At 40.7% G+C, this 235015-nt stretch overlaps 4 protein-coding genes and 1 long non-coding RNA gene across 13 annotated transcripts; 3 read left to right on the top strand and 2 right to left on the bottom strand.

The window, feature by feature from the left end:
- Positions 1-22889: 22889 nt before the first annotated feature.
- UBE2E1 (ubiquitin conjugating enzyme E2 E1) lies at positions 22890-158336 on the top strand. 2 transcript variants are annotated; one of them, XM_089532940.1, is made up of 6 exons: positions 22890-22993; positions 88843-89021; positions 90383-90433; positions 142190-142322; positions 154737-154884; positions 157461-158336. In XM_089532940.1, the coding sequence occupies exons 2-6, from the start codon at positions 88870-88872 to the stop codon at positions 157556-157558; spliced, it is 582 nt and encodes a 193-aa protein (XP_089389066.1). In that variant the 5' UTR covers positions 22890-22993; positions 88843-88869; the 3' UTR covers positions 157559-158336. The 2 variants fall into 2 exon arrangements, with proteins under 2 accessions (XP_089389066.1, XP_089389065.1); XM_089532939.1 differs by lacking the exon at positions 22890-22993 and adding an exon at positions 86908-87105.
- A 6908-nt stretch (positions 158337-165244) lies between these two features.
- On the bottom strand, positions 165245-179486 carry NKIRAS1 (NFKB inhibitor interacting Ras like 1). 6 transcript variants are annotated; one of them, XM_089531329.1, is made up of 4 exons: positions 179465-179486; positions 176672-176800; positions 174459-174700; positions 165245-165498 (listed from the first exon to the last, which is right to left on the bottom strand). In XM_089531329.1, exons 2-4 carry the CDS (start codon positions 176763-176765, stop codon positions 165259-165261), a joined length of 576 nt encoding a protein of 191 aa, XP_089387455.1. In that variant the 5' UTR covers positions 176766-176800; positions 179465-179486; the 3' UTR covers positions 165245-165258. The 6 variants fall into 6 exon arrangements, with proteins under 6 accessions (XP_089387455.1, XP_089387454.1, XP_089387457.1 ...); XM_089531328.1 differs by lacking the exon at positions 179465-179486 and adding an exon at positions 179348-179425; XM_089531331.1 differs by lacking the exon at positions 179465-179486 and adding an exon at positions 178293-178343.
- A 23-nt stretch (positions 179487-179509) lies between these two features.
- On the top strand, positions 179510-183643 carry RPL15 (ribosomal protein L15). Its single transcript, XM_089532938.1, has 4 exons — positions 179510-179592; positions 180788-180969; positions 181238-181374; positions 183286-183643. The coding sequence occupies exons 2-4, from the start codon at positions 180798-180800 to the stop codon at positions 183589-183591; spliced, it is 615 nt and encodes a 204-aa protein (XP_089389064.1). The 5' UTR covers positions 179510-179592; positions 180788-180797; the 3' UTR covers positions 183592-183643.
- A 3380-nt stretch (positions 183644-187023) lies between these two features.
- LOC149309731 (uncharacterized) lies at positions 187024-202936 on the bottom strand. Its single transcript, XR_016281930.1, has 3 exons — positions 202691-202936; positions 188500-188585; positions 187024-187071 (listed from the first exon to the last, which is right to left on the bottom strand). It is a non-coding gene; the product is annotated as an uncharacterized LOC149309731 (long non-coding RNA).
- NR1D2 (nuclear receptor subfamily 1 group D member 2) lies at positions 199953-234768 on the top strand. Of its 3 annotated transcripts, XM_089532935.1 has the most exons (9): positions 199953-200024; positions 200245-200420; positions 208485-208745; positions 213458-213546; positions 215385-215529; positions 217584-218227; positions 219968-220153; positions 229740-229950; positions 231164-234766. In XM_089532935.1, exons 2-9 carry the CDS (start codon positions 200405-200407, stop codon positions 231358-231360), a joined length of 1749 nt encoding a protein of 582 aa, XP_089389061.1. In that variant the 5' UTR covers positions 199953-200024; positions 200245-200404; the 3' UTR covers positions 231361-234766. The 3 variants fall into 3 exon arrangements, with proteins under 3 accessions (XP_089389061.1, XP_089389062.1, XP_089389063.1); XM_089532936.1 differs by lacking the exons at positions 199953-200024; positions 200245-200420 and adding an exon at positions 209259-209356 and having other exon boundaries at positions 208660-208745; positions 231164-234768; XM_089532937.1 differs by lacking the exons at positions 199953-200024; positions 200245-200420 and adding an exon at positions 209263-209356 and having other exon boundaries at positions 208671-208745; positions 231164-234768.
- The last annotated feature ends 247 nt before the right edge of the window (positions 234769-235015 follow it).

Below are 235015 nucleotides of genomic sequence, written 5' to 3'. Positions count from 1 at the left end.
CCTGGCACCCATGGGAAAGAAGGGCGGGTGTCCGGCTCCTCCACCCGCTATTTTCCTATGGTTTTCCGGTATGCGCAGGACAGAAGGGAGGGGGTCTGGATACTCCTCGTGCTATTTTCCCATGGTCCCCTGACACCCGTGGGAAAGAAGAGAGGGGGTCCGGCTCCTCCTCCCGCTATTTTCCCAAGGTCTCCCAGCACTCACAGGAAAGAAGGGAGGGGGTCCACTCCTCCTCCTGTTATTTTCCCATGGTTCCCCAGCACCCGCGGGAAAAAAGGGACGGGGTCCAGCTCCTCCTCCCCCTATTTTCCGAAAATCTCCTGGCACCCGTGAGAAAGAAGGGAGGGGGTATGGCTCCTCCTCCCCCTATTTTCCCTCAATCCCCCGACACCCGCGAGAAAGAAGGGGGTCTGGCCCCTCCCGCTATATTCCCCCGGTCCCCCAGCAACCGCGGAAAAGAAGGGAAGGGGTCCGGCCCCTCCTCCCGCTTTTTTCCCACGGTCCCCCGGCACCTACGGGAATGAAGGGAGGGGGTCCAGCTACTCTTCCCCCTATTTTCCCATGGTCCTCAGGCAATCGTGGGAAAGAAGGGAGGGGGTCCGGCTCCTACTTCCGTTATTTTACCACGGTCTCCCGTCACCCGTGGGAAAGAAGCGAGGGGGTCCAGCTCCTCCACCTGTTAGTTTGTTATGGTCCTCCAGCACCCGCAGGACAGAAGGGAGGGGGTCCGATTCCTCCTCATACTATTTTCCCACGGTCCCCGGGCACCCACAGGAAAGAAGGGAGGGGGTCCAGTTCCTTCTCCCACTATTTTCCCACAATCTCCCGGCACACGTGAGAAAGAAGGGAGGGGGTATGGCTCTTCCTCCCCCTATTTTCCCATGGTCCCTCGGTACCCACACAAAAGAAGAGAGCGGGTCACGCTCCCCCTCCCTCTATTTTACCACGGTCCCCCGGCACTCGTGGGAAAGAAGGGAGGGGTTCCCCCTCCTCCTCCCCCTATTTTCTCACAATCCCTTGGCACCCACGGAAAATAACGGAGAGCGTCCGGCTCCTCCTCCCGCTATTTTCCCATGGGCCCCCGGCACCAGCGGGAAAGAAGGGAATTGTTCCTGCTTCTGCTCCTGCTATTTTCCCACGGTCCTCTGGCACTTGCTGGAAAGAAGGGTGGGGGTCCGGCTTCTCCTCCCGCTATTTTCCCATGGTCCCTCGGTACCCGTGGGAAAGAAGGGAGGGGGTCCTGCTCCTCCGCCCACTATTTTCCCACGGTCCCCCGGCAGTCGGGGGAAAGAAGGGAGGGGGTCCGGCTTTTCTTCATGCTATTTTCCCACAGTTACTTGGCACCCGCAGGAAGTAAAGGAGGGCGACCAGCTCCTTCTCCCCCTATTTTCCCATGGTCCCCCAGCACCTGCGGAAAAGAGGGAGTGGGTCCCGCTTCTTCTCCTGCTATTTTCCCACGGTCCCCCGGCACCTACGGGAAAGAAGGGAGGGGGTCCGGCTCCTCCTCCCGCTATTTTCCCACGGTCCCCCGTCAGCCGCGGGAAAGAAGGGAGGGGATCCGGCTTCTCCTCCCGCTATTTTCCCACAGTCCCCAGGCACCCGCGGGAAAGAAGGGAGGGGGTCCGGCTCCCCCTCCTGCTATTTTCCCACGGTCCCCCGGCACCCGCAGGAAAGAAGGGAGGGGATCTGGCTCCTCCTTCCACTATTTTCCCACGGTCCCCCGGCACCCTCGGCAAAGAAGGGAGGGGGTCCAGCTCCCCCTCCTGCTATTTTCACATGATCCTTCGTTACCCGCGGGAAAGAAGGGAGGGGGTCCCTCTCCTTTTCCCCCTATTTTCGCACCGTCCCCGGCACTTGCAAGAAAGAAGGGAGGGGGCCCTGCTCCTCCTCCCACTATTTTCCCACAGTCCCCCGGCACCTGCGGGAAAGAAGGGAGGTGGTCCGGCTTCTCTTCCCGCTATTTTCCCACGGTCCCTTGGCACTCGCGGGAAATAAGGGAGGGTGACCGGCTCCTCCTCCCTCTATTTTCCCACAGTCCCCTGGCACCTGTGGGAAAGGGGTAGGGGGTCTCACTCCGCCTCCTGCTATTTTCCCATGGTCTCCCTCCATCCACGGTAAAGAAGGGAGGGGGTCTGGCTCATCCTCCCTCTATTTTCCCACAGTCCCCTGGAACCTGTGGGAAAGAAGTTAGGGGGTCCGGCTTCTCCTCCCCCTATTTTCCCATGGTCCTCTGGCACCTGCGAGAAAGAAGGGAATTGGTCCGGCTCCTCCTCCCGTTATTTTCCCACAGTCCCTTGGCACCTGCGGGAAAGAAGGGAGGGGGTATGGCTCCTCCTGCTATATTCCCACAGTCCCCTGGCACCCACGAGAAAGATGGGAGGGGATCCAGCTTCTCCTCCCGCTATTTTCCCACGGTCTCCCGGCACCCGTGGGAAAGAAGGGAGGGGGTCCGGCTCCTCCTCCCGCTATTTTCCCACCGTCCCCCGGAACCTGTGGGAAAGAAGTTAGGGGGTCCGGCTCCTCCTCCCCCTATTTTCCCACGGTCCTCCGGCACCCACGAGAAAGAAGGGAATTGGTCTGGCTCCTTCTTCCGTTATTTTCCCACAGTCCCTTGGCACCTGTGGGAAAGAAGGGAGGGGATATGGCTCCGCTTCCCGCTATATTACCACGGTCACCCGGCACCCGCGGGAAAGATGGGAGGGGGTCCGGCTTCTCCTCCCACTATTTTCCCACGGCCCCCGGCACCCGCGGGAAAGAAGCGAGGGGGTCCTGCTCGTCCTCCCGCTATTTTCCCCTGGTCCCCCGGCACCTGCGGGAAAGAAGGGAAGGGGTCAGGCTCCTCCTCCCTCTATTTTCCCACGGTCCTCCGGCCTCATGAGAAAGAAGGGAATTGGTCCAGCTCCTCCTCCCGCTATTTTTGCACGGTGCCCTGGCACCTGTGAGAAAGAAGGGAGGTGGTCCGTCTCCTCCTCCCGCTATTTTCCCATGGTCCCTTGGCACCTGCGGGAAAGAAGGGAGGGGGTATGGCTCCTCCTCCTGCTATATTCCCACGGTCCCCCTGCACCCACGAGAAAGATGGGAGGGGATCCGGCTGCTCCTCCCGCTATTTTCCCACGGTCCCCCGGCACCCGTGCGAAAGAAGGGAGGGGGTCCGGCTCCCCCTCCCGCTATTTTCCCACGGTCCCTCATTACCCATGGGAACGATGGGAGGGGTCCCGCTCCCACTCCCCATATTTTCCCATGGTCCCCTGGCACTCGCAGGAAAGAAGGGAGGGGGTCCTGCTCCTCCTCCTGCTATTTTCCCATGGTCCCCTGGCACCCCCGGGAAAGAGGGAGGGGGTCTGGCTCCTCCTCCCGCTATTTTTGCACGTTTCCCCGGCACCCACCATAAAGAAGGGAGGTGTTCTGGCTCCTCTTCTCCCTATTTTCCCACGATCCCCCGGCACCCGCAAGAAAGAAGGGAGGGGGTCCGGCTCCTGGTCCCGCTATTTTCCCATGGTTCCCCGGCACCGGTGGGAAAGAAGGGAGGGGGTCCAGCTCCCCCTCTCGCTATTTTCCCATGGTCCCCCGGCACCCGCGGGAAAGAAGGGAGGGGGTCCGGTTCCCCTCCCTCTCTTTTCCCACGGTCCCTTGTTAGCCGAGGGAAAAAAGGGAGGGGGTCGCGCTCCCCCTCCGCCTATTTTCCCACAGTACCTCGGCACTCGCAGGAAAGAAGGGAGGGGGTCCTGCTCCTCCTCACACTATTTTCCCACGGTCCCCTGGCAGTCGTGGGAAAGGAGGGGGTCCGGTTTCTCTTCCTGCTATTTTCCCACAATTACTTGGCACCCGCGGGATGTAAAGGAGGGTGACCGGCTCCTTCTCCCCCTATTTTCCCACGGTCCCCCTGCACCTGCAGGAAAGAAGGGAGGGGATCTAGGTCCTCCTCCCCCTATTTTCCTACGGTCCCCTGGCATCCACGGGAACGAACTGAGGGGGTCTGGCTCCTCCTCCCCTTATTTTTTACGTTCCCCTGGCACCCGCGATAAATAAGGGAGGCATTCCGGCTCCTCCTCTCCCTATTTTCCCACGATCCCCCAGCACCCGCAGGAAAGAAGGGAGGGGGTCCCGCTCCTCCTCCCACTATTTTCCCACGGTCCTCCAGCACCCACGGAAAAGAAGGGAGGGGGTCTGGCATCTCCTCCCACTATTTTCCCACGGTCCCTTGGCACCTGCGGGAAATAAGGGAGGGGGTCCGGCTCCTCCTCCCGCTATTTTCCCACGGTCCTCCGGCATCCGCAGGAAATATGGGAGGGCGTCTGGCTTCTCGTCCCCCTATTTTCCCACGGTCCCCCGGCACCAGTGATAAAGAATGGAGTCGTAAATAATTTCATTCTTATTACACAATTAGGAACCACAAATCCTTCCTTGTCTTCTCCAGATACCCCAAAGACCTTCCTCTAGATTTCATGCTACATTCTGTTGAAGTCATCATAGGGGTAATCCTTGGAAACCTAGGAAGCAATAGCAGTAGCAAGTACATTTCTATACCGCTTATCAGTGCACATAAGCATTTTCTAAGTCAGACCTGCACAACTTGGCAGTAGGTAGGGGCCAAAATTAAAATAGGCTACATTTCGTCAGACTGAAAATGTTTTAATTAAATATTTCTTCATTAATATTAATTAATGTTCATTAGAACTAATTAATATTAATTCAGTCCATCTCTTCCTCTGCCTGGCTCTCTCCTCAGGAGAAAGCAAAGTGGCAGAGGAGCCTTGCCTGTCCTCCTCCTCCACCCAGACTTCTCCTTGGGAGAAGGCTGCGTGATGGAGGTGCCTCAAGGGGTAAGCTTTGGCCCCTCTTCCTCCTCCTCCTTCACCCATCTTTCTTCTTGGAAGAAAGCCAAGCAGTGGAGGAACCTTGCAGGGCGAGTGTTTGCCTGTCCTCCTCCACCTCTGCATGGCCATCTCTTCAAAAGGAGCAGCAGAGGAGCCTTGCACGGCAAGCATTTGCCCTTTCTTCTCCTCCTCCTCATGGCCCTCTCTCCAAGGAGTGGAGGAGCATTGCCATTCCACATCCTTGTGGGCTGCTCAAAATCCTTTGGTGGGGTGCATGCGGACCCTGAGCTACGCCTGGCCTAAGCAGTTTACAATGTGTAAGCTAATTGCCCCCAACAAACTCGGTACTCATTTTAGCAATCTATGGAAGGATGCATGGCTGCATGGACCCTGAGCCCCTGGCTGGTATTGAACTCACAACCTTGCGAGTGAGTGGCTGCATTACAGGCATTTAACCACTGCCCCATTAGGGCACCTGGTTGCCATTCTTAAAATTCTCTTGATCTGAATGCATGAAAATTTGTTCTCTTCAATACATCCTGCTGCAAAAAATTTTTGTGAGGATAGGAATACTTTGAATCAAACTTTACAGCTTTAACCAGCAGGATGAATAATGTTATAAAAAGCAATAGCCAAAAAGAAGAAGAAGAAGAAGAAGAAGAAGAAGAAGTCTGAAGAACCTTATATAAATAGATGGATCACAAATATACAAAACATTGGAAGGAGGGGAATGGGTACCTGCCTTTTATAGGAACCCAATGATGATAATGCAGCGTTTCTGTGGAAAACAGATGCAGTTCTAGTGGCAACACAATAGAAAGAACAAGGAACAAGGTGGTATAATCAATACAGACCAATTCCATGCCAAATAAAAGCAAAGTAATTCCTAATACAGTGACAATCCAAATATCTTTTAAATCTTTGCCTTGCATATTTAGCAACATATGTGTTCAACATACAAAAAGCCAAGGAAAAGAAGCCACGTGCATTTGACCCAGTCCATCCTTCAGCACAGTGCAGAGGACTTTGGTGCTGTGCAACACTGTCCCACAAGCTACACCTATTCTGAATGTACAGTGTCTCTAAAATGATAGGCTTCAATCAAATACATGTTGGCTTTGCTAGATGTTTGAGACTTTGCAGACCATCCCTCGTATACTCTTCCAGTGTTAACCCACAGTGTCCAAGACTAGTTGCTGATGGAAGCTTGCTACCGTCCACCAACCCCTGACCCTTGTAACAGTATACTCACTAGTCTTCATGTGGAAGACTGGAATGCGTTTTTTGCACGTTTAGATTTGCCTACATCTATAATTGTGTACTGAAAGTGAAGTGTATATTTATGCTTTCCCTATATCATGTTTAATTTTTGAAAGCAAATCCAGGTTGTATGTAATCTGCAAAAAGAAAGAAAGAAAGAAAGAAAGAAAGCTTGCTGCACCCAATATTCCCAGCATGTATTGTGGCAAGGGTATTTCTGCTCAGGGTATTGACCTTCACTTCAGGCTAATTTTAGACATGTCGATGGGGAAGCAAAACTTTTGCTCAGCTAAGGAAGTGTGCGGGTGTTGTAAATTGGAAAGAATATGCTCCAGTGCTGATATTTAAATCATCTTTGTTTTCCAAATGCAGCTTTGCAGATTACTGCACCTTTTAATTAAACAATGGAAATGCTGCTAAAAGTGCTGCAATCCTATATGCACTTTATCTGAGAGTAACAGTTACTGAATTCAGCTAGCGCTTGAACCCCACTCTTGCAAATAGATCTAAATTACTTCCACGTAGATACCAAGGAATCTGTTGGTAGTGTGATGTTATAGCATAATTGCAAGAATATGGCTACAATTCTGTGTTTATTTACCAAGAAATAAATAAAAAGGAGCTCAGTGGGTTTTACTTCTTAGTAAAATCATACATAGTAAATGCACTGCAAGACAAGCATATCTCAAAATCTTGTATCATACTGAAATGAGAATCTTGTCTCAAGTATTGTTAGCAAATAAGATTACTTCAAGAACTGTTATCAAATATGTGTGTAGTTGTTACTTCCTTAAAATGTAAGAGCATGTTTTAATCTTGTTCTAATACTTATTTTATGCTTATATCTCTTTTGTAAACATAATTTCAAAGTGGGGGGAGTCTTAAATCTATTTGCAGTTTTTAATCCGATATGATTGCTCTGAAAAGCTTAAGGAAGATATACTACCCGAGGCCACAAAAAGGAGTATAGATGTATGATAATTTGAAATGTTTAAGGACTAATGTCAGTCTATTTTACTTTCTAATTTATATCAGAGACCTTGAAGCATTATCATTTCACTGTCATTTGGCTTAAAATAAATATGTGTACTTTGTATAACATCAGCGATGATGGTTCTAATTTTAAACAATTTGGATGGATTAGTTCTCATTGTTTATACTAGCTTTGCCAAAATCTATTCTTTTACCTCTGCCTCTTTTCAGAGTTATAGTGAACACAGGCAACACGTTTTCAAACCAGAATCTTACATTAGCCCTACCTTGCCCTTTCATATTTCTGGCAAAACTAATCAATAAGGATTGCATCACCATATAAAATGGTGTCAAGGCAATATGTTCAGGACATAGTGTGCCAAGGGAAACAATTATGGAAACAATATCTTGCACTATAGTTGCCTATGTTGCCTTTGCAATACATCCGTTCACATGTCCTGCAGCCTCATTATTAGGCTTTGCAAAACATAACCAAGATAGTGCTCACAGTAAAAAGTTTGCCTATATGTTTTGTGAAGCCAACTGATTATTTCATTTAAACTCTCCAATAAACCACTTACATCCCACTCCTCTTCATAGTGTACTGAGAATTAAACCTTGTTTGTTAATCTAAGCCTTTTCAAATTATTTTGTCATCATGCCATGTTGTCTTGAAAGAACTTAAGCAGTGCTTTAAGATGATACTCCCCAGCTAAAGGTTAAGCTTCATTTCATATTTCTCATTAAATGTGTGGGAATGCTTTTGCCCACCAGCAGCCAGCTCTTGCAACTAGGACACAGTAGAAGTAGCCATCTGAAGAGGTGAACTTTGAGCACTATGCTGCTCCTTGCAGATAACTTCTAGAAGTATTTGTGCCCCGTCTTCTGGGTTTATAACCTAACCAAGGAGGCAGTTGTATGGAGGCAATGTTTTTTTATGAAATGTGCCTCAGTGCAGCCAGTGTTCAAGTGTCTGTCTTGATTCACATAATAGTCATGGTTAGAAGAAGTGTACTATTCATCTAGTGGGACTGGGGTCATGCAAAGCATATCACCCAATCATAACAGGAGCTTCCTTTGATCCTAAGGCAACTTTTTAAAAATAACTTATAAGTCACCTTAAGTGGAAAAGATAGGATACAAATGAATATCATCATTACCAGCGCCACCATATGGGATCAGATCCCCCATAGATGAACTGACTCTAAAGCTTTGAGTTCATCCAATATAACAATTATTAAATGTTCATGTTAGTTCCATTTCATCTAGCAACCCTTCTCTATGCTGTAGAATACAGTAAAAAGTAATGGAAAGGCTGAGTGAGACTCTCTCAGGTATTAATGACTGCTTTTAAAAACAAGTTGTAACTTACTTCCAATCAGCTGTACAGAGCCAAATATTTATTTATATATTACCCATATATAATTTTGGAGCCTTATATTCCCAATCAGAATAATTGGATTATCAATGTTGAGTAAGGAAAAAAAGAACCATTTAAAGATAATTTGTAAAACATTTATTACACTACACATTAAACTCTCCTGAACAGGACTAGTAATCTTAGTTAAAAGACAACTAAAGGACATCCTGTTCTCAACACCTCATGCCAAATTCCTATTCTTTGATGTTGCTGCCAACCACTTGAAATTTCTTTGAAGTGACAGGGAGGAAAGCTAGACTGTAAACATGTGTGCCTCTTCTGTGGTTTCTTTCGTTGCTTCCAAATTACCTCTGTGGCTAAAGAAGAGATCTGCATCATCAGAGAACATTAAGTCTGTGGTTTTTAGTTTGTCACCTATTTAATGAACTAACCCACTACCACCATCCTGCCTCCACATTGAGCTTTGGTGAAAAATCCTGAATTAAGGATGAGGGATGGTGAACAAATTGAACTGAACTTCATAGCATAAAAGAACTATAGAGGAATTTGTTCTTCCAAATTAATTAGGAGGATCTTTTACATGTGGTGTAGATGGCATGGTGCACCGTGGTAAAATTTAATGAAGATTGAGATTTAAGGCTAAGAGTGCCCTGCTTTTTCAGTCTGACAGGTTCAATGGCCTTTTTGCACCTGAGACTAAAAGGACCTTTGAGCCTCTTTTGCATTATTGGTGTTCATATGTGAATATTGTTCATATAGAATAGAAAAGAGTGCTGTTTTAAAGAGATTTGTACATTGTAGTTAAAATAGATGTTGTACAGTATCTGAATTTAAGATGCAGGATATGTGAAAAGGCCTTCAAGCAGCATGGTGAAGGTGGCTTCATAAGTTAGAAATAAAGCTTCTAGAACACCAGCAACTTTGGTAAACAGGTGAGACTTAAGTGCGCAATCATGTGAGAGATTAGTGACTAAGGTACAACTCATACTTAGGGGCATTGATGCAGAAGGCCAAACTATATGGTACATTGTTCTACTTTAATTTTCATACATGCAGACAGTCATGTTTTATTGCATGTTCCCAGAATCATGTTGCATGTCTCCAGAGTCAAAACTGGTCATAAAAAATAGGCATTTCATGTATCATTATCTTAGAGTTGTAAACATTGTCCCCACGTTGGAGATGATATTTTCTTTAAAAAAATAGTGTTCATGTTGGATATATATTTTTTGCAAATGAAGGCTGACTACTACTCAGAATAAATGTTCCCTGCACAGCTTGGGTCCAGAGAATCTGAAGGACCATTTCTGCCCACAGGAGACTGCCTGAGCTTTAAGATCATCACAGGAGGCCATTTTCTAAGTCACGGTTCCTTCACAGGCATGTCTAAAGGAAACACAGGAGAAGACGTTCTTAGTGAGTATTCCCAGGATCTGGAATACCTTTCCTAAGAAGCTTCAGATGGCTCCTTCATTGTCCTACTGTTGAACAGGTTGAAGGCTTTTCTACTCCAAGAGCATTTTGGGAACCGACTGTTAAAATAAGGGGCTTTGGATATTGTGTTGGACTATTTGTCTTTTTTATTGCTGACATTTTTAATATGTTTTAAATTGTTTTAATTTTATATCTCATTTTCTTATATTTTAACAACATTTTGCATGTGTTTACAGATAGATGTTTTTATCTGTGTTTGCTTGCAATTTTGTCAACTACCTTGCTTTGTCAGTTCCATGCAAAAGGGAGATAGACATAAATAAAATAAATGATAATATTAATTGCAGGAAGATCAATTATGGACAATATATGGCCAAGGTTATATAAGACACTGAGGGGAAAACAATGTGTTTCAAGGTTGTAGCTACAGGGGGTGTGTGCAAAATGAGGACATTGCCTCCCATAAGAGTTCGGGGGGGCATTCTTTTCCCAAATTTCTAGTATTTCAGTAATTTAAAATGTCAGTTGGACATTTAAAAACACATATCTAGAGGTAGCTGTGTTGGCCCTATACACTATCATCCAGAATCCACAGAACAGTGATACCTTTATTGGGCCAACCAAAATGCACATTTTACAGAGTTTAGAATCCAAAGAAAAGGGTTAAGAAATGTTACATAAGAATCTTCAATGCCTCTTTGCAATCCTAGAAATTTGGGGACTTTGCCTGCCAGAGAAAAGAGAGCAAAGGGTTATTCTAGTGATTCTTAATGATCTCTGAAAATATTGTAGGCCCATTTGTTAGATTTCACAGTGACAATAACAGTGTATCTTATTGGCATACCAGACTTCCAGAAGAGTTAGTTGTAAAATTGATCTCCGGTTTCAAAAATGTATCTTAATGTCTGGCAATTTATGTAGAACATTTTCAATTACTTTTCAGCCTCTTCCTAATGACCTATGAAAACCTTTGGCTTTGACAGTAGTAACTAGACTTATATCAGTTGTTTGGCCTTCTTATATGATTGATGCTACTCCATCTATCACCTATGTACAGATTGGACTGCAAAGCCAATGCTTTTATTTTTCATTCACGCCATTATTTTCCATTTTTTTAAAATTAGCAATTACTGGGGGGGGGGGGGTTTAACTTGCATTTTTCATGGGGGGGGGCTACAGGTTTGCCCCCAGAAAAGTGTTGGCATACGATGACCATAATTTTCAAATCAGGTTGAATACAGTGCACTCTAGAGTCTGTATAACAAATGGAACAAGACAAAGATTGCAGTTAAGACAAAAATACAAATAATAATAATAATAATAATAAATGAAAAATTTAATTTGTTACTCTCATCTTAAAATGGGTTGTCATTAAGTTTTAATAGGAACTTGTTCAAATGAATGATTGTAGATTATTTTTATAAAGAATCCACAAGATTTTTTGGTTCTGTGAGTATAAAATAATTTCAGTTTGTATAAGTACTGTGCCAGTATCACGACTAAGCATTCAACAGGTTTGTTGTTGTTGTGTGCCGTCAAGTCTATTCTTGGCAAGATTTGTTCAGAGGAGATTTGCCATTGCCTTCTCCTGAAGCTGAGAGCATGTGACTTGTCCAAAGTCATTCAGGGGGTTTCATGACCGAGCCAGGAATCGAATCCTGGTCTCCAGAGTCATAGTCCAACACCCAAACCTCTATGCTACGCTGATACAAAACACTATTTAAGAATCTTTAATTGCTCAGTAGCTAAGGTTTTTTTTCTGACTGGAGCTTTTCCATAACTGAAATTGATTAATTATGGGGACTGGCAGCAGAAAAAAGAAAAACAATTTCATTTTGCTTTGTCAGTTTTTAAATATACATGACTACTTTGCAAGATCTTTCCCTCTCTTGCTAGCAATGTACTTCCATAGTATGTATATGAACTGAGTGTGGTGATCGCTGTTCTTTGACAAAATATATTCTTGGGTTTTGGATAAGCAAGATTCTGGCAAACTCTAAGATATCAGAAGCCACAAGAAAACATCTCCATTAGCCCCCCAGCATCAATTGGCTTCCGATCTGGGCCTGAATTCGTGAGCCAAAGAGAAGAATTGGCTAATTCCAGTGGGGTTGTTAATGAGAGGCCATTAAAGCAAGGATGCAAAGCCATAAAACTCTTCAGCCTGCAAACGAAAGACAGAAATGGAGCAATGTTTAACTCCATGTTTTCTTTTTGTGTGGTGATTGAAATTTTGAAATTTACTTTCAAAAAATCTTTATTTTTAACCAGATTGTATATATGATTATTTTTGGTGTTGTTGTTTTTAGCTGTCACTAAAGACGGTCTTCTGAAGAGCAAGGTACACTGATAGCATTACCTAAGTATCAGTTATTAATCATTGTAAGATACAGAGATGTTACAGACATGGTGAAATTCACAGCTATGGTTAAACTTGTGTATGGTGTATAGTCCAGTTTATACATCCAGTATAATTATGCAGTTTGAAACTGAATTTTGAATTATTTTAATATCAGAATGGAATTATTCTCTAAAATACAATACTTACTGGAAAATATCTTTTCTGATGTAGCATGCTAGAAACCAAGTTAAATTTATGCTTATAAATGTTAGCAAATGTATTTTAAAGCAATTCCACAATCTTATGCATACTGTGAATTTCATTTATTTCACTGTTTTTTGCTTTAAGCATGTTATGTCATAGAGAGCTATGTTGATAAAAAATGTAGTTTAGATCTTTATTATATCCCAAAGGAGGGCACCTACCTTAATGCATATGTCTTAATGTATATGTGTATGAGAGCTATACATAGGTTTGGACATTTTCAGCCGGATCTGCACAGATCGTATTGCATTACAATGTACATTTTGTCCTAATCATCATCTTTGCATTATGGTAATTTTATCTCATTTGTTGTCTGAAATGTCTGTCTGCTGCAGACAAACCCTTTCTGCATGAATAATTTTAAATCCTGAGGCCTGAACCGAGACATGTTATTATATAGTGGTTCTCTTGGATTATTGTAAGTCACACTGCCTTTATAAATTGTTTCAAAACCTCCATGGGTCCAGAATGGTGTGGCCAGACTGTTAACTGGAGTTGTTTATGGGAAACATATAACTCCCTTCTTGAAACAGCTTCACTGACTACTGGTTCATTTAGAACAGGCCTGCATAACATATGGCCTGTAGCCCACCAAAGGGTCACTGGCCCGCGAGGATGTGGAACGACTTCTGGTGGTAGCTGGTTGCTAACGGCCAACAACCTCTCCAGTAGGGCTCCTTAAGTAGGGCTGCTCAACAGACCAGCTTTCTCCCATGGAGAGGGCTGGACACAGGAGGACAATCAAACGCTCACCCTGCAAGGCGTCGCTTGGCCTTCACCTGAGGAGAGGGCCAGGCAGAGGAGAAGGGCAAATGCTCACCTCCACAGCCCAGCTTTCTCCCAAGGAGAGGGTCAGACAGAGGAGGAGGAAGAAGGTGGATGCTCAGCCCTCAAGCCGCCTCCACCGCTCGGAGAGGGCAAACGCTCACCTCCACAGCCCAGGCAGAAGAGGAGGAGGGCAGGATTAATAATAATAAAACCCAAGATACCTAACATTGCAAAACTATAAACAGAGCTTGGTAATTTATTTTTAAAAATATTTAGTGATCATCCCATGACTTCAAAAAGTAATTACCTTTCTAATTGCTCAACATATGCTTTTACTATCCCATTCTTTAAAAATTAAAAAGAAAATCTTTCTGGTGACTTATTTTAAAATAACAGGAAAAAACACACAGCTAGGGAGGTTGCACATACCCTGTAACTAACAGCAGTGAAAATATTTACAGTTACACTACAAAAAGAGTAAAGTCATTCCTTGTTATATTACATTCATAATGTGACTTAGTCATTGGCTTCATTATCCAACCATGCCGTTCCTATATTTCACCTCGCTGCTGTTGTTGTTGCAATTTTATTAATAGGATAATGCCAGCTTTCTGTTGCCCTGCCCCTAAAATCTTACCTCATCGCCTGGCTGTTATGTTGGTATTTTCCTGGCATCAAGGAGATTTACATTTGGCTCCAGTGGTATAAACTTCCTAATAGCATTTCAACCATTTCATTGCTTTGAAACACACACATGCACAAAGACCCAAGCAAAACTAGAAATGAGAAACATTCGCTAAAGTGTAACAAACACTGTGTATGTAAATTCAGCTTGACTCTCTGTATTGCTGTGCATTTAACAGCAGGCTGGAAAGCAAAAGAGGACAGCATTATTTATGCATCTGTCACAAGCAATTTGCCAATATAGTAATGATGAGGCCCTTTGGACAGCTCATGTTAACTTCCATTTCCAGTCACATCTTCTTGTTGCGTGAACAGAAAGAAGACAAATGCTATGGAACTTTTGAGCATTCGATTTTGCAGCAACTTTCGCTGCAGAAGACAAAAGCTATAGCCAGGAAGCCATAACAGCATGTGGCACCAATGAGGTTTTCAAACTCTGTATTAGATTTGTAACCAACCAGCAGGGTCAAGAGAGTATTATCAGTAGGTCATGGGAAGCTCCTTGCTATTGAGTCTTCCTATCAGAAGGGATTTGGTCTTGTTACTGAAGTTCTGACAGTTCAGCAGTGTTCACCCTCATATTGTGCCCACTGTGAAAGGTCAGTCACAGTCATCCCTGGCTTCAGACAAAATATTTCCAGCAGGAGATCTCCTGACAATAAACTACAGCATTATTTTATTTTACTTTATTTTTTTGTCTCGCCAGAGGTGGAGCATGGTTTGGTAAAGCATGTTCTTCAATTGGAAATCTTTAATCCTCCAGTCTAAGAAAGCAGGGCCTCTCCTTTTCCATTTAATCTTTAGACTGCCTAAAACATGGGAGTTGATCATTTCCTCCATGGCCGCACCTCTGCTCTGAAAGGAAAGGAGAGAGAAAAGGTTATTACTAAACGCAGAGAATGTTTCTTATCCACTCCTTGGGTATTAAAATCTGATTATCCAAATTAACAACTGTAGCAATTCCACACACTGTGTTTAAAATGCCATTGTCTTTAATGGGATTTAGGCAGTCAAACAGCATTCTGAATTGCAGGCCAGATTTCCTCTACGTGGCCTTGGGTAACCCTAGATAAATGTCATTTATATTTTCTGAACTTCTGTCAGAATATTTTAGCTCTTCCCCAGAGCATTTGTGTAATGAGGCAGTACTGTAATTTAAACTTAACACTATGGGACTAGTGTAATAGAATGATATTAATTGTGTTTGTGTCTTTTGTGTATGTGCATGAGGTTTGTTTGTTTTTACACTCTCTAGGCCCTAGCCAGTAACTTTCTTTTGATATGTACAATTTATTTCACAGCAATACCAGTTATTTGCCGTTTATAAAGAAACTGCCAGTTTTAATCTACCCTGTTTGGGTAAAGAAATACAATTCTTAATCTTCCCTGTTGGGTAAAAGTTATGTGAGGGCTTGGAAAATTTACTTTTTTGGACTTCCAACATCATGCAAGTTGGAGGATTCTGAGTCCTGCCATCCAAAAAAGTACCTTCTCCAGGCCTTGATGTATGTTAATGACATTTGGTCATCAGGACATTAAGGTCACTTAGAGAAAGGTTTGTTATAATTCTATTGGGTTTAGCAACCTCCCTTTAGAGTTTCCAGTTCAACCCTGAACTGTAGTGTTAGAGCGCCTTCTAAAAAAGAATTCTGAGTGTCTGATACACCAGCTGCGTCCCTACCTGGACCAGAGGGACCTTGAAATGGTAGTACACGCTCTGATAACCTCTCGCTTGGATTTCTGCAACGCGCTCTACATGGGGCGACCCTTGTACCATACCCGGAAGCTACAATTAGTGCAGAATATGGCAGCCCGACTGGTTACTGGCATACCCAGAACCAGTCATATAACACCAGTGCTTAAAGATCTGCACTGGCTGCCTATTCGCTTCCGGGCGCAATACAAGGTGTTGGTTATTACCTATAAAGCTCTAAATGGCTTGGGCCCAGGTTACCTCGAGGACCGCCTCTCCCCATACAATCCGCCCCGCACTCTCAGAACATCTGGGCAGCAGTTGTTGAGGGTTCCAGGGGCTAGATTAGCCTCTATGTCTAAGAGGACTTTTACCATCTCGGCCCCTACCCTCTGGAACTCCCTGCCCATTGTGCTCCGCTCGGCCACCTCCCTGGCCCAGTTCAAAAAGGGGCTGAAGACCTTTTTATTCAAACAAGCATTCCCTGATGTAAGCCCCAACTAAATTCTCCCTCTTCTCCACGCCAGCAGTGGTTAGCTGGCTGGAGTGTTTTTATTGTTTTTGTTCGCTTTGTATTGTATTTTATTGAACTGTATTGTATTTTATGATTGTTGTACACCGCCCTGATTTTATAGAAGGGCGGTATATAAATAAAATTTTTATTATTTATTATTATTATTACCAAACTACAAATCCTAGGATTCCATCGGCTGGAGCCATGGCAATTAAAACGGAATCAAAGTGCTATAACTGCGCAATGGAGATACACTCCACATTTCTCAAGCAGAAGATGATACTCTGCACTCTTGGAAATCTCAGTACCAAGGAGGTGGAATATGTAGCCTGCAGAATGTATGTGCTCTCCAAGTCTGTTTTTGAGGACTCCAGGGCCTTCCAATACTACTACTACAAAAATAGATTGGGGTGTGTGTGGCCAAAATGGCCTTACACTCACAAAAAAAGGGATAGCAACCACTTTTTGCCCTCATGGCACAAACCCCAACCACACCTTCCCAACCTAGCTCCTCTCCCCGTATACTGTGATTCATGTCACTCTGTCCACCAATTCCTCCCTTAATTTTAACACTATTGTATTTTCTTGTTTTTAAATGCTGATTATTTAATTGTAATTTTAGCATTGGGATGGGGGGTTGGGAAGGGATTAATTTTTAACTTTATTGTATTTTCTATCTATTTTTATTATTGTAACCTGCCTGGATTCCTTGTGATTGGGCGGGCTATAAATAAATGTATTATTATTATCATGTTCAGATGCATCATATAACTCCTGGACACTATTTTGCACTATTTTTGGCCTCCTCCTTTAGGACTTTTTAAAAGCTTCCAGGGATTTGTGGGTCAATGACTCAAACTGCCATGTTTCTGAGTAGTGTGGAGCCATGTCGGCTGCACTTCAGGTGGAAATTTGCCTGAAAATCATTATTTACTTCTTCTTCTTCTTCTTCAAATTTCTTTAAAAGAAATTTGGAGGATGGAGGATAACTAGAGTAGCTTTGGGGGCCAAAGAATTGGAGGTCGGCTGCATGCGGCCTGCGGACCGTACTTTCCCCAATGTTTCCCAAAGGGATGGGAATGCAGTTTGCCTCCCAGGCAGACATAGTGAATCATGCAGTTAGAGATCCAATCTAAACTGCTTCAAAAGCCTATTATTTTCCCAGAAGGACCACACTTGTTTCTGAAAGTCAAAATGCACCTGTCACGCCAGTTGAAAGTAAGTGGGAGATATCCCAAAACACCTGTTGCTTCTGAAAATCTAGTCAGTTGAATGTACCCATTGGCAGCTGGCAGTTTCCATGGTACTTCTGCTTTGGGATTTGGTCCAGACTTCAAATGAGCCAATTCCAGTGCTGAACCATTACCAACATAGATTCAGCACCGTGAATAGTTCCTTTAAAGTTCAGACATAACCTGAGATTCACTGCCACTGCATGTATTCCTCATGTTCAGCTGCCATTGAATGTGTATCTGAATGATGGATAGTAGATAAAAAAAACCAGTGCTGTAGATCCAATTGTAATCATACCCAGAGTAAACCTATTGAAGCCAAGGCCTCAGAAGGGTCCTAAATCAGTCACTGCCACAGTAAATAGCAGAGCATGTCTCATGCCTTTCTGTTGGCATCTTTTTACAATTATAATCCTCTTGGTTGCTTGCTAAGGCTACTAAGCACAAATTAAATCATTAACAATAAACTCAGAGGAAGGAGGGGTCAAAGGAAGGACAATTGGAGAAAAGGTGATTAACAATTTAAGATATGCAGATTACACTATACTACTAGCAGAAAATAGTAAAGTGGAACGATAACTGAAGAAAGTCAAGGGAGAAAATGCAAGGGCAGGTTTACAGTTGAACATCAAGAAAACAAAAATAATGACCACTGGTGATTTATATAATTTTACAGTAGACAATGAAGACATTGAAACTGAAGATTTTCTAAACCTTTGCTCAGCTTGTTTTCTGCTGCTCCAGAGACTATGGCACAGAAGAATGGAATCAAACTATAGGAAAGGAGATTCCACATTAACATTAGGAGGAACATCCTGACAGTAAGAGCCATTCGACAGTGGAAAACACTCCAGGTTTCTTTAGACCATCCATTAAGGCTGGCCTGGGGGTGGAGTTGTGGTGTCACATCCACATGATGCACACCCCAACTCCACCCTCCAGGATGCCATGATGCCGCAGACTGTTCCACATGACACGCGGCATCACAGTGTTCCTCTGATGCTGTGTCCACATGATGCAGCGCCAAAGGAGCGCCATATAGCCACAGGTCCACAGCTATCACACCCTTTCCAGGGCACAAAAAGGAGCCACTTTCTGCGTCCTGGAAAGGGAGGGTTGAGGCTGCAGTGTGCGGTTACTGTAGTCCCGATCTGACTGAAGAAGGGCCAGCTGGAGGCTGCCTCTTCAGGGCTGTTTGTACAGCCCTTCCCTTGGAGTGTGATGGAGTAACCTTCTTTGGAGGTCTTTAAACAGAAGCTGGATAGCCATCTCTCAGGGATGCTATGATTGTGATTTCCTGCATGGCACAAGGTTGGACTGGATGGCACTTGTGGTCTCTTCCAACTCTATGTTTCTCTTCTATGCTAAGATAGAAGGCAGAAGGAAAAGAGGAAAAACACATTAGTTGGTTAGATTCAATCAAGGAAGCCACGGCCCTGAGTCTCTAAGAATTGAGCAGCATGGCTGATGACAGGGTGACTTGGAGGTCTTTCATTCATAAAGTTGCCATAAGTCCAAGTCGACTTGACAGCAGTTAACAACAAATCTACATGTTATTGTTTTAATTTAATATAAGTCAGAAAGTTCAACATCACTTCCCTCATTTCTATGGTTCAAATGTAAATGATTCCCCCTTTCAAAAAAAAAAGTCATACCTATTTTTATTTTTCAAAACCATAATTGATCCTAATCACAGATTTCCTGTGTTCCATCTGCATGTGTCATGCGTTTCATGTTCCCCTGTGCAAAGTGCATGCAATATTTTAAACCTTATTACGAAATAATCTTTTTACCTGTATATCCAGTTTGTGGTCTCGCTGAGTGATTTGTTTTCACTTGCACAGTTTTCCTTCATGCAGTTGTCCCACAAGTGCTTGTGTAAGGAAGATAATAGCTCCATGCAGCAAATTGCACTCAGTGACCTTCCACATTTAAGCCAGGATCAGCTTTGTAAATCATTGTGTTGATTTGGTGAACAATTTAAGCCTCCTTCTTTCTCCCTCCCTCCCACATTCTTTCTTTAATAAAAAGCAAACCATAAGCCACCACAAGGGTAACAGATCTATATGTAATATATGCTGCCCAAATCTTATAAAACAGTTCACAGAACTTTCTCCTATAAAATCTTCCTCTTTCAAAAAAAATTAAATAAATAGTTTTTGATAGAAATGGATAGGCAGAAAGATGATACAGCTCCCTTTTTACATGCTACACCATCTTATTTGCCTCGTCTAAAGAGGAGAATTTAGTTGCATGCTATAAGAAAGTTACTTTCTTAGACTACAGCTCCTAGAGGACACAAGTTGATTTGCTAGTTACGGCTATGTTTTTTCTAAGTTACAAATGAAAGATGGCACTGTTTTGTTTTTGTTTTTCCAGTTCCCCAGTGTCCAGGTTTTCAATGATATTTCCATTTTCTCTAGCTACTGGTGATGAAAACTGACCAATACAATGTATGGGAAATGAATCAGAGATTCATAAAACACATAGTTCAACCTACCTAGCCATTAGGGTTGCCAGGCCTTAGGGCATTGGGCTAAAGTCTTAAGGCACTGCTGGGGCTTTGGATCTCTGGGCATGAAGACAAATCCCTGGGTGAGTGGCATGTGGGGTAGGGAATGTTTGTTATTTGTATATGACATGGCTTTAAAGCCATGCTGAGTTGTCTGGCCCAGTTCAAAGGAGCCTGAATGTGTACTGCATCTGTGCAACATCAGTGCACCAGGTAACCAGGAGTGAGGGGAGAGGGATGGGGTGAGAGATGATGGATGTCTGCACTTGGGCCTGTTCTGGCAACTGAACCAAGGCAGAGAATAGTGTACTAGGGTTGTGATGCATAAGCCTTCTCATTCTTCAAATGTGGCAGCAACAGCATATGGCCTGAGTGAAAAGCTTCTTGAGGAACAAGTGATGAGTCTTCAACAAGTGCCAGAAGAAGTTTAGGGCCAGGAAAAATACTCCATGTGTCATGTGGGCTCTGGCAGCAAAAACATATGGTATAAAAGCCCTACTGGGAAAGGCATCAAGTGCTGCAGTTACTGCGTGCCCTTTTCCAGCCTGAAAAAATGCTGCCCTATCTTCCCTGGGTCTGGGCTGGCATATTACCTAGTTAGCAACCTTTTACCCAAATTCTGGGCGTCATTCCTGTTTCCACATTTCACCTAGTAGAAAACTCAGCACCACAGAGACTCAGTTACTATGACTAAAGTGGGGAAAAGCCAAAAGGGAGAACAAAACACACTGAGAGGCCTCATGGGGGCATCTCAGGGGTGCCCTTTACCTTTGCACAGTGCCCCGCCACTGCCCTATGGCATCACAAGGGCTAACCCCTTTGACCTCACATTCTTCCATTCCCGGGTTTCAGGCCCTGAAACTTCAGGCAATAGAATAGTGCTGATCTAACAATCTGAATACTTATCTTATTATTATTATTGTTAACCTTTATTTATAAAGCGCTGTAAATTTACACAGCGCTGTACATACAATCTTTTTAATTGGACGGTTCCCTGCCCTCAGGCTTACAATCTTGCTTCTCGTTGTTGTTGTTGTTGTTGTTTTGTTGTGTGCCGTCAAGCCATTTCCAACTTATGGCAATCCTAAAATGAATCTATCATGGGGTTTTCTTGGCAAGATTTGCTCAGAAATTGTTTTATCTTTGCCTTTCTCTAAGGTTGAGAGAGTGCAACTTGCCCAAGGTCACCCAGTGGGTTTCCGTGGCCAGCAGGAATTTGAACCCTGATCTCCAGAGTCGTAGTCCAATGCTCAAACCAGTGCATGATACTGGCTCTGTATTTATTTTGCTAGCTGCTCAGTAACTGAACATGAAACTGAACATTTCCAATACCAGAACCTAGATCTTGGGTAACACTCAGGGCATCCTTACTAGATTGCATTCTCCCTTCTTTTCCTGTTGTTTAATGAACCTTAATAATCCTTCTTCTTTTCCTCCACAGGAGAGAGGGAAACTACCGGCATATCTTTGGGTCAATACTCTAAATTCTGCCTCTCTCTCTTTAAAAAAAACAGAGGAAGAAGCTGTAATCTACCTTAAATTGATCAGGATAGCTGCAGGCACAGCTGACTCCTACAATTCAGCTTTATCCATGTCACCTGCAACTGCTAAGATACGCTTCACTTGTTAGGCATCCTGGGCTGAATTTGGCTCTCAGTCATGCTGTTTTAAATCAGGAATTATTCCATCGGTTGCAGCCACATTACTCTGGATTTGCACTGGAGAAACGGCAAGAAGAATCCAGCTCTTTCATTCTCTTTTTTCTATCCAATTGCTCCAGCAGCTGAAGGCTGCATACTGTATAACATTTGCACAGTATAGGTAGTGTGGAAATACCCATGGGGATTTCTAAGTCACAGAAACCTAATGTTATTTGTATTTACATTGAACTCTCCAAGAATACCAGATATTTCTGCTGCAAGATTTAATTTTTGCTCACATTAGGAAAGGAATTTTTAAATTTTATTTTCAAGAAGATTTAAAATTACAAACAGTACAGTTAAACAGAAAAAAGGAAAGGAAATAGAAAAAAAAAAGGGGGGGGATAAATATATACAGTGGACCCTTGTTATATTCTGGGATTTGGTTCCAAGATCCCCCATGGATAACAAAATCTGTGGATGCTCAAATCCCATTAAATATAATGGCATAGCAAAATGGTATCCCTTATGAAAAATGGAAAATCAAGGTTTGATATTTGAAATTTATACCTTTTTTTTAACATTTTCAAATTGTGGATGCTTGAATCCATGTTTAAGAAATCTGGGTATAAGAAGGGCCAACTGTATAGAGAGAAAAAGAAGGAAAAGATTGAGAAAGGGGAGAAAAGGGAAAGGGGGGAGGGAAAGAGAAAAGGGGGGAAAGGAAGACGAAGAAAAGAATATATATATATATATATATATATATATGATATAAAAATATTTTTAAAATTTGGAAAGGATGTCAAAAGATTACAGTTACAGTAGCTAAGTCCCCCAACTGCAACCACTGACCCCTGACCTTTGATAAGAAAACATGATAGGATCATGGTTGTATGTATTTAAATAGGAATCAACAGCTGCCAGCTAAGAATTAAGATCTTGAATGGAATAATGTATTAATTTGTGGGGTTTAAAAAAAAAGAATTTGCTGCACATTTTTCTGTCATGGACTGCCCTGGGCCTGACTTAGAGGCAGAGGACTCAGACTCTGAAGACATGGAGGAGGCTGAGACAGGGGCAGATCTGGGGCTGTATGGATCAGCAGTCCTAGAGCAGGCTCAGGAAGCTGCTGAGGGAGAAACAGACTCTATGGACTCTAGGCTGCAGGTGCTAGGACCTGTGGAGAGAAGGCAGGTCAAGGAGTCCTTGAGGAGGTCTTCCAGGCTAGAAGCCAAGAGGAGAGCTAATAGGTTTCAGCTGAGGCCTTTTAAAAGACCTCCAGCTGTAGCAGTGAATAACCAGTCTTGTTGTTCCTGTGTTTCTTGCTCTTTGATTCAAGACTCTGGTTATCTGAGTTCTGGACTTGCCTTGTTGACTACACTCTTGCCTCTGCCCTTTTCTGTGGCTGACTGGTATAACCTTTGGACTGAACTCTGGACTATTCCTTTGTATAGTCCCCTGCTGTGCTGCCCTCAGTAGAGGTAAGCAGGATATTTTCTCATATTGAAACAGAGAATATTAGGACTAATAAAAGGAACTATAATACTCAGTGATAGTTCTGTTGCTGTCTAATGCACTCCCCTGCTGCACCCCAAATTCACTTATGGGTATCTCTCTTTGAAAGGTGGTGTTTGTAAAGATTTGCAAAGATGTCTTAGTAGGGCAGGGCTCCTACTAAGAGTTAATGTGTTTTGTTAATCATCAGTGATCTAAAATGCCTACTTGAATTGCATTTACATTCCCATTTAAATTTCAGCTAAAATTCTGTACTGAAACAGTTGCCAGAATGAAGCTGACAAATGTCATCAGTTACTTTATTCAAACCCACCCCATCCCTGTCTTGAATTTAAGAGAAAAGGAAATGGCTACATGGATTTTTGACAACCCCTTTTCTCATCCACCCCACTCTTCTTTTGCTTTGCTGTTCTCACCACCACTACCACTCTTATAAATTCATCTCCTTTCTTTGTTTTGCTGATTTGCACATGGATCCCAGCAAAAGCCCTAGCGAGAAGAGCTTCAGAATTTAGTTTCCTAGGACAGATAAAGCATCTCTGTGCAGTGTCTATTATTCAACACATGGAAACAAAGACAGACAGCCACCTTCCAAGCTGCTCTTGGTACATGTTGTTTAAACATCTTTTAACCCTGGAATTAAGCAAACTTTTGTAGTCTAACCACGAACAAAAATAGGCAAAGATACTTATAAATGCTTGTATGTATTAAAGAAACAGCTGAGAAGAGTAAAATCTAATAGCTGTTTTAACATAGCCTTCCATTTAATTACTTAATAGCTGTACTAATAACTTAATTTTGGAATTAAAATTAATTAAACCAATTAGAAGTTAGAATTCAGTTAATGCTGAAAGTCCAATGAAGCAAAATTAAATTAAATCAAGTTACCCCTTTGTACTAAAAAAAAAAGGTATATTGCATTGAAAATTGATTTTATTTAGTCAGTTTGTATAACTATTCACTAGTGGCCTAGGCAGCTCACTAGACTTATTATAAACTTGTCCATATGAATGTAGTGGGCTGCCTTCTACACAGTTGGCCTATTGGCCTATTTTCTCTTGATAAGGAACATCTATGTATTCCTTGCCTAAGAAATAATTTTTTAAAATATTTTTTAAATCTTTATTCTTCAAATGAAATTATATTGTAAATATGTTCAATTGTGTTTAACCATATTTTTTAATAATAGTGTTATTTAATTCACTTTTAACTTTTGTAATTCGTTGTTTTAGCTATTACTGGGTGGTGTTTTGTTTTTTTAACTATTGTAAGCAGTCTTAGATCCCTGGTCTTAGAAATCGCCCCAATTGTGTTGCACCGAGAGGCGGGAAATAAATGTTGTTATTATTATTATCCCACTTTGGGAGAAAGGTGGGGTATAAGTGCAATAAATAAATAAGAAAACCCTATGAAATTCATGGGGTCACCATGAGCCAATAGGTGACTTGAAGGCACATACACGCGTACACAAGGAACATCTGAAGAAGGCTTCTGTCTGTTTGATTGACTATAGAGAGAAGACCTCTTGTAACTGATAAAGCAGGGTCCTCAAATAGACACTCCTGTTCAAGTGAATATGAATAACGCCCCTGTTCAGACTTCCAAGCTCAACACAGAAAATTCACAGATGGAGAGGCTGACTTCTTCAGCAGGCACCCTTTTAACCCTGAGGTTAGGAGGTGGCCACCATAAGAGTGTTAAGTTCTCATGACTATTCAAGAACTGAGTAAAGTCCATTTCCTTTGTTATGATCCAAAGAACCAACAAAAAGTACATAAAGGCACAAAAATAAAACATGCGACACAAAAAATGAAGCACAAAAAATACATAAAAGCCTAAAACGAGTATGCACAGAATGTTTAAAAAGATCGAAACAGCAAAACAATTACAGCCAGCTTTTTTATATCTAATACAACAGAGCTCTGATCCTGGCCACCTCTGAAGGAAATTTAGGAATAGCCAGGGACACTTTAGAGCACTTCTCTTCCAATAAGAACCTAACATAAATATGATCTAAATTTCCTGGGTGTTTGCTCAATAATGGGTGCATTATATAGCAACGGACTTGGTTATAAAGACAGCAAGAGAAAAGGATATGCTTCATCGACTCAGCTTCCGTAATACTGCAAGGGTACCAGCTTTCCAAAAAAGGAACTCCAGCAAATCTGCCTCAGAGTAATTCAATAGGATAAAGTCACATCTGGCCTTAAAAATATCTGCGGTAGTTAGCAACCATCAGGTTCTTTAAATAATCAGCAATTTGAAAAGGCCCACCGTAATAGACATTCATTGCACTAGGGGATCAGGATACATATATAAGAGACCATAGATCACAAAATGCTATGTCCCACAATCTTTGCTGAACAGATTTAATGGCAGTGCTATTCAAGAACCAAAGAGGGGTTTGCTGCCAGCTAGACAATGCAGAGTTTGGTAATATTACTTTTCTGGACTTCATTGCCCAAAATCCCCCAGGCAGCATGGTCACTGCTCCATTAAACTCCGGGGCTTGATGCATTTTAATATACTGCTCTCTAACAGACACTCCTGTATGCTGCAGTTTTTCAAATAACAAGTTTGTCACATTGTCACTTTTCATCTTTAAGATGATCGTCGAGTGAAGTAACCCTGACTTCACTGCTTGAAGTCCTCAGCCCACCTATATGTCCTTGTGGCAGATCAAGAAAAAAACTACCTCTTTTTAATTTTTATTTGTTTATTTATATGTCACCTGTCTCCTAAATTGGACCCAAGACAACTCACAAAGATAATACCCAAGCTCTGCTAGCCATCCTTGTTATATTTGCCAAACACATTGATGCTAACTCTTGGGCCTTGGTGGCAATTATTGGCCAGAAAAAAGACAGGCAAGGAGAGATGAAATCTAAGCATCTGTGTTTGTATTGCTTGTTTGTAGACATACGTAGGCAGTCCTGTGGGAACTGGGTCTTCTCTCTGGATGAACAGGGAAAGGCAAAAGTCTTTGAATAAAATGAAGTCAAAGGCTTTCATGGCTGGCATCCATGTGGGTTTTTCAGACTATATGGCCATGTTCTAGAAGAGTTTGTTCCTGACGTTTTGCCAGCATCTGTGCTTGGCATCTTAGAATCATAGAGTTGGAAGAGACTACAAGGGCCATCCAGTCCAACCCCATTGTGCCATGCAGGAACTCTTAATCAAAGCATCCCTGACAGATGGCCATCCAGCCTCTCTTTAAAGACCTCCAAGGAAGGAGACTCCACTGCACTCTGAGGGAGTTTGTTCCACTGTTGGACAGCCCTTACTGTCAGGAAGTTCCTCCTAATGTTGAGGTGGACTCTCTTTTCCTGTAATTTGCATCCCTTGCTCTGGGTCCTATTCTCTGGAGCAGCAGAAAACAAGCTTGCTTCCTCCTCAATATGACATCCCTTCAAATATTTAAACAAAGCTATCATATCACCTCTTAACCATCTCTTCTCAAGGCTAAACATACCCAGTTCCCTAAGTCTCTTCTCATAAGACATGGTTTCTAGACCCTTCACCATTTTAATCACCCTCCTTTGGACACACTCCAATTTCTCCACATACTTTTTGAATTGTGGTGCCCAAAACTGGACACAGTATTCCAGGTGGGGCCTGACCAGAGCAGAATAGAGTGGCACTATTACTTCCCTTGATCTAGACACTATATTGATGCAGCCTAAAATCGCATTGGTCTTGTTAGCTGCCGCATTACACTGTTGACTCATGCTCAACTTGTGGTCTACTTGGACTCCTAGATCCCTTTCACACGTAGTTTCATCCAGCCAGGTGTCCCCCCATCCCTTATTTGTGCGTTTCATTTTTCCACCCTAAGTGCAGTACCTTACATTTCTCCATGTTGAAATTCATTTTTTTAGCTTTGGCCCAGCTTTCTAATCTACTAAAGTCTTTTTGAATCTTGATCCTGTCCTCTGGAGTTTTAGCTGTTCCTCCTAATTTGGTGTCATCTGCAAATTTGATAAGTATGCCCCCAATTCTGTCATCCAAGTAATTGATAAAGATGTTGAATAGCACTGGGCCCAGGACAGAACCTTGTAGAACCCCACTGATCACTTGTCTAAGGCAGTCTCTGAAAATGCCAGCCACAGATGCTGGTGACACATCAGGAACAAACTCTTCTAGAACATGGCCATATAGCCTGAAAAACTCATCCCCCAAAAAACACAAAAAACTATCTTCAAACAAATTCAGCAACTGCAGTTCAAAGGAAAAAAGTTACTTTTGGGCTACAACTTCCATAAATCCTTAGCCAGCATGAACAAGCTTTGCAAAAGAAAGAGCATGACAGAAACATATTTCACCAACACTGCGGTCATATACGTCATTTATATGAAAGATGATGACCTGACATTAAATATTTAAAGGCAACAAGATAACATCTTAAGTACAAAGTGATTATGGGAAATTTAGCATCAAATATTTATATAATTTTCTCCTTTGATATCTTCACAACATCCTTGTGAGGTAGACTGAATTCAAGATCACCAACTGAGTTTCATAGCTGAATAGAGATTTGAACTTAGCTCTTTTCAGTCCTGGTCTGATATTACATTGGATCTGTTCTCAGGAAATGGGGAAGTGTCTGAAAAGATAAATAGACTGGAAGCCTCTTTATGTAATAATAGACATGGACTATTAATATGTCTAGTCCATAACATTTTTTCTGCATTGATCTCTCCTCTTTTTCAGCTACAGAACCACATTGTTTTATAGCCTTCTGGCAAACAGCTGTGCTATTTTTATTTGGGGGATATTTTTTTTCTAATTCAGCAACAACTTCAGCAGGAAGCCGATACACTTGACAACACAATTTTTCAAGCAAAACTCACTTCTCACGAATACTTCTCTGCAAGCAATTTAATGAGAAAAGGAACACTACCTCTTTTGCCAGTCACAGTGTTTTCATATTACATTAGTTGAGACAATTCCAGGTCATGTAGCCACCATTGTGACCTCTTGTGGCCATTTTATTTATGAACTAAGCAGAACATTGTTTCTTCGGATCGGATCCCATTCACCTGCATTAGATCTTGCTGATAATTTTGAGGTCAAAATCAGTATCGTTATTAATAAAGTTGACTTATAAGGGATTGCCTGTTTGAAACTGTAGCATATCATGGACAAAGTACAAAAACATCCACACTATAACTGGAATAGAATACAGTCGGCCCTTCTTATACACGGATTTTTTATACACGGATTCAAGCATACACGGTTTGAAAATGTTCCAAAAAAGTATAAATTTACCTTGATGTTCCATTTTTTATTAGGGATACTATTTTGCTATGTCATTTTATTTAATGGGACTTGAGCATACATGGATTTTGTTATACACGGGGGATCTTGGAACCAAACCCCAGCGTATAACAAGGGTCCACTGTATTATTTTATAAATAATTGCTTTTTTCTCCTAAAGTCCTCTTAGAATTTGATTTTAACCTTTTAAAACACTTGAATGTTAGAAAGGAAAAATCAGCCATGTGGACTAGTAATACAAAATATGTTTTAGTTTTGGCTGCCGGTTTTATCTTGGCTTTATATTTTGCTGTCTTTAGTCATTGTTTTATGTTACCATCATTGGATTTTGGACTGTGAACAGACTTTATACTGTCCAGAGAATTCTGGTTAGCGGGTGGTTTAAAAATCAAATGAATAAATAGCCTTTATAAACAAGACTGATCTTACTATTTGGCTGTTAGGTTCATGCATACAAGGAGGAATTTAAATTCATTGCCACCATCTGCATATGAGAGTCACAAGACTCTTGCAAAGTGGTTAACTGCTAGTTGCCAGAAGTGTGATTAGGCCACTTGTAACCCATACATGCAATTCTTGATTAGCACAAAGGCTATCCATTTTGTAATTTTGAAGTGTAACCACTTGTAATGTTAGTTCCTAAAGGACAGCTGTATCACCAAAGAAGAATTTTTAAAAAGCAGGTGGTTCTGTTGATCCATATCAACAAACTTAGCATTTTTCATCTCCACAAGGATCAGGTTTTTCCTAAAACTCATGGGTCTTAACTGCACTTCCAAATAATTTGCTTTACAAGAAAGAGTAGGGCTGCCATAATTTTCTACCACCAAACTGGAACAAAATGTAGGACAAAATTTAGTCCAAAATGTAGGAAAAAATTACCCCCCCCCCAATGTAGGACATTCAAGAAAAATGGAGGGCACAACCAACTAAAGGCCAAAAACATGAATAAGTTCTTTTAAAAAATTAATATAAATCTTTATATTATAGAGATCTTGTTGTACCTCTGAGACTGTCGGGTTGTTCCCACTTAAGATTTGAAACGATTTAAAATACAACGTTTTTAATAAAATCGATTCAAAATAACACTGTTCTTATCCCGCTATCCAAATCGCTTTGTTCATCGTTCCCATCTGGTAGTTTAAATCGAAGTTTTTACCTGCAAGCGTTCCTACTTGGCATGAAATCGGTGTTTAAATAAAGCGATTCTTCTCCTCCATACCTTATTTGGAGCTGTCAATCAATAGTACGTCAGAATGATGTAACGTTAATCCGGAATATTTGGAAGCGATTTATCTTTTGGCATCGTTTCCATTTCATTGACTGTTTGTGAATTTAGCTTTCCAGAGGAACTATGGGATAGGTTTTGCATGACAGCATCCCCTCTTCATGTCTCCCAAAAGACAGCCAGGGAGAATCCCTTCAGAGAGCACAGAGATCAATGGGGGAGGCTTCTGGCAAAGCGAAGCTCTTTCCAGAGGAACTATGGGATAGGTTTTGGAGGGCAGCATCCTGTCTCCCAAGACAGCCAGGGAGAATCCCTTCAGAGAGCACAGAGATCAATGGGAGAGGCTTCTGGCAAAAAGCGAAGCTCTTTCCAGAGGAACTATGGGATAGGTTTTGGAGGGCAGCATCCTGTCTCCCAAGACAGCCAGGGAGAATCCCTTCAGAGAGCCCAGAGATCAATGAAGGAGGCTGCTGGAAAAGCAGGGAGGGAGCACTCTTCCCAAAGATTCTCTTTCCAGGGTTGGAGGAGAAGGCAGATTCCATTTGAGAAATGGAGGGAGAAAGGCTCTATCCCCCCCCCCCCCCCATTGATCAGAGCCCTTCCTTGCCTGGGCGAGATCAGATGCCTCCTCGCAAGGAGCCTTCCCTTCCCTGCCTGGGCGAGATCAGATGCCTCCTCGCGAGGAGCCTTCCCTTCCCTGCCTGGGCGAGATCAGATGCCTCCTCGCGAGGAGCCTTCCCTTCCCTGCCTGGGCGAGATCAGTGCCCAAGCGGGCAGGGAATGCCTCTTTGAGAGGAGCCTTCCCTTCCTGCCTCTCCTCCGTTAGAAATGAGCTCTCCCCACACAGAGGGGAGGTTGCAATCCACCGGGGGAAGCCTTGTACTCCTTTGGCAGATGCAGGCGCTTGAGCAGCCGGGACTTCAGGCGCTTAAAGCGCTGAAGAGATTAAGCGCCTGTAAACCATTAAAATAAAAAATAAAAATAATCCTTATCTCTTATTGAAAGACCACAGCGGACAAAGGGGTGAGGGAAGCAAAAATGGCGACAGCCAGACAGATGGGGACAGAAAGGGCAACTCCCCCAAGGACAGCCCCATCGCACTCCGCTCCTCCCAGTCATCTAACGCAATTTCAAAGGCTGTCGTTCCTATTTAAATGCTCCGGTTCCTAAATCGAATCAATGGAAAAACGTAGGTCAGACCCTAGTGTTTTTTTAACACGCGTTAAATGAGGAAAACTCGAATCAAAATTTTATTCCGCTCTACAATTCGATTTGTAGTGGAGACGATTGCGGGTTGCTCTAGAACCGTTCTAGGTTTAAATCGGATCCTAATAGGAACGCCACTCCTTCGATTCAATTCAGAACGCGGGGTTTCACCTAGTGAGAACAACCCCTAAATGCATCAGAGAAAGCAGACTTTAGGAAAGCACATGCTGCCAACGTCTTTCTTTCAGTTAATAATAATAATAATAATAATAATAATAATAATAATAGAATACAAGGACATAGAGATTTTGGAAAACCTCTGAGACTAAACACATCTGAGGAAGTGCAGCAGGAGGCAACAGTAGAGGAGAACTAGGGTTCAATCCCTTCTTTGGGCATTAAAAAAACCCACTGGGCAAGTCACACTCTCTCAGCCTCAGAGGAAGGTGAAGGCAAACCCTCTCTGAATATACCTTCCAAGAAATTCCCTGGCAGTATGAAGGGGGAGAAATCTTAATTTAAAAGTTTTTATGCACAGATGGTAGTCGTTTGATAGGTAAAATGTACAAATTGCTACTTATATTTGACAACAAAAAAGAGCAGGTTAAAGAATATATCATTAATTGGACAAAATAAATTGGAACATAATATTTGAATGGACTGACGGGTAAAAGGTACAAGGAAGACCCATACAAAACTATGTATAAATGCATATTACCCCAGATAAATTGGCTAAAATGTATAAAGGATATATATGGCATGAATGCCCCAACATGGGCTTGCCATCCACCAATTTAAGCACACGCAGATGGCAAACCCCATTAGTTTCTATGGCTGCCTTTCTGCATGCCCCTATTTAATACCAGAGAACTTGAGGTCCTGCGGTTTTTGCCATCTACCTGAATCAAGAGAGTCGGCAGCTTAAATCAAGATAGTAACTTCTTCAAGATCAAGGGAAGTAATAGTGCCACTCTATTCTGCTTTGGTCAGGCCTCACGTAGAATACTGTGTCCAGTTCTGGGCACCACAATTCAAGAAGGATGTGGAGAAGCTGGAGTGTGTCCAAAGGAGGGCAACTAAAATGGTGAAGAATCTGGAAACCATGTCCTAAGAGGAATGACTTAGGGATCTGGGGATGTTTAGCCTGGAGAAGAGAAGGTTAAGGGGTGATATGATAGCCCTGTTTAAAAACTTGAAGAGATGTCATATTGAGGAGGGAGCAAGTTTGTTTTCTGCTGCTCCGGAGATTAGGACCTGGAGCAATGGATGCAAGCTGCAGGAAAAGAGATTCCACCTCAACATTAGGAGAAACTTACTGACAGTAAGGGCTGTCCAACAGTGGAACAAACTCCCTCAGAGTGCAGTGGAGTCTCCTTCCTTGGAGGTCTTTAAAGAGAGGCTGGATGGCCATTTGTTGGGGATGCTTTGATTTAGATTTCCTTCATGGCAAGGGGTTGGACTGGATGGCCCTTGTAGTCTCTTCCAACTCTATGATTCTTGGGCAAGTCACACCTAGGCTGGCCACCGCCATGCCAGAAGTGCAGCAAGTGGCAGCAGTGGCGGCCCCATCTTTCCCCCAGCCCCCCCCCCCACAAGCAGCAGAGAGAGGCCTAGGCTGCCCACTGCCATGCTGAAAGCGCAGCAAGCAGCAGCCCCATTCTTCCCTCCAACTGAGGCCTACATGGCCTTCCTTAAGAGCTCCTCTTCCTCTGGGCCACTGCTCCTTGTATGGGAGAGGCTGTAGGCGGTGGGCTTTCAGCTCCTCCATTGGCCAAGCCCAGAGGAGGAGCAGCTTTTCAATTCCACAGCCAAGAGAGAACAGTTGCAGTTAGTTTTAAAGTTGCTACAAGGTTCCTTTATGTCTTTTTATGCTGATGCGGACTAACATGGCTATGCTTTTCTACTCAAGTATGTGGCGTAGTGGCTCAGTGGTTAAGACACTGACTCTGACAATTGCAAGACTGGCAGGTCAACAGTTCAAGGCCCAAGCACCTCGTGATAGAGTGAGCTCCCTCCATTAGTCCCAGCTTCTGCCAACCCAGCAGTTCGAAAGCATGTAAAAGTGCAAGTAGATAAATAGGTACCACATCGGTGGGAAGGTAACAGCAATCCATGCAGCCATGCTGGCCACATGGTCACAGTTGTCTTTCACAATGTTGGCTCTTCAGCTTAGTAACGGAGATGAGCACCACCCCCTACAGTTGGACACAACTTGGCAACCTTGTTGAAGGAGAAACCTTTACCTTTTATGTGGCGTAGTGGTTTGAGTGTTGGACTACAACTCTGGAGACAAGGATTTGATTCCCAGCTCAGCCATGAACCCCACTGGATGAGCTGTGAGAAGTCACACACTCTCAGTTTCAGGGAAAGGCAATGGCAAACCTCCTCTGAACAAATCTTGCCAAGAAACCCCAGTGATAGGTTCAATTTAGAATTGCCATAAGTTGCAAATTACTAGAAGGCACACAGCAACAACAAACTGCACTACAACAGGATAGTTCTGAATATATTATTGCTGGGAACATCCACTCCATTCACTCCACCTTATTCCCATCTACTGTAAGAATTGCAGCTATGGCATATAGATGACTTGGAGGACTTGGGGGAATACTTATCAAATTTGCAGATGACACCAAATTAGGAGGAGTAGCTAATACTCCAGAGGACAGGATCACGATTCAAAATGACCTGAACTGACTAGAAAACTGGGCCAAAGCTAACAAAATGAAATTCAACACGGAGAAATGTAAGGTACTGCACTTAGGGCAGAAAAATGAAAAGCACAGATATAGGATGGAGGACACCTGGCTGAATGAAACTATGTGTGAAAGGGATCTAGGAGTCCAAGTAGACCACAAGTTGAACATGAGTCAACAGTGTGATGCGGCAGCTAACAAGGCCAATGCGATTTTACGCTGCATCAATAGAAGTATAGTGTCTAGATCCAGGGAAGTAATAGTGCCACTCTCTTCTGCTTTGGTCAGGCCCCACCTGGAATACTGTGTCCAGTTCTGGGCACTACAATTAAAAAAGGACATTGAGAAACTGGAGCGTGTCCAAAGGAGAGCGACTAAAATGGTGAAAGGTCTGGAAACCATGCCTTATGAGGAACGACTTAGAGAGTTGGGGATGTTTAGCCTGGAGAGGTGATATGATAGCCCTGTTTAAATATTTGAAGGGATGTCATATTGAGGAGGGAGCAAGCTTGTTTTCTGCTGCTCCAGAGACTAGGACCCGGAGCAATGGATGCAAGCTGCAGGAAAAGAGATTCCACCTCAACATTAGGAGGAACTTCCTGACAGTAAGGGCTGTTTGACAGTGGAACAAACTCCCTCGAAGTGTAGTGGAGTCTCCTTCCTTAGAGGTCTTCAAATGGAGGCTGGATGGCCATCTGTCAGGGATGCTTTGATTGTGATTTCCTGCATGGCAGGGGGTTGGATTGGATGGCCCTTGTGGTCTCTTCCAACTCTATGATTCTAAGTTACAGTGTATTAACCATGCAAGGCCTAGCTTCATTACCATTATCTTCCAGATACAGGATTGATGCTCATTCTCTTATTCAATATTCAAGGTGAGACTGAAACCTAGATGTGCCTTTATGTTATATGGACAAGATCCTTGGCAACCAATCAATCCATGTATTCCATATATAAACAACCAAGCATTAGCATACGAATTACCACTACTCATAAAATCCATCATCATTAAAATTAAGATTAAAAATGAGAATTAAAATTAAGTATCTTCTTGTATTAATCTAACTCAATTAATGATATGTTTATAAAAACACACACACATATAAGCTGTTTCTGAGCCATGCAGGTGATATGGGACTGATTATCAATTAAAAGTCTGGCCACAGGAGACTAGATTGATGGCAGTCCTTTAGACAAGCTTCCTATTCATAGATGTTCCAAAGCATTAAATGTGTAGGTTGCACTCTGAAGCATCATTAGCAGGTATTACCATCAACTGGAAAGAGAATGTGCCATACATACTTTTGTGTGTCCTTTAATGGCAAGTCAGCTTTCTATTGGCTCAGAACCATGGCATATATAAGAGGAGAATGAAAAGCTTTAAATGACAGCTTTTTAATCTCCCCAGTTTCCACTCCTCACTCAGAAGCTGTCACCTTGATAAACATCCCCACTGGATCCCTGACAAAGCCGACCAGTTAAGTATGTCTAATCTCCTGCTTCATTTGATTGAGGACGGGCATCTTCCCATGCTGTTCACACGGCATGACAGGCAAATGATGACATCACTCTTCCAAATGATTTCTTATGTATGGTCTATGTATGGCCCTTAGACAGATATTCTAGTGGCCCATGGCTGATAGGGCTCCCAGGCTGCAAATGTATGATTCAGCCTCTTCCTTGCCCAACCAGGATACTGCTTGTTGAGGAAGCTCAAAGAACATCCCAGCACTGCTTTAGCTTTCTGCCACTTATGACTCTGAGGGTTTATAAAAGCTCACTGGGGTAATTGGAGCAGATTAATAAAATCAGTGGTATTTGTACAAACGGTGACACCACTCAACAGTTTGCAAAGAAGTAGCTGTGTTGGTCTCTTGCAACATAAAGAGGAGGAGGAAAGAGGGGAAAGAAATGAGGTGTTTTTTTGTGGGGTTTTCGGGCTATGTACCATGTTCTGGAAGAGTTTTTTCCTGATGTTTCACCAGCATCTGTAGCTGGTGAAATGTCAGGAAAAACTCTTCCAGAACATGACTACATAGCCCGAAAAACCCACAAAAATCTATGGATGCCGGCCATGAAAGCCTTCGACTTCACAATGAGGTATTGCTACATTCCTTTTTTCCACTTCTTCCTCTTCCCTTCCTCCTTTTTTATACCACTCAATAATTGTTTCAGTGGGTCTGTTGTTGTTAGCTGACCTCAAGTCAACTTTGACTCATGGCCACCCTGAAGATGAGATGTCTCCAAGAACCCTTGCCTCCCACTGGGTCTACTCTATTCTAATGTACAATTAGGACAGCAACCACAATAACAGAATCCTTGGACAGTGGGGGAAATGTCACAGGAGATTATCATACAGTGACAGGACGGGGTCAGGAGTGAAGTAGATTGCTTTCCTGTCCTTATCCCAATTGCATGAAAGCATTTCAGAGACATTGTGCTTTGTCCCATCATTTAAATGGAGTCGTAATACTACAAACTCTCATTAATACAAAATGACAGGACAATTCCACTTCAGTGATGGAACAATGACAGTATAAGCGCAACATAATCTGAAAATCTTTTGGTGATCACACAATAAGAATGGGAAAAGGATGGGACAAGGATGTCTTTTTCCCAGTGTGATAATCTCTGCAGAGAGCAAATACATCTGTTTCAGGGATGGGCAACTTGGCTTCCTCCAGATGCTTTGGATTCTAATTCCCGTAAGCCCCAGGCAACATTGCCAATGGCCAGGAACTGTGGGTGCTGTGTAAAAAAAATCTAGAGCAAGAGGGAACCAGGCTGCTTACCAAAATATTACTAAGGGTCTGCATAGTGTAGTATGGAGGAGGTCAATATGGGGGGGGGGGGGGGGGGTGATGCCATAAGTTACTGCACTGGGTGACACCAACCCTACTGACGCCACTGAAGAGAAAGGCTTTCTCTCAGTCCTAGCACCATCGTAGACATGCTTGGTGAGGACGCGAGAGAGGGCCTTCTCGGTGGCTGCTGCCACCCTCTGGAACTCCCTTCCATGAGAGGCTAGGCTGGTGCCTTCCTGCTCTCCTTTCACTGGCAGACAAAAACACTTATTTTCAAGCATGCTTTTAATATGTGATTTTATCCAGGGAGGCTTCTTAGTGTGGTGTTGGCTTTTGTGTGTGTTTTAATGATTTTCTACTTTTAGCTTAGCATGTTTTAAATAATTTTGTATTTTTAATTTGTTTTATTGATGTGATGTTTTCAATTCTGTTTTTAAAGCTGTACTGTTTTTCAAGTGTCTTTTATGAGCTGACTTAGGTCCAGTTTGAGAGAAAGGAGGCATATTAAATAAATAAGCCAGCACTAACCCCCCCCCCCCCCCCCAGTGTGCCAGGGATCAGGGGCATATTTGTGCCCACTCGCTTTTATTCTTTCTTTCCTAGATGTTCGGCAGGGGCTAGCAGCTAATGGCGCAAGGATCAGCACTGATCCAGGAACCACCATTCTGAATAGCACTTCTCTAGTGTACTTGGGCCATCTTAGTTCCCACAGGGATATATCAGCTGCATATCATAGCTATCAACTTAGTTTGGTCAGCTCTGAAGAACTTAGCATTTCAAGGCAGTTCACTGATGGGCCTGTTAACAGAAACCTGTAGTGGTTTGAGGGCTCAACTGTGACTCTGGAGATGAAGGTCCGACTCCCCAATGAAGCATAAAAACCCACAGAGTGACCTTGAACAAGTTACACTCTCTCAGCCTCAGAGGATGGCATTGGCAAACCCCTTCTGAAGAAACTTTGCCTATGATAGCATCGCTCAGGGTTTCCATAAATCAAAAATGTCTTGGAGGCCCACAGCAAGAACAACAGCAATCTAATAATACCATGTTACTTTTTCCAAAATATTTTCTACTGGACTGAATTATCCACCCAGACTCCATGAAGAAAACAATTGTTTGCACATTTGAATAGCATCCTAACATGATCAGCAAATGGGGGTGAGGTGGGGATAAACATGACATGTGGAGTGATCCTGAAATAAGAGAGGGACAGAAGGAAAGTTTTTCTCATCAGTCTTGTTATCAAATTATACACATATGCTTCCTTCTATTGTTAATCTCTTTTGCTGGGATGATGCTGAGGGGATTTTGTACAGTGGTGTAAAATGTAATCCCCTGCTGGAGAGAGAAGTGCCATAATCCCAGAGGGATTCTAATGTTCAAAACAAAACATAACAATGGAGTTAATTAGCACCGCACAATTCACAAAATCCCCTAGAGGGGATCCTTCAGAGCTCTAAATCATCACTTCTGAGAGACATGGAAATGATCCTACAGCGCAGACCCCTTTTACAGACTTCTGATATTAAACATTTTTCATCCTCTTCCCTCAGCTTTCAGAAAGGCACCAGTAGGGATCTGAAGTGCCACCTACATGTCATGACTTTTAAAATTCTTTCTAGGTCCGCATCAGGATTAATTAACTTTTGGGTTGATTTGTCATCTCTACAGCTGCTGACACACTGCAGAATTAATGCAGTGTGTCACTGCTTTAACTGTCATAGCTCTATCCTATGGAATCCTGGGATTTAAATATGCTAGTAGTTTTGGTTGTACAGTACCCCTTTGCCTTATGTTCTGCCCACTCCTAAATGTAGCCCTAGAGAAGGTGGGGCTGGAAAAGATTCCACATCTTTGACATTCACAATAATCCTTGATGGTATTTGATTATAGTTTCTTAAAGAGAGGCACACTAGAGCTAGGAAATGTAACTTTATGGACTACAGCTCCAAAAAGCTGGCTGGGAGGTTCTGAGAGATGTTGCCCCTGAAGTAACTTTTTCCAACTCTGAGGACACACAACCTGTGGCCTACAAACAACATGCAGTCTGTGGCTACACCTCTTTTGTTTTCTTTTTTCTTTACTTTAATAATAATAATACTTTGTTTTATTTATATACCGCTATTCCAAAGATCATAGCGGTGAACAGCAAGTAAGCTAATTAACAAGTAAGCTAATTTACTTTTGTTTTGTTTCCTTTTTCGTAGACCTAAAGTATTGCAGTGCAAAAATGTAATTTCACTGATGCACTATAAATCCAAGAAAGAAAGTTAGTTTGAAAAGGAAATTGTTTTCTTCCAGTATGTATCAGAATTAATTCCCAAGGGTGAGAATAAGCACCCAGGCTGGCGCTTCAAATTGACAGAAAAATAACCAAGGAGAACAGAAATGTGTTTGGATATTTTAAAAGAAAATCTAAAAACTATAGACCCAAATACTGCTATCTCCTGACACATTTGGCCCATCAGGAGGATCCCTTATCTGCTCTAGTGAAAACAAGAGAGGCTTCTGTCAACTTAAAAGAGTGGTATCATAGGCCAGAGTATATGAATCTAATGAGTTTCATCATGTCCACACTATCCAATGAACTAAATGGAAGTTGTGTAGAAGGAAGCTTTTATCTCTGGGCCAAACTGAACATGACCATGAAATGTGTGAAACTGTTTCATGAGTGAAATTTAAATAACGCATATGGCCTCCATTGAGGGCAACTAATGATGACTGAAAGGGGCCTAAAAACGTAAAGGTAGCAGATCCTGTCTGAAACTGAAACTGGAAGCTATGTAGGATCAGCCCTGGTTAACACTTGGATGGGAGACTGCCAATAAATGCCAGGTGCTGTAGGTTATGTATCTTAGGAAGAAACTGCCATTATCACCTCTGAATATTCCTTGTCTAAGAAAACCTTGAGAAATTAATGGGGTCCCACATACTTGTACCACTCCTCTCTGTCTAGAATGGTCATCCATAGAAAGATCCCTTGTTGGTACCAAAGCAGGATTTCTCAGCAATGCAAACAAAAGGTTTCTTATGCAAAGGGATGTAGCATAGGTGCTATAAGATCTCTTTGCAAACTGATTTTCCAGACTAACACCTCTATGTCTTTGAATTCTATCAAAAGGTTTGGTATGAGAACCCACAGCAGGGAAGGAAAGTGTTAAATTTCCCTATCAATGCCTGCTCTAATCCTGATGGTGATAAATACTTTTCCCCAGCTAATGCTATTTGCATTTTAACCCCCCAAGGTGAAATGCAAAGAAAAATACATTTAACATCAGGCCTAGTTTTTCTCTCAACAACAAAAAAAGTGAGAGAGCAGAGGTAAGGGGAAGAATCAGTTGTGGAAATTTGCAAGATTTAACAGCTAATGTTTCTCAGCCATTTCTGCTTACAACATTCTTATTTGAAGTGGTTCAAAAACAAAAAGATTTCATACACTTTTAACAAATCCTTTTGTAGAAAAACCAGTATATTAAGTGGTTCTTTTTTCCTTTTTTATATCTTTTTAAGCAGTTCTTAGTTACAATCTACATACTATAAAGGCACCAGATCCCATCTGATCTTGGCAGCTAAGTAGGGTCTGCTCTGGTTAGTACTTGCATAGGAGACTGCTGTCTAATACCAGCTGCTGTGTGCAATATTTCAGAGGAAAGAACTGGCAAAATCACCTTTCAGTATTCCTTGCCTAAGAAAAACCTATAAAATTTATGCATTTGCCATATACCATTTTATATAAAGAGCACCATTTTATTATCCCATTATATTTAATGGGACTTGAGCATCCATGGATTTTGCTATCCACAAAATTTGGTCCTGGAACCAAATTTTAGTGGATACCAAGGGCCAGGGTTCTGAAAGAAGCATTTTATCTATTTGTTAGCATGTGCCTTCAAGTCATTTCTGTCTTATGGTTACCCTAAGCTTAAGGTGAACAAGGCTTTACTTGGCAGAATTTGTTCAGAAGTGGGTTTGTAGGGTGTCTCTGAGACAGAGGCCTGAAGCAGATGGGCAGCAAGGAGTGGCCTCTGGCCCCTCTGACTGTGATTGATCTGTGGTGAATTCATAGGCAGCTCTCAAAGTGGCCACCGACAGGAGTGGATTAAATCCATTTCCAGTGGCTTTGGGCCACCTTTGGCAGCCTCAGTGGCTTCCAGCCACTTTGGGGACATGTGTCATCTGAACACCACGGCCCCAAAGAAACCAGAAGCCACTTCTTTTGACCCATCTGTTTTGGGCCTGAGAGAGTATGACTTGGCCAAAGTCACTTGTTGGTTTTCCAAGGCTGAATGGGAATCCAAACCGTGGTCTGCCACTGTCTTAATCGAGCACTCAAACCACCACACCACGCTAGCTCTCTATTTTATATGTTTTATATATGCTGTATATTATTATGCTAATTTTATACACACACAAATGACATTAATTTGAAAGAAGCAAAATGTAGGTATTACAGTATAATAATAATAATAATAATAAGAAGAAGAAGAAGAAGAAGAAGAAGAAGACATTACAAACAATTACAAGGTATCGTCAATATTATATTTTTATATTATTATATTGCATCACATTATTTTATATTCTACGATGGCTGAGATCCTCCATCAAAGCATGTAGAGCATAACACACTGCATATGCAGCTCTATACTTCTGCCAATTCTCACTCCAGATCAAGGAGAGCAACTTCATTTCTCTTCCCCAGGCTGAAGAAGTCTGGTTGTCTCCACTTTTCCTCTGTCCATTAAACAGGTGTAAGAGAGCACCAGCACATGACAGCTGCTTTGTGTGTTTCTGTGTTTGCAGATGTTGCACAAGGAGCTAATGAGCAGCTCCTTATGCAATGGTGAAAAAAATCCAGACATATGTGCATGCAAACCCAAGTTATATGTATATGTGTCAGTAATAGGATTCTAGCCATTATATTATACTATATTGTAAATATTTTATTTTCAAAATTATTGAATTATATTGAATAATATAATTAACAATAATATATTAATAATAGCAATAGCAGTACTGTGTTATATGGTCATCATTTATTTAGTTAGTATTATCAGTGTACATGGTGCTTTAATAATAATAATAATAATAATAATAATAATAATAATAGTATTTATTTGTATCCCGCCTCTCCCTGTATTGGATCGAGGCAGGTAACAACAAACAAGTAAAGCAGCCAAAAGCATACAATCTAGTATGTCTGTATGTACAGTCAGCCCTCCACATTTGCGGATTTGATTATTCACAGATTTGATTAATATGTTCTCTCTAGGAATTCTAGGTCTTCCAGCATTGACTCTATGGCCAACATCTGCCAGAAGACAGAGAATCATAGAATCATATGCTGTAGGACCTAGAGATTCCTTGAGAGAACATTTCTCTAGCCATTTTTACCTGCTCCTTTGCAATTCTATAATCAATGTATAGTCAATTAATAAAGATATAAAAGATAGCTTATTTTATAGGTTTTGGATACTAAACAATATTTGTTATAACCATTGTTGGGATGAAGGAGAGGTGCTGAAATAGTTGTGGTATGAAAATTGAAATATTTATGGTATTGATATGGGCATGGTATTAATGAACATAAAATCAATAAATAAAGGGGGGGAAATAAAATTATAAAACCTTACAGTACAATTGTAGAACAAATTAACCAGCTAAAATACCAAAAAATGCAATATAAAACAATCTGACAAATACACATATCCAAATACGCAGGATTATAAAAACAATGTTAAATTAAAATTTCAAAAACTTCAGAAAACTTTTAATACAGATTTTAAAATAATGAGGGAAGGAGCAATCCACAAATGTTGAGGGTGGCAATTGGGAGTATGGAGCAGCATATAACATTACAGTATTAGATCACTGTACAATAATACATGACGATATGCTATATATGCTGTTGCTGTATTATATATTATAATATTACTAATAGAAATATTTTATACACACACACATATATATATACATGTGGGATGTGGGTGCATGCAACTTTTCTTTTAGTACTATGACTAGTTGTTGTGGTTGCTGGACCCTTACTTTTATTACTGTTTATGAACAATATTCAGTTTGTACATATTGAAATGAATTAACCCAAGCAAGGGAGCTTGCTCTTTCCCTACCCTCCAAAGGAAAGAAGCCGTATAACCCCCATGTCCATCCAAATAAAGCCTCATGCTGTCAGTTGCCAATTTCTGCTCTTTCGGTTAGCTCCCGACCAGGCAACATATTTTTCCCTCTTTGCTTTCCAGTAACCTTTGGCTTGCATTATCATCTGCCTTAATATACTGTCAGGCACAGTTAACCTTGGACTGCTGCAGCTCTGGGGCATTTGTAATCTAGGAATTTCACAGCTAAATCACTGGGAATCCTGGCACAGCCCCAAGGCCTACTGTTCAGAGCTGCATTTGTTTCAGTGGCAACTGGAGACGGATGCTGAGGGATTCTGTTGATGGAGAAAAGACTTTCTAGAATGGGGCAGGGGCAGGGAGAGGGGAAATAAGCAGGTCGCAAGGTAGGATTTTCATCTCTTTGGCAGGTCAGTAATTTACTGTTCTTGCAGCTGCTGCTGATACACAGCTGGCTGGTTTCCAGCTGACTGTGTGCGCTCATTGTTCAGCATGTGTTTGTCTTAGCAGCCGGCTCAACCAGCCCCACCTTGCAATTAATAAATATGTGTCAACACTCTCTGTGCAAGCCTAATCATTATCATTACCCCCAAATTAGAGGGTTGGTCCACGCACAGCCACAGAGCTGGCAAAGGGCCTGATCCAGCTCAGGGAAAGGGGGAAAGCCCTCACTGTCTTGTGCAACTGAACCACTCAGAAGTCTTGCGTTGTGAAGGAATTAAGGGAGAAAACCAGGACTGGGGTAGGTGGCTGAGAATAAAAACCTGCAGTGCCTGGATGAACTCCAGGTTGGATTCCACAAAGCTGTAAGTGGGTTGACTGGAGGATAAGCTGTGGGCATTAGCCCTTGCCTGAACAAAACAAAACAAAATCCATGCAAATCCAGCTTGGAGAAGGATAGTCTAAAGTTGTTATCCTGAATGTGAGGAGGATCTATAGTTTCAGACGTTGCTAGAGTGGCTGAAGTGGCCGAAGGGAGATCATTAATAAGCTTTTCAGGACTGATGAAATCTCCAGTCCTCTCTTTTCTTGATTGAATACCTGCACTCCATGTACTAAATTTATTTTATTTTTTATTTATTAGAGTACTTGTTGCTCTCGCTTCAAATATTATTGAGGAAGATGAGCTAAAGTTTGCAGGTGTCAGAACCATGATGTGCATGGTTCTGTCATGATGATATGATGATATATGATGGCATGCTGATACAACAATATAACACTGTGATAACCTGATGAATTATTGGGAGCATGGATATGGGGAATATTGAAAGGTATTTATATTAATCAAGTGGACGCTCTAGGCACAGGAATAAACAGAGGGGGGAAATGGGCACAGGGTGAAGATTTATAATTTTATGACCCTACCTTTCTTGCAAAAGAATTTGGTTCGAAAAGGAGAGGTACTTCCTTTCCTCTTTTAAGGGTGACTGAGTGATAAACACGGGAAAGAGAAAAGGGGACATGAAAGGTTGCTTTGATCAGGATCAAAGGTTGGGCGCCAGCAGCCAGAAGGTAGGGGCTGGATAGCCTGAATTCTAATATTATGATAGAGGGAAGAGACCCTCAGTTTTGGCAAAGACTCTACTAGAAACTTCTGTTCTAACATCTGAAATAAACGTCTTTTGTTTTCTATCACAATAAGATGCCTTTCTGTCCATTGGAAACTGAGTTTGCTAGTTCTGACAGCAGGATCCTAAAAGCAGATCCTTTGCTGGAACGTTTGTCCCCAAATCAGTAGTTTTGATGCATAAGTCTGGGCAGAAGAATAAAGCTTGTAAGACTAGCTCCAGTACTTTTATTCTTACATGCCTTGTCTTCTTCTTCGGCAGCTGTGTAGTATTCTGAAAGGCAGATGAGTTGTGGCTTTGCACATCCTTATCCACAACTCAGGGAGACTGTTTGCCTAAGAGTCAAAAGAACATATCCCAATTAGTTTCAATCTCTCTGGAATTCTCCTTTTTTACAGCATTTATTGTTCATATCCATTATCCATCCTAACAGCTTATTGTTAATTGCTGTCAAGTTGACTTCAACCTATGGTGACCCTCCCTGTTATTAACAGCCCTGCTCAGGCCTTGCATACTTAGGGCTGTGGCTTTCTTTACTGACTGTATCCTTCTGAAATGTAGTCTTCTTCTTTTTCTACTCCCTCTCATTTCACCAAGCATTATAGTGTTTTCTAGTGTGTCATGTCTTGTGATATGTCCAAAATACAACAGTCTCACTTCAGTCATCATGGCTTCGAGGAAGAATTCAGGCTTGATTTGTTCTAAGACCTATTTATTATTATTATTATTATTATTATTATTATTATTATTAAGCTTTATTTATATAGCGCTATACATTTACACAGCACTGTGCTTACAATCTTTTTAATAAGATGGTTCCCTGCCCTCAAGCTTACAATCTAAAAAGAAACGACACAAAAAGGGAAGGGAATGGTGGTGAGTAAGGGGATCGGGTCCAGCAGTTCTTTTTATAGTCTATGGTAACTGTAGAACTCTTCTCCAGCACCACATTTCAAATGAGTTGATTTTCTTCCTATCAGATTTCTTCACTGTCCAGTTTTCACAACCATACATAGTAATTGGAAATAACATGGACGATCCTGACTTCAGTATTCAGTGGATTTTGTCACAAACCTTTGGCCTACAGCAGAAGTGGGGCATATGTGGCCTTATGAATATTGTGGGACTGCAATTTGCATCAACCCTCACCAATATACATGGATGACAAGTTGTGGCCCAATGACTTCTGGGTCATTGGACCATTGTCCTACTTTACACATTACCCATTCCTAATTGAGAAAGTATTGCCTTTACCAAAGTAGGAAAATCTTGTTGCTCTCTTCTGCTCCATCAATAGTCTCTTTAACACTATACAATCAGAACACTTTGATACCACCTTAACTGTCATGGCTACCTCCTACAGAATCCTATAATTTCTAGTTTGGTGAGACACCAGAGCTCTTTGACTGAAAATTCTAAACACTCTTCCCTAAACTCCAAATTTTATGATTTCATACAATGGAGCCCAGATAGTTAAAGTGGTATCAAAATCCTATAATTTTGTAGCATGAAAGAGACCCAAACCAAATCAAAACAAGCAAACCACTTCCTGTCATCCTCAGTTCTGTTTAACCACTTGTGATGTTTTATTGTCCAGGTGACTCCATTTTGTTCAACTAATCAAAACCATTGAACACTGGTTGCGTATCATGTTCCGCACTGATCTGTACAATCGAACAAGGCCAGCAATTTTGGCATCATACAGTGGCAGCTGTTTGCTCCCATGTTATAGTACCAGTGGTGGTGGATGGCTCCGCTATCAATGTGATGATAAATCTGTTCCAAATGTTAATCCAAACTTTAAAATATCTTCCCCACACCCACGTTTCAGCATTTTGGATAGCTCATTTAAAGTTGCAACGTAACTCCAGAGTGAATAATTGCCCATTGACATCCAAGCCACCACTGGTACCATACGAAGATAGACTTCCAAGTTTCTTGCAGCTTGAAATTTTAGGAACTAGCTTCATCAAATGAACAAAGTAATCAGAGAATGGGGTAAACATATGAAGCATTGAGAGTTAATTCACCAGACAGAGGAATGTGTCAGAAGGGCCAGTGCTAAAACTTAAGGGCATGAACTATCACAAGTCACTCCAGGGAGGAACTGTTTTCAGTTCCTGATGATTTCCTGGCAGTATGAGAGTCTCTCCTAAGCAATTGGTAACCTTAGGCACAATGCCAATAAATATAAATAGGCTGCTTAGATACCACACGAAAAAAACAACACTCTGGCTCAGCTGAGGCTATCAGTGGAGATGCAGGGAGACACCTGTTGTCATGATCACACAGTGCTATTTGGAGCTGCGGCTATTCTACGAAGTAATGGCAACTAGAACTTCTGCATCCACCACATCCATTCCATTTGTTCTAAACTGAGCAAATCTCCTGCTACTGCTTCTATTACCTTCCAACTATAATTCTTTTATTGTTTCAAGGCCTGTTTACTCTACTATCCCCCTGCGTCTTATGTGTCCCAATCTATAGGTAATCACTGAAGAATGTCTACATTAAGTAAACAATACAGTTTTGATGCATCTGTGAACTGGATGCATGAATCTGTTACAAATCTAATAACAGAATGCATTTTAGAATCGCTCCTGTGCACCTTGTTACTGCCACCTTTGTAGTATGCCCTTGAAATGTAAATCTGTTGTCTTGTATCTTTGTAAAAGCTATTTCAGGGATCTCTAAGCTGTAATTGCTAACACATCTGCATCCCTGATGCTAAGGACTGAATTGCATTGAGTGACAAGACTAGGCATTTTATAGTTAATATGTGTTGAGGGATCAAGGGAGGGAAAGCCCCTCTAATCTCATATAATCTTACATTCCAGAGAAACTGTGTTTGATATCTGATTGTCTCCCTTCAGACTTCTCGGGAAGAGAATGGAAATGTATTAAGGAAAAAGGAAGATCTTGTTTAGACTTCAGAGCCAAGAAGAGCTATTTCATTGCATGGTCCAGTAGTCCATGTAAGAGTTGCCATGTGTGCAATTCTCTTGAGGGCCACTTGGCCACTGTAAGGAAGAAGGCAGGCATCACTTTTTCACATGGAAACCTGATTCCTGTGATTGTGGAACAAACTAACATAAAATATGTGTCCACATTTCTTGTACTGTTTCGGCAGCTAGATAATAATTTAAAATACGTGCACATTTAAGTAGTCTGCACACTGTGAACTAATGAAATATTTCAGGCATTTTTCCTTTTAAAAAAAACAATATTTCTCTATTTAATACTACACTTGTTTGCTTTGATATCCAACAAAAGGCTAGTCTACACATAAGTGTATTATGCAAATTGCTGTGGATTTTTGCACATTCATATTGGCACTTAATTATCTTCACTTTTCTGTGAAGATTCACATCTATTTACCTGCCCTCTGCCGAAAATGCACATCCATACAAATCCATGAGAAGTGGCTGGAAAGCAACACATTCAAAAATGTGCATTCTTGTAGATACTATGGTAAAAACCATGAATCCTTTTCCAGCAGAGTTTATGGGTATTTTCACCCTCCTCTCCTCACAAAAAACCGAAGTTGCATGTGGCCCGATCACAGTCTGTTTGATTCAAATGAGGAGTATTTTAATTATTTAGACAAGCCCAAAGTAAATTACCTCTGGATCTGAGTCTCACATTACTGTTTGGAGAAGAAAAAACAACAATTGGGTGTTAAAAATGAGAGTTCAAATTTCAGTCTCTGAGGCCAACAAACAGGGAGCTAATATGTTACTTTAAGACGTGATTTTCAGGCCTTAAAATAGCATAATTTTGGCAATTTGTGCTCTAAAACACAGAAGGTCTCCAAACACATGAAAACACCCCCATCTAAAAGCCCTCAAGTACCCCAGGACTCCATATTACTCTGCAAAACTTGCAGATCTAGCAAAGCTGTTAAGAGTGTGGACTGTGTTAGGGTGTGTATACCAATTTTGCCAATTTGAAGACCGCTAAACTGGTCTCCTCTAGTTCACAGTACAGAAATCCCAAAGTGAGCATGGATTTATAGCAAACATGCTGTCCCTTCAAGCATCACTTACTTGAGTACTGCTTAAGGGTAGTAAAACAAAAAAACAGTCTATGGTTCCTGAAGACTCCTATGATTTATATTCAGGATTATCAGTGGTTTTTAAAAACTGGTCTTGTCTTTATTTAGCTTCCTTTTCCCTTCCAAATCATAAATAAGCCAAGTCTCAGCCAGTAGTGACAATCTGTTGAGAAATCACTGATGACTCACAACAGATTTGGTAGTAAATTTGTGTGAATAGCGAGAAGAGGCCAAGTGTTTGGATGTATTAGTTCAGCCTTCAACAGCACAACCCCCTCGAGATGGATTGGCTTCCCCTGTAAGTTGGTGGGAGGTGTAGTCCAAAACATCTGGCTGGTAACAAGTTGGCTGTGGTTTCTTTCACTGCCTCACAGTTGCCATATGGAGATCCTCAGGGAGTTCAGCAATACAGAGCAGGGGTGAGATGCATGTGGCCTTCCAGATACTGGACTGAAAATCCCAGCAGCCCTATCCCATACAGCCGATGTTGAGGAATGCTAGGATCTGCTGCCTAAAACATCTGGAAGGATTCAAGATCAGGGGTAGGCAACTTTTTTGAGCCGGGGGCCGAGTTGCTGTGCCTCAGACAACTGGGGGGCCGAAGCCAAAAAATTAAAAATTAAAAAATTAAAAAAAAATTAAATATATAAATAAACCAGGACAAATGTAGGACAAAATTTTCAAATGGAAGACACTTTTTTTTAAAAAAATGGAGGACACACGAAAAAAATTGGTGATTTTTAAAAAAATGTTAATATAAATGCATGTTTCTGAGGCTTCTATAGACAATTGCCCCCCAAAGGCCCCGGCGGCAATCGGCGGCAGGACTGGGCTGGGGCCGGTCCCAAGTCCTTGCCGGGCCGCATCTGGCCCGCGGGCCGCAGGTTGCCTACCCCTGTTCAAGATTATCATTCCTGATACATATTTTCTGTTCTTAAGATTAGAATTGATTGAACTGTTCTGAACAGTTCTTGAAAATCACCTCCTCTGGGATGGATGGGGAACAGAATGGAACAGAACTGGGACCTCTGGCAGCATCGGCGGCGTTCCGGCGTGCGGTAAAATGCATCATTTCCACATTCCGTTCCCTTCCTGCCCCCTTTCATTCCATGCTAGCTGTGTTCCTAGAGCCCCGTGCGATAAGCTTCCAAGTAAATGGCTTGAGAGCTTATCGCACTGGGCATTGCAGAAACCTGGGCACCCAGTTTCAGTCCAGGAACCAGAGATTTCAAGAGGAGTGTAACCCTATTCAGCACAGGCTGAATCCCTGTTCCCTGATCTGCCTTCCTACTGACCAGGAGTATCTCTGTCTTGTTGTCTGGATTAAGTTTCAGTTTGTTCACCCTCATCCAGTCCAAAGGTATTTTCCACTTTAGCTTTCAGAAGGGAGGGAGACACTCTGTCCCTCCAGTTCCAGTTTCTATGACACCTTTTTATGGACGATACTGTGACACTATACCACCACAGTGTACCCACTGTTGCTGCCACATTTCAACTGTTGTTGCCTCCACATTACAGCCAAGTAGCTGCCAATTATTCAGTAGAGTGTAATGCTGGCCTCTTTGGACTGGAGGGTTCATTGCAGCCCCCTAGACCATTAAATGTCCTCTTGCTGCTTAGCAAATAGTCTATTCCCCAAAGATCCAGACATTCAGCCAATACTGGGATCTTTCTGCTGACAGTAATTGCTTATAACTCACTCACTGTGAATTTAAACACATTCCAGCTGTCTTCTGCTGCACTGAGTGGTACAAGTTTCCTTAGTGTAATCTCGTTGCTGTTTCATCTGCACATCAACTATGCTGACATAGTGATACAAATACTTTATAAATGGAACAGGATTCACTGATGTGCCATTTAACATTCCATTGTTACAGAATCCATGACAGCAAAAGATTATGGTTTTTAAACAAACAATCCATTTTCTAAATCAACACCTCTTCAGTCTGAGTTTAGCTGGAGATGGAGTGTAGTGGTAGTGATATGTTTGCTTATATGATCAGTATGTGATTTTCTTTTCATCACCTTTACGATTAGTTTCCTTGCTTTTTTAGCATCTGAGCTTTGTAAATGAGGCAATCTATATTATGTAAGACACTCAGGACTCACCTTTTCACTGGCTGACTGGCTGATCAATTGGGTCAGTCATCGAGCCTGTTGACATTGCAGAGCTTGGCAGTAACTTGTAATTAGTTCTTTCCCCCAATAACTAAGTTTCATAGTTAGCTCGTTTCCCTAATAATTAAGGCACAGTGATATTATATTACAGTTGTAATTTAATGAGTGCTAATGTTGCTTCTTTTGCAGTATAATTGTAACTTTTATAGTTTCTGATTGTGACTTCACTAAATGGTGGAGGAGGAATATTACATGGTCCAAGTGCTGGCTTGTACAACCTCTCATGGTCACCTCTGAGTGTTGAGGTCACAGCCAGGTAGAAAGAATATCTTGTAGCAGCCAGATTTTAAAGTAGCTAACAAGCAGTTGACATCCAAATTTAATTTTCTTAGCTATACCTTGCAAGAGATTTAGTTGGAAATTCTGGAAGTTCTTCTCAAAAAACTTTCCTCCAAACTCTGATATTTTTTGGATCTCACTCCCATATCACCTGGACAACAGACAGAACTGGGAGGGGGGGGAGGGCGTTATGATGGATTATAACCCCCAGAATCCCCTATTAGCAAAGTGGACTAGAGGATTCTTAGAAGTGTTGTCCAAACCATGAAGCATAAAAATGTGAATCCATCAACTGTTTCCATTATGGTAGGTGCTCCTTGAAGTGTGCCACCCAAGGCAATTGTTTGGTCTGTATCTGTGGTAGAGATGAGGGGGTTAGCAATCAGAAGGCATGGTGCAGCAATTCCATCGCTATTTTCCTTAGTAGATTTTCCATGATAACAAAAAGGTAGAAAAGCAAAGAACATCCACTGGTGGAGAACAACGTCAACCAAAATCCCAAGTGAATGAGGGAAGTTGATGACATGATAAAAAGTCTTGTTTGGAAGCACTCTAGGGCTATGCTGTGACACTGGATAAAACAGGTGTTGGGTCTATGGCCAGTTCAGATTTAATTTGGTATTATTATTATTTATTGTGGTGGTGGTGTCAGTGCTGCTGCTCCTACCAATGCTGCAGCAGTAACATTTGAAGTATAGGCAGTGCGTCATTAGGGGATCTGGGGGGTTCGGACCACAGTAGATGACACCCCAAAAGAGGGGTAACACCTGGCCAGGTGTACCTGTGGTGTGTGCTGTTCTACTCACAAATAGAGCAGCATGCAACAGTGAGGAAGAGTGCTCACACACTCCCTCCCTGCCACATACATTTCTACTCACAGGTAGAGCTACGTGTTGCAGCGAAGTGAGGGGGTGTGCACTTTTGGCCCCACCCCCCCAGAAGCCTCACCCTCCACACTGGATGATACCCCAGCCAGGTACTCTACTGAGTATAGGCCTCCAACTGATCTATAGTGACCCCTCATGGAGAGTCAGACCTCACCTGGGCACCACAATTGAAAAAGGATCTTGAGAAGCTGGAGTATGTCCAGAAGAGGGCAAGCAAAATATGAAGGGTTTGGAAATTATGCCTTATGAGGAGAAACTTAGGAAACTGGGTATGTTTAGCCTGGAGAAGAGACAGTTAAGATATGATATATGATATGATATGCTATGATAAGATAGCCCTGTTTAAATATTTGAAGGGGTGTCATATTGAGGATGGAGCAAGCTTGTTTTCTGCTGCTCCAGAAAATAAGACACAGATCAATGGATGCAAGCTGCAGGAAAAGAGATTCCACCTCAACATTAGGAGGAACTTCCTGACAGTAAGGGCTGTTTGACAGTGGAACACATTCCCTCGCGAGTGGTGGTCTCCTTCTTTGGAGATCTCTAATCAGAGGCTGGATGGCCATCTGTCTGGGGTGCTTGGAGTTCCTGCCTGTCAGGGAGTTGAACTTGATGGCCCTTGAGGTCTCTTCCAACTCTATGATTCTATGTGTTGATCTAAAACAATTCTTAAAAGGTAAAGGTAGACCCTTGACATGAATATCTAGTTTCAACAACTGTAGGGGAGGGTGCTCAACTCCATTTCTAAGCCAAAGAGCCAGTGTTGTCCAAGGACTGCTCTGGTGCTCATGTGGCCAACATGACTGCATCGAACGATGTTACCTTCCCACCAGTGTGGTACCTACTTATCTATTTGCCTTTTGCATGCTTTCAAAATGCTAGTTTGGCAGAAGCTGGGGCTAGTGACAGGAGCTCACCCCATCAAGCAGCACTCAGGCCTTGAACTGCCAACCTTCCGGTCTTCCAATCATCAGAATTGGTATCTTAACCACTAATTCTTAGTTATTTTATCTCTATAGGAACAAGTAGTTAGTATAGCCATCCAAAGCATTTTAATGAAATTGTTATTGGGTGACCTTTTTTTCAGTCAGATGGTTACTGAGTGGAAGCTTCTCTGTTACATAAAGTACAATCCTGACATGTTGATTGAGGCAAAAGGGTTTTTTTAATACAGGGATTAAATACAAATTTACACATACATTTGCACACTTTTTAAAATTATTTTAAATATTTTCTCCTATATCATAACATCTCTGGGAAGCTCACAACAAGATCAGTTTAAATTATTTAAATATAGTACCATAGCAATGTAAAATGATAAAAATATTTAAAACATTCTAAAAAGAAGTTAAAGAACTGAATAATTTCAGAAATATAAGGTTAAAAGAGCTTGGAACCATGTACAATTATGTGTACAGAACTGGATGACATCATGAGGACCTAGAGGCCTTTATAAAAAGTTATGACTACCCTAGCATTACATAGTATAGCTTCCAATTTGAATCTGCGTTTTTTGTTCATTGACAAAATTATATATGTCCCTTTGTCTCTGCTGGATGACTAAAAATTAGAATTGGGTGACCATTTGGACACACAACAGATACTTCTAAAAAGTCTCATTGAATCTCATTTTAGGAGAAAGGCAGGGATGTCAGTCAATCAATCCATCCATCCATCCACCCACCCATGCATAACATGCCTTGAAATGACCTCTAAATAATTTGGATTACAACAAGAAGCCAGTGTGGCTTATAGTTTGAGCTTTGGACTGTGTCTCTGGAGACCAGGGTTTGAATCCCAGCTCGCCATGTAAACTGGGTTAACTTGGCAACTCAGCCTCAGAAGATGTCAATGGCAAACCTCCTTTGCCAAGAAAACCCCGTGATAGACTCACCTTAAGGTTATTACAAATCAGAAACAATTTGAAGGTACACAACAACAGCTCAGAACAATACACTGTTGTTGAGAAATCCATTTCCCCTCCAGTTATTATGAAGATGGCAGAGAGAACAGGGAAACTCAAGCAGGTGGCAGATGCTTTTGTAGACTATGCTACAGAAAAGGTTCCAGGGCTTCAGCCTAGTGAACCCTGGAACTACTGACTGTGGCTTTGGCAATTTAGGTGTGTCAGTATTCTGTATCCTACAGGTTATTTGCAGTAAACTCACTGAATCAGCTGTTGGCTGGTGAGTTGACACATTTATTTATTTATACTTCATTCAATCAATGGATCTGCTTAAGTCAGAACCAAGAATTCGGTTGAGGCCAGTGAGTCAAACATAGCGGTCTGTGGAAATATAATGTCATGACCCACACCGCTGTTCTCCCTCTTTACTTTTCACAGTGTTTAGAAACAGCACTACATGCGGTCCTCTGTACCAGCAGCAAATTGCCTTCCTTTTATTAGATGGCATTGGCCAAACCACTCCTTGCCCTCACTCTTTTCTGCTAAAATATTTGCACAGCTATCCTGTGGGAGACTGCTGAAGCCCCCCCCCCCCCCCACACACACACACTCCCATAAGAAAATGAGCCCTGGCTAATCGGTTCATTGGCCTTTCAGCATTAGACTGTCAAGCACTTTAGATCCTGTTGACATGAAGCCCCAGGCATTCCTGACATCTTCCCCCCTGCCTCTTCCTCTGCACTGTCACATTGGCAGCATTCAGAAGGAGAGCCTAGAAAAGCATGTGGAGTTGGGCACTGCTGGTGGGTTTCTTTACCACCAACTTCAACCACCTCTGGTCAATATCTTAATAGGTACAATCCTTTCTGACCACAAGGTTGTAGCTAAAAGTGGGGTAAAATGAAGCCATTGCCCCTTCCAATAAGAACTCTGCCCCCCCTCCCTATGAGATTTTCTTTCAGTTCCCAAATTACTAACATTTAACATCATTTGAACATTTAGAAATAAAGTTTAACCATTTTTTAAAAAGTGGGCAGGCAAAGCTAAAAAGGGAATGACAACACAGCAATTATAAGAGTTTCTGATCTGAACAATTTTCAGAAATTTGAGGTCTCAAGAAAAATTTCAGAGGGAAGCAGAATTCTTATTTGGAGGGACAATACCCTCATTTTGACCCCCTCCCTGCACACCCCTGGTGCTGACATTTTGCACTTGTCATTTTCCCTATCTTGCAGACAATGTGCTTTGCCACAGCTCAGTTTCAAGGAGGAGAAATGACAGTAAAGAGCATTTTTAATCATCGAGTGCACAAAAACACACAGATACTGAGATCTTGCATGCCACAGGATAGTATTCACAAGCGGAACTTCACTACAGCTGTCCATTCAACACACCCCAGATTTAGGAGACTATCACATGGAGGGAAGTCAGGGGATTAAAAAGGCATTTTCCCAGGAAAGTGGTGCAATCGTAGCAAAGATTTTCACACACATCACGATCTAAGAGAATTTATCCCAGGAAGAACCAGAAATGCTCCCATTCTCTCAGTCCTCTTAGATCACAATGTCGTCTGAAAATCTTTGCCATGATTGTGCGACTTTCCTGGGAAAATGCCCTTTTAATACCATGATTTTCCCCTTGTGATAGTCTCCTTACTGTTGAGCTACTACAATCCTCTCCATGGATCTTTCATCGCTGTTGGAGAGGGAGAGGGATCAGAGAAGCATCTGGCTATGTCCATGTAGCCAAATGTAGAATGATTAGAGTGGTCCAAAACACACTGCACAAATAATCCAGTTTGAGACCCCTTTAACTGCCTTGTCTCAAAGCTTGGGAATTCATGGACCTGTAGTTTTGTGAGACATTTAGCCTTCTCTGTCAGAGAGCTCAGGTGCCAAAACATACTACAATCCCCAGGTTTCCCTAGCACTGAGACAGGGCAGTTCAAGTGTTCTCAAACTGGATTATTTCTGCAGTGCCTTTTGGACCCCATTCACTCAGATCCACCAGGGCCCTCCATAGGTCTCAGCAGATGAGGTAATCATTTTTCAACAGGCTTTTAGCTAGATGCTTCTTCAATTCCTCCCCAATAACACTCTCCAGAAACCATGGAATAGTGGGAGGGGGAGCTGCAGTTGCTCAACAGTAAATTTGCAGGTGAAGTTGGCTTGCTACAGAGAGAGAAAGGGAATGCCAATGTCTGCAATGACAAAAAAAGATATATGCCTATATATACCATTAATATGGTGCCAGCCACAAAGTGCAATTAGTTTTCCCACTTGGGAAACCCACTTGCTTTGAAAGGTTTGTTTGTGTTTTCTTTAAATGCAAAGGAGAGCAATAGAATATGGGGAGCAACTGCAAAGCACTTAATTCTGGCATTACTTCTCCCTGGTGCTGCAACATCAGAGTAGTCTTTTGATAAGATGAAAGCTGGCTTGGAACATGGGCTCACGTATACATAGTCCCTCCTCCAAGTTTGTTTATTGGTTATTCAAGTAGGCATGGTCCTTATGCAGCTACTGTGGCACTGTGGCTGAACTAGGACTGGAGAGTATGTAGATTATGGCACGAAGCTTCCCTCTCAATGCTGCTGTGGCTTTTTAAACACCTGTCACAGCAACAATTGTTTTCACATTACAATGCAATTGTGAAATGATAAAAGGTTGGCTATTATGTGTGTGTATTTATGTGTACCTTCAAGTTGCATGACAATTTATGGAGGCTTATGAATTTCATAGGTTTTTCTAAGAGAAGGAATAGTCAGAGGTGATTTTGCCAGTTGCTTCCTCTGAAATATAGAGTACAGCAGCTGGTATTTATTGGCAATCTCCCATCCAAGCATTGACCAGGGTTGACCCTGCTTAGCTTGCAAGATCATACAGGATCTGTGCCTCTAGGACCAGGAAAGGCAGATCACAGATGCTTTGTGGGCCCTATGATGCATCTCCATGAGTACTGAGTTGGGGAATGTTGATCAAGAAAAGGGGTGGGCAACATGCAGCCCTGGGGGCACGCACAAATACCTATTTTTACAGCCATCAAACCCTCCAGATTCCCCAGACCACCCATTCTTGTTGCTGCTGCTGTTGTTGTTGCATGCCTTCAAGTCATTTTTACTTATGGCAACCTAAGGTGAACTTATCATGGTGTTTTCTTGGCAAGATTTGTTCAGAGGAGGTTTGCCATTGCCTTCCCCTGAGGCTGAGACAGTGTAACTTGCTCAAGGTCACCCAGTGGGGATCATGGCCAAGTGGGGAATTGAACCCTGGTCTCCAGAGTCATAGTCCAATGCTCAATTCACTACACCATGCTGACTCCTCTGGTCAAAATAAGAGGATAATAAATTGCCACCCAGGAGATGCAATTTACATTTTAAAGAAGTTGCATGATTCCCCATCATCATCAATCTTTAACATTAAAAAATGCCTGTTTTCCACATTAAGAAGGGAGCATCTGGCTACTTCCCAAGTGTGGTGTTCTGGTAGTTGTTACATCTTTGCAAATCCATGTAGTCCCTGAAAAATCCTGAGTCAGAAAATCTACAATTAAGGGTTGAGATCAGTAATGCCTTTGTGGCCAAGGCTAAATTTGCTCTGTGTCTGCATGAGTTTGTGTAGCTATGGAAAAGCACCCCTCTCCCTCTCTTTCTGCCTCTTATTCACACACCCCTAACACTCCACCTTGTGTTTTGAGAGATTTGGCAGCAGTTGTTCCTATATTAATGAAGAAGCATTGATTTGTGTTTCCTTTCAAACAACAGCTGTAGAAGGAGAGGTAGTTCATCTCTCTCCTCCTCTAACACTTTCATGCTGGGAAACAGAATGATGACTCTACAGGCCAGATAATTTGCAGAGGTTAAAACTCAATTGAAGAGGCAACCTCTAAACCCTAGGCATTTTCTCTGAATTCTCCCTGTTCAAGATTTGGAGTTCCAAACGTCCTGACCTGATTCACTATAAATTTAGTATCTCTGCAACTGCCGCCTCTCTTATGGGAATGCCTTTCATATTGAAATTTATGTATGTGTTTCATTTATTTATTTAGCATAATTTCTAGACTGCTTATCATAAAGCAATGTTTATCATGTTTATTGCAGAAGAGCAATAGACCCAAAATGATAAAACAGAATACAACATCTAAAAAGTATAAAATCTAAAAATGAGACCAAGTGAAAAGCTTCCACAAGCAAATAGATGTTCAGCAGGTGTCTAAAACCCATAACAGATTCTGCCTCTTATGCAAAAATGAGGCAAGAGGAGTGTTGTTAAGTACGCAGATGTTATCATAGGCAAACCTCAGTTCTGAAACAATGCTAGATGATGATCAACCAACTATGATCCCTAAAAAATAAAGATCTCCCAACATGACACCAGTGCCCTTTGTGTGTCTGCAAAAGGGGCAGGTTATAGTTAGGTAGCAGAGGCAGCAAGGTGTAGTGGATTGATCACTGGATTATGACCCTGGGAGACTAGGATTCAAATCCTCCCTCAATAATGAAAACCCATTGGGTGGTCTTGGGCAAGTAACTCTTTCTCAGACTCATGATATGAAGGCAATATGCCAAACCTCTTTGAATGTATTTTGCCAGGAAAACCCTGTGTTAACTATTATCACAGTATATGATGTGTGTGTGTGTGTTTATATATAAATAATCTTATAATCTTGTGCATGTTGATTATATGTATTTGTCATTTTGATTTATATTGCATTGTATTTTCAGTCTTTTCTCTGGATAATTTTGTTTTACAATTGTATTGTATAGTTTTATATTTTTATAATTTCTTCCTTCATTCTATGTATACAGACATGCACACAAGCACATATAATTTAGATTGTATGCTTTTGGCAGGACCCACTGTTCAGCTGTTTTACTTTATGATATAATAATAATAATAATAATAATAATAATAATAATAATAATAATATCAGAAGCATCACCGTAGGCTCACCATAGGCTCACCTCCACCACCCTAGCATTAGATATATGGTCCACATTTGTTCAGGGATTTATATGTGGACAATAAGCGTATGGAGTTTATCACACGTGAGGAATTTCTCTTAATTTCGAATGAAAAGAAAGTGGGGCCAGAACGCATTCACATGAATTCACTAGTTCAGTGAATTTACATGAATTTGAATTGCGTTCAAACTGACTTCCCATTGCCCGAAATTGTGTGTGGTAGTCTATCACGCAATAACGTTAAACCCCATGATTGCATTTGGATTGCCATTGGATTATACTTCCAATTTTCCTTGTCTGATATCGTCCTATGTTGAGAATGATCCAGGAGCTAACAGGTAGCCAGCAGAGTTTGTGCATGATACACACCCAATGTGACATCACACTGGACCACCTTTGTTTGAGCAAAAAGTCATGACGAAACTAAACCACACTGCAGAGCTCCAGGGGACTCCGCCTGCAAACTGCTTTGGTGAATTTGGTGTAAACTAATTCTCTCTTTTATTTCATTTTAAAAGTGCAAGAGTATTTTAGATTTTATTTATTTATTTATTTATTTATTTATTTGGAGTAAATATATCCAGATGGGAATGAGGTGATCTTGGGTTTTTTTGGGCCATTCTGAAAGTGGGTCTCACTCAGACACTGGCCTGTTTAACAAACGCAGTCAACTGCATCTAAGGCCAGGCAGGGACGTAGCTAGGATTTTAGGAAAGGGGGGGGGGGGGTCCAGACTAAGTGCCACCATTATAATGGGGCTTGAGTGTGGCGGTGCAGCAGCACACACCATTCATTTTTCTAATGGAAGGGGGGGTCCGGACCCCAAGAACCCCCCCCCCCTTGGCTACGTCCCTGGGCCTCCATGTATTTCTGAACTACAGATATGTATTTCTGAAATACACCTCCCAGCTGCCTTAGTCAGCATAGCCATTAGTGAGAAATTCTGAGAGTTTTAGTTCAACCAATCTGGAGGACTCGAATACCTACCCACCCACAGTGTCTAAGGAGTTTAAAGGAAATTCTGGAAAAGGATTCTATCTTTTTCCATCTTTATAAAAATACTTAGTATTCTTGTGTGTCAAGGATAAGAGTAATTCTTAATCACATGAGTGTCTCTGAAAGACTGGATTACAGGTTCTTGTAGTTCTTGAAATTCATTAATAAAAATAATTTTTAAAAAAATAAAAAGTAACTGAGATATAGATTTTGTTCAAACTATCAGACTATTAAACTTTCACCAGCAGTAACTTGAAGTAGTTCCAATATCTCCATGTGGTTCATACCTCAGGAGTATAAATTCAGTGGTCTTTTGTTAACCACTGGTATTGGGTTCCAGGACCCCCATGAATACCAACATCTGTGGATGCTCAAGTCCCATAATGTACAGTGGGGTAGTAAAACGATGTTCCTTATATAAATGGCAAAATCAAGGTTTGGTTTCTGAAACTGATATATTTTTAAAATATTTCCAAGCTGTGGATGGTGGAATCTGTGGATAAAGAATCTGGATACAGAGGGCCGACTGGATGTAGAGTGGCAGAGAGCTGTGAGATGGAGGTGTTGGATTTAAACCTTGCCCCATCCTGTAATAAGGAGAGACTGTTGCTCTTGTGTGCCTTCAAGTCATTTATAGTTTATGGTGACCCTAAGGCAAACTTATCATGGGGTTTTATTGGCAGGTTTCTTCAGAGGGGGTTTGCCATTGCCATCCTTTGAGGCTGAGAGAGTGTCACTTGCCCAAAGGTTTCCACCCAGTGGGTTCCCATGGCAGAGCCAGGATTCAAACCCTGGTCTCCAGAAACAAAGTTCAATGCTCAAACCACTACACCATGCTAGAAGCTAAAACTGACAGAGGAGTCATGAATTCCAAGGTTGTCGCTACGGAAAGGGGGCAAAATGAGAGGATAAGAATTCTGCCCCCTAACATTAAATTTCCCTTCAGTCCCAAAATTTGTAACATTGCAGAAACCAAGACATTGAAAACCGTTCACACCCAGAGCTTTTGTATTTGCATTCCCTTTGCAAGTTTGCCTGCCCCTTCTCTTTGGATGCCTGAACTGTATTTCTATGTTCTCAACTGAAGTTTTAAGTTGGAACAATATTAGAAATTTGAAGAATGAAGGAAAATTTCATCGGTGGGGCTGAATCTTCATTTGGGAAGGACAATACTCTCATCTCTCACCCCTGGATGGATTCCTATACTTCCTTTCTGAGAGGTGACTTCTCTGTAGTGAGAATGTGATTAGCAGTTAGTATGAGGAATAGGGCTTCAATGTTTCTCCTGTTTTCTTTTGCCATGAGACAGGGATCCTCTCTGTTCATTCTAATTACACAAGGGCTAATATGTTTTTGTGGGCAAACATTCATTACTCACTGAGTAATGTGAACACATTACATTTTGGAAATTTTAATGTGGCTTAATGGTAGAATGAATTAGACACAAAAGACTTGGCTTTCATAACCATGACTAGGCTAATCATACTTAGTGCTTTCTTCTGAGAGTTCAGAATGTTCCCCATTATCCTGACATTTCTGATGGGAGCTGACTGAGAGATAGAAGCATGCCTAAGGCAACCAATGTATTCCCAACTGAGTGCATGTTGGCCATTAGTATAACAGGGCCACACAAAAGTTAATCATCTTTATTACTAGGCCATAGTACCCTGCTGTTTAAAGAACTGTCCTGTTGCTTAAAAATTAGGGATAGTTTTCCTTAATAGGTTGGCTTTTGAACAGGCTGCTAATTAATAATGTTGCCCTGACAAACACACAGAGAGCCCAATGTTTCTGCTAAATCCTCAGGGAAAGCAGACATCTAAAGCCAGGTTGAGCAACTTTAGTTGGTTTCAGTCCATTTCATGCCATTGGGCTGTACCTTGCTCAATGTTGCTGCTGCATTATTGCCAGATTTCAACAGCAACCTAGTGGTCATTGAGACATAATTTTTTTAGTGCCACGATGTGAATCATCTCGCCCATGCATTCTGAGTTTGTTATTCACACTGTGGAACGCATCGGTGGACATCTCTGAGAGTTCGATTGCTCACACATACATGCACCCAAATAAAGATGGAATCAATGATGTGAATGCATTTGGAACACATTCAAGGCATGCAGAATCTTATCCCAGGTCTATTTGCATCGGTTATTCACACTGCCAATTATGCTAATCTTAAAAAAAAAACCTTGGGGGAAAACTATATCGATTATCCCAGATCAAGGGGGGGTTGGCAGCCCCCCCCCAACTTAATCAGGTGCATTTGGGATGTGTGTGAACAACAAAGATTCAACTTAGATTCATCCTGGATTATTTTCATCATTTGAATAGCCCCCTAGACATGGCCATGAAAACAAGGAGGAAATCCTTGTTTTGATGGGGTTCTCACAGTTTGCCTCCAAATTTCGTGACCAACCACAAAGCCTCTATTCAAGCAAATCTGCCCTCCTCCTCTTTCTTTGGCTTCCTTTAATAGTTTTTTGAGGCTTGTCTGTGGAAAATTCAGCAGTGCAATCCATTGCTGAACTTTGGCAGCACAGTTTGGGGGGGGGGGGTAGCCTTTGTGGTCACATGAACCGTTAGTTCAAGTAGTTCCAGTATTTCCATGTGGTCTGTACCTTAGGAAAATAAATATATGGAGTAGCAGAGAGGTGTGCTATCTGTGATAAGGGGAGATGTCCTAGGAACTGTAGCTTCCAAAGGAAGCCTGGATTTGCAAAGATGCCTTGCTGTAAGAAAGTTATCATATGCTAAGTAGGGACGGGATCTCCAAAATCCCAGTCCAGTACTCCAATTGCTACACAATTGCTACACAAGTAGCTGTCACAGTATTACTAGTTAGTTAGTGCAATGAGTTGGGTGCTAGTATTTTGACTGGCCATTCTGGTTAGGGGAGTCTAAGAGTTATAGTCAAGAAGAATAGTTTTCCCCCAAGCACTGCCTAATACTGAGCCAGAATGCCAGATCTTGGCTGAGCTCAATGCTGCTATGACATCTCAAGGGACTTGGGCTAGATTTTCTTTCTCTCCCTCTCCCTCTCCGTCTCCCTCCCCCCCCCCTCTCTCTCTCTGCCTTACTATATGATTCAAGAATCTGGACCCAGGCCTTCTCATACCTGCAAAATACACACTCTGCTGAGTTACAGCCTCTTCATTTAGAGGCGAGACAGCAGGAAATCATGGACAGATGCAAAAACAAAGCTGACAAATTGCCGACAAAACAGTTTCCAGTGCCAATTCTTGGCACTCCTTGGGCTCTGTTAAACTGTAACTGCTGCTTTTATTTCCCTACTATCTTGCTGCCGTCCTGGCAGTCCATACTAAAGCCCTGGCTGGCTCAGGCAGCCACGGATATGATTCACTTTATTGGAGGCACAGAGCAACCCTTGGTGATAGGTTTTCTTGTGCCTAAGCAATATTCAAGCTGTCACAAATTGCTATTTTGGAACCATACCTGTGATATTACAAGAGCTAACATCAGCGTGGCGTGGTTAAGGATACAGGACTTAGTAGGGACAATGGCTGAAATCCAGATGGTCAGTTTTTTGACCAAGGAGTAACAGCAGCCAGGGATAGAAGAGAAAAAATGTATGTTGCCAGCTTTCTCCATTTCTGGAAAACACAGTCCTGCTGACTGAACACCTTGGGAGCCAGCTGAGCAGTTTTGGCTCCTGATGGATTATTATTTGGTGATTAGTAATAGCATCACTATGATGACCATGATTTTTTGCAAAAGAGGAGGAGGAAGGATCTCACAAAGTGACTATGAAAAAAAAAAGGCCAGTGAGGTTAATGGGAGCAATCCATTAAAAGCAGATTTTGATTAATTTTCTCACTGCTTGGGATAGTTTCTTTGGCTAAATTTGTGCCCATTGCACAATCCCATCTTTTAAAAGTAGTACTTAGAAAGGTGTTTATGAGAGCTAGGGAAAGTTTGGTGGTTTCCTTTTCAAGAAGCGACATCTGCCTTGTAATGCAAAGCATTGAGGAATGGTTTGGTCCTCTTGGACGTGCAGTTATGACCCATTTGCTTTACAAAAGACCTGTTTGTGGTAAAAAAAAGACAATTTGTAGAATTGGTTGTTGGTATGGATCAACACAACTGCCTGCATTTTTTTGCTGTCCTTGATGTTTGGCTTTGGGGCTGCCATGATGAGGATTTCCGCTGCAAAATATACCACTACACCACTGAGGAGTAGGCAGGCTATAAATAAAAGTTGTCATCGTCATCGTTGTCGTCGTCATCATCATCATCATCACAGAAGAGCTTACTATGACAACATAGCCACCAAGGCTAATCAAATGTACAAGCAGGGATTCCAGAAGTTGCTGTTCTACAAGGCAATATTGCAGGTATAACATTCCTGCTGAATGTCTCCATGCCACAGAAAGTACCACTAATTTCCTGACTTTTGCATCCTATTTTGTGAAGACATGTTTGTTAATCGGATATTGAGAATGCCATGCCATAGGAAAGCAAAGCAGCTTTAGATAGTCCACTCAAGCTTTCATGGTTTGAGATGATAAAGCTGACTGGCACCACTGTACAAGTGAGTTTGCCAAGCCATAGCTGACTTCGGAAGAGCTGAGCTTCGGAGAAGGAACCAGTGCCAAAGTTGTAACATTGAGCAAAATGCTTTCATACTTAAGCATTTTCCTTTCTAGCTGTTCCATTCTCCATCTCTTGTAATGGCAATATGTTTACTCAGGCATAAATCCCACTTCTTGGTAAGCCTGAAAGCCAAAACTCACTTCCTAGGGCAACTTTCCACAGCCCACTAGCCTCCAGGTCTACAGTCCCATCGCCTCAAAACAAAACACTGTCTGGGGATGATCAGTGTTGTAATCCAATAGATATGGAGGACGACAAGTTGTGGGACTGTACTAGAGACTGACTGTCCATGGCCCAAGCAGATTCTCCCTGTATTTCTCTTCTTTCTTTAAAATAATTGAAAAATTGTCACAGTTGAGAAAGTGAAATCTATGCAAAATTTACCATTCAGGAAATTAGTTAATAGCCATCCTTCAAGACTTTTGAGTAGAAATCCCTTTTAAGAAGCAGTGTCTAACTGCAATCCTTCATATATTAAAATACCACTTAGAAAATGAGGGAAATTGAGACTTTTGCCAGTTAGCTTCTATGCATAGTATTCTGTATTTCATATGGCAGAAAGCAAATGAACCAATGAAACAGATGCCAAGTTGGGAAACATCTTCAATAGATGTGTCCTCAACTCATATGGGTAAAACCCAGCTTTTTACCAAAACATACAGATTTTTTTTCTTTTCTTTTTTTTCTAAGGAAAATATTATTTCAGCAATAATGGGAAATTTTAAGCTAAAAACTATTTTACTTCATCTCTTAGGACAACTGTAGTTGGCACAGTGATACTTTCTAGTTATATCTAATTGAGGCTGCATGCAGACTGATTGAAAAATCCCAGATTTTGTTGCTATCCTTACTGATTTTGTACTGGCTTAAAATAAACCAACATGGAGAGATAGTTTTAAAAGTCTCTGATTATACCAGGAACTGACAGAAAATATTCTGGGATAAACAAAATGTGTCTGGATCTCCAAAATAAAATGGGAAAGAACAAGAAAAAAAAATCTGGGGCTTCTTGATATTTTTAATCAGTCTGAATGTGCCTTGTGTCAATTTCTCCCCCTGAACAGCCCAATGTTTTATTTTCTTGGAGATGATGGGAATGCAGGCCACAAATATATGTGTAAGAAAGGAGTGAATAATGTGTGGCGTTGTTGTTGGACTATCAGCCTTAATCATCATAGCCAACAGTTAGTAAGTGCTACTCAAAATGGTGGTCTCTGGACTGGTGCCAGTTCCCAAACCATTGGCTGGTGGTCCCTGGTGAGTTTCTAGGAAAGAAAAAAAGCAATGGGCACAAATTTAGTGCTGGTCCTTGACCTCTATAGTCAATGGGGGGAAAAAATATGGTGCCAGTCCCTGGCATACTGGAAGAAAAACAACCAAATCAGATTGCTTGTGAAGCAGTGCTGTAAGAGATGGTGCAGTTTAGTAACTCCCAGTGGATTTCAAGTTCTTCACCATGATGTAGAGTTCCCCTCTCTTACCAGTCACAAGAAAGGGAGAGAATGAGTGACACATCGACAAGCATTTGTTATGACTGGTTTGGGGGCATATTTTCCACACAGAGCAGTTTGAACCTACTCACCACCAGTGGCATCACTAGGGTTGGCATCACCCAATGCAATAACTCATGGTATCGCCTCACCTCATTGATCTCCTGCCATACCACACCATACAGAATTCTTAGTAATGTTTTTTCTACTAAAGTTACTCATAAATCGTAATTCCCATATATCACTGAATGTAATGGTACTAATCGTGACATAAACAACTAGCAAAATTAATTTGATTAAGAAGCTGAGCCCTCCCTCCAGTCCATCTGCCTTGGTCCAGGCCTCAGGGGGAGTGAAGAACTGCTGCACCTGATCCCCTTCACCACCACATTCCCTTCTCCTTTTGTGTCGTGTCTTTTAGATTGTAAGCTTGAGGGCAGGGAACCATCTTATTAAAAATAATAATTGTAAGCCACTCTGAGAGCCTTTAGGGCTGAAGGGCGGGGTATAAATACTGTAAATAAATTAAATAAATAATGAAATTATACCTTTAAATTACAGTAGCATACACACAGACTAAACATATTTACATGTATTTAGTTTCATGCTATTAAAGTGACAATTTGGTAAAATGTGATGTTTTTAAAGAAATTTTTAAAGGATTTATTTTTTAAAAAAATTAAATAAAATGAAATTTTAAATTTTAAATATATTTTAAAAACCTGGGGTCTCTCCTTTCTCCTCCCAGTGAGCCTCAGCCCACTCATACCATCTTTTCAGCATTTTAAAGGAATGCAGGTGAACACTGCAGCTCATTTCTGCCAAAAGGCATGTTTACGGTACAGTGGTGCCACTTGCCTTTGGAACATTAGCAAGTAGTTGCTACACCAATCTATCGATTCATCGGTTAATTTTTTTTTTTAAAGCACCCGTCACACCAACAAATAAAAAGGCAGCACTGTCTGTCTGTGTGTGTGAAATCTCCCCAAAACTGGGGAGAGATGGTAAACACCCCTCTGCCATTTGTTCCTTCTCTCCAGAATGATGTGATCTGTTGTTCCCATTTGTTAAACAATCTTCAGAATCGATTCTTTTCCAAAGAACCTCTTTGAAACTACTTTCTGAAAAATTGGGGTTTTTGCCTTTGCCTCACTTTATCACGACAGGAATCGATCACATTGCGACAGGAACCGGTTTCAAATGAGAACAAGGGTCACTTACACTGATCAGCAATTCGATTTTTCAAAGTGGGAACTCAGCCTTTGTCTGGCAAGACTTTTGCGTATATGTGCTTAATTAATTGGTTTGATTTTATATCAAGAGATTGCATGTCAATGGGATTTTTAATGATTGTGGCAGCTTTGGCAGGGAAGAGAAAAGGAGGCCAATGGGTTAGTCTGGAAAGATCAGGAAAGTTTGCCAAGCTCTCTTCTTCTAACTAGGAAGCAATTATGTGCTGTTTACATGTCTCTACCATTTCTTTTCATGCCTTTATATAGTGTTCTAATGATAGATATATGACAAACATATGGAAGAGAAGGATAAAGTTACTTACTAATGTAATCCATTTTAATGTATTGCAATTAGTTCACCATTGACTAAGAATATATTGCCTTCATTTTTCAATTTTGTTAGGAAGTAAGAAAACAATATCGCCCTCTTTTTTTCAAATAAAAGAATAGCAAAGCAATTAGTTTTTAAAAAAACAACAACTTTCATGTCATTCCAAAAAGGACTTGGTTGCATGAAGTTTTCCTTCACGTCTCTTATTTATGTGTTAATTATTTATTGTCTCAATTATTTTATTGTTTTAATTATATTTGTACATGGCCCTGACATCAAGAATGGTTTATTAGTGTTATAATAAAATAAATAAAATTAATTAGGGTCACCGTAGTTTATAATAAAATTTTAATATAAATAACCTATGTATAAATTAGGATTGCCATAAAGTGCACTGGACACAGTCTTGACAAAGTCAGGCACTTTAAAGTTACATTGATTGGAAATGGGGAAACTCTCCTACATAAATCAACTGGGCTTTATTGTACATCTTAACTTTAAATCTTAATTGAAGCTGTTCTATCCCATTGTTAGTAGGCTTAAACTATGAAATTCTGTTGTGGATTTCAGGTCTTTCATAAGTGTAATGTCTACTTGACAATGTCTTATCAAAGCCATGTGCCTTATTATTTTTATAATAATGAAAATGAAATAGAAAAAAATGAAGTAGTAAGTAGTTGGGCTTAGAGTCTGAAGAAATATGGGAAAGTGGACTAAAGTCTTTCTGCTGGAAAAACCCTTAAATCTGCATCATATCATGTGCTCCCAAGTGTTTTGGCAATATGCAATCTAGGTATACATCAGCAGGTGGCGGTGTCTCAAGGCTTTTCTGAATTTTGGGGGAAAGGCCCCTACAGTTCAGTCCAACTCATCTGATGTGTCACATGAACCTCACCTCTGTGCTAAGAGATCCAGGAGAAGTAGCAGGGCTGTGCTATCTCTCTCCCAGTGCAGATCATTCATCTGGACAGTGGTGGAATTATAAGTTTTGAAGTACAGTTGCTCAGCATGATAGTTCCCAGAGCAACATCCCTAAAGAGAAATTTTTAGAAAGGTAATAATAAAAGCTTTCTCTCTGGGGAAGATGTTACTTTCTCGGATAAAATGACAATCCAGGGCCTATTTGTGTTTTTAAAAATTAGATGTTACTTTGTTCTCCCGAGCTTTTGTTCACAGTGCTGTTTTCCATATCCATACCCTCCAACTGTCCTGGTTTGGCAGGGACAAGTTGTTAAATATCAATAAGTTAGCTTCAACTGATGATGCCCCCATGAATGAGAGACCTCCAAGTTGCCTATCCTCAACAGCCCTGCTCAGGTCCCACAAGCCCAGGGCTGTGTCCTCCGTGATTGAGTCTATCTATCTGCGGTGCGGTCTTCCTCTTTTCATACTACTTGCCATCTTACCATGCACTATCACCTTTTCTAGTGAGTTCTGTCTTATATGGCCAAGGTATGACAGCCTCAGTTTAATCATCCTAGCTTCTAGGTAGAGTTCCAGCCTGGTTTGGAGTAGAACCACACTAGATATTTTGCTTTAGAACCACACTAGAATTATTGGCCTGTTACAGACTGCCAAAATAAAGCTGCTTCGGGTCTCTTTGGAGGTATGCTATTTAAATGATGCATGGGTCCTAAGAGTCCGGAGGTTGTGCCAAAGCCACACTCCATTCCTAAGCACTGGAGTGTAGCTTTGGTGCAGCTTCCGGATTCTTAGGATGCGTGCATCATTTAAACAGCATACCTCCAAAGAGACCCGAAGCAGCTTTATTTTGGCAGTCTGTAACAGGCCATTCTTTAGCACCACCACATCTCAAATTAGTTGATTTTCTTCTTATTAACTTTCTTCATTGTCCAGCTTTCCGTACATACAGATGGAATATGATGGCTTGAACTATCCTAATGTTTGTATTCAGCAATATATATTTACATTTCAGAATCTTATCTAGCTCCTTCATAGATACCCTTCCAAGTCCTAATCTTCTTCTGACTGCATCTACTTTGAGTAATGACTAAGCCAAGGTATGGAAAATTTTGAACTATTTTGATCATTTCCTTTAAAGTTAGCTAACTCCTCTGTGATCATTACCTTTGTATGTGTGTTTTTAAATTCAACTGGAAACCTGCCTTTGCACTTTCTGCCCTGATTTTTTCCCAATAAGCATTCCAAGTCTTTTGATGGTAGTGTGGTGTCATCTGAATGTCTTAGAATGCTGATAGTTCTTCCTCCAGTTTTCCCGCCTCCTCCCTCTGCACTTTTGTGAAGTTGAAGGCAGGACAAAAAAAGAAGCACAATAAAAACACTGGTAGACTGGGCAAAAAGGATCTCCAGTTCAGACATCAGAAGGGCTGCCAGACCTAGAGAAAAACCCAAAGGAGTGAAGACAAACAACCACCCAAAAGTATTTTTACCATACATCAAAGGAGTCACAGACAGAATAGGGAAACTGATGAGGAAACACAACCTCCAGATGATCTACAAATGGATCAAGAAAATCCAGCAAATGCTGCACTCAGTGAAGGACAGAACAGACCCTCTTATGACTGCAGGAGTTTACCGTATACCATCCAGCTGCGGCCAAATCTACATAAGGACCACCAAACACAAAGAAACATCAGGAATAAACTCTTCTAGAACACAGCCTCATAGCCCAAAAATCCACAAAAAAACTATAGTCACTAGTAATCTTTTGTCCTCCAGATTTTTAGCTGGTTTTGAAATAGCCCAGTTCCTCTCTCATCCTCCTTTGCCCTCAGCTTACTTCAGTTGCTACTAGCTGGGTTTAAAGTGCAAAGGTAATTTGCACTCAGATAACTCAGAAAGAGGGAGAGGAGAGGATGAATTCTTATCCTTCCCAGGAGGCTCAGGCAAAAGTAAATTACTCCTCATTAATAGCTTCTGTTATCTTGACCATGCTCTGATGTTGCTTGGCCACAGGTATCCCAGGTTTCATTTGTGAAATGTTGGAGGGTATGGTTTTCAAAATCAGGCATGGGCCTAGCAGTGACCGGACATCATATGGGCTCAGCTTTAGTTAGCATATGGTCTTGAGTTGGCTGTACTCACAGTTCGCACTCATCATCACTCTGTCAGTCTGTAGTAATAGATCCCTCCCCACTTTACACACTGAAGGAACCAGCCCATCCTCAGTGTGGTTCACCACTTCCTGGAAAACATATCTAGCTTATGCCAGGAGATCTGGGGAGTGAATAAATGACGTCATTGAGTATTAAAATGAAAAGTGACGGAGATATAGATCAGTATTCCCCATCTCACAGCCTCTAGATGTTTTCTACTTTGGACTAGAACTACTATCATCCCCAACCATTAGGAGTCTGGGAGTAATGGGAGTTGTGGTTCAGCACATCTGGAAGGAGCCAGGTGAGGAAAGGTGATCTTTGTTGTGCCCTCACTGATTCATGGTGAGACTTCTTGACTTAAATTAGATGTATTTTCCAGGAAGTGGTGAACCACATTGCCATTCATTGGGGATGTGAAAGTTCATTCAGCATGCAAAGTGGAGAGAAGATCACACATATTGATAAACCCTTTTACCTACCACCTTATGGTTTCTCTGGTTGTGTTGAGTGAATTTTGACAAATTTACCATACCCTCTAACTGTCCTGATTTGGAAGGGAACATCCTTATTAATCTTATGTCATTCCACTTTTCCAGCTACTTTTAAAATATCCAAGGCTTCTGCCAAACAGTACAATTAGATGCAATGTAGATGCAGCTTGAGTTTCTCTATAGGGTCCAAATATCCTAAAGGCACTAAATCCCATCTGGTGGCTAGCTGGGGGATTCTGGAAATTGTAGTCTTAAAAAGTAATGTTTTCAAACTGCTCACTTAAGTATGCATCTAATTAGGTGTGGAGTATTAGGGGCTTTTAAAAACCGACTGCCACAGTTTGTCCACTTAGTATTGCTTAGTCGGACTAGAAGCAGCTCTGCAGAATCAGAGTGCCAGCCAGCTCTTTCAGCTGGAGATATTGGAGCTTGAACGAGAAGCCTTCCACATGTACAACATATGTGGTGCCACTGAGTTATGTTCTCCCCCTCCCCCCCATATACACCCAGTTACTGCACTCTGCTTCCCAGACACAGTAGGCGGTCCACATTTTTAAATGTTGTAAATATTATACTAGTTGTAGGGCCAAGTACCCTAACAGCACCAGATCCCATCTGATCTTGGAACCTAAGCAGAGATAACACTGGTTAGTCTTGGATGGGAGACCCGCCAATGAATACCAGAGGCTATATAGGTTATATTTCAGAAGAAGAAACTGGCAAAATCTCCTCTGAGTATTCCTTGCCTGAGAAAACTCTATGAAATTAATGGTGTCGCCATAAGTCGACAAGTGAGTTAAAGGCGTGAGCACGCGTGCGCACACACAGTTTCTCTGTCCTCCTCCCACTTTCCTCTTTGCCTTCAGCTTACTTCAACTGCAACAAGCCAAGTTAGAAAGTAATTTGCATTCAGTTAACTCAGCAAGGGGAAGAGGAGGTAGAATCTTGCCCATCCTTTTAGGCTCAGGCAAAAGCAAACTGCTGCAGCATTTCCTAATTTTTATCATCTTCCTCATTAATAACTTTTGGGGGCTTGAGCACACTCTGATATTGCTTGGCCACATGTACCCTTATTTTAATCTGTGAAACACTGAAGGCTATGTGCAACTAGATTCACTCCAACAATACGTCAGCCCTTTTTATAAAGTACACTAAATGGATCTGGCAACTGATTTTAAAGGATGTATGTGTGTGGGGGTTGCCACATGAAATAGTCACCTATTGCAATGCACTCTTATCAAACGTACAAGAGCATTGCCTTTTGTTGAATCTGCTCACACTGTCTCTTGGTTCTTTGATGCAAATATACAGCCTTCGTGGTTAAGTGTCACAACAGATTACCTACAGTCTAAGGACTAGTGAACACATTTCATTCTGAAATCATTGTTTGAATTTGATATGTAAAGCATTGTTTTCCAAAATAATGGGGGGGGGGGAAACACACAACTACACTAGACATTCCTTAGAGCCAGTAAAGGGCAACCTGCAACAGATTTGGGATAATCAGGTCAAACGTAGGGTAACTTGGCAGAGAAATGTCTTCATGTAAGATTTCCTTGGTTTTGTGATCGTCTTCTTCTGGAATTATGCATCTTGTGGGTTTTCATGCTCAGCTTAGTTACAGAAGTAATGCTTCTGAACTGTAAAACAAAGTATTTCATGGGAATATAGCTGTGGGGAAAATAAAAGATTCTCTTAGTAATCTTGCTTTGTAAACTGACCCGTTGGCCCCAACAATGTCCTCCTACTTATTAGATAAAACAAATAAAGCATGCAATGCTTGAATTCCGCAGACTGTTTTCTACCTCTCTTATGTTGGACAAATAAAAAATTATAAGGCAGATGAAGGGGAAAGTTGTTCTAACAATCCTATTTTTCCTTATACTGTTAAAAGACATTCTTAACCCAAGGTCATCCAAAAATACTTTGCTACCACAGGCAGAACAGGAAATGGCCTTCACCACCAAGTCAGAGTGAGTAGCACCCAAAGCCAGACAAGTTATTTTGGCAGAAAATCCCCTCTTCATCCCAGGGAGTAAAAATACAACCACTCTAAATTAAAAAACCAAACATTTGCTGATCCTTTTTGACAGCACCAATCTGCTACTTCATGGTAGAACTGGCCTGTCCAAATCCTATTTATATTTTAAATCTGTTCTTCTTTTTTACATCTCCATTTGCCATTTCTTTCTTTATTTGTCACAAGTACATCTCTTTCTTTCTCTTTGCTTTCCTGAAAAACAGGGGGAACTGTAGTTCCAGTAACATGCAAATTAAGAGCAAGGGAAACGAGCAATATAATGTAACCTCATTTGAACATCAAAGTAGTAAAATTAAAAGGTGTTTACAATATGCATCTACAAGGTCTGCAAATAATGTGGATGCAACATTTGAGCTATGAAAGCGAGAGCAAGAACAATAAAATACCTGATAGGCAGTGATAACTCTAGAACAGCTGGAAGTGATATAATAGATACAATGTTGATTACTGTTTTGTGCCTACATTTCTTTCCTGCATGAGGAGGATTGGTATTCAATGTGCACTAAGTGCTATTTATTTATGTATTTGATTTATATCCCACCTTATTCTCAATACTACATGGGACCCACTATCTATGTCCCCCCCACTTCCCATCCCCTGGTATCTGTGCATAGAGTACAGATACCAGGGATCATGTTTTTGGGCACAATGCTGGGCATAGTGCCACAGAAGAAATAGGGAAGATAGTTCTCTACCATCAGCACTATTCCACATACAAACTGAGCTGGGCTGGTTCAGTGTCAACATTGGTGCTGGGATATTTTCCTCCACACAGCTCCTCCAGCAGAACATATTGGTTACTAAATTTGGGAGAAGCATTCAAGGAGATGCCATTGCTGCCCCCACAGTGTCTGCCACCTGGGCTAGGAGTCACATTCTGCCAAATGGTAAGAGTTGGCCCTGACACCGAAAAGCTTGCATGTCCATCTCTCCCCTGCACTGTCACCTCCCTGCCCTCTCAATGCTCCATGTATTTGCAGGAGGAGGGGCTGCTCAGAGCACACAAGGTCATTACATCCCCAGGCATATACAGCTGTAAAGCGTGGTTGTTTATTTTAACTAATGCTTGAGTATCCTAAAAAAAAATTGGAATTTATAAATTGGTGAAATACTTAGAGTTCTCTGTTAGGGAATTATAGTCTCTTCTCTGAAGCACAGCACTAACAAAGAATTCAAAGAGTTTCACCAAGCTGCATATCCCAGAATTCCATAGGCTGAAGCTATGGTGGTTAAAGTAGTATCAACTGTGTAGTGTAGCTTCTCTAGGACTAAAAGAGAATTTGGGGGCTTTTATATGTCTCAGTGAATGACAAATTAAACCCTTCAAACAGTCAAGGACAGAAGAGAAGCAAAAGTGAATGGTGGCAGAAACAGAAACATGAATGGAACTGTTCAGTGTGTGCACAAGGGTAAGAAGAAGTATTATAAAAGAGATGGCAGAACTACATAAAAGAGATGAAAGAATAACGGACTTTGAACAATGATTGAAGAAAGTCAAGAAAGAAAGTGCAAAGGCAAATGGAACATTAAGAAAACAAAAATAATGAACACAGGTGATTTACATAACTTTACAGCAGACAATGAAGATACTGAAATATTTCAAAATTTTTCATACCTTGGCTCAGGCCTTAATCTGAAAGGAGACTGTAGTCAAGAAATCAGAAGAAGACTACGGAGTGGCCTGCAGCAGGGACGTAGCCAGGATTTTAGGAAGGGGGGGTCCAGACTAAGTGCTACCATTATAATGGGGCTTGGGTGCGGCGGCGCAGCAGCACACACCATTCATTTTTCTAACGGAAGGGGGGGATCCGGATCCCAAGAACCCCCCCCCCTTGGCTACGTCCCTGCCTGCAGCCACCTTCAGGTGCGCTGGAACAGAGCCGTGGCAACCACATGCCGCGGCTCCGATCTGGCCTTTCCAGGCACAATAACTGCAGTGCCATGGCTTGACAGCGCTCTTTTGGCGCTGTGTTGTGGACGCAGCTCCAGAGGAGTGCCATGAAGAGGTCTGAGGATACCCTGGACTGCTAAAAAGACAGATAAATGGGTCCGAGATCCACCCTAGAAGACAAGATGGCTAAACTGAGACTGTTGTACTTAGATCATATCATGAGAAGACATGGTATGAGAAGATAAGACATATCATGGGAAGATATGAAGACACCGCTGGCTGCAGAGGACCTTTTCTTCTGCCACTCCCAAATTATGGAATGGCCTGTCGGAAGAGATCCGACATATCATCATTCTTGATGGTTTTAAAAAGGCCATGAAGACAGATCTCTTCCGACAGGCCTTTCCAGAAAAATTCACTCAGACACCCACTGATACGGACCGCCTACTGACCACCCCAAGATGACCGTCTTCCTCTCTGTGATTGTTTTAATGATTTAAATTGTATTTTATTATTGTTATGTGGGAATTATTATGTTATTTTGTTTAATGGAGGGAGGAGGTAGTGGGATTCATTTTTATATTGTATGAATTTTGTTATTGTTGTAAGCTGCTTCAATTGTATAGGAGAGGCAGGATAGAAATAATTTATTATTATTATTATTATGACTAATTAGAAAAGATGATTATACTTGGTAGTGTGAAGGGCACTGAGAAAAGAGGAAGACCACATTCCAGATGGATAGACTCAGTCAATGAAAACACAGCTCTGAGTCTGCAAGTCTTGAGCAGGGCTGTTGAGGAGAGAGTAATTTGGAGGTCTCTCATTTCTGAAGTCGCCATAAGCTGAAGTCAACTTGAAACCAGCTAACAAAAAATATGTCCCCTGGCCCCTGACCTTTAATACTAGCTTATTTGTGGGCTAATTGCGCTTATTTAATTATGCAGGACAGTCATTCTCCATGTGCTTATAACAGGGACGTAGCCAGCGGGGGAGGGTTCTTGGGGTCCAGACCCCCCCTTCCATTAGAAAAATGAATGGTGGGTGCTGCTGCGCCATCATGCCCAGGCCCCATTATAATGGTGGCACTTAGTCTGGACCCCCCTTCCTAAAATCCTGGCTACGACCCTGCTTAGAAACACCCCTTTCATTCTTATTCATATACTTCAGTATTTCTGAAAGCAGAAGCACATTCCTTGACTGAGTTGTGATGAAGCCTTTCTGTAAACTAAACTTCAGCAGTATGATCAATTGGCTGAATAAAACCATATGATGGAGCAGGGGACTTGATAGGAGTTTTCAGATTCATAGAGTGAGTCAAAGTTCTGAGTAAATCATGGCTGGAATTTATGATTATAGTCATGAATGTGTATCCTAGAATGATTCATTCATTACTAGTTTGTATTCGTGAGCCCTACATAGTCAACAGAGTAGAGAATACATAGGGATCATGAAAGCTCTCCTAGTCTGGCTTTATTAGGCAGCATATTCTGCAAGTAACTGGGGTCTGTCCTCTTGTTGTGGCTGATGTTTCCACTCCTCTTTCAGCACCTTCCTCCTATGCAAGGAGGAATTATGGCAGGGATCCGTCTTCTGACTATTACATTAGAGATCATTTGTGGGAGGGAGGTAGAAATGTCAGCCTGCTGCATCTCAATCAACGGGAGAATAAACCCCTACTGTTTGCAATGGCTGCTGCCTCATATAACAGGACTAGGAGGGTCAGGCCAAGACTTAGCTGTGTAACTAAGGCCCCATACAGACAGGCCAAAATAAAGCTGCTTCGGGTCACTTTGGAGGTATGCTGTTTCAATGATGGATGCCTCCTAAGAGTCCGGAAGCTGCGCCAAAGCTGCACTCTAGTCCTTAGGACTGGATCGTGGCTTTGGCATGGCTTCCGGACTCTTAGTAAGCATGCATCATTCAAACAGCATATCTCCAAAGTGACCTAAAGCAGCTTTATTTTGGCCTGTCTGTATGGGGCCTAAGGTAGTTAAGTAGCTGATCTAGAATTGTTACCCTTATTTTTTAGTTCTGAGATGTAAGATATAACAGTGGCCATACCCTAGCACTCTATGGCAAAGATCAGATTTTAATTAAATAAAAATATGGTTGTTGTTTGTTGTTGTGAGCCTTCAAGTTGTTTCCAACTTATGGCAACCCTAAGACATCATGGGATTTTCTTGGCAGTTTTTTTTTCCCCAGAGTGGGTTTGCAATTGCCATCCTCTGAAGCTGAGGCTGAAAGAGTGTGACTTTTTCAGGGACACCCAATGGGTTTTCATGGCCAAGCTGGGATTTGAACCCTGGCATCCAGAGCCATAGTTCAGTACTCAATCCACTACACAACACTTGCTCTCACAGATATCATAGTTCTGTCCGATATGGAATTTGAGTGGTCAAGTACCTGTTAGTTTAGAAAGGAAACACTGCCACAGAAAGGTAAGGGAGTGCTTGCTTCATGCTTGAAAGATTCCCTAGGTACCCAGAGAGAAGTACACCAGTTTGTATAGCCTCTCAGTATGAGGAAACATTACCTTCTCAGCCCCTCAATTTGCTATGATAAGTATCCTAGGATGTAGCTTTACAGTTTCATCCCCCTCCCCAAATTTTAAAGTTGAAAACTGGGGCATATGTGGCCTAGGAACATCAGAGTGTAGTTAAAATGGCAAAAATTAATAATGAGGAAAAGCACACAAGCTAGGAGAGGCTGCAGCAGTTTGCATTTGCTGGAGCCTCCAGAAGGGCAAGATTTTGCAACTGCCTTTCCACTACTTCCTGCAAGGTTAATGAAGTGTGAACCACTTTTGCACTTTGGTCTCAGTTTGCAGCAATTGGAATAAGATGACGATAAAATCAGAAAATGGGAAGAGAACAAAGTGGAGACATTTTAATTCAATTGGAAAAGTGGGATGAGAGAAGATTAATTGGGACTGTCCCTTCCAAATCAGGACAGTTAGAGGATACAGTGTTGGTGTTAGTGGTGTTGATAAGAATGAAATATCTCTCACACACTAGTTAATCTTGTTCCTATCCTGAAAATCTGTGTCACTCCCACATCCTGTCTGCAGCCTGCTATATGTGTATCTATAAAATACTGTACTCAGGTTCCAGGCTGGAATTATTGTAATGCAATATCGTATAACAGAAATTCAAGGGGAACAAGACAGAAAAATGGCCTGGGTTTCCTTTTGCTTTTCTTGAAATTACTATCTCCCCAACAAGACCTGAACAAGGCTGCAAGGCTCTTGATCTAGACTGGCTGGAATCCTAAACAGGAATTCTCCTTTGGGGATTGGGATAAAAATACAACACTTTGTTGTAGCTCTCCTGTGCATCTCATAGAACTTTGACTTACTGCTGCCAGATTTTCAAAACAGCAATAAGAGACAGTTGAAATTCATGATGTGAAGCCTTAAAGGGTTAACAGTCAGGAAGCAGCTATTAACAAGCTACCTAAACACCAAAGTATTGATTTCAGTTAGCCTCTGTAAAAGTAATATAGTGTCCACATTCACAAATTACATGATGCAGACATTTCTGTCCTTATGTAGGACCTACAACCAAAATATGAGATTTTTTAGGACATATTTTTAATCTATATAAAAAGAAAATATTTCTGACCCTCTAATATGGCACAACCTTTATAATATAGGACATCCATCAGTCTTACAAGGGACAGGCTTGCCGGCCTGCAAATGAAGGGCATCTGTTATGATTAGGGACACCTGGCAACCTTATTTTGACTTTCTTGCAACATTGTGCATTATTTAAAAAATGTAACAGATATGTGTATGTGGTTGTGTGTGTGTAGGTTAGTGTAGGTTTCTCAACATAATATCTCAAATAAATGCTTCTCAGGCCAATTTGCTCTCTGAAAGATTATATGTTAAAAGCCAGGCCTCCTGGAAAGGAATACATTCTTCCATCTATTCAGAAACTCAAACCTTTGCTTATAAAATGCTGTACAATGCCACATGGACAATTAAATTAACAAAAATGTGGTTAATGGCAAGTTTAAAATAAGCTAATTATGTGTACTTGGAAATATCCTTGACAGGATAGAAATAATTAACTACATTTTGCAAAAGAAAACGGCAATAACTCTTCCAGAATATGCATCATTGTTACCTAGAGCTGTAAGGGCAACCTAGTTTTCTTGCTATCCGAGGCACAAGTTAAGGCTAACCTCAACCCCTTTCCAGACTTTTGCATTGCAGAGAGTTAGTGGAAACAAGGGCAAGAAATACACGGGAAGGTTAAATTAGGATTTGGAAGATCAGTGAAGCAAACAAGCATTCATCCTTGCCTTAGGACTCTGTACAACCACTGCACAATCCTGCCTATTGATTCTTCTAGACAGACCTTCTCATTTGGCCTGCCTATTTCTTCTTCATTGCTGTTTTTCCTAAAAGGGCTTCCATGACATTCCTAACTCCGCTAAAGGGCAGGAATTTATTAGTGGTAAGTCGTGCTGGATTTCATTTGTAAATATCTCTTAGGTAGGTACAGAAGCCCTACCTGACCAAAGGTTGGAAACCAGAGTTTCCCAATTGGTCTTGGCACCCCACAAGGCAGATAAAATTTGGACAGGTTGTCTCTTTATTCCCAGATAGTTTTAACAACGACACATACAAATCTCAACCTGTTATGTACAGCAAAACTGGTCCTTAGTATGGTTGGCTGCTCAACTCAGTGGAGATACCTCATGTAATAGACAGACTTTTCCATCTCAAACATTAGAGTTCTCTTAATTCATTTACCCATGATTTTAGAAATTATTAAAAATAATTTGAATCTTGAAATAAATATATTCTCTTCAACCTGTATTGCATGTTTAGGGAACTGGGATAACAAGAAGGTATTATTACTTCATTTCTGTGGAGTCTACAGTTCAGTGTATCACATATTCCACCAATATCTCTAATTAGTTCCTTTACTTAATATTATATTTTTTATTATTATAGTGTACTCAGCTGATGTTCACCAAAAATTACTCTAGGAATCTGGTAGAAAGAACTGATTTGGAACCCAGGGCTTTCTATGGTAGTAAAATTGCACATTTATTGACAAGTAGATTGTTGTATTCAATAATAGTTCTAAAACAAAATAACCACACTAGAGATTGCTGAATTCATCTTATTGAACTGGGATAACTGTAAATTAGTGATATCTTAACAGATATTACACAATCCATTCCCCGATGTAGTTGCCATGGTCCTGATCATTTGGGAAAATCCATTGCTTTGCTGCAGGAGAGGAGAGTTTGTGACCTTTCAAATGGTACTAGACTGCAACACCCATGATCCTCCAGATTAAAAAAAATGTTGTAGGCCTGTACCTCCCTTGACTGGCAATTTTAAAAATAATTTCATTCATTTCTTACTTTATTAAGAAGTGCTATATAATACCTCCAATTTTCCTAAATTGGCAGGGAGAGTCCCGATTAATCCTCTGTCATCCTACTTTTTCAGCGACTTTTAAAATGTCCCACTTTCTCTCTCCATCTCCCATTTCCTTCTTTGTCTTCAGCTTCAGTTGCTGCAAACTGAGCTCAAAATGCAAATTAAGTTTATAATCAATTAACTCAGCAGAGGAAAGAGGAACGGAGGGGACAAGATCTTATCCTTCCCCATAGGCTCAGGCAAAAGCAAACTGCTACAACTCCTTTTAGCTTATGTATTCTTCATCATTTATAACATTTGCCATCTTGACCCCACTCTGATGTTGCTTTACCATGTGTGTCCTAGGCTGCTGCCGCACTACAGAAATAAAACAGTTTGACACCACTTCAGTTGCCACGACTCAGTGCTATGGGCTGCTGGGATTTGTAGTTTGGGGATATGTTTAGCCTTCCTTGTCAGGGTTATGGTGCGCCCACCAAACTACAAATCCCAGAATTCTGTAGCATTGAGCTGTGGAAGTTAATGTAGTGTCAAACTGCTTTATTTCTGCAGAGAGGCAACATCCCCAGTTTTCATCTTTGAATTTTTTTTTTAATTTTTATTTGTATACCGCTATTCCTGGGTAGATCATAGCGGTTCACAACATACAAAAATAATACAGTGAAATAACAACATATATCCCCAGTAACATCCAACAATCTTCCAACACCAATTAAAACTTTAGAATACAAACTAAAACATTACATCATAAAACCATTTAAAAAAACCCAATACAAACAATAGCTGGATCAAACAAATGTGCAACAAGGGGAGGAAGGATGGTATAATTAAGGAACATGGGGGAAAGCTTGTCAGAAAAGATAGGTCTTCAACTTTTTCCTAAACAAGTCTATAGAGGTGACCGAGTGGAGCTCGTCAGGCAGAGAGTTCCAAATCTGTGGGGCTGAGATGGAAAATGCCCTTTGAGAAGATGAAGTGTATCTCGACTTAGGAACTCTTAACAGATTCTTCCCACCCGACCTGAGAGTGCGGGGCGGACTGTATGGGGAGAGGCGGTCCTCCAAGTACCCTGGGCCCAAGCCATTTAGGGCTTTATAGGTGATAACCAACACCTTGTATTGCACTCGGAAACGAATGGGCAGCCAATGTAGATCTTGTAAAATAGGTGTTATATGACTGGTCCTGGAGGATCCAGTGACCAATCTTGCTGCCACGTTCTGAACCAATTGTAGCTTCTGAGTTTGGTACAAGGGTTGCCCCATGTAGAGCGCATTACAGAAATCTAACCGAGAGGTTACCAGAGCATGTACCACCTTTTCAAGGTCCCTCCGGCCCAGGTAGGGTTGCAGCTGGCGTATCAGTCGAAGCTGGTAACAGGTGCTCCTGACCGTCGCATCCACCTGAGACGTCAGGTGGAGCGACGAATCCAGAAGCACCCCCAAGCTGCGAACTGAGTCCTTCAAGGGGAGCGTGACCCCGTTCAGGACAGGTGGACAAACCTCCTTCCCTGGGCCTGGGGAACCTATCACAAGTACTTCCGTTTTCTCTGGATTCAAGCTGAGTCTGTTTTCCCTCATCCAGCCCATTACTGACTCCAAGCAGGCATTCAGAGGAGAGATGCCATCCCTAGTCACTGAATCAGTCGGAGACACAGAGAAACATATTTGGGTGTCATCAGCGTACTGATAACACTGCGCCCCATGTCTCCAGATGATCTCTCCCAGCGGGTTCATGTAAATGTTAAATAGCATAGGGGACAAAATCGCTCCTTGAGGGACACCTGATGTTAGTTCCCTCTTATCGGAGCGACAGTCCTCCAGCTGCACCATCTGGAATCTGCCCAAGAGGTAGGAACGGAACCACTGGAGTGCAGTGCCCCCGATACCTAACTCCCTCAAGCGTTCCAGAAGGATACCATGGTCAATGGTATCGAAAGCCGCTGAGATGTCCAAGAGCACTAACAGGGACGCGCTACCCCTGTCCATGCCCAGGCAGAGATCATCGACTAAGGCGACCATGGCAGTCTCAACTCCATAGCCCACCCGGAAGCCAGTTTGAAATGGATCTAGAAAATCAGTTTCATCCAAGATCCCTTGGACCTGGAAGGCAACCGCTCTCTCGATCACTTTCCCTAGAAAAGGCAGCAGCGAAACAGGCCGATAGTTAATCCGATTCAGGGGGTCTAGGGAGGGCTTTTTAAGCAGAGGTTTAACAACTGCAGTTTTTAAATTAGATGGAAACCGCCCTTCCATAAAAGATGAATTAATAGTACGGTGCAACATGATGGTTACAGCCGTTCCCCCCTGAGCTGCCAGCCATGAAGGACAGGGATCGAGCGAGCATGTCGTCTTCCTAACACTGCAAAGAATCTTGTCTACATCCTCAGTACTAACAGACTCAAAATGATCCAGTTTAACAAAGTCCATGGAAGCTCTGGATACCTCTACTCTAGATTCTGAACAAATACTGGCGTCGAGATCAGCCCTAATCCGAGAGATTTTATCCGCGAAGAAGTTATTAAACTTGTCACAGCAGGCCTTAGATGGTTCCAAAATGGGATTCGGTGAGGGAGACAGCTGAGTCAGCTCCCTCACAACCCTGAATAGCTCTGCCAGACACGACTCCGCGGACGCAATACGTGCAGCATAGAACGAGTGCTTTCCTGCACTTGTTGCCACTCTGTAGACTCTCAAAAGGGAGTCCAGTAGTGCCTTGTTGGCTAAGTGCTGGTGTCTTCGCCAGTTGCGTTCTAGTCGTTGCACAGCCCGCTTCCTCACCCTGAGATCTTCAGTATACCAGGGCTTTTTATTGGAAGCAGGCCAGAAAGGACACTTGGGAGCGATGCTGTGTATAGCCCTGGAGAGATCTATATCCCAGGTGTTAGTCAGGGCATCAACAGAATCGCCGTCAGTTCCAACCATATATCCCTCTAGGGCTTCTTGGAACCTTTTGGGTTCCATCAGCCTTCGAGGGTGGACCATCCTAATAGGTCCACCAACCCCGGAAGGGATTTGGGTAGAAGCCTTGATTCTAGCCTCGACCAGAAAATGGTCCGTCCATGGTAGGGGAGAGACATTGGTTATCTCTGCCCACGGAATCATATCCATGTCCGTGCAGAAGACGACATCAAGCGTATTACCAGCAGAATGCATGGGCCCTGAGACCAATTGGGACAGGCCCATGGCAGTCATGGTAGCCATGAACTCCCAAGCCGCACCAGATGGACATTGACTGGCCTCGAAAGGGATGTTGAGGTCCCCCAGGACCAGAAGCCTAGGGGACTCCAACACCAGTTCCGAGACCAGCTGTGCCAGCTCGGTCAGGGAGTCTGTTAGCGTACGGGGTGGTCAGTAGACCAACAGAATCCCCAGACTGTCCCTGGAGGACAGTCTGTTGGAGGGGGATGCTACATTAGGGTGTTGGGAGTAGTATTCAAATAGTTATTTATATAGAATACTAATTTTTTTTAATACCATTTGTGGACCTCCTTAAGAGTAGTCCCACTGAAGGGTTGGGTGTACATTTCTAAATAATAAAATATTGTCAGAATGCCAAATAGCTGCCTCAAATGGAAGCAAGCCAAGGACATCTCTTCTCCGTGATTAAATTCATTTGGGCTTCTATCTCTTTTTTATCAAGTTTGTTGGACCAGAGGAAGGAGAGTGCCTTCTTGGCTCTTTCTTGCAGCCTTCTTGTTTCCTTCACAGAAATGTTGGGGTCTGGAAATGATGGGCTTTTGACTGGTTATGCTAGAAGCCCTCTGTTTGTCAGGAGTGAAGCTCCACAGAGTTCAATGGGCCTTACTTCAAGGAAATAAAGTGCTTCTTTCCTCACTCCATCATAAAACCAGATCCTTGGCTTTCCTCCAACAAAGACAAACTTTTCATGTATGGGGATTTCCATTTTGGTTTTCTGGTTCAGGTTGAGGTTTGCATTTGGGGATTTATGTCGTTTCCCTTAAGAGGAATGGGATGGTATCTCTTGCTACTTGTATTGAAATGTCCCTTGGTTTTTTCTGCTATATACAGTGGCAGGTTGGTTTACAGGAGAGAAGAAAGCCTGTGGGGGAAAAAATAAGTCTGACTCATTAATTGGCTCCTGAATATGCTAATAGACTTGGAAACAAAACCAAATTTTCCTTCTATCTGCTGCCAGGTTTAGGAATCTTCATGCTAGATCCCAGAATGGGATCTATGGATTGTAACATGCCACTGATGCCAAGATACTCTCTCTATTTTTCTGTCTTGCTTCTGCCCTCATCATCATCACCATTATCATCATCATCATCATGCTGCTTTCCCTTCAAAATTAATGTACAAAGGGGCTTACAAATAAAAATACGAATACAGTTGAAAACCTACAAAAGTGGGCAATTCTCTTCTACTCTTATTTTGTTCATAGATTCTGGGCTGTGCAATCCCATCCTGCAGAATTCTTTTATTCCATTTATTCAATTTATTCCATCACAGACGCCCTCATTGTAAGTTAGTGATGTCACCCGTATGGAAGAAAATGGTTACAGGTTGCTCCAGGTAAGGAGCAACTCAGGCAGCAAGGTCCAAGTCACACTGCAGAAATAATCTAGTTTAAGACCACTTTACCTGTCCTGGCTTCATGCTAGGGAATCCTGGGTGGCACCAGAGCTCTCTGACAGAGAAGGCTAAGTGTCTCACAAAACTATGGTTCGCAGGATCCCTAGCATTGATCCAGGTCTCAAACTGGATTATTTCTGTGATGTGTTTTGGACCCAAGTTAAGAACACATGAGGCAGTGAATCCCAAGCCTTGGTGGGTGTTTTGGAGTACAACTCCCAGAAGCTTGGTCAGCAGTCAGGAATCTGGGAGCTTAAGTCCAAAACATCTGGACCACCAAAGTCTGGGACCGACTTTGGAAACACCATAAGAGGAGTCCATGCTTTTAGGCGTACAAAACAGACGCTGTTTCTGCACATGCTGAACCAGCCAAATGCTTTTGCCCCAAGAAAAGAGAAAACAGGCCCTCCTAACAAGTCAAGAGGCCTGTTGTTTTGGGAGTGGGATCCAGCCTCCAGAGCTGGGGCAGGCAGGGCTTTATTCTTTGCTAGGGACAGTGAGTTAAAAGGGGGACACTTGATTTCTGTGGGACCAGGTTCGAATCCTGGCTCATCCATGGAAACCCACTGGGTGACCTAGGGCAAGTCACACACTCTCAGCCTCAAAGGATGGCAATGGCAAACACCCTCTGAACAAATCTTGCTAAGAAAAGTCTATGACCACCATAAGATAGAAACGACTTGAAAGGCACACAACTACAAAGGAGAGGAGAAGCGGACCCTGACAAGGTCTTATGTAACAGGTGGACTGAGGAAAAAGCAAATGGATAGACAGTGCCCCCCCCCCCCCCGACATCTCCTGTCATCCCCTCTCCATCATCCTCATAACTGGAAAAGTTATACTTCCTCACAAAGGGGCTTGTCGCCTCACAAACTGAAGACAAACTGGATCTCTAAGGCAGTAGTTTTTGTCTTGCTAATGGAAGGAAAAGTTGGTTTCCTGGACTGAATCTCCTAGCATCCACATTGCCAGAAGGAGAAGGGGGCCACCTGCATGGAAAATACACAGCAACCACAACCTCTTGACCAAATGCAGGGCTATGGCTAACATTGTCATTTCGCACCCTTTTCTTTTTCCTGCATGATTTTTAACACCTTGGTCTAAGGAAGGAGCCAGTGGTGCTTTGAAAGCTTGTAATTGGATAATGTGCATCTGGGCTGACCATTTTGGTTGGCCAGGAGCATCGAAAGCTTGCAACATGGATAATGTGTATTTTCGTTGATCTAGAGCTTAGAAAGCTTGGAACGTGGATGATGTGCATTTTTTGTTGGACAGTGTGGTGTTGTAGTTTGCCACTAGACTACCACTCTGGTGGCCAGGTTTCTAATCCCGGCTAAGTCATGGAAATTCACCTGGAGCAAGTCACACTCTCTCAGCCTCATAGGATGTCAAATGCCCCTCTAGGGAAAAAACCCTGTTGAGAAAGCCTCATGATAGGGTGGCCATCAGTCGGAAACAACTGGGAGGCACCCAACAACAAAAAAAGTATGAGTGTTTTGTGGATTTTGGAAAAGTTTGTGTGATATTTTCAAAGACTCCCTTGAACAGGGCAAGGGATGGCATAGTCACATAGCTTCCTCTAGCCACCATCCCCCATATATATATATATTCCCCCAAAACTCTCCATCCTGAGGGAGTTTGCCCCCTTATAAGCACCCTCAGGATTTTATTTAGGTGAGGAGTTGAAAGGGTCTCTGTGTGTGTGTGTGTACACACACACACACACACACACACAACATATATATATATATATCCCTCCCTTTCAACTCCCCACCTAAATAGTTTATTTTAGTTGAAAGGAGGGAGAGACAGATAGACAAAATTGAAAGGGAGGGGGAAATAGATAGTATACATAGCCATCTAAATAGTTTATTTAGGTGGGGAGTTGAAAAGGAGGAGATATATATCTGTACACACACACACACACACACACATATATACACCCAGCTAAATAGTTTATTTAGGTGGGGAGTTCAAAAGGGGGGAATAGATAGATAGATGTCCACCTAATTAGTTTATTTAGGTGTGGAGTTGAAAGGGGAGAAATATATATACACACACACATTCCACCTAGTTTATTTAGGTGGGGAGTTGAAAGGTTATATATATATATATATATATATGTATATGTATATGTATGTGTGTGTGTGTGTATGTATGTATGTATATATATATATATATATATATACCCACCTAGTTTATTTAGCTTGCATATACATATCTATATATTCCCCACTTTCAACTATTTAGGTGGATTATATACATATACATACACACACACACACATATATAATATCTCTCCCCCCTTCAAATAAAATCCTGAGGGGGCTTATGTGTAGGGGAAACAAATCCCCTTCCCTGGAGGGGGATCAAACTCCCTCAGGATGGGGTGCCATAGATGGGTGCCCTCTGAGAGAGGGGCCATCTTCTCCCCCTTCCTTCAACAGGGGAGGACCCACACATATACGTCTAGGGGTGTGTGTGTGTGTGTGTGTGTGTGTGTGCATTGTACCCATAGCCTTGTGTGTTTGTGTTTGTGTGACACTGCCTGCCTGGCTCGACGACCAGGAGGAGGAGGGGGGGGGGAGAAGAAGCCATTGCCTGTTTAATAGTTGCTGTTGCAGCACTTCCGCTTCTCCTCTCCCAGCGAGAGAGAGAGAGAGAGGGAGAGACACGAGTGGCCAGGCCCAGCCGCACCGAGGAGGAGCAGCAGCAGCCAGACACAAAGGGAGAGAGAGCGAGGTATATGGGGAGAAGGGGGCACCCAGAAGACCCACACACCCCCAGACCCTCCTTGGATTGAGGGCCCTGGAGGGGAGAGGGGGAGAAGCAGGGGAGATTTGGGGCAGCAAAAGGGGGGCAGGAAGGGAACCAGGGAGGTTTGCAAGACCTTTCTCCCCACATATTTCCCCCCCAAATGTCTCTCAGTCAGCTCCCCCCCAGCCCTGACTGAGAGACATTTGGGGGGGAAATATGTGGGGAGAAAGGTCTTGCAACCCCCCCCCCAACATAGACACAGATCCCCACCTCCTTCCCCTCTCTCCTCCTCCTTGCCCCCCCCATCTTCCCCGTTCTTCTCCCCCTAAGGATTATTACCCCCAATAGGGTTATTCTTGGGGCAACCTTGCCCTCTCTTCCCTCTACCCCCCCCCCCCCAAATTAGGGATGGCCCTTGATGCTGAAAAGTATTAATCCCCCCACTCTTCTTCCCCCCCCACCCCACACTTTCTGTTGTCTTTGAATTTCTTGAGTTCTCTCTAAATGTCTAAATCAGCCCCCCTTCCAGCCTCCACACATTTTACTGCCTGCCCCCCTTTCCTCTTCTGTTGCCCCTCTGCATTTCTTTACTCTCCCCCCTCCTCTAAGTCATGCCCATCTAGCTTCCATACACACTGCTATGCATTCATTCCCCCTTTCCTCCTCAGTTTCTCCTCTCAATTTCTTTAGTTTCCCTTTTAAATCATGCCCCCATCTATCCTCCATATATGCACTAAATACCCCCTTTTCTCTTTCGTTTCTTCTCTCAATTTCTGGAGTTTCCTCTCTAAATCTTGACCCCATCTATCCTCCATATATACACTAACTACCTCCCTTTTCTCTTTAGTATCCCCTCTCAATTTCTGTAGTTTCCCCTTAAATCTTAATCATTTTCCCCATCCAGCCTTCACACATTCTATCTACCCCCTTTCTTCTTTAGTTTCCCCTCTCAATTTATTTAGTTTCTTCTCTAAGTCACCCCCTTCCAGCTCCACACACTATTATCTGCCTCCCTTTTCTCTTTAGTTTCCCCTACAGATTTCCTTAGTTTCCTTTCTAAATCTCTAATTCATCTCCCCATCCAGCCTCCAGACACACTGCTATCCACCCCCTTTTCTCTTCAGTTCCCCCTCTAACTCATTCCTGCATCCAGCTTCCCCATATGCTGCTAAACACCCTTTTTTGCTTAGCCCCTTCCTAGTATATCTCCTCCCCCCACATTGTATTGGATCTCTTCTTTCTCCATAACCTTGCAGGCCAGTGATTCTTCCCCCTGCCCCTTAATATTCCCAAGCCCCTGGTCTTCCCTTCTTATCCCTGACCCCCTTTCCCCTCTGTGTCTCTTGTGACTAAATATTTGGGAGCCAAGCTTGCCTAGTTTTTTGCAGAAAAAGATGGGAGGAGATGTTTTAAGGAAATTACTTGGTCTCCTTAATCCCTCTTCTCCTTTATTAATTCTTCTTGTCTGTTTGTACCCTCCTCCCATTTCCAGAGATGGAGCTGGCACTACATGTTACTGAAAGGAGGGGGGGGTTTGCCTCTTTCTCTGCTTTGAATCTGCCCTCTTATTTGTCACTGCAGAGCACTTGGCTGGAGAAGAAATAGTTTTTCTAAAGATCAGAACCCCACTCCCCCCACACACACCCCCATGGCAGTTAGCTTCCTTGTTGGAGTGTTAATTCTCCTTTCCCTTCCATCTTCCTTGTGGTGTTTCTTCTCCAGGTTTGGGGTACGTAGTGGGGGGTAGCTATGTCGGATGACGATTCGAGGGCTAGCACCAGCTCTTCCTCATCTTCATCCTCCAACCAACAGACCGAGAAAGAGACGAGCACACCTAAGAAGAAAGAAAGTAAAGTCAGCATGAGTAAAAACTCCAAGCTCCTTTCCACCAGTGCAAAGAGGTAAGATCTAAGCACAAATGCACTCTCTGTCTAAAAATTGTCATGGCTTTTTTCTTCCCATATCCTTGTGCTTTTGCTCATACTGGAGAAATTTGAGCTTTTTTCACACCAACATTGTCACTTACTACTCAGATGCACTATTTCCCTTTTCATGCATCTTTTTTTAATCCTAACTCACTAGCATTGTCACCCACTACCCAGATGTGTTATTTTTCTTTTCCATAATCTCTCTTCTTCTTGACTATACCTGTAGTCTTCCTCTTGGAACTTGTCTGTATCACTTGGATTCACAGCCAGAAAAGTTCAGAGGTGTGACTTGGAATCAAAATATCTCTACATAATTCATCCCTTGCTACTGACTTACTGCACAGCCTTGAGCAAAGCACTTAATTTCTTCACATACCAATAGATGCGAATGATGACAATATGTGCAGAAGTGCTATGAAGATTAATTAAGATTTGAGGTCAACTGATTACATGCAAAATGCTAGTCTTCCCTGGGAGCAAAATGTTGCTTTCTTTTGTTGTTTAGGTTTGGAAGCGTCTCAAATTCGGCAGAATTTAGAACTTTGCCTTTAGATTTTCATGCAAAAGAGCTTCATTGCTTCAGATAAGAATAATCCGTTTTAATGAATACTGAAAATTTGTCTGTGGTACTAACCTCAGGTTCGTGATCCTTTTTGTGTGCCTGAATTTTGAACCAGCATTTTCAGCAAGTTGTCGGATGGGTCTGTTGCTCTCCACCTGGTTCTTATTGATGTTACTGTGACCCAGAAGTAGTGAAAAGAGGAGGAGCATCTCATTAGGAGCTTATAGGAAGGAGGGGAGATCCTGGTATTGGTTGTTAATAACTGTTTGAGAGGGAGATGCAAAGAGAACAGATATTCTGAACACTGCCTTCCATTTACCCTCTTAAGTGATAAAAATCAATGGGAATTCTGTTACTGATTTAATTGATTCCTTTCTTTCATTTTACTTGGTGTGGCGAGATCTCCCCTTCCTATCTTGCTTTCATTCTTGTAGTGGTATTCAGATGATCAGTTAGAATGTCTCTTGGTTTCAAACCTTTGGAGAAGCCAGTATGATCCATTGGATGATATACTGGATATGACTGAGGTATGGTCTATTTGATTTTTGAGCCAAACTGTGTCTCAGTTTGTATGTTCTAACCATAAAGTGGACATAAGGACAGTCTTCAATGCAGATTTATTAGGAAGAACACTGATGTTAAGGAATATTGACTTGGCTCTTAGTAGATCTATGCCACTTGTCTTCTGTCAATCCCAAAAGTTTTTTTGTGGCTTTTGCCTTAAAAACAACTACTGCTTTCTTATACCCTCTTTCTTCATTTCTTATCACAGGATTCAAAAGGAGTTGGCTGACATCACCTTAGATCCCCCTCCAAATTGCAGGTTGGTGTGATGCTTCTACTTTAAATATTAAATTACGTATTTTAATAAAAGTATGGGCACATAACACATTCCATGTCCTGCTGGTAATATGTTAGATATCAGGTTGTCATTCTATGTTTTCTTTCTGTGTGCCATTGGGTTCTTCCTGCAGGAGGGCAGGGGAGAGGCAAAGTACATTAACATGACATCATGCATCTTCTTTAATTAAATAGTGATATATAGCAGAAGATGTGAGGTGGCACTAGCCACTCGTATACTAGTATGTATGATTCAGTTTTAAAGAAGATTGGAGAGTGCCTGGTTGTGTTTAATTATAATGTTTGCTTGTGAATGATGATGCAAAATGTCTTGTGTGAATAGCTGGAATGGTATAGAATAATTCCTCATGGGTTTTAAACCTCTGAAGACATATCTTAGATTTAAACTTTGTTTTGTATTTTTTGTAGTACTTCAAAAATAATTATAGTTTGAATAGCAGTAAAATTATCATTCTGGCTGTGTTTCTTTCTGTCACTGGTTAGTTATAAAGGGGCATGAAAATACATCTCCGTGTCACCCTTAGATTTCATCTTGCTTTTATCATTCCTGTTCTTGATCACATCATCCTTACTATTATCCAAATTCAGGAGAAGAAGGGAGAAGACCTGTTGGTGCTTTACCAATTAAAGTCTTTGTACAGGGCAGTAACGTATGTTGTAGGAGTGGGATTTGAGCTCATAGCTCAGTGTATGCACCTTAAGAGCATGCATGTAATCTGGTGAAAGCACACCCCAGGGGATGTCATTGCCTTTTATAAAATGAGTGTTTGAGCCTTGAGTTAAAAGATTTAAACACTTTCTGAAAGTACCTGCTGAGCTACTTCTTAGGTTATCACTTAGCTTTTGCAGTCCCTTTGCATTTAGATATGGGATAGTAAAGCACCTTTGATTCTTTGTTGCCCCTGTTAATTAAACAGGAAGGGAAATTTCAGCATCATCTCTCTCTCTCTTTCTCTCGCTCTCTCTCTCTCTCTTTAGGCTGCTGTTTCTAGAGAACACCTTATCTGTGAACAGATATCGGTGAACAGAGATTTAGATGCTTTCTTTATCTAGCTCTTCTCCTAATACCAGTTTTGGAAATAGTTGCTCTTGATAGTACCATTGAAAATATTCATCTTTAAATATATTTAGGGTGCAATGTGTCTCACCCACCCCATGTTTTGTTTTGTTTTTCTTTTTTAATTTATATGGAAAACAATTGGTGCCATTATTAAAGTTTCATTTTCAAAACTACTTTTTATGTGGAGAAGCTTGGTGGAAAATATATGCGGTCTATGCTTAATGAAGGGCCGCCCTTTTTATTTAATAGGATCAGCTAAAGACCTTTTTCCTTCTATTGGCTAAAGTCTTCATTGCAAAGGATCAGAAACATTACTAGTGACTGATGCTTGGATATTAACAGGGAAGAGAATGACATGGCTGTATTAAGGTTTTAAAGGGTTTTTAAAAAGATGATAGTGGTTTGATAAGTGAGACTTAAAAATTGCAAGACAAATGATTATGTTGTGTTCCTGAAGCCTCATACTATTTTAATGCTTAGCTGCTGTAAATTACTATATAGGTTGTGTATCCAGTGTTGCACTGTTCTTAATTGCATTTTCCCTTCTGGATCGAAGTCTGTGTCCAAATCATCCCAGTAATCTCTCAACAGTTCTTTCTCTCTAGCGGCTGGTATATGAACTTGGTGTCTTTCAAGGCTGTGCTAGCAAATTACCTTGTCAGAATATAATGACTAGAAATGTGGTTTCTTATTTCACCAGTGCTGTCCATTGGGAATCATAAACTTGAAGACAGATACAAGGATGTTTGCTTTGCTTAATGCTTTTGAGGAGGTAAAATTCACTTTATGTTGTAAGCACTTTAAAATATCCTGTGATCAGAGGAATCTTGCACTTTAGATCATATAAGTGAACAGAGGATTAGATGTTTTCAGATTCTTCTATGATTACTGTTCAACTACAGAGAAGTATGCTAGCCATGATTTGTGCTCATAATCGGGCTGGGGCAGAGAGAAAAGGGGAATAAATCCACAAGTTGTATTGTTTGTGATGCAAATAGTTTTGTTGTTGTTGTGTGCCTTCTAGTTGTTCCTCACTTCTGGCGATTCTATCATTGGGTTTTCTTGGCAAGATTTGTTCAGAGCAGGTTTGCCATTGTTTTCTCCTGGGGCTGTGAGCATGTGATTTGCCCAAGGTCAGAGTAACTATTGCAGAACTTTTATGTTGATGAGTACTAGAATATATAAGCACACAAAATACTCATATCTTTACTTAATGTATTAATGGTGTCATGTTGGAGCAAAGTTGCGGGGTGTTTTGGAGTATATTGGGACACATTTCAGAGCTTTTTTGATTGCAATCTTGTATAGAACAGAGCCAGTTTTCAATGAAACATACATTCTGGCCAGCATATGTGTTGTTATTGATACAAGCATCAGTTGTGAAAATCTCCTAGTTATCAGTAGAGATCAAATTGTACAACACTGGTGGATGTCACAGCCTGTATTTGACAGAAACATTATGTATTGTATGTGTATGTGCCTTCAAGTCGCCTGTTGAAGCAATCATGACAAGTCCATGAAGAATATCATAGGATTTTCTTAGGCAAGGAATACTATATTCTGCCCTAAAACCTGTACATGTTGCATTCTTTCACAGCTGGAAAAATCTTCAGTGACAGATAGAGGCAATATGGTATATACTTTCATTGGGTTTTGTAAAACCTGGTCTTGAGTATAGCGGGTGGCAAAGATTCCAGTGCCCTGTGATTTCCAGAACATGGTGCCAGCATTTCTAAGGATGAATCCTGAACTGCCAATGTTTTAGAGTGGATGTTAAAAAGCTAAATGTAGTGTAATTTCACCGTTCCGGACACACACACACACCCCCCACGTAAAACAAAAAGCGCATAAGCTCGAGCCCCATTACAAGTAATGGGGCTCGTGCTCACAGTGGTGTGCGGCAGTGGCAGCGCGTGCGTGCCATGGGAACACACATACCATACTGTTAAAATTCCTTAATATTATATACATCTGTCAGCAACATATGCAGCCACAGGAAAATATCTAGACTTTCCCCCCATCCCTCCCCCAAGTCTCTGACAACACAGAAATGGCATTCTGGGGAGGTGCTTGCATGGTGATTCTGGGGGGAGAGGTAGTGTCAGGAGACATAGCTATGGAAATGTACCTACATGCTTAGATGCACATCTCTGATTGCAGCCATAGTCTTAAAAATGCCCCTCTTCAGTTGCTTGCTATCAGTGAAAAAGGATGTAAGTACAGAGAGTGAAGATGGTAACAGGTAATATCTGCATATAGATGATGCGTTGACATAAGTATTGAGACATGATGACTGTTATATTGTGACAGTGAAAGTGAATATTGGCTCTAATCTGTTTAGGGCAGGAGCTCAACCATTCTTTGATATGAGTTTATAGATACAGTATATTTTATATTGTAGTTGATGACTACTGTTAAAATTCCTTAATATTATAAGATAGCTGCTGCTGGCAGTTTACCGTACCAGGTTGCTCTTATATCTCTTCCTTTCTAACATGTGATAAGTCTTTCTTGATCCCAAGACCTTCCCCTTTGCTCCATACCTGATAACAATCTTGGTAGTTGTTGGAGCTTTCCCCCTGGATTCACATGGCAGTACTTTTCAGTGGATCAGGTTTCGCTTCTCTTATTTTATGGCCTTGACTTGAATCTTGGCTTGAAATGCTCCAGATGTTGACAGAAAGTGCTTTTCTTTGTTGACCTGGTGCACTTTGGGAATGTGCACTGAAGACTTGAAATTGCCCTGACTCCACTGACTTGTGTACACAATGATTATAGTGCAGCAGACTGAAGAGCAACAATAAATGTGTATGAAAAAGGGAAGTAGACTTCTGAGCAGCAAGCCTGTCAAAGGGGTTATGGACCAAACATTCATGAAACCCCAGAAAGGGAAGGGAAAGAGAAAATTCTTTCCCAGAAAGAGGCTTTGTATAAAAAGCATAGTCTGCCAGTGCTGGCAGAAACATGGCCTTTTTTTTTATTTGAGATATTTGTGTTCTCTTAACTGTCATCTTTTTAGTTAATATTAAGGAATTTGTTTGTTTTTTGCATTTTGATTTGGTAACTCAACACTTGTGAATGAGTCCCCATGGAAGGGTGAGCAGCCTCCATTTCCCTTGTGCATTTATGAAATTGCTTTGGTTCTTACAGTTATAATGAGAGAGTTGAATGCACATTTTAACTTTGGTTTAAACAGAAGATAAGGATTTAATATTCAGAGCATCACATTGGCTATGAAGAAATAGTACTGCATAGTACAATTCCAATAAAGCTCTCTCTCTCTCTCTCTGAAATATTCAGTAGCAACACAAAATTTACTTGGGAGTTTTGTGATCACATTCTACTAAGTGTATAGAAAAACAAACGAGGTTAAATTGTTTTTTTTTAAATGCCAATTAGTAAGTGTGCGCAAAATCCTGAATTTCGTAGGTTTAAGTAGAAATAGTTCAAATGATTATTACATAGTCTGAGAAAAGCTGGCATTTTTGAACTTCTCTAATATTTGGCCTAATTCAAAATGTTTTAAGGCAATAATCAGGTTCTGATTTACAGCCCTTCAGAGGGGAAAACTAATAGTAGTGTTAAGGCTGCAATACTCATCTAAGAGTGAGCCCAGTTGAACCTACGTACTTCTGAGTAGAACTGCAGTATGCTTGAACTTTAATGGTTTCAGTCTGTCCCTTCAGACACCATTTCCTGTACCTTTAGTCCCAAAAAATACCTATGAGCCTTTTAACAAAAAATGAGAACTTAAGGAAAGCTTAGTGTCATGTTAGGAAGCAATAAATAATATGACATTGGAAGTGAATGGCAAGTTAGGAAGTGTAAATTGCAGAGGAAAATGAATAACGTGATGCAGCTTTAAAAGCTGTGCGTGCAAAAAATTCTGGGTATATTTCTTCCTTGCACTCCTACTCCCCTCCCCCCCAAGAAGATCTGACAATAACATTGAACTCTGCTTTTACATTTTAATTAATCCATGCCCTCAGGCTTTACTTCTTTAAACACTTATCCTCATATAGTTCATCAGTGGAACTGTGTTCAAATGCATGTTTTAAGAGCTGATGTTTAAAAATATAGTAATGGTTTTTATTTTGCTGGAAATCTTATAAGAGTGATCTTTAAGTAACTATTGCTTGAGTAAAGCTTGTAAAGGCTTTCTAATTCCACATAATGCAGAAATACTCTGCAGCTGTTAAACCAAGAAGAGAGTTTTGCTTTTTCTTCCCTTTGTTTGATGGCTTGAAAGAAACATTTGTGAATGGCAAGTTTATTTTGCATATGTATGCTTTTGTGATTTTAGGGTTTTTTTGGGGGGGAGGGGAGGGCACTGGTGACCTGATATCAGCAGCATTTAATAAATGTGAATTAACTAAAAACTCTTATGTAACTGGAAGAAATAGTCTTCATAGCAATAAAATATAATGGGGTATATGTGGCAATATTGTTAAACAGATTGAAAGATGTAACAAGCTTATTTTTTTATCAATTAAAAATCAATATCAGTAATGAATAGAGCCTGGTTAGAGCATGTTTCTCTCAAGCAGATTCGTCATGTTTTAAGGAACATTATCCAGATATATTTCTGGAATTAAGAGCAGTACATAAAATTATTTTTCATATTCTGTTGCCAGCAGTGCTGAGCATCCTTTGATGGGACAGCTCTGATTAAAATCCTGTCTTTTAATCTGCTGATAATATACTAATGCTGTGCTTTCAGGTTTAATTATAGTATCAATATGTGCACAAAAGTGTTTGATCATTTGAGTTCTTAAAAGTTGGATATTGTTCCTTATGTCGCCACATGCAAAGCTGGGGGAAATTTCCCTGAACTTGGTGGTCTGTGTCTCGTTGTGTTACAGTATATATCTCTGGCAGTTTTTCTTATTCTGCCTGACCTGTGTCCAGAGGAGGTGGGGTATCTCATCTCCTTAAAGAAGGAGTTATTCTGCAAACCTCAGTTTTTTGAATTCACTCTCTGTCAGACTGTGTTATTACAGCACAGTGATTCTGTTTTAAGTGCTATGGCTGCATCTTGTGGAATCCTGAGGTTTGTGGTTTGCTGAAGTACTAGAGATCTCTGGCTTAGGATTCTAAATGTGTGTGCGCGCGCCTTCAAGTCACCTGTTCATTTATGGTGACCTCATGAATTTCGTAGGGTTTTATTAGACTCACAGATGGTTTTGCCATTTTCTTCCTCTGAAATATAGCCTACAGCACCTGGTATTCACCCGGTGGTCTTTTATCCAGGTACTAACCAAGACTGACCAGAATTTTAAATACTCCTCTCTAAACTGCAAATGCAGGGCTCCGGAGGATGTTGCCCTGGCAACTGAAGTGGAATCACAGTGCTATAATTGTGTAGTGTGAAGTGGTAGTATGTGTAGTATGACCATTTGCTAATTTTCAAGTGTACGTAGGAGTAAGACAGAAGTAGGCAACATTTTCAGTGCTGATTGTTCTTGAAAAGAGAATAGTAATTGACATGTTTATGTGAAAGTGCTGAACAGGATCATGAACTCAAATGGTTAGCTTTGTTCTACTTGTTCTACAATAGTTTAATTCCAGAATTAAAACAAATGCAGGGTAGACAACATGGACTGTATCTGATCAACTTATTCCCCCCCGCTCTAGTTTTCCAATTGTTCTTGAGCCTGAAATTTATACAGAAAAATGGTTGATGTTGCTGCCTAGTGCTTGCAAGGATGAGAAGAGATTAACTGTTGCATACTAAGTGCAGTAAGGTACATGCAGTCTGCACCATCTCTGTTTGAATGGCTCAAATTACATGTTTTGAAAAATGAGAATTTAGCTTGTCTTTTAAAAAAAAATTACAGTACTTCTTTATTTTTATGACCTTTAGTGCTGTTGCCAAGACTTCAGTTTGTCTCTGCAGCCATGAGAGCTAAAAATTGAGATTCTGTCAAGTACAGCAGACTTCTGTGTTATGTACCTTAATAATAATAATACTGATAACACCGTGCCCCGTGTCTCCGGATGATCTCTCCCAGCGGTTTCATGTAAATGTTAAACAAGGTGGGGGGCAAAATAGCTCCCTGAGGGACACCAGATGTGAGTTCCCTTTTAGAGGAGCAAGTGTCCCCCAACTGCACCATCTGGAATCTGCCCAAGAGGTAGGAATGGAACCACTGGAGCACAGTGCCCCTCATACCCAACTCCCTCAGGCGTTCCAGAAAGATACCATGGTCGATGGTATCGAAAGCCACTGAGATGTCCAAGAGCACCAACAAGGTCACACTTCCCCTGTTGATGCCCAGGAGGCTGCATTTTCCTTTTGAGGACATGGTTTATTGAAAGAGTAGAGTATGTAGTCTGAGTGCAGAAGACCTGGTGACATCTCTGGTGTTTTATTATTATTGTTATTATTTTATGGTACTAGCAGGGCTAGAAAATACTCGTTTCAACATATCCTGGAGATGCCTTTGCCAAATTGGTGTGGTCCCCATATGTATTTAACTACAGTTCCCATCAACCCCAGACAGCATGAACATATGATGAGAATTGCAGTTCAAAACATCTGAAGGATGTCATTTTGGGGAAGGTTGCTGACAGAGTAGATAGCATTGAGCTAGAAGGAACAATGGTCTGACTTCATATAAGCCCGCTTTGTGTGTCCATAAAATGGAAAGTTGCCTAGCTGTATTATAGGCTATTATTTCCAGGAGTCAACAGTTTATAGCAGGAAACTGTTACCATAATTTTTTACTAAAAATCAGGGTTTTTAAAGAGGCAATAGCTAGCTTTATTGTATAGTGATTTTTCTGTTTCGTGTACTCTAGGTTGGTTATTCCCTAATGAACTGAGAGCTGTGCTTTTTTACCTGCTAAATATGAAAGTTATATTTTGGGAGCTGTTTTGGCAAGGAGCTGAGGTGTGAAATTTCCACATACCTCTTAATTTCATTATTGACTTATCTTTATGACTCACTAACAACAGGTTTTACTAATAATTAATAGCGCTGCATATGTGTCTGCCTGATATTATGCATGCAGATTATGGAATACAGTAGAGAGATTTATCTTGCCTTATGTCAGTGTAATCGTAAGTAAATAGAGCTTTTGTTTACCTAGCTTGGCTCATCTAAAAGTTTGAGATATTTACCAACCTGTTTGGATAAACAGAATTGCATCGCAATAGAACGTGTCTAAAGAGTGTGTAGAAGTAGCTGAAACTGTGAAAATGAGGCAAAAAGAAAAATCTATATTGCGAGTGGAAACTGTGTTTAGTGTAGCATGACTTTTATTTGTGCCAGGTGACTTGTAAAACAGCAAATAGAAGACTGTATAGACATTTATGTCAGATCAAAAACAGATTGTGCACAAGTCCTGGTCACTAGCATTTCATCATCACTGTTGCTTTTAAAAATTCACGATTTTTTGCATAGAAGAGCAGCTAGCCAGAAAGCTCTTTGGGGGGGGGGGTCATTCTAAAAGTGAAATAAATAAAGAGCAGACAATTCTTACAGCTATTATATAAAAGGAACACTGTATTGTCTAGGATTGCAACCTTTCCTAAGAGGGCCAAACTATACCTTGCACAGGCTATCTGTGATTGATCTTCCAGCTCTCATTCTCTAAAGTGAAATTATAGTTGTAGGGCACTGTTGGTTTGTGCTAAGCAGCAATGGGAGAGGGTGCTCAATTCTTCCCCCTGCTGTTTTTTGAAACAAAATCCCACTCATCCTCCTGAAAGCTGCTGCCTATCCTTTGAAAAAGAAAAAAAGCATGTTTAAACCTTTGAAAGAGTCGGGTGTATCAATTTGAGCAAATGCAGTAGTTTGAATGAAAGCTATATAGTTACATCATTTAACCTGTGCACAAGTGTGGACATTACAGGGAATTAATTGCCTTTTCTTCCTGTTGGTGTGTGTGTATGTGCCTTCAAGTTGCCTGTCAACTTATGTCAACCCCATTAATTTCATTGGGTTTTCTTAGGCAAGGAATATTTAGGTGGTTTTGCCCATTCCTTCTTCTGAAATATAGCCTAAAGCACCTGGTGTTCATTAGTAGTCTCCCATCCAAGCACTAACCAGGGCGACCCTGCTCAGTTTCCAAGATTCCCTGTGCTTTTAGGGTCTTTAGGCAAGCTCCCTTCCTTTTATCATTTTCTTTAATCAGTGCTCTCAATTTGTTCTATAAGCTGTTGCCACTTCCACAACCTTTCCCCCCTGCTGAAAAAGGCAGTACTAGTTTGTTTAACTCCCTTTCCTAAAATAGAAAAGGTAACGCAGATACCCTTTGTAAAAGGGTAAAAAGGTGCCGCTGCTCTTCTCTAGATTACAAATATCATAGTGTGCACTCACAGTTTTTCCCCAAAGCTGGGAAAGAAATTCATGGTACTTCCCATATTGCTGTTTGCCTAAGCTGCAAAGAGGCACTGCAGAAGAGGAGCTTAAAGGCTAGAGATGTAGCGTTTCATAAACATGCATGATTCTTTCTGACTTACCTAAAAGAGCATGATAGTGATGAAGCGAAGTTTGTGTACTTGTACTGCTTATCATAATTGCTGGACTCTTAGTGAGCAGGTAGGTGGCAAATTGTACCTCTTTTTAATTCATTTCTCAGCAAAGTATTAATAGAGTGGTGGCACTGTAGAATCACAACTAAATAATAATAATAACTACATGCAGATTTGGATGGATGATGCATGGATGGTAGGTTATTCAAGTTCCAGTTCCCACTGTAAAAGGTATGGAAGTTTTTAGCAGTGAGAAGCTTGTGAAGACTCCTGAAAAGATGCTTTGGACAGTTCCACATGGGCCTGAAATCTCCTTGAACACCATCAGGAGTAGGCCCTTTAATGTGTCACCTTCCATTGAGATTAGGCACATGCTATTTTGTTTCCAGTCTTTGTCGAAGAATTTTCTTTTGAGACAGACTTCTGACAGATAAATTTCAGCCACAGCTTTATTAATACATTAGTTATTAATTTGATGATGATGATTGGTGTTCAGTTATCCCACTAGATGGTGCAGTACTCCAAAATCTCCAATGTGGAATAATTTACAAATTTTTTGAAATAAAAGTTATAAAAAGCAAAATTTTTGGCTCTGAGTATTGTAAACATACCAGTTATTGCCTGGTATTTCAGGACTTGTTTGGTTTTGGTACTTTCATTAGACCCACTTGTAAGTGCTTTGCAATTTGTGTCATTGCTATCAGACTGCAGCATTTTGCAAATATGATTTCCCTTACTTTTAAAAATAGGCATGAAATGTTAACAGGGAAAAATAATTCTGTTTATGATTACTTGGAAAACTATACCAAATCTTGATATGAATAAAATGGAAATCTTGATTCTGGAGCCAAAAATTGCCTCCAATGGCATTTTTCTTAATATCAAAATTTGTTCCCTAGCAGGAGATTCTGATTATTGCTAGAATTGAAGGAGGTGTATTTGAGGTTCATAAAAATAAGTGTGCATACAAACGTATTTGACATATTGGTATATTATAAAATCTGGCTGTTCTGAGGGCAAGTGTGCAAATGACCTTAGATTGTTGCATGCCAAAATCTCATGTCTTTTTTTCCTGTAGTGTGGTATATTATTTGTTTCCTAAATGGACAGCTAGTGTAAGGAAAAAACCACCATACCTGGAGTAGCCTGGAGATGTGCTTTATAATAGGTGGTAGCCGGGGATGGTATCAGTATATGTTAATTATAATATTGCTTAACTAGAAGATCATTTTCAAAGAATGCTGAAAATGTACAAGCAATTCTATAAATGTCTGTACAAGCAATTCTATAAATATAGATCACTACAAGAGGTCATTTAAACAGAATTCTGATCAGTCTAATGATTTATATGTTTCTGTGCATGCTTGTACATCAATTATTTTCTCCATAACCTGGGTATAATTCAGCTATTAAATTTATTTCAACTGTGTATTCACATTTTGGGCATTCTTTCTTATCTGTAGGTTCTATTCTTGCCATAACTTTGGTTCATGTCACACAGCTCAGTCAAATAACACGAATAAAAGAATACATGACTTTACAAAGTGGTTCTTTTCTCGTAGAATAACTTGTTTGCTTCGTCAATGAAATTGGGATGTTTTGAACTTGGTTAATATTTCCATTTTTAAAAAAAATTCCTGCACTTTGTGGATCTGACCCAAGCTAGCTGAGTGTTTAGTTAAATAATCTGTGGAGTGAATTGTTTTTGTATGACACTTTTTGCTGGCAGGCATGGCATGGAATAGCTGTTAAAAACTGCTTTGAAACTGGCTTTCTTAGGGGCCCCTCTCTTCATCTTACTTTATTCAGATGGAAGGATCCCTTTGCAACTGTATTTCTGGGTTTAGATGCCTTGGTTATTCCTTTTATATATATTTTTTCAGTTTGGTTGAAGAGACCCTAAGCATCCTTTGATATACATAGGCCTAGTTCTTTTGTTTCAGACACAAGACCCTTCCCTGTGAAACAGTATGTGTGTGCTTGCTTCTGTTTAGCACAGTGATTTTCAGACTGTGGGGTGGGACCCCCAGGGAGGTTGTGAGAACAGCTCAAGGGGGATGCAATACTTGGAGGTCCTGCCCTTCCTACTTCTTCCCAAAACCTTTCTGTCCTGGAGGGGAAGGGAAAAGGAAAGGAGGGCACTTGGAGCCTCTGCCTGAGCAGGAGGAGAGGAGTTATAAGATGTTAAAATATAAATATAGATGAATGTGTGAATGAAAATATGCACACTAAACAAAATATTTTTGTTTACGTCAAGTGGGTGGGGGCGTCACACCTGGATGTTGAGCTAAAGGGTCACAAGGATAAAACATTTGAGAACCACTGCATTAGCCATTTGTGACTCTCTTTTTTCACTTTCAATTTGTGGTTACTAGCTGTACATATGAGAAGATTTCTTATTTTCTGTTTTACTAATCTTAGTCTCCCAGTTAAATGTCTTTTGTTCATAGTTATACTAATACTCATCCTTAATCACTTCATTTTAGCTTCTTGAGTATTTCCTATTTTGTTTGCTTTGCATTATTTGTCTATGTTTTTTAAAAAGTTGTTAATGCGGTTAAAGCTTGGTGCAGCTGACCTGAAAGCAAGAAAACTGATTAGATTCAGGATACATTGAAGGCAGAGTGACCAGATGTCATAACTGCAAAAGAGGACAAGGCACCACAAAATGTAGGACATTCACAAAATTAAAAAAATAAAACAAAACAAAATAAAAGCTAGAAACGCTAATATAAAAATAAATTCATGCTTCTTTGTCATGCTCAAAATGGAGGGTGTTTTAAAATTGCTCCTGGAGGACATGTTCTGGAAAATGAGGACATCTGGTCACCTTGATTGAAGGAGGCACTTGTGAACACAATTAATCCCTGGTGGCGCAGTGGTTAAATGCCTGTACTGCAGCCATTCACTCAAAACCACAAGGTTGCGAGTTCAAGAGCAGCAAAAGGGCCCAAGCTCGACTCAGGCTTGCATCCTTCCGAGATCGCTAAAATTAGTACCCAGACTGTTGGGGGCAAATTAGCTTACTTGCTAATTAGCTTACTTGCTGTTCACCGCTATGATCCTTGGAATAGCGGTATATAAATAAAACAAATTAATTAATTATTAAGATTCTAATGCAGTGGTTCCCAACCTTTCTAATGCCGCGACCCTTTAATACAATTCCTCATGTTGTGGTGACCCAAACCCATGAAATTATTTTCGTTGCTACTTCATAACTGTAATTAAATAGGTGTTTTCCAAAGGTCTTAGGCGACCCCCATGAAAGGGTCATTCAACCCCCAAAGGGGTCCCGACCCACAGGTTGGGAGCCACTGGTCTAATGGCTGGAACGAACAGAGTTTTGGGACACTGGCTGCTGCAAAGGTTTGAATTCAAACTTGAAACTGAAAAAAGTATTTGCAGCCTCCATTGTCCCACTTCTTTCTAAACCGATAGGCAAGCCTCACTGGTGAAGCAAAGCAGTTGCTAGAAAAGGCATGTTCTCCTTCCTGACAATCTGGCGTTCCATCATATGTGATAAATGATGTTCGATCCAACCCAGCATGAGCTGCTTTGTGAGCTGCTTTGGATGGCTCAATCCCTGTACCTGTTTCTAAGCCAGAGGTTTAGCAGAAGGAGAAGAAGGGGTTTTTTTGCAGCTTGTTTCACCAGATTGAAAGCTGATGTTGGTGAGGATTGCTGTTTCCCAAGGCTCCTTTTTCTCTTTATTCTGCCCACACAATTTAGGAAGGTGCATGATAAAAAGTTTTAGAATTTTTACCATTGCACTATGATTAAAGACAGCAGCATAAACAATGCTATTGGGAAATTACAAGTGCTGCAGAGTAAGCTCCCACAGAGTTTAATTGAAGGGATGCCTACCCTGAGCACATTCATGCAAGGCTGGATTCAGGGCATGTGCCTGCTTAGATGCAGTGTGTGCTCCCATTTCACAGATATGACAGGATCCAACTGACCTGAACAATCAGGGGATTGAAGAGGGCTTGGCAGCCTGCATTTGTGATTTCTGCACTTAGTGCAAGGTGTCCTATGAGCAACTGCCTTCTTCTTCCAATGGCATACCCCACTTTTCCAGTCTGTAATATGTACAAAACTGGAGCTGAGTGGCTGATCTGAGACTATATTTATACTTAAATATTCTTATGATGTCTCATGTTAGGCTTTTAAGACACAAAGACTTTTGTCCTTGATGTTGGGATATCTGTAGCATTTCGAGAGAAAACCTTCCTCACAGTTGTGTTATAATAATTGGGCAGGCCCAGTCATTGGACTTGTAGGCACTTTCCTTCTATATAGAACATGTGTGGGACTTCTACAGCCTGAGAGATGTTGTTAGATTGCAACTCCCAGCATTCCTTACCATGGACTATGTTGCCTAGAACTGCTGGGTTTTATAGTTGAACAGGTGCACAGTTTCTACCCTGATTCAGAGCCTTGCTTACTCTTGTAACTCCTGTCATCTGTCTCATAAAAACAAATAATTGTGTGACTTCTTCAGGTGTTGTAACATTTTTTAGTATTTAATGAAGTTATTTTTCCAGCAGGATTATTTGATCATACTATTGTAAGAGGGTAATGTAGTTTGACATTTATTTTAGATTGTTCCTAGTGTAATGAAATACCTCCTTCGTTTGATTTTTACTCCTTCAGGTTTCTATCCTTGATTTAACTTTCGCTGATTAAACTAGGTCTGCCAGTTAAAAAGTACAACTGTTGTGCCACTCATGCTGCGTAGTTTTTGAGAGCATTGAATTGGATATAGATTCCATATGCACAATTTCGAGCGATTGGTTGAAATGGCTTGCATATGAAGCATGCTCAGTTTTAGATTAGTAGCTCTTAGCAGGTATATTTACTCATCATTGCGATTTGGAGAGCAAGGATACAGAACCTTAAGCTCTTCAACTATTTCCATCTGGTCCCAGCCCCTTTGAATTCCTGTGGGAGAGAGACTTATCTCCTGTTCAGTGTCCTTTCATTAGCACCCTTGGACACTTATGGAAGATGGGTATTAAATCCTTCATTACCTTTTCTCTGGAGAGGTCTGAAGATTGGTGTGTGTGTGTGAGAGAGAGAGAGAGAGAGAGAGAAAGGAAGGAAAGAAAGAAAGAAAGAAAAAGAGAAAGAGAGAAAGAGAGAGAGAAGGAAGGAAGGAAGGAAAGAAAGAAAATGGTTCTTAATTCATTTTGTTTTGCTAGTTTGGAACTGGTATATGTCAGTTAAATGCACTCCATTGTCATTTTATACAAATCTGCATTTGGACCTGCAGTTCTAATGAGTGTGAGTGGCAAAGGCCCATTTGCCTTTTTCCTTCCTCCTGGTTCAAGACCTCCCCCTCCTTGCCACATTGTCCCCACTTGCACTGCTGAAGGCATTTTCTCCTCTCTTTTTTTCTGGCACACAGCCACCATTTTCCTGTCACAGGGCTGAAGTCAAAAATGGGAGCAAGCAAAGCTTCTGGCTGCAAGCTTTGGGCTGTTTGCTTGTGCCTGTGAGCTGATAAAGTGTTGTTTTGCAGATTGTACTTTCTCATAGAGTTGTGCCATTTATCTCCTGAGGAACATTGCGGCTTCTATGTTTAATCTCTGAATGAATATGTTGTACATATGCTTAAATAAGTCCTATCAAATATATGCTATAAATATTACACTGTGCTTTTCAATACACATGTGTGCTCTGAACATTTATGGGTTAATAACATTTTTACCTAATTAGACTTGCACTTAGTAGTACCAGTTGCACCATCTCACCTCCCCCCCTTTTTTTTTTTGGTTTGGAGGCATAAATATGTCATTAAATACAAACAATAAGGGAATTCCTGAAGTAGAAATGGTATCTTGGCTGAAAGAGTTAGAATCCTTGTGAAAAAAAACCTGATAAACCTCACCCTATAATTATCTACATTTTAACATATCAGTGTGGAACATAAGCTCTGTGTTCATCCTTGAAAGCTTCCTAGTTTAGCATATCTAAGTGAGTTTAAAGGATACTTCTTTTTGAAGTTGTCGAAGTTTGTTCTTTCTACCCCCTCCTCTTCATTCATTTAATGAGCTGAACACTGGCACACTTGTTATAACCTAAAGATATTTGTCTTTATTAATTTATGGACAATAACAAAATCCTTTGAATTTCTAGTTGTGATTTAAATAACCCTCATTTAGTTGTGGCAGGTCTGTAATGGGTGAATGACAGAAAGGGTTGTCCTTGTCAGGTACAACAATTGGTTGGGACAATCTGTGGGTGTCTAAATACTGTACAAGCCCCAAAATGTTATAAGTGTCGTTGTTTTGTGGGGAAATTAGACATTTTCTTATTCGTCTTCAGCATTTTTTTTCCAGAAAGCCTGGGTGGCATATATTGGTGTGTGGGTGTGTGCATGCATAGGCTCCTTCATGTCGCCTGTCAACTTGTGAAATTCATGGGGCTGTCTTAGGGAAATACTCAGAAGTGATATGACATTGCCATCCTCTGAATATAGCATACAACATCTGGCATTCCTTGGTGGTTTCCCATCCACGTACTAACCAGTGCTGACACTGCATAGCTTTCAAGATCAGACAGGATCTGGTGCCTTCAGGGTATTTAGGCCATACATTCTCTTACTCTCAATTTGCCTAATACCACCCTGGTAGTTTTCTATCTGAGCCTGTATATGAATTCCAGTCTTCCCAAACCCAAATACAGTTTGTTAGTTGCTAAATTTTCTCATGGCAAATTATCTTGTGGATTTTTAGCCCTTACTTCAAGGTTTCACATTTGCTAGAAATCAAAGCCATATGGTCTGTACATTGATCAGACACACAGAGGACACTTAGAAACATATTTCTCCTGGTGATTGCTTCACCCACTAAGCATAATATAACATCCCTTGCACAGTATTGAGCTGCTTCAATCTTGCTTTGTTTTACTGGTGCATCATGTAGACCAGCTCTGCCCTGTCAGAGAGTTGGTGTTTTTGGCACTTAAAGCTGGAATGTACTGTAAAAGAGTTTTGAACTCTGATGCATGAAACATTTTGCTTGCCCATTGTTCCATGGCTATAGAAGATGCTACCTCATACTGAGGCAGACCAATGACCCATCTAGCCCACCACTATTTACGATTGCCTACTTATTTATTTAGCTTTAATGGTCCCTCAGGCAGAAGTCTTTTCCCAATCCTGTGAATTGAAGAACTTGAACTGGAAGTTAGGGACAGAACTTTATACATTACATATCTTGAGTGTACGCTCTAAAAATAAGCTTTTGTCTCCCCATATTATCCTCTGGTCTTTTCCTGCTGCAGGAGCTTGTGGTTGTTGTTGTTTCTGCTGCTGCTGCTGTCTGCCTTACAGTAATTTCTGATTTATGGCAACACTATGGCAAACCTCTCACAGGGTTGTTATTTTTTGGCAAGATTTGTTCAGAGTAGGTTTGCCTTTTTGCCTTCCTCTGAGGTTCACCCAAGGTCAACCAATGGATTTCCATGACAGAGTAGGATTCAAATCCTGGTCTCCAGAACGATATATAGTGGTTTAAGCATTGAAACTGTAACTCGGGAGACCAGTCTCTCTCTCTCTCTCTCTCAAATTGTTGTTTCTTATTAAGTTCTTTGTTTTTATCTTTAGATGTGGGTCTCTCCCCCCCCCCCCCACCATAAAAGGGATCTAGTCTTTCAGGGATATTTGTGTTTTTAAGCTGTTAACCTATATTTTGAGTGGGGCCACTGAACCTTCATGATATTTATCTATTTGCTTATTCAGTTTATGTCCTGTGTTTTTCCTCGCACAGCAGCTTACAACAAAAGAAGACAAAAGTTTTTTTATTTTATTTCATTTTATTTATATCCTGCCTTTCACCCATCATAGGATTCAAAGAACAGCTTTAAAAAAGCTATTAGTACAAAAGTTAAAAAACAATTAAATAAACAGTTCCATTAAAAATGTAGTTTGAAGCACATTTTAAAACATAATGAAAAAGATAAAGGTATAGCACATCCCATTAAAAAACCTTTCTGCCCCATGAATTAAGAGCCAAAGGCCAGTGTAAATAAAAATGTCTTTGCCTGCTAGCAGACAGAGAAAGGGCCTGCAGGAGGATACTGTATATCAGTTCCAGGTTTATTAGGTACTCTTTAAGTCTTTCACCACCATAAATAACTTAGGTTGAACACCTGTTTTACTCCTCCCCTGCTTCTGCATAGAGATGCCACCATGATATCACTCTTCTTATTCTAACCTCCTAGGGTTGTTATGCTGATAAAATGGTGAAGAGGAAGGCCATGAGCTCATTGAAGTCAAGGCAGGATATGCATGAAGCAATTAAATTCAGATTGGTGGAAGACATTAACCCATGTCTCTTACATTCTATTCTACATGCTTGTGCCACATCTTACTACCCATGGTTACAAGCAAAACCTGATGTGACTTCACCCTGTGTGCTGTTTTTTTTTTAATTTTAAGTAATTTTATTATGTAAGATCAATCAAGACAATATACATGAATTACATAAGAACAAACTTAGCAGTTCCACCAGCAAACAACAGTACAACAAAACAAACTGTAGAAGCTGTGTTTCAAAGGCCAACATAAAAGTTGGAAGGAGAAATTAAAAGTCTTCTATTACTGTCCCAAGAGTATGATTCCTTTATGAAACCTCTTGTATAATGTCCTTCCAGAAACCCAAGTGATGAGCTGGTGGGTTCGGACATTTGATATTATTGTTAACATAGTCCAGGAAAGGGAACCCTGTGTGCTGTTTTATGTTGTATTGTCTTTATAGCTTTATGTTTTCTCTTATTAGCAATGTTACATAATCTTGAGGAGATGAGATACATATTTCAATAATAAAAAAAGAATGTCTGTGGATCTATGGCAACTGTAACTCAACAGAATGACATGCTGTCTGCCTCAAAATTTGACAGAGTACTTTCGTTGGCCATCCGAGCTGCAATAACCAGTGTCAAGTCAAAACTCTAAAATGGGGGCTTCTTATATTGAAAAGGGGCACTTGCCATAACTAAGTAGGTAATGTTTTTTTTAAAGGGCTAGAAATCCATAGACGCCTCTTTTTGAGGTACTGCTGCTAAACAGTGAGTTGGAGTGTGGGAAGCAGAAAAAACAAAACATGGTAAAGCACTGCTGCTTAAATTCCTGGCCCTCTTTCATCTCTCTTTTCACCAGCAACACTGTTTACTATGATATGCTTTCAACTTTTATTTGGCTGTTCAAAAGTAATTTTAACAGGATCTGCTAGACTTTGAACTGTATGTTTTAAACATGTTTTTAAATTGTTTTAAATTAATTTTTCAATTCATTTTAACAGTCCTGTATTTAAACTGTATTAAAAGTGTACATAATTATGGATAATTGTATAATTATACAGGTTGAGTCTTCCTTATCCAGGTTTCCAAAATCTGAAATATTCCAGAATTGTCCACATGGGTGCCTGAGACAGTGACACCTTTGCTGATGGTTCAGTGGACACAAACTTAGTTTCATGCACAAAATTATTCAAAATATTATCAATAAAGTTACCTTCAGGCTATGTGTATAAGGTGTGTATGAAACATAAGTGAATTTCATGTTTCGACGTGGGTCTCATCTCCAAGATATCTCATTATGTATATGTAAACATTCCAAGATCTGAAAAAAAATCTGGCCTAAAACATTTCATATAAGGGAGGGTCAACCTGTACTATAGTATACTTTAAGCTGCATTGAGTTGCATACTGTGGAAATGGCAGGATATTAAATAATCAAATAAGTCTACTTCAGCAGCACTCCTGAATCTTGATTGATTAATCTAATAAATTACTTAAAAGTGACATACTTGGGTGCTTCTCTCTTCTTTATTATCATAACAACACTGCAGTTAGGTCAGGATGAGAAAGAGTGATTGACCCAAGGTCAGCCAGTAGGTTTCATGGCTCAGTGGGGACTAGAGCCAAGGTCTCCCAAGCATCATAACCACTACCTCCAACTGGCTCTTTGTAGCATGTCAACAAGCATATTACCAATAACATAGCAATCTGTTAGCTCTCCTGTTCTCCCAGTTTCTGTAATCAGAAGGTGAAAGATTCTGTGGTAAAGCAATCGTTAGTGTTAAGGTGACAAATATGCAAATATTTTGAAATCTAAATTGGCTTTTCTCATCTATAACTCTTTCTGGAGGTACAGTGAATAGGGGATTCTAGTGGGAATGCAATATGCGAATTTGTAGTGCTCTGCTTTGATGCTCTTTTTTGCATGAATTGAAAATGATGGCTCAGTCTGCTAAAAAGGCAAGGTAAACTAATTTTGATGGCTTTGGGACAATGGTAATCATGTCAAGGAGTTTAAAATCTTTGGTCATGGCTGTTGTTAAAGCTCCTTTTATGGGCACTAGGATTTTTATTACTCTTGCCTTCACAGGAGCTTAATGAAACTCAGTCCCATTGACTCTGTGTGGTAAATGGCGATATGGTCAGATTCACTTCATTTCCTTACTGATGAGATTTATTCTCCTTATTTCAAATTGCCAGAAATAGTGAGCATGCTGTGCTGGCTCATGGTTTTTTTGTGGTTTTTTCTTATTATTATTTTGTAATCATATTAGTCATGTCAGTAGAAAAGCTGTTTGGCTTTTGTGGTTTTTGAAGTTATCTCTAGCCTTTAAGATGAACCAACAAAAATTCTACTTGCTCTCAGAAATCTTGGAGTGCAGCAGAGATCTCAGAGGGTGAAATGTGCCTTCACTATGCTAAATCACTTCTTTTTAGCCTTGTCCAATCTAGTCCCGTTGGGTTCATGACAGATCTAGAAGAGAACTCACCTGATGTTAAGAGCTGTTCACAGTGGAATAGACTGCCTCAGAGTCTCCTCCTTTGGAGTTTTTTAATCAGAGGCTGGATAGTCATCTGTTAGAAATACTTTGATTATCTGTTCCTGCATAGCAGGAGATTAGACTGGATGGTCCTTGTGGTCTCTTTCAACTCTCTGATTTTGGATCTGCCTTCTGTTAGCTTGTGTATCCAGTTGGATCCTAAACTGAGCACTGTCACTAGCTCTGGTTGATAACTTGGGCCAAGACGTTAGAAAGCAGAAGAGGGGTACAGAGCTGACATGGGGCAGTAGTCCCCCACTCTTCAAGCTCCCTTGGGCAGGATCCTATCTGGGGAAGTGGCCTTTGATTGTGCCTTGGAAGATGTGGAGTTTGCAGTGTCCTCCTCTGTGCTAAAGGCTGCCACAGATTTTTGCCTTTCCCTCTGTTTTGAGAGAATGCTCATTGGGTATGAAACCAAGTACTTGTGGCTTCTGCTACTGACTGCAGTGTATTTTCTTTAGATGCATTCCTTCTCTGTTTCCTTAGCTTTACTTCTTTATGGATGTGCTCCTAGGGTTTTTCTGTGCATACCAGACTTTCTCCTTGCTTCAGTGTCTGGGGCCATTTGTGCCTGCACAGAGCTTCCTGCATCACTGGAATCAATTGCAAGGGAGCCTGCTTGTGTGGCAGCTCTCTGCATGCAACAGAACTGTGGATATTTGTCTTATGGTGTGTCAAGGAGTCAGTTTTTGTTTTCTACTGCACATTATCTCTCTCTCTCTCTCTCTCCTGATCATCTTGTCTTTATGCTTTGGATAAAAGTAAGTGCTGCTGGCTGAGTCATTTCATAACTGTTTGGAAAGTTTTTAAAAAAACTTTATTTGATGGGGGGCTCATTTGTCAGACGTTAATGTTTTGTTTCTGCCATTCTTGTTCGGATGTTTTTGTTTTTGCAGAACACAGATAGGGGTTTACAATTGTCCCGACTGGCTATCTTTGGGGAATCCTGGACATTTGCCAAAATCAGTCTGAACAGACTTTCTCTTTTTCTTCCTTTTCCTTCTCCCCTTCCCTTTTTGTCTATTTTCCCTTCCCCTATATAAAAAATTATTGTGAAAAAAATCTGTATAACTAAGTAGGGGAATGGAGGCTGACAGTTGTGTAGGTGCAAGTGCTGTTGGAAATTCCCCTTGGGCCACTCTTTCCTTGATTAGTTCCTGCTGCTTCCAAGCTGTCATTCCCTGGCCCAGCTGTTCGGCCCACAATTTGACTATTGTGGAAGCTTGCCACTTACATTTCTTTCCAGCTTGATATGGTTCAGTTATCCTGCTTTTGATCAGAGCACTGCCATCAACAGGAAATTTACACTGGTGGTGGCAGCAGTAGATAAAAGAAAACCAACCCTGCAACTGTAACTGGTTGGTTTTCCCACCCTGTGCACTATGATGATGCGGCAGAGGTGATCATGAACCTAGCCATGTCAAGAGCATACAGCAGGTATGGACAGTGCTCAGATCCCATCCAACAGTGATCTGTTCCTTCCATCTATAAAAGTATGTGTCTCTGTTTTGTGACTGAAGAGGATTTTGATCTCTGTGTTCGCTTCAGCCATTTGTGCCTGCATGTCCCCCCCCCCCCCTTCTATTGCTGGAGTCTTGTGGCTTTTGTTTCTTTGTCCTAGTTTGTTTTCTGCTTGGTTACCTGGTGTGCTCACCAAAATATGTTGTCTCATCTGTGTACACTTTTAGTTGTTACAGTATTTTATGCATGTAATAGCCATTCTGTCTCTGGTTTGCATACAGCCTACATTTGTATGCAGGACAAGGATATGTATTTAGACTTTTGAAGTAGTCAATGCCTCTTTGAGGGATGCCTTGAGGTAAGCAGTGGTGAGGTTTCTATTGAAGAAACTAAGGCGGGTTACACACCGCCATTTAGTACGTAATGAATACGTACTAGGGTTAGGAAGGGGCAGTGCTTCCGCACCCCCCTAACCCTAGTACGTATTCTGTACATACAATATGGCGGTGGCTGTCCCACACGGCCGCCGCCATATTTACGTATCAGATGCTGTGCGTCCGCACGTGTCGCGGCGTCTATGATGTAGCGAGTGCGCCCCTGGCGCCTCGCGACGTCATAGAGGCGCCGCTTAAAGAAGCTCCATTTTGGAGCTTCTTTTTCGGTCCGTGTGGCTGCTGCGGCTCCCTCATGGAGCAAGCGACGGCAGCGGCGGTCTGTAACCTGCCAAAGTTGAAGAGACCTATGATTTCTGATAGCTACTTGCCCTATGGTATCTGAGGAATCCAACACAGATGTATCAGAGTAGGAAGGGTTTACAGGCTGAATGAGACAGCCCCTTCTCTGATGCCTGAACAATTAAGAGCAGATACGGACAATGAAGACTCTTTGGACAAGCCCTTGCTCCAGCCACATCAGGTGGATACTGAGGAGAGACCTCTTTTCTTCATACAATAAGAATAAGTCAAACATAAATGGAAGAGGAGTCAACTCCTCAGGTACCAGCTTAAATACCAGATGACAATTAATTAGCCACATGGTTGTTAAGGTCAGGCAGGTACAAATCTGGCTGCAGCAGAGGAGTATCTTCATTGCAGACAACTGATCATCAACCTTACATGGCTTTCTTCAATTCCTAACCCTTGGGTTTGCTATAAGGTATATAACTTGTCTTTCTACTTCCTTGGCTTTCTTCTTCTTGACTGCTTGTTTCTTGTGAGTGTCTCTGGAAGATTTGAAATCTAGTAACTACATCTCTTCTCATTTTGACTGTCCTGTGACTGCTTCACACTTTGAAAGCCAGACTTCCCTGGCATATGGCACTTCTAAGCACAGGGCAACCACATATTGTCCAAAACTGGAGTGTGGGTTGGTTTCTCAGTATCACTTTATTAAAAAAAATGAGTATGACCTCCATTCTATACCAGCTTCAGATTGACTTGGAAAGTTCCTTGGTGGCCCTGATGAATGATTTATGTTGGGAAATGAAAGGAGGAGCCTCCCTGATGGTTCTCCTGGATTTCTAAGAGGCTTTCATTGCTATCAGTTTTGGTATTCTTCATGATTGTTCATTTCTTTTGACAATTACAGTTTATTTGAACCTGTTTTCTGAAAAAGCTCAATATTTGCTAAAGGTGAGTGTACCGAACTGTTTCAGGAAATAACACATTTATTTAGAAGGCTTATTGGCCCTAAAAATAACAGGGATCTTTAGAGCACCATTTTAGATTCTAATGATAAGCATACAATTAATGATAATCCTCCAAACTATTTTACTGCAAAAGTTTAAATATTATTTAAAATAGAGGAAATTGCCTTGATTTATTAAAAAGAAAAAGATTAAATGGAAAGAACTTTCCAAAACTCATATTTCATTACTTAAGCATTTCTCTGACTTAACACATGTATAGTGCAATATCATTCACATTTACTTAGAAGGAACCTAACTGTATTCAGTAAACTGTATTCAACTGAGTGAGTCCCTAAATATACTAACTGGGGGCTGAGCATCAGACTCATTAAACCTGCATCGGAATAATGTTTTCCTTCACACTGTCTGTGAATTTGTATAGAGCAATGTCTTTTTGTATTTTCAAAGATCAGAATGATATTTTCAAAGATATGAAAAATGGTCTCTGGCTGTGTTTAGATGCCAGGAACAAGGGAATGTGCTACTCAGTTGCTCCAGTTACAAATGGGAAAGGCAAAGGAGAACATGGAGCTGGTATCTGTGGCTTGTTTATTGTGATTTCCAAAGCTAGCACTCTGGCTTGTCTGAGGAAAAGTATTCCAGGGTGCCAGGTTGAGGTGGAGGGCCTGTGATTTGTGTTGATGTTAAGTGGGGCTGATTAGCTGGTGCATACCAACACAGTGCTTTATTCCCAAGAAGCCAAAATCCTAAAGCTTTTAGCTCAGTGGTTCTCAAATGGTGGAGTGGGACCCCCAGGCGAGGTGTGAGATTTGCTCAAGGGGGGCATGAGACTTGTATGCACCTCTTCCCAAACCTTTTCTGTCTTGGAGGGGAAGAGAAAGGTGAGGAGGATGTTTGGAGTAGCCATTTCTGCCTGAGGCCGGAGTAGGAGAGTAGGGAAGCTCACTGGATTGTGGCTTTTGCAGGGGGGGGGGGGGGGATGTCGTGTCATTACACCAGTTCTTGGGATGAGATGTTGCTGCAGTCTCAGCACCTTCTCTCAGACACTCTTTGTCAGAGTGTAACACATTCAGTAATGCCCATTTTCTGACCTTCTCTCACATATGTTTATTCACACGGGGTCATTCACACATCATTTTTTTGTAGTGGAATGATGTGAATAACCTCACTCATACATTCCGGATTTGTTATTCACACCATGGAATGGCATGAATCCACATCTCTTTGCATTTGGAACAGGAGTCGGCAGCTGAGGCAAAGCGGGTTGGTCCCCCATTGCCAAATCTGTGCTTGGCCTCCATGGTCTCGGGGGGGGGGGGGGATACACTGCTTTCCTCCTGGGAAGCCCCTGGAAGCCAGCCCATAGCAATGGGTGTGCAGAGAAAGAGGAAAATGAGGAGCATCTCCTTGTACAGCTGGCCAGGAGGAGCCTTGTTTCCCCCAAAGAGTCAATAATGCAGATGTATTCGAAACGCATTCAAGTTATGGGGAGTTTCATCCAGGTATGTTCTCATTGTTATCCGCAATGCCAACGGTGCAAATCTTTTAAAAAGAAAATTTGTCAGAAGACCCAGATAAAATATCCTGTGTTAAGTGGGTTTTTTGATAGCTCCCCCCCCCCCAAAAAAAAAACCCTGAATCGGATGCATTTGGGGTGCGTGTGAACAACAGGGATTCAACCCGAATTCATCCTTGATTATTTTCACTGTGTGGATAGGACTGCGGTCATCTACACTAATTCTGTATGTCTGTCTCCCCCACACACACACACTCAGTCACGCTCTTCATCTCTTTTTTATATTACTCACATCTGCACTTGTGTGTACTCGCATATATGCAAGACAGTGAATATTTCTGTGTGACTGTGTGTGTGACAGGGTACTTGAGTATGTATGTGAGTGAAAGAAAGAATGAAAGTGCATCACTGAGTCTGTACCTATCTGTGAACATTGGCTTATATTACGTGGCTGTATGTGAGACATGTGTAAAATTTACACATGTTAAGTATTTAATTTATTTAAATAAAGTTGTAATGATTTGGGCAATGTTATTTCCTTATAAAATGTTAAAATGTGAATATACAAATGAAAATATGCATACTATAAACAAACAAAATGTTTTTTATTTATATGCTATGTTGAGTAGGAAAGCGGGCGTGCAACATCAGCATGTAGATTTAAAGGGGGTTACAAGAGTAAAAAGTTTGAGAACCACTGTTCCAGCTAATCTGCATCTGAACTCCTCTGTGCCAAAATGTTAAAGGGGCTTCTGTTATATGTTTACAGCTTTGGACAAAGTGATGATGATGACCAAGTGGACTAATATCTTCCCTAGTCTTTTCCCCACTGAAATGTACACCTGCTCACCAACTCATCTTTCATTCTTGTTGCAGAATTTGTTGTATCATTGTTCTGGGCAGCTTGGTATTGGGATGATTTTTATGACGCTGTGATATAGAAACTATTACTTGCTTTTTCTTAAGCAAAATATATGCTCAAGAGGATGATTACCTAAAGTATAACAATTTCTTCTGTTAGTTCTCATGACAAAATGTCTATGGCCTGTTACAGACTGCCAAAATAAAGCTGCTTTGGGTCTCTTTGGAGGTATGCTATTTAAATGATGCATGGGTCCTAAGAATCCGGAGGTCGCACCAAAGCCACACTCCATTCCTAATCACCAGAGTGCAGCTTTGGTGCAGCTTCCGGATTCTTAAGATGCATGCATCATTTAAATAGCATACCTCCAAAGAGACCCGAAGCAGCTTTATTTTGGCAGTCTGTAACAGGCCTATGAATCTCAGAGGGCAGCACAGTTAGAAAGGAATGAAAGAATGATTAACCTTTTTGCATATGGGTTTATTTCACTTTTCGGCTCCTTGCCTTGCAAATTTAATATTGGAAAGTGTTTTAGTTGACTTCAGATGACTCCACATAGCTCTTAGCAGACTTTTTTGGTGCATAGTTTTGTAATATTAATAACAATTTTCTCTCAGTATTATCAGGATATTCTTGTTCAGTTCTAGGAATAAATCTTATTTATCTGCTTACTGTATATACTCATCATATATATGTCTAGAAATTTTGGTTGAAAACTGATCTAACAAACCTGAGTCGACTTATCCACAGGTCAGTCAATATAAGTACTGTACTTCAACTCTTACTTTAAGAAGGGAACCATCCCCTTGTGAAAGGCAAAAGTGTAATCTATCATAGAAGCACTGATCCTCCTCCATTCTCTCATCCATCCAGTTAGTATGAGCACAGTTATGCCTGTTAGAATTTTCTAAGTTCTTTGGCATTGTTTTCCTTTGCTTCATCCTTTACATCCTTTTTTACATGCCCCTAACTTTTACCCTCAACTTATCCATGGGTCAGATCAAAATCCATAGTTTTGTCCCCAAAACCTGCCCTCGACTTATGCATAAGATCAACTTATAGATGAGTATATACAGGTATCTTGTGGTACATGAGATCTGCAGTATGTGGTCATCCAGTCAGAAAAGGTGGTCCATATTAAGAGCAGAGGTTGCTTCTTTCATCAGCAGACAGCTATTGAAGATATTGTCTACACAGGCTACTTGAGTGTTCATATACATTTATCTTCAGAAGTATTCAGTAGAAATAATTTTGTCTGCTTTCTCTAGCAGTAAATTTAACAGATTTTCCATTCTAGCAAGGAAGAAAAATTTGTGAAGTTCCCCAACTTGCTGACACTTCAAAAGATAGCAGTTAGTATTCCACCTTTCTGGATACTGTGTAATATGAAATTGTTATGCTGAGGCAGATGCTAAATTATTACTTACTTTCACTTGGTATTTTTAAGAGTATTGTTACATGAAGTGAAGGGAAAGGTCATTTGTAGAAACATTTGAATGTGCAACTACGGGGTTGTCTTTCCCATTTGCGCTTGAGGACTGTATCCTAATCACTTCTTTGCTTTAATGTTTGCTTTGCCAATAGCTAGAGGCAATTGTGTGTGCACAGAATTTCTCCATGCTCATGTTGGCATTACTCAACTTTGAAATGCTATGGATATGATAGTTCTCAGTATTTGGGGCAAGTCAACAGCAGTTGTCCCATGGTAGTTTTGTCCATTTGTTCTGTTCTACTAGCTAGACATCCAATATACCAAAGCATAAATACACATAGGGAGGAATAGTAATTTGATTTCTAACTGCTTCAATCTATGGAGCTGCTTGTGCAAGTGGAAACAATTCAGTTTCTTTCTTACCAACTCATGCTACTCTTGAAAGTTAAAAACATTGGCCTAAAACCAGGACCACACTAACTACCAGCTGTCATCTTGAGAAAATTCTTCTCCCATTACATCCTTACTGAAGTCCTATGCATTTCCCTAATACTGACTCTTGAAGGAAAGTTTCTGTGAGGGAAGCACAGGTTTCTATAGTTGCAAGAGGAAGAATCCCTACTCTGATGCTGATGCTGGTGACAGTACAATCAGAGAAACCACCTGTTGGATTTTTCTTGGCTTTCCCCCTGTGCATTACACTTACTGTATATATTCATATACAAGTCTAGAAGTTTTAATTTAAAAAATGACCCCAAAAATGAATTGATTTATCCATGGGTCAATGTAAGTACTGTACTTTAACTCTTGTATATAAAAAGGAATCATCCCCTGGTGAAAGGCAAGGGTGTAATCTGACCTGGAAGCACTGACCCTCCTCTACTCTCTCATCCATCCACCCTTTAGTGTGAGGACAGTTATACAGTGCGCCCGCGTCATATGCAGGTGTGCCTTACACGGCTTCCAGCATACACTGCATACGCTGGAAGCCGCACCAGAAGAAGTGGCACCATGCACTGGAAAAAGAAATGAATAGAGATATATGTATAGATATGTGTGGTTGTGTATGTAAGTACGTATGTATGCATGTATATGTTGTGCAAGTATTTGTATTTATGTTTTTATGTTCAATACAAATTTTGCAATTTAAAAAAAATACAGAGGAGGGAAAACCTCCTGAGCCAGTTATGGAGGGATGCAGGGAAGGGAAGGGAAGAAAGTTCTGAAAGTTTCACTAGTGAAATGCTGGATTTAGCCCTTAGAGTTCCTTTTAGAATAGAAATGTTCTGTGCAAGCTGCTTATAAAATGCCCCTGGAGGTGGCTTGTAAAGTGGCAAACAGAATCTTAAAGCCTGTTAAGAATTACTAGGAAGAGAGGGAAAGAAGCAGGGGGCATGACAGTTAAACTTAAGTACATTCTATTGGGAGAAATGGCTGCTCCTCTGAAAGAAAGTGATGAGGAAAGCGGGTACTTTATGGTGTGGGTAACGGCTGCATCTTGCCATTTTATTATATGGCACTTAAAATTATGAAATTAATTGCCCAAGAGCAAGAAAAATATAAGGGTTGAAGCAGTAAATGTGTTTTAAAAGGTTTGACTATTGCAGTTGACATTTATGTCAAAGTATCTCAAAGGAACATTAAAATGTACAAATCCTGCTCCTAGAGAAGGATGTCTTGGGTATCTGTTTCATTTTTGGAAAGTTTTAAGAGTAGCTGAAATAAATGTAATTTGAGCAGTGATTAGCTATCTTGAGGCTTAGACAAGATACCCATTGTGTAAATGTTCTCTTATTGTGAATTTATGAAAACTACTCTGAATATATCATGTACGTTGAAAGGAAGGACTAGGCAGCCTGCATGTTGCCTTTTTAGTTCTTTATAGCACAGGGTCACACTTCTGTCATGTTAACTCCAGATATAAATGTAGAAGTGTTAAACAGAGAATGAAGACAAAATCATCTTTTTTGTTAAGAGGATAACAGTTGGCAATAGTCTCATAGTAAACCATAATGTGAACAAAACCTACATGGTGAGGGATGTTGAGAGGAAAAAGCATACAAGTGTTGCATTTGTGTGAAAATAACTTCATAATTAGCAATAAGCTTGAGTAAGACTTGGAAATGAGGGAGAAAGAGTTTGTTGGTAATTAGCTCTAGAATGATGCATTGATTCAATGGCATGTTAAAAATGGATAAACCAATTCATAGTATAAGTTGAGTCTCCCTTATCCAGAATTCCGAAATCTGAAATACTCCAAAATTTTCACATGGGTGGCTGAGATAGTGACACCTTTGCTTTCTGATGGTTCAGTGTACACAAACTTTGTTTCATGCACAAAATTATTAAAACTATTTTTTATAAAATTATTTCAGGCTAAAGTGCATATGAAACTTAAATGAAAGTACAGTAATGTTTAGACTTGGGTCCATCTCCAAAATATCTCACCATGTATATGCAAATATTCCAAAATATGAAAACTCCAAAATCCAAAACACTTCTGGTCTCAAGCATTTCAGATAAGGGAGACTCAACCTGTACCAGTTGAGCATTCTTAGGGTCTTCCATTCGTAGGGACAGGACTAGGTAGGATTGCTTCATTATACAGTTGGCCCTCCGTTCTGAACCCATCTGCAAAAATGGAGACTCGCCAATATTCACACCTCATAGGCTTGAATGGGGCACGTGCCCGCGAGCACCTGCGGGGTGGGGGCCCACCCCATTGGGAATAACAGAGGTCGGTCCTCCATGAGTATTCAAGATGGAGGACCTCAAGTCCATGAGAAAGGAGGGGTAACTGTACATGGTTTATCTTTTGGCCCCTGAAGTCAAAATATTTTTCTTCAGTTATGTGGTGGTTCCTTGCCTTTCTTCCCTCCTTTCGATCTTCTACATAGGAGTTTCTGCATTGTTCAGTCCAGTTCTGTGTGCATTTACTTCTCAATGAATTCAGTGGGATGTTGTCTGTCATGACAGCCACTATGTTGGTCCATTAGAACTCAAAAATGGGATCCAGAATAATGAATGCCAAATAAGCAAAGCTATGTTAAATGAGCAGGGATGTCTGAATTCTACTGATATGTATAATTTCATACTAGTTCATAATATAGCTTATTGTGGCAGTAACTCTGAAACTACTGTGAAATGTTCTTACTTTTTTTTCCAGGTTATTGATAATCTTCCATTCTGTTCATCTAGCAGTAAAATAACTTTCTTACAAAATATTTCAACAATATTTACTGCTGGCATGTTCAGATGCATGCATTTGTCATATTTTAAGTTTTTTAAAAGATGGATTGGGTCCAGAGCTACCTAAAGTAGATCTTTGAAATGGATTTAAGTTTGCCATGCCTAAATTTAAGTGTAACTGAATTCATTGGCAGCTAACTACAACTAGAGATGCCAAGGCCTGGAAGGAAGGGGGATGGAAATTCCCCCCCCCCCCCGCCTTTTTTTTAAACCCTGTTTCTTAGAAATCGTTGAAAACTGGATTGTGAGATTGTCATAGATTGAAAATGACATGAAGGTACCCAGAAATGTACAGTATCACACATCATTACAATTCTTGGTCATGAATAATTTTTCTCAGGTTTGGTTTTTTAAAAAACTGGGAATGAGTATTTTATGTTCACTTGGCAGTATGGAAGACTAAAATAAGCGCTGCTGCTGCTGCTTTATTAGTATTGATGGTTCTTCTGTTTTTATTAGTGTTAAGGTTTTCTGCCTGCTCTGAGAACAATCAAAGAGGTTCCTTGTAGTTCTGGTCTTCTTTACAGTTGAATACATAGTAGCTCCATTTTAATGCAAAAAAAAGTTTTAAAAAAGTAAATTCCGTTAGCAATTATTTTCTTAATAAACTGTACTTTTAATATATTGAACGTGATAAATTTATGCCAAACCAAATTATATATGAAATATATTACATTCCTGTTGTAACAAAGTGACTTTAAATCTCTCTTGTTGATGATGATGATGATGTTGTTGTGGGCATGCAAGTCATTTTTTACCTAAGGCACACCTATCATGGAGTTTCCTTGGTAAGTTTCTTTGGTTTGCCATGGCCATCATCTGAGGCTGAGAGAATGTGACTGGCCTAAGGTCTCTCAGTGGGTTTTTATGTTTAAATGGAGATTTGAACCCTGGTCTCTAGAGTCCAACAGAGTCCACTTTTAAGTGCTGTAGCTCCCTCTTATGGAATCCTGGGATTTATAGTTGAACAAGATGTCTTTTGATATGTGGTGACCTAAGATGCATCAACACTTAAGATGGTCTGTTCTGTAGCTCCATGCTATGGGTTTCTAGGATTTTTCGTTTTATAAGATCTTTAGCCTTCTCTGCTGGTACCTTGCAAAACTACAAATACCAGGATCCTGTAGGAGGGAGCCATGACAGTTAAAGTAGTGTCAGATTGCATTATTTCTACAGTGTGGCCTAGATCCAGCCCAAGGACAAACATTCTGTCACAGCCTCACATTTGAATTGCAGTAACCATCATTCAAATAAAATCTCCTAATTTTAGCTCAAACTCACTTAATTTAACATCACCTAGCTTAACTTTTATGTATTGTTCGTCCAGCCCTCCGTTGGAAATCTTCCTGTGCAGACATCTCAAGTGATTGTGCTGTGTGCTTTCAAGTCATTTCTGACATATGATGACCCTAAGGTGAAACTATCATGGGTTTTTCGGGGACTAAGAGCATGTTACTCACCCAAGGTCACCCAGTGGGTTTCCATGGCTGAGGGGGATCAAAACCTTGTTCCAGTGTTGTAGTCAAATCCTCAAGCTACAACACAGTGGATGACTCAAGTTATTACCGTGTCTAAATCCTGTGGCAGATTCCAAAATTGTGATTTTGGTGGAGTTTATGAAAATATGTAAATTATACTTTCTATGCAGTAGAAAAGGCGATGACTAGACTGGTTTTATTTGGTGCAAATATAATCTTTATTGATGTCAACACTTGGCTGATTAACATGCAGTTACACAACTTACTAGGCAAGTTTGCCACAGCACTTCCCATCCTCATGACTAAGAGAATCTTGGCAACACAGCAGGATTTTTTGAAAGACATTGGGCTGGCATTAGAAACTTAAGTGGCTCTAATACACTTTTAGGATAGTGAAAAGAGTGCAATTTTTTAAAAGGCTAACTAGAGAGAGTATTGAAGGCTGTGTAGATGAGCTCTGCAATTTGTAAAGCTTAGAAAAGTTACTTTTGGACCACAGCTTCCAGAATTGGTCAGTCTGCATCACTACTGACCATTTGTTTCTTGGTCTTGTGGACATTATTGAGAGTTCTTCTTACTTTGTTGAATTCTACATCAACATACCTTGCAACATTGCACAGGTGACACATGTGGCCAAGCAACGTCAGGATGATGTCAGGATGGCAAAAGTTATTAATGGTCCAAAACACACTGCAGAAAGAATCCAAGTTGAGACCACTTTAACTGCCCTGGCTCAATGTTAAGGAATCCTGGGAATTATAGTTTTTTGTGGCACCAGAGCTCTCTGACAAAGAAGAGTAAATATCTTACAAAACTACAGTTCCCAGAGTTGCCTATTATTGAGCCAGTGCAGTTAAAGTGGTCTCAAACTGGATTATTTCTGCAGTGTGTTTTGGACCAATGAGCGAGATCACACAGGCTAGAAGAAGTTGAAGCAGTTTGCATTTGCCTGAGCCTATGGGAAAGGGCAAGATTGAATCCACTCCTCTCCCTCTACTGAATTGAGTGCTAACTACTTTTTCCCCTTCAAATTAAGTTTGCAGCAACTGAAGGTAAAGTGGTAAAGTGGGATGAGGAGAAAGAAACTGGGACATTTTAAAGGCAGCCAGTTGGGACAGTTGGAGGGTATGCACCAATCTTCTGTAAGTTTACCCCTTCCCAGTCTTGTAGCCTTTTCTGTCAGTAGGAATTGCATGTGTGAATATGATCAGGGATTCTGATTCAGTTGCTGCAAACTGCTAATTCCAAACCTTTTGCTCTTGGTCCAGAACATATTTATTGAATTCAGACTTGATAAAATCAGATTAGTTGCATTCTGATCAGGGTAGTGATTTTAAGCCTAAATTGCTAGCCTTAAATATCACCCCTCACTTTTTGGTTCTGAATTTCCTTCTTAATTGCTTTGTTAATTTGCCACTTTCATACAGAAGAAAAGATAATGGTTTGCTGAATGATATTGGATGGCATTCTAAATACAGTACTTTGGTGCAAAATACACTACAGAAATAATCCAATTTGAGACCACTTTAACTGTCCTGGCTCAGTGCTAGGGAGTTCTGAGGACTATAGTTTTGTGAGATATTTAGCCTTCTCTGTCAGAGAGGTCTGGTGCCACAACAAACTACCATTCCCAGGATTCCCTAGCACTGAGCCAGGGCAGTTAAAGCAGTCTCAGATTGTTTCTGCAGTGCGGATGCAGCACCACCTAGACTGCTAAAACCTTTCTATTTCAGCTGGCTTTAGTTAAAGCTAGTGGCTTTGGTTAGATCTTCACAAGAAAGTACTTTAGAGGGAGAAAAAATACAGATGCCAAAAACATACCTGCCTTCTTTACCTTCGCAGAAGATATATTAGGAAGAGGGATTTTGACAAAGAGAAATAGCACAGGAAGAATGGACATTTAAAACCATCATCTACTCTCTTGATCAAACCATATTTTTCCTCAACCTGAGTGCATCTAACTAAATAAAAAGGTACTGGGAGAATTAGTCCTAGGTATCTGGGCTTATTTTGAGTTGGGCTCTTAGTTCAGATGGAGATTCAGTTTTAGTACACATACATACTAAAGTATTTTTTTTAAAAAAATATTCTCCTTTCTTAACCTGTGGACTGGGGTGGGGGAGTAAAGAAACTTTAAGCAGAAAAGACTCTTCATTTAAAACTTGTGTTGGTTTTCTCATATTACAGGAGGATTATTTTTTTCAGGCTGTTTACATGGTGGCAACCTATGTCTCCTTATTTTTTTTTAAATGAGTCAAATAACCAGGAGTTTATTTTCAGTAGGAGGAAAAGGCCAAGGGTAAAGTCTTACCCCCCTTTTCCCATGCCACTGTCCTCTTCAGAATCCATACACCTTCTTGCAATATAAAACAGATTATTTATTTATTTATTTATTTATACCTCGCTCTTCAGCCAAGGCTATCAGAGTGGCTTACAATTTGTGATAAAGATCTATGCGCACATCTGTGTAACATCCACTTTTCCCTGCAGGATATCTGAAGTGCTATGCATCTTTCCTTCTATTTGGAGCAATTCTATAGTTAAACGAGAAATATTTCTAAACTGTGGAACAATTCTGCACATCTTTAAACACTGTAGTCTTAACCCCACAGACGGTACCATAAAAGACAACCGGATGCTTTTACTTTCTGCCACTGAGAAGAAGAAGGCAATTTCTATAATTACTTCGTTTCAAGAGTGCATAACTGCAGTATTGTTCCTAGCCTAGGTAGGTTGGATAATGTAATAAGTTAAAATACAGCATTGTGGATCACTATTAAGAGGTCACAGTAAGGGTGTGGTATTCCTAGGTTGTGCAATTATAGCAAAAGGAGTTCCTCTTATATCTTTGTTCCTTGATATTTTTACCCTCATGATGTAAACATGACGAAACATGTTCAGCAATAGCTCTCTTAGCTATATAGCAAAGTACAATATCATCCAAAATCCACACAACTGTGATACAGTGATTCACTAGCTTCTTCATCAGGCAAAGGTGTAGTTTTGAAAGCTTGCATCATGTATCATGGCAGACCCAGCTCCACCAGGGCTAGCCTGGAAGAAGAGACTCCTCCCTCTGTAACTGCCATCCTCCAGCCTGCGAGGGAGTTGACCAGGCAGGCCCAGCTCCACCAGGGCTAGCCTGAAGAAGAAGAGCCCTCCCTCCAGTCCATCTGCCTTGATCCAGGCCTCAGAGGGAGAGAAGAATGTTGGACCTGATCCCTCCCCCCACCATTCCCTTCTCCTTTTGTGTTGTGTCTTTTTAGATTATAAGCCTGAGGGCAGGGAACCGTCTGTTATCCCCTCTGTTGTAAGCCGCCCGGATCCCCAGTGATTGGGCGGCATATAAATAAATCATATTATTGTTATTGTTATTATTATTATTATTATTATTATTATTATGTGCATTTTGATTTGGTTTCACAAAGGTATCACTGTGTTGTGGATGTTGGATGTTACTGTACATCTTAACACAGTTAAGTTCAGGAAAGACGTGCTTGTGCTTGAGTGGGGCAAGGTTTGGAGAAGGACTTCCTCCCAGTATACTTTCTTGATTGTTCACTATCTGTTTGGATTATTTGCCCCCCATGTTAATGGAAAATTAAGGAGCACTGACTTTTACTCAGAAATGTATGTTGTTGGTATCCAGAAATTTAAAGTATCACAGGTATGAATCTGAATTAAAACCTTGCCTGCCAGCATGGTTTGGGCATTGGACTATAATCTGGGTTCGAATCCTAGCTCAGCCATGGAAACCTACTTAGTAACCTTGAACAAGTCACACTGTCTCAGCCACAGTGTAGGGCAAGCCCCCTTCTGCCAAGAAAACCTTGAGATAGATTCATTTAGGGTCTTTGTAGGTCAAAAATGACTTGAAGACATACGGCAGCAACTACTACTACTTCTACTACATGAACTGAGCTCTTCCCATGGCTTCTGAAAAATGTTAAATCCACACAATTCAAAGTTGCCACAGCAGGCATATTATCTTGATTTTGCCAGGTGTCAGGTGGTTCATTGTTAGCCAATAGCCTTTTATACCGGGGGGGAGCGTAAAGCCCAAATCCATGTGTTATACAATGCACAGGTGAAGATACTTTATTGGCACATTTTATTACCACACTTACTCTGTGCTAGAGAATGCATAGGGGTTAAATACAATGATTGAAAAATAAGTTCATTTCCTAAGCAGGATAGGCTGTGCTCTGTGTGTAACTTCTTGCATTGCTGCGCTTTATATAAATTGCCAGTTAAGGACAACATTTCATGCATCTTGCAAAGTGGCCTTTGCCTCACAAAAGCTTATGCCACAATACGTGTGTTCAACATTTAAGATGATACAGGGCTTTTTGTTGCTGTTGCTGTAGTGAGAATAGAAATTTGACTATTTGACACACACAGTTCTCAATACTACCTGCACCTCATCCCCTTTGAAACTCTGGTGCATGTTTGCTTTTGACTTTCCATAGCAGTAATGTAAATTGTACGTTCATCTTTTTCTGGAGGAGAGGTGAAATGAAAATGTTCTTAAGAAAACTGGAGAGGAAACGACTGTGCAAGTGGAATGGATATTGTTAGAATGAAAGCTAAGTCAAGCTGAGACTTAAAAACTGTGTACATAATGAATAGAAGCAGCACTGTTAGATTTTGCCACTCTTGGAGGCATTTTGGAAATGTATTATGCTATAGTCTTAATGCACAAACTAGAAATAAGCTCTTAGATATAAATGCTTCCAAATATGTATCATTAACATTGTGATGATAATTCTCTTCCTGCTTTCTGATTAGTGGCTGAGAAAGTGAAAATAACAAGTTTTGAAATAGGTTAAATTAATGAGTGGAGTTGGTTACTAAATCATAGAAGGGCTTGTTCAAAATATATTGTATGCATTTTACCCATAGTTCAAAATACATTTAGATGTGTGAGCAAAGTACAGTACATGATAAAGGGCAATGGAGACCTATGAGATTTATGAAGATTTTCCCCTGAAAAAGATGCTCTAAAACAAAGCATCATAGAGCCACAGTCCTTACCTTTATTGAAGTTGATCAGCATAAAGTACAGTGTACGCAGGGCCCAAGCATAATTTTGTGGGTCTGACACAAATTTATGAGTTGTTTCCTACATATTTTACCATCACCATTTATATGTTTATATACAGACAGCAACATTGTATTTTAGTTGCATTTATTTAAGCGCTTTACGTTGTGGTTCTCTGAGACATGGCACTGTAATTAGAGCATGTGTATTTAAATTAGGCATCAGATTTGTATATTTTACTGATGCTATTAAATCTTACTTTGAGATCCATATCCCTGATTATAATGATGCTTTGTCCACCCACTAACCACCTCCATTTATACATAAAGACCTTTGGGATTGATTGGTAGTTCCTTTTTGTCTATCAGCACACAAATATAGTGCGCCTGTGCCATATGGGGCGCACTATGCGTGGCTTCGAGCTTATGCTGAAGCCATGAGACAAAGAAATTGCATGCATGGCTGTGGTGCACACACTGGCCCACACTGTGAGCACGCACCCCATTGTTTGCAATGGGCACAAGCATATGCAGATTTCCCCTTATGCGGAAGAATCCGGAACAGATCCCCGCATAAGGGAAGGGCCTGCTGTAACATAATTTCACAAGCTTACTGTATAGACTCATCTATAAGTCTAGAATTTTTAGTTAAAAATTTGACCTAAAAACCCAAGTCAGCTTATCTATGGGTCGATGTAAATACTATATTTTTACTCTTATTTAAAAAGAGTTATCCCCTGGTGAAAGGCAAGAGTGTAATCTGTCCTATTCCAAGACACACCACCATCCCAAGGTTACCAAAATCCTTGGGTGCTCAAGTCCCATTAAATACAAAGGCATAGTAAATTTTGCCTCTTGTATAAAATGGCAAAATCACGGTTTGCTTTTTTAGAATTCACATCTTTTTGGAATATCTGTAGATCAGGGGTAGGCAACCTGTGGCCCACGGGCCGGATGCGGCCCGGCGAGGCCTTGGGACTGGCCCCAGCCCGGTCCTGCCGCCGATTGCCGCCGGGGCCTTTGGCGTCTCGCGTGAGGGGCATGGTGGGGCAATTGTCTATAGAAGCCTCAGAAACATGCATTTATCTTAACATTTTTTTAAAAATCAGCAATTTTTTTCGCGTGTCCTCCATTTTTTATTTAAAAAGTGCCCTCCATTTGAAAATTTTGTCCTACATTTGTCCCGGTTTATTTATTTATTTAATTTTTTAAAATTATTTAATAATTTATTTTTTGGCTTCGGCCCCCCCAGTTGTCTGAGGGACAGCAACCCGGCCCCCAGCTCAAAAGGGTTGCCTACCCCTGCTGTAGATACTTGAATCCGTAGATGAAGAATCCATGGAAATGGAGGCCCGACTTTAGTTAAAGGGAGTTCTCGTACCTTGTATCAAACATTGATCAGAATGGATACTGCAAGCAAGAAATCAGAATAAGACTAGAAACGGGAAGGGCAACTATGAAAGAACTAGACAAGATTCTAAAGTGTGTGTGTGTGTGTGTGTGTAATTGAGTACAGTGCACCCACATCATACGCAAATGCACTATACATGGCTTTTAGCATATGCTGAAAGCTGCGCAGGAGCACACACAAGGGGCAGCGTGTCCCATTGAAAGTAATGGGTGCGCACGCGTGCCACCGTGCCATGCACGAGCCCCATTACTTTCAATCCAGCTCGAATATAAATTTTTTTAACGCATGGAACGGTTCCCCCTCTTTAAAAAAGTGTGCACTGTACTAAAGTTTGAATCATCCAAGCCATTGTATTCCCTATTACCATGTACAGACATGAGAGCTAAACAGTGAAAAAAGTAGGTAAGAAGAAAATAAATTGATGCAAAATGTGGTACTGGTGAAGAGTGCTGAGATACTGTGCACAGCGAAAAAGACAAACAAATGGATCCTTGAACAGATCAAGCCTGAAATCTCACTGGAAGCTAAGATGATCAAACTGAAGCTGTTGTACTTTGGCCACATTATGAGAAGGCATGATTCATTAGAAAAGACAATAATCCTGTGAAAGGGAGGAAGACCAAACGCCAGGTGGTTGGACTCCATCAGGGAGGTTGTGAGCCTGAGTTTGCAGGATCTAAACAGAACAGTGCATCACAGGAGGTCTTGGAGATGTCTCATCCACAGTCGCCAAGAGTTGGGGTCGACTCTAGGGCAGTTAGCAACAACAAAGTGAATCCCCTTGTTTTGTTTCTGGATTGGAAACAGAGCATTCCAACTCATCTTCTCCACTGCAGACACACTGCAAATTACATGCTGTCAGAACTAATACTAGTTCTTGTTGTATCTATGGCACACAGTTTTATTAGTTTTATTTGACATGACTCACAACAGCACAGTTACCTTTTCCAAAAAAGAACTCTAGTATATGCACTAGGTAGTGTCTGAGCCATCTTCAGGAGATTTTGTTTTATATTCCTTTTTCCCTTACCTTTGCATATCATTACTGTGTTTCCATTAGAAGTACAAACTCTAGGTGCCCAAGTGCCATTGGCACTTAAAATGGGCCTGGTAGCACATGCCAGCTTTGCTGTAGGTATCAACTTCCAGGAGATTTTTTTTTTACTCCAGTGCCTGGTTAAGTGCTACAGGAAAAGACAGCTGTGGGGACAGAGAGATTGAGAGGAGAGGAAGAAAGCAACAGAAAGAATTATCTCTGTTCTGTTTCACTTGTTTTCCTCTTACTTGGTTTGCAGAGAAAACTGCAGTTTTGCAGAATACACTTCACCTTTAGTAGCTTCCTGGCATACATCCAGATCTGTGCATGTTAACTCAGACGTACATTTCACTGGTTCTAAAGAGGACCATCCCCAAATACGTCTGTGTAGATTTGCACTTGTGTTTACTCTCAATCTGCAGTCAAATGTACATTTTGAAATAAAGTAATTTGAACTGAGTTGTGTTATTACCGGTACTTCTGAATAAATCTGCATGGGAATAGTCTCACGTGCAGAAATAAAATGTAAACCTTATGCATGACATGTCTCTGCAATCCAAAGAAGTTCTGCACCTTTTTAAAAATAGTGGTTTATCTGATATGGTTCATATAGATATTAATGTACCCTTGACAACACTTTTCATACTGTTGTTATATCGCCTTCTAGAACAAAAATTTGCTTGAGTTTTTTTGCTCACTTTTGTCCAGTAGTTCCACAGTTTTATTTCAACACAAATTAAGTATCTAAAGTATAGGCCTATTGTCGCATAAATTAGCAATTGTTAAAGCATGTAGGGTCAAATGTAGAATAATTTACAGGGAGCGTAAAACTGCTTTGAATTGTGGGAAATCGTTCCATTGATGTTTCAAAGGCAGACTTTGTATATTTATGTAAACTTGTTAGATTGGGGTGAGGGTTGTAACTAGCTTTTTAAAATAAAAATTAAATAAAACTATTTTGTAATGCAAATGGATGTGAAGCAGTGTTGCTATATATGAAAAGACAAACTTCTTGGGATTGAATACGATGAGCTATCGCTGGGGAATTAGGAGCCCCATGGGGAACAGAACTGTTTGATTTTATTTTCTGTTTCAAAGCCAATACTAAATGGATTAATTTCTCCTGAAGCATTTTATTCAGGACTTGCTTCTAAATTGAAGTGATTATTACTGGACTAAGTAGAGCTTCAGTATACTCTTGAGAACAACTTAGCCAACCCTCTGACCTCCCTCCCATTTAAAAAAAGGGTTTGTATTTTATAAGCCTTTAAGTGTGATTTAGAAATGGAACTTTTGTATCAAAAGTTCTGTTGAATTGGCCCTTTCACAAAAGTCTTTGAAGTTAATCTGTCTGAACCTAAAAATCATGTTGTTTATAACTAAAGCAAAAGGATTTAGGATTATTATTAATTCAGGGGGTGGGTGCTGTGGTATATAATATTGTAATACTACTGTAGCACTTGAACTGCATTCCCATAGTGTTTTATATAGATGAGGTCAGTAGTAATTACCAAAGGTCAGTATCAGTGTTGAAATATTACCACATTTAAACCATAGTTCAAATGCAAGATTAAGGAATCATCCTGGTTTGTGTTAACTGATATTATTTTAATATCTAAGGCTAAATACAGTTGTTTGACATACTCAATGAATGGGACTTGTTAACTGAGGTAAGTCCCATTGTTTCTGTGGGATTGCTCTATGGATGAACAATTGGATTTAGACCCTAATCATGATTGATTGAGGTAGGATGTCTAGTTTATATGTGTCGAAGAAAAGGGGTAAAGGAAATATAATCCCAAAACTTTCTTTTCTTTTCCTTATCTTTAGTCCAGAACAGACGGCACAAAACAGCAGCACAAGTCCACTCTGGCCAAAAGTGGATAGGAACCCCAGTGTCCGCACAGCCTGCTCCCAAGGTGGGCCAGGGATGCAGGGGCTGACCAGCACTGCCAGGAGTTGGATTATCCTGGCTCCTTTTTGCTCCAGTCTTAAGGACTGGAGCGCGGCTTTGGTGTGGTTTCTGGCTGCTTTGGGGGCATGCATCGTTTAAACGGCACACCTCTAAAAGCAGCTGGAAGCCGCTTCATTTGGCACGTCTGTTTCACCCCTTTATCTCTACTCTGGCTCATAGTAGCTTACCTAATGCTATTTATTAAGTTCATTGCTGAGATAATTTTTGAATTGCCTTCTGTGGCTTCTAGTTCAGGTTCTAACAGCCAAATTAATTTTCCCTTTAATATTCTTTTGTTGCTATGTGATTATCAATCTGCTCTGAAGTAACTATTCCACGATTTTTTAAAAAAAAACCACATGATTTAAAACAGGGGTAGGCAACCTTTTTGAGCCGGGGGCCAGGTTGCTGTCCCTCAGACAACTGGGGGGGCCGAACTCAAAATGGCACCTGGAGCGGTGCGGAAGCTGCGGCGGGGGCGGCAATCGGCGGCAGGATCAGGCTGGGGCCAGTCCCAAGGCCTTGCTGGGCTGGATCTGGTCCGCGGGCCGTACGTTGCCAACCCCTGATTTAAAATATATGCCAAGATTCTATGGGTCAGAGTGCTTGTGGAACATACAATTTTTGCATATGGTTTGTCATTCTCAAAAGGAACCTCCTTGCCAAAGCAGAAAAGAAAAAGAAATGGCAATGGGCAACCTCAGCCCACCTCCTTAACCTATATGCTACTCACAGAGGAGGCAACCACTGAAAGCACACCTCTCAACACAGGTTAGATTGTTCCTCGGTGGCTGCTTTTCCATGGCTTCCTTTTTCCTCATTGTCTAACCCTTCCAGGTCTTTGGAGACCAGCAGTATGGAGGCAATGGATTGGAAAGTTGCCTGTCGAAAACACATAGGCAATTTTCCAAGGCATATCTCCCATATTACCTTGGTTCCAGTGATCCTGCAGAGCCAGACACAGAGGAAAGAAGCAACTGTAGGTACAACCAGCCTATGTCAGAAGGTGGGTACCAGGCAATTTGGCATGTTAATGCCAGTGGAATATTTTGCTCTGACAAAACTAGATAGGACCTTGGCCATCCAGAGCTTAGAAAGCTATTTTCTAAATGTCACTTGTGTTACTTGTATAGCCTTTTAAAAGTAATTTGTAATTGTTGTTGCTTGCTCTAGTGTTTTGTTTTGGCTGAAAATTTGGTTGTTCCTTATCAGTTACTTGTTGTTTCTTGATATATTTTTTAAAAAATTAGGATTTATAAGGGAAGGGCATAAAACTAGAAAATATAATTAGAAAATGTTATTTATGTTACGTATTACACCAATAAGGTAATTTTCTTCACATTTCATTATACTGTTTTGGACACCTTGATGACAGATGAACTTATTAAAGGTGACTGTGCAACCTATAACATATTACCTCCAAGTTCTAATAACATATTTGTATCTTGTCATATAAGGAGGGTCCCTTCAGAGCAGTAACAGCTCATTAAAATGTAAAACACAGGCTCATAGCAGACTTGCATGTGATCTGCTTCTCAGTGGTTTTTCTGTTGAGGGGAAACCAGCAAATATTAGAACAAATAATTCCTCATTAGCCTGCGTACGGTTGAGTTGCATCCCCTTTACTTGTAGTTTGTGCTGAATTCATAGATGCTGTGCAGAGAAATAACAGGTCTTTTGTGGTTACAGCAGTAATTCTTTTGATGTGGAGAAGGAAATTGAACACTCTAATAATAGCACACAGGAGGGCTTGCTGTTTAGATCTTAAATGATATAACTATTTGGCATAGCAGGCCAAATGTGTAGTAATATACAGATGTGAGATGAGTAATTCAGTGGGAATGGTAGCCAATAGTATCTTCAGTCCCTATTTGTTTAGGAGCTAACTCAAGCCCACACATTCTATTGATGTTTAATTTACTTTTATTGTCTCTTTTATATTTACTGGCCATTTAATGAGATTTCTCTAAATGGTAACACAGAATCTCCCCCCCCCCCATGTATTGACAGCAAAGATAAATTTGTAAATATTTACTCTTTATTGTGAATTTCATTTATCAAGGTTGGAGTTTCTGGAAAGCAACTGTAGTCTAAATAGTGCTTCAAAAATGTGTGTATGTGTGCACACACTCATGCGCCTTAAAGTCGCCGGTCGACTGAGGGCAACTCCATGAATTTCATAGGGTTTTCTTAGGCAATGAATACTCATAGGTGGTTTTGCCAGTTCTTTCCTCTGAAATATAGCCTACAGCACCTGGTATTTGTTGGCGTCAAAAAGAATGTATGAAGTGCCTAATCGTATTTTACAGATGGAATAATTGCCATAGTAGATTCAGAGACATAGCTGTGTTTGTCTGGATCAGTATGCAAAGAGATTTTGTAATACCTTTGAGATTAAATAGTAGATTTGAATAATGGATTAAGTTCCTCTTGCATTTGCAACAAGAGTGATACGTGGCCCATGTGGCTTACTTGCTGCTCTGCCGTGACTTTAAAATTACCTAGCTGGCTATTTGTCTATTCTGTTTCCCGTTCAAGGACTTTTAGATGCCATCACGTAAGTGAGCCACTGTTTTACATTAGAAATGTACCACACTCTATGCTGTTTCTCCCTTGTGGAGAAGGTGTATGTCAGGGTTAGGTTTCTGTCTTCATCAACACAGAGGTACCACTTCATTTGGTGTTGAGCAGGATAAAATCAGGAGTAGTTACTCAGTATACATCAGGGTGTAATTTCTTTCCAATGTCATAAAATCAGTTTCAAGTAATTCCATGGGTGGATGACTATCTCAGATTGATTTTTATGGTAAGTTCTACCTCTGCTCGGTTTTATAGCCTAAGAACAATCTTTTTTCTCAATATTTGTCCCCCTCCCTCAGGCAGCTTCAAAGCATTGTATACCTTGCCATTTAATCTCAGTTTAGTTTAATCATGACTCTGAAGAACAATGTGGAGCCATAAGTAACCAAAGTGGGCAAAATATTGTTTTGCTCCATGTTCTACTTCTCACTTGATTGATTGGTAAGTTTCTTTTAGGCCGACAGAGCAAAAGATCCCTTATAGATGTGTGGTGTTGGCAGAATTTCCTTGGCTTTGAGTGCAAGGGGGAGATGAGAGGGCATGCTGCTTTGATTTTCATTGCTTAGCCTGAAAATAAGACTGAAGAAAAAGAACAAAATCCTCTTGGTGTGTAATTACTGTTTTGAAGCCACATGTTTTAAAGTTAATAACCTCAAGATACCATGTTGACCAGACTTTGCTGGCCACATTTCCTACTCCTAATGCCATGAGGGTTGGGCTGTTGTCACATTGTTGTTTTTTAAAACCCATCTATAGAATTAAAATATACATAAACCATGTAACAGTAAGCTTTTTTTAAGGTAATAATGGTGTATAGCTTGCCAACATGAAATCTGCTGTGCAGACACTTTGGTTTCTCTTCAGATTGTATAAATCTTTCACCTTTTACTAAACCTGCTGTTGAGGAAGACTTAGAAAAATATGCAAAAGATACTACTTCTGGTTTTTTTTTGTTTTGTTTTTTACTTTATTGGATTTATAGGTAGCTTTTCTCCCCAAAATGAGATTCAATGTAGCTCATGATCATATTAGATAAAAGAGGAATACAGTTAAAAGACATAACAGAATCCTCTATTAAAGCAAACTTTTAAAATGTTATAATTAAAAATACTATTTAAATGCACATCTTTAAGACTACTGCATCAAGCTTTATGAAGCCTCTCCTGATAGGGAATATCAAAAATCCCATACAAAGTCCAATTATGGCTGAAATTGCTTGAATTAGCCTATTGTGACATGGAAGGGGGAACAAGAATGGTGTAAATTCACCTCACCATTGTAGCTACCTCCCCCCCCCCATTTCCGTTTGTGAGATTTTCAGAGGGAGAAAAGTGAGCATGCAGGTAGCCCTCCATCTCACTCAGACGTAAGCTTTCTGAGAATCTCTGGGTAGCATATTGTTTTTCTTTTTACAGTCCTCCCTCCATATTCACAGGGGTTAGGGGAATGAGACCTCTGTAAATATGGAAAAATCGTGAATAACACCCCACACTCAGAAGCCAGTTAAAGAGAGGGGTGGGTCAGGGAAGAGGAGCAGGAGTCTGCACTTTTTTCCCCCACCCTCTCGTCCCTTTAACTGGCTCCCTGCCCCTTTCCCAGCCCAATTGCATCTTTCCTCGGGGCAATCGGGCAGGGAAAGGGAAGAGGAGTCTCCATCCCCTCAAGTGTTTTTTCCACCTGGAAAAACACCTGCTGGGGGAGGTGGAGGATCCTCCTCCCTTTGCCTGCCCCATCACCCCTGGACAGCCCAGGGAGGAATGTCCCTGGGAGGGATGGAGAGTCCCCCTCCCTTTGCAGCCCAGGGAACGATGGGGCAAGCAAAGGGTTCTGGGGGAATGAGGATACTCCTCCCTTTGAATCCCGTTTACCCCCTGGACAACCCAGGGAGTGATGGTGCAGGCAAAAGTGCTTGGTGTGGATGGGGCATCCTCCTGTTTTCCTGGAAAATAGGGCTAAAAATACAAAGAGGAACATACTAATACATGTTTGCAGTTAGAGCCAAAGCATCTGTCAGCGTATCTACCAGTGGTGGTCCTATTTCACTGATAAAGAAAAATGTAGTGGACCATTGGTTTGTTTGTTTTTAACACAAGGGGTAAGGGAAATAATTGGGTTCCTAATAGTTGGATGATTACTGTGTGCTCAAAAATCTAGTAATGAGTGCTGCTTGGTCAAAAATAATAATGTAAAAAATACAATCAGAAGATAGCCATTTTCCCTTCTAAGTCTTCCTTCTGTGCAGAATAATTGATGCTAAAGAAAGCCGTCAACATAATTAATAACATGCGCATTCCTACACTGACTGACTGAGTTACATACTACAAAACACAGGGTTACACCCCCGTAATAATGTTGTGATATATGTATATGTATAGTGCCTTGAGTACAGTTTGTCTGAAATAAGACATTAAATGAATTGGAAATATTCATCCAGAAATCTACTAACTGTACCAAGATCATTTGACAACTTCCATAAAGTCAAATCAATCTTAATTTTTTTCAATATTTTTTTTCTCCTTTAATATTTTTACAGGTTTCTTTTTAAGTTGGCCACATGTTTAATAGAGAGGTTAAAGTATGGTCCTTTCATTGTAACTTGAGAGTAATGATTGAAATTCCTAAAGGTATAATTTTCTTTTCTTTTTGATGTAGCACATTATCTCATATGAAATGGAAGATTGCAAAGAAATTTAATCAGAGTATCTAAAATACCTCACCTATGATATCCGTTCTAATGTTTACCCCAAAGAATGCATTGCAAGAACACTTTTGCTTTTTTCATTAAGAATTAGGTATTTAACTCCTTGATAGCTTTAAATTAAATTATAATAGTGTTACATATATATAGTTACACTTTCTCTTCCATTATTTCCCTTTTGGAGAAATCTGTTGTTTTTTAGCAGCAGATTTCAAGCGTACAGGATACTTTTTAAGAATAATCAAGAAGACAGATCATGATGTTTTGCTTTCTGATAAAATATTGCAAAAATAGATTTTTCTCAGTACGTTAAACATTAGAGTGCTTTTAAATTCCCTTTGAATAGAGGAACTCTACTGCCATTTACAGACAAGGAACTGAAGCGTAACCAAATACCACAACTATACCTACATTGCCCACTTAGAGCAGTTTAAGGAGCCCTGGTGGCGCAGTGGGTAAATGCCTGTATTGCAGCCATTCACTCAAAACCACAAGGTTGCGAGTTCAAGACCAGCAAAAGGGCCCAAGCTCAACTCAGGCTTGCATCCTTCCGAGGTCGCTAAAATGAGTACCCAGACTGTTGGGGGCAAATTAGCTTACTTGCTAATTAGCTTACTTGCTGTTCACCGCTATGATCCTTGGAATAGCGGTATACAAATAAAACAAATTATTATTAATAATAATATCATTGTAACTGTCATGGCTCCATCTTACAGAATCCTGGGATTTGTTGTTGCTTAAATCCTTAAAATTTTGTGCTTAAAATTCTGTGCTAGCCTCGAGGGCACTATTTTTAGGTACCTCACCAGACTGTAAATCCCAGGATTCAGTAGGAAGTAGCCATAATAGTTAAAGCAGGACCAAACAGCTCAACTGGGCAGTGTTGCTATGCTTTATCAACTAATTTTTTTGCCATGTGGGTATTTCAACCTAGGTTTCCAGATCTCTTTGTTGTCTGTATCTTATTTAAAGTGTTGTAGAGGTAGTAATTAGTTTTCTTAGCTTCACTGGTTTTGTAAATGTAGCATGCACACATTGACCACACTGATTTGGACAGTAAATATTATTTCTTATTTCTTTCAATAAAAACATTCTGTTTGCAGGATGGGTAAAAATTACCATATCACTAAAACTGGCTAAAAAAATTATTTGTATCTGTAGACTTTCAAGTTACTTTTATGTATGTCTGCTGTCCCGGTTGATGAGTGTAGCTTGCATGATGCAGCAATAAATAGGCATTAACAAATTGCAGGTACTTGTTCCACATGATAGTTTCATCCAACAAGATTTACCTAATACAACTTGAGATAATGATAGTACTTTAGCAGCCTGGTAATCCCATTTAGACAGTTCCTTGGATTGGTAGCTAAGGGTACTCAAGAGAGCTCTCTCTATAAGTTTGCACAGTTAACCTGATGTTTCTGTCAGGGCAGATCAGGCAAATAAAATAATATTCCAGCTCGTTACATCTCCAGTAACTTCAGAGAGCTGGGCACTCAGATATACAGATCTGAGATGGGAAGCAATGAAAGAAGTAATTAGTAGAGAATATCATGAGTCTTTGGAGTACATAGGAAAGGATGCTCCTTTGAGTTTTGATGTTTTAAGATTACTTTCACTGTGTGAAGTGTTGAACTAGGGAGGATTTTCACTAAATTACTTTAACTATTGTAGTAGTTTGCAAAAAAAAGTGTTCATAAAGATTGTAACTATCCTATATCCAGCTCTCTTGACTATTCATCTATCAAGTAATCTTGGTCCACGACACAGTCATGGACAGTCACAGGTGGCTGGAGGCTGTAGTTCAAATAAAATAAAATAACCCTCCCTCCTCCCCCAAACTCTTATATGATTCTGCAACCTCACTGGGCAGGGCTGCATCTGGTCCATGCTGCCTTGAGTTCCATCATGGTGGAAGGATGAAATGGAAGTGCAATTTTAGGCTGCATCAATAGAAGTATAATGTCTAGATCAAGGGAAGTAATAGTGCCATTCTATTCTGCTTTGGTCAGGCCCCACCTGGAATATTGTGTCCAGTTCTGGGCACCACAATTTAAAAAGGATGTTGAGAAACTGAAGTGTGTCCAAAGGAGGGTGACTAAAATGGTGAAGGGTCTGGAAACCATGCCCTATGAGGACAGAATCAGGGAGCTGGGGATGTTCAGCCTGAAGAAAAGAAGGTTTAGAGGTGATATGATAGCCCTGTTTAAATATTTGAAAGGATGTCATATTGAGGAGGGAACAAGCTTGTTTTCCGCTGCTCCAGAAAACAGGACCCAAAACAATGGATGCAAGCTGCAGAAAAAGAGATTCCACCTCAACATTAGGAGGATCTTCCTGACAGTAAGGGCTGTTCGACAGTGGAACAAACTCCCTCGGAGAGTGGTAGAGTCTCCCTCCTTGGAAATCCTTAAACAGAGGCTGGATGGCCATCTGTCGGGTATGCTTTGATTGTGAGTTCCTGCCTGGCAGGGGGTTGGACTGGATGGCCCTTGTGGACTCTATGATTCTAAGTGTAATCTATAAATAACTTGCTCCTGTGAGTAGTCTTCTGATATTCAGGGACTGTTCCAGGGACGGCACAGGATCTGTACTTTTAATAGTACAGGTTGAATCTCCCTTATCCAAAATGCTTGGGATTTATAGAACACTTGCAGATGTGCTTTGGATTTTGAATTTTTAAAGATTTTTGAATACCTGTATTTGCTTTTACGGAAATAATGAAATATCTTGAAGATGGTGCCTAAATCTAAACACAACATTAGTTTATATTTCACGTTTACCTTCCACACATAGATCGAAGGTAATTGTACCAGCATTTTAATATTTTTGTGCATGCATGAAACAAAGTTTTGTGCAAACTTTCAATTTTTGAGTCATCAGAAAGTTGCCACTCATTAAAAACGTTCAGTTTTTGGACTATTTCAGATTTCAGAGTTCAGAATAAGAGAGTCTCAACCTGTAATATGATTGAAGCAATATAGCATCTCCCCTCATTGATAAAGTGGGGAAGTGTTCATCTGATTTTTTACTTGAATATTAAACAATTTAGCAAGCAAGGACTTTGTTTCTAGTATAATGTGTACACAGTTCAAAGGAAACTGCATGCCAAGTTGAAATAAAGGGCCTCTTTGGGAATGTGGGAATGTTGCTTTTTGTAGAAATATAAGATAGGGCTGTTAATACTTTGGCTTTTTCCTTCCCTTCAATTGATATTTCTTATATGAAATACATTTCTCTTCTTTAGATCAAAAATAAAGTGTTCTCATAATTTTGCCAAATCATACATAGATCTAATAGCTCTCTCTCTCTCACACACACACACACATCCTATACCGTGTTTCACATTTCATGCTGAACTATATGAACTGCTGGTGATGAACTGATAAAATTTAAAATGAAATTATAAACATTTTGGTATCCATCTTTTCTGGAACTAAATGATCAAAAACAAGAGAACTTGGTGCTGAACACTGTGCAGAGAATCTGCTTGTTGCTTCTCCCCAATTAGGTTTGTCAAATGTGCCTTATTATAACCAACATCCATACTTGAAGTCCAGAAAATATGTCCCTTATGAGGCTGGCAGGGTTGGAAAGCTTTTCCTTTTACCACAAACTCAGTGAGATGCCAAAAAAAAATCTGTATTTATAAAGACAGAAATGTATCATCATGTACTTTATGAATGTAGACAATGTGTTAATTTTACAGAGAAATGCATGGCTAAGTTAACTGCAGTCAATACTTATATTGGCATTTAAATAGAACACAAACTTGTTAATAGCTGATTAGTGTTAACCCCTGCATGTCATAAATTTCAGCTGTCCCTTACTGCTATTTTGAAAACCTTGCATCAGTATCCTCACCTCACAGTTGTTTTTGTTCTTTCCTCCTGTGGATTTATAAGCACCAAGCAGATTTTTATACGTAGTGTGTTTGGGGAACAGGGCAGGCTATGGCAATGTTCCCAGCTACCAGTCACCTAAGCTAAGGGTGGGAATTATGTACCCCCATGGTGTTTTGTTTTGTTTGAACCATCTTCCCCAGCCACAAAAATGATAAAGAAGTGAATTTTGTGGCCATTATTTTTTAACAGGAGATATATACTTTTAAAGGGGTGACATCCTCTTCTGGAAAAAAAGGCGTGCTGTCTCACACATCTAGTTTTAGTAGAAAACCTATACCCCCCCTCTCCGCCCCCCCCCCCCGGGGTGAAAACACCTTGCAGTGTTTAGAAAATGGAAGTGACTGTCATTCATTTCCTGTTTCATGGGGGAAGGATTAGTGTGGCCTTCAGGGAAGCTTTGGGGAGAAAAATGGCTCTGAGACCCCCCAGAACATGTTTGCCCATTGCCTCAGCACTGTATCAGATACGCTCAATATAGGCCTTCTGATGAAGGTCAACATGTACTTCCAGATTTAGTCCTTTACAAACCCAGGGTCTAGGTTGCTGAGGGGTGTATAGATCAAAAGTAGCACTTTGAATTGTGCCTGGAAACAAAACAAGGAGTCAGTATAACCGGACAGGGAAATGCAGGAACCACATGCCTGTGGTATTGACAATTGCGCGAACGTCTTTCTTTGTGCGTATTTATGTAGAATAAACAGGGGATAGATATAGGATTTTCCATCAGCCTATATATATATATATATATATATATGGTCCTTCCCTCTGCCTTTCTACTATTTCAGAGCCAAAAGCAGGAATGCAGGTGAAAACTGAAGCAGTTGTCACTATACCTTACTTTAAAGTGGCATGGGAATATTCCCTCTAGCCTCAGCATCAACCCCAGGTGGCAGGCAGCCTTCTGAGAGCTACATTCTATTGTGGGCTGCTAACCTTTAGTCCCTCCTTTACGGTCTTAGTTTATATGCTGAGTATACTTTGCACGAATGTCAGTGCTTTTCCAAATTATTGGAATCTTACTGAGGCGAATCACTGTAAATATCTTCCTTCTCTTTTTTATCCACAGTGCTGGCCCCAAAGGTGATAATATCTATGAATGGAGATCAACTATTTTAGGACCTCCTGGTTCAGTATATGAGGGTGGAGTTTTCTTTCTTGACATTACATTTACACCAGAATATCCCTTCAAGCCTCCAAAGGTAAGAAATACACTACACATTTGCTGCTAGCATGTGACTGTACATAATTAGGTAACATTTTAAAAACCTGTCAATACAAATGCATTTCTCCAGTGTCTAACGACTTTCCTTTGTCTTCATGTTACCCAACAAGCAATGGACAAATACTAGAGAAAGTAGACTAGAGCATTCCAACTTTTGACTGTGGAACATCTTGTGACTGGCCTTGCACAGTCAACAATTTTATTTATTTATTACAATATTTACATCAAGGATCTAGATACTTTTGCATCTTTTTAAATGAGCACAGTTGAGATGATGGACATTGGTTGTTCCATAGGAAAAATAATGGGGAACATTAGTTTTAATGCAGATGAAAGCAGCTAGTGCATGCAATGGGATGTGGAAGTAAGTATTTATTTGGATGCCAGTATTTGCATTTGTGATAACTGTGAGCATTGTTGTGGTTTAGATGGTTGGTTTATAAAACAGTTCAGCAAGGGTAACTTTATTTCCCTACCATAAAGCTTACTTTTGTCTTTTTCACTTCAACAGAAAGCATTACATTTACTGAGAAAAATAATGTTTTTCTGATTACTTCTCTGATACACAATCTAGAGAACATCCAGTAGTAGCTATGTTGGCCATTTAGCAAATCCAGTCAAAAATCCACCAAAGAGTGGTACCTTTATTTGGTGGAATTTTGATTGGACAATCTAGAGAAGCCAGTCTTTCACTTTCATTCCATAATTGTTACCACTGTCTTGTATGCTTAACATAGATATCAGATCAACATATGTTAAAAATGTATATTGATGATGATCTTTACCAAGCTGATGCATATAACATCCATCCATTATATCAGACCAAGGAAATTTTCATTTAGGTGTCTTACTGAAAACAGCATTAAGGGACTTGATGCACCTAATAATTGTACAAAACAATTACATCCCTTACATTCTATTTTTATATAAAGATTTGTTGTTGTTATTGTTGCCCACTGTGATCTAATTTTTTTTGTCCTGTGTAACCCAGGATTAACCCAGGATTAGAGCATTGCTTTGGTACAATTCTAGTAATTTCACCAGGGAAAGGTCTAGTTTCATAGTTTGAGTCAAACAAGAGCCGTTTGACGCATTACATTTAGCGGCAATTACTTGTTGCTGTTGAATACTTTTTTAATACTTAATATGCCTTTTACATATGCACACTGATATCTGACAAAATTAGTTTTGCAATGTTTTAAAATCCTTTTCATTTAAATGTTTGATTTTTATTTTCTTTTAATCTGCTGTGTACAATAATCTTATAAAGAGCATTTAAATAATTGCCGTATGTTTATTAGAATATGCGTGGACTTGCAAGCTGCTTTACAAACTGTGAAATACCTTCCTTGAAAACTATGTATCTTGTTAATTGCCATTGAAAACGCATTTACCTGATCAGTGAAACATGGCAGTTGACAAAGAGTTTATTCATTTGAGAAAAATCTTAAAACTTATCTGAATTTGGGAATGTTTGGCTTTGTCATAACAAGAGGGTGTTTGATTATCACCTTTTCTGCATAGCTTGAATCTTTTCTCTAGGTTGGTTATGAATTTGCTCCTCCATGAATGGAATTGTTTTGCCCTCTGTAGAGAGAATCAGAATTCATTACAAGTGTCTCATTGGAGGAAGGGTGTGCGGTGGCAGTTTCCTATGATTTCTCTCTTCAGTTCTCCCTAGCATCACCTCCTAAGCTGTTCCAGAGAACAGGGCTTCCAGCTCACCCCTTTTCAGCAGAGCCAGTGCAACTCTGCCAAATTCAAGTCTCGATTCAGTTCATTGTGTTGTAAGCAGAAATTCTGTAATGGTTTTTGCTGCAACCAATCTGATGTATGTTTGTTTGGATTTTAATTTAGCTGTCTGCAACATTTCAGAGAGGTAACATTGCTCTAAAAAAGCTGAGACATGTGTTCTAAAAGATTGATTTGTCCACTATCCTAAATCAAAGTGTGTTTAAAATTTACTAAGGTGTACCTGAGTTAAGAAATTTTGCATGTGCACTTACTCAGAGCTACATAATCTAGGCTAGCCAGGTGGGAGAAAGAACAGGGCTCCTATGTCTTTTAACAGTTCTTTGTTGTGATGGTATACCTTCACGTTATATTTTACTTAACAAGATTTGTTCAGAGGGGGTTTGACTTTGCCTTCCTCAGAGGCTGAGAGAGTGAGGCTTGCCCAGAGTCACCCAATGCGTTTCCAGGCCAAGCAGGGATTCGAACCTGATCTCCAGAGTTGTAGCCCAGTGTTCACATGACTACACCATGTTGGCACAAACGATTTGACATGAATACAAAACTCCTGAAACAGAGGACAGTGTGTGTGTGTGTGTGTGTGTGTGTGTGTGTGTGTGTGTGTGTGTGTATCTTCCGAACTGGGTTGCCCTAGCATGGTAAAGGTATTAGCAATTTACTAATTGTGAGGCAAGCTTGAAAATGCAGAGAAGTCATACACAAAAAACATTCCAGTCACATAGGAACAGGCACCACACCCCTGTCCTGAACTTGGAAAAGAATGACAGATTGGTGCTAACAGAATGGCTAAAGGGAAAGATGGGCAGGTCTAAGGAGTTTGGCTGATAACCCACATATGTACATTCAGACAGTGAAATACTGAGAAAATTCTTGCATCATGCCCTGCTTAATGTAGATCCCAGATGCTTCCTACTTAGCAGTAATCACAGCTAAAAATCCAGACAGTCTGTGATTCTGAGAAAGAGATAAGTGTTCATTTACAACATTTTAAGCATCCCTCTTTCTCTCTCCCTCCTTCATGGAATCATAGAGTTGGAAGAGACCCCAAGAGCTATTGAGTCCATCCCCTGCCATGCAGGAATACACAATCAAAGCAGATGGCCACCCAGCCTCTGTTTAAAAACCTCCAAAGAAAGAGACTCTACCACACTCCGAGGGAATGTGTTCCACTGTCAAACAGCTCTGACCATCAAGAAGTTCCTCCTGAGGTTTAGGTGGAATCTCTTTTCCTGTAGTTTGAATCCATTGTTCCTTGTCCTAATGTCTGGAGCCATGGAAAACAAGCCTGTTCCCTCTTCAATACGACATCCCTTCAAATCTTTAAACATGACTCTCATGTCCCCTCTTAACCTTCTTTTCATCAAGCTAAACATTCCAAACAACCTACACGGCTCCTCACAGGGCATGGCTTCCAGATCTTTCACCATTTTGCTTGCCCTCCTGTGGACACGTTCCAGCTTGTCAACATTATTCTTGAATGGAGGTGCCCAAAAACCTTTGTTTTCCTTTAAAGCCCTTCTTGGCTCATCCTTGGACATGCCTGCTCTGTGTTTGTTAGCATTCCAAGTCTGTGTGTTGACTTGGGAATCATTTGTTGTAGGACAACTGATACAAGGTGGGTGGCTGGATGAAAGGATGAAATAAAAATTGCCCCTTAATTTCCACTCAATCAAACCCTGTCCTTCAACCATCCTTGTTTTTGCCTGTATTTCTTGTAGAGACTTCTTGGCAATACCACCATGGCCCTGGGTTTCCTCTAATTCTTAGCCATACCAGTGGGCTGTGTACTTGGTTTTCAAGATAAAGTGTAGCCTAAGTTTCCACCACACAGCCTGGAGCAATTGTAGTGTGCATCTTCATAGTATGGGTAGTGTTTGATGGCAGGTCACTTCAACTTGTTGCTTCTAGTGCAGATTTTGGCTGAACAGACCATCCAAATACTTGAAACATGTTTACACAACCAAGATCAAAGCAGACATTACTTTAAAGCAGAGGTGGAGATTATCAGATGGGGAAAAATATGACCTTGGCCCGTCCTTATCGCATGATCGCAATAAGACTTTCAGACATGTTTATCCTGTCAGTGTCCCATCAGTGAAGTGCTGTTGTCTGCGATTGCACAAAAGACTTTCAGATGAAGTTGTGCTTATCCTGTAATTGTCCCATCAGTAAAGTGGAATTCTCCTATCATTTTGTATTAACGGGAGTTTCCATTAATACAAAATGACAAGACAAATAAGTAGAATTGTCTTGTCATTTTGTATTAATTGAGAGGACACTGATAGGATAAACCCGACGTGTGACTGTCTTTTGCACAGTCACGATAAGGATGGGAGAGCGATCCACTTCACTCCCATCTCCGTCCTGTCTCCGTCTGATAATCTCCTATATAACTCTTCACATGCCTGGACTACAAACCAATATACCCAGAGATGAGGAAGTCCTAGGCATTGCAATCCAGCAGAATCTAGAGGGCTGCATAATCCCCACACCTTCATTAAGAATATAACTAGCAGGTATACCGTTTGTTGTTTTTACTCTAGTGTAAGTGAATAGGGCATGACCTGGGTTGGACGTGGTAGGGAAGTTCCAACTTGTCTTCCTGCTACTTTCCCTATTTGCTTTCTACTCCACAGAAATTTATATTGTGATAAAAGCCCTTTCTAGATGTTTATGATCTTGTTTTAGGGTTTCCAACCATATGGAGGGCCTCCTTGCATAAGGAAAGCTTTCCTGTCCAAACTCATCTCTTTCCGCTGTGAGGAATTTAACTGAGCTGGAGATACAGAGGGTGGAAGGAACACACTCCTTTTTGCATCTTGTCAACACATTTTCTAAATGACTGGACAGGGCTATGGTGATTCATTAAAGCAAATGGATCACTGTTTATTTAGTACCGATTGCTAGTCCTGAATTGGGACTGCAGCAGTGAAAAAATGGCTTGGATCGGGGAGGTAGAGACATACCTGCTAGTTACGGTGTGTCTTTAAAGTAATGTCTATTTCATCCATGAGACTACTGTACAGACTGAAGCATTGGTGGAACATCCTGGTCTAAATTATTTCTGAGTCATCTGCAGATCACGAATGCCAGTTTATGTATTTTGACCCAGGATAGCTGCAGTTGGCTTGCAGAAGATACTTGTGATAACACAATGCATTTTCTGTAGAAACACTTCTCTTTCTACTAGAAAAAAAGTCACAAAAGATAATAGCTGTTAACAATTTTTCTTTGGAAAACTGACTTTAAAAAGGTTTTTGAACAAATCTGAGTAAATAAACTGAGCCAGTTAGAAATAAACAGTGAAGCAGCTGAAACAGCCTTGAAAGATATGCTGTGCACAGAGAATTCTGAGATTTTTTCCCCCTGGCAACTGGGAAAGAAGGGAATGCTATAATATAACTAAACAAATACAAAAATAGCCACTGGCATTCCTATTAAAATTATACTGAATAATACTTCCTGCTTGAGTATAGTATAGACAAGGAGTTGGATCCAAACAAAGAATTGCCTGAATTCATTGGGGCTTACTTCTGTATAGACATGCATAGATTTCTACATTACTATAAGTTAATTTAGGCTGAAATGAAATTAAGAGGGAAAGTTAGTTCTAATTAATGTAGTCTGGATCCAGTGTATTGTAGTTAATAGATTCCTTCCATATCAGAACTTTAAAACTTCATCTTCCCTATTCTCTCTTCATAACAGATTTTTTTGGTCTGACCCCTGTAGGTATCTTCTTGAGAGAGAAAGGAGAACCTTAAAGGCAGGGCTAGAAATTACTAGCAAGTTACACTTTTGTTTCCCTTGATATGTCCAAGATCAATGTTAGCCTGGAGACTGGACAAGATAGAAACTTCCTGGACATCTGCTAATCCTGTTACAGATTATAAAAATTAGTTTGTGCAGTCAGTGTTCAGATCCAGCCATGTTTGGTAGATATTTTCCAGACAAAATAATGTAAGTAATAGATACACATCCAATACTGTATATTATATTACATGTAATATAAATGATTAATGCAATGCAATTATTAATTGTTAATGGCAGGTTTCAGAGAAAATAAATGTTAAGATGACTTCATTTATATTAGAAGTCTTATGAGTTTCCTTTTCCTTAAAAGTAATGCAATGATGTGTTTATATTTTGTCCTAAATGTAGGAAATGTCTATGTCGTAGTCTTATTTAGATGTTGCTTTTTTAGGTATAGGAGTGCTTCCGGGTCCTTTGTAAGCAACTACAAGCTATACCTCAGTTAACAAAGTTGATGTGTTCCTGGGGATTATTTCTTTAACAGCAAATTTGGTACCAGAGGCAGATACAACATGGAAAGAATGGTTCCTACACTGCAAAAAAAGAACAGTTCCACACATTTCAGCAAACTTCTTACTCAAAGCTAATCCTGTGCATGTGTGAAATGAAACAAACAGGTCAAGTAAGCCTTGTAGAAGTAAACTTAAAACATTTTGAACCTACACAAGCCACTTGGAAGCTTCCTCCAAAATGCAACCAGGGACACTTTTTACTTTTACTAACCTCCGTTTTTTAATGGTTTCCATTTTGGTAGCCAGACTTACCAACCTGTGCTTCTTTAATATGTGTGAGGTAGGCTCATATACTGTTCTCCCTGTTTTTCTTTGATTTGCAGTTCATGTTATCTCAGTAAAGGATTCTGGAAGCAGCTGCTTATTTGCCTTACATTTTGTAGGCAGGTACACACAGCTACAGTAAGCTCAACTAGAGTAGAATCCTATTCATTCCTAGTTCAAGCTTTATTGCATTGTTTACTGCATAGTCAACAACAAAATTACCTTCTCCAGCCTTCCTTCATCATCTTTCTAATGTTGATACTGTTAAAAAAAACCAGCTTCATTTATATAATGCTTCATACTGAACTAACAGTTTCTAAGCAGTTTACAACTGTTAAACTAATTGTCCCCAATAAGCTGGGTACTCATTTTAGCAACCTCCTTGGAAGGATGCAAGCCTGAGTCAAGCTTGAGCCCTTTTGCTGGTACTGAACTCTCAACCTAATGGTTTTGAGTAAGTGGCTGCAGTACAGGCATTTAATCACTGCACCACCAAGGCATCTAAAGAAAACCCTTCAGAACAGAAAGAGGACAAGAAAGGAGATGGGTTCTGGGTGGGCACAAAAATACTTTGCAAAAATGAGCTTCTTTGTCAGAGGCAAAGGGTGCATCTAAACTGTAGAAATAATGTGGTTTGACACCTCTTAAAATGTTGTAACAATACTATATGGAATCCTGGGATTTATAGTTTTATCAAGTATTTAACCTTCTCTGCCAGAGAGTGCTGGTGCCTCACAAAACTACAAATCCCAGGATCCCATAGACAGACCATATCAGTTACAGTGTTTTCAAACTGTACTATTTCTACATTGTAGATGCACTCTTAGTTAACTAAGGTTGCATGTAGTTAAGGATTTCTGGGCAGGTAGAATGATTCTCTCCCAGTTCTTTCTTTATTGGAAAAGTCTATTGAAAATGTTGGGGTAGAGAGTGTGTTTTAATTGCACAGCACCCACATTGCAAAGTTCCAGATCTGTATCTGGATGCATGAAGTGCTTGCAAAATCCCATTATTCCAGTTCCACTCACTGGAGACAGACTCATATGTAGAGGTGGTGGGAGACGAAAAGCTTTCCTCCAAATCTCTCCTTTACATGTGCTGCTCTCACAGCTGGTGTGAATGACATAAATCCCAGTTTGAACCAAGTAGCCAAATGGTCACTTCAAAGCAGGGATCATCCAAATACATCAAGGTGATGCCTATACAACATTAGTCGACTGGAGGAAAACCAGTTTGTACATAGTTTCTGCAAGGGAAGCAGGTCTCCATCTGGTTAGAGATCTTTTTGCTTTCACATATAGCCTAACTGGTACAGAAATAGAACATAAATTAACTCCATATCTTATGCTGGGTCTCTTGGGGAACAAATGGGATAAAAAGTGGCAGATATAATGGAATGTATACCTGAAACATAATGGGAAGTGTGCTTTTAGTCATTGACATTTGCGGCAAAAGGTTACGAATTTCTGTTCCTTAATAAGGCAGCTGCCTTTAGAAAGCATGTGCGGTATAAGTGTATAATTATACAGTTCTTTTGTGGCCTTAAAGACTCAGGAAGAAATAGTAGATAACTGCTATAGTAATTCCCCTGCACTTTTTAAACCAGATGTAATTCTGATGTAATATAGACAGTTAGCACAAGAGGGCAGCAGTTCACCATAAATGTAAGAAGGTTAGTCTTATTGTTTTTAACTATTCTAATTAATTTTAAAGGAAGAATAATAGTTCTGACATGGGTAGTGAAAGTATTAGAATAGTAATAGCTCCTGAAATTATAGTAACTATGAAATTAAAAGATGACATTTAATTTCAATATTCAGTGTAGAGTTCAGTAATTATTTTAGCAGAGATCCACATGGACAGGAGGCATGTTTCAATAAAACCAGGGGACAAAATTCAGTTGGAGGAAAATAAAACCTGATCCATGTTTTAATGTGCTAAAGATTAAATTGTGAAAGTTTAGATTCCGAAGCTGTGGGTTTTAGGAGCTCTAGGACTATTTTCTACTTGTCTTGCAGAAAGCAAAGGCAATGTTAACACAAAGGAGTCAGTACTATTTTTTTCTCTCCAGGATTTGAGAATTAGTGTATACCCACTTAGTACATGGACCTATTTTTAAAATACTGATAATAGTAGCACCCTAGCAGCTCTGTTTGTAGAACTAATACATTTACCAGAGTTGTAGCTATATCTAGGCAGGGCTTGGAAAAGTTTCTTTTGAGAGCAGGCCACGAGGTTTTGTTTTTTTCTAAATTATGTCCTTATGTGCTAGTTTTTGATAATCTAGTTTTTTGTTTTCCGTTAACTAGGAGTTTAGGGGGCGGAATAGATAAAAGGAAAATTTGGAAGTGGAGAGGGAAGAGGACATGCAGGAGAGGGGAGTATTGTTAATGGCCATGGAATCAAGTCCAAGTCGAATCTGTTGCTTCGTTGTAGAAATATATATTTCTCCAAAGAGAGGCAAAATCCTCTTTGCCGGCATAAAGTTTGCATTGCTAGCTCTTGTACTGCAAATTGTAAGAATGCATATGCTCAGTTCTCAAGATGAGGTGGAGAATAGAATTGCCAAGCCCATAACACAATTCAGTTAAAAAACACTACCGCATCAAATCCAAGCCATTTTATTTTATTTAAGTCCCATTGATGAACATAACAAAGCTACAGGTGGATTAAAGAGAGTTCATAGGCTGCCCCTGGCCTCAGATCTATATACATCTCTGCATGTGGAATTGTATTCAATGACAGTACCAGGTGCACAAATGTACTTCTTCATGGCATCAACACCAAATGCACAACTCTGTTTCTGTGACTTTGAACTGAATGCAGATGTTGTTTGTTGGACAGAAATGTCCAGCTGCATTCTAAAAGGGGGATTTTTGGCCTGTGCGTTCTTTCAGGAACTCACAAAGCACCTTCTAGGGCCCAATACATGTATTTAAACATCAAGCATCCTATACTTTCCAGAAAACAGAGCTATGAGAATAGTTTGGTTTGGCCACTGCAGAAGAACACGAATAGACTTGCTTGAAAACATTTTGTTGAGGTTAAGGCCACAGTTGCATGACGTGGTAAGCCAGGGATTTGCAGAAACCCATGCTTAATATGAATGAGCAGCATACTTGTGCACATCGCCTGATCACTCATGCTTGCTTTGGGTGCAGTTAAGCCCCAGATCACAGAGCTTTACTTTGTGGTTTCTTTATTGTGTCTCATGAAGCAAGACACAGCTGTTGCTCTCTTTTGTTCCTCTACTAACAAACCAGAAATTGAATTCAGAGTGTAACTGAAGTTTCCTTGCAGAATCTGTCTCTGGCATTTTGGGAGGTCAACAGAATTGAGTAGCAGCTGTGCCCAAGTTTGCATGATGAATGGTGTAAAACTTTGATTTGCTTAGCTGCTTCCTTGGCAAGTGAAATCAAACAGCATTACTAGAATGATCTAGTTTACTGTGCTGTGTAAGCTGGGCCCATGTCTACAACCCAAGAATGGAAGGGACTTCTAAGCTTGAGTAGTCACTTCATTGCAGTGGAATTTGAGTGTCTCCTGATTGTGCAGCCAATTGACTGGTTTGTGCCCTGACAGTTGCCCTCTGGGGTCCCCTAGAGTTCTATCTTGTCCCCATATTATTGAACATGTAAGTCAGAAGTGAGAATCATATGGCCCACCAGATGTTGGGTGGCAACTTCCAACATTCTTCACTATTGTCTGCTGGCTAAGACTTGCAATCAAATAGTATTTGGAGAACAACGTGATTCTCCCCCCTGCTGGCAGACGTCATCTGAAGTTTTGGATGTTAAGGAAAAAGCAACATGGGACATACAGTGATTGAAATAAAACTTGTATGTGAGAGTCAGGGTGACTCAGCAGAAGCAATTAAGAGCCACACAGGTGTATAAGATAATACAATTAACAAGTCCTAAATGCCAAGGACAGAAATGCAAAGTGAATAATTGAACACACCTGAAAATTGTTAAGTGGTCAAGGATGAGATGATGAAATCATTAATTCTGGGTAGAAACAAGAGAACCAATGAGAGTGGATGTACACGCCCACTGGGTGGAAACTGACAAGAGTGGGTGGTATGATCCAATGACTATAATAATGACTATGAATCCTAATGTATTTTGTGGGTAGTAGCAGTGGGTAGTAGTGAGGAGTTGCGTTGGATAGTTTTGGAGCTGTATATAGTAGAATAAAGTAGATCTTTTATATAAGACTACTGAGTTGTCTGGTGTCTTGGGTGAAGATACAAGAGCCAGCTGGATCCTGAAGAAGTGTGAAGACTTCTGTGGAAGCAAGAGTGAGAAGGCTTGGAGAGTTTGTCAGGGTCTTCAGCCTATTCTCTGTAACTCTGCAGCTTTAGAGCAAAGCTTTAACCACTGACCAAAACTGGTCAGCGCCGGTGCGTAACAAGGTGGTGAGTTCGAGCCAGAGGTGAAGAGCTACAACTCCCATCATCCCTGACATTGGAAACTGGTGTCTGCCAGGATGGCATAGTGGATTGATTCTGGAGAACCAAGTTCAAATCCTCCCACACCCATGGAAGCCCACTGAGTGACCTTGGGCAAGTCTGTCAGCCTCAGAGGAAGGCAAGGGCATCCCCTTCCTGAACAAATCTTGCCAAGAAAACCCTGTGATAGGGCCACCATAATTTGGAAATGTGTTGAATGCACCCAGCAACAGCTGCTGTCACAAAAATGCTGATGACCCCCTCCTCTAATAAAATGATATATTGGAGCTATTTTTAAATTACCAAGTCCTAGTAAGTCCTTTGAATGTAATATCTGTAAAAGAATGAAAATAGCTGTCCATCTGTTCTTGAAAATGACCTTCAATTTTTATTAATGAGTAAAACCTGGGGTAGTGATTTATATTGTAGACAAGGGTCAGATTTTAGTTGATTGGGCAATGTTCTTTATTTAACCCTTCCTACTAGAGTGCCCCTGACCTCTTAGAAGTTAAATAGTTTCACCTATACATTGGTGCTTGTGACAGAGCTCAAGGGACATTCCTCTTGCCTGAAGCTCTTCATGTTGTCCCTCTCTAAGTGCCTGGATGATTAGAAAGGCAGGATGATTGGTAGCTGGGAAATGAGATCCACTCAGTTGCATGGGCAGCCAGAGCACAAAAAGGATCATAGCACTGAATTAACCTGGCAGAAACGATTAGTTGAGAGGGCAAGTGATAGTACCTGTAAAATTTAAATTATGTGTAAAAAAAAGCATTTATTTGAACTATATTCCCCTGTCCACATAAAATAGTACTGATTGGGCTCCAACTATGTTTGGATTTTAGTGCAGATAAAGTCTTAACATTTAGTTAAGTTGAAATCAGTATTGTTTCTAACCCACACCAGATACTTAATTTTACCCTTATCTCACACGCACACACACACAATTACTGTAATTACCTTCTTAAACATTTTGTATGAAGATCTAATAATTGTTAAGATTTCCTATTCTCGGGTATATTCAGTAGGGCCGCCAAAGCCTATAACAGACCAGAAGAGGTAAAGTGGCGTGGTTTTTTTCCACACAAGTAAGAAATCATCTGCCATGTAGCAATACCTATTTGATTTATTTTGATTTTGGATTGGGATTTAATTACCATACACATCCCAAGGCTCAATTGCCAGAACAAATAAGAAATCTTCTAAGAACAATAAAGGTAGTAAGATGGGGCTCTTGTTGCTCACAGAACATGGATTTGTTTTTAGTTTTTTTGAGGCTCTTGGTGGATTTTTTGCAATTTTTGTTAAACCGCTGACAGGAGAAAAAAGAGCCCTTTTATAGCCAAAGGCTATATAGCAAAACAAGGGAAAATGCATGCTGTCCCTCAAATGACAACAGCTTATCAGAACTGGAAGGCAGTATGATAGAAATGATTTGTGGGCAGGCTTGAACAACTTCAGTGCTTAATGTCTGATGTGGGAAATGCTGCAGGGGCTGTCTGGAAAATCTCAGACAGAAGCTACTTATGATGACTGGGTCAGTTTTTTGAGTTGAAGAGGCTATAATAATTTCCTTATGTGTTTTTCTTTTCTTATGTAGGTTACGTTTCGAACAAGAATCTATCACTGTAACATTAACAGCCAAGGAGTGATCTGCCTGGACATCTTAAAAGACAACTGGAGTCCAGCATTAACCATTTCTAAAGTTCTCCTCTCCATTTGCTCACTTCTTACAGATTGCAACCCTGGTAAGACTACTGAAATGGAGGGCAGGGGGAACAGTAGCTGCCACAGAGCTGGTTAGTTTCAGAGCTTCCATTTGGACAAGTTCCTTGCTAATTCACGTGGCTTGAAAGATTAATTGCATAAAACTACTGTGTACCTCTCACATAGGTGTTACGCAGCATGGTGGCTAACACAGGAGTGTCCCATGGAGGAAAACTAGCTGTTTCCTCCCAGTATAAATTCAGGAACTTATTTGCTCCATGGATGGGTCCTTAAATTATGATCACTTCCCACTCACTACTTTAAGAAGGATGTGAATCTTTCAGCTTGGCCTTTTAAATTCTTGCTCTTGTTTTAACAGTCCTGCAGGTATCTTATAAACCCCTAGCTTTTGTTGCTTCTTGCCAAGGGCATATTTCCAAAAACTGCACAGGAAAAACATAGAAAATGTTGTTGTTTTTTTAAAAAAAAGTCAGCAAAGTCAAAGAGAAAAGTGAAATTTTAATAAGGCAAAGTGCCTACTTCATTCCACATAAGCAAATCAGTTGTAAAAATAAAGGACAGGTAAAGTTTCAGGTTTATTTTCTAATTGTTTCCCAAAATAATTATGAGAGACCTTGAACCTAGATCATGAGAAACTACCCATTAATGGCTTTTGAGTCTGCAGGGCAGCACAGTAAAGAGGTTTTCATTGCAACATTTGGCTTTAGTGGTAGTCCTTTTTGATACTTCCTGTACACTATATGGAAGAGTTTGAATAGCTTGTGCGTGTATAATTTTTTTCAAGCAAGATCAACAAGATGCCCACCTTCAAAACAAAAGGTTTATTTACATTATGTTAATGCCAAATAACATCCACAAAAGTTCCCGTGGACCTCTCCACTGATCCTCCATTTTATTTATAGCATTTTTTCTTTTTCATAATCTTTTATAGTTACTCCTGTGTGAATAGAAATCTGGACTGTACAGTCTAAATAATATACAAATTTAGAATAGTCCAGCACAGTTCCAAGAGTTGTGCATGTCTGATAAGATACATAGTGTACAGCATAAGCTGCAAAAGAGGGGGATCCAAGTGAAAGCCACTCATAAGACATGAAACTCACTGTGAGTGACTTTGGACCAGTCTCTCTCAGCCTGACCTACTGTATATACTTGACTATAAGTTGCCTTTAAGTCAAGGGCAAGTTTTGGGGGGTCAAAACTATGGATTTTGATATGGCCTGTGGATAAGCTGGAGATAAAAGTTAGGGGCCTGTAACAAAGGATGCTAAGGAGGAAGCAAAGGAGATGGATGGCAAAAATAAAAACCCTTACAAAATTCTGGCAGGCATAATTGTCTGTATTCATGCTAAAGACTGGATGGATGAGGAAGGAACTACGATAAATTGCGGCTGTGTGATGTGGGGGCAGATTCAGGCACAGGTGGAGTTAAGAAAATATACACATGTCAAAAAAGAGGCAATGAAAGGAGTTAAGGTACAGCATTAACTCTTATTAAAAAAAAAAGTAACCATGCTTTTCTCTGAATAGAGTGACAAAATACGAGAAAGTGGTCCATCCCGGGAGAAATTAAAAGAAGCTCTGAATACCCCCCTCTCTTGGTGCACCTTGTAGGGGAAGTGCCAAAGAGCTGCTGCCATTTTCCCTCCCTGGCATTCAAATAGGCCCAAAACAGCACTGCAGCAGACAGAGTAGAGATGGTCAGTGCTTCTTTTAGATTCCCTTAGAACAGGCTAGGCTCTTGCCTTTCACCACTCTACTCAGATAAAGGAATGGGTCCTTTTTTAAAAATAAGAATTAAGGTACAGTACTTATATTGACCCTGTGGATAAGTTGGCACAGGATTTTTGAGGCCAGTTTTTTGACTAAAATTTCTGGACTTATACATGAGTACATACAGTATCTCATTAGGGGTGCATCCACACTGGAGAAATAATGCAATTTGACACCACTTTAAGTTCTGTAGCTCCATCCCAGGAGATGCTACTTAAAATCCAAACACTCTGCAGAAATAATCCAGTTTAAGATCGCTTTAACTGCCTTGGCTCAGTGCTAAGGAATTCTGAGAACTGCAGTTTATTGTGGCACCAGAGTTTTCTGGCAGAGAAGGCTAAATGTCTCACAACACTACAGTTCCCAGAATTCCCTAGCATTGAGCCAGGTAGTTAAAGCAGTCTCGAACTGGATTATTTTTGCAGTGTGTTTTGGACCCTAGTTAAGTATACTTAAATATACTTAACTAAGTAGCTGAAGTATACTTAAGTGTATCTAGAATCTTGGCCAGAACAAATAAAAAGTAAACAAATATGTAACCAGTAGAGTATTGCCCTCTTTTGAGGGCACGCATCCTTCATTTAATGATAATTCAAGAATGCTATATCCATAGAAACACAAGTTGTCCACACTTATACAGTCACTTGGAAGGATGTTTCACATTACAGTGTAAAATTGAGACAAACAGATCTGTCCGTTTATTTTCAGAATTTATATTTTAAATGTTCCTAACAATTTGGGCTCCTCTTTTCAATGCTTCCCTTTTTCTGCCCTAAAGATTTATGATTAACTGGGACTTACTATATTTTTATTTTATTTTCAGCTGACCCCCTGGTTGGAAGTATTGCTACTCAATATATGACTAACAGAGCAGAGCATGACAGAATGGCCAGACAGTGGACCAAGAGATACGCTACATAAACTGGATTTTTGTCAAACCCTTGCATTAAATCATCTGTGATGGAAAGAGCTGCTTAGGGGTGGGTCAGGGAAGGGGAGAAACTGATAAAGAGTAGGGTATTTCTATAACAGATTTTATTCAGTCTTTTATTTCCTAAGATTTTGTTGTTGTAACTTAAGGTATCTTGCTACAGTAGACAGCTAGAATGGGGAATAGCATATTTTAAGACTGTCATTAGTTCAGCAATAGTAGCTCTGATATAGCACCAAGAAGAATGTAACCTACTTTGACAATTGGAGGGGGTGGGAGGGAAAGGGGTGTTTGGTTACTTGTGATAGGTAAAAGATTAAAACAGCTTAATTTTGTACAGGTACATATATTTGGCATTTATGTAAAAGTTCTTTCAAGAAGACTTGCTATGTGCTTTTCTTTTCTTTTTTTAGTTTTGTTTTATTTTGTAAAAAGATGTTGGGAATATTTCCCCTCCAGGGAGGTGGGAGAGTTTGGTATTTAACAAATCCTTTTAAAAGACTGCCATCTGATTGATATAAAATATGGGGGTGTGGCTATATATTGCCTCACCTAGAATAGGGGAAGTAGTTAATGTATTCCTTTTTCTATGCCAAGTTACTTTGGTGAAAATAAAGGTTTTAATTGGGACTTAGGGCAACCTGTAGTGAAATACCTTAAGCTGTTTAACTGTAAGGCGTGGAATAGGAGTCACTCAGTGGATTGGTTGTATGTTGTGGGCTACCTAAGTCTGCATTTGTTACTGTGCTAATAAAATATGTACAAAAAGCCCATAGCTTTTCTTCTGTCATGTTGAGATAGCTTTATATAGCCTGATGAAAGAACAATATACAGTGAGATCTGTACAGGTTTGTGAAAGGCACACCATTCAAAACTCAACATTTCTCTACATCAACAGTGAAACTTCTCGACTGTAAAAGCTGTTTGAGAATGGAATAGGGTGAAATGGAGGAGAGCCACCACTCTCTGCACAAAATTCACACATGGCTATTTTGCGCAGAAAACAGCATTTTCTGTGCAGAATAAGTCCTGAATTAGCCCAGAATTCTTCTCACCAGGTTTTCTTAACACTCAAAAACATTATTTTCAACCATTCCTGTATAGCAGGGGTTGGATTAGATAGACCCTTCCAAATTTTTGTTTAGTTTGTGAAGTTCTCTCTATTGTCTCTGGCTCTGTTTTAGGATCCAGCTTATAGTGCAGGGGTGGAGAAGATGTGACCTTCCTCAGTCAAAAAACAGTGGTAAGGAGGGTTATACCACCCATTTCTGGTGAGCAGAAGTGGCATCACATCATTCACTGTTGCTTCTAGGGTTTCTTCCAGCTTTTTTATTAGCTGTTTATGAGTGAGGCCATAGCCTTTGAAATACATTTTGAAATTGGATAGAGTGGTCTTCCATGAGAATTTTTTTTCTGATGGAGATTCTGGGGCTTTGTGGGGGTAACTGAGGGTGTCAAGGACTGCATGGGCCACATGATTCTCATGTCTGATCACGATGTTGCACATTTCCAATCCCTATATAAAACAATAGGCTGAGAACCTGCATTGTCAGATGTAGGCATGTCTGACAGTGTCACACACTCATCCCAAAAAAACCCTACATTTTCAGTTAGACAGTGCCCCAGCCAAAGGGCTTCCAGGGCCCTTCTGGGAAATGACTACTGCAGAGCTTGCCTAGTCACGGAGCATGCTGAGAACAGGCAGGTGGAGAAACCACTTGGTGTCCTGCTGCAACTTATCTCAGTGTGCCCCAATCTACAGAACCATCAGTTGGGATGTTCTCTGGCTGAAAAGTTGGGTTTTGTGGTTATGTTTGGTTGGTCACAACTGTAAACATGAATCAGAAAATATATGGGGTAGCAAGTCCAACTTACGATGTCCTAACTACTGAACAGGATGCCAACCAACGGTATCTGGAGTCAGGAGGGGCATGATCCCCACCCTTGCTTCAGGTGAAGGAAGTTGCTGTTACTCCTAGAGTGGAGAAAAGGAATTGTACAGGAGTGACAGAGCTACAAATTTGTCTTAGTTCTGAGAGAGTGAAGAGGTGAGAAATAACAAAATCTCACAGAACAAAGTCAAGAACTTAAACAGCATAAGGAAATGCTTACATGTATCCCTATTGTTAAATGGTACAACTACATTTAGTCAATAAATTAGAAATTTCATCTGTCTTCCTTACTGGGGAAATTTTGTACAAGAAAAAAAGGGAACCCTCTTCTCCTAGTAGAGCCCTAGACTAGCAGCAACCAGAGGCTGATAGGAGTTATCATCTAGTATCTGGAGAACCATGTTGACACCCTGTTCTGGGTATGAGTACTGGCCAAATGAAAAAGAATTGCTTACATCTCCCATGCCACCTGTACAATTTCTTCCAGCCTTATATATGCACTTTTAGCAAAGATAGATGGAAAGTAGAACATAGCAGAACCCAACGCCTGCCTGAAAGCCATTCACAGTTCAAATAATTGTGAGGATTTCAACAGCATACACTGCTAAATCTTTTCTTCTTTCCTATTATTATTATTATTATTATTTGAAATCATTTTCAATGCTTGTTACCAAATCAATATGTTATAAATTGTTGTTCTTGTTGTGTGCCTTCAAGTTGTTTCTGACATATGGCCACTCAAAGGTGAACCTATCATGAGATTTTCTTGGCAAGGTTTGTTCAGAGGAGATTGCTTTTGCCTTCTTCTGAGGTTTAGACAGTAGCATCATGGGGGGGGGGGGGTGCAAGGGTGCGGCCCGCACCGAGTGAGACCCCAGAAGGGGAGTGACACCCAGTTGGCCCCTGCAGCACCACTTTGGCCAGTGCAGGCACTCCTTGGGCTCATGTGAGCGCTCTAGCGACTGCACAGGTGCTCCTCCGACCCACATGGGTGCTCTAGAGGCTGCATGGGTGCTTCTTGGGCCCATGTAGGTGGCCCTAGGCCCCTAGGGGGCTATGCAGGTACCTTTTTGGCCCGCACGGTGCTCCTCCAGCCCCTGCAACAGGAAGTCCAGACCCAGAAGTCCCGCCCCCTGCACGGGTTGTCACCCAGTGCGGACCTGCCACTGGGTTTAGTATGTGACATGCCCAAGGACACCCAGTGAGTTTCCATGGCCAAGCAGGAATTCAAACCTTGTTGTCCAGAGCCCTAGTCCAACTCTTTACTGCACCCAAATAAAGATTATTACAAATATTAAAAATTGATACAAACCTTTCCTAGTCCACCTTACATATGACATTTTTTTTCTTTAAAAATTTATTACTATTTCTTTTTAGACAAAATGGCTTCAGATACAGAATCTATATGACCACTAAAATAAAAACTCTTATTATTCTTTGCCATGGTTCACAAAACTGGATGTATTTACTGTTTTTCTTTCTTTTTTCAATCTCTTCTTTTAATATGCAATGTGGGGACTGGAAGACCTTACCATATGAAAAATCGTGTGATTCACACTTTAGATGTTCTCAGCTCCAAATGAATAGCTGTGGCTCAAAGTCAGTCACCATAATAGCCTCGAGGTCGGAAAAGTTCTATTTTTTTATCAATGGCTCCCAGAATCTCCATCCAACGTGACTAGTCTTGGACATATATGTTGACTTTACAGCAAAACTGTCCTGGTTGACTTCAGAGCTATGCATTTTGTATCCCACTTTCAAGAGGAATAAAACAACTGTGAAAAAGGAGATGTCCCATTGAGTGAGGGAAGAAATGGTGGGTGGGTTAAGCAAGCTCAACATGCACAAAAATCTGGAATATCAGAGCAATGAACTGGAACTTGCCATTTCCTGCTAACACCTTACATTTCAGGCATTGAGAATCCCTCAACATTGAAGTGCACATGATTTAACTTGAAGCTATCTTTTATTTATGGTATGGGATCATGGCAACAGTGGAGAGCAATGTTGCTATAAATATGTGAACTCTCATCCCTGTTTTCAAATTGTCAGGTGTATACCTGTTCGAATAAGACCTTGATCTAGAGAAGGGGAAAGAATGAATTGGGTGCCAACCTATAAATGAAAGCAAGGGCTAACTAATATGCAAATAAATCATGTCCACACGTTAATAGGGGGCATTAACTAAAACTTTAACTGAAGAAAATGAAAAAGAGTCGCTGGGCCTGAACAGACAGGCCAAAATAAAGCTGCTTCAGGTCACTTTGGAGGTATGCTGTTTAAATGCTGCATGTGTCCTAAGAGGCCGGAAGCTATGGCAAAGCCACGCTCCAGTCCTAAGGACTGGAATGCACCTTTGGCACAGTTTCTGGCCTCTTAAGAGGTGTGTGTCATTTCAACAGCATACCTCCAAAGTGACCCTGAAGCAGCTTTATTTTGGCCTGTCTGTTCGGGGCCACAGTTATGTTAATGTCACAGTTACAAGCTAGATCATTGGAACGAGCATGCTCTCAGATTTCATAGCCTCTGAAAGAATGACAACACAAGGAGATAGTTAAAATCTCTAGACTGCTACAATCTGTTGAATCTGAGTGTACAGTGCCTAAAAACTTCAATGATTATTGTTGATCAAAAGTTGAACATGAGCCGGCAGTGTGACAAATGCTGTCTTAGCCTGCATTAATAGAACCATAGTTTCCCAGTCAAGAAAGTAATAGTCCCACTATATTCTGCACTGCTTAGCCTCATCTGGAGTACTGTGTTCAGTTGTGGGCACCTCATTTTAAGGATATAGACCAGTGATGGCGAACCTATGACACACGTACCAGAAGTGGCACTCAGAGCCCTCTCTGGGCACATGTGCCATCGTCCCAACACAGAGTTTGCCAGGCTTTGTTACTAGAAAGCCAGAGGGACATGGCGCTTTGCAATAAAAAAGTGGGTTTTGGGTTGCAGTTTGGGCACTCGGCCTCGAAAAGGTTCACCATCACTGATATAGACAAACTGGAGCAGGTTCAGAGAAGGACAACAAGGATGATAATAAGTGTGGAGAACAAAGCATATGAGGAGGTTGAAGGAGCTGGGCATGTTCAGCTTGGTGAAGCGAAGAACAGATTTGCTCATCAAGGTCCACCCTGTCACAAGGTCCTATTAGTGGCCCTAACAGGGTGGAATATTCTGACCATAAATGGGTATGGGAACTTTATCACCGTTCCGGAAGGGACCCTGGATTGGGATAATTTTGACAGTTTCCGAATTTACTAGGGCTGGGGTTTACTTTCCTGGGTCCCAAACTTTTCCTGTGAGTAAATGATTTTCACCTTTCCCGAAGGTCCCCCAGGTATGAGAATTTTTTCGCCATTCCGGAAGGGACCCTGGATTTAGATATTTTTGACAGTTTCTGAATGTACTAGGAGGTCTGGGGATTACTTTCCGGGGTTCCAAAGGTACCCTGGTGACGAAATTATTTTCACCTTTCCAGAAGGTCCTCAGGTAAGGATGTTTTTTCGCGGTTCCAAAAGGGACCCTGGATTTGGAATTTTTTGACACTTTCCAAATGGACTAGGGCTGGGGATTACTGTCCCAGATCCCCAAGGTACCCTGGTGAGTAAATTATTTTCATCTTTCCTGAAGGGTATGGGAATTCTTTCAAATTTCCCAAAGGTCCCCGGGTATGGGAGTTTCGGACTCTGGGTTGGTATATTTTTGACAGTTTCCAAATGTACTAGGGCTAGGAATTACTTTCCTGGGTCCCAAGGGTACCCCTGTGAGGAAATTATTTTCACCTTTCTCGAAGGTCCCCAAGTATGGGAATTTTTTCAATTTTCCCCAAAGTCCTTGGGTGTGGGGATTTCTTCTCTGTTCCAGAAGGGACCCTGGACTGGGATATTTTTGACAATTTCTGAATGGACTAGGGCTTAGGATTACTTTCCTGGGTTGCAAAGGTACCCTGGTGAGTAAATTATTTTCACCTTTCCTGAAGGTCCCCGGGTATGTGAATTTTCTCAATTTTCCCAAAGGGCCCCAGGTATGGGAGTTTTTTCACCATTCCGGAAGGTACCTTGGATTTGGGATTTTTTTACAGTTTCTGAATGTACTAGCGCTGAGGATTACTCTCCCGGGTGCCAAAGGTACCCTGGTGAATAAATTATTTCCACCTTTCCCAAAGGTCCCTGGATAAGTTTTTTTTTCCAATTTTCTCAAAAGTGACATGATTGAACTCTATTTCAAGGGCTGCCATGAAGAGGATGTTGGAGGCATGGCTTCTGCTGCATCAGGGAGTAGAACTTGGTATTGGTTTTAAGTTACAGGAGGGTAAATTTTGGTTGAACATTAGAAGGAACATCTCAACAGTGAGAGCAGTTTGGCAGTGGAATCGATTGCCTAGAGACATGGTGAGGTCTCCTTCTCTGGACATCTTCAAAAAGTAGCTTGATGGCTACCTGCTGGGGATGCTCTAGCTGAAGGTCCTGCATTGAACAGGGGGTTGTAATTAATAGCCTATAGGAACCCATGGCCTATTCTATGATCCTATAAAATCAAAACAGAATGGCTAAGTATTTAATGGGGCATAACAGGGAAAACATGTATTTCAGCCTAGCTGCACTGCTGGTTGATCTATGTCCAGGTAAAATTCACAGTATTGAGGGTTACCTGTAAAGCCCTAAAGGTCTTGAGATCTGACTACTTCCATCCATATGAATCTGTATAAAGCTTTCCTTGTCTGACAGAGGTACCATCTGAAGTGAAGCAGGAGTTTATTGGGAGACAAACTTCCTTGATTGCAATAGTTAATGTGTAAGACATTCTTCCCAGCTTGCAGCTCTTTTCTTTTCAGTGCCAGGAGATGACTTTATTTGCCCAGGTGTTCTAACCAACATTTTATAACTGGCTTCAGCTTTCTTTTTATGGAGAATTTTTTGGCTGATGCATTTGAGCTTTTAACACTTTTTAAAACAGAGAATTAAATATTTAGCTTGTTAAGAAACTAAATTGCAAGCAATCCTACTGATTTTAAATTGTAGGCAATCCTACAGTATGTTGGCTTACAAAGGAACAATTCACAGATAAGTTCTTTTTTAAAAAGAAGTAGAAGAAGCTTGCTTTGACATACTCCCCATAAGGAGAGCATGTGGTAAAGTATTTAATGCAAATCCCAGTGAAAAGGGATCACGTAGCGCCTTTGAGACTTAAGATGTTTATATGCATCTGAGGAAGTAGATTCAAGTCTACAAAAGCTCATGCTACCAGATTCTCTCTTTCGGTTAGTCTCAAAGGTGCTACGAGATCCTTTTGCATCCAGATTTTCCCAGTGGTGTTAGATTTTATCTGCCTCTGCGCCACCCCTTGTGAAAAACTTGTTTCCTCTCTTCTAGTATGTGCCTTTTCAAACAAATGAGAGGGTTAAGCAACAAAATCTTACCACATGGAACGTCCTGCTCAGAATTCTAGCCAGCCATATCCAATTTCAGGATACTCCATTCTATTCCTGCTCCGCCTGTTTTCCTTTTCCCTGTTAGCACCTGCCATTTTATGCTTATTGAATCAACAGAACACTACAGACAACTATGATCCATGCAGTGCTTTTATACAGAAGCTTTCAAAACCATTCTCACCCATGAGAATAATCTCCCAGATTATTCAACTGCTTTAGAAACTGAAAGGGATTCAACAGCAGCTTGAAACATGGTTAACACTTCACAAAGTGCCAAAGGAACAGCAAAATGGAATGCTTGGCTCAGCAGGAGGAAGAATCGGCAACTCAAGGCACTGCTCCCCCCCTCCCCCCCACATCAGTTTTAGTTGTCGTCATTATTGCCTTTGGCCTTCCGTCCGGGCAAAGGAAATGCTGATTTGTTCTGAGACTGAGAGAGTTTGCTTGCTAACACCATGAAAGGCTCCATCAGTGTCTTCCGGTCTGTTGCTGTCACTTCCCACAGCTTCACCTTCTCCAGTCGAGCCCACTGCTGTGCTACTTCAGTTTCTACTTGTCTCTCCTCCACAAGATCCATCTTACTGCCTAAAACAATAACTGACCCCTGAAAGGAAGGAAACGATAAATCAGAATCATGGAAGGCAAGGCTCAGTGGTAAAGTACACATTTTGTACCAATATCCAATCCAGCAATTAATTTTATGGAGAAAGGAGTTAAAGGTCCCAATGCCTGCAACCTGAACAGCTGCTTTCATTCCAAGGAGGCAGTTCAGTGGGCCAATGGATTGAAGGAATCCCTCTGGAAATACCTTATTAGCTCAGGCATTGCCTGTGTTCAGTGTTGCATCTTGTTCAATTTCATATTACAGGATTGGACCAGGACTTAGTCATATTCAGAGTAGGCCCATGGGGCTTAATTTAGCCATTTCTAAAGTCCCATTGATTATGACTAAGGCTGCACCTGCAGTGCAGAAATAACACATTTGATACCACTTTGCCATGGCTTGATGCTATGGAATTCTGGGAACTATAGTTTTGTGAGGCATTTAGCCTTCTCTGTCAGAGAGCTCTGGTGCCACAACAAACTACAATTCCCAGAATGCTTTGAGGTTCTCTTGAACATTTATTTCTGACCTTTTGATACCAATTAAGCTGCTGCAGTGCTGAAATACAATATAGTTTATATATAACCATCAAAAAACAATTGTAGATATTCCAAGCCATGGCATTCCTCATCACTATACACAGATATGAGAGCTGGACAGTGAAGAAACCCAATAGAAAGAAAATAAAGTCATTTGAGATGTGGTAGTGGAGAAGAGTACTGAGGAAACTGTGGACAGCCAAAAAGACAAACATGGGTTCTAGAACAGAGCAAGTCCGAACTCCCCCTAGAAGCCAGGATCATTAAATTGAGGTTGTTGTACTTTGGCCACATCATGAGAATGCATGAATCATTAGAAAAGGCAACAATGCTAGGAAAGATAGAGGACAGTAGAAAGAGACAATGACTACCTGCCAGATGATTGGACTCAGAGGCCAAAGTCTGAACCTGCAGGACCTGCAAGAGGACAGGGCATCCTACATTTCAACCTTTTGTCCAGAGGAATTTCAAAATAACCTATTTTGAGCATGACTGAAAAGCCCACTGAGTTTCTGTTCCTCTTCAACAAATGTATCTACATGGCAGACTGTCCTCACTGTAAATAAGGGGAGAGGATGGATCCTTTCTGCTTGGGGAGGTCTCATACATTGGGTCACCACAAGTCGAGGTCAACTCCAGGGCAGTTAACAACAGCAACAACAATGTAAGCAATAGTCACCAACCTTTTGCAAAAGTACTTTAAATGATTTTAAAATGCTAATCTTTCTCTTCCATATTCAGATAGATAGCCCCAAATCTAGGCTAGTATAAAGCATGTCAAAGGCCTTGTTTCTATTTAACTCCACAGTGAGCTATGACTCTGAAGTTCTGGTTTTGAAACAATTTGCTATTCAGCTTATTTTAAACCTACAACTTTCTTTTTGTCTCCCTTTATATTGAAGAGATTGTTCTCTTTTACTTTCTCAGCTTGATTGCTGCTATTCTCTTCTCTCTTCTTTGCTTCTAAGCTTCATCTTCTGTTCTGATCTTAATTTTGGTACCTGTGGCTCTCTTTGATCCTTTCTTACTTGTTTCCCCCTTCTCTATCTGCCTGATTCTTTCCACTGTGTAGAAACTCCTCTTTTGTCTAAAAATTGTAAGGGTTCCCCCCTCCTCTTTTTAACTCAAACATCTCATCTTAAAGCATCAAGTACCTACAGTGCTTTACAGCATATCAACCTTCCAATCTTTTGAGGAATAAGATATCAGAAATTTTAAACAGCCAAGACAGAAAATGCCCCAGATATATTGCTGCCTGAGACAAAGATGTGCCCCTGTTGCATTCTGCATGCAGAAATCAATTTAATTGTTAGTTAACCATGATAATACTATTAGCAGATCAGTATCCTGCTAAATTAACAGTGGGCTAATTTGGGGGGCACAGAGCAGGCCATAGGGCACCATAGCCCTGACCCACAACATCTGTTTTATAACCTCCAATCTCACTCTACCTATTGACAGAGCCGACCCTGGCTAGTAGCAGAAATCACAAAGGAGAATTTAATATGTGAAATGGGATAACTCCCTAGCAATCATAACAAACAGAGAAGCAAAAGGGGCCTGCGTGTGTGTACATACACCTACAAATACATAAAGCCTCAATACAGTAGTGCTGTTTAAGAGGACAGTTTGCACTAGTTCATATTTTACATCTGAATAGATTTTCTAAAGCTCAAGACAAGACTGGTCCATGGCAGGAGTATCAGTTCACACTTACTGATCCATCTGATTGACATTCTTGTGTGGTTTCTCTCTCACAGTTTCCCACCCATGAGTGAGCCCTGCTTGGAATTATATCAATCCTTTCTGGTAATGGCTTTTTTTCTATAAAAGGGTCTCTAGAAACATTTAGATTAAGAGACATTTCTCAGAAAGGCCTTCTGAAAGTTCATATCTCTCCTTAGTTCTCTGACTGAAAAACCAGGCTCATTTGGGACACCTCCCAAGACTGAAAAGCAAAGGTTTTTAAGAGATGCTGTAGTATAGTGTTTTACTGTAACCCACCTTGATCCATAGGGAGAGGCGGGATATAAATAAAATATATTATTATTATTTTCTGATGCTGCTCCAATTACCATCATTTAATCAAGATCATGCCAAAATGAAGTTCCCTAGTGCTAGTTCAGTTGATGGGCCCTAGAACCTTGGCCATGTCCATATACTGTCAGCTCCTGGTTCAGAGCAGAATTTGATGACAATCTCCCCTTACCTATCCCTTCTCTCACACACATAGGGAAGCCCAGCTGCTTAGCAAATATGCACCTTTCCTGCTGGGTACCATTGGCTGCTAATGGCTTCCAACGCAGTTGGACAATACATCCACTTCATGTTTTAATAAGGACTTCAAAGGAATATCCCCAAAGTAGGATCAGCACGTTGGGTTAGCTCCATTAAAATCTATATTAAAATCTGGCATGGATTCGCTGCTCCACTGACATGGGAGTGAGCAGTTGCCACTACTGGTTGCTAAAGCTCAATGGTTGAAATTTCATGGCAGATTCCATGAAGAACATGGAAGGGTATTTAAACACCACGTGGCCCAGATAACATGCAAGGACTCAAGAGAACTACAGAGACAGGACATTATCAACAATCACTAATATTTTCCTAGTCTTAAAAGTGGGGAGGACCACTTGTTAGATGGCAAACATTCCACTGTGATGAGAACACGCAGCTTGAGACAGGTCACCACTACATCCCTTCAGATGGATTAAAACTTAGTCATATTTTAAACTGATCCACTGAAATCAGTCATGACTTAGATTAATCATGAGTCACTCAGCTCCTGCTGATTTCACTGAGTCTACTCTAAGTATAACTAAGCCTGGATCCAACTCTTTGTCTTGCACATCTCATTCTCTGCAATGACACTGGAAGTATATGACTACACAATGAGTGCTGCTGCCTGTAACCCCAATAGTTTGTGGATGAAATTTAATTTTTAATTGTTTGCAACTGCTGCAATCAAAAGATATGGAGATAAAGATGTAAACATCTGTCTGCTCATGGCTGTGATCATGCTGTAAAACAGGGATAGGGAACAAGTAGCCCTCCTGACATTTTAATCATCAGTCCCATTATCCTTCACCATTGGCTATACTGCCTGGAGCCAATGGGAGTTGCAACTCAACAACATCTGGAGGGCTATACAGTCCCCACTTGTGGTGCAAATTGTACAATTAATCCGTCTAATGCCAGCAAGAAAAAAACTGACTGTAAAAAGGAATGTGTTCCTAGCTCTGAGTGTTTAAAATGGTTATGCTCTCAAAAGCAAAGGCGGGGAATTTGTGGCACTCCAGATGGTGCCCTAGCATAGCCAGTGATGAAGAATGATGGAAGTTGAGCAACATCTGGAGGGTTGCACACTCTTCATACATCCTCTAAAAGGTGTGAAACTATATAGAATTTGCTAAAGGTTTCAAAACAATCAGGTTAAAAGAGCTGTCCACTTCTCACAATTCTTGGCTCTCCCTGTGCACTTGCACACATCCGCATGTGCACTACTTCACTTCACTGGGACAGGGCATCAGAGCAAAGGTGTGCCCATAAAGATGCCAGCAAGGTACAATCATGCCCCCCCTTCACCCCATGTCCCCTCTTTGACTGTCTGTTTTGTGTATGTTGTATTCATCTCCATGAGAGATGTCATACTTTCTCTTTTGGGCATTGCCAACCTCACTGCTTGAGTATGGAAGTTCCGTCTCTTTTAAATGCACTTCTGTGTCGGGGCATTTATACGCACAATTAGGGTTAGGTTTTGGAAGGGGCACCCCTTCAGAGTCGCCCTGGCACCAATGCATTTATATGTACATGTGAAGCTGTACACTTTCTGGGAAGAAGCGGAAGAATCCAGTTCCTTTTTAGTCTGACTTTTTTCCCTGTAGCATAGGCGCGTTACAGACCACCCCTTTGGGGTGGCCTGTAACCGGCCCTTTCCCCGCTGGATCGGGGCCTCAGCTGCCAGAACGGCAGCCTCCGAGGCCCCAATCCACCGTTTTCCAGGCCGCAGGGAAGCGGCAAAAGGCCACTTCCCTGTGGCCTGGAAATGGGTGTCCTTGGGGCTTCATGCCCCAAGGACACCCGATGGCGGTGGGGAGGAGGAGAAAGGGGCCACTTGGCCCCTTTCTCCCTTGCGTTGCTGGCGCAGCCGTCTAAAGTCTGTACCAGCGACGCAAACCACAGAAGGAGCTCCATTTCGGAGCTCCTTCTTGCACAGCGGAAAGGGCGCTCTAGATGCCCTCGCGCGGCACGACTCACAACCGCGCTGCCTCGTTTGGAGGCAGTGCAGTGGTGACATAGTCATGGCGGCCCCCATGTGGAACGGGCGCCACTATTTTGTACTGACTCGATCCGTACTAGGGTTAGGGGTGTCCGGAAGGGATGCCCCTTTCTAACCCTAGTACGGACCCAGTCCGTACTATTACGCCCGTGCGGAACGGCCTTAGTTATCCTAGAATTTCATGGGTTTTATCTAAATACAATTATATCTAGTGATAAGATGTAGCATTTAGGACATGTGGCAATATTTCTAATAAATTTCTCTTCTATGAATGTGCAGTTGGGATTGTGCCTAACATCAGAGTACAAAAGATGTAAATGTATTTGTATAGTTCTGAAAGTGAATTCACTTTGAGGTATGGTATTCCAAATTTGAACTGCAGTAAACTTGAGGTCACCCTTTGAAGAGTATTTCTGATTACTATTGTCCATTATTGTGCTGTCTTGAAAGCCTGACCTGAATTCAGATACTTTCATACTATCATTAAAAAGAGAAGAACGAAGAATATTATTCTCATTCAACTTCACCTTAAATTGGACAATAATCATAAGGTACTTTTCTGGACAACAGTCTCTGTTTCAACACGGAAGCAATCAAATGCATAGGACTACAACTACCATCAGCCACAGCCAATGTGCAAATGGCCCAGAGTGATGGAAGTTTTTATCAACACACCTAGAGGATGCCACCTTGGGGCTGATTGCCCTGAGCATAGGTGTTGTAAGGTTCAGGTACCTCCACGAAGTGTACCTTGGTAAATTAGGGAGCTGACTCATAAGCAGTCCAGTCAGCATTGCTACAGCAACTGATTATATAATCAAGAAAGGAAACAAATTTATAAGTAAACAAAGCAGTCGTCATGATATAACAACCCGTTGCCCTAGTCTATTATAGTTGTAATAGACCCTGGATGATCCTGGAACACATCTGGGCACTAGCCAAAGCTATCCAGTCTATAATCAGCAATACAGAAATACCTCAGTTAACAAAGCCCCTTAGACACTCCTTTTTACATAGCCATTTAATGCTTGCCCAGCCCTCCCTTATCCTCTTCATTCTCTGTCCAGCAGGAGAAACACAGGTTTTCAATCTTGAGGTGCAGCAGTGGGCCTCGCATAAATAATGCAGTAGAGCTTAAGCTGGGAAAGATCAGAATCCTACTCTAATTGACCCCACAGTAGCTGTAGGTGCTTACTTAGAACAGGGTCGTGTAAATTGGAGCTGTCTCCAGAAACCATTACTAAGCATGCATGAACAGCTACAGGGAAAAAGCCTCCAGAAGTACCAGTTCTCCTCTACAGCAAGGCAAAGAGTTTTGCTTAAACGTAGAAGTGACTTTCCTGCCCCCCCCCAACTGGAAACACATGATTTCTGGTTTGGTAATGAAAGCTGGAAAATATGTTTTAGGAATGGGTGTGAGCGTGACCCATGGTGGGTCCTTGTGGCCTTCCTAATGTTTTCAGATTAGTCCATCATCAGCATAACCAATGGTCTAGAGATGGTGGAGCAGTCTGGAGGGCTGCAAGTTTAACGGCTGTATTTTTTTTTCTTTTTAAAAAGAACCCTGCCAGTCAACATAGCGTTCTGTGTCCATGCTCTTTGCTATTATTTACTTATTCAGTATGTTTGTGTTGTGCATTTCCACCAAATGGTGCTGAAGGCAGCCTAGAACAGTCACACTGTTGAGGTGGTTCTACACACTCAAGAGCACATAGCAGAAATGAAGGAGTACAATGCCAAAGTGTTAGAAAGGATGGTACTACTTCAGATTACAGGTAGGGATTCTCATTCTGCATAGATGGAAGAATTTTAATAATATAAGAGAGCACTTTTGCACCCTGTCCCATGTGTTTTAAAACCTTATCTGAAAATAAAAACCAGCACATAGTGATATGGGTTTTCCAGAAAAAATAACTGATTTTTTTCTGGAATTTTTTCCAATATTCTAAATACAGTAATGTTACCTGATTTAGCACATATGGCCCAAGTGTCATATTCAAACAGATTCCAAGATTCATGTAATCTGTTGGAATGTTTTTAATAATGGAAAGACAGTACTGTATTTCCCTTATACTTAACCAAAAAAAATGACTGTACCTGAAAGAACACTGTCTTTGTAAGGACACACAGCTAAAGAAAGCTTTACTTAGTATACCTTATATTGACAGGTTATTTTTCTTTTGCTGTGGTATAACTGTATTACCGCAAGCTTCACTCAGGGCCGAAAGAGACAATCATAAAGGGGCAGCTCTTCACCAACATTTTTCTGGCACTAAAAAAACCCAGCAAAATGCAGCTCCTTTTTGGAGTGGAAAAAAGGTGCCTTTTCCACCATGGCAGCAGCTTTTTGGTGTTTCTGTGGTGTGGTGCATGTAAACGCAGCACCACAGAAATGCCATGACACTGTGGTCAGCAGGGCAACATGATGTGTGTACGCCATGCCCCCATGCCACTCCAAAGCTGGCGTTTTTTGCTGGTCTGTTTTGGCCCTCACTCACTCTCTGCAGTACTTATCAGTTATATTTCAAGCTGAGAAAAATCTGATTCAGCGCAATCAATGAACACTCTGTTTCACTAAGGACTGATTGGAGTACAACAGCCCAGACAAACACAGGGCATGGAAAATTTTCCATTGAAAAATATTCTACCCCACATTTCTGACAGCACATTAGATAGAAATGTTCTTATCCCATTCTTCACCTAAGAGTACATTCAAATATGATATTTACCCCGTCACTGTCACCATCACCAAAACACTAACACCCACGCTATAGTCAGTTCTACCATCCCATTCTACAGGGTCAGAACTGCACAGTTCAAATCAGGATCATCTAGATCAGTGGCTCCCAAACTTTTGTCTTCCAGGTGTTTTGGACTTATACCCCCAGAAGACCCAGCCAGATTGGCCAACTGTCAGGAATTCTGGGAGCTGAAGTCCAAAACTTCTAGAGGACCAAGCACCCAGAGGGTCACAGCTGCCTGTCACTGTGCTAGAATGCAGCAATCTGTTTCCTCATTAGTACCAGCTCATGAGACACAAGGAAATCCCAGCATCAGTGGTGGTTTACATAATAAGGTATGACTGCTACACGAGACAGTGAGAGAGAGGTAAGGCCTTCTTCCACTGCCTTAATCAATGCAACCAGGAAACCCTGAGTATTATGTAAGAAGATGCTCTGACAACAGCCAGCATTACATAACTGTATCCATACGCACACTTACTTTAAATGGCCCTAGAAGAGTGCTTTCTTCTTTGTTCGAGGCACTTAGTTAAGAGGTCCAATAAGGACACACATTCTCCTTCCCTTTCTTTTTCTCTGTGTATATCATTTATAGCAAGAAAATACAGAGTGCTGTGTGTAGGTGATATATAATTCAGCTTGCCATGCTACAGGAATTCTATTAAGCAACCACTGAAACACTTTCCTATGTGAAGGGTTTGATTTAGTAGCCACAACAAAACAGACATTATGTTCCCTGATTTCCCTGCAAATCCATTGCTTTGCCAGTGCACATAGTATTGCTATTATTATAATTTCTCAACCACCACCACATTTGAAATAAGACTCAAGGAAGGATAATAAAATGCATAAAATAATAACCAGACAAGTGAGTGTGAATGTAAGTAGAAGATATACTACCATCCATTTAATGGATTTTAAGAATATTTTACATTAACTTTTTTAAAATGGTATAATCCCCACTGGGACTATTAGCATGAGACTTAGCTATCATTCTGCACTTACTCTTTGGAAAGGGGAGACATCTTCAGGCGCCTTGCTTGAAAAGAAAGAGATACACTAAAAGATTTAAAAAATGTACCAGGACGGAGAGAGAGAATATTACCCTACTGTGTTTCACCAGAAGAATAGCTTCCTCCCCCTACTCTTACCCCACAAATCTGTTCAGAGGGAATGCAATGGGGAGGAGTCTCACCTACACAACACTAAATGCCACCAAGAGAACAGTACCTCTTACAAGTGGAGGTTTCCCCTTTTTCTGGCACATACAAAACTGCCTGACCCGCAGGTTAATGAGAAACCTGGTTTAGGTAATGAGCTCGTCCTCAATACATTGTGCTATCATATATTAGCCAAGACAACTGAGGGATTGAAGCGATCAAGGGATTATCTTTTTCTTACCTCTTTTTTGTCTCTCAGTTTGTCAATCTCCTTTTTGAGCCAGTCCACAGTCTCAAAGGATTCCATGCTATTCACAGCATATACCAGAACAAAACCATCTGCAATAGAGAAGTAGTGCTTGGGGAATTCCTCGCCCTCTCGCACCCCACAGGTGTCGTACAGTCGTAACTGTTCCTTGACTCCTCGATCTGTTTCAGCCAAAGCCACATAAACATCTTCTATTGTCGAAATACATTCTGCACCTATTATTTTCAAAAGGAGAAAACGCCTGTAAAATCAGAAATATTTGAAAAAGTATACTGTTTTCCCCTCCATGTGATGGATTGTTTTAATTATCAATAACGGTAATGATCCAGAAAACATATTCATGAGTAGCTGTCTTGCCCATGTAGCAAAGTGCAATAACATCCCAAATCCACAAAACAGTGATACCATTATCGGACAAACCAAAATGTATAAAACACATGTTGCAAGGTTTTGAAGCTCTACTGGCTTCTTCATCAGGCAAAGGTATTAAAATTGCAGGAGAAAACAAATTATGATGAGGCCTGATGAAGGTGCCAATCGAGCTTTGAAAGCTTGCAAAATATATTTTGTGCATTTTTATTGGCCTCATAAAGGTATCACTTTTTGTGGCTTTTGGATGTAATGATCCTGATACCCTGTTTTCACTTGCCAGATCATGTTTTTTCCATGACAGAACATGTCAACAAATGATTTGTTTTTGTATTTTTTTCATATTGCTATTGTAATATTGTTACAATTTGAACAATGAGCCATTATAAATTGTCTAAATGTATAGGGCATCCTTCTCCAAGTGGAATACAATTTACACTGAGTTCTTGCTTTTGCAGATGCATCCCTCAATACACAAAATCTGATCTTCATGTTCAGTAGTAAGAGTACTATTTATTTGGGGGCAAATACAATTATTGCACTAAGATGGCGTGACTGGTGAGTAACCCATAGTCCTATAGACATCAATGAACTACTACTCACAGGATCCCTCACACTCACCAGTCCAGAACAAGGAATGTTAATTATTTCTCCCTTTCAAAGAAGAAGAAGAAGAAAAAGAAACACAGTACTGTATACTAATTTTTAAAAAGTTATTCGTTGCTCAATACTGAAAAAGTTTCTTGTTTCATTATTTATGGCTAATAATCAAATTATTATTTGATTTAAAAAACACTTAGATATATAAATTGCAAAAATTCATGTATAGGAGAACATTTTAAGAGTTATAAGGAAACTCCAAATAAATGACTGCAGCAGGGGAGCAATTTTAACCTGTATTGTGAGTCATATACCACATGATTTAGGGCCCTAGACCAGCCAGAAAGCACAACTGCAAATGGCCTTTGGGTTCTCCTGGTTTAATGAGAGCCTTTTAGAGAGTTAAGCTCTGGGACAGGCTGCCTGAAACTGATGAAAGCTGGACTCCCAATATGTGGAGGGCCACAAGTTCCTCAGTCTGTGGCCACTGTTCGGGACCATCCTGCCCCAAACATCCTCAGAGTTTATGCAAGTTCAAGCATGCATTTACAGAAAATAAGGAGAAAGTTTGCCAAGAGCATAGCAGAGGCAGAATGCTCCATTCATGTTTGCCACAAGCTGACTTGCCCCCAAAGGCAGGAAACTGAAATGCCCAGAGACACATTGGTAAGGCTTTGCCTTTGCTCTGCTCCATTTATTCTAAAGAGACATCATGACAGGTGCTATATCCCAAAGCCAAGTACAGTCGGCCTTTCTTATACACGGATTTTTTATGCACGGATTCAAGCATCCACGGTTTGAAAATGTTCCAAAAAGTATAAATTTCAAATATCAAACCTTGATTTTCCATTGTTATAAGGGACACCATTTTGCTATGTCATTATATTTAATGGTACTTGAGCATCCACGGATTTTGTTATCCACAGGGATCTTGGAACCAAACCCCAGCGTATAACAAGGGTCCACTGTATGGAATCACCATTTTGTTTATGTTTGTTTAATGCCTGGCGAAACCGAAATCTCTTCCATGACTCAAATTTCCAAACAAATTCAGTTGGGTTCATTAGTCCACAAGATGAACAATGCAAAAACTATATCATAGGTGCGACCGCTACCATGTTAAATGTATTGCTCATTTATTAAATTATTAACTAGGCCAGATAATTGTCTTATGACTTTATGGAAAACAAAATAACTAGAACATACATCTCTCTTACCAACTCTGTGATTACCATACAGAACTTGTTCCAAAATGGCTGTCTTCCCCACTGAAGCCATTCCACAAACCACCACTTTGTAGCCCTTTCCCATTTTCCTTTAGGCTGTTTGACTTGGTTGAATAAATCCTGTCGAAGAATCACAAATGTTGATCGTATCTGCAACTACCATTAGTCAGACAACAAAACAGAAAATATTTATTTAATATATATTGTGCCTTTCATCCAACAGAGAAACAACAGCACATTAACGCAATTACATCGCAGTTATTTCTTTCTGTTTATACTTGCCAAAACTATAAACTCAGGGACCAGCACCAGTCCAAGAAGCACCACTTTGAAAATATATATATATATATACACACACACACACACACAGTGCTTGCAAGATAATTTGGAAGAAAACGTCTGGAAGCCAACAGAGGACAATAACAAGTAAAAACATGCAATATCAAAGTAAACACTAAAATATTCGGGATATGCATTAAATACATTGTGAAGCTTCAGCTGCAAAAGTGTTATTAAAATGTCATAGGTTGCAGGTGACAAATACAGACAGACATCTAATGAAGGAAATGTTATGATTATCTAAATGTGTGAGATACATGAACTTTATATTTCACCTTATGTTGGAAAAATATATAGTCAGTGTGTGTGTGTGTGAAAGTATTATAATAAATATAATAAATAATAAGTGTTTGTCACAAAGGATATAACATTTTGAAAAAGCAGGACTGAGTTACAGCCCTTTGACTATTCATTCATAAGGCCTAGAAACCCTGCAGTGACAATATTCCTTGGACCTTTAAAAGCATACAGTATTTTATTTTAATATTTTAGAAACTTCTCAGGAGTATCCTACCTACAAAGTATTGTATTAGTATTCCTCATGAAACAAATGAAATTGAAATGACAAACTTGCCTGACACACACATCAAAGCTAATTGGAATCCCCTCATCGCCCATAAACTACAGCTATAAAAGCTGGAGAAATTCAGCCATTTATTTATCTGCTTTGTAGTGCATAGAGATATGGTGTATGTATGTATGTCTTTCTTTGGATTTGAATCTGGGTCTTTAGGCCCACTCACCATAAAACCCATTAAGGACCATGGCCTAACCTACCTCATGGGTGGGTTAATAAAGAGAGGTGTGGCATAGTGATTTAAAGCTAGATTCTGGCGACTTGAGTTCAAATCCTGGCTCATCCAACTAAACCCACTGAGTGACCCTGGGCTAGTCACACTCTCTCAGCCTCAGAGGAGGGCAATGACAAACCCCCTTTCCAAGAAAACGCCATGATAGCATCACCTTTGGTTTGCCATAAGTCAGAAACAACTTGTAGGCACACAGCAGCAACAACAATAGTGAAATTGTATTTAATATACAAAATATTGTGGAGTTGTTATTGCGTTTGATCAGTGGTTAAAGAAGGTTCCCTACTACTTTAAGAACTTTAACTACTTTAAAAAGATGTTACTGACTGCAAGACCAACGTTCCCATTATTATTATTATGATTGTACATTTAAAAGGGGAAGCTGCTACTTATGGTTTGTTACTTTTCTCCTAAAACACACACAAGAAACAAATATCCTACTTGGATATTTCATTTTGAGGCACCTTGTCAGCATTCACTAAGTCAATGAATACTGAATGCCAGCTCCAAACCTGGAGGGCGGCCCCTGAGCATGTCCAGAGCGCCTCATAGGCTAAGGCTGCATCCACACTGGAGAAATAACCCGGTCTGGCACGCTTTAACTCTTTTGTGGCTCAAGGCTATGGAATTGTGGGAGTTGGAGTTTGTAGTGGGGTCCAGATGGGCCCAACAACAAACTCCAACTCCCAGAATTCCATAGCCTTGAGCCACAAAAGAGTTAAAGCGGTGCCAAACCAGGTTATTTCTCCAGTGTGGATGCAGCCTCGGTGTCACCCAAAACCAAACCAAACCAACCTTGACAAACCAGTTTGCTGTAACCACACACTGCAGCAATAATCGAATTTGAGCCCTGCTTTAATTGCCTTGGCTCTATGCTATGGAATTCTGGGAATTGTAGTTTGTCATTATTTTTAGTTTCAGGGTGGGGGGGATATGAGGATTATGTGATTTTTTTTTAGTTATGTATGTATTATGTATTTTAATTATATATCCTTATTGTAACCAACCTAGATCCTTCCAGAAAGGCGGGGATATAAATAAAATGTATTATTATTATTATTATTATTATTATTATTATTATATTGTATAATAATAATTGTAAGCCGCTCCGAGAGCCTTTAGGGCTGAAGGGCGGGGTATAAATACCATAATAATAATAATAAATATTATAATATATATACACTATATATATATATATATATATATATGTATAATAATAATAATAATAATAAGCTAAATGTGTAAGATATGAGCTTTATATTTCACCACATGTTGGGAATATATATATATACATAGTCAGGGCTTTATTAAGGCCCAGGCCCAGGACAAAGTTAAATTCCCAGAATTCCACAGCATGGAGCCAAGGCAGCTACAGGGGTTTCAAACTGGATTATTGCTGCAGTGTGGAAAATATATGTATATAAAGTCATGGAATGTATAACTAGCATGGCTTTGAGGGCAAACACAGCTCTCCATTTCCAAAAGACATGTTCATAATGGACACTAGTTCCCCACAGACCCAATCCTCTCTCTTTACAAAATGAGACAGAGATAGAGGGGGGGTGACGTGTCTCGTGACTTTCCCCCCAGCGTTCTCTCTCCCTCCCAGTTCATTAGAGGGAGGAGCCTACTGAACTACATTTCCCGGCAGCCTCTTGGGCAGAACGTCTTCCTCGAGCAGCCCCCCCGCGCGCGTGGTGCGCTCTCCGCCGCAAAGCATTGTGGGACGCGTGTCTCTTCCTTTCCGGCTCTGGGCGCCGTCGGGTAAGGATCGGAGACAGTAGTTGTCGCGGGTTGAATCCGCTGCCATCCTAAAACTGTGGGGCTCTCCGGGGTCCGTTTGGGGTCGAGGGGGACGGAGGGGAGGCAGGCAGAGGAGGCGGACGGGTTTTCGTTGGCGGGGAAGGCGAGGAGGGCGGGTTTAGGGGCCTTTGGGCCTAAGGCTCCCGAGCGAGGCGGGTTGGAAGGTTAGGAGGAGGCCAAGGAGGGCCAGGCAAGACTCCTCTTCCATAGCTGCTCCCAAAGACACTGCAGAAATAGCCCTGTATCGAGACCCTGGCTGAGTGCTGTTAGGGAGCCCTGGGGAACTGGAGTTCATTGGGGCACCAGAGCGCTCTCTCTCTCTCTCTCTTGACAGAGAAGGCTCCATGTCTCACAGAACTACAGTCCCTAGAATTGCCTAGCATTGAGCCAGGGCAGTCAAAGCGGTCTCGAACTGGGTTATTTCTGCAGTGTCTTTGGGACCCCTGGGTGACCAGATGTGGGGTCCTCACAGCGAAGGGAGTGCTGCAGCCGTTGTTGCAAGGTCTCCACCGTCTTGGAAAATAGGTCCTGTCTACAGTCATCCCTCCATATCCACGGGGTTTTTTATCCACACATTAAAGTATCCACAGCTTGAAAATACTCAAACTGTAACATTGGTTTTGCCGTTTTATATAAGGGACACCATTTCGTTACTCCGTTGTGTTTAATGGGACTTGAGCATCCATGGATTTTGGTATCCATCATGGCAAGTCCTCGAACTGAGCCCCAGCGCAGCGGTCCCCAAACTCTGCTCTTTAAGGGCTTTTGGACTTCATCTCCCAGAATCCCAGGCAACGTGGCTGAGGCTTCTGGGAACTGAAGTCCAAACTCTCTTATTAAAGGGCACAGTTTGAGGACCACTGCCCCAGCGGATACTAAGGGCTCCCTGTGGTACAGTCAAAAAGAGCACAGCAGCATGTTCTTCCCAGTAGTGTCTTATTAAATGATGTGATCATGTGGAAAAGATCACAGAGGTGACCCAGTCCAACCCCCTGCCATAAAGGAAGATGCGGTCAAAGCACCTGCGACAGATGGCCATCCAGCTTCTGCTTAAAAACCTTTAAAAAGCTTCCCTTTTCTTGAAGGAGGGAAATACAGGTATGTGTTTATCTAAGGGGGGAATCAATGTGACGCAGACATGTCTCTCTCTTTGCAGGTAAGTCAGAATGGGTGCCTACAAGTATATCCAAGAACTATGGCGGAAGAAGCAGTCCGATGTGATGCGTTTCCTTTTGCGTGTCCGCTGTTGGCAGTATCGCCAGCTGTCTGCTCTTCATCGAGCTCCTCGTCCCACCAGACCAGACAAAGCTCGGAGATTGGGATATAAAGCTAAGCAAGGTAACAATGATTTTAGGGATGACATGAAACTGAACTTGGGTTGTATGTTTAGCCCAGCTGGATGTATGACCATCCTTACAACTAGATGTACAGCAGGCTTATTTCTATACATCATTCAGCTAAGAGCACTGCTGAAGTGACAAGGTGTTGAAACATATTCTTCATTAGAAAGTTAGAAGTAATATAAAATGGAGATGAATGTCTGCAGGAATGTAAATACTTTGGCTGTTAAATTCTGTTGTTTCCCACCTATTTGCTTTTGCCTTAGGCTACGTCATCTACCGTATCCGTGTTCGTCGTGGTGGCCGTAAGCGTCCAGTTCCTAAGGGTGCTACTTATGGTAAACCCGTGCATCATGGTGTTAACCAGCTGAAATTTGCCCGGAGCCTGCAATCTGTAGCAGAGGTGAGGTATTTTTTTTATTGTCAGACTTTCTTATAGTGTTTTCTGCTTCCAAATGAGTTTGAAATTGTTGCTTAAGCGGTAAATTTTTCCAGCACAACATACCATAAATCAGTTCTGTTTTCTTGGTTTATGATATGGCTTTATCTCCTTTAATTCATACATCCATAAGTGATCTTAATACAATGCATCCACGTCATACGCGGCACCAAGTGACAACCAGAAAATGTGCATGCACCACACCACATGCACAAGCCCCATTATTTTTTATGGGGCTCGAGCATACATGGAACTTGCCTTACACGGGGGTCTGCAATGGATGCCCCGCTTAAGGCAAGGGCACACTGTATTACTGAGTTGGAAAACAATGGCAGAGTAACAATTTTATTAGCTTACATTGAGAAAATAATGTGATGTGGCTAATGAACAACAGTGGCACCCTTGATATAATGCATTTTTGGTATTCTAATTTTGAGGTAAAACATGGGATTATATAGTTTAAAGATGGGGTAATATGCAATGTATAGAATGTATAGGGAACTTTTCCTAGAAAAGCAAGGTCCAATCTGATAAAGGTGGGCATATGGTGTAGTGGTTTGAGTTGGACTATGACTCTGGAGACCACGGTTCAATTCCAAGCTCTGCCATGAAACCGCTGGGTGACCTTGGGCAAGTTACATGCTCTCAGCCTCTGGAAGACAATGACAAACCTCCTCTGACCAAATCTTGCCAAGAATCCCCCATGATAGATTTGCCTTAGGGCTGCAAAGTCAGAAATGACTTGAAGGCGCACACTACCAACAACAACCAGGGCCTATCTCATAAACCTGGGCATCTATAGAAAGACAATTAGAAATTCAGGAACTCTTTTGTTGGCAGGCAGCATGCATTTTGTTATTTTTAATTAGATTTGTATGCTACTTGCATTTCTTGTTCTTCTAGTATTTCTTTTTCATACACTACTCTATATGGCATATAGTGTATACAGTATTTAGGAAACCCAGTGCAGACAAGTATTATTTCAGGAATTAAGATACTGTGAGGCATTGTAATCTAATGACAAAGTTAATCATACTGTGCTCTTTGTTTTGCCTTACCACCCCCCTTTTTGCCTTCTGTCAGAAATGGGGAATGTGTAGTTACTGATGTTATTGAATGGCAGCTTTCATCAATCCTAGATAGCAAGTGGTGAACAGCCATAGCAGTTGCAATCAGACATCATCTGGGGGGTGGGCTTACACTGTTCCCTTCTGCATTACATCTAAACTTTGGTATTTGGTTGATGTCTGTTCTACCATGATAGTCCCTGATCATGTTTCACTGGAAGGTTAAAGGCTGGAAGGATTTTAGGGGCAGCATGCACGCTGCAGAAATAATCCAGTTTGACACTGCTTTGACTGCCATGACTCAGTGCTGTGGAATTCTGGGATTTGAAGCTTTGAGAGACATTTTGCCTTCATTATTAGAGAGCTCTGATGCCACAACAAACTACAGTTCCCAGAATTCCATAGCATAGAGCCATGGTTTTTAAAGTAGTGTCAAATTGGATTATTTCTGCAGTGTGAACACAGCCTCTTTCCCATTGCTTTATAAAGAGTTCTCTATTTTTAATAAAGCTTTTGACCAGGCAAAGCATTCTCTGAAGATGCCAACCACAGATGCTGGCAAAACGTCAGAAAGAAACTGCTAGAACATGGCCACATAGCCCGAAAAACCCACAAAAAACTATGGATGCCGGCCATGAAAGCCTTCGACTTTACATTGCTTTTAACAACCTTTGTTGTAGCTGCCAAATGCCATGACAAATCCTCTTTCTCTTTTTTGTATGAAGCTTTTCAGGTGGTTTTTTTTAATAACCAGCCATCCTTCTAACCTCCAGTTCTTCGCTAACCTGAACTCTGCTTTTACATCTAGGAACGTGCTGGCCGCCACTGTGGAGCCCTGAGAGTACTCAATTCTTACTGGGTGGGAGAAGATTCCACATACAAGTTCTTTGAAGTCATCCTGGTCGACCCTTTCCACAAGGCTATCAGACGCAATCCAGACACCCAATGGATCACCATGCCAGTCCACAAACACAGAGAGATGCGTGGCTTGACCTCTGCTGGCAGGAAGAGCCGCGGCCTTGGCAAGGGTCACAAGTTCCATCACACAATTGGTGGCTCACGCCGTGCTGCTTGGAGACGGCGCAACACCTTGCAGCTTCACCGTTACCGCTGATTTTTTTGCTTATAAATTTCTCATTATAATAAAGTCAGCTAGAGGCTTTGGATTTCCACTGTCTTGTGTTTTCATTACAGTAAGATTAGCAACCTCAGACTGAAAGGCTCAGCTTGCGAACTGCAGGTCACTGGTTCTTTTTTTTTTTTTTTTTTTTTTTATGGATTAATGAACTAGTCTTGACTGTAGGTGTTTCAAAAATAAAAGCTTGTTTTAGAAAATAGTACTGCCAGGCACGAACCAAATTAATTCCAAAAATAATTAGGTGGCAACTAATTTATACATTGATTGAAGAGTTGTTGGAAAATGTGCAATTTTGGAACTTGTTGAAAATGACACGTTTGTTTGAAAGGTAATGTAAGGAGGTCTGCAAGTAAAATCAGCTGATAAATATCCAGCATATTTGGATTTAAACATTTTGGACAACTGCAGCATTTTTTCAAAGCATGTTTGATAGTCTTTTCTGTTTATGCCCTTATTTTCTTTGTTGGGAGATGGTTTTTTGAAAGACATCAGATTTAGGAAGGTATGATTGTTTGGCCACTGCACAGGCGCAAGCCATTGTTCACAGTGTAAAATGTGTTCCATTCTGACACTTCATGGGCAGGATTATAAAGAAATGCTTGACTTTTGACTATCAAATTTTGACACAGCCCTCTTATTTAAAACAAAACTGAATAGTCTCTGGTTTCTGAACCAGGAGTCGTAGCCAACCTGCAGATCTGCCTCACACATGGTCTGTGTGAAAAAGGAGGAAATAGAATGTGGCCTTCTTCATAGAATCAGAGTTGAAAGAGACCATAAGGGCTGTCCAGGCCAACCTCCTGCCATTAAGGAATACACAAATCATTCCTAACAGATGGCCATCTACCCTCTGCTTAAAAGCCTCCAGAAGGAGATTCCAACACACTGTTGAACAGCTCTTATTGTCAAGGAGTTCTTCCTAATACTTAGGTGGAATATCCCTATACTGTAGTTGCAATCCATTGTTCCATGGCCTAGTCCCTGGAGCAGCAGAAAACAAACCTGTTCCATTCTCAAGATGAACATTAGGCAGTTATATATCTGAGTTCCAATTAAAGTTAATATAGAGTGGAAGTTCTGCTTTCTTGTGTGTGTGTGTATAAAAATATATATATATAGAAAGGGGGGGATCCTGTATACTGTGTGTTACATGTGTGTTATAACATTCACATCAATTTCAGATACAGACATATCCCCTGCGGTAGTGGGGATTCAACAGCCATTGTTACTTTCTTTAAATTGGGATTCTCAAAAAGTCTAGAGTTCTGAATGAGCTTTTTATTTTCTAAAATGTTTATTTAGATTTTGAACAAAACAAATCTGTAAAGACATAACGATGAAGAAAAGGGACTAGGACATATCATGTAAAAAGGCTATTAAAAAGTAGATTCTTTGTCAGCTCAGTGCTAGGGAATCCTGGGAATTGTAGTTTGTTTGGTCACCAGAGCTCTGACAGAGAAGGCTAAACGTCTCACAAAACTACACTTTCCAGAATTCCCTAGCACTGAGCCAAGGCAGTTAAAGTGGTCTCAAACTGGAATATTTCTGTAGTGTGTTTTGGACCTAGGTTTAATGCAGGAGAACTACATGTTCCAAATGGATCATTGACTGGATTTTTAAAAAATGCGTCATCCTTTTATTAGTCAATTTGCATAAAATAAGCATTCGTGCTTAGCTGAGTTTATCGAGACATTTCTATGCCGACTGGTCCATTTTTAGAAATCAGGCTGAATTAAATATTAAATAAACCTCTTGGAATAATTTTCCACCAATAAACAAGCACTTAAGGGATGGCAGCAAAACATTCAGCTCTTTGAGGTCTCTTGTACATACATATGCATGAGACTTTCTGAAGTATGCATAAGAAAAACAAATATAGTATTCTTACTCAACTATATTGCTGTTTTCCAAATCTCAAAGCAGTGCTGTGTATTACCATCCACAGTTCATTCTGGGCTTTAAGTATATTTTAAAATTGGATTTGTTCTCCAGGTTGTGATTTCAGACCCCTGAAAGCACATGCGGGGCTCAAACCACTGCACCATGATGGCATATTATGCCAACATAGAAAGACTTGGTTTACATCTTCTCCTTATGAATGGAATTCTGAGTTAAAACTTTATTGGACAAAATATTAATATCCTAAAGGCACCAGATCTTGTCTGATCTTAGAAGTTAAGCAGGGTCACTCCTGGCCAGTATTTGGATGGGGTACTGCCAATGAATACCAGGTGCTATAGACTATGTTGTAGACTGAGGAAGGAACTGGCAAAACCACCTCTATTTCATGCATAAGAAAATCCTATGAAATCCATAGAGTTGCCGTAAGTAAACGTGCGACGAAGGCAAATACACACACAATAATATAAACCCCTGGATATGACTTATTTAATATGCTGTATATGTGATTGAAATACACTCTATTGTATTTAGTTGTCATATCTTTAATGAAAATTAATTTTAAAATATGGATTTTAATATAAACATTTCAGCTGAAGTCTGGATCAGTGTTACTCAACATGGTAGTCTGCGGACTGGTCCTGGTCTGCAAACCACTACCAGCTGGTTTGCAGCAAATTTCCAGGAAAGAAAGGAACAAGTGTATCCAGTGGGCAGAAAGATTGTGGTAGTCCTGGCATATGGGTGGAAAAGCCAGGCCTGTCTGCCTCAATGCATAGGTTAAGGACACTTTCACACTATACAGTTATAGTACTATGATTCCACTTTAACTTCCATGGCTTCATTCTGTGGAATCTTGGGGTGTATAGTTTGATGAAGCACTGGAGTGTTTTAGCTGAGAATACAAAACGCCCCTCCCTACGCTGCAAATCCCAGAGTCCCATAGGAATTACTCAGTTTGAGGTGGGATATAAATTCAATAAACACAAACAAATCTATCAAACTTGGCAAGATATATTCAGAGGTTTGCCTTTGCCTCCCTCTGAAGCTGAGAGACAATGTGACTTGCCCAAAGTCACCCAATAGGTTTCTATGGCTGAGTGAGAATTCAAATCCTGATCTCCCAGAGTCCTAGTCCAATGTTCTAACCATTACATCACACTGGCTCCTTATCTTTTGTATTATATTGTATTTGGAGATGCGTATGTTATTTTAAAGATATGTATGTTTTAATGATTATCCTTCTAGTGAGTTTTAGTGATTATTTTTTTATTTCTTTGGTTTAATGGATTTATGTTCATACAATAACAGGGTGGTGGTGCTGATCCTGATGAAGATAATGGTGCCCAAAGAGAGATTGTGCCATTCAAACACTTGTTAGTGAAGATCACAACTACTTAAGAGGGCTGGGGAAGTCATGGCCCTTGAGATATTTTAAACAACAGTTCCCAGACTCCATGGCCAGCACAGCAGTGGTAAGAAACAGTAGAAGCCGGAGTTCAAACATCTCGTGGTCCAAAGGTTTCCCAGTGCTGCAGGAGGATTGAACACTATCACCTAATAGGAAAGAAGAGAAAAGAAGGTTAAGAGGTGATATGATAGCCCTGTTTAAGTATTTGAAGGGGTGTCATATTGAGGATGGAGCAAGCTTGTTTTCTGCTGCTCCAGAGAAAAGGACCCAGAACAATGGATGCAAGCTGCAGGAAAAGAGATTGACTAGTTCAACATTACTAGGAACTTCATGGGGTTGTTCTACAGTGGAACACACTCCCTCAGAATGTGGAGGAGTCTTCTTCTTTGGAGGTCTTTAAGCAGAGGCTGGATGGCCATCTGTCAGGGATGCTTTGATTGAGACTTCCTGCATGGCAGGGGTTGGACTGGATGGCCCTTGTGGTATCTTCCAACTCTACGATTCTATGGCGCGTTACAGACCGCCCGTTTGGGGCGGCCTGTAGGCGCTCCTTTCCCTGCCAGATCGTGGCCTCAGCTGCCAGAACGGCAGCCTCCGAGGCCCCGATCCGCCGCTTTCCAGGCTGCTTCCCCGCAGCCTGGAAAGGGGTGTCCTTGGGGCTTCATGCCCCAAAGACACCCGACGGCAGCGGGGAGGAGGAGAAAGGGGCCACTCGGCCCCTTTCTCCTTTGCGTCGCTGGCGCAGCCGTCTAAAGGCTGCGCCAGCGATGCAAACTGCGGAGGGAGCTCCGTTTTGAAGCTCCTTTGTGCACCGCGGAAAGGGTGCTCTATGCGCCCTCGTGCGGTGCAAAGACGTCACATCCGCGCTGCCCCGTTTGGAGGCGGCGCATTTGTGACGTCGTAATGGTGGCCCCCGTGTGGAACGGGCGCCATTTTGTACATCCTGGGGATGTATTAGGGTTAGGTGCGTGCGTAAGGCACGCACTTTGCCTAACCTTAGTACATCCCCAGGACGTACTTTACACCCGTTTGTAACGGGCCTATGATTCTATGACCTTACACTGTGTTCCCAGTCTAGGTCAGGGTCTATTGCTTATTGTTTGACTGCACTTGTGCCAATGGGAATTTTCCTTCCAATACAAACTGCCAAGTATCCTTACAGTGAGGGATCCAATGGTGTTCTGAGCTGAGGACAGCAATTTGCGTTATATTTCTAGAGCAAGCATTTCCTGTCAGTGCTGTTAACTGCAGTGATACTATGACAGAGAGATGACACAATCTTTAACATCTGTATAATCACTGCATCTGTTAATGCTTTAAAAATGATCAGCGGTACAACACAGGATATTTCACAATCACAGTAAAGAGCTCCTAAATTTCCATGCTGAACCTTGTTTGAGGTAATGTGAGAGAGGATCCACCACTGCTTGGAGGCATCATACTGGGAACAGGCAATAGGGAGGAATCACACCAGAAGAGAAAATGGTAACTAAACGTCAAAACTCATGCATGATTCTGAAACTTTGCATTCCAGAAAAAATGTAATACTCTTGATTGGATCCAAATTCACCCACATGCAGCTAGGCTAGTAGAAGTGGACTTCCTTGACTCCATGGCAGCATCTCCAGCCCCAAAAATACTATTCAGACAGTAGAGCCTCCTGCTGAAAAAAGATAAGAAGGCTATTATAAGGAGTGTGAGAGAAGGGAGATCCCTGGAAATTGAGCAGGATTGGGAAAAGTGGCTATGAAAGAAACAGACAAGATCTTAAAATGCAAAGCTATCAAGCTGAATACCAAAGTTAGGATTGTCCAAGTCATCGTATTTCTCGTTACTAGCTACAGATAGTGAGAGCTAGATAGTGAAGAAAGCTGATAGAAAATTAACTCAGTGGCACCTGGTATAGGGAGGTGGGGGCAGGTTGAAAAGGGCACGGTGTGTAGAATAATGCTGTGGCAGTGAGGTGGGGAGTGTGCTTGGCCCTCGCAGCAGCCTCCCATTTTCTGATTCCTGGCCATGGCCATAGTGAACCCAGAAGGCAGCCTCCTCCCCACCCCAGCCTTCCGAGTCCCATGTGGCAAATGGCAGTGTGGGACCAAGAAGGTAGCCGCCTCTGCACCCCAGTCTTCTGAACACAGCCGCCCGCTCCAGCCGGGTGTACTACCTCACAGGGTGACACCCCCCCCTCCCAGTCTGGGGTCTCACCCAGTGAGGCCCACATCACACACAACCCCTACAGACACCACTGAACTCATTTGATTTGTGGTGTTGGACTAGAGTGCTGAAGATACTGTGGCTGGCCAAAAAGACAAACAAATGGGTCCTAGAATAGATCAAGTCTGAAATCTTCTTGAAAGCCAGCATGATTAAACTCAGATTGTCGTGCTTTTCGTACTTGTTGTCTATGTTGAGCATGATTTTGGTTGTTGTTTTCTGTCTTTGAGTCAACTTCAACTCACGGTGATCCTGTGAATGAGACATCTCTAAGCCCACCTATCCTCGGCCTCTCTGCTCAGGTCCTGTCGACTCAGGCCTCCTAATGGACTCCATCCATCTGGCATGTGGACTTCCTCTCTCTCTACTCCCCTCTACTTTCCCCATCATGATTGTCTTTTCTTTTCTTTTTTTTTTTTTAAATAAATTTTATTATTAAAAATACAATACAAACCATCCAATCCACATGCATATACATACATCTATTTACAGACTAACATGCTTACTTTACATACATATAGATTCATACGTCTATGATTCGTGTTTCTTCTTATTTCCCTTACTTTCCCTTCCTGTACCCTTCTAAAATGGTACCTTTCACAATCCTTCTTAAATAACTTCCCTACTACTAGATATCTGCATATCATACCCCTTCTCTATCTTCTATCTCGCTACTTACACTCACCTTCTTCACTTACTTGTACTTTCTATTGATTCCTAACTACTTTCCCTTCTCTTCTATTCTTCCTACTCACATTCCATTATCTTACTCTCCAAACATTCATACATTCTCTGACTTCCTCCTATCTCCTAAATTCTTCAACCTTTGTGACTTTCCGTGTTCAACTGTTTATTTTTAATTTTAAAGTGGATCTTATTTCCCTTTAACAATACAGTGTTCCTTTCTTTCCATATATTTCCCAAAACAGCCAAGTTTGAGTTACTAGTCTACTTGAATGATATTACCGCTATCTTGCCCCACTTCATCTCTATAAAATTAATTACCTTACTCCATTCATCCTCTGCCTGTACGCCCTCTTCATATCTTAGGGCTTTGGTTAGTTTATCCATCATAATGGCCTCATAAAGTTTAAATATCCAGTCCTCCACATTTGGACTATTATTGTTTTTCCATTTTTGTGCGAAACATACCCGTGCCATAGAAATCATATAGTATAAGATCTTCTTTTCCTTTCCTTTAATATTATCATCAAACATGCTCAATAGGAAGATCTCAGGTTTCATCTGTACTTTCTTATCCAGAATTTGGTCAATCTGCCTACTAATTGCCTGCCAATATTTCTTTGCCTCTTTACATACCCACCAACAGTGGTAAAAGGTACCTACCTCTTTTTTACACTTCCAACATAAATTGTTGTCTAATTTATAGATTTTCGCCATCTTGGCTGGGGTTATGTACCAATGGAAAAACATTTTGTAGTAATTTTCTCTCATATTCTGGGAAACTGTTAGCTCAAAATTATTTTTCCATGATTTTTCCCATTGTTCCAATTTTATAGGGTGGCCTGTCTCTCTTGCCCATCTGATCATGTCTTCTTTCACGATCTCTTGTTCCATTTCGTATGTCAACAGAATTTTATAAATTTTTCCAATCATTTTCGAGTCATTCCCCAGTACAGTAATATTTTCCCTAAATCCGAATTCCCTTGCGATGGTTCTACTTTATATGATTTAAGATCCTCCTTATATCTTAGTAAAATTTGGTTGTATTCAAACCAGTTGATTTTCCAGCCTTCTTCATTAAGTTGCTCTCTGGATTTTAGGATTGTTTCCCCCCTTTTCGTTTCCAATAGGTTGCTGTATTTGTACCATTTTGAATTTGCTGTCATTTCTTTCCTATGGAAAGCTTCTTGGGGGGAGACCCATCCCTCAATATTCTGTGAGATTCTGTGTTTATATTTATTCCAAATTTTTATGAGGGCATTCCTGATACAGTGCTTCTTGAATGCTCTGTTCGATTTATCTTTACCATAGATTAGGTAGGCGTGCCAACCAAAGTTGTTGCCATCGCCCTCAATTTCTAGCAAGTTTGTGTCTTCCAGTTTCAACCAATCTCTAAGCCACATCAGACCACATGCCTCAAAGTACAATTTAAAATTTGGTAGACTCAGTCCTCCTTTATTTTTAGCATCCTGTAATAATTTGAATTTTATTCTTGGTTTCCTGCCCTTCCAAATAAAATGCGTCAGGTCCTTATTCCATTCTTTAAAGGGTTTCTCTGTTGAAATAATGGGAAGCATTTGAAATAAAAATAAAATTTTGGGTAGTACCATCATTTTAATACAAGCAATTCTACCAGTTATAGTAAGATTTAATTTATTCCATTTGATCAGGTCCTGTTTAATTTTCGCCCAAACTTTCTTATAATTAATTTCAAATAGGGAGTTAGTTTTGTTTGAGATCATTAGGCCCAGATATTTGACCTTTTTCTCTATATTAATACCAGATTTGTCCACTAATTGTTTTTGTGCTTTGGGATTCATGTTCTTCGTTAGTATGATTGATTTGGATTTGTTAATCTTACACCCTGTCATTCTTCCAAATTTCCCTAAAATCTCCATAATCGATCCTACACTCTCAATTGGGTCCTCAAGAAAAAAAATCAAGTCGTCTGCAAACGCTCTAATTTTATAGGTTTGGTCCTTAATTTTTGTTCCTTTTACATGAACATTGCTCTTGATTTCCTTGAGTAATAGGTCCATTACTAATAAAAATAGAAGGGGGGAAAGTGGGCAACCCTGTCTGGTGCCTTTACTAATATCTATAAAGTTTGATTTTTCTCCATTTATTTTAATTTGAGCTTTTTGATTTTCATAAATTTTTGTTATCCAATTAGTAAAATTTGGTCCGACTTGAATTTTCTCCAGTATTTTTAATAGGGTGCCCCATTTGACTGAATCAAATGCTTTTTCCAAATCGACAAACATTATTCCCAATTGCTTCTCGTTATGCTTCTCGTAGTATTCCAAGATATTTAGGAGTAATCTTGAGTTGTCTCTCATATATCTATTTGGAAGGAATCCTCTCTGGTCTTTATCGATTAAGTCTTTGAGACAATATTTCAGACGATTTGCTAATATAGTGGCAAATATCTTATAATCATTGTTCAAGAGTGAGATGGGACGGTAGTTCTTAGGTTCCAAAATATCTTTCTCCTCTTTGGGTATCATTATGATCTCAGCTTCTCTCCAAGAAGTTGGAATGTTGTCTTCTATGGCGTTATTCATGATTTCTTGTAAGGTTCTGCCTAGTTCAAATTTAAATGTTTTATAGAATTTGGCCGTTAGGCCGTCATTCCCTGGAGCTTTACCCACTTTAGTTGAGTCAATTGCGTCCCACACTTCTTGAATCGTAATTGGTTGATTTAGATACGTTCTTTGGTCCTCAGATAAAATTTCAATCGGTAAGGAAGTAATATAATTCTTGACTTCTTCTTGAGTTTCAGGGGTTTCCGGGGCATCCTTATATAAATTTTGATAGAATTTAACAAAGGTTTCTCTAATTTTCTCTTGTTGGGTTACAATTCCCCTTTCAGAGTTAATTCTGTTTATAATTTTTTTACCCTTCTCTTTTTTTAATTTGTAAGCTAACCATTTACCTGTTTTGTTAGCGTGTTCGAAGTGTTTTTGTTTAGCCAGTTTAAGTTTTTTCTCTAGTTCTTCAGTTGCCTCAATTTCTAATTGTTTCTGGATAAATTTGATTTCTCTTTGGGTTTTCTTATCGTTTGGGAATCTCCTAAGTTCATTTTCTTTCTCTTTAAGTAAATTGTTAAGTTTCGTTAACTTTTGTTTTTTCTGCTTCTGGACTCTTATGTTCCACTGTGTAAAAAAGCCCCTGATGACAGCCTTCCCTGCATCCCACACCATTGGTAGTCGTATTCCTTTGTTCTTGTTCTCATCTAGGAAGTGGCGAAACATTGTCTTAAAGTCTTCGGCTATTACTTTGTCGTTCAATAGCTCTTCGTTTAGATACCAGTTTTTCAATTTGATTGTTCTCCTCCAATTTAGAGTAATAGGATTATGGTCCGAAAACACCCTATTCAAAACTGCCATGTTGGTCACTTCGCTGATTAAGTTTTGCGATACAAAAAACATGTCAAGTCTAGACAGCGACTGGTGTCTTTCAGAAAAAAAAGTATAGGATTTTTCTTTGGGGTATAAGTGCCTCCAAACTTCTATCATACCGTGACTCTCCATCAGATTAAAAAAACTATTTGGTAATTTACCCTGTGTGTCTTTAATGTGTTTGTCTGAAGCTCTGTCGATTTTAGGCTGAATTACCCCATTAAAATCACCTAGGATGATCAGGTTTTCATAATCATATTCTTGTAATAACTTGTGCACCTTCTTATAAAATTTGTTTTTATTGTCCTGAGGGCCATATATGCCCACTAACAGACATTTCCTTCCGTTCCAGTGTATTTCAATCCCCAGATAGAAACCCTCCTTATCGCTAAATATTGCTTTTGACTCAATGTGGCTCTTAACGTAAATAATAACTCCTCTCTTGCTTTTATTAAATGATGTACTGTACTCTTTACCTAATTTTGGATTCTTGATCAATCTTATATCTTTGGTTCTTATACGGGATTCCTGCAGACATACGATGTCAGATTGGTCTCCCTCTAGGAAATGAAATACCCTCTTTCTCTTTTGGGGGGAATTAAGGCCTTTAACGTTCCACGACAAGATTTTCATTCTTATTAAAATAAGTTTAGAAGATTTACCACAATAACCAAACTCGTCAATTTATAATCTATAAATAAACTCCAATTTTTATTAAGAGAGGATTTATGTCAGAAAGATCAATATTACAAATAAAGGCTAGGCATTAGTTGAATAAAGATCACAATTCGGCAGTAAGCATTTACTTAGTATTTAAAATCTATCAAAGGATACAAAATTACTTAATTTGGTCTTTGACCAATCAAACAGTCAGGTAGGGAGGTAGGAATTTAGTTGTTCAGTGCTAGGCATTTAATTTCTTTATCAGTTCCTGCTGTTTTCCGCCTCCTTCGTCCTCTTCCCTTTCTCTTTCCAATTCTTGTTGTATTTCTTTCAATAGAACTTTTGCTTTCTCGATTGTGTTGATTCTCATTTTCTTCTGCTTCCAGGTCACCTGTACTCCTTCAATCTCTTCCCATCTGAAAGGTATATCATACTTTTTTAGGTTGTCCGTCAAGAAGCTGTAATCTTTCCTTCTACGCAGGATTTTCCCTGGGATGTCCTTCAGGATCATCACTTCTCTTCCGTCAATTAGTAGTTTAGCTTTATAGCTTTGCTGAAGGACTAGGTCCCTGGTTTGTTTACGTACAAAATAAACGACCACATCCCTGGGCAATTTTTTTTGTTTGGCTATATAAGAGTTTAATCTGTAGACGCGGTCTAGCTCCCAGGGAAATTGAGCTTCGGGTTCTTCCACGAACTTCGCTAAGATTGGGGCTAATTCAGCATAGAGATTTTCGTTAGGTTTTTCCAATAGGCCACGCAGTTTAAGACAATTTTCTCTATGTTTAAGTTGTAATCGTAGAATTTGCTCCTGGTCTTCCAATAGATCACTCTTGACTTCCGCCATCTTTTTCTCCATCTTACCAGAATGTGTTTCTAAGTTCTTGATTCTCCCATTCATCGTATTCATATCGGCATTTATTTTATCCAAACAGGCTCTCATTTCACCCATTTTGGTCTTAAATTCTCTTTTTAGATCCTCACTTGATCTTTGGATTTCCGCGTTTGTTACAGCATTAAGTCTCTTCATTTCTTCCATCATATTTTCAAAAGGGTCTATGGATTTGTTTGAATTCTCAAGTGAGGGTCTACGAAGATTGGCCAGCGACCCTTGATTTTGGGCCGTATGCTTACGGGTACCCATTGCCATTCTAACAATTAAAATAAAGAATGAAATTTAGGAATTTGTCTGGCACAAAACTGAGCTCTCAACTAAAATTAATGATTATTAAAACTGAAGCGTTTGCGATCACTCAGTATTGTTGTAATTTTGTCGGGGAAGTTCAGAGAAGTCTTCTTCAGCTCAATTAGTTTGTATTGCCTGGTAGCTTTAAACCTTAAGGGAAACCAGATTAAGGTGTTATTAGTTAAGACTATTTGTTGCTGTATCTAAACCCACATTTGAGCAAGTCCCCAAGTGATTCCCAATTTGGCTGGACTATTTAGAGGTAAATTCTCTTAAACTAGGCCAAATTCAATATAGAGGTCTTACAAATAGACTGGTATCAATAGACCCCTTATAATGATGTTGAATGACTTAATCTTAAATTGTGTCCTCTATCACGGTTTTGACTAACACGGTTTCACCGCGAGGTGAGAGTAGGCCAAAGGCAAGGGAATTTAACAGAGCCAATAGTCAGGAAACAGAAGTAAGCAAGGAAGGGTGAGGCTTGTTAATTTCACTTAGTGTTTCAAATGTCTTGGGGGAGGCAGGCAATCAGTAGGCAGAGAGTTAAAATAGCCCCAGCTATCTGTTTTCCAAATAAAACTATTCTAGCATATACATAGAGCACCAATCAAATATACCTTGATTTTTTACTAAGAGATTTAAACCTACCTCCCTGCCCTAAAATCACATTTCTTTACATCTAGATCTTGCAGAACAATGTAAAATACATAAGTTGCTAGATTGTTACATCTGCTGATGTTACAAGAAAAAGAAATATTCACCAATACAATTGAGACACAGTTTCAGTCTTACATTGAATGTTACATTTGGTAGATACAATTTATAAAGGCTGGAATTAAATGTATAAGGATTGAGATTCAGCTAGTTGGCAAAAAAAAAGAAAAGAGAACAATTGTAAAAGATTTAAGTTAGAGAGCGTTACGCCTATACTCACCCACCCTTTGGTGGTCCTCAAGGACGTTTGTATTCAGACGAATCTACACCATTCAACAGTGGTAGCAGCAGCAAGCGCCATCTTCCTTTCTCCTCTCCTCCCCCCTCCCACAAACTAATCCAATCTCAAGTCCACCTTCTCCCTCTGGCGCTTCCCTTTCCAATGGTCTTCTCACTGAGGGGAGCCCTACCATCCACAAACATTCAGCTTCTTTTTCACTTTAAGTCTTTAAGTCTCTTTAAATTAATTTAAATTAATGCCGCTGAGAGGTGGTTCTGCTTTGGTGTTCTTTCGGCTCAGCAGGTCTTCCCTCTTCTCTCTTCTCCACGCCGCTCTCTCTCTCTCTCTCCTCCCTCTCCACCGCCAGGTTCAAACCGCACTTCACCGCAGGCTTGCCCAACATCTAAAATAAAGCACAAAGGAATAAAGGGGACCGAGAGGGAAAGGGGGGAAAGCAGGAAGAGGGAGAAAGAAAGGGAGGAAGGGGAAGGGGGGGAAGGAAGGATAGAGAGAAAGGAGAAAGGAGGGCTTCCCTCCAACACAGCGGACTGGCGTCTCTTCACTTTTAGGCTTTCCCCTTTCAAAGCGAGTTCCAAGGCTCCCAACACTCGGCTTGGCTCTTCGCCCAGGTCGCAAGCTTTGGGGATTAGATCCCAATGCGGAAAGTTTAGTTTAGATAGGTTCTTTTCCTTAGGAATTTCTCCAGATAGGTGCAGGATGGTGTAGAGTGGTGGCGGCGCCTCCGTCTTCAAGCCGCGGCTTGAGACACCTCTGCCTGCGGACGTGGCCGCTCGAGCCCCCGCGCTGTTTCAACGCTTGGTTCTAGCTTCTCCCAGGAGCGAATTCTCTCTACTCCGGTGCTGTGGGGGCTTCAGCCGAGCCCCTCTGCCTCTCCCTTACCAGGGAGTTTCTTCTGGGTGGAAGGTACCTTACCCCGACCACCCCCGTCTCCACGGGCCGTAAGCGTCCTCCGGAGCCTTCCCTGGAGGAGGCTTCTCACGCCGCCATTGCCACCGGAAGTCTCATGATTGTCTTTTCTAATGATTAATTTTTCCTCATGATGTGGCCAAAATATAACAGCTTCATCTTGGCTTCCAGGGAAAGTTCAGGCTTGATCTGTTCAAGGACTCATTTGTTTGTCTTTTTAGCTGTCCCTAGTATCCTCAGCACTCTTCTCCAGTGCCACATCTCAAATGAGTTGATTTTCCTCTTATCTGCTTTCTTCTTTGCACTTTTGGATTTTATCTAGTTCTTTCATAGCTGCCCTAAGGAGCATGAATTTACGTTTAGATTAGTGTTTTTTTAGCTTTTATTTGGTCATGCCCTCCAGTTTGCCTGAATGTCCTCCATTTTGCAGTGCCTCATTTTCCTTTGCAGTTAGGACTTCCTCTGAACAAATCGTGCTTAGAAAATTCTGTGATAGGTTTGCCTTAGGTTTGCCATAAGTTGGAAATGACTGGAATGCACACAGCACACACACACACACACACAAATAGGGTTGGGAGCGAGGGTGCTAAATATTCTCCCCCCCCCCCCTTTTGCATGGGTCCTGCACTCCTTAACCCCAGCCAGTGGCCTGATGAGGGTTGGCATCACCCAGTGTGGTAACTCATGATGTCACACACATCCCATTGACCTCCTCCCATCCCACACCATACGGAATCCTTAGTAATGTTTTTTGTACTAATGTTACTCATAAACCGTAATTCCTGCATATCAACTGATTGTCACAGTAATAGTTGTGACATGAAACAACTAGCAAAATTAAAATTATACCTTTACATTACGCTACCTGATGCACAGCCTCAATGCATTTAGATACACATAATTTCATGCGGTTGAAGTGAAAACTTAGTGAAAGGTGATGTTTTTAAACAAAATTGGAAAAGAATAAAACTTTAACTTAAAAATACCAGTATTAAAACAGAAAACAAAGCTCTGGGACATCTTCTTTCTCCTCCCACTGAGCCTCACCCCAATCACACCATTGGTTCAGCATTTTAACGGGACACAGCATTTTAATGGGATGTTTTGGGGAGCAGTGGTGTCACACATACTCCTTTCGGGTGTCACCTGGTCCTTACCCCTGCACGCCCCTAGTGATGCCACTGACCCCAGCGAATGTGAAGGGGTGACTATATTTGTGCTTCGGGGGATCCCACCTGGAGAGACCGCACAGGGGAGCCTGTGTGGTGGACCATGTGAGGCTGCACTTGAGAGCCCAGGTGGCTCACATCCAGTGGCATCACTAGGGTTGGTGTCAGACAGTGCAGTAACTCATGGTGTCAACTCTGGGACCTCTTCTTTTTCCTCCTGCTGAGCCTCACCCCACTCACACCATCGTCAAGAGATCAGAAGAAAACTAGGAATGGGAAGGACAGCTATGAAAGAACTAGAAAAGAGCCTAAAGCGTAAAGATATACAACTGAGCACTAATTTTAGAATCATCCAAGCCATTGTATTCCCCATCATCATGTACCGATGCGAAAGCTTGACAGTGAAGCAAGTGGGTAAGAAGAAAATCAACTCATCTGAGATGTGGTGCTGGAGAAGAGTGCTGAGAAAACCATGGGTGGCTATAAAGACAAACCAATGGGTCCCATAACAGATCAAACCAAAAATCTTCCTGGAAGCCAAGATGACGAAATTGAGGCTGTTATGCTTTGGTGGCATTATGAGAAGGCAAGACTCGTTTGAAAAAAAAAAATAATGCTAGGAAAGGTGGAGGGAAGCAGAAAGAGAGGAAAGCTGCATGCTAGATGGATGGACTCTATAAAAGAGGTAACGGATATCAATTTACAGGACTTAAGCAGAGCAGTGGAGGACAGGGAGTCTTGGAGATGTCTCCACAGGGACACCATGGGTCAAGATTGACTTTAAGGCAGCTACAACAAAATAATAATGATGATAATGATAATGAGAAATACATGGGTCCTAGAAAAGATCAAATTTGAACTCCCCCTGGAAGCCTAGATGACAAAATCAAAGCTGTCTTACTTTGGCCACATCATGAAAAAGTGCAACTCATTAGGAAAGACAATAATGCTGGGAAAGATGGAAAGCAGTAGGAAGAGAGCCAAGCCATATGCTAGAGGATGGACTTTATTAAGGAGGTCATGGGTAAGACTTTGCAGGAACTAAACAGAACAGTGGAGGACAGGGAGCCTTGGAGGAGCCTCATTCATGGAGTCGCCATGGGTCAAGATAGACTCAGGGGCAGTTAACAAGATGGTGATGATGATGATGATGATGATGATGATGATGATGATGATAGTAACGATGATGGTAGTACATAATATTAATAATAATAATAATGATATAATGATGATGATGATAATAATAAAAATAGTAATGATGGTGATAATAATGATGATAATAATAATAGTAATGATTAAGTTGATGGTGGTGATAATGATGATAATAATAATGGTGATAATAATGATGATGATGATAATGATGATGATAATAATAATAGTAATGATGAATTTAATGGTAGTAAAGATGATGTTGATAATAATAATAGTGATGATGATAATGATGATAATAATAATGGTGATAATGATAGTAATAATAATAATAAAAATGGTAATGATGGTGATGATGATGATAAGGATGATAATAACAATAATAATAGTGATGATGGTGATTAATAATAGTAATAATAATGATGGTGATAATAATTGTAACGATGTTGATGATGATAATGATGATTATAATAACAGTAATGATGGATGATAATAGTAATGATGAAAGTGATGGTGATGATGAAGATAATAATAATAATAACAGTGTTAACAACAACAACAACAACGTTTCAGGGGATGCCACTCCCGAGTGACCATAGAGGTGGTGGGTGGGTGGTCTTGAGACACGTGTCAGGCGGGGCTTCACGTGAGAACCCATGTATCTCGCGTGTAGTGTGTGTATGTGTCCACAGAGAAAGGGAAAGTGTGTCACTGGGTGAAGCAGGTGTCAGACACACAGAGAGAGAGGGAGAGCAGGAGGCAGAGGCAGGTAAGGAAGGAAGGAAAGGGAGGAGAGGAGGAGGAGAAAGGGAGGCACATGGGCCAGGCAGCTCTGGAAGAAGGAGGAGGAGGAGGAGGAGGAGGAGGCAAGGGAGCCCATGCCCAGCAGCAGCAGCAGCAGGAGCCCTGGCATCTGGCAGGAGGCGAGCCAGCTCAGCAGGAAACTTCCCCGGGCAAAGTCAGCTGTCTCTCTCCTCCTCCTCCTTTAGGCTGGGGCTGCTCCAAGCAGAAGGACAGGCGGCTGGGAAGAGCCTCCCTGGAGCTGCCGCAGTCAGTGGCTCTTCCTTCCTTCCTTCCAGGGACCTCCAGCAAAGGAAGGAAGGAGAGGCTCAAAGGGAGCCATTGCAAAGGTCTGGCAGAGGAGAAGCCATGGAGCTCAATGCAGGTAAGGAAGCCTGATCCCTGCTAAGGCTCAAAGCCCTTGAAACCCAAGGCTTTGTTTTTAAGCCTAAAACCCCTCTCTTTTTTTTCACCCCAGGGTGATCAGGCATGTCCTCCTTTTCCCGGACGCGTCCTCCATCCCCAAAAAGGGAGTTTCTAAAAAGTCTTCCATTTTGAGCAGGACCAAGAGGCTCAGATATATATTCCTAGGGGTGGTTTTTGGCTTTTGTTGTGGTTGTGGTTATTGTCTGTGTTGTTGTGTACCTTCTTTTCAAACTTATGGCGACCCCATCCAGGGTTTTTTCTTAGCAAGGTTTGTTCAGAAGAGAGGGTTTTTTTAAGGTCCTCCATTTTGAGGATGTAATAAACCCATGCTTCTTGGGGCATGCTCAAAATGGAGGACGTTAAAGAATTCCTCCTGGGCAGAAGGAAGACAAGTCATAGAAAACAGTCATAGAAATATAAATTCAGGCCTTCTGGGGTGGTGCTCAGGATGGAGGACATTGGAGCAAAAATGGAGGACGTGACTGAAGCTTTAAAAACACTTAATAAATGTAAAGTTTGGGTTTCTCAGTCATGCTCCGAATGGAAGACTTTCAGGAGAAATGGAGGACGTGACTAAAGCTCTTGGAAACAATGAAAATTCATGCTTCTTGGTCATGCTCAGAATGGAGGACATTGAGGAGAAAATGGAGGACGCGACTGAAGCTTGAAAGCGCTTAATATAAATGTAAACTCATTCTTCTTGCTCATGCTTCGAACGGAGGACATAGAATTCCTCCTGTGGGCAGAAGGCTGGGGAAATGGAGGACGCGTCCGGGAAAAGGAGGACGTGCTTGGGACTGATGTGTGTGTGTATATATATATCTATATATCTGTGTGTGTTGCTGTGACTGAGGAGGGGGCTTCCAGGCTTGAGAGGGATTGGACTGGAGTCAATGAGAGGGAAGCAGCAGACGGCCAACTAGGGGCCTGCTCTCCTCACATGGACTCGCCGGCAGGGCCACGTGCGCCCCTTTTGTTTACGTTCGGGGGCGGCGTGCGCCCTCATTGGCTGTGCGCCGCCGTGACGTCGGCGTTGCATAATAGGCCGGGGCGAAACCGCGTGGACGGACACGTGCGGCCTTTGTTTTGGTGACCTACATCCAGAGGGCGACACGCGGAGGCCGGCCGGCCGGCCAACTTAAGCCACGCCCACGCTCCTCATGGGAAAGCGGTGATTGGCTCCCTCATTCCCCACAACGCTCTCTCAGAGCGGGGAAGGCGTGGCCTCGCAGCGAGGGCAGTGAGGGGGCAGAATGGGCCTCTTTTTTCCGTTGGGAAAAGGGGCGTGGTTAGAATCCTCGCGCTCTCGAGGTTCGGAGGTGGAATGCTGTGCTGCTGCAGAAGCAGCAACAAACTACATTTCCCAGAGTTCCGTAGCCTTCAGCTGTGGTATTTAAAGTGATATCAACCAGTACTCCACAGAAGCTCTCTATGTTTAAATACATATCCATATATATATATATATATATATATGCGCACTGCAGAAATAAATCCAGCTTGAGACTGCTTTAACTGCCCTGGCTTCATGCTAGGGAATCCTGGGAATTGTAGTTTATTTTGGCACCAGAGAGCTAGCTCTCTCTCTCTCTCTCTCTCTCTCTGACAGAGGAGGCTAAATGTCTCACAAAACTACACTTCCCAGGAGTCCCTAGCATTGAACCAGGGCAGTTAAAGCGGTCTCAAACTGGATTTATTTCTGCAGTGTGTATTTTGGACCGTGGTCTCCTTCCTTATGTGTATGTGTATTAAAATACATATATACACATATGTGTATATATGTATTTAAACACAGAGAGCCATTCTGACTACAACTGGAGACCCGAGTTCAATTCCCCGCTTAAGCATGAAAACCCACTTAGTGGCCTTGGTCAAGTCACACTCTCTCAGCCTCAGAGGATGGCAAATGGCAATGTCCCTCTGAAAAAACATCACCAAGAAAAACCCCAGGATAGGGTCGACATACATCCAAAAAAAATATATGACAAAGGCTGTATCCACACTGTATAAATTAACCCAGTTTGATATCACTTTAACTACCACAGCTGAAGGCTATGGAAGAAGGCTCAATCCTAGGGAGTTCTGGGAACTGTAGTTAAGTCGTAGTCAGAAGCTCAAACTACTACATAATGTCTCTCTATATTTAAATACATATTCATATATATATAGTTAAACACACAACTCACTTAACCTCAGGTGTTAATAAATGCCATTGAATTTAATTATACACACCTCTGAATGGATCGTATTGTTTTACCCACTGAAGTATACACTCTGATGCTGTTATGTATTTACATTGAAATATGTTCTGAGGTTTCATTTCGGGCGAGAGGGTTGTTGTGTCATTTTAAGTGCCTTTCGAAGTGCCTCCCTTCTCCAGAATCACGTTGTGTGTCCTGCCGGCTGCATGGTAGATCTCCTCCACAGGACAGTTATTGCTGTGAGGTGGTGCTCTTCCTGTGTGTGCATGTGTGCTTGTGTGTGTGTACGCCCATGTGACTTTGGCCGACAAACTTGCTTGCACATGTACAGAGACCTGTGACACTGGTAATGCAACAGGTTGGAGGAGGGTTGTGGAATAATCTTTGCCGATGGCTGAAGTCACGGAATAGATAAAGTCAGGTGGTACCACATGCACACATTTCAGAAAGGGTTACGTAACAGTTCGTCTGAGGCTATGGAAATTAGAATGAGTTCCTCTTTTGCGAAAGACTTAAAAGAGGATGGGTCTTTCTCTCCCCATCTAGCAACAGAAGGAAAGGGGGATGCAGATTCGCAGATTCGCCCTTCCCAAATCTGTAAAATAAAACAGACTCTGCCTGCAGTTTTAATGAACACACACAGCAGAGGCTGATTATATAACAAGTTGTTCTGCTTTGTGAAATGTTGCTGTAAGGAGAGATTGCAGGGACCTCTTTTAAAAGAGACATTGACAGTGGGTGGCAAGTAACAGCAATTATGCTGTTTCAAAATAATGTGGGGTCTCTTTCAACACATAATACTGTGACAAAAAGATGACAGAATAGATGTGCGTGTGCATACACATTATGTGTATAGTCTATAGCAGCGGTCCCCAAACTGTGCCCTTTAAGAGATTTTGGACTTCAGCTCCCAGAAGTCTCAGTCATGTTGGCCCATAGTCTGGGATTCTGGGAGCTGAAGTCCAAAATCCCTTAAAGAGCACAGTTTGGGGACCACTGGTCTCCTAAGACCACAGGAAGAACTTTGCTGGGTCAGATGAAGAATTTCTAGTTATTGTTGCAGCATCCTATTTCCAAAAGGAGTCAGCTATGTAGTTTTGGAAAGTGGGCTATTGAGATTTCAACACCCCCCCATTGTTTCCTAGCCTACCCTATTGGTCAGAGATACACTGCCATGGAATATGGAGGTTCCACCAAATATTTGTGGTTAGTGCATAGACCAATCTGTGAATTTGTCAAATGCTCTCAAGGCCACGCAAGCCAGTAGCTATCATTACATATTGTCTCAGCAAATTTCAATTCTTGTGCACTGTATGAAGACAATACTTCCTCTTGAACCTTCTATCCTGGATTTACTATCAGTTCATTTCTTATGTGAGAAAAAGATCCTTATTTGCTTTGTCTACGCTATTTTACCCAGCCTTGTATTTTTGTGATGTGCTGGACTACAGTGTCCATCATTGCTCAGCAAGCATGACTCCTGTGCTGAGAGTGATGGCATTTGTAGTCTAGCACATCTAGAGGATACCAGACTGGGAAAGTCTGTTCCACATAATGTACAATTATACTTTTGTGGTGCACAGTTTTGGTTAATCTCCCTGAACTCAAAAGGTCTAAATCCTTCTACTTTTCCTCATAGAAGAGCTGATTTGATATCTTGATTGTGTGAGCTATCTTTTCTGCATTGTTCTGAGAGGGGGTTGCCAAAATTGTTCACATATTCCAGAGTTAATCGATGTATACGGTACTGGTTACAACATAGCACCATACATGTACTGCATGGTTCTTTATAAAGAACAGATTTGTCAGGTTCTGTTCCGGCAGCCTAAAAATAGACACAGAGGAAGCAACAAGAGAGAGGAAGCATTATACAAACAAACCAAAATCCTTTTTTTTTCCTTAAAAAATTAATAACGTGGAATTTGCCATTCTTGTTGGTGCTGCAAACTAAGCTTCCATGTTCCTTGCAGCAGCTATCATGACCCTAAAACTGGTGGCAACCAGTGAAGAGCCTACTGTGAATATATGTACAATTCAGGCTGTTTGCCCCATTGTGTCATAGCAAGTCTCATTTGCTGTTTCACATTCACATAGTTTGCTGACAGAACACTTTAGACCTCTTCTTAGGAGTTGTCCACACATGCTGAATGGCCTGGTTTCCTCCGGGAAGGCCAAAACACCTGTGGCAAGCTCGGGCCCTGTCCTGCCTTTGTAGACACAGATCCAGAGGATCTTGTCCGATCCCAAGGTAAAGAGCCTTTACTTTGGGGTAAAACAGCCCTGGTTTTGTGCAGAGTTTCTAAGAAACAGTGGCAAAACCAGACTGTTCACACAGCGCTCCTGCACTCCATACATTTTCGGTGGGCAGTCTATCGGAAATGCCCCCCAATTGCCTCTTCCAATGCAGAAATGAGGCGCCTGGCCACATGGGTGCAGTCAGGCACCCTGTTTCCAGGTCAAATGGAGCGGCTGAGGGGTTTCTTAGATGGATCGCCCACCAGAAAGGTAAGGAGTGGCCTCAGATCCTGCATCGGTGTGTGGTATGTGAACACCTGACTGTCTCTGCACTGACTCAGGGACTAAACCAGGTAAAGGATAACACGGGTTCAACCCATGCTATCTTCCTCCATCTGCTGTTTTCACCATCCTGAATAATTTAGTTTTGTATGATAAACAAATACAGTACATCAGACAGAACTAGTGCAAATAGAGATCCTTGAACAGCTCCACAGCTTCTTCCTCTTTTAAAATTAATTGTTTCTGTTTCATGCTTACTTGTTATTCCACCTGTTCTTTATTCAGAGGGTGTTGTATTTCTTTGTATGGCCACTATGCACACTTAGAAAAGTCTGCATGTTTTGTCTGTTCAGTTGTCACTGAGTCTGTATTACTCGATTACATAATGACTTCCTGCCAAAGCACATGCCTAAAAACCATTTTAATGAGTGATAATTTATAGTAATCCATTGAGTTTTGTACGCATATGCCCACATCCAGTTCTTGTCATGTGTAATTTTGTGTATGACTGATATTACTAGAATGTGGCTTAAAAGGTTCCACACTTGGATGCACACTTCATTGATGGTCATTGAAATATGAATCTGATTTTCATGTGCATTTTTCCCTGTCTGGCAGAAGATAAAAATGATCCTCTTGTACAAATAAGACTGAGCATGGATTGATAGGGATGGTTGTGCTTCATGTTTAAACTTTTTCCTTTATCTTTCATGTGTTAACATTTTGACAAAAAGTTCTGCTGTTTTTAGTTTGTTTTAAAATATTCTGTATGCATACAAAACATTGTTCCTCCCATGTACAATCTGCATATTCCACACAATCTTCTGTCTTGTTTTATGGAACACAGCTTTGTACATCCATATGTGGAGATGCAAAGAAACATAAAATCATTATGTTGAGGTTCATTGGCATCAGGATTATGTATTTTGATATAGTTTAGTATAGCCCCAATTGTTGTACTAAGCTGGTACAATTTTTGTGTATGTAAGAACATAGACTCCAAAGAACTACCTTTGCACACTCAATGTACTTAAGGGTGTTTTTTTTTTGGGGGGGGGGGAGAAAGAGAGCAATATACTCTCCTATGACACACCATTACCTGCTTTTACTCCTATAGCCAAGGAGGTGCATGATTTGATTTGTATACAGTTGTCTTCGAGTTTTCTACAAGAAGAGAGCAAGTAAAAAAAGTTACTTCTCTTTGGAAAATTCGGAACAAGTACTATTTTTCAGACCTTCTTTGTTTTTCCTAAATAAATACATTGCTCCTATTTTATTAGAATGGCAATTGAATTTTTAAAAACCCAGTTCTTGTTTGGTGCAAAGCTACCGGAGTGAATGCATTGCTGGAATATTCTCACTCTTCACATTGCCTCTGCTATTTTATTCTTACTGTAAATAAAGAATAAATGTGGTATCATTTGAGACAATCTTTAGCAAACAAAAATATACTGACATAGTTGGTTTTTCACATATAAAACATATTTACAGTTCAGCTCAGAACACTGCTTCTTCAAAGACACGTGGAGTGTATCTCGCCTACAAACTCATAATGTTTGTACTGGTTTAACAATGACGGTATTACCCCCAAAATCCTGGAACAGTGAAGTATTTGATGGAAACCCTTAGCTGTGCTGCACAGTTTCCCTAGTTCTCTCTGGAGATCAAATGATAGTTAAACCTAAGTCAGTAATGCTCCAGTTTGAGTGCTGAACTAGGGCTGCATCTGCGCTGCAGAGATAATCCAATTTGACACCACTTTAATTGTGCTATGGAATTCTGGAAATTGTGGTTTGTTGTGGCACCAGAGCTCTCAGGCAAAGGAGGCTAAGTGTCTCACAGAACTACAGTTCCCATAATTCCATAGCATTGGGCCATTGCAATTAAGGTGGTGTCAAACCGGATTATTTCTGTAGTGCAGATGCAGCCTAGGTTTCTAGGGAACAGGATTCGAATCCCCACTCAGCCATGGAAACCCACCGGGGACTTTCGATAAGTCATACTCTCTCAGCCTCAAAGGAAGGCAAAGGCAAATTGCCTCTGAACAAATCTTGCCAAGAAAATCCCAAGATAGTTTACCTTAGTGTTGGTATAAGTCAGAAACAATGTGAAAGCACACAAGAAGAAGAATCAAGAGTTCTGTGGCACTGATTCCCAAGTAAAAATGTACATAGAATTGCACTTTTACAGCACAATGATAGATAATACAATTACTCAGAAATAAGCCCCATTAGATCAATGAAACTTGAGTGTGTACAAGGTTTTGTCCTAAATTTCCTTTTGACACTAAGCGATTTTATGAGAATGCTTAAAGTCCTCTCAGTAGGTAAATCAGTTCAAGTGATTACTTCAGTATAAATCCTAACCTGTTCACTCAAACAGTATTTGTTCAAGATGACATTCCTACCATGAGAAATCTTTCATTTTTATGTAATCCCATTAGCTCCAGTGCAAGAAGTACCATAGAATCAAACCACAATAAAAAAAGGATACCACAATGACAGGCTGTAAGAATAAAATAGCAGAGGCAATGTGAAGAGTGAGAATGTTCCAGCAATGCATTCACTCCTGTAGCTTTGTACCAAACAAGAACTGGATTTTTAAAAATTCAATTGCCATTCTAATAAAATGGGAGCGGAATGGAATTGCCCATTTAACTTCCCACATTTTTCTTTTTTTATCCATCTTGGGTACTCCCTTCACTTAAAGCTTTCTGTCCTTTAACCATCATTTCTAGAGATACATCTTTCTTCTCTCTGTTGGGTGCTGTCCTTTTGATGCCCATGGGGTGTTCTGAAAGTCCATGAGAGACTGCCTAGCAAGCATATGTAATCCATTCTGGGGGTCCTTTTAAGGAAGAATACGGCATATGTGAAATAAGTAAAATCTTAATCACTCAGTACTGCTAAAAATCGCTTGTTATTTTTTGTATTACATGTAAGGTTTGTGGCAGTAGCAATTGTTTTTTATCAGGAGCGTTCATGGTATTTCGTTTACGGCTGCCACTCAATAGACATACAAATCCAAAATCTGCTGTGGTTTCTTAGGTTCAGCTTTTCTTGTGATACTTCAGAAACAAAAGTTACTTGGGCTTACACCCCCCCCCCCCAAATTACAGCCACTTTTAATTAGCATAATGTACTGAATCTTGTTTGGGGAGTAATTGTTGAACTTGAAAGAACAATATTTATGGCTATCTGATACTAAAAAGATGTTAGAAATAAGGGACTAAGGGAGAAACGCTGAATGATTGTTTTCCACTATGGGTCTGTGAGGCTGATAGATCCCTTTTTGTCTTCTCTCTGCAGGTGGTGTGATTGCTTACATCAGTTCTTCAAGCTCAGCATCCAGCCCTGCCTCATGCCATAGTGAGGGTTCAGAGAGCAGCTTCCAGTCCTCTTCTTCGTCTGTCCCAACATCACCAAACAGTTCCTCTTCAGAGGGCAGGTGCAATGTCAAGAGCAGAGAAAGCTCTGATGAAGCAATGAAGGGTGACCAGTTAGATGATCGAATTAAAGTAAACCAGTCAACTGGAACAGGATTGACCAAGGGTCATAGTGGACTTACAAGTACGTATTCTGTAGCAGTACCTGCTCTGTCACTTAGGGTGGGTCCACACATCATTCGCCCTAGTCTCCATTCTATTGTTTCGAGAGTGGGATGTGCTTTAAAACGTCTACTTCCCCTTGTCTGTCATATAGGAAATCCATCTCCCTTTCCATAGTTGGATATTATGTCTGAATTGAAATCTGATCTGGCTATACCCCCAAACCAGGTTTTGGAAAACATTTCTTCAATCAATTGTTACATATTATAGCTTGGAAGCAAGCCTAATCAGCATTTTCCAATTCGGACATAATGGCACACAGTTTTTATAATCAACCGTAGAAGGAATGGGAGGAAGACGCCTGGATTGTGAATTCCTAGTTTCCAAAACATGTATTGGTAAAAAGTAACACCTCAACCTCCCTGCAATGTGTCTGCACTAAATAAGAATGATATTTGAGGTCTGACAGCATCCTCTGCCTTGAGCCTGTACCACTTAATCTTCAGTACTTAACCTCTAACTTCCTTCCTTCTAGATAGACTGTAGCTCTGGTATTCAACCTCTGGCAAACTGGAGCTCCTGCCTCACAGTGCAAAGTGGTGCCAACAGGCCATGTTGTCCTGGGGCCCACAAGTAAGTTTGAAGTCAAGACCTGATCACAAAGGGACCCCCACCCACTTACTATCCCAACAAATAAAGCTGTCTTTCCCCTTATGAGTTGTGTAAAGATTGCTTTTAAAAAACTGAACTAATTCTCACTGTAAATTTCAGTAAAATGCTGAACTGAAAGTATCTGGTTTGATCATACTGTACACTGTGTTTGCAGTGGAAAATCAAGAATCCCCAAGTGTTACAAACTGCAACTTAATCCTCACATATTTGAAAATTCAAAATCCCCAGCAAGGAGACAAAGCTGCTATCAAATAGTGAAAAGACGACTGTCACTTCAAAACCAAAATGAAAAAAACACGTTGTTTTATGAAGCCAGTATGTTTCATAAGTATTAACTGAAATCACTTCAGAGTACAGTAAAGTATTTTAAAATTCATTTTCATAATGCCAGATTCATCTTCCAGTGGCACCCAAGTCTTCCTGCTTATGTGATTTTTTATCATACAAAGTTCTCTCACAAGAGTACAGATTCTGCTGTATTCATAACTGTTGTAATCTTGTGGGAAAGGGCACCAAAGAGAGGCCTTCGCCATCACCTGGTACTATTACTACTACTACTACTACTACTACTACTACTTTTATTTTCTTATATCCTGCCTTTCTCCCAATAGAGCAACTCAAGGCAGCTAACAACAAATATAAAACAATATAATTTAAAAACAGTACAACATTAAAATATATAAATATAAATTTAAAAAACAATTAAACAATTTTATGAGTTAAAACAGTTATAAATTAAAATGTAACTAGTTGAAAATACAGCCAGCCCTCCGTTTTCGTGGGGGATCTGTTCCTGATTTCCTCCCCCCCTGCAAAAATGGAAACTTACACATATTAAAGCCCCATAGGTTCGAATGGGGGCGCATGTCCCATTTGAATCCCCTCCGCTTGCTCCTCATGAGTAAGCGAGAGTGGTGGATCTGAAGTCTGCGCAGAGGGGCAACTGTACAAACCTTAAAATTTATATAGCACAACATTTCAAACCTAGCCCGTATCAGCTTAAAAATGTCCTACAAACAGAAGGTTGGAGACAGGCCTGTAATTATCTAGTACAGTAGGATCCAAGGGAGAGGTCTTGCCACAGTCTCCTTTAGGCATGTTGGGATGCTGCCTTGTTGTAAAGAAGCATTAATCACTTCCCTTACCCACTCCACCAGTCCTCTGGTCTGTTTAATGAGCCAGGAAAGGCGAGGGTCTAGTATACCTGTAACGGCTCTCACCTCTCCAAGGATCCTGTCCACATCCTCAGGCTGAAATCGCCCAGCAACATAAGCCGTGGAGTCTCCAGCACCATTCCCAAGACCACCCTGGATAGCTCAGGCAGGTTGTTGAGCACCAGGGTGAGTGGTACACCAACAGAATCCCTAATCTGTCCTGGCTGCCCACCTTTAAATAAACAAATCCTGTAGACTGAGAGATGGTACTTGTCCTGGTGATTCCATGGATTGGATCTGGGACAGTCTCACGCATGCAGACCAAGTGCTCTGCCACTCAGCAACTGCTTGTAGCTTTGCATAACATAAATAGTGACATGTTCATGATATGGGAGAAAAGTAACAGTGATCCTGAGATGTAAAATTAATGTGTATATTTGTCTGTAGTTCTGAAATATAATTTAAAATATATTCATTACATTGGTGTCAGAAGTAATAGGATAGGAGAAACATCAAACATAAGCATGATGATTTTAATAATTGTTAGTAAGTACTTCCTGTTTTACCTACTACACCTGAATAACCATATCTGGTTTTTCTTTTTTCAAATTTATTTCCAAGGTAATTTGATAGTATTAAGTTTCCTCATTTTTTCCAGGGGCCAAGACTCTTGCTTGTTAGCCACAGACAAGTTAAACACAAGGAACTGGAAATTATTTTCTTGATTTTCTGTTTAGCATACTTATAATCTTTATAACTATTGGTTCTTTAATCTTATGTGATTTTTTACCCTTCTTTTAACATGACATGAATAACCATTTTCCTATGGCATCTTCAAATATAATTTTTACTATGTTTTTTTTTAAAAGGCATTTGCTGAGGTAGTAAAATAGTAACTGAATTTTTACTGAATAGTAAAAATATTGCCAAAGTATATATAGTTTTTAAATAACATCAGAACAATTAAATTAAAACTTATATATAAACAAAACAACAGGTCATCCAGCAGTTGAGCCCTATACATATGCACCAGTGAGTGTAGTGCAGAAGAAGGAATCGTGCAGTTGTCCAGATGTTGGACTACTGTTCCTATCATCCTTAATATTACCTGTGCTGGCTAGGGAATTGGAAAGGCCACCATGGTTTACTTGGTCATTACAACATAATGTCATTGCTACGCTAACTTTGGGCCTGAACAGACAGGACAAAATAAAGCTGCTTCAGGTGACTTTGGAAGTATGCTGTTTAAATGACGACTGCATCTTAAGAGGCCAGAAGCTGCGCCAAAGCTGTGCTCCAGTCCTTCCAGCTTTTTAGGACGCATGCAGCATTTAAACAGCATACCTCCAAAGTGACCCGAAGCAGCTTTATTTTGGCCTGTCTGTTCAGGGCCAAGTTGTACAAGTTGAGTCTTCCTTATCCAGAATTCTGAAATACTCCATAACTCTAAACTTTTTTCATCGTTGGCAGGGATATTGACATCTTTGCTTTCTGACAGTTCAGCGTACACAAACTTTGTTTTATGTTCAAAATTATTGAAAATATTGTATAAAATTACTGTGGTCCCTTTCTATACATGGGGGATCCGTTCTGGGCCCCTCAGCATATGGGAAAACCCACCTATACTGGAATCCTATGGATTCCTATGGTTGTGCGCTCCCGTGCGGCGCCCACACCATTTTGTCCACCAAGGCTTGCTGACCATGTGAACTCAAGTCTGTGGGTGGCAAGCCCGCATATGGCGCAGGCAGACTGTACTTTAAAGCTATGTGTATAAGGCATATCTGAAACATAAATGAATTTAATCATGGTCCCATGTCCAAGATGCCTCATTATGTATATACAGTCAGCATTCCATATCCATGGGGGTTCCATTCCAGACCCCCCCCTGCAGAGAGCAAATTCCATGGGACCTGAAGTCCCACTCTCCTCAATGAAGATGCGGTGTGTACTTGGCTGCATTCATACACCACTATTGGGAGGAACAGGGCAGGGCCATCTACGGATGCTCCAGTCCACGGATGGCAAATGCTCAGAAGAGAAGAGCCAGCTATATATGCAAATACAGATATTCTGAAAACAAACAAACAAAAAAAATCCAGGTCCATTTCTGGTCCTAAACATGTCAGATAAGGGAGAGACAACCTATAATGATCTGCGACACACAGCAGATATATCTTCTATTTTGCTGTTCTAAGCAATTTTATTTTGTTCTATTAAGTAGTATTGGTGACTAACAATAGTCTAAATGATTCAACTCTTGGTGGGAGTAGCAATTGGATTTGGGCCTACTTCTGTGATAGGCTTGAATGTAAAGCTGAGCCAGGCTTGGAGTAAAATGAATGCAGCAAAATATGAGGTGCAGTGTAAAAAGAGCAGATTTTGGACAATGGGTCCCAAATCTGTGGCCATGAAGGAGGGGCATTTCTATGATGGCAACATATTCCATCAGACATTCAAGGATGATAGTTTTGAGCCAGACTTTCTCAGGCAGTCACCCTTCAAATGCATTTGACTACAACCTCCATCACCTCAAAAATGACATAATAGTGCTGATTCGTAATGATGGAAGTTGTAGTCCAGCACACCTGGAGGGAAACTGGTAGGGAGATGAAATCTAGGGTAACATCTTACAAGGTAATATCTTACCAAAAATGATACCGCTTTAAACCAGCTGCAAAATGCCATGTTTCTATATGTATTAATTGAATGAAGACAAAAAAAAAAAATGACAGCTGCTGGGAGTAGAGAAACATTCTGAATTTTATTTTTTGTCTTTTTTGTCTAGGGTTAGTCCCGTTAAATATAGCTTTCCTTTTAAAAAAATAATGTAAGTCAAATATGTGTTTTTTTTTTTCCTTCCACAGTATTTCTACTGGGTTTTTATGCTGCTTTTTTGTATTTGTAGAATTTAATGGCATGGTGCTACTGTGTAAAGTGTGTGGAGATGTTGCTTCAGGATTCCACTATGGAGTCCATGCCTGTGAAGGCTGCAAGGTAAAATACATATTATTTTCTAATACACACACCTCCCTGAAACAGTTATCAAGTACATTTTCAGAGTTGAAAAGTAACTGGTGTAGCGATGAAAAAATGATCACCATAATTTGTTTCCTGGCCAACGCAGAAAATACAGTCAGGAAAAGTAACACAGAGGCCAAAAATTTGCAGACTTTTTGTATGATATTTGCATATTATTTCTGATTGATGTATTTTGTATTATCTATGTATTTTATGATGTTTTTACTGCTGTAATCCCGCTTTGATCCGAAGGGAGAAGCGGGGGATATAAATAAAATTTATTATTATTATTATTATTATTATTATTATTATATCTCAAGGTATATTGGAAAATTTGTCTGTGGAGAAATACACTTTTTTGCTTAGAAAACATTTTTCTATGTGAACAATACACTTTTCTTGCAACCCCCTCCAGTTTACACATGTCTTTGTGCTAAATTTTGTTGGGGGGGGGGTTGTGTGGAAAGAGTATGACACAGAAGGTGTGGCTTTTTAACATGAAAAACACCCCTTTCATGCAAAAAGTTGATATTTAGTTTTGTTCAGAATAACTTTCCCAAAACATTTTAGGTGTGCAAATACTAGGTAAAGCTGTACAAAAATGAGGAGAAAACAGCAGTAATTATTCATCTTTGCACATGAGGATGGAAAAGTCAAAATTGTACATCACTAAATTGGTATGGATGAATTGTGGAAGATATTAGATACTGGATATACCTCTAAAACTGGAATGGACAACTGTTGGTGATTAAGGGGCTGCATTGTCTCCCCAGGGCACCTTGGAAGGCTGCACTCCATAATACATGGCTGAAAACATTTTAGCTTTTTGTTTGTTTGTTTCCCTAGCCCTAGGACATGGTGGCTTTTCACCACTGCTGGATCATTTAAGACTTTGGAAAGGCCTTGTTTTCAACAGGATGTGACATGGAAACTTCCAAGTCATTTCCTATTGGAAGAATCTCTGTGCTGAACCTAAAATAGCTCAAGGGTCTCCCAAGGTGCGACAAAATTACTCACATTCCCCAAGGGGGCATTTTGTTTGAAAATCATTTACAAATGATCCTGGGGGCCACATATAACTGACATGCTGCACTTGCTGCATCTTTGCTCTAAATTACCATCTGAAACTTGTGTAGGTATTCCTAAGTAAATCCAGTTATTCTGGAATTCACTCCTCTTTGGGTGACTGAATAAATTTTGGGTCTGAATATTTTCAGATGTCTTTGACAGTCAGGGTGAAGTAAAACTTTAGTAGTAATACTACTCTTGTCTTGTTTGTTCAAACTCAAATCTAGTATTTAGTTATACTTAGTGATTCTGCCTTTCCTCCAGTGAATTCAAGATGGCATATATGGCTTTTCTTCCTGTGGTATCTTCACAACAACCCAGTGAGGGAGGTTCAGCTGGATGAGAGAATGTGACAGTGGGTTTCATAGCTCTGTATGTGCCTGAACCTGGATCTCCCAGGTCTCAATCCTGCAGTACAGTGTGATACATTGATCAGTGCTGAATCAGGCTATCAAGAGATACAGTCAACCTCCCATATAGCCTTTAGCCTCACTGGATAATATTGGGCTGTTCATTATCTCTTAGCCTAAAGTACCTCACATTTCTTTGTTTTTGATTTTAATGATGACAAAGTGAATGAGAAGGAAAAGTCATATATGTTGGCTTTGAGCTACTGCCATAAAATGAATTAATGTATTTTAAATAGGTGAAGAGTTTCAATACTGAAATGCAATATTTATAGCATGTATTTGAAAACTGTCTGCCAAAAAAGGGGGAATTGAACCATACTTGCTTACTCTTGTCAGGGTTTTTTTAGAAGAAGCATTCAGCAAAATATTCAGTACAAGAAGTGCCTGAAGAATAACAACTGCTCTATAATGAGAATGAACAGAAACAGATGTCAGCAGTGCCGATTCAAAAAATGTTTGTCGGTTGGGATGTCAAGAGACGGTATGTTTCTGTATTGAGCTGTGACCTGAAAGGTGATTTTTGTGCTTTTTATACCTAATTCAGAAGGAAGCCCTTGTAAACTCTGCTGTAGAGTAGAGGTCAGGGATGTGATCTATGAGCAGCTTTAAATCTTGCTTCATGAACTGATGAGGTGCACTAGTAACGGCTGTTCTTTCAGCACTTCTTTTTATGTGCAGTGTGGGACTAATACAAGCTCATTTTTAGAAGGTTATGATAAGGAATATTGAAGTGATATATGTGAAGCCTAGTAATGAACCTGGCATTGATGAGGCAAAGAGTGATCAAACTTCTGTATATCAGAGCTCCTGTGATGTAAAAGTGCCACAGGTGGAACTATGTGACATCTCTCTTCTCAGCAGCCTGCAGAGCTGCTAAGCACCACCATATGGGCTACAGTTCTTCTGACCATTCAGCTGCTGGTACAGAATGGAGAAGGAGGGATAGGAGAAGTATCTAGCTGTGTCCCCATAGCCATACACAGACCAATGACAACATCTGCAGTGAACCTCCAGAAATCATAATGGATAATGTAATCTTTCTGGGTCTGGCTCCAGGTACATAGGCAGATCCTTCTCTGTACCCCAATTACACTTTCTACCTACACTGAATCGCTGTGGGGGGAAGCTACAGCACCTAAAAGGTGAGTCCAGGAGCGGCTTTGGTTGTTGCGGAGGGAGGAAGATAATACAACTACCAAAAACAAAACATGCACTAGCATACATTGGACTTATGCCTGCATATATCACTAATAGGATGCTGGCCAGTGAGAATTGTCATGAAAATAAGCATCTTTTCAGGGAACATTGTAAATCATCAGCTAGCCAGCCTACCCTTCCTTGTGCCTTCTGGATGGGTTGGACAGTAATTTGCATCATCCCTAGCCAGCATGGCCAGTGACTGATGGTTGGAAAGTGATGAGAGGAGTTGTACAGGACATCTGCAATATATCGGTTTGGAAAGGAGTTTGAATGACTTCTTAAGTCACTCTTGAGAGCTAAACACTTGGAAATCAGTCATGCAATTAGAGATTGTATACTCTTAGAGGTAATACAATTTTAGTCCTAACTGGAGTATGTGCATTGAAATAAGTAAGACTTGTTAGTCACTACCTATGTAAATCCATTCATCTCAGGTGAGTATATTCTAGTTAAGATTTAGGTCCAAAACACACTGCAGAAATAATCCACGTTGAGACTGCTTTAATTGTCCCAGATCAGTGCTAGGAAATTCTGGAAACAGGATTGCTTAGTGCTGAGGTTTGGCCGTTAAAAAGGTCTTAAACTGGATTATTTCTGCAGGTTTTGGGCCTCTGCCTCTAGTGTCCAACATGCATCTGCCTCTCACTATCATCATAATTTTTCTCCTAGATTGCCTGGATATTGTCTCTCCCAGGCCACCATACACCTTGAGGTTTCATGATGTGAATAGCCATGGCTTCTGCTACATAGCACTGCTATGTCCAGTTCTCCTCCCTATTTCATTCTTGTTCTTCTGTTTGAGCATGCAAAGCCTTTCCTGGTTTGCATTCTTGTGTTAGTGGAAAGCAGAGAAGCTCATAGCAACAGCTCTGCTACCAGAAGTTGCAGAATTTGGGCCCCAAATGAGGAAATAGTTGCAAAAAATCCCAAACCATCTTTGATACTTCTGTGGGATTGAAAAGGTCACATAAGGAATCTTTTCAAGCCCAGATAAATTCCTCTTCTTTGGCACAATGCACAACTTGAATCCTCTTCCTTCCAAACTTTCTCACAAATTGCTTTTGAAATTTTACAAATTTTAAAATCAATTTGTTGTTTGCCTTTGTAGTGATATATCTTTTAAGAGAAACATACTGTTCTCTCTTTGGTTTCACAGAATTGCCTTCATAGTTTTTCAGCCCTCATTTACAGACCTCCTGTCTAAAGCATATTTCTTGATTTAAATGATGATTTGAGGGAGAGAGGAAGAAAATCGTTTATTTGTAATCCCATTTATTCTTCAGTTTGGCATAACAATATATAGCTGAAATTTCTTCTTCTTTTTCTTTTTCGTAGCTGTTCGATTTGGCCGGATTCCTAAGCGTGAGAAACAGAGGATGCTGATTGAAATGCAAAGTGCCATGAAAACTATGATGAACACTCAATTCAGTGATCATTTGCCTAATGAAGCATTAAAAGATAGCCAAGAACCACTGTTACTGTTGCCTCAGGAAGAGCTAAACTCCAAAGCGCAGCGAGAAAAAGAGAATAACACTCGCCCCTCTTCTCCTTCCCTCGCTTTTCCACCTCTTCCTGCTCCCCCCTCTGACATTGCTAAGGAAGAAGTGATTGGTATGGTGACCAGGGCTCATAAAGATACCTTCATGTACAACCAGGAACAACCAGAAAATCCTCCCAGTGTTGTGCAGCCCCAGAATGGAGAGCTAATCAAGTACACAGAGCAATATAATTCTAGTGGTGAGCCTGATATAAGCAGCAGCCATAATGGTGGGAGTGACCAACATTTTAATGGACAGCACAAAAGTCGAAACAATGTACATTATCCTAATGGGCATAACCTTTGCTTCACAAGCTGCAGCTCTGTCAACTTCACTCAAGGCTTTTTCCTTAAAGGTTGCAACAGGATGCCCGAAAATGGCTTTCCTCCAAATGAACCTATGAATGCCTACTCCTGCAGCACTGGAGGCAGAATGCATCTGGTACTGTAATAGTTAATTCCTGTTGCACAGTGGTAGCTTGGTTTTCTAAAGGACAGATTAAAAACTGACCTGAGCCAGAAATAATTGTGCCTTAGGGCCATTGTATTGATTGAATAAAATAATAATAAAATAGCATGAATGTCAGGCGAGGGTGGGAGAGTGTGTACATTAGGTTTTGGGGTGCGAGAAGTTTGCTTAATGGAAGGTGAATCAACATTGAAGAAGAAGCAATTTCAGAGGTGCAAGACCCACAGCATCCAGGGAGTCAGGTGGTGCTATGTGCCAGGTGAAAAATAGGTCTAGGACTGTATTAGAAAATAACTATGAAGAAGAATAGTCCTCACCAAAATAATGTCCAGTAATAGGTACATTAGAAGTCGCATGCAACTGTATGCCAATATTTCTGAAGACTTATTCTTAAACAGGATAATTGTTGCATTTACATATAATACTAAATGAAAGGTAGTGAGCTTAGGTGCTCCAGCACTGAAACCCCAAGGAAAAAACTAGAAGCTTCTGTTTCAGATGAACCAGTTTAGTTGGCATCTAAACCCCAAACTGTCAATGGTTGGTTGAAATAAGGCAACTTCATAAAACATGGCTTGAAGACAGTTAATTTCAGTTTATCATATATAAGATTAAGTACAGTTTTTCCTGGTTTGGAAGCCATGACAAGCTGCTGTTAATATAAAACAGAAGCAAAAACTTTCAAACTGACTGATCTTCAAAGTGCAGCAAGATAAACATCCCAAAGACTAGTCTTGAGATCATTCTCAGAATTCTAAATTATAGTTCAGCATAGTGGTGGGAAACATGAGGTCCTGCAGATGTTGGTCTGCATCTTCCATCAAGTGTATTCAGTGGGATTTGCACTCCTTACATATGGAGAGCCATATATTTCCTGAAACCTGGTTCAATCAGATCAATCTGTCCTGAGAAGTATATATGCTGTTGCTGCAGAGGTGTGCTGTACATGTACTGCAGTGATGACAGCCTTTGAACATCTACTTATGCATTATATTTCTTAGCCTGCACACTCACAGCAAAGTTAGCCCTTGCACAGTCATTTAGAAGTTATCATGGTTGTGTGTGCCTGTGTCTTCTGTTTGAAACATGATCGCAGTTAACAAAACTAACGTGTGAAACTGACTTGGTGTGCTACAAGTCCCATCTCCACTTTTAAAGAAACGGCCATGGAATCAGGTGGCTAAAAGGAATTAACTGTTATCTAACAAAGTATGAATTGCTAGGGAAATTAGTGCCAGTAAAGCATGAGCAGCTGCTGTGTTTCAGATGAAATAATGGTAACCAGGTCCATGGTATTTCACTCAACACTTCAGTATGCTTCTTAGAAATAATAATGATTAAAACAAAAACATTAGCGTCACTCCAAAAATTATATGCCTCAAAATCAATTACATTTTTTTAAAAAAGTGTTCAAATTTACATTTTACCAAATGAATTGAGCCTCAGTAAAAGCAAGATTTTAACATTAATGAGGAATGGCACCAAAACAAGTTTCCTGTGATTATTGAGGGTGCTTCAATGCACTTTTGGATAATGTTATGTGTGCCACATGTTAGAGTCTAATGTTTTAAGGTATGGTCTCCAGGTATGTTTAATCAAGAGTGATCATTCATGTTCTAATTGTTTGCCTTGCCTGCATGAAGATTTTGAGACAGATAATTTGGCCAGTTTCTTTGCAATGTGATGCTAAAGACTATGTGTTCAATTATTTAGGTTTGCCCAATGAACAAGACTCCTTTTGTGGATCCAAATAAGTCTGGTCATGAAGTTTGGGAAGAGTTTTCCATGAGCTTTACACCAGCAGTGAAGGAAGTGGTGGAGTTTGCCAAGCGTGTTCCAGGTTTCCGAGACCTTTCCCAGCACGATCAAGTGAATCTTCTAAAGGCTGGAACCTTTGAGGTAAATATCTTGTATGCACTACACATCTGTATTACCAAATGCTCTGTATAATACAACATCCACCACGATACTAGATACAACTTGTACTTACATTGTTTGGGCAATTTTCTCCTCTCTAATACCCTAGTCATTTATAACTGATGAAATAAATGGAACTCATATTGGTGATTTCATCCATTACTTACTGCATTTGTATGGGTGGTATCGCAAAAGTTATATCTGCAGAAATTCACTTCCATAATGAATTTTGTGTCAGGAATTTTGCTTAGGTTTTTTACATTGTTATACAGAATGGCAGCACTGAAATGAGAGTAGGCGTCTACCTTAATCAAAAGCTGTAATTGCCCACCAACTCCCTTCACCAGTCTTTCCTTTGGAGAAGGGTCAAGGGGAAGAACATAAGCTGTTGCACGCGTGCCCCTTCCTAAAACCATCCTAGTCCAACAGTCCTTCATTACATTCAGCCTTTCCTGAATGGAAGGGCTGGCAAGTGGCCAGGAACATGTGCTATGGGATCCTGTTCCTTACAAACCCCTGGTGACTTTAGACCATGTCAGCTAATGCTGTGCCCCACCCCTGCCCTTTCTATGGGAAAGGCTAGGTAGGAAGAAGGAATGTACTTTGGGACATTGTTGCCTAAAATTTTCCTGGATGTTTTTCAGCAGATGTGGCCAATGCTTACTCCCTCCTTGGACACATGGGACATGAACATGTGCTCTGGTTTAGCTTGTGGCCAGAGAACTTTATGTAACTGTTTAGATGATCCCTACCTAATTCTCCAGCTTTAAAGCTGGGAAAAAGACTAGTCTGCTCAGAATGCTTTCCAGTGCTCAGCACCACAGTTGCCTTGCTCAGTGAATTTATTGAAGACTTATGGGGGAGCATTTGTCAGATCTTCATTCCACGGACTGGACCTCACTCCCGCACACCACTGCCCACTTGATACATTAGAAATTAAGCATTGGCTGGTAACACATCACACTACAGTAATGATTAGGCAGAAGTCCTAAACACTCTTAGCAAAGGATAAGTCTCATTTGATATGTTGCAGAAATAAAAATGCATAGGACCATGCTGTTAGTTTTTTTTAGGATGGCCTTTCCTCTAGAACAAATGTGGGTAGAATATAGAGCATGATCTTTTAAGTGATTTGTAATAGTTCAGCTAGGTTGCATGACTCCTGTTTGCTGAGCAGCAACAAAACTCTAAATGAGTTAATTTGTCCATTAGTAAATTACATATACTGCACCAGCGTTACCTGCGTAGAAAATGAGACTTCTGTGCTTAGGAGAGCTGACAAACATATTCATAAAAAGTTCTGCATCTTGGCTCATAGCTGCAGTATAAAATATGTGTATTTTGGTTGCATTTAACCAGATCCTTATATAGCTGCCTTGGTGTTAGAAATCTGTGTTAAATTCCCAAACTATGTTAAAAGGTATGTAGAGAGATCTTGTAGCACCTTTGGAACTAACTGCAATAAAGAAATTGGCAGTGTGAGCTTTCGTAGACTTCAGTCTACAGGTACTTAAGTCTACAAAAGCTCATACTGCCAATTTCTTTCTTTCAGTTAGTCTCAAAAGATGCTACAAGATCTCTCTTATGTACTGATTCTACAGACTAACATAGCTATATCTTTGAATTCTATGTTAAAAGGTATACATTACCTGTACAGATTAACATAAAACATTTTGGGCTTAGTCCAAAACACACTTTAATATCTATTGTGCCATTCATCAAGTTGTGCCCCCAGCACCTCTCTCTTTTTAAAAAAATATGGGCTGGTTAGTGGCATCAAGAGTTCTGTACAGAAAAAGTATATCTGACAAACCTGCTTGCCCTGCTTTAAAATGAACAAATGAATTTGTTTAGGCTACCCACCAGTAAAATCTAATCTGATGGAAACTTTTATTCTAAAACACTGAAAGACTGCTGCTCTCTTTCCCTACTTCTTTCATATTTACAATCCAAACCATCAAATTGAATATGGATTTAGATGATCCAGTGTTTTAAGTTAAAACAGTTGTTACATGCAGGACCAGGATGTACAAGAACATACTGGGAAGAATATCAAAGTAGGATGAAGAGGGCAATGCTTTGGTTTGTTTAGCCTAAGAACCTATATGTAACCTTTTTATATACTTTTAACTGATTTTTATTGTTTTCAGTCTCTGCTTAATGAATGAACTCACTCTTAGAACACAGGAAGGAGCCATCCATGAATGGGCTAATCCTCCTGGCCACCCTTTTGCCCTCTCCAGGCAGAGGTCATATGACCTAAACTTAGCTTTCACCTTTTGGACCCTTGGCTCTTCTCTCCATTCATCCTCTTGCTTTTTACCCTGGCTAAGAAATCCTCAGTCTTGCTTGCCTTCAATTCTGGTCTTAAATTCTTCAGCTTTTCTTTTATAATCTTTCTTCAGAACTTGTTTTCTCTTTAGTACTGTTTTAGTACTGTTTGCTCTTTCATGTGTGTTTTCTCTTTCTCCTTTCCTCCTCATTTGAACAAGTATGACATTTCTGGGGAAAGTGACTTCAAAGTACTCTAAGGGGTGAAGCAGATGGGCCAAATGGAGTGATCTATGGCTGCTATGGGCACAGTTGTTCCAGGACAGTGGTGACCGGATGCTGCTGAATGGACCACCGGCAGGAGTGGTTTTTTTGCCTTTTCAGACCATATTAGCCGGTCCCAGAGCGGCTTCTGGCCACTTTGGGGGGCATGTGTCATTAGAATGCCATGCCCCTCAAACACCTGGAAGGCACTTTATTTGGTACGTCAGCTTTGGGCCAATGTCTTACAACATCTTGAGAAACATCCCTCCCCCAAATTGTCTTTGAATGTCCAGGAGAAAAGTGATATATAAATTGAATGAATGAAAGGAGTTTAGCAGCTAGGCAACATGTTTCTTTAGCCCCTCTTCCCATGACTCAGGGTTTGTCTTGGGAAACCCGTCTGGGAACCGCATTCCTTTGTGCTATTTTGATACTGAACTCTTTAATGTGGTGTGGGATAGCCTTGCAGACCTGGACTAATCCTCTGATGAAGTCAGAATAGAAGGCCTTGTACTTGACTGCTATGGCAGTGCAGTGGACTCTACTGGGTAGCAAACACCACTGAATGATTTGGGACAGGGGCTATTTTGCCTTTGCTGCTACAACTATAGAAGATTTGGAATTGTGGGATAGAGAAGATGCAGTTGTGGTTATTTTAGATTTGAGAAATAAATTGCTGGTGAAAGTCTCAGTGACCCAGCGACAGAGAGATGCCCCTGAGGCCTGACAGAAGGCATAAAGTTTCCTGTGTTTAGCTGCTGGCAGTCATTTTAACATCTTTACTATCCTGGATAGCCATTTTGAACTCTCCACCCTTTTTGGCATTTGAATATCCTTGTACTTTTGCATCATATCTAATTTGCCTCTGCAGCTCCACTTGACACCTTTAGTATCATAGCTCTAATTCCTAAATAAGAACTCTATAATAAAAAAGCTTACTATCAATTGGAGAACTGTTACAGAGCAGTTGCCTTAATGCTGCTTGACCCAACAGCATTCTATTTGGGGTGAATAGAGAAATCTATTAGTGATGCCTATATTATTTCTCAGAAGTGAACAATCAGCCATCTGTCAAGTCAGTCACATGGACCCTATTTTAATACAGATGAACCAGAGATGAAATCTGAAGTGGAAGCTATAGTGCCTATTAGAGCTACTATAATGGACAAATTTCTAGACTTTATTTTTGTTCACTCAGTCTCCTTTAGTAACTGATCAGATAAATAGAGAGTGAATGTTCCAACTCAGCCAAATTTGAGGAGATCCTGTAAGACAGATTGTTTCTACTATGCCACTCCAAACCCTTAGGTATTAATTGTTTCTAAACTGAGGGATCAGCAAGAGACTGCATACCCACAAAGGAGCCTCTGTACATGGTGCCAGCATGTCTCTGGAGTCAAAAACATCTAGGGAAGACACTGCCCTTCCTGTAGCATTCAGTGAATAAGCTTCTGTCCTTCAAGGTAAAAAAGGAGACAACATCACTCAGAGGTTGTATTCATTGGTGAGGGAAGAACTCCTTTGCAATGCTTTCATGACTTCGTCATCTAGTGTTTTGGCACCTACAAATGGTGATATGACGCCAAAGAACCTAACCAAGAAACAGCAGGCTGATCATGTGAAAAAGCTTCTGGCTTACTTACCAGGGTGTCATCTACACCAGGGGTCGGTAACTATCAAGAGTTAGTGGGCCACACTGGCACTCAAATGGAACCTGAAAGGACCCTAAACACCACCCCTCACCACCCCATATACCACTCAAAAGTTTCCTAGGGGGTGTAGGGTGAAATTATGCCATGTTTGGCCCTCTCTGGGCCATTTTTTTCAACAGGCATTAATCTGGAAGTCAACTTTTTCTTGTTATAAAAAGGTCTCTTACTGGTTTAAAAAGCCTTTCCTGGGGATAATAAAATATGGCAAAACTCCCCTCACATGACTAAGGTAGGGTGTGGGAATTTTTGAGGCAATATATATTTTTTTAAATTGGGCCATAGGATCACCAAAAATTGCCTTGGGGACTACATGTGGCATGCAGGTCACACCTTCCCCACTTCTGATCTGTTGTGTTCGTAGTGGCTTGGGTGTCTGTTTTGTGGGCTGAGGTTCCTTTGATTTTTTTTAATCTTGATTTTAGAAGCTTATATAGAACCTTGATCAAATTACATAAGTCTTATTCCTTTAGGGTAGATACCACACAAGATTCTCTTTTACATCTCAAGTAATTGTTATAGTTGGAGAAGCAAGAAGTGGTTTAAGCACTGGTGCATGCACATGTCTTCCAGAGTTCATTTGGATATATGTAGTTCCTTTCAAGGATTTTCAGCTTGAGAAGGATGCTTTTTAACAGAAACTAAGGAAAAGAAAAAGGCAACTTATAAAAAGAAGAGACAGCTAGGCATTCAGTTAGTTAACTAACTCTTGAAATACAGCAGGTGGATTTGTCAGGACCATATTGTAAACAGGCCTGATCAAATGACATGAATGTGACCACTGTGTGGAGCTGTAGTGGAACTTATTACAGTACCAGTGGCTGTTACATGTGTCTGCAATTTTGAAACAGTGCATCCTGGAATGGTGATGCAACTGTCAATTTTCAACTTTCACTGAGTCAGTGTGAGACGGTTGGTGTTAGAGTACTGCCTCCGAGGTGTCTGTTATGGTCAGTTGGTTGGTAAAGTAATTAGTTGATGAGTATCCAAGATGAATGTCTTATACTCTGTGTAATCTTTGTAAATAGTTATGTAACAAAGATTAAAGAGCCCTCATTTGAGAGAAACCTCGCTGTACTGAGATTCATTCCTGTGTGAGAGGAAATTTGCCACGCAACTCAGATTCTTCACAGACCTTCTTCTGGGCATCCTGTCCACATATGTAAACTATGCTTCTGGTTGCTTTGACAAGGGTTATGAACCCAGCACACACCTTCCTGACAGGACTGGCCACAGACAGCTAGGCATTCAACCAGCAGTTCAATTAGTTAACTAACTCTTGGAAGACAGCAGGTGGATTGCCCAGAGGCCATGGCAAAAAGGATACCTTCATACCTCCTGTCTCCTCAGAGTCCTCCTCAAAGGGTGAAGTAGGCAATACAGAAGTTCCAACAGAGATATAATGACTTGTAGCTTGAAGTACAAAGAATGAGGTGCATAATTATGGGCTTGCAACTAGACAAGGAAAACTTGAAGCAGCGAATACGGTCTTCAAAGACCAAAATCAGCAACTTCAGAGCTCCGTTCCACATCAGTCAATTACACAGAATTCATTGCAGACGATGAGGGGCATCTGCTTCCTTCAAAGGCTAAACAGCAACAGAGGCACCCCCATCACTTTACCAAGTAATCCAAGAAAACACCATCATCTTTGGTGGAATCATTTTGAAGCTGCTTGCTTGGGCTGCAACAAGCTCAAATGGCCACAAGCTGGTTAAAGAGTCTTAACTTGCGTATCGTAAAGCTGCTTGATGCAGTCTGAGTAACAGTGAACTGCATAGAAAGGAAGTAGAATCAGCTTAGGCTTGTGAGCTCACGGAAATCTGTTCAGGTCTTCTCTCTGGTCTGACATACACAAAGTGGGGAAAGACACTCAAACCGGATTTCCCTCTCTCTCCCACCTTGCTCAGTGTTTTCTTTGCCTTGGTTAGAATCAGCTAAGGCTAGTGAGCATTCTGAACTTTTTTTGAAAAACAGCTTGCTGTTGCTTATTCCTTATCAAGAGCTTGCTGCTACTCAAGCTTGCTGCAACCTAAGCAAGCGGTTCCATTGCAATTTTTTAAGCACTTTGTCGTTACTTAAGCCTTATTTTTTCATTATTTTTATTGAAGTTTATTACATACATACATTAAAAAGTAAGCCATATCTATTAACGTATACATATACATTTGTTATTGCTTTTAACAGCCAAAAGAAAAGAGTTATCCTACAACACTTGACTTCCAATCAGTTCTACTTGTATTGAGAGTAAATAAAAGTAATTTCAACAATTCCCTTTTAGTGTATATCATTTTTCAACTTTAGCAATTAATGTCTTATTGATTGCTGTTATCAAGCATTTAGATGCATTTGGCACATAAGACCATTTGTTTTTACAGTAGCTTTCTATGATTTCCCAATCTGTATTGAACGGTCTGTTTGAATTTTTCTCAGTCATATTTGTTAATTTGTCCAATTCTATGTTATCTAAACTTTTTAATAACCACTCATCGATTGTAGGCAGATCCTTAGCTTTCCATTTCTGTGCTACACATGATCATATATAATATTGTTTTCCAGTGGCGAAAAAAAGAGAAATATAAACATCGATAGTCTTTTTCTAATTTTTATTCCTTCAGAGAATTATATCATTCAAGAGATATCAAAAATGTTACACCTGTCTGATCACAGTCACATTTCTCAGCACTGGAAATGACAGTCCCAGGTGCTTTAGCACCAAAAACCTGCCATTTCACACATTCCTCTGGGGAATAGCTACTGGTAAAGACTACAGCTTCTGCAACAACTTTGACTCAGTTTTCTTCAGTGCCTTGAATTTACATTGGTCTTCTACAGTACAGCAGGCCAGAGTGCTAGTGTTACACTCTGGATGAGGGAAGTCACACGTATTATTCAGCTCCACAATTTCCATCACCATTTACTTTGTACCTGACACCTGTTGTGTTTGTCTCCTCCCACCTGTTGTGTTAGGTGAGTGTTAGAAGCCATATGCTGTTAGTACTACACATGCTGAAATCATTTAACCTGATGGTTACCATTCATGCCACACTTCTGTTAGAACTGGTAAAATAATCTTGGACAAATCATTGTTTGGTTATCTCATGTGCCCAGAAGGCTAGAAAGTTTCTACAAAGTGAAGCAGGAAGAAGCCAACTCTGTTTATCCACCGTGCCCCAAATTCAATAATAGGTGAAGCCTTCCAATGAAAACATTGTAGGATATCATATTCTGCACTTCCAAATAGGGAGGATTGTTATCTAGATTTTTTGACCAAGCCTCAGAATGGCAAATTATCAAGCCTGTATGGCAGGCTACACATCAGTTCCTTTGGGAGAATATGATGTTATCTGTCCCCCATTTCCCACAAGATGAAACAACATAGCAATTTTGCTACAGCAGGAAACTTACAGATTGGCAACATAGTTATTCAAACCTGCACATCACAGCGCTGATTGTAGTGTTAAATTGATGTCTGACTCTATAACAGTAAGACAATAGTATTGTTAGAAAGTACAAGGTAAAAGTCTAAAGGACTTCCCATTTGAAAAAGAAGGCCTAGTTAATTCCAAAATGGATGAAGCAGTGGACCATTTGTTTAAAATGTCTACCAAAGTGAAAATGACGGGATTTCCTGCCATATAGTTCACAGAAGCTTTGCTGGAAAAAAAGCTTCTTACTCTAACTTACCCCATTCATCCCTCAAAACAGTTCTTTCTTTGTCAAGCCAATCCAGATACTGCTCTTTGGCCTTAAAAAAAAACCCCAACTCGTCTCAAGTCCAAAAATTATTTTTGACTTGCACCAGATTTTCCCAACTCAGTCCACAGTCCTGTACCCTGATGTGCTATCTTTTCATCCTATTCAGTTATATGCAAGTTTAGCACTTGCCTCAACATCTCCAGCAATGCCTGGGCTTAACAGTTGCCCATGTTATAGATATATTTGCTTCAAGAGCCAACTACAAGTGTGCCAGATACTGTAAGTAGATCAGAGGTTGGCTAAGCTTCCCTACAGGACACTTTCCTTCATGCCTCTGGTTTACATTTCCCCCTCTGATCCAGCTGATCACTATCCAAGAAGCAGAGTGGATGCCAGATCAAGCATCATTCACCATGGCTTCACCTATTGCAACAGGAAAACATGTGCTTCACTGTAGCATCAACATATTTATAGGGGAGCTGCAACTGTGTCAACATCATTTTCCATTTACTTTCCCCTTAGTGTGGTTTGTAAAGTAGTCACCTGGAGCAATCCATGTAGTTTTACTAGATGCTACAAGTTGGATATTTATACCTCATCCAAAGCAGTGTGTGGTAAGCTGATGTTGCAACATGGATTTCTAGTCTGATTCAGCCATTGGATTCTATTTTAGCCCTCTTTAAATGAGTATTGAGTTTGGGTTCGACCTGTTTCTACATGGTTTATTCCCGTGATTTGAGGAAGAGACATTGGCTACTCATCATGAAGTCCCATTCTAGACAGCAGAAAAGAAAACATACCGATCCAGTCTAAAGGAGGCTGGTGGCTGACTACTTTTCAATGTCAGATTCATAGGCCTGGTATTTTATTCTTTTCCCAACGCATACCTTGTAAATATCTTGTGTTTTTTGCAGTACGTTTCTGTTTGCTTCTGTCTTCTGAGTCTCACCTGCATTCTTCTCTGAGCCCGGCTATGGGAGGTCCTGGGTCCAGTGGTGTAGTGTCTTAAATATTGCATGCTTTGGGCAGAAACAGCAACACATTCCTAGATGTCTATTTCTCAGTGGTCTACAATAGATTTGAATGGGGTGGATAGGGGAATCGACATCTCATTTTCCCCAAATGTTACTTATGAGTAGTTCCTTCATATTCTGTTTGCACCTGTTTTAGAGCATTGTCAAACATTCCTTATAAACAAACCAATAATATAAATGTAACCCAGTTCTTCGAACCACTAAAGGGAAGTGTCATAGCTTGGAAACATAATTTTTAAAATTACAAACTTCAAAATCTCTCATGCTGGCCGGGATGTTCTGGTAATTGTAATTTGAACTACTAATGCTACTTCTTCCTCTTTCTAGGCTCTGGGCTCCCCATTGCAGTTACATGTTTCTGTGTGAAACTCCCTAGGATGGATTTTAAATCACCACTTTGCTAATGTCAGGGTCAAGGAGAGCAAATATTTTTCTTTTCCCTTAGAGTAATTGAACCAGTTCATCAGCTGTCAAACTAGTAGTACAGTATAAGCTTTTAAGACACAATCAGTATACAAAATTACACATTATTTCTCTAGTTTTCTAGAAATCTTACTGGTTTTTGTTAATTTGCTCTCTTCTCTTGACTAGGTTTTAATGGTTCGGTTTGCATCTTTGTTTGATGCAAAGGATCGTACTGTCACCTTTCTTAGTGGAAAGAAATACAGTTTGGATGATCTGCGTTCAATGGGGGCTGGTGATCTGCTCAACTCCATGTTTGAGTTTAGTGAGAAGCTAAATGCCCTGAACCTTAGTGATGAAGAAATGAGCTTGTTTACTGCGGTGGTCCTTGTGTCTGCTGGTAAGAAAATAAAGTTATGCCTGTACCCAAAAGCAAAATGCCCTTGCCTCTCAAAAAAAAACAAAAACAAAAAAAAAAAACTTGTGTGAATTAAAATCATATACACACCACCTTTTGTGGAAAATACCAGAAATCTAACTAAAGGGTTGGAGAGAAGGTTTTTTTTACTTTTTAACTTGAAATTATTCAGACATTGCAATTTACACTGTGTCTTAGAACTGTGTATTTTAAAAACTGTTTTATTGTTGATGACATCCGTTCCTTCTATGCAAGTAATTCCTTCATATGCTGTTTGCACCTGTTTTAGAGCATTGTCAAGCATTCCTTATAAACAAACCAATAATATAAATGTCACCAGGTTCCTTCAACCACTAAAGGGAAGCTTGTCAGTTGCTGATTACCTACACAGTTTTGGAACTCCTTTCTACATTATCTTAGGATACAGGATTAGCTAACACTATCTTTTCAAACAGTTTTAGCAACCGCTGTGAGTTGCCAGCCTTTAAGTGATAATTTACTTTTTTTTTTTTTTTTTGCCTGTAGAAATTATTTTTGTCTCACCTCCCCCCCATTTCACATTTCCTCATTCTTATTTGGTACTATAGTCAATGAAGTAGCAGCTTTGTATGTCAGGCAGCCTGACCTACAACAGTTCACTTTAGTTGCTGCAATACTAGTTGGCACATCAGGAGTTAAAATTACACCATATACTTTATAAGGTGAATAGATAGATCCCTTTCCTGTTTTCCTCTTGTCAGCAAGGCATAGGATTGCTGGACTCCTAAATGATGTACAGAATACATAAGAGGAGGATACTGCAGACGATACCTTTTTTTTACATGGCTCCCTACAGAAATTCACCCCCTATATATATATGTTTTCTTGTTGATAAAAAAAATGGGAAAGCTCACACCTGAATTATTGGCTCACTGACCAGATATTTCCTTCTTCAGAAAAGATTATAATGTTGTTCATACTAGGATTATTATTTTTTATTACATTTGAGTGCCAGAGTGCTTTGCTGAATAGTACTTGACTTAGAAGATAAGCATATAAAAACTTGAATGTGCCTCAACTTGTGTTTTTCTTTTGCTATATTTCCAGTTTTAAGTTTCATCTGCTAACACACATAATTGATTAACAACCAAATTTGATCATTGCAATCTGAAACGTATTAAGATAATAACAGCCTTCTTTGTCTTTTGTTGTTTAGAACGATCAGGAATAGAAAATGTCAACTCGGTGGAGGCGCTGCAAGAAACTCTAATCCGTGCACTCAGGACCTTAATCACAAAAAACCATCCAAATGAAGCCTCTACATTTACAAAATTACTTTTAAAACTGCCGGACTTACGCTCCTTAAATAACATGCACTCTGAGGAACTTCTAGCCTTTAAAGTTCACCCTTAGGTTTTTACCTCTTATTTATATAATGGACTTGCTTAGTGTTAATTAACTGTGTGTATTTTGTGCTAAAATGTTTATTTATGTTTGTATGTAACTCTTGTGGAGAAGGACAACTTTCTGACTGTGTCATGGGTAGATGTTATGCTGTCATGCAATAGCGCTTCAGATTCAACACTTTTCCACAAATGGCAACATGGCAACAGATTTCTTCATGAATATACTGAACAGCCCCCTTTGCACTAAAGCTGAAGATATCCATAATTGTATGGATATTGACTGTTAAGTTCTGTGCCCCTACAACAACAAAAAATAGTTTTTTTTCTGCTCTTAACAAGAATGCATAATGTCCACATGGTAGAAAACAGAACTTCAGGTAAATGACACTACAGTGACTTGAGAAAGATTTAATTGGTCTGTGTCCACCTTTTGAGCATCACATCTTGCTTGGATAGGAAGCTCTGAACCTCTGCACATGGTTTCACTAGTCTTAATCAAAGAGGCTTCGTGGGATATCCTGGTGTGTTCCAGTTTGCTTGCTCTACACAAGCACACACAGATATGAACAGAAATGATGATTCTATAAAATAATTTTGTATGTACATATTTGTGTTTATGTATATAGTTCTAAATGTATGATGCGCTATAACTTCTTCACAATATTTTTGACTGTAAAGAAGTTAACCAAACAAAAGGTAACCCATTCTAACAACCAAATAATGCATTTGGTGGCATACTGTTTGGGACAAATGTCTTCAGAGTTCAGATTGTTCAGAGAATTCTAGGTTAAAGCTGTTGTGCTGATTTAGTTAGTATAAAAACTACTAGAGCATCAGACGTTAAATGGGAAGCCTGTCAAATCAAACAGTTAAATGAAAGAAAGATACTAGACTGGAATTATTTTTTTTTTAATTATTGCACATATGATTGTTATGCGCTAATAAGCACTTAAATGCTACTGGACACTTTAGTTTGAAAGGAAACTTTAATCAGTGCAGTTCTCTTGGAGAATGTCAAGGAGACTGTATCAATATCTTTATTGCATATTTGTGTGTGTTCTGTGAATCATATAATTTACACTATACCTATATGCTGCTTGAAACTTGGAAACAAAACTGTGAGACACACAGTCAATGCCTCTTAATCTTTGTTTGGGGCTGGGGTCGGGGAGGCAGTTTCCAAATATGTTTTGTTAGTGCAACAAAGCATTATTCAGATTGTTTTGCTGCACACAACAAAGGTTCGCTACACTGATAATCTATTTTTCTATATATTTTATGCTCTCTCTTTTTTAAATGCCACTTTCAAATTCCCAAATATGATCTGAATTGTACTGTTTGGTAATCTCAAAAGAACATATTCATATAATACCAACAATAGAAAACACATGCACAATGGCACTTAAAATAAGCCAGAGTATTATAGCTGTCTATAATGTTTTATTGTATGAAATTGAAAAATGCTCAGGGATGGATCCAGATTCAGTTATATTTGAGCAGAACGAGTGAAGTCAACAGGAGTTACTTATGACTAACTTGATTCCAGTGCTTCAAATAAAACTATCTAGATGCAGCCCTCTGTTAATTTTCTCTCAACTGAAGCAAAAGACTGAATCTTCTATTTACAGTCTTGGTATTTTGGTGATTGTTGATTCTTTCTTTTTTCTCTCTTGCTAAAGGTACATTTCCATTAAGTTTGTGTGAAGAACTAAAATGTCCTGAGTTTAGCAGCTAGGCATTTTATATTCATTTTAAAGAGATTCTATACCAACATCCAGCAGTCAAAGGAAATGTATCACTACTATTTCCATGAATGGATCCCCCTCCCAATTCCGGTTTCAGGTGAACAATTGCTTGGTAGTGAAGCTTTAGCTTTTGAAAAATGCTCACTTGGTAGGATACAGAATAAATGAAAATATTTTTATTACTGAAAGACAGGTAAACATTTCGAATCTACTTCTTAAAAATCAAAAAAGAATATTTGTGTTGATTCTAGGCTTCTTATAGAAGCCTCTATCCTAAATATACAATATCTTAACATTTATTATTAAGCCTGTAGAGAAGTATGACCAGTACTGTGTAAAGTATTGCTTATTTTTCAAAAAATAATAGTTCCATATATATGCATATAGAAAAAGAAAATTATATTGTATAGTATATATTCATGCAATTTCATGTTAAATAAGTTCCTGCATGTTGCAGAAAATTTCCCTTTTTAAATTAAAAATAAATAAATTCTAGATCCAGATTTGACTTACTTTTTAGAACATCCCTTCTGTTTAAATCTTGACAGCCCATTACTGTTGTTATGTTGGCAACATTAGAATTGCAGCAGCCCTACTCCTTCCTACACTGATGAGGTACTACAAAGAGCCACAAAGCCAAGTCTCTTTTTCATGCTAGGATCAACCTTTAGAAAATAAATAACGCTGCTGTGGAGAAGAAATGTACCATGGGCTCTTCCCAGGCATTGCACATTATGTTGGAAAGAGATGTTTTCCTGTGGTCCTAACTGCCAGAGTTAACACACAAGATCAAGCCTTGGTGAATTCTGTCTCAAGAAGCCATTTGTCATGAGCTCTGCTTTACTGTGTTGCTGGTTATACACTTGTTAAAAATACTGACATATTTCATACCAAATTTTTGGGCACTGTTGATGGGGACGTTGCTGAGAGATTATGAAAATGTACTGTATGAAAGTAAACAAGACTGGTTTTTTTTTACTCTGGTTTTACATGTTTTAAAATATTAAATATGGGCATTATGCTGGCGAAGGACACTGCCTGTTGTTTGTTTTTTCTTCTGCAAAACTAAAACTGGAATGATTTTTACACAAAGTAGAGGAATGTAAAAATAGCAATCTGTGTTGGCTCTTGGAAGGGTCCCATGCACACTTTTTCATTTATTTATGGAGAATGTCAAGGAGATATTTGTGTGTGTTCTGTGAATCATATAATTTACACCTATATGCTGCTTGAAACTGGGCATAAAAGGGTGCAGGGGCAAGAGCCAGCATGGTGTAGTGGTTTGAGCACTGGATTACGACTCTGAAGTGCAGGCCATGGCTATGGCAATGGGACTTTGGGCACTTCACACTCTCAGAGGAAGACAAAGGCAAACTCCCTCTGAACAAATGTTGCCAAGAAAACTCTGTAGGCACAGATGTTTTTAAAAAAATGAACAGTAGAGGTTGCTAGAACCCAGCAGTAACTGTGCTCCTGCTTTCCTCAGCTTAGCCTTGGCACATCTCATTTTCTTATCAGATAGGCAACCATGTATTGTTCCCTTCTGCAGCAATGATATTACCCTGCCTATGTATCTTCACTCTTCAGGACGTATACATCAGAAGAGCCACAATCCAATCCTGTACAGATTACTTATCTGTAATTCCCCATTATTCCTAGGCAAATGGGTTTGAAACTTCAGAAAGTAAATTGCTTCAGAATACTTGATCTACAGAAAACCTCTGTTAGGGAAGGAATGCGTGAAAGTCCTAGAGCATGGGATTAAACTCTTGATGGACTTAAGTTATTATTTTTTCCTTGTGATTTCACCTAACCTTCTCTACTTTGCAGAAGCTGAAGTTAAAAATATGCTTAAGTGAACTAGGTCATTAGAATTTGTTCGGCGACATAACTGCCTCTTCCTTGATCAAATTTAGA

The sequence above is a fragment of the Sceloporus occidentalis genome, unplaced genomic scaffold, assembly GCF_023333645.1.
Source record: "Sceloporus occidentalis isolate IW3139 unplaced genomic scaffold, rSceOcc1.0.p SCAF_7, whole genome shotgun sequence".
Taxonomy (NCBI): Eukaryota; Metazoa; Chordata; class Lepidosauria; order Squamata; family Phrynosomatidae; genus Sceloporus; species Sceloporus occidentalis.
This window is presented reverse-complemented; position numbering and strand designations above follow the sequence as displayed.

Excerpts from the sequence above, each read along its gene's own strand:
- RPL15 (XM_089532938.1), top strand. The coding sequence starts at position 180,798 with ATGGGTGCCTACAAGTATATCCAAGAACTATGGCGGAAGAAGCAGTCC. Across the intron at positions 180,970-181,237 it reads GGGATATAAAGCTAAGCAAG|GCTACGTCATCTACCGTATC; the intron begins GTAACAATGATT and ends CTTTTGCCTTAG. Across the intron at positions 181,375-183,285 it reads GCCTGCAATCTGTAGCAGAG|GAACGTGCTGGCCGCCACTG; the intron begins GTGAGGTATTTT and ends TTTTACATCTAG.
- NKIRAS1 (XM_089531329.1), bottom strand. The coding sequence starts at position 176,765 with ATGGGAAAGGGCTACAAAGTGGTGGTTTGTGGAATGGCTTCAGTGGGG. Across the intron at positions 174,701-176,671 it reads GTATGGTAATCACAGAGTTG|GTGCAGAATGTATTTCGACA; the intron begins GTAAGAGAGATG and ends TGAAAATAATAG. Across the intron at positions 165,499-174,458 it reads AACTGAGAGACAAAAAAGAG|GGGTCAGTTATTGTTTTAGG; the intron begins GTAAGAAAAAGA and ends CCTTCCTTTCAG.
- UBE2E1 (XM_089532940.1), top strand. The coding sequence starts at position 88,870 with ATGTCGGATGACGATTCGAGGGCTAGCACCAGCTCTTCCTCATCTTCA. Across the intron at positions 89,022-90,382 it reads CTTTCCACCAGTGCAAAGAG|GATTCAAAAGGAGTTGGCTG; the intron begins GTAAGATCTAAG and ends TTCTTATCACAG. Across the intron at positions 90,434-142,189 it reads GATCCCCCTCCAAATTGCAG|TGCTGGCCCCAAAGGTGATA; the intron begins GTTGGTGTGATG and ends TTTTATCCACAG.
- NR1D2 (XM_089532935.1), top strand. Across the intron at positions 213,547-215,384 it reads ATGCCTGTGAAGGCTGCAAG|GGTTTTTTTAGAAGAAGCAT; the intron begins GTAAAATACATA and ends TACTCTTGTCAG. Across the intron at positions 218,228-219,967 it reads CTGGAGGCAGAATGCATCTG|GTTTGCCCAATGAACAAGAC; the intron begins GTACTGTAATAG and ends TCAATTATTTAG.